This window comes from Nesoenas mayeri (genome assembly GCF_963082525.1).
Source record: "Nesoenas mayeri genome assembly, chromosome: 1".
In the NCBI taxonomy this organism is placed as follows: Eukaryota; Metazoa; Chordata; class Aves; order Columbiformes; family Columbidae; genus Nesoenas; species Nesoenas mayeri.
Window position 1 is genome coordinate 101385057 of NC_137541.1, and position 288358 is coordinate 101673414.

The 288358-nt window shown below is 37.8% G+C and overlaps 1 protein-coding gene across 1 annotated transcript; it reads right to left on the bottom strand.

Moving 5' to 3' along the window:
• Positions 1–52861: 52861 nt before the first annotated feature.
• On the bottom strand, positions 52862–187748 carry ANOS1 (anosmin 1; the record flags this gene model as incomplete). The annotated part of the gene is made up of 14 exons (XM_080363923.1): positions 52862–52920; positions 53591–53732; positions 56413–56633; positions 57875–58046; positions 60166–60260; positions 78675–78827; positions 83312–83459; positions 86673–86875; positions 96415–96544; positions 103412–103596; positions 108954–109176; positions 112348–112410; positions 158755–158802; positions 187557–187748. The coding sequence occupies 14 exons, from the start codon at positions 187746–187748 to the stop codon at positions 52862–52864; spliced, it is 2034 nt and encodes a 677-aa protein (XP_080220049.1).
• Positions 187749–288358: the final 100610 nt, after the last annotated feature.

A 288358-nucleotide genomic window follows, 5' to 3' on the forward strand; every position in this document is an offset into this window, starting at 1 on the left:
GTAACGTGATAGCACATCGCCAGTTAGAGAAACTGGAGGCACACTGAAAAAGTCTCTCAGAATACCTAATCTGCACGCATACCCATAATAGAATATCATTTGCTCCAGGAAAGCTGAAAGGCTATTTTGGGAAAGAACATAAATCAACAGTCCTGTTTTACTTCATGGTTTGTTTGTTTGTTTTTTTACCCTAGAGGTAAAAAAAGAAAGCAAGAAATAGTCACTGCAGTGTCAATTCCTGGACAAATGCTCTCCTGAAGAGGGATGACTTATTGTGATCTTCTTTTGGAGAGACACACAGACCTTGCTTCCTGCAAACACTTTTAATATGACTTCTAGACAGACATTTCTTCAGCACATACATGATAGTGCAAAGGTGGTGACAAAAAAAATATTAATTTGGGGGGCTCAAAACTGATTTTGACCAATTTTTACTCTACTGGGAAAATACTTTCATGCTGCTCTTGCTACTATTATTGTCAGAAAAGCAGATAAAAAACATGATTTAAAAAGTAGGCCCGTGGTCCTTCCTTCATATTTCCTTTGGGGCTTTTTGCCTTAAAAATCAGGTGGTTGGCTCTGGCAACCCAGTCATCACCTGCTGCTTCAGAAAGTGAGCAGCTGATCTCAGATAAGGAGATAGCACTCAGTCATCAGGTTGTGCCACATAGCTGATCCCTGAGTTTTTCGGGTGCCTGTGGTGTCTTTTTTCTAAGGTCTTTTCAAAGTTTGCTTTTGAGTGACAACCTTACTCCCACCATCTACCAACTGTGCCAACTACTGTCAGATCTGATGTCTCGTCAATAAAAAAGTATTACCAATCTTTCCTTAAAGCCAATCAGAAAGCAAATATGCACTGCTATTAAGCTGTCAGTATGAACAGCTTCCCATCTGGGTCCTTCTCATGACTCTTCCCACCCTTTGTAGCCTGAAAAGAACATTTTGGGGATAGCTCTATCGGAAAATATCTCCACAGAATCTACTCTGCCTTTTGACTGAGTGTGAATTCTGCACCAATGTACAAGCAACTCCATGTAGGCTGGAAATCTAGAGAATATCATTTTGTTCCAGCTTACATTTTGCAGCTTTGTTAGAAAAAGCACGCCTGAGCATGGCTTTGAATAGCTTTGCATGTGCAGTGAACCAACTCAGATGTGACCCAGTAGACCAGGCTCTCTTGTGATATTTTGGAGACAGAAAGGATAGGGGCTACCACAGAGCATGAATATTCCCTGGGCATTAGATAAGAAGAGGTCCAAACCATGCCATCAAAAAGTATTACAAATTACATTTGTCTTAGTGTGGAAATGTGTGGAAACGTTTCCATATGGACAATTCCTATGTGTGTCCATTTTCTTCCTGACGTTAACTTCCAACACAGAAAATGAATTAGTGTAAATCTAGATGACTAGACATGTAAGCCTTTTCTGTGGTCTCTGCCACTGAGTAATTGAGAGAACTGTTTTCCCCTGGCTCTACTCCATCCTGGGTAGCTCCATTCGCTAGCCAGATACACCTCCCTTGGTGCTAGTAGAGTGTGGTACTCACAGTTTACCACATCTAGGATCCCGCTAGCTTGCAGTAGCCTGAGGCAGAGAATGAACAATCTGTCTCTTCGAATGCAAGTTCTGTGAAGGTGACTGTAGTTTGTTAAATGCCATGGCCTTGATCAGAAAATCTAAGATGTGGCTAGATTTTCATCAGCACCTGATTGGTATTCCTCTTTGCTACGTCTGCTCGGTGATGCTATTTTTTTGTCGCATCAGGGAAAGATGTAAAAACAGCAGTCATACATGCAAGATCTTTTATGCATAAAGAACTGATGACAAGTATGATGCACAAATGAGGCACAGAGTGAAGGAGAACTGTATTGGTAGAATGCAAGTTCATCCTGTGGGTCCAGGGCTGCCCAGATATCCAGAGATGTTTAAAAAGCAACTAACTATTCAAGAGTACTGCCAGAATTAAAAGGCAGCTTGTTGACTGACTGGCCTGGCCATCTTCCGTAATATCTTAGGAGAAATTCATGGAAATTGGGCTCTGCACACATCAGAATTAATGGGGAGGATGGGATACTTTATACACACCTTGTTATTTGCAGCATAAAGGAACAACACAGTTTCTTCTTCATGTATTTTGTGCAGTTTATAAAGAAGCAGTTGTGTACTGAGAAAGAAAACTAGAAAGTACCAATCACACTCTCATTTTCAGAATAGCCGAGGACTTGATTCACCAGACTGTGTGATAGAAGTCACCTAAATTGTCTTTTTTCATAGAGATTATAATTCAAATTTTTCTGCTCCTTGAATATTTTTTTAAGTTAAAAAAAAGCCATTTTATTTTTTCCTTTGCATTTATTTAACAGCAAGAAAACCCTACTTTAACATAAAATTTCATCCATAAGGAAATCTCTCATCCTGTTTAGAAGTGCAGATTACTCAAAGTCACCTGCAGAAGGTGTGATTAAAACAATACAATAACATTGAAAATGTTTTCTATTGTTACATTGTACAACCGCATTTTCTTTTAGAATAGGAAGAAACACCATGATATTAATGTAATGTACTAAAAACACTGAATGATACTTCATCAGGAACTTAGAAAAACAAAAAGTTTCTTGATGCTTAAAATGCTACGTAGCCCAATTCAAATTAAAACAATTGAGACATAAAAAACTTTTAAATATTCAGATGCATACTGCAAGTGGCGACAGATTTATACTAAAGTATAAGGATGAGTTATTACATTAGTTTTTAAAGCAAACAATGCAAATGTGCTCTAAGAGTGCATTAGTTGTCTCACCTTAGAGGCAGAACATGCTGTTTTGTCTCTGTCTTGTCCTGTTTATCCGTTGTCACTGTTTTAAGATTGTTAACATAAAAGTGATTTTTCCAGTCTTCTCAGCTTCCATATCAGACTTATATGTAACAAGAGGCTTGGGGAAACAGATGGATATAATTGCTTGCATAAAACAGAATTTCCACAGAAAATGCTTGTTTGTCAAAACTTGGTACTTTCACTACTGTTAGCAGAGTGGAGAGAGATGTTCACCAGAGGAGTAGAAGAATGGCCTAAAATTATATCACTTACGGCCTTTGAAATTACTGAGATTTATTAAGCACCCTGTTTTAAAATGTATCTATATGATAGCTAACTTGCTGACTCTTTTCTTCACTAGACAGTCTTTCTTTCATTTTATTCAGGGTTCTACGAAGTCACATGAATCACGTAGGCTGCTCGAGGAGACACGTAGGCTGTTCGACTCTTGCTGTCTTGCTCTCTTGCTGAACACGTGGGCCTCAGAGGCCTATTCAGTTCAGTTCCATACAATGTCCATTAACTTCAATAAAATCTCTCAAATCTCCCACAAAGAAGGTTCATTGCTATGAATTCAAAGCAGAAGTTATGGAAAGAAATCGAGTTAAGAAACAAACCTTATTGTCAAGGTTTGCTGTTAGTGGCTCCTCAGCATGCTGACTGTCAGCTCTGAATCCAGTTCTGCGCTGAATCGCCCTCATACTTTAAGCAAATACAACATCTGGGCAGGATTTTATCCTCCATCAGAGCCTTTGAAGGTAACCTATACAGGTATAGAGATCCTTCTTGCCTCTTCTGAATGTATGTTTCATAACCTAAAGATTATTATAGGGAAATATTTTTTTTTTTAGTAAATATGACTATAGAAGTCATGATAACATTCAACAGTACACTGTATGACATGCATATAAATGTTTTATCAAAATATGGCTGAAACGCTATCCAGTGTCATTTCCCCATCAGGGCCTAGATGTTGGCAGTAAGTCATAACTTCTGTGAGCAGACTGCAGCTGAAGCAAATATTAAGTGTTCTGAAAAACACCATTCAAATTGTCTCTATATCTCTATCTCTATGTCGATCTCTATTCTATCTCCATCACCATCTCCATCTCTATCATCTCTATCTCTATCTCTATCTCTATCTCTATCTCTATCTCTATCTCTGTCTCTGTCTCTGTCTCTGTCTCTGTCTGTCTCTGTCTCTCTTTGGTTTTCATTGCAAAACGTTCCAGCCTGCAACATTAGCTAGATTCATCTCTGGTTCAAAACAGTTATCTCATCACTAATACTTAAAATGGATTTCTGAATGTGACTATGTAGGTTCAATATTCAGGAGACAAAGAAAGGCAAACAGAAAATAGATGAAAATGCTGCAGCTCTAAAATTAACAGCAAACCTCTTACGTTGTTAGAAGTTTAGAAATACTTCAGATGATGAAATTAAACATTTTATATCATATTGCTGCTCTTTTAGACTATGAAAAATTTGAATGTTAGGGAACTACATATAAATGTTTTTGATACGTACAGTTTTTTTTCAGTGTTAAAAAATATATTTGGATTCCCCTCACACATATTCTTTACCTTTTACTGTACATAGATTATGCAATTGTGTATAGTGTATAGGGCATAAGCAATACAATGGCATAACAAACCTCTTGTTTAATCATAATCTGCATATTTCACACAAAATTTTCATGAAAAACACCCTGAGCATTATATGAACATAGGATTTATTTCCTACATGGTAATAGTGAGAAATTAATCTGTAACAGCTCCTTCTGCTGAACAAGTGGTAATGAAAGCCTCAGCCTTAGAGATTCCAGTAAGTGATGCTGTTCTATTATTTGTCTTAATTTTTTATGATCTTTCAGCAATTATTAGCATTACAGCCCCAACAGTCATTGCTGAAAGCTCTTTCAACAGTACCATAGCCATGGATGTCAGTAGAAGTTAAGAACACAAAGATATTTCCATCCCCTTCAATAAGTGCATCATTAATACCTGACTAATGTAATATGAACTGTCAAAAGCATTGTTTTCTGAAGGTTATTTCAGGGGGGGGAAAGCAAGTAGGTTTTTGTCCTGTAAGCATACAGTGTGCTTTTAAAGACAGCAGATTCTCTAGGAATCGTGGTCTATTTATAGGGTTACCTGTATCTAGAGGAATCTATCTTTGCCTTTGAGAAATTAAAAAGCCAACACACAGGTGGCCAGGAAAGACTGGACTAACCTTTTCCAGTTATGAACTAGCTGGGTCATTGGGAATGTCTGCTGGCATACATTAAATTATGCAGGGCAACTGTTTGATGGCAATGCAACATGCCCAAAGTCAATTTTTAAATACATGTGGATTTACACGAATCACTAAAAACGTACACTTTGTACCAGAACTGTGTACTATTGAAACATGAATCATTCCAATAACTCTGGTCTAATACTGATCACTTTGAGTCCCTGCATATTCTCAACAGGAACTACAGAGTAGCATTTTATATTTCTTCCAACAGCCACCATGTGTTTTCAATAAAAGCAGCAGTCTGCAGGTGCAGTTATCTTTTGCAGTACATAAATTTTAAGGAGACTGAATTCTTTTTCTCCCTTAACAAAGACCTCTGAGACTTGCCATGCAGTTGAGACCTTGCCATTGAGGTGTAACCTCTGACCTCCAGTGCAACATGCAGCAGAAGAAAGCAAACTCCCTGGTCTGTACAGAACACCTGCCTCAAACATCTGCAAGCAGCAGAGTCAGCAATTTAATGAACTGGCCTGCTCATAGCCCCTCTAAAGGAAGCCAAGACTAAAAGTGCTCAGGATAGTATGATTTATAATACTAAAATGCTGACCTTTTACAGCCGTAGTATGATCAAGCCTCATACTTCGAGTTGATGTAGCCTGTTAAAAACACCAGCCCACTTGCCTGTTGCATGTTAATGCTTTATGTGCTTACTGGTTTTATGCTCCCTTTTACTGATGGACTTGCACACATTTGGAATACGCATTGGAGTGAAACCCCACTGTGACGTCTTCAAGAGAAAAGCTCTGGTTTGCCATTTCTCCATTTGTAACAGCAATGTTTATATCTGCTTATATAATTATTTGAGATCCCTGAATACAACCAATTTTTCCTAGAGTTTGCATAATCCAGGTCACTGTAAGGATGACCTATTTAAGTCCCCATAGCATCTTGACAAGGTCCTACAGATCTGTCTTGTTTCTCAAGCTTGCTCGGGACTCTACTGTGAGTAACTTAATATTTCCACCCTTGGGTGTTTTGTTTGTTTGTTTGTTTTCTTAGGCTGTTTGGAGACAGGGATGACTCCTGAAGGGAAAAGAGTATGTCAATCTGTTGGTTGTTTCAGAAGCATAGTCAGCTTGGGAAAGTGTTCTACTGTGGGAGCACACAAAGCTTTTTTGACACCCTTGTGCGTCACTTCTGTCTACCTACCAAGGTCTATATGTGTGCATATGATGAAGTAAGTAGCATTTGTTCTCTTAACTCTACACCACCTGGCTATACTTCATGAAAATCTAGTCAGATATAAGCTCTTTTTAATAGTATAGTAACTGAGGTTGCTTAGCCTGGAGAAAAGGAGGCTAAGGGTAGACATTATTGCTCTCTACAACTACCTGAAAGGAGGTTGTAGCATGGAGGATGTTGGTTTCTCCTCTCAATTAACAAGTGATAAGACAAGAGGAAATGGCATCAAGTTGCACCAGGGGAGGTTTAGATTGGTTATTAGGAAAAATGTATTCACTGAAGGGGTTGTCAGGCATTGGAACAGGCTGCCCAGGGAAGTGGCTGAGTCACCATCCCTGGAGGTGTTTAAAAGATGTGTAGGTGGAATACTTAAAGACATGATTTAGTAGTGGGCTTGACAGTGTTATGTTTACAGTTGAACTCTGTGATCTTAAAGCTTTTTTCCCACCTAAACAATTATTTTTCCTTTTTTTTTTTTTTTTTTTTTTTCCAGCGCGGCATACATTATAAAAATGTCTTGAGTTAATCTGGCATTTTCAACTGTTTGAACTTCTCAAAATTTTAATATGTGCCATATTCTGAGTAGTGCATCTCCTGCTGAAGTTAATATTTCTGACTTGCTGAAGACCTGTACTCACACTGAAAGCAAAGAACAACACTGGTAAGCAAAAAGGACTACTTGAGATCAGGTCCTATGTGTCCTTGCTATAAATGCAGTATAATTCTTCTTCAGCTGAAAAACTTGTAAAACAATTTTCTCGCTGAGCCTTTGCCAAATATAAATCTTACTTAGTTATCTAGAGCATCCTAATTGAGTCATTAGCTCTTCCCTCTTATCTGATCATTGCTAAGCTTATCTTTCCTATTTGGCAGCAACTTCTTCTTTGCTTCTTTTTGTTGCAAAAAGTTCACAACATAGTCCATCCTTTCCACTCTAATAAGGCTGATAAACCTCTAAGGTCCCCAGGATCACAAATGAGGAGAGCTTGCCCTTTGTTAGCCTTAGTGCTTGGAAGCTGGATTCCCAGATGTATTTCTGTACTGCAAATTGCAATGTTGCAGAGCATAACTTGAGTGCCCGGCCTTATTTCCTCAGATAAAGTTTTTTCCTGCATCTCTTAAAAACTCGGATTTATCCAGTCGCGGTCGATAGTGGCACCTGTGATGCTGGTACCCTGACAGTCTCACACCAGGAGATCTGCTGAATATACTGAAGTTCCCTTTATCTTTAGCTCCTAAATCTCCTTCTAATTAATCTAAGGCATGAGACTACGAGAACACAGGTAGAAGACTCAAGATATGGATTCATTTTGACATATTACATTGTCTTGATATGACAAAAGACCACTAGGTCTGAGAATTGCTTGCAAATGCTCAAGATACCTCACTCAATTTAATTTGAAAATTAGATAAGTTTGTTTTGAGTATTGAACAACTCTTAATGTCAGGAAAGTAGGAAAATCTGTTAAAAATATTTCTTTAGCTGCATAATCTCCTATTAAAGTTGTTTTCCAGCTCAGTGTTTAATATACCAAACAGGAATGGTTTATTTTAAATGTCCCTGAAGTTTTCTTCCTACTGTTCTGTTGTGGGAATGTTTTTAACCTAATTACAATATTCCTTTTGTCTGATGGAAAAGTTGTGAGTGTGTAGGGACAGAAAAACCTAAGAAAAGACAAATTTACAGGTTCTCAGCTAATTCCATTCCAGACAGCTCTCTGTTAATGACCCTCTTTCCCACTTCCGATTCCGGTGCAAAGTGAATTTTATCTGATAAAAATCCCTAGAAAAACAACATAAAGACTACCCTTTCTCAAATAAATTTCTAGTCTCATAAGCATCTACAAGAGTAAAGAATTAAGAAGATCTGTGAGACATGTATTCACTACAAATAAACACAAATAGCTCAAAATTGCACAACCATCTTCGTCCATATTAATATTGGATCCAAAAAAAAGGGAAAGGATTTTTTTTTTAAGTGGAATAACCATCTATTGTCTAGAATTGAAAACTGTCATTAGCTCTGTACCCCAGGGATTGTTGCTGGCTGCTGTACTGTTCAACGTCTTCTTTAATGACGTGGATGATGGGACAGAGCAATTTTGCCTTAGCAATTTTGCAGATGATACAGAACTGGGCGGAGTGCTTGGTATATCAGATGGTTGTGTCACCATTCAGAGGAACCTTAAAGGGCCAGAGAAAGGGCAGAGAGGAATGCACAAAGTTTAGCAAAGGGAAAAGCAAGTCCTGCACCTGGTGAGGAACAAGACCATGTATCTATACAGGCTGGGGATTAGCTGTCTGGAAAGCAGCTTGACAGAGAAGGAGTGCAAAAAAGGGCTGCAAAGGGCCACAAAGTTGATTAAGTGACTTCTTCTTCTTCAACATGATGAGAGGTTGAGCGAGCTGCGACTGTTCACCTTAGAGAAGGTTCCAGGTGGGGAGCTTAAGCATCAGTGTGAATACATGAATGGGAGGGTAAAGAAGACTGAGGTAGACACTTCTCAGTTGTGTCCACTGACAGGACAAAAGCACAAATTGATACACATAAAACTATGAACATCAGGAAATGCTTCTTATACTGTGAGGGTGACAGCACTAAAAAAGGTTACCCAGGGAGGTTGTGCAGTCTCTGTCCTTGGAGACAGAAACCTGACTGGACATGCTCTGAGCATTTTGCTGTAGTTGACCCTGCTTGAGCAGGGAAGCTGGACTAGAAAATTTCAAGAGACTAGACAATCCAACCTCATCTATTTTGTGCGATTCTCAGTAATCCGTCACTTTCTGTTAAAATTGGATATTAGTTCTGTGATCTGTCTTACAGGCTGCATGAGACAGGTGGCCAAGATGTCTTTCTGGTCTCAGTACTGAGCACTGATTCAACAGTTTTAATAACCATGCCATTTCTCTGTGCATAATTTCTCTGGCTACATGAAGCATGACTGGTCAGATGGGGTCATCTTCTGTGACAAGTTGCCACTTTATCCACCCAGCTTCAGGGTGGATGATAAGGAAATAAGAAAACTAGCCCCTATTCTTAGATGGAATAAATATGTGTGATACCCAAGACCGTTCTGGCAGTACCTGCAAGTTTTGTATCAGATACTTGATCCTCAGTCATCAGCAAAGTAACCCTTCCCGTATGACAAATGAAGTGCTGTTTCCTCTTGACTTTATTATAAAAGCAAAACTTGTTTTTAAAACTTGAACATCTCATTTAATTATTTTATTCTCCTTTAGAAAATGTGCAGGTTAAAAAAGACATTTACTGGTGGAAAAGACTGTTTTTCCTTAACAATTACTGGTGTGATAGAACAAAGCAAAGCAAAACACTCCATAGGTTTAATTTCAACAATTTTACTTTTCTCAACTTGCAAGTTCTTCAGTTCTTTTAAAATTATACCACATAAAGCAGAAAAAAATGGTCATAGCAAACAACAATGATCAGATTTTACTGAAAAAAAATCAGAAATTAAAGACTATATTGTGAAAAGTGTATGAAGAAATTAACACATTGAGCTATTCTGAAAGATTCTGGCACTGTTTGGTGTTTAAGTCAGCCTTTGGCATTGCTGATCATTATTATTTCAGTGTTGTATTTTTTAAAGGGTGATTATAATGAAAGGCTATTGGATTAATATTTTTTAAAATGTTTACTTTCTGCAGCATATTTATAAAAAAAGATCCATATTGGTGGCAAGGGCAACAAAAGGAGTCTATCTCTGGTAATACTAAATGCTAGATATGCTTCATGCTGAGTTTTTACCTGAAAATACGACTTTGAACAACAGCTAGCTCATCTGTGATATTGGGAAACAACTGAATCTTTTCCTTTGCAAAAGAAATAGAACAAAACAAAACCAAAACTGGCTCAAAATGTAGCTCTGAGAAATCTGGCAATTTTCTCTTGAAAGGGAGTTTCAAAGACTGTGTTGATTCCTGGAGATGTGTTTCAATCCATTTCCTGATTTTCTCATATTATGTTTCCTCTTTGCACATTGAATGAACTGTTGACTTCTTCCTCTCTTCATTGAAAATGGCATTTGTAGGGTTTTTTTATTTGTTAGATTAGATATATGAGAAATGTTTGGCAATCCACAAGCGTCTCAGAGCACAAAGTCTGAGTTACCAGGTATCGGTTTTACAAGGAGAATAGCCATTAACATTTGTGAAAGAGTTTGTGAGGATAATGTGAATCACACTCAGAATCAGAAACTTTTTGCTTGTTTTCTGTTTTTTTCTGTTAACATGTTATGCAGCTGTCTAAGCACAAATACATATTGAAAAGAATAGAAATGAAGCTTACATAAAGCAATTACTGAATTTAGATGTGATACACTAACTGACTAGAGATATGTTGCTGTATATTCACTGCAGATTTAGGGAATACTAGGGAATTACTACATTAATATGAAATACTAACATCATCAGAAACTAGGGACTAAACATAGAAAAGAAATTTGTCATTGCCTCATTCCATCCTGTCAGATTAAAGCAAAAAGATGATTTTCAGAGTATTCATGTTTTCTTCTACAGGAAATCATACAACTTCCTAGAGGGACAAATGATGCCACAACTTAGATTTCCAAAAATACATTGGTATTAATGTATAGATGAATGTTGCTCAACTTTTGCTGCCATCTTCAGTTCCATTGACTTATACAGGATTTAAGCAGATCCTGACCTGAATGAAAATGATCTCCAGAGCTTCAGCTAACATATTATCACAAAACGAACCTCGCCAGCAGAGAAACCTGTAAGCTCAGTTTAAGACAAGGTGATTATCATGTTGCAAAATCCTCAAAGGAAAGCCTCTAAAGTCTGGGAACCATTCAAAGTATTTGTAATAAATTATCTTTTTATGCAGGGCAGAATGCTTTGGAAAGAACTTTTAGCTGTACTTTCCTTTGAAAATATTTACTGTTATTTAAATATTGCTATCAGCTATACTACTGTGAGGGAATGGGATGGGAAGAAGATAGGATAGACCAACAAGGCAGAAATAAATTTTCTTTCAAGAGCATTAATGAGAAGTTTAAATCACAGAGAATTGTGTTGTTTGTGGCTTTTTTTAAAACAAAACAAAACGAAACAAAACAAAAACTGTTCTGCTAAAACACAAAGTAAGTCATGCTGCTTACAGAAATCTCTCTTCAGTTTATTCTTCAGATTCCAATAAGGACCATAATATTTATCAGAAATAATTATAGATCTCAGATACTACGGATGTAATGAAAACCTGTTTCCTTTGGGACAAGAAACATCTATTCTGAAGGTATCTTACAAATAAATTATTTCCAGGTTACAGAACAAAAAATGAAAACAAGGGCTATGTTTTCTTCTCTATATTATATGTATTATATGTTTCCTTAGGGAAACTTGGGAACCTTGATAATTTTGTAATATTTCTTAATCAATTTGTTAATATTTTTTTCATAAGCTGGTGGAAAATAAAGCAATTAGATATCTTCTGTTAGCTAATTTATACCATCAGCACCTAATTACACCAAAAAGTTAACATTCCTGAGAGAACTTTACTTTTTACTAGGATGAAGACAAGTCTGAGGTTTAACATTTTACCAAAGAATCTTGTATTTTGTGTTAGAATGAGGTAACAATTTTATCTGCCAACATTAGGCAATGCAGTTTTTTTAAAGTGCAAATATATGTAAAGCAACAACCCATAAAGATTTAAATCAGAAACAAAGTTACTATATCCATTATTTGATATTAACTTCTCATTAATATGGTAAGGTCCCATTCAGTATAAATGTTGGGCTTAGAATCAAAGTAAAAATGAAATAAAAGTAAACAACTCTGTCACAACCTCAATCTTTTATAGATACTTTCCAGGTGACTACTATGCCTGACTCTTAAACAAAGCAAATATGGACCATTTGGAACTACTTGCAAATCCTTTCATCGTTTGCTTGAAAGAAATGTGTCCCAAATAGTTCAGCACATCATTGTCTGGAAACCATTTAACTAATTCATAAAAGCAAGACCACTGTTGCGAGTGTGGCCTGCATCTACCAGGCATAACGATGCTGCCTTATGTTTTGTTCATTCTGGAAACAATCAGTCACACACGTGCCAGGAATAATAGTTACTACATGTTCAGAAAGTACCCAAACACCAAGGACACGTGTAGCACATTGACTATAAATCTACACCAACAAGCATCATATTCTTATATTCATAAGATATTTTGTTTCAGCTGCTGACAGTTTCAGATCATTTTTATATCTAATGCGTCATAGCACAAAAACACCATGGAGATAAAACGTGTGTGAGAAAAAGAGAGGGCTGTGGTGAAATGAGAAGTGAAAACTGCAGAAAAAAGCCAAACAGAAGACAAAAGACTAGTTTTCTGTGACAGATTATCAGAGCAGCTGGAGATATCAAGCAGACATCAGTAACAAAATATTCTATTTCTACAAATTCCATGTAATATGCAGTTATTATAAAATAAATTCACACAGCCCAATAATATCCATTAGAAATTAAAACCAGGATGTCTCAGAAACACAATCCACTTTCCTGGGACCACTCACAGGATTAAGTGTTGTACCATTTCAGGAAACTCAACAGAATCAATTCCAAAACAACTCATTTCATAAATATTACTGGCAGGAACTTGCTTCCCGAAAACTCCCTAATAATCAATTTAGAAAACTGGGCACACACTCTACCTTCTTCTAAAGCTTTTCCATCCCACTTAACAGAGTGAACTGGGGAAAATTGCTGTATAAAAAGAAAAAAGAAGACTGTATCAGTTGTATCTAATTAGAAAGATTTTGTTATTTAATACCTTGTCAACAGTTGATATGTTCCTGTAGACTATGAATTCTCTTTTGCTCTTTAATTCGTTCAGCCTATGAAGAATTTCAGCCCTTGTTGGAACTTGAAGATACTTTGTCTTCATGGGTGATAGGCAGCCGCAACACACTAGCATTATTGACAACAGTCTGTTGTTTTCTTGTCTAGTTCACAAGGTATTTATGCGGGTATACCACCTGGTGACAGGATTGGCAGCACAATCTTCCCTTTAGTATTTTATTGGGAGAAAGTATATCCCTTTAGTTACATGACTTAGTTTAATACGTTCAGAATAACTACACACAGGGCAATAGATTGAAATAGATGTAAATTAGCATGTCTGAGTCAAATTCGGTAGGTGACCTAACTAGAAAAATGTACTTTTACATGGAGGCAACAGACAGAAAACACATATCAAATATTATGGGCAGGATATAGAAGCTACTGTCTAGGGGCCCATGGGTTACCTTAACATAAAATCAATGAGGGTTCAGGTTTGATCTTGCAGGATGAAAGGCTTAGTGCATCTGAGAAATGTCAAAGAAAACAAGATTACAGTGCATGTCATGCATAAAGAACTGTAGGTTAAGTATGCATGGGGTCTCTGCTGGGTCAGTTTGCTGGATCTGCTCTGAAGGCAGAGTAACCTACTAGCAAATCACCAAAAACGCATTATTAACTCTGCTTGCTTTATGGTTCCTCTTAGAGGCACTATACGTTTCTTATTGAGAGCTGCATCTTTAAAGTGTGATTAGTAGAGAATTAGATGCAGTAAGCTAATGGAGGACTTGATTACTTTGATGAGACTACAGTCCCACATGGCCTGGGAGTGATTGATCAGTTGGGGTGATCCCACTGGCTGTCTGTGAGACCAGAGGGCACCACCAGGCCCCCAGAGCTCCCCCCACCCTGGGTGGCCGGCTCATGAGAATGCTGCCGAAGGACTGTCATGACACTTGTTCTCTCTGATTCTCGTGTCATTACTACCATGTGGGTTTTGCACTAAACCCTCTGGAATAATCAGAGGATTGTGCTGTAGCCCACTAGAGTGGTTTTACTATAAAATTATACTGGGGAATAAGTGACACTGCCTGAGATACCACATGAAGGGATGTTAGTGTTATCAGGCAGAGGGGCATAAACAGTGTGGTTTAATACGATATCCTGGTTCTGTCTTTTCCACACTGCCTCTGGAAGGTAGTGCCAAGAGAAACTTATCCAACCTCTTATCTAGGGCATGACACAAATGACCAATTAAACAATGTGACTGGTCAGGCATCTGGTACTGAAGCTTGTTACCTGGGCCTCTTTCACAGAGACTCGCTCGTGGTTGAGTTTGGAAGGGATCTTTGGAGGTTATCTGGTCATAGAATCATAGAATGATTTGGGTTGGAAGGGACCTTAAAGATCATTTAGTTCCAATTTCCCCGTCATGGGAAGGGAGTCCTTCTGTTAGATCAGGTAACTCAAAGTCCCATCCAATCTGTCCTTGAACACTCCCAGGGATGGGACATCCACAGCTTCTCTGGGCAGCCTGTTCCAGTGCCTTACCATGCTCATGATGAAGAATTTTTCCTTATATCTAAACTAAATCTACCCTCTTTCAGTTTAAAGCCATTATCTCTTGCTCCATCACTATAGACCTCAGTAAAAAGTCCATCTCCAGCTTTCTTGTATGTCCTCTTTAGGTACTGGAAGGCTGCAATAAGGTCACTAAACTCTCTGCTCAAGTAGGGCAAACTAGAGACATTTGCCCAGACCATTTCCAGACATCTTTTAAATATCTCCAAAGATGGAGATATTCGGAGATATTTGGAGATATTTGCCTACCTGAGCAACATGTGCCAGTGCTCAGTCACCTTCATGGTGAAAAAATGTTTCCTGGTTTTCAGAGGGAACCTCCTGTATTTTAGTTTGCGTCCAGTGCCTCTGGTCCTGTCACTGGGCACCACTGAAAAGAGCCTGGCACTGTTTTCTTTACACTCACTCTTCAGGTGTTTGAACACATTTGTACCTACAGTGGCTTTGAGCTTAGGAAGGGAGAAGCAGAGGTAGGGATCTCTTCTGTGATAAAGAATTAAAGACACAGCTTGAGGTTTGAGATGAAATAACTGACTTCTTGTTCTAACTCCAGAAGTAACTTTAACTCTGGTATTTCCTAATTTTCAAGTACTCAACTTCCCTATTTAAAAATACTGTAGTAACTTTGGGGGATGTAATGGAATACACATTTCCCTCCAGTTTTAGCGCAGCATAAAATTCAAACAGTATTGCAGTTTTTACACCCACCTAGTGGAGTTAGATGCATCAGACACTAAGAACTGTGTTTGACTAATTGTATCTTTAAATTAAAGAGGACTTATTTTAACATATTTTAGCATTTGAAAACTTTGTGTCAGTCAAATTCTCTTCTCAAAAGCATTTGTGATAACATAAGCAACAATACATTTGTTCTGGTCTCATCTGGAAATACAGCTTTGGTATCATGTTTAAGTTATAAACCAAAACATAATAGTCTTCACTTTACAATTCACATTAATTCCTATTTTACTTGAAAAGAAAAATAAAATATAAAAATCAATGTCACAAATATTTCTTATTTCTATTATTTAGTTACTATTCTGCATATACATACTTATCCTTACGATATGCATGCACATATATACACATGTTATTTCCAGACACAGTGGGCTTTATTGATAAGTAAAAGTTATCAGGGAGAATCTCTGACCTGGGTCAAGCTGATGAGGCAAAACTGATAGGTCATGAAGGTCAAGACCTCTTTCAATTAACCCCACACCAAATGAATGACATTAGGTAATTACTGTTTTAAATGTGCCAGGGTGGATTAATTGTGTGTCTATTACCATTTAGACATTGAAGTAGTTATGAGTGAGACTTACAGTATACTACTACAGTCTGTTACCTGTAAGATGGTAAATACTGATATTTACAAATACTTTCAATTACATAAATTTCAGTGTCTAAGCAATAAATTAGCATGATGGCTAAAATACTGTTATTACTGAGATGAATCTCTCTTCAAAGCTTTAGAATGAGAGGTAAGCATGCTACCATTCCATTACAGGAGTAACTACAGGCTCTTCTCCAAAAAGCATTGAAGTCAATGAATGAAAAGAATGTTAACTGATGAGAAAAATATGGGTAGTCTTTAAAATAATTATCAGACAATAAACTTTAAAGAAATGCATATTATTGAAGTATGAATTACAAATTTATCCAATCTGGCACGATAAGTATTTTTTATGATTAATCCATCTACCTTTCCAACATTCACCAGCATCTCAGTTTCACTTTGAAGAGTAGATACATGTTCAGAATTCCAAAATCTATAAATATTTCTGAGCAAGTGGACCACAAAGGGTTTTCCACTGAACTAGGGCTCAAAAGATTTGCTTTACTCCTTTCTCCACTACTACAAATTGGTTAAGAAAATTTCATCTCCATCCTATGTAAAAAGGGGAAAAAACAAATGAACAAACAAAACCACACACATAAAAAAAAGAAAAAATAAAAAAAAAAAAAAATAGGCATGAGAACTGGAAAAGCAGGAATGTTTTGAAAGATCTGTCTCTTCTCAATTATCATGCTGCACTTAGGCTGACAAATGGCCTTTGAGTGTTGAATTGGCTCTTAATACCATAGAGCACTTTTGGACTTTAGGTGGACTGTAGCTGAATACACACAGAATCACAGCTGCCAAACATTCAGGGACACAACTTCTATTTCTGACCTGACTTTAGCAGAAAATTAGCAACTACAGTTTAGGCTACAAGGATATCTGTGTTATCCTGGCTTCAATATTAAGTTCTGAAATCACAAAGCTACATAATCACTGTAACAAAATTTGTAAGTCTGTATATTTAGATGCACAGATTACTACAAACAGATCACCTTTCCACACGGGCTTTCTCCCCGTGTCAAGATATAATGACCCTTGAATGGTAGTCTTTAGTCTTGGCAGCTGCCCCTGCCTCTGCTCAGGATCAAGGCAGCCTGGAGATCATCTTTCCCAGTGAGTTGATTCCTGGTCCAGGATCTGTCTGATGGAAGCAAGACCAGCTGTGGTGTGAGATGCCAGTTGGAAGTATGCTTCCTTCTTTCACAGGGCAAGATACATGAAGAAGAACCCTGGCTACAAGCAAAAGTACTCTACTGATTGTTCTGTGCTTCAATAATGATGAACGACTTATGGCTTAAGGCCTGGAAAATGAAAAGTGAGAAGAGAAAGTTAAGAGCAGGTGAATAGGCGATACCTCTTATGCAAGAGAAGAAGAGTGGTTGTATGTAGGTACCTGAAAGAAATCTGAAATCAAAAGCTTTCTAGAGCTTTGGAGAAGTTCTATCCCTCTAAGTAGCACAGGGCACTGGTCACAGTAAGGGTTCACAAGAGAAGCTGCTGCTGCTGCTTTGGAAAAGAGAATATAGTTCTTCATCAGTTTACTAAAGTGACTGATGTTACATCCATGACCTTCACATCCCTTAGCAACTGTGTCCACAGGAACGAGTATTGTGATGTTCAAAAGAGGGAGACTCTATACCTCAATTAGAGCAGAATTAGAGCAGGCTTTAGACTTTGGATTTTTATAGTACAACAAATTAGATTGCAAGACTTGCTCTTCTAGAGCACAACAAAAGCTTGTGCTTGGCTTAGTTCTCACTCAATTTCTCATCTATTTGCAAATATTTAGCACACAAGAAAAGCTAAAGCAGAACCATTAAAAAAACCTCACAAAACACCTCCATATCCACTCCATTTTGAGTTTTCTTTTTCTCCCGTACCTCAGCAAGCCACTCTCAATGGAAATTTAGGGAATATACTTTGCATAAAAAAGACACTTTTCCCAACAGTTCTGCACCTGAAAATAGCGGTTAATCTACATAAAAATATTTGAATGTCTATGTATCTAGGAAGAAAAAGTTTATCAAAACCAGGATACAATTGCCAATAAGAGGAGGAGAAACACGAAGGACTGTTTCACAGAAAATACTTGCAGCTAGGTCTCCACCATTGCAAGGAGATGCTTGAAAAATAAAATTTTACTTTTAACAGGCTTGATGTCTGCTTTTCCATGGACAAATTTATTCCCATTTAGGATAAAGTATGGAGGCTCTCGGAACAAAGAGAGAGGCAATGCGTTCCCTGTGGGATCTTCAGTTTGTGCTGCGTGTTACTAGCTACACTGAAGTAAAAAATAATCTCCTTTCCAAAGCATGGGGAGAGAGACAAAGTAGCTTATAACAGCCCTTGCAATGCTTTATTGCAAAGACTAACGCAGCAGGATTATTGACCTCTTTTGACCTTTTGACCTTGGTTAACTACATCTTTAAAAAACACCATTTGCTTCATGCATTTTTCCTCATGAATGGGAGTAATTTTTAGAAGAAGAGAGAAAATAAATATTCTGAACATAGCTGGTGGCACTATGAATTCTGAGCTTTATAATTGTAAAAGATGTTTACAAATAGCATTTTTTTAAAACTTTCTATTATGAAAAAAAAAAAAAAGAAAGTATTATTCTTCCTATCAGCTAGAGAAAAGAGAAATGGTTGTTATTTCTCCCTTGGAATCCTCACAAGTTTCACACAAATTGTAAAGGCAAGTATCATTGAAGTATATAAGCAGTCTGTCTCTATTTTTTGTTAAATATTCAAAATGAAAACAGTACACGTTATTATAAGTTGTAGATCTTTAGAAACACAATATCCTCTTTCCTTTGACGTCCCAACTTCTTGTTTTAGGTGTTGGCTTTAGTGACAGAAAGCACAAAGTTAACGATAGAATGAAAGGCTGAAAGCACCTAATAAATTAGCGTCATTAAAAAGATTTATATTTCTCTTTGCACATAGTGTGTGTACTTACATTTTAACTGAGATAGAATCAGCATTTCCATGTACTTTAAAAGATCAGAATTATTTTGGGAAGATACAGCAATTTCTGTTTCAAAGCTTTTCCTTTTTATTTTTCTTCTTCTTCTAGGAGCATGTCACAAGGAAATATTTCTCCCTGATCAGTTCTTACACAAGCATTGACTTTATTGACATTCAATCACCATTATTTTTGGACCTTTTTTAAAGCCAGAGAAGCAGTACTGCAGTGCTTCAGTTTTGCTGGCCTTCAAAAAACAAAAACAAAAACAAAAACCATCTTTTTTAATAATATCACAGTTTAATATTCCATTCATCCTAATGTTAATGTTTGTATGTAAATATGTTGTCTTTACAGTCTCAGAGATGGAATTTTATGAAACCCAGAAGTGACAGAATGTGGGCTGCATTGGTGGGAAAACTGCCATTCCAGTCCCATTGGTTCACTGAGCCCTGACTAAGTGAATTATAAATTGTGATAAGTCTTCCAGTTACTTGTAGTCCTGGTGATGTTTTGTTCTAAGAGTAGTACCAACACAAGTCTCAGCTGCACTTGAGGATTTCCAAGATGTCAGAAACCACATATTTTCTGCTTTCATTACAGTGCCGATAACATCAGAGCTACCAAGGCCTGTGAAGAATAATATAGTTAGTAGTTAAAGCTTTCTCATCTGTAGCGAAGGACGTACATGGCACTAATAAAGTTAACTGTTTTACAAAGGCGTAATAAAAATCCATCACATATTTTAGTGTGAAACAGACCAAGTCTCAGGTGCTTCTGAGATTTTATGTCAATCTACCCACTTCTGGAATAAAAGTAAATGCTAATTACTCCTAAATGGCACTTGGGAGATAAACAGCTGAGGGAAAGAGGTGAAGAAAGGATAATACTCCCACCTTTGCAGGTTTTCCAGGCCAAAAAATAGGAAAAAAAGTCTTTCAGATGTAAAGTGAGATAGAAGATACTGTATACTGTAGCACTTGACCAAAACGTTTTTCAAATCAAATATTTGGCTAGCTGATAAGAAGGAGTCGATTTTGGAAAAGCATCTAGCTCTTCTCTAAACCAAGACATTTAGTGTATCTTGAATTAGCATTAATTGAATCACTCAGTATCTCCTTAATCTTGGTTGCCTTTCAAAAAGGAAATATATCTTCTTTTCCATGAACTATAATGTAATAAGATTTGGCCAATGTTAATGAATTATTCTAGAATGTGATCAATCCATTTCTTCCAGAAGTATTCCAAAGCACTGTATGTTTGGTCCTTAGAGTAATAAGTAGGAAAAAAGGGAGGGGAAAAGATATGCATTTGGGAAACTAAACTAATCAAAGTGGTTTCTTTTAAAGTTAACTTGATTTTTCGGTGCTAGAGGTTCAGGTGTGCGCATTTAGTACTGTTTACATTTTTTACTGAAACACCAAGAATCAAGGGATGCAAACTTAGTAATTACAAAGTACAATGCACCTATTGCTCTGGGCTGATTAATTCTAATGTGTTAGTATGCTGCTGTTCGAATCCAGCGATCATGACTTGCAGTGAATTTCTGGTGGATACCTTCATTACCAATGCCTTTCTCTAGATAGAAATACATAGAAATAGAAATTTACAGGAATTTTTTTGAAGTTGTATTCATGTTGCACAAACTCTGATCCAGATGGGGAGGAAGCTGCTTCCCGTAGTCTGAGGGCAATGAAGAATGATTTTAAGGTCTTGGGAAGGATGGTGAAAGACTCAGGGGCTCAAGTGATCTTTTCTTCACTCCTTCCATCTTCAAGTGACGATGTGGGATGGAATAGGAAAATTCATTCTCTAAATGGTTGGCTCCAAGAGTGGTGCTACAGGCAGGGCTTTGGATTTTTTGATAATGGTTGGTTCTATAAGACACCAGTCCGGATAGTGTCACGTGGGAAAGGTTTATCTCAGAGGGGCAAAAGAATGCTGGGGCAGGAATTAGCTGGGCTCATTTGGAGAGCTTTAAACTAGGCTCGAAGGGGGATGGGGTTGTAGCTGGGCTTGTCCCAGTGGGGCAGCATTCTAGAACTGATGAGGACCAGGTGGCCTCCTATGCTCCTAGGGAGAAATGGGAGTGCTCTGCTCGCTCCTTGAAATGCCTGTACACCAATGCGCGCAGCATGGGGAATAAGCAGGAGGAGTTAGAATCCTGTGTTCGGCTGGGAGATTATGACCTGGTGGCAATTACAGAAACATGGTGGGACAGTTCACATGACTGGAATGTGGTCATGGATGGCTATGCCCTTTTCAGAAAAGACAGGCCAGCCAGGTGTGGTGGTGGAGTTGCTCTCTATGTGAGAGAGCAACTACAATGTACTAAATTCTGCCCAGGAGTGGATGATGAGCGAGTTGAGAGTGTATGGGTCAGGATCAAGGGGCAGGCTGGCAGGGGTGACACTGTTGTGGGTGTCTGTTACAGGCCACCAGATCAGGCTGAGGAAGTTGATGAGGCCTTCTATGGGCAGCTGAGAGTGGCCTCACAGTCACAGGCCCTGGTTGTTGTGGGTGATTTTAACTTCCCTGATGTTTGCTGGAAGGACCATTCAGCCAGCCAGCCACAGTCCAGGAGGTTCCTCCAGTGCATTGATGATAACTTCCTCATGCAGATGGTGGAGGAGCCGACTAGGAGAGGTGCACTGCTGGATCTCATCCTCACTAACAAGGAGGGTCTGGTCGAAGCAGTAAAGGTTGAGGGCTGCCTGGGTTGCAGTGACCACGAGATGGTGGAGTTCAGCATCTTGTGTGGCAGGAACAGCATAGCAAGTAGAATTGCAACCCTGGACTTTAGCAGGGCTAACTTTGGCCTTTTCAAGCAATTGCTGGGGGAAATCCCATGGGCAAGACTGCTTGAAGGAAAAGGGGCCCAAGAGAGCTGGATTGCATTCAGAGATTGCTTCTTCCGCGCTCAGGATCAGAGCATCCCCACACGTAGGAAGTCAAGGAAGGGAGCCAGGAGGCCTGCGTGGTTGAATAGGAATCTATTGGGTATGCTCAAGCAGAAGAGGAGAGTTTACAGGTCATGGAAGCAGGGGCTGGCCACTTGGGAAGAATATAAGGCTGCTGTTAGAGGATGTAGGAAGGCAGCTAGGATAGCCAAGGCCTCCTTAGAATTACAGCTGGCGAGAGGGGTCAAGGACAGCAAAAAGAACTTTTTCAAATACATAGCGGATAAAACTAATACCAGAGGCAATGTAGGCCCACTGATGAATGGGGTGGGTGCCCTGGTGGCGGAAGATACAGAGAAGGCAGAATTACTGAATGCCTTCTTTGTCTCTGTCTACTCTGCCGGAGGCTGTCCTGGGGAGCCATGTACCCCTGAGACCCCAGATGAAGCCAGGTCAATGGAGGAGCTTGCTTTAGTTGATGAGGACTGGGTTAAGGAGCAATTAAATAGACTGGACATCCATAAATCCATGGGTCCAGATGGGATGCATCCGCGGGTGCTGAGGGAGCTGGCTGAGGTCATTGCTGGACCGCTCTCCATCATCTTTGCCAAGTCTTGGGAAACGGGAGAGGTGCCCGAGGATTGGAGGAAAGCAAATGTCACTCCAGTCTTCAAAAAGGGCAAGAAGGAGGACCCGGGTAACTATAGACCGGTCAGCCTCACCTCTGTCCCTGGGAAAGTAATGGAACAACTTATCCTTGGTGCTATCTCAAGGCATATCAAGGATAAGAAGGTTATTAGGGGCAGTCAGCATGGCTTTACCAAGGGTAAGTCATGCTTGACCAATCTCATAGCCTTTTATGAGAATGTTACAAGGTGGATGGATGATGGCAGAGCCGTGGATGTGGTCTACCTTGACTTCAGTAAAGCCTTTGACACAGTCTCCCACAGCATCCTAGTTGCTAAGTTGCAGAGGTGTGGTCTAGACAATAGAGTAGTGAGGTGGGTTACAAACTGGCTTAAGGAGAGAAGCCAGAGAGTGGTAGTCAATGGTGCGGAGTCTAGTTGGAGACCAGTATCTAGTGGAGTACCTCAGGGGTCAGTACTGGGGCCAGTATTATTCAATATATTCATTAACGACTTAGACGAGGGAATAGAGTGTACTATCAGCAAGTTTGCTGATGACACTAAGCTGGGAGGAGTGGCTGACACGCCAGAAGGCTGTGCTGCCATCCAGCGAGACCTAGACAGGCTGGAGAGTTGGGCGGGGAATAACCTAATGAAATTTAACAAGGAAAAGTGTAGAGTCCTGCATCTGGGCAGGAACAACCCCAGGTTCCAGTATCGGTTGGGAAATTACATATTAGAGAGCAGTGTAGGGGAAAGGGACCTGGGGATCCTGGTGGACAACAGGATGACCATGAGCCAGCACTGTGCCCTTGTGGCCAGGAAGGCCAATGGCATCCTGGGGTGTATTAGAAGGGGGGTGGTTAGTAGATCAAGAGAGGTCCTCCTTCCCCTCTACTCTGCCCTGGTGAGACCCCATCTGGAATATTGTGTCCAGTTCTGGGCCCCTCAGTTCAAGAAGGACAAGGAACTGCTGGAGAGGGTCCAGCGTAGGGCAACCAAGATGATTAAGGGAGTGGAGCACCTCCCTTATGAGGAAAGGCTGAGGGAGCTGGGTCTCTTTAGTTTGGAGAAGAGGAGACTGAGGGGTGACCTTATTAATGTTTATAAATATATAAAAGGTGAGTGCCATGAGGATGGAGCCAGGCTCTTCTCGTTGGCAAACAATGATAGGACAAGGGGCAATGGGATCAAGCTGGAACACAAGAGGTTCCACTTAAATTTGAGAAAACATTTCTTCTCAGTAAGGGTGACAGAGCACTGGAACAGGCTGCCCAGGGGGGTTGTGGAGTCTCCTTCTCTGGAGACATTCAAGACCCACCTGGACATGTTCCTGTGCAACCTCGCTTAGGCGTTCCTGCTCCAGCAGGGGGATTGGACTAGATGATCTTTTGAGGTCCCTTCCAATCCAGAACATACTGTGATACTGTGATACTGAGTATATAATGTAGATCTCATAATAAGATACAAGTAACTTTTGGGGGTTTATCATTAACTGATTTTTTGTATGTTTTCCTGCAAAATCCTATTTCATTATTTTATTACTCTGAAGTTGGACACTTCTTTTTCCTACTATAAAACACAACAGACACACTCCTCAAAAGAACACTGAAGTATCAACAACACCCTTGTTTATTTGTTTCTTAAGTGACCCTGGAGCTAAAAGACCCTTGGCGGCCTTTTCAAAAGCTCCTTAATATTTTATATCTGTTGGAAACAGATTTGGCAATGTGGTCACTGTAGTGTAGGGAGTACTTCATGAACACCAGGAAGGTTTACCTTTCACTTCAGATATGAACTCAAATCTCCACAAAAACCTTCTATTAAACCTCTCAGCTATCAGTTGAGCCTTCATGCTCTTCATATTTGGGCATCCACCTTTAGTGTGATAAAATTTTCATCAGTCTCATTCAGAAACTTAGTCTATTCTCCCCAGGTATTTAAGCAAAAGTGCTAGAATAGTAAGAGTAAGAATTTATCCTTATAATAATAATAAAAAAATCTTGCACCTTCTTTTATTTTTGTATTTTTTTTCTGAATATATTAACTAGTACAATAATATCACAATTTTATCAGACCTCTTAAGCTCTTTCAATACCATTCAGAGCATTACATTCTAACCTTTATACGGCCCTGTTTTACAAAACCTCAATGTTAGACAGTCTTTCCAGTGTAGAGGACTCTTTATGAATGAACTAGGAAATATTTAGGAAGAAAACGTGCCTGGCTGCCAGATCACTCCAAAAATTTTCCCTTGCATTATAAAATCTCTGGATTCCACCACAGGCTGATGCAATCTAGCAGACACTTCAAGGATTCAGTAGAGAACAATCATGGATTAGTGCTTTCTAGGTTTGTTTTCCCTTTGTCCCTCTCTTGGTTTATGCAAAACAAATCATCACAGAAACTAGATTAAACTACTCTGGAAATTATACAGATCATCAAGCACAATAGCTCCAAAGTACCATTGTATCATTAACACCCAGAAGTAGTTATGTTTCAGATTTCTTCTGAAGTATTTGCAACAATTTTCATAAATGTTTGATTATATGTTTAATATATTAATCCATTATGGAATGAATGTCGCTGCTCACCCTTTGGTAGTATCCTGTAAAAGAGCTTATAAAGTATAGTAATAACATTTAGACATGCTTAACCAATTATGCTATGGGGACATACTGAAATGCTACTGCACTAAATACCATGTCATTCAAGAATGATTTTTTACTGTTAAAATGCTGGTTTGTGAGCAGTGGCAGTGATACTGCTCAAAGATAGCATCTGCAGCTCTCCAAACATCTCTATCAATTTTTGCAGCCATCTGAATACCATCTTTATAATATCAAGACTAACTTCCAGCCTCATTAGTTTGGCGTAATCAAACACCTTTAGCATTCAGAACATACAACTTTTGCTTAGCTTTTGCCGAATATACACTTAGCAATACGACTTTAACTAGAAGGGGCTGCTTCTCACATCTACAGTTAATTTGTCTACTGAAGGGAAGCTTCCTGTTAGCTGTGAGGAATACAGCATTTATATTCAGTGGCGTGTATTTTTAAGCAAATTTGGTCAGTCTTAAGTCCACCAAAATCATTCAGTATGCACGCTTAGGAAACCTTAAGAGGGAGTAGTCCCGTGTGCCTGGATTCTTACTGCAGATAGGAGTAGTTCAAAGCATTTACATCAAAGCACTAATTTTTTTGCCATTAAAGACTGTGGAGGTGAGTTTGGCAGACATAAAGTCTTGCATTCAAAGCCAAAGCCAAGTGTATTTATCTCTAGGCTTGTTCTGTACATGTTTTTATTAATTGCAAGGAATGTATTGCTTTAGGCTTACTTTGTATTATTGATAACAGAATCACTTCAGCAGAAGTAAGAATTCATTAAATCACCCACTGAATTATCTTAGATACAGACATTGAGGAATTTTGTGGTCCTTATTTTGTTATGAAAAATACTTCAGATTTCTCTTTATATTTTACAGGAAGAGCCATACCCTCACCAGTAGAAAGTAGTTTACACCAATGCTACTGGTACTAATTTTCCAAATTGTTCTGAGGTGGGTGAAAGAGTTATTAGAAACAGGATGAGAAAAATGAATGGAAATCAAGAATCAAGTTATTAGCCAAAAAAAAAAAAAAAAATTAACAATTCCAAGGTTCTAGACTACAGTGACTTTGTCAATAATTATAAACCTTATATTCTCAAACCTGACATACCTACAGTGACCCATGTTGCCCCAATTAACAGTAGCAGACTGTCAGTGTGTGTTGGCTTCTCAGGTATGTGTGAGAGGGACAACAGAAAGGACATTTTTGTTGATGGAGTTTCTTATCTGACAAATATAAAGGAACTAAGGACGTAAGACAGAAGAGTGGTGAAAAATAAATTATATGTAAGCTGCTACTAGAACCTTCAAGGTAAAAAAATAATCTTCATTCCTTCAGAAGGAAAGGAAAACCATGGATTTAGACAGCTTTTCATACACCATGCCCAGTCACAGCTAGAAAACATCCTAACCATACCAAACCATGATTCTGGTAAGGAGGTGACAGTTAAAGACCAAGAGCTAAGAAAAAGGGTACACTCACCAAGATCATCTTGAGCAAAAAGACCTTTCTGTTCAGGGTCCCACATGGGTTTTTTTTCAGCTATAGAGATATATACAGTATGAAACCAACTTTTCAGAAGAAACTTTTTGAAAGCCCTAGCAGAGATGGAGAATCTCTTTATCCAACAATTTGACAGGGCTGATGTGCAATACTTGTGGAGGTAGCAGCCATTACAGCTGGAACAGGATCAATATGCAGTCACCTTGAAATGCATGCAATACTTATATGGTAATTAATACTAACATTAATGCTACAATTTGCAAGGGAAGTCTGAGGTACCTGGAGTCATCCGTGGTTGCAGAAGTTTTGCTCACTGGAATGAATCTTTTCACTTTTCACAAAGATTGGTGTGTGTGTAACAAACCAAACAATTTAACGGTCTTAATTAATTATACCCCCATGAAGTGTAGACATTCAACTAGACACTTTCCCTCCAATTTGAATGGAAAGATCAGAGGGGAGCCAAATTCTTTGGTCTTTCCATAAGCATTAAATTATCACTGGGGTTTCTCAAATTCCAAGGCCCTGTTTGCCCTTGCTGCAGATTGCTCCATTTCACACATACAAGTTAAGACCTCTAGAAGGAGGAAAGCTCTGCCTGTGCTTGGGGCAAAAAGGAAAATATTTTGTGATGATACAAGCTCAGGCCAGGCTTTTTAAGCACATAGGACCAAGCTCTCAGTATCATTGTCAACCACAGAAGTTTACAACAGGAAAGAAGAAGCAACTCAGTAGGATAATGTAAACACATGCTGGGGAAGTAAGAGCTGCATTTCAGAAATGAGGGAAGTTAATGTTTTGGGCCTATGCTAATTTTTCTGGAAATTCTTGGGAGGTCTAACTGTACTATGGGAAATATTTGGTTTCTCAGGATTGCAAAGCTTCTGAATTCTCCCTCATACAGACAAAAAAGCCAGTGCTATGCACTACATAGTTGTGTTAAGAACTGAAGCTCTCTGTTAGGAACAGCTCATCATTTTCTCTACATTACAGTGAAGGCAGTGTTGGAACACCACTAAGGTTCTGGCATCTATTTTCTTTGGTGGGTGAAAAAAAGCTTTTTGGCAGGTTCTACCCAAAATACAAGAATTATTACCCAACACAAGGATTATGACTGTCGAAGTTGTGCATTTGCTTCACCCACGCATGTGTGCATACTAATGGAGTAATTGGATTACTTTTTAAAAAGGTCTGCTTGTTGCTTGGTTGGTTGAATATTCACAGATTTGAAAAGCAGAGATTTTGTACATCAGAGATTAAATTGTCTGCTTTTATGGTTCATGTTTCTTTTTGTGTTCTCCCTTCTCAATATCCTGTTTACCCATTGCTGTTTGAATTCCCCAGGTCCTCAGTCCTGCTTCTGGTGCTGTCCTGCTCCCGTATTTCATCACCCTTTGTTTGTAACCAATGATGTGATCATAGTTACACACCTGCTGTTCTCATTTCATGATAACATCAGAATACTACTTTCCCAGCAATGTGAGACTGACAGTAGTCAGAGCTTTTTGTTGGGTTTTTCTTTTTTTTTTACACACCTTTTTGAATATTTGACATTAAGTGAAAAGCAGTCTTTTCCTTTCACGTTACTGCTGTTTTGTGCAAGCAAGGTTTCCATTTCTTTGAAGATAAGAGAACATGTGTTCTTTAGACATATCTTTGTTACTTCTTTTGCTCTATAATGACAATACTGACTCTTCTCCTCATGCCATTAGATCATCTACCTCGAGGCAAGGTCAACAAAGGTGCTTAATTTGTCTCTCACCTAATATTGACATTTATTATAAATTTGCATGTGTTATGGTAGAAGACTCTTTTGTGGATAAATCATATACATCATAATCATCTCCATTTCAGTTTATCTAAAATGTATGTCCCTGCTCGTGCTACCTTTACCTCTCTTCTCAGTAAGTTATCTCAGAGTTGCTTCCGCTAGTTAATTCCTAATCATTGGAAGTTAACACTTTTTTTTTTTTGCTTTTAGTTTTGTTTGCTCAGCATTACCCTGATTTGTGCCTTGAACTTAACCCATCACCATCCCCTTCAACTGTTTGCACTGTTGGCAGTGCCAGCTCTCTACATATTGCTTTATTTCAGCCCTTTTTTCCAACTATTACCATGTGTTCGCTGTTGCCATCTGCTTGCTGCACATTTAGACCTCACTTAAAAACTTGTCTATGTTCACATGGTTTGCAGATGGAGAGCTCTTTTTGTCAATTTGTTCATAAGTTACTTTACTATCAAAGAATAAGGAAAAAATTACCTGAAGTGATTACTTCCTCTCAGTCTCAATTTCGCAGGGTGGGAAATGTAAATTAGGCTTGCGTAGAAATGTAGAATCAAGTATGATGTTGGTGCTAAACAACTTTTGCATATGTATTTATTAACTGACACAGATAAATATATTTAGGAGCAACAACTGTAAAAGGTTTCCGCAGTTCCTTACTTTGCTTTTAAATTAGGCTTTCTTGTTATCAACTGCAGTATCTGAGTTAGAAGTTAATCTGTTGCAGCTCTGGGATAAATTTATAATGCTAAGATTACAGCAAATGCTAGTAATATTTACATACCTCTCAAATCAATTGAATGAACAAAGCCAATAAAACTACAAGTCAAATAAAGAATTATCATCACAGCAGATTTTAGTCATGGTTATATACATAGAACTCCAAAATAGCACTGCTTAGGCTCTCTGATTTCATTCATTTGCCTTTGAATTTACATTAGTAAAACTCAATCTAGAAATTAATTAATTTTCTTTGCAAAGAGACTTCTATCATAACTTGGGAAATATAAGAGCTTTTTATAATCATTTTATGAATGAAAATGAATTCTACTGTGTATTTTGTAGATGTATTAGAATATTAGATGTCTTAAAATATGTGATACCTTCAACACAACACATAAGAATTATTAGACTATTAAATATCTTAGAATATGTGGAGTCTTCAATACCGAAACTATTTTCTGTTACTATTGACATCTTGTAATGATATGTGTACACAACTTTTAGCTGAAAAATTTGAATTCTATATGATCACACTTTCATAATATGTATATTATAAACTAATATACACCTTCAAGTCCAATATTGTGAGTTTTTCCTTAATTTAAACTCTTCTGAAAAGTTTAATTTTATTTTTTTTTAAGATGAAAGTCAGGTGTTATCTATTTGGGTCTCACCCAGGGAACAGTCCATTTATTCCAAGAACCTGTAATGTGGAAATAATTCAGACTTCTACAAAAATATACACAAGAAGTTAATTCTTTTGCATGATGTGTACATTGAATATGAAGAAAAATGGGGAAATTCTGAATTGCTATTTTTGATCTAAACATCTGTCAGCAGCTTTCACTCATTTTTTTTCCTTTGACCAACTAAGTAGTCTGTATGATCTAATGAAACTGAGCTACCCTGGGACACTGAGAGAACTGAAATGAAAGAAGAACTTGAGGTAGTCAAAGGTTCTTGTTTAATGAACCTTTATTAACCTCCTACACATTCCTTCTAATTATGTTGATTTCAGAGAAACTGTGTGCTGTGGAAAAGTTTGGTTTGCAAGGAATGTGGTTGTATGCCAGTTCCTTTAGCATGGAAAAAGAAAAACTAAGAATGTTCACCAATTAAGGCAATGCAGTCAGCAAGACAGAGCCAACTGCAAAATCACCCTGCTAAGACTGAAATGATATAACAGCAGCATAGCAGTGTTATCCTAGTAACAATTTGTGAGAATCAGTTCCTATAAGACAATCTTACAATAAAATTAATTTGTGGCTTAAGACCTTCACCAAGGAAATTAAGACCTAGGAGGAAAAGAACTGCCTCACTGTTTATGGTGTCACTAGATACCATAAACCAGTACAGACTGAATAAACCGTTATTAAAGTCACTATTGAGTAAGGAGATAACAGAGCCTTGGAAAAGTACATTTTAATTGGTAGCACCTTAAAGTCAAAATAGTTGTGTTGATTTATAGTTGCTGAGAATGCAGACTTTTATCTTCAAAGAACTCCAGCTCAAGGAGGACTGAAGTAACATTATTTCCCTCAAGACATTTTGTCAGTATAGTGACGTTGCTACAGGGAGAATTTATTGATTGCATCTTTGATGCTACTGACCAAAAGGAAACTGTACTGTATTTTCTCAGGTTGCAAGCTCAACTTTAAGGATTTCAACATCAGTGTTCCTGTCATGTGGAATGAAAGAGAAATCTACTAATTTATTCTTGACCTTAAGGGATAACTATCACGAGAAATGTTGTCATCCTTACATGGCTCAATATTTTTCTTGCCTTCCTTATTTCTAACAAGAGTACAAACTCTTTCCTGACCAGGTCTGGGAAGGAAGGATGTGCTCTTTTCTGCCTTTAGCAGTCAGTTTAACTATAGTTTTAGATGTTCAGCCCAAATATACTTGCATTCCTCTTCGGTTGTACAGAAACAACCCAGTTTGTGTAAAACTCTGATATAAAATACAATGCTATCTTAATAACATTACTGTAGGTGAAAGTGAATATTGAACATTGTTAAAAGAAAGACTTAGTCTACACAGATTCTGAGACGCTGTAGTAGCTGTGAGGAGATAAACAACATCCCAGATGTTGGACTTCCACATGGAGCAGCAGAACAGACAGAATGGCAAATATCTGTGACATCATGCAAAAGTTAAATCAAGACTCAGATAAAAATTTTGCAGGCTAGACATATGTCTATTAAAGTTTTGAATAAACAATGCTGCCCTCATTCTTACTTTCTTGTTTCAAATACAGTTATGCTACCTAAAAAGCTAGTCAATCCAACATCCTCATATATGCCACATTGTCTCTATATTGATTTTCTAGCTGTTGCCTGTTCAGAGAAAGCAGCTTTGATTCCACATTTACTTCATACACTTAAAATCTTGTCAATACATCTAACTTCTTCTTTCTCCTCCTGAAAGTGCACAACTGGACAGTAACATTTGTGCAAGGACACCAGCTGTACTGTAGCCATAATAGTAATATTGGTGAATGGAAGTTGGAAGAAGAGGCAGCAAGCAAAAAAGAGAGAAAAGGAGACCAGAAGTGAATCATTTATCTTGCAATATCTTGTAACTTGTAACTAGCAGCAGGCTGTAATTAATCAATTACACTAAATAAATTTGTTTTGCTTTGCTTTGTTTGTGGGTTTTTTTGTTTGTTGATATTTGGCTGGTTGGTTGGGGGGGGGGGGGGGTGGGGCATGTTTGTTGTTTGTTTGTTTTCCCAATAAAATCAGAAAATCTATAGTACAGAGTGAGTATTTTTCTTTTAAAACCACTGGTCTTTATTTTCTACCAGAGAAACACCTAGAAGCTTGAGAATGTCTTTCTCTATGCAGTATAGGATTAGGTAAAAGAAAATAAATGTCTAGCCATAAGTATTTATTACCTAAATAGATAACCAAGAAATTGCTTTTATCTGTATTTCACTAGGACAAAAATCAGGAAATAGCAGAATTCAGTGATTTGTCAAAGTTTATGGAGCAAATTGTGATGCTTTGAATTCAGCCCCATTTCTTCTGTCTTGTAACCGAGAAATAGGTTAGTTTTCTCCACTGACAGGATGGGTTTCTAGCAGCATTTCTAGTTAGACCTCTGCAATAAGACTATGCTGGACTATGTCAGGACTCAAGCTCCTTTGACTGTATGCATTTCTGTGAATATACCCTGAAACATGATGCAATGTGCAGCCACTTGGTCATTCCTTTTCCACACACGCTAAACAGAATTAAGGAGAATGTCATATGCAGAGCTGACAGAAATAAATTGCACAAAATTGATGAAGCATGGAGAATTACTTAGTAATAGTGGAAACTTCTAGTCGATACTGACCTTTACTCAAGTGGCAATATTTCTAGGTGATGAATAATTGCAGACGTACACTCAGTGCATATATACCTTTCTAAATCTTTGAGTTTTTATGTAGTTTTTGTCTATTCAGCCAATATTTACTCTTCCTCCACTGTATTTTTCTATTAGAATATATCAGAATGAAAGCAAGTGAACTTTTTTTCCAAAGCTTTTCTTATTTGATTACAAATTTCAATACCTTTTTTATTGAAAGCAAATGTTATTGTATGACCTTCTGCAATGGCAGTTTTTACATCATGAGTTGACAAACATATTTTAAAAGACACCTGGTACTTTTCATCACACAATGTTCTTCAAAAATAGTTAGAATATACTATGACCAGCTCTGATGTCATTTCTGCATGAGTATGGTATAAGTCAGAGTCAACTAAGGGCAGGAGAACAGAACTGTCATTGAATGATTTTTCCAGTTGCGCAAAAGTTTAATGACAATTTTGGCCATGAATCCAAGTAAATCACATTACATATTTGCACCAGCTGCATGTGTTTAATGCTGCACTTTTTATCTCATGAACTAAAAACTTTCCCAAAAGTACTCTTGAACTGATGGAGAACTCCACTTCAGTAAGATGTCTAATCCTATTAAATAAACAGGGGACACACCATGTTTACAATCCATGTTCTAATTTGAAAGGAAGATTTTCTATAGAAATGGCTCACATTTTAAAACTGGAAATGATATAGAAAAAACATGTTTATTTTCTTACTGTAGGAGTGTAGTGGTGGGTTTTGTGTGACTGGCAAACCCAGTGCTTGTGCTGAATTGACAGGAAGGGTGACATCCTGTAGTGTTTTCTTGGTCCTGCCTGCAATACTGGGAACCTTTTCATAAGCATCCTGCAGTTCCCTGCTGCTCTGCAGGTCCAGGCAGCCTTCGTTAATCAAAGGCTGGCCTGAATCTCCCCTCTTTTAGTTTAAAACCATTACCCCTTGTCCTACCACAACAGACCCTGCTAAAAAGTCTGTCCCCATCTTTCTTATAGGCCCCTTTTAAGTACTGAAAGGCCACAATAAGGTCTCCCTGGAGCCTTCGGTTCTCCAGGCTGAACAACCCCAACTCTCTCAGCCTGTCCTCACAGGAGAGCTGTTCCAGCCCTCTGGTCATCTTGGTGACTCTCCTCTGGCCCCTTTCCAACAGGTCCATGTCTCACCTGTACTGAGAGCTCCAGAGGTTGGTTTTGGTTTTGTGTTTTTTGTTTGTTTGTTGCTGTTGTGGTTCATTGGCTGGTTGTTTTCCTCCACAGTAGATACATATCCTGGAACAAGAAATCCTAAATAACTAAAATATAAGAAAAATGTATTTTTTTTATTCACTTTCAGATGACAACTAAAAAGTCTCTTTTCAATAAGATTCTTATAAATGATAAAGGTATCTGTCACTGTTGAGAATAACTTATGGATACAAGAAATATGCCTACACATTAGGTTTATATATGTAGAAATGATCTTTGGAACTTATGAGAAATGTCAAACAATCCTTTAGCCTTGTACTATTGCACATGTATAACACCAATCCATTAATAATGCAGACAAAACTCCATTAAAAAAGCTATCATACATACGACAGCTTATTCTTAAGATCTCCATTTCATACTATGAATCCTTTTTACATAAGTATAATCACTGAAGTTGAAGAAACTGCTTTTACGAGTAATGTGATACTATTACCTCTTTTCCATTTTAACAGCAGCCCTCTCTAGGAAAAAAAGACTCTAGAAAAGTAATTAGAAGCATTCCTGTATTAGCAATATAGTATTGTTTGACTTGTATACTGCTTCACTTATTTTCCAGATAATACTGTATGCAGAGCTGGGATTTCAAGTTTGATATAGAACAAAAATATAAGCAAGTCATTTTGGAAGTAACAGCTTCTTTGTTCTAATTATTAACTGAGTAAAAAGTAATAAATAAAGTTGGAAAAGTGAAGATAGTTATTGATTTCACTCCTTAAAGAAGGGCCAATACTGCAATTATCTTCTTCCGGTTTAGAATTCCATATGACTTATATCTTTTCCAGTGCTAGTTCCAAAGCATTTGGTATTCATCATAAAAATGGCAATTTTCCAAAATGGTCTTACATTATGGTCCAGTCCTGCCCATGTTAAATTCAGTGTAAAGTTACCATTTTCCATTAAGTGATTTTTATTACTCCAAATTAGACAAATTATACTTTCCATCCCACCACTTCCCTATCAGGTCATTTGGGATCCAATGACAATAACTTCCCAGTTTTTTGAAGGATGCACTGAAACATTGCAGAAAAGATAGACAAGCATTAATAAGAACAACTGGGAAAGCTCCTTGCAGGCACAGTGTTAAGCTGTGTTCGCTTTATCTCCTGAATGAAGCTGACACAGTGATTTACTTGATCACTGAGTGGAGAAATGGTGCTTCACTGCCCTGGGCCATCAGATGCTGGTGTCCCTAACTAAAGCACCTGCCCTGCTCTGTGGCATCTTGCCCTGGGCCATCTTCCTCCAAAACTGTTTCAGAAGCATTTGTTGAGGTTTGACTACACATATACTGAGCTTACCCACCTGATTTCCTAGGGACACAGCAGCCATTTAAGTAAATAATTCACACTGAAACTTTCCTTGATCTCCAATATTCTAAACTAGTTGTAGTAAATAAGACACACAGGCTTCAACTGGGAACCAGAACAGTTCTAGCAACACTCTTCAAAGACACTTGGTTTTAACGATGAGAGAGAAAAGATTTTCTCTTACAGTTTTAAACATGCAGCACAATGATTGAATGAAGAGTGATGTGTCATGGACAGGACATGGCAAGTGCATGCATTGCAACCATACAATGTGTGCAACTGATAACTTTGCTGCTTCACAATGAAAAGCAAAACTGTGTGTAGGATGAAAGTCATTGCAGAAAGAGTAAAGAAAAAAACAATAGAGAAGATTAAACTATTAATATAAAATTTTCATCTTTCCAGGAGCTTTTTGGAATGTCAACATAGAGTGACCACTGCATTAATATTAGAGGACCAGTGACAGATTTGTAAATGAACTGATGTGACATGATGCCTGCTAGTTCATGTCCAAGTTAGTTATTCCAGCTGTTTGCTCAGACCAAGCCTTGTCTCGTTTCAATGCTCTTCCTCCAGCACTTTCTGGACATCCATTACCCTTACTAAAGAAGCTGACATAAACTGCCAGTATGGCTGTTCATACTGGCTGAGATACCACTCACATCCTTCTTTTACGATCTTTCTAATAATTAACCCAGTCCTGTATTATAACATACAATGCACACAGGCCTATTAAATTGAAATTAAATGGTAACTCTATAGTAATAATATTTTACACACACTTATTTAATCTCATGAAATATGACAGCAGCTAATGATTCTGTAATTACGACACATATCATAGAACATCTTAAAAAAACTTCCACTGAGAGAGAATTACTTCTTTACTAGAACAATCCATCATTTTGTAGGCTATAAAAACATAGAAAATTTGTAAAATTTGTAAAATGTAAATGTAAAATTTGAATTTCCTTCTTTTGAAACTTGTGATAATTTATGCTTTTTCTTATGTAAATTTTCCTCTTTTGTTTAATGTTTTAAATACATTTTAATGTTTTAAAGCATTTTATTAATTGTTAGTAGGACACATTTTTTTTTTCAAATACAAAACAAAAACCATGAATATAACCTCCATGAACTTTAAATAATTAAAAGGAAATTAAACAACGTAACTTCCTAACTTTCAAAGGCTGTCACATACTAGTGAAAACCTCTAAAACTACAGTAAGTCTCAGAAAAAGTCTAGGAATGATTATTTGTTAAAGTTTTGCACATGACGGCCTTACAAGGCATTGTACCTACAATGGGAGACTGTCCACATCCCTGTTCCTCAACACGAATTCTACCATCACCACTTCAGGAACTAGATGGGAGGAGAGAGAGCTCTCTTTGGAATCTCATTGTTCTACCAGTGAGCTCAGATGCCCGGTACTACTTCTTGGGATTTTTATCACTGTCCACTATGCTTGTGTTGCACTTACCCAGATATCCAGCTCTTAGGAAGACAAGGCTTTCTCCTTCAGGAATGAAATAGGAGCCTGGTCCTCACATATTCAAAACTGGATGAGACCTTTAAACATGCAAGTGTCTGAGAGCAAAGTGTCTGTGCTTAGGACAGAAGTCTATCTCAGTGGCTCTTAAACCATGCAAAACACATAAAATCTCTTCAGGCAAGGTTCTCTAGTACTTTGTTGTCCTCAGTAACACAAAATATTTTCCAAATACTTAAATTTGAGGCCACTGGATATTAATCATCCTGGTTCTCACTGCAGCACATTTCTACATAGTTGAAAGTAACACTTCTTTGCTCTTTCTATTTTCTAAATTACCAAAATCCAGAATTCTTTTTCTTTTTTCTTTTTATTTTTTTTTTTTTTTACCACAGGCCATGTTTTCTCAACTCTGATCTTTCTCTTTGCTCTGTAATTTTTCCACGGCCTTTCTTAGACCGAGGTTCATTCACAGAGTAATACTCCCTTGGAAGCCATAGTAGTGCCAAGTAGAAGGAAAAATTATTTTGATGTTGAATGTCACATTCCTGGCTAAATAATTCAGAATAATTTGCCTTTATTTTATTTTACAGCAAAGTCATATTGTTGGTTTATGGACAGTTTTGCTTCAGCCCATGAATTCTTGTCTGTCAGATGACTACTTTGCTAATTGTTTCACAACCTGTAGCATTCTAGCTCTGGCCAAGTACTTTTTGCTTATTGTTATTATAACCAGTGTTTTAAAATAAACCATACCATTAACTTGAGATTACTTCAAGTACTAATCTCTCTCTAAGATGTACTTCCTTTATCAAGTCTTTTAGAACCATAGAATCATAGATTTTTAATTTGATAAGTACTCCCTATTTTATCCTCCAAAATGCCAATGAAAAGAATACACAACACTGGACAGAGCAGGAGTCCCTGTAGTACTTTAGTGGATGCATTCTTCAAAATTGACATGTACCATTAGTCATTACTGTTTAAACATTTTTTTAAATGAAGTCTGAATATACTGTAATATTTTTGTCTGAATAACTTTTTTGTAATTCAATCCTGTAAGCGGGAGACGAAGTCAAAAGCTCTGCTAGAATCAAGCTATGCAGAAATGCTCTTCCATCTTGAAAGCTTGTTGATATGTTATATGAAGAAATTATGCTGCTGTAACAATTTAGTCTTTCAATTCATGTTGGACATTATCTGCTCACCAATATTGCGTTCTAAGTTCTTACAGGCTGAGTCTTGTTATTCCTTTCCATCCTTTACTAGAAGTACTTTCTTTACACCATTGCTTATTGATTCTTGTTCCCATGTCCATCGTTACTGACCTGTCCACAGGCAGTATGATGTCTGGTATATGAAATCAGTACCTTGCAAGTTGGTCAAGTTGTAAGCGCAGCTTGGTATTGTTTCTCTAACGGACTCCACCTTCTCCATAATATCCTCTTCTGCAGAGTTTTGACTCCTGATTCTATCAGTTGGTAACACCACCATATTCCAAAACTTGTTGAACTGTCTGTGTGGGATTCATATTATCCTACTTTAAGTATCTTCTGAATAGACATATGTATCTTAGCTTTTCATTCAAAGTTCTTTTTGACAATGTAAAAAAAATAGACCTTTTTAATGCATTATTACTCAGAAATGATGACTTTTTAAGTGCCGATATTGACTAGAGAGTAGACAGAACAAATACAGATGTCCTCTCTGTAGAAGTCTACGCTCAGATGGGAGAGTTCATACCTCCATGTCTTGCTGTATTCTTTCCATGCATTATGGCTGAGTAGGGACTAATGACTAATGACTACCAAGTGATTATGAGATTACTAACAAGTAATCTGGTTTATTCAGATTTTCATCTCCGGGACCATCACCATGATAGTGTCCATCTTCTTTTCTTCTTTAATTCCAAGCACTATAAAGAAGGTTCTGAACACCTATGGGAAATTTGTGCTTCTCTGTAATCTGGATCTCAGAGCAGGTGTAAGCACCTTTAATATTTAAAGAGTATTTTCTTGCCTTCTTCATTAGTCTTCTGCTTGTCTTTCCTGAGCAAGCTATATCCTTCAATATTAATGCTGTGATACATGTGAATCATCTGACAAATTTTTATGCAAGCAAATGTCATTTACAGCAAAATGTTGGTCATGTAATAAAACCTCCAGTTCCTTTTACTTAATCTCAGCATTATCTAATATGTTTGGTGGACCAACACACCATTTTCCTTTTTGTCTCTCCTTTCACCTTATGGTAAATACCTCTGTTCTTGTCAATATTTAGATTTTTGCTAAGGGCGGAATAGTTCACACTGATCTGGTGGGCTTTGTGAACCTGTCTCAATAAATCAGTAAGCTGGTGTGAGAGAGAAGTGCAGTTGTCCCTCATGCCATGGGCTTTAAGGAACATTATTACACGGTCAAGGCAGCAGACGTTCTGCTGGCAGCACCACCTGCTCACTCACGTATTTATCTCAGTGTCACATCTGTCCCTAAGCCTTGACCTTTGATCAGCAGAATTGACAAAAAAGCCACCTGGGCTCCTGACCCCCTCACCTCCCTGTTTCCAGAGCTTTACAGTAGCTTTCAATCTGTACAAACTCATTCCCAGCAGTGCTATTAACACCCTCATGGAACATGTGCATGGGGTAGCATTCAGTGGGTTTTGGAGGAGCCTTAGCAACATTTCAGTAACACCACGGATTTGTGTTCCTGGGAGGGAGTATGCCTCCCGGAATTTCAAGTCTTGTCAACAGATGGGTCCCGCTGTCACTCTCATCACCACTGTCATTGACAAAGCTTATAATCTTGGAGTTACTTGATGTTTTTCATGCAACTAATCCTTTAAATTCCTAACTTCATGAGAATTTCACATTCTCCTCTTCCAACCTCCCTCCCCTCTGTTATTGACACTCTTGTAAAATTATAATTTCTCTATTTACAGATAAAAGCTCAGAAACATAAGTCCTGACTGGCAAGAAACCAGAATGTAAATTGAAATGAAACAAAACAAAACCACAAATTTTTTCTCTTTAGAGATGCCTATGATTTTACAGACATATATGAATTTGGTAATTCCAGAGATTATTTTGCTAACCACAATTAAAAGTACAGTAGAACAAAAGAATATGAACTCATACTTCCTTCAGGGTAGGTGGTTGGAGGAAAGATAAATATCTTCAGGAATAAACTTTCACCTTAGCTAAACCTCTGGCTGCATTCTTGAAATGCAGTGACATAGACAAAGTCATACTTTCAAAACATTTTAATGGACACCTAATACAATATCAAATCAATTTTTTATGTCATAATGACTAGCTGCTGTGTGGATGTATCCTTTCCCTTCTCTAAACTTATAACAAGAAAGCAGGTGGGGATAAGAAAACTTTAGGAAAAATGTCTGAAATGAAAACAAAAGTACAAATATTTACCTCATTGAGTTAAAAAAAAAAAGAAAGTTTATCATGAGAAGCATTTAGGGTGCTTTTTTTGTCATCTTCTGATCCTTTATGGAAGCAACAGACTCATTTTGAAGAAGATTAAATAAAAAAAGACAATCAGCTGCAATCTAGCCTCTTAAAAGATGTCTCATAGCTCACTTTTTGAATCACCTGGGAGGAAAGAACAAGACACTAAACATCAGAAAAAGGAAACTTCATACAAATCTGTGAAGCACCAAACACCTCATAATGTATGCAAGGAGGAATGCGATAAGATTACTAGATCATCTCTATAAAACACTGATGTTACTTTTTAAAACAAGCAAGCAACCTAAAATACATATTATGCCCAAACAGGCAAGTATTTTGCCACAAAATAGTCAGCGATCAAGAGAAGATAAAAACTTTGTAAAGTTCACATAGAAACAAGAAGTGCAATTTTGAGACTGAGGAACACATAACAGAGTGTTTAGAAATTGTAATAATAAAAAAAACCTCTTGTAACTAAGAATTGGATTTCCTCTTAAATGAGAGATGGAGAAACATCACTGTCAACTTAGGCAAAATTCAAGATATCCAGTGAAAAAATGGGGGGCAGTGGTCAAGAACAAGCAAATGCTAAATCCCTAGAGAAACAAGGAAGCCCACAAAAATGCTTTTTAATAGGGTGGATTCCCTGTGGCAGGATTATGGCTGTTAGGGGCAAGGCAGAATACAGCAGAGAGGAGAGAGACTCAGACAACAGAAGTATGTCCAGGACGTGTAAAGGAAAAGTATAAAGGATTGTCTGTCAAAAAGGAAGAATTAGAGAAACCACGTAATCAAGGGTAAGTGCTTCAATGTCAACTAGGATCTGTTTTCAAAGATGAGCACATTGGCTTTGCTAATCCCAAGTCTGGCACTATTGCTATTAAATCTAAAACGAATTTAAGGGCAGAGGTGACTGATTTGTAAAGAGCCTTTAAAAGAGATGATCCCTGGAACCAGATGGAGCAGTTGTGAATAGTGCTCAATAGCCCTGGGGACATATAAGTTGCCTTGTTTAGCGTCAAGTCTACCTAAGTGACACAGGGAAGGCCTATGCGTTCAACAAACTCAGCATTGATGGGATTTTGAACACTAAAAGGCCTAACAAAATCACAGTAATTGAGGAGATTAAAAGCAATTGGAAGAAGCTTGGCATAAATTTGGCAATAATGGCCTAAAATCAGTGTAGAATTTACTGAAACAAGAGAGCCTATTTCATGCCTTTTGCGTAGACGTTTTGGCATTCTTGCTGCTTGTATGGCAAGAAGACTAAAGAACATGGCAGAAAACAAAGTGGCAGTCATAATTACACTGACAATGTGGTGTGTCCTTACGGTGCTGATGCTAGTCATTCCTTAGCTAATCTACACATACATTTATTAGCAACATTACCATGTGTTAAAAGTAATACAATGTTAATAACTTAATGTATTATTCTGAGATGTCCAGCATCACCAGAATGCTGCAACTAAAGCTTCCCAACATTGCATGGTTGCTTTGTGATTTTTTTTATTCCCATGACACTTTAGAACCATATTTAATGGATTAATGCTATAGAAACATTCTCACTAGAAGTTTCTGACTGACATATTCACTTCATTTTTTGTGTTTTTCTATAATTTATAAGAATGTCTAGATGATATTCAAGAGGAAAATAAGGATTTTTGAAAGATATTTATTAATATTTTTAAAAAACTCTTCACCACATTAAAATCTTTCTTGTTCCCCTCTAAGTCCTTTTTATTGTTAGCTTTCTTCCCACAGTGCCCTCTCAAATAATCTTTTTTAAAGCTATGTCTTTGTTCATTTAAGGGAAAGCTAAGTTCCTACTATGGGAAAGTTTACTAAGGTAACAACAGCAGCCTGTCAAGACCAGAAGAAGCTTCCTTTGTTATTCTTTACAGTGTGCTGGCTCCACGGCAGTGGCACAGCTTTTGAATTTGCTGGCAGACTGACTATACCTGGAGCCGTCAAGCAGCCAACAGGAACAGCAAAGAAACGTGCAGGGAGACCAGTATTCACATCTGGCCTCCTTTTTTTCTGGATCCAAACCTCTGGTGGGCTATACTTGCTGATCTTTATCCTCTCCTTCAGAAGTCCTTAAGAAATTCCTTAAGTTTTATTTTCTTATCTGTGGCTGTGTGTTCATCTAAAGGGTGACCCTTTTTCTTGTTTCTGAGTCATCATGAATTATCTAAGGAGGAAGAGAAACACTTTCTTGATCTATAAGCATTTCAATATTTCCACATTCAATATGACGGTAACATATGCTTCATAATGCCTGGAAATGGCTTTCTTTCATTTGTAATGCAGCAAGTCATGCATTTAGACTTGTCTTTCGACTATAAAGGAAACCTATTGATTTCAGAAGTCTAAGCTTCAGAATAACTGTTGCTAAAGCCTCACAATAAGTTGCTAAAAACTGGAGCAGCACCACTTTCTTTCATCTGAAGTTAACTGGTTCAATAGACAAAACTAAAGACTGATGATTATGCAGAGATGCTTTGCTTGTGTCAGTTTCCCCACAGAAAGGACAGATGAGGAATTAGCATAGTGTCTCCAGGTCTCTTCATTGACTGCCTTCTCTACTATGCAAATTGCTTCTTTTTAATATTTGACTGCCACTAGTCTGTCTATAGCAGGATTTCTACAGAGAGAGAAAAACTTTTGCTTGAGACCTAATGCCTTGACAGAAGGACTGAGCATGTGAGACTCTGGATTTCAACTATGATGTGTGGTGAGCCTCCAGGTGGGCTCAAACCCTGCCTTTAGGAGGAACATTATTTTCTTTCAACTGACACTCAGTGCAGCTTCTGATTTTGGCAACTCAGGACCTCATTACTGTAGGTGGTCTCATAGTACATAAAAGCAGAGCTCACTCATTTACAGTCACTGCTGAAACAACACAAGGGGAATCCTGCTGGTGGTTTCCTCCTTTGAGGTTCCGTTCATCTACCCAGCTCAAGAGGTACAGCCTGTTTGCATGCAGTGCCAGGCTTTACCCTTTCTAGCTTGTAGGGCCTTAATTTACTCAGCTTTTCTTATGATCCAACACAGTCCCTCTCTTTTCAGCAAGTGTTTGACAGTGATGAAATTCACTCCGCTATTGCTCTGACACCAGGTGATATTTGGGTGACCACCTGCAACAAGGTAGACCACAAACCCAGGGGTGTGAGGACCACATGCAGGGGAAGATTTGCTTAGTCTTCTGGGTTTCTGGTTGGTGTGAATTTCCTGGGGCACATGGCAACCCAAGGGAAAAAAGGAAGAGAAGGGACAGCAACACAGGTGTTCACCACAGTGCTGAAACAGTGACAGCTAGTGGAGCCTAGAAGTGTGCTCTCACACAGGTCTAAATCCCACATCTCAAAGTTTTCCTCAAATACTCTCCATCTTGGATGAGCTGAGCTACCTACATAGTGCTAGCAGTAGACACAAAACTCTGTCAGAGCACCAAGCAGTGTCAGTGCCAGCCAGTAGCCCAGTACTTCAGACTGAGGTCCCAGAGTTTCAGCTCTGCATCTGCGAACGTCTGGGCTAACAGCAAATCAAGGTATTTCTGTGCGTTTTCTGCAAACCAAAGTTCAATTGAAGTAGAAAACGTGGATTCCAGCACAACTGCCTTTGTGCCAATCTTCTTTGCATCTTGCCCACCCTCCCCACTCCTACCTAGTTCCCTCAGAAAGGCAGCATACTGAAGGTGTGAGGTCCTCCTCTCTCCCCTTGCTGTGGACACTGGAGCTCAGGACCATTCTGCTTCAAGAGCAGAGGCATGTCCCCCTGACTGCCATGTCTCTCTATGCCCCATTTGCTCCTCCTTTTATCAAGGCTTTGCTCATGCAATCAGTTGCACTTCTCTCCCAGCTCAGAGCAGTGGACACCTCTGTGCTGAGTCTTTCTTCCCTACTCAACCTGCAGTTCTGCAGTGGGACAAGACGCCTTTCCACAGCATTTTCACTGAATGCACCCTTTCTTGGGGACATACTTTTTAGCAGGGCCTGTTACAACAGGACAAGGGGTAATGGTTTTAAAGTAAAGGAGGGGAGATTCACGCTAAACATGAGCAAGAAACTTTTTACAGTGAGGGTGGTAAAATACTGGAATAGGCTGCCCAGAGAGGTGGTAGACGCCCCATCCCTGGAGACATTCCAGGCCAGGCTGGACGGGATTCTTAGCAACCTGATCTAGTTGAAGATGTCCCTGCTCAGTGGAGGGGGTTTGGACTAAGATGTCCTTTGACGGTCCCTTCCAACCCGAACTATTCTGTGGTTCTATGATTCTTTCCACTCTCAGGTAGCCACCCTCTCTCTCCCTGCCATCCTCAACCACAGAGAGTCCAACATTTGCAGCACCAGCAGCACCAGCTGTGTTCCAGGCACACTCAGCCGTAGTCACAGCAACTGACCTGCTCAGCTCACCTCAGTTCTGCCAGGCGGTCTTGTCAGAAGCTCATACTCTGTTAATACCCTGACCAAGTAGGACTGAGAATTTTGGTAGCTGTAGCTACACAAATCAACAACTCATGACATATAAGAGAGGCAACACAAATGGGCCACTGCCATTGTCAATTTAATATTTAATAATTTGTTGAATATGTTAATATGCTAAACCATCACTCATCCTCATTCATTCAGTTTTGCAAGCTAAGCAAGCAGTATGAATTCCTAGAAATATGGATGATCAACTTCCCATTTTGCAAGGCTCGTGAGGTAACTAATATCTGACAAAATAAAAATATATTGAGAAGCCACAGGTTTCATTTCCTGCTAGCTTTGAATTACCAGGGCCAATGTAAGAAGGGTTTAATCACAAACTAGCTGAGAATAAAAGAACCTGTAAATTTGTGCTTCCAGAGAATACAATTTCTTTAATTTGACAAGTCCATTATGCAACTGAAGTTGTTTACGCCACCTGCTTTTTTCCCATAAAATTTCCTTGATGGTTAAGATGTCGCTATTTGCCTTGCTATTGTTTCACAAGTAATTAGTAAGAGAGGAAGTGGAATCCTCATCCTGATTTATCTCCAAAACATGAAAGGCCAAGGCCCTGAGCAGCCTATCATCTACGAACGATAGCATGCAATAAACTATTCTAGAGATTTCAAGGTTAGCTGAGATAAGAGAACAAGTTTCCTAGATAAAGTCTGACAACAGCTACCAAAACCACTAACTACACTATTCAACTCTTAGTTTGCCAGTAACTGTGTATATAATTTTTAAGAACTGAAAGATTTTTTTAGTCAAATGTTGCATTTCAGGGGGAGAAAAAGAATTACACTTTTCTATGCATTTTTTCTGCCAAGTGACTCTGAGAAAAATATTAGGTAAATATTAATTATTAAATGAAATATAATGAAATAAGAGGATTAATTTCTTGCTATTTGTTTCATGTATTTTGTAAAGTTACTCTCAAAAGTTGCAAAATTGCCTATGAAATCAATGTGAGATCATCTTATTCTTTTATTAAAGTATTGAGTATTCTCTCTTAGTGATTGGAAAGAAAACTTACTAAGATCATTGAAGCTGTGTCAGCTTTTTGGTTTTTTGATATTATTCAGGCACAGAAGTCTGTATTGTTCCTGTTACATCTTTCTCCAAACTTCTGGTATTCATCCACAACCCTTTTTTTGCAGATGAATTGGAGTTAGTTTTGCTCAGTCTAAATGATGTATTTAGCTAACCTGAACCTGAGTGATACCTCTCTCGGTGTAATATGTTTCTGTGTGCTTGCTACAATTTCCTGTGGCTAGCACAGCTGTTGTTTAAAAAACACAGTAACATTTCCTATATACATGAAAGTATATATATTATTTTGATGGCTTTACTTTTTAATGGAAAAGTAGCATAAACCTAAATCTTTATAGCAATGGGCAGTGAAGAGAAACATGCTTTGAGTATACATGTATGGCTAAGAGTACTAAATGAGACAAGTTCTCAGATGGAACATACAAGAAAAGCAATGAATAGTGATCCATTATAAAACCAAACAAACAAAAAAGATCAAAGAAGTTGAGGCAAAAAGATGAGACAAATTAAGAAAATCTTCAGATAAATGAAAAAAATACATGGTTCATTCATTAGTGCATCATTATAGTGTTAAGCTACCACATACCCCTGGTAACTCAGCCATTGATGAAGCATCTTTAGCCAATTAAATGGGATCCTTTATGATAAGAAGCATTTCACTCAAAGCAAGAAAAATGCATATGGATTTTCTTTGTCTTCGGTATGATTCAATAAGTACTAAGCAAAAAGAACCATTGTCCCTAAATGCCCTGAGAGAACAATTAGCATCCACTGGCTTCTTTTTTTCCTTGTATATTCTTGTTTTTTGAGTTATGGGCTGATTGATTTTGTCTTTCAGGTATGTTCACTGGAAGTCTGAAATATTTATATTTCAAGCACGTATTACAGCACATCTCAGAAAAAAAAAATTAAATATTATTTTGATGTTTGCAGATAACTACTGAACAAATACATCAGATGATTCTTTTTTGTGCCACCTACAGTCTTCTGTCCCTAATCTGCCTCCTCTACGTTTCACTTACATAGACATCACACAGTGTAAATTACAACCTGTCACTCTGCATCTACTAATAAATAAGCAGTCTGAAAGATTTATATCAGGCAATATTTTCTAAATAAAATTATAAAAACATGAAAAATACGTTGGCCAATCAGTACTAATCAGGAAACCCAGAGCTACATTTAAAGACTGACAATTTTGAACCTATTGCACATATTTATTAGTGTACAGCTTGTGAAAAAGACAAGAAAGCCCCAGCTGGTATACAAATACATTTGCAAAGAAATATAAAGGAATATTTTTGTGTGGCATATTTGCCTAACTCTCCTGAAAAATTATAACCCATTATTTCCAAAGTTGATCTTTCTCTGAGAAGAAACAGGCCTCCTGAATGTAGCTTGTTATTAAGTAACATGAATAATAGATCAGCATCACAGGTGAGGAACTGGGTACAACACGCATTCACAAATTCTTTAGTTTCTGTGTTACACGTCACCCTCAGGAAACACTTATAGCAAAGAATGTGTTAAATACTAATCTATGCTCCTACCAGCACCTTCAGTAGGAGCAGGGAGGCTACTAAGCTCCTTCCATAGGAGGACAGAGCAGCTCGCTTCTGCTGAGCGACATCCCTTTCCAATCTGCAGGAGTCTTGCGTGTTTGCTGTTTCAAACCTTATGGTCTCAAGTGCTCTCCCCAGGGACTTCTCTGCCCTTCCAGGTGCTACATGGCCAGGGCTTTCGCTCAAGGCCTCCACCAAGGAGGCTGGTGGATGTCCAGACGATGACAATGCAACACCTGCAATCAGAAAACACAAGTATAGAGCTTTCTTTCTAATTTTTTTTTTCTTTCCTTTTTAACGGTAAAAGACCTTTCATTTTATTACATTTTTAAAGTGGAATCTTTTGAGTGCATTCCAATTTCAGATGAACAAAAGCCAAGTGGTACAGAAGCACAAGCCACAAAACCCCAAACTAAGACATTCAATAGCAAATTTGCTTAATTTCCTATGACTCATATCATCCAGTCATTGTCTCCTTTTATTCAATGCTGAATAAAACATTTATTTGAAGTTATGGAAGTAAAAAAAATAATGGATATTTTGAACTACAGCGTGTAGAAACTTCAACTATTTATTATGAAAACTTGCCTATCCACAGTGGTATATCATCCTTGTCTGGATATACCGAACCATAATGGCAAATACCATTGAAATAGTCTGACTTGCAGAGAAATTTAACTACATGGGCTTTTCTAAATATTATCCATTTACATTAAACGAAAACCAAAACCAAAAATGTAAGTAGCTATTCTAATGAGAAAGTAAAACCATTAAATTTTGGAGTTTATCTTCAAGTTAACAAAATCTAAGTGTTTATTAGATACATCAAGAGTAAGTCAAAGGCACATCCCTGAACTAAAGATATTGCATCTGAGAATGACAGCACATCTATGACAGATAGTTATATTTATTAACACTATACAATTTAAGTTATGGGATATAGCACTTTAAGATAGAAAACACTCCAAATTTGGTGTACACATAGATTTCACTATGATTTTCAATCATGAAAATCTTGACTTGCAGGACTGGGTCACTCACAGAGATCCAGCAACATGTTAACTTTTTCAAGTTAGCATTACAAAGGGTGAATAAATCTTCACTGTGAACAATTCCGCACAATGAAATGTAGATGTTGCAAAGCTACTCGGCGTGACACTACTTTTTTTTTTAAGATGACTCTATGTCTTCAACTTAAGAAAAACAAAACTATAAATTCTGCATGGAGGAAAGAATGTATCAAGATTTTGATGTAGGATAGTTTATTACCTAAACAGTATTTACAAATTCTAAACATGAAAAGAATGAGTAAAAGAAATCAGACTATATTTACATTTACATTTTTTTACAAATTATTTTTTACAAGAAGTGTATTTTTTTCTCTAAATAACAGGACAGACACATAAGACCAATGTTTTTGTATTACATACATAAATAAATATTGACTTTAAATGAGTGTTATAGGAACATAATTTCTACAGCCAATTTGGGTAACAGAGAAGCAGTTCTGATACCTCTACTACAATATAATTAAGTAAAAAGGAAAATTTTACATATAGAGCTCTGATAATTATGTTGCAAATTGTACCTTACGAATATATTCAGCAGAGGTAATACAGTCATTACATTTCATGCCCACAACTGAACAATGAGTTTTGGCATGCAAAACCTTATATAGTCATCAACATCTGCAGATATTCATTTACATTTTTTAAATAAAGGGTTTTCTTCATTATTTTAAACTACATGCAACAGCTTATTAGCATCATATTCCCGGTTACAATGCACAAGTTTGCATAACAATATTTTTAGTAATTGATGTTCACAGGTACTGCTCAAAAAGGGTAGGAATATACTTGGCACATAGTATAAGAAAATGAATTAATAAATAAGTCAATATCACAACTACATTTACATATACACAAGACAAAAATTAAAAAATATATGGTGTTGTACACAGAATTTAGAACTGTCTGTATCCCACACTTTATCCTATAAGGCCCTGATTTGAGATAGCATTCAGGCAAATTTTGACATCCATGCTTTATTTGAGATATCACTAAAGCTCATTCTTAACTGCACAGGTTTATTCCATCCCACTGAGTCTGTGCATATGGAAGTTTCCTCTTCTGCGGACCTTCCTGAATCAGGGCCTGCTTATCTGAAACTCTCCCTGCCTACAGCTGGGAGCATGGAGATGAAAGTATTGTGGAATAAATTGACTCACTGTTAAGGTTTCTATACAGTTCTGCTAATATCAACAGCACATTCCCATTCGCATTAGCAATGAGTATTCCTTTGACCTTGTGTGACCATGCAAAACATTAATGTCAGTGTTAGAACTTCCACACCACGTCCTCAGCTCCTTCTGAAGCCACTAAGTTGAGGATGTTCAGCATTTCAGAAATGAGATCTCTATGTCTATGTGCTATGTTATTAATGAATACTCAAGGTGATACAGCACAAGCTCTATCTTATTTGAATTTCTCCTGCTTTATAAACAACTCAAAAATGGTCAAAAAAAATTTAACAAGAACAAACCATTTTCTTCTTAAACAAAAATCACCAATGAACAATGACAAAAAAATCACTTCACAAAGCAGTTAGCAAAAAAATGCCATAATCTTATAATTCTCCTGTAAGAGATAAACAAAAAGCATCCTGAAGTCAACTGATAAATCCATCAGAATCGTACATAGCAAATCATACGTTAGTGTAAAGGTGCAGATTATCTAAAAACATCCCAATATCTATATTAAATCTGTATTACACAAGATCATTAGAGAAAATAAATCTTTAACTAGTGAATTGAGTAGTGAATTACAACTCTTTTGCTGCATTAAATGTTTAACGTGATGTAGGCAAGTAAATTAGGACAATACCCTGTACAATTCAGCAAACAAGGCTTTATGAATTAGGCACTAACAACTTCAAATCTGTACTACTAAATTCAAAGAGTAATCAGGAAATCACTCATAGTTGGGAATTTAACATCCATGCATGAGCTTTATTAAACTTGTATATTTAGTCTTTGATTTGGAGGGTGACTTGAAAGGTGGGTTGACAAGCTGATTTGTAGAAGGAAAAATAATTTACATCTTAGTGGACCCTGTATAATACACTTGTTCAATACAATTCTACTTTAAAATCTTATTTTTTGATTGCCAGAACCTACTTGAAAGGGAAAAGCCCTCCATGCTTTTCGAAAGTACATTGCTAATTTTAAAAGTTGGATGCTTCAAAGAGACTTCTGTCAGTAACCAGTAACTATTTTGATTGATTTCAGCAACCAGTTCTAAGGGTATGATCACTCAGGGCTGCTAACTTCCAGTTTATCTATCTCCAAGACAGCTTTGGCATCACTGTAATAAAGACCGGCATCCATGTTCTATGCTTTACCATGTCACTATGAATGAAACATAATTTCATTAACATTAATCAAGTCACTACTGATTTGCTCCAGCATAACTAGAATACACTGTGATTGAGAGGTTTGGACAGAATCTTTCAGAGCAGCCTGAGGTAATTACTTTCCCTGATCCTACTGACTCCTACTCTCAGAAACAGCAGAGAGATAGCTTCTATAGTCTCACCTATGCCCTGTGCAATCTAAATGTTGAAGTAGTGCTGCACACTGGTCCAATTCAAATTCTGGGTTTTTTCTAAAGACTTGTACACACAAAACATTTCCGTCCTGACAAAAATCTCTGAGACTCTGGCCTTCTGCCAAATTGAAAAGAAACGTTTATATTAAAGATTTTACGAAGAAGAGTTCATCTGTTTATTTGCCCATGTATTCTGGAAAAGAGGAGATGACAGAATGATAGAGGAAGGAATTAAAAGCACCATAGCCTTTAATATTTTTTAAAACTGCTGTTAAAGGCCCAAACCATGTAACAATAGAAACTTTCTGGAAAAGTTCTTGGTCACTGAGAGCATATCAAAAAAGACAACAATCAAAGTAGAAACAGAATGGAAAAAAGAGCCCTTTAATAGCAAAGGTAGAAATGCAGGGAAAATAACTCAGTTTCCTTCACCCCCTGTGGTATCAACCCATGTGAAACAAAAAGCTATAAACTTCAAAACAGACAAACTATATTGTAATATTTTGTGAATGCTCTACTCTGATAAACGTAACTCTGATCCTCAGTTTCAGGTTTGTGTTTTTTGTCTTCATATTTGCTTTTCCACAAAACAGGTTGTCATCAAGAGAAGGAAATATCACTAATGTCTGAGCTCCTCTCACTGAATATCCCAGGCAAATATGAAGTACAGGTGAGTCTGTAGCATCTGCTGGTAGGAAAAGTGGCCACCTTGTCAAGTTGGACTCTCGAGGTACATTAGCCTCATGATGTGATGGTTCAGGGAGCAATGGAAACGGTGCCAAAAAGTTCAGGAGCACTTTGAATATTCTGAACATTAGAAGCTGATTATGAGTATTTGTAGGGGTGCTTATTGTCAGATACTTTCTACCCTCCTCATAATAAATTCAAGCAGTTTCTGTTTACTATCAAAGGATGTCTCTTTGTGTAGCAAATTATTGTAGACAGTTTATATTGCGCAATAAGGCAATATGAATTCCCTTATGGTTAAAAAAGGGCAACCTCTGTCTAAATTTTAAGAATGCATTCAAATAAATTATAAGCCAATGTTTTCCAGATGCCAGAATATTGTCACATCATTCTTTCTGTAAGCAAAATAGCATGGAGCCAATACATCCAACCTTCTGTTCAAACGATCCACAGGGAAAAGAGATATGTGCACCAAGAGCCTAAGCCAAAAAGTAGCTCTACAGCTACTTGAATAATAAATGTGCCTCAGAATTGGATTTTCTAAAATGTTCATGTTAACTATCAGATTTTTAACTAGAAAATCAGTGCTTCTTTTCAAGATATTAGTATACCTTGAAATATTATACTCCAAAAAATTATAAGTGGGGTTTTAAAATTAATTCTTCCAGGCCCTATAAATTAATTGTATTAATTTCCATAGATTTTCAACAATTCAATTAATTGTCTGTTGTTTCTTTACAATGGTACATCTAGCCCGTATATTTTTAAGCTATTAACTACGCTAACAGATGATGTACATGCTAAAATATCACCATTTCAGAATGGATGGTTGATACAAATGTATCAGCATTCTCCTCTGCGGTGATACTGTAATTATTAAATACTGACTATTTTATAATTTCTGCTACTGGTATTTATTTACTTATGTCTTTATTTCAGACATATGGATATCTTCTTTAATAGTAAAATACATTAGGGTTTAAACTGGTGACAGGCAGAGCTTTAAGTAAAATAGATAATTTAAACTTGCTGATGAAAACATGGCCTACAGTGTTCAAAAGTATGTATATATCTCAGGACAACCTTGCAAATATTAACATTGAAGTGACTAAGAGAAAAAGCTGTATACACTGCACCATTTCAATCTACTTTAAACACAGAAATACAAAAACATTATAATGAGCACACTTCTGATCTTCTCACAGGTGTGGAGTTGGGTGTGATCTTCAGTTTGTCGAATAATGGCGGTATCGAAATCATACTTACTGTATTGTGGTCTTGGTGCAAATACAATTTGTCATGGCTAAACTACAGAGGCATAGGTACAGATCATACGGGATGGTAACCTCCACTGCAAAACTACGTTCATTGCTCCTACAGATGTGCCTTTTTCTAGCCTCCATTTGGGAGCTCAGTTTTTCTCTCAGTTATTTGTATAATCACTGGAAACAGTCTAATATTTCTCTGGGGGTGGCTTGTAGTGATGTGGATGATGTTGCTTCAGATGAGATCCTAAACAAAGAAGAGGAAAATATGCACATATCAAAACCTGAACATGTAACACCATTATTTATTCCTACTAAAAAGTCTTCATGAGGCCATCAGCTTGTAAGTGAACTGCCTGTGCTGACAACTATGTGCATGTTCAGTCCAGACAACTTTAGTGACAAAAGGATTCGAGCAGATGAATCTTGGACTAATTCTTTATATTTCTGTTTGAGCACTGCAACACTATGCCACGCTTTTCAGAAACATATGAAATGCTTGAAATGGTCATCAAGAAGTCTGCGCTGCTTTAGAAATATGATCGGGCTTTAGCCATGCTGGACTGAACACACCCAGAAAAATCTAATCTCGAAAGCTGAGCAATCCCAGGATGAGGTAATACGTGGAGAACAGACCATCTTTGAATCTCAGATGCTACAGGCGTAAGCCAAAGAGCTGTGGTGGAATGAGTGGCAAATGTCAGACCACAGAAACTGAGTGAGATAAAGACTGCATTTGCTTCCATCATTGCTGACGGTCAGTTATAGGGGGAAAAACCCCAATATTTTCAAGCATCTTAAATTCATGGAATGCTACTGGAAACAATAAAGACTATAAAGCTCAAGCTAACTGTTTACATGTGGAGGACTTAACTCCTGCAACATGTAACCGTAAGTCAAAACAGCATACTACTTACTGTGGGGTGAAAATGGAGGAAGGTCGGGTGTTCGGAATGATTTTATCGTGGCTGGTCCTTCCCCACCAGTCGTCAGCACTTGAACTTCCAAGCGGTAAAGCATTGAGGGCCTCAGATTTGGCACGGTGAGTACATAATGATCCTAAAGATAAATAAATTGAGTTAATTCTCAGAAGATCTAAAAATAAAACATAGCTGATCTACCCACACGAAGCGGTGGTTTAAACAAGTTCTGTCACTCTCAGCATCCACAAATTATTTCTTCAGAATTTTGTTAAAAACATTTAATGTGTGTCACTTTGTTTAGAGGGTTAGTTTTGATTTTTTATTGGCCACTGTCTTTGAGCATACATTTTCACCATGTTATGGTTTCATGTGTAAAAGGTCCAAGTTGTTCCTTAGTGTTCTTGAAAATGGATGATGTGCTCATCACTAGAAAAATAATAAAATTTCAACTTCTTAGTCACTGTTTTTAACAAATGTTCATTATATAACTTGTTTTTATTTTGGACCTGTCATGAATTCCACTAATTGGTAAATTAATTCAGGGCAATTTGCAGGTCTGGCCCTCTGCTGCAGCTAGTGAAAAGAAGTGTGGGTACACAGATTTTGGCATATTTGTCTCAATTACGCCATGAGAATCTGCCCTTCTGTTCTTAATCCCATTTTTGGCATGATGGCCTCAATTTTTACTGCTCCATACCTTGCGTGGTCACTTACGCCCATGTAAAATAATTACGGAGTAAGTTTATAAAAGCTTCCAAATGGCAATATATCTGACTAAAGATGGAGGAGCATTAAGGAATCAAAAGCCCCAGTTCACCTTATTTCAAGTTGAAAAGGACCAGTCCTGGGAAGGGCACAGCAGGGCAGTGCGGGCACAATTTGCTCCTGTGACCTGACAGGCTGGGCCAGCCAGGAATTTATTTGCAGGGCAATTGCGCTGGCTGGCACTGCACCCAGCGCCATGGGGGGGAACCTAAGTGGGCTGTGGGGATAACTGATAATTTGCTGTTACTGCCAGAGCTGACAGTAAACGGGAAAAGAGACAGAAAAGGTGGGGGGAAATGTGTAATTTTACTGCCAAATTAGCACATATTCGAGATGAGGCTGCTGTTAATAGACATTGCTGGTAGGAGCCAGAGAGGAGTGAGTACACATCGCACTCATACGTTCACCCTGCCCATTCATGTGCTCCTACAGCAGTTAGGACCTCGGGATTTCAGACCCCATTGTGTAAATATTGAATTTTTATCAGAGGCCACCAACGAGAATGAGTTAATGATCATCACCATAAAATACCCTACATTGTGGTGGTTTCTGAGAGGTAGGAGATACTGTTTCAGCTCAAACCAAAGTTTTCTTGCCACAAATAGACGAAGAAACATATATAGCGACAGACAATTAAATAAAAGGATTCTCCAGGCTCTACGGTAGTGAAAAAAGAAGGAAAACAAAGATAAAAAAATTAAAGCATAACACAATGAAAAGCAGTGTTTTAAATATTTTTTTTTTCAGACCTAACTGGACCAAAAGCTTAAAAGAAGGAACAGAAATTCTGAACAAAACATATGCCTGTTCCTAAAAAAAAAATGAAAACTGAAAGGAAAAGTAACACCTCATGGTCTGTAACTTTGCTTATTATTGTGCTAAGGTGGCTGTTTGCAGCCAGAGGTCTGTGCCTGTGTAACAACTTCAGGTAATCTTGCAACATGACTTGCTGAAGAGACCAAGGCTGAATCTGCACTGTGTTTCTGCTCCAGACTCTGGGTCAAGCTTTGAGTGAACTGGCGCAGATCACATCAAGTCTGTATTAAGCTGTAACTAAATAGCTTCGCACACTGCATGGTAGCTTGCCCCATAGTTTCAGAGCATCCATGGTCAACTTTGTTGCCCTCCCCCAGAATAACAGGCTTGGAAACACGAGTGCCCTGGGCTTATGCCAATCTGTTAGGAATTAAGATAGTATGTCGAGAACCTTGCCTTGGATTTATGGAAAACGCATTCAATGTAAGATACATGCCACACAATATTTTACACATTCTTTGATGAAATGAATGTTGAGAAAAGATTTTCAGCCAACTCTGCTCTAGACAGAATCTCCTTGATTGACTTCCCTGAAGTGAATGGCAATACTCCCAGTTGTTAGCTGACTTTGGATCATGGCCAGCTGCTTAAGCCTTTTTATTGACTTTGGTGGATCTGGCAAGAGAGTCTGAATGAAGTGCTCTTCACTTGCCTCTGCCAGAGGACGAACTGAAATACCAAAGGCTATCTTAAAGCAAAACGGGTGAAGAATTCAAATTGTTAATTCTCACACTTGCAATAAACAGTGAAGTCTAGTTCTCCTTTAAATTACTTATCTGTCAGAAAACCTTGAGTACTGGCAAAGCAGGAAGTGATTTTTATTCTTCTTAAAGCAATGAGTAACTCAAAGGAAGAGAAAATTCTCTTAAATCCATCAACTTGAACACAAAATATTAGCAAAGCTATAGTAACCACCAAAATGAAGAAAACAAAAAGAAAATAAAAACTATCTATTGTCACACAGATGATCTTTTCCTTCCTTCAGGCACTTCTCAGATTGTGGTTGCTAATCTGATGATCGTGAACATTAAAATGTTTGATGTGTCATCAGGAAGAGTAGCTGTGTTCTGTTTCTCCAGCAAGCAGGAAAAATTAAGCACTTTCTCCTCCAACTTGCCTGCAGAGCCAGAGAACGCTATGTGTGACATCTGCATCATCACTAAACATTAAAAATAGGCCACATACGCACAGAATTATGAAGCTGCTAGTAAAAAAAAAAGTACGAAACAACTTACTGCTGGCAGTATCTGCGACTGTGAAATGATGCTGTTGGGTAAGCTGTTCTGCCGGCTCTCTGTGGTTACTTCTGCCCAAGTGACTTGAAATCCTGTCATGGGCTGGTGAAGGTCTGCCTTAGATATCTTCCAGGAAAAATGACCAGTGATGTTACCTTCCTGGACAATGAAAGACGCAGAGAGATTCTCGGGTTTGGCCAACACTTTGGGTAGAACTGGCACTACAAATTCGGAAAGCAAAAAGAGAAGCTAAACTTCGAGAGATAACGTTCAATAACGTTCATTTAGTTCCACAAATCAAGGTCAGACAGAGCTCTCTTTCTGGTGTTACCCAGGATCCTGCCAGCTTTCTGCCACCACATTTGCAGTGTTAGCCAAAGCCTACCTTTGATATATTCCAAGAGAATTTTGTGCCAAATTTAAACTTCAAATAAAATCCTGTCAGCTGTAGGTGACAGAAAGTAAAGACTATGGCACGTAAAGGCATAAGTGTCTCATTCACTGGCAACCATTATGCTGGTGCTCTGTTTCATAACACCTGAGCTCCGCTTTTCAATTTTGGGACCACAAGAAAACCCACAGGAGAGCACAGAACCCCATGATGCAGGTAAAAGGTAAAATTCATGCTCTAAAACTGTAGTGCAAGTTAACAGGGACACTCCAATTAGGGGAAACACGACTGAGTTGCCGTTTCCCAGGAATATGGTTGTAATGCTGGGAACTGCCAGGAGGGGCAGTCAGGAAGTGGCAATGGCGGCCAGCAGGACTCTGAGGTGACCCACAAAGCACAGGAGTACCCTTGGGGACAGCAGGGACTCAAAGTGAAAGGGCCACTCTCTAGCTGAAGAGAGAGATTTCCAGACATGGCTGTGCAAAGCCATGGCTGACCTCACCTAGTGCTGACAGCAGCCCTGTTCCAAGTAGGCGGCTGGCCTAGCTGACCCCAGAGGTCCTCACCAGCCAGTATCTCCAACATTCTGCAATCTCCTATAAGCCTGCAGCTATACCTACCATCAGGGCAACACTAAAAGGTATAAGAGTGCCTTTACTTGGGAGCAGAATTAACCTAAAAAAAAGTCAAACTGAAAATGCAACTTTCACCAGTACCAGAACAGTCAGAAGATGGGTCATGCCAGGGCAATTATGTTTATGATTATCATCTGTCATTATAACAAATATAACTGGCAAACTGCTCCTCTTTACAAAAATAACTGTGTAACAACAAATGTCATCATATGTTTATAAACAGTCCACTGAAATGATCACCTAATTGACAGAACAGTAATGTGGTATCCAAAATCTACACTGCTCTGTATTTTAGCAGATTTTTCACATAAGCATTAGTCATATTTTTATTTGTTTGTAATCTTTCATTTCCCATTTTAGAATTGCTATTAAAGACCATTTTGGTGACTATAAATGCATTTGATCTATTTGGCTGTTTCTCCAGATCATGCCTTACCTCCTTCAGCAGGACAGTTAATGTGCTTGTGGCTTTTTTCTTTAAATGCAGAGCAAGGTGGGGTAACAAAGAAAATACTCTCAGCCTTAAAACGGCTTTTAGATTTTGCAGGCAAAACTGTTACTTTGTATTTGCATGAAAATGACAGGTCCTTCAGAATCATGTAGTTTTCCTAGAAAACAAACAGATCACATGCTGCAAATAAACCTCTAGAAAGAAAAAAAGAGAAAAAGAAGGTGGGCAGAAGATGAAAAGTTTTCTCCAATAAAATATTTTCCTGATATGCTTAACACATGCTGACATGGCTGCTACTCAGAGAACAAAGCAAATGCTGCCTATGTTATGATTATTCTCAGTAGCAAAATACATTGGCATGGTATTTGGATACATCCTTCAATTCTGCAGAGCTCCTTCACCACGCTGCATCAAAGCAACTGAGTCCTAACATTTAGAACAGTCTCTCTGTAATGATGGCAATGGGGGCAGCAATGTGAGGATGTAAACGCGAATCGAATTAAATAAATGTAAGAAAGCTGAGTTAAGCTGCAAATGACAGGCTTCATCTACATCTAACTTTTTAAAAGCGCTTTCAAAGTCCAGCATGGCATTATGGTTCCATTTTTTCTGCTTTATTACATTAACTACTTATACCTTCTTATTAGGAAGAAAAGCTCCACGGATGAACTAAAAAACACAATTATCTGTTTAAAGACAATGACCAGAGAAGAAAACTATACAGATGTAAGTGTCCTGCTAAATTCTTAATGTTGTCTACAGTGCTTTCGAAAATCACAGCCTGAAAGCTTTTGCACAAATCACACATGAGATTTTCCCCCACCCCCGCCTAGGAAAATGTCCAATAATACCTTAATGGCTAAGGTTAAAAGTCTCTCACTGCCTTTAGATCTGCACTTCCCTTCAGAATCACTAATTACCAGTGCTCTTCTGCATAATTCCCTCTTTTTTCTGATCCCAAACTGGATTAGTCTAACCTTCATCTGGAAGACCATTATTGATGGCTGAGAATGGTCTTGAGTCCTTGCCTTTCACCTGCTGGGAGAGTGCTCTAAAAGGCTTGACTCCTGCTAAAAACTGTGACAGGAGTACTTTTATTTATTGTGAGAGGGCATAAATACTCAACACTGGAAACGTAAGGCCTTTATCCACCTTGACTTATATCCAGTACCAAACCTTTTGTAGCATCAACCTTCTTCTGTTTGCTTGTAATTATTTTCTTCCTCAAAAGAAACAGTTTCCCAAAGTAGATTGGACCAATTACCATAAGATGACTGAGAGGAAATAAATGAACTAATCCCACAATGCGTTTGGGCAGAGCTACAAAGAGTCTTTCCTGACATCTAGTGGAAATAATCTTCTTAAGTGTTAACTTTCTCCTGTCTTCAATGTGCATAACTTGAAATACTGGGACTGATCATAAAATTATGTCACAACCATTTTTTTTATTCACCTCTAACATTTGCTTTGTCGACTCTATGAGGCAGTAACTCTTACAAGTTAACAGCCTTCTGTATAAGAAATGATGTCTTTTGATTTACTCTACTTTTACATGCCATTTACTTCGCTGAATTGATCCAGTAGTATAGGTCGGGGGAAAAAGGAAAGGTGAATTGCAATTTCTTCCATTCTCCCTAACCCACTAAATCAATTGTGATGCACCAATCACATTACTGTGTTGTTCAAATAACGTGTTACAGAAACGGATGACACTAGATTGCCAACAAATTGAGTACGAAGAACTGCCACTACAATTTTATTTGAGCTCACATAGACTTACATAGAGCTTTTCTCCTTCTTTGATATCTGTCCAGCTTTCAGTATGTCTGTGTCTAGTATTTTTCACCTATGGTCCTTTCTCATTCTATTGCTCTCCTCAGGGTTGTGAAACCCACCTGCCTGTCTAAAAGAAAACCTATTTTATTAATGACTATTGCTATTTTTCATTATCTGCAGTGTGCTAGAGTCCTACAGGGCTAATTAGAGATAAAGATTCCTATTCTATATGCTGTAGAAATGTATAAGTACATAGCTAAGAAGTTTGCCTGCTCTTGTTTTTTGAATAACACCGACAAAAAAAAATACATGATATGAAACCCCAAACCACTCCAAATGCTTCATTTTTATCTTTTGCTGAAGAGGAACATAAAAAAGAAACATTCTTACTTATCTATGAAACATGATATAAAACATACTGTATTATGCTACAGAACCATTCTTTCTCTTGCTGCTTAGAAGTTATTCGAAGTCAAGGAGAAGGCTGAATGGAGACTTACATAAGTCAGCTCAGTTACTTTCCCAAGTCCTTTGGTGTCATTGTGTGCACAGGACTCCAGTAACCAGTGGACTTGGAATTGATCTACGCTGGTATCTAAATGACATAAAAAGAGAGGAAAAGACATACATTATAATTATGCTTTCACCATTGCAACTTTTCTGGTTTCTCTGGATAAAAATAGAAGGAGTTTTAAGTATTGTAGAGCTGGTAGTTCCTCAAGTGTTCCTAAGCACCCTTTGACAGAATGGAGAAAATACTTTACACTCACATAATTTAAACCTCATATCAGATGACGGAGATGACTTCAGAAATAGTGAAGTTGCATTTTCAGATTTGTAAGCATATACTGCTTACATTAAAAAAAAATCAAGCATTTAAATTAAGCATTTAAAAAAACCCTCAAGGGTGCTACTTCTAAACATCCTGCAAATGACTTTGTGCCAACTGCCTGTGACTGCTTATGTTGTCAGAGCAATGCAATACTGCTGTCTGGCACTGCCTGAGAAATCTGTGCCTGAAGACATGTGAAAATGACTGTAAATCCCTGAGCTTTCTCCTTTCAGAATATATCATAAGACCTGTTCAGTATCCATGCAAATAAAATTATAGTCTTGACTCTTAGGAGTAATACAAAAGGCTTGAGTTTGCTCCCACTTAAAGCAATGACAAGACTTGCCGCGGTGTCAATAGTAAAAGCTTTCAACCAACTTCCAGCTCTTCTAGCTTCTTGTCTAATACTGATTGCATTAGCAAGCAAACCAAAGGGCAATATAGAATTAGACAAAAGAAGAAAAACTCACCAGGTAGTGCACATACATCCTGTCATTTTTGCTGGATTTAGTTCTCTATCATTATACAGCAGGTGCAAAATTACATCTGTTATTATTAATTAGCTTGGTATGACATAGGCACTAATGCCAAGTGCCTGACTGTGGGTGTCAGAAGGGAAAACAAGTAACTTTGATGCCTTAAGGGCTGATCGGACATTAGACTGCTATGAGCAATTTGGATGTAGAAGGGAAGGATTGTTAACTAAAGAGAAAATAAGTAGTGTCTGAAACTAGCTTGAACAGTATTCTGGTAAAAAGACTGATTAGAAGCTCCTTGAAATAGATTTTTTGCAGCAGCTATCTTCATAACAACATGTATGCTAAATATTTGTGTGATTTCTCTGGACGTACTTTTTTTTTTTTTTTCCAAAAAAAATCTGTAAAGAAATAATTTGCTGCCTTGTGATTGTTCCCTCTCATTTAAAAATAAAGAAATGGGGAGGAATATAAGGCTGCTGTTAGAGGATGTAGGAAGGCAGCTAGGATAGCCAAGGCCTCCTTAGAATTACAGCTGGCGAGAGGGGTCAAGGACTGCAAAAAGAACTTTTTCAAATACATAGCAGATAAAACTAATACCAGAGACAATGTAGGCCCACTGATGAATGGGGTGGGTGCCCTGGTGGCAGAAGATACAGAGAAGGCAGAATTACTGAATGCCTTCTTTATCTCTGTTTACTCTGCCGGAGGCTGTCCTGGGGAGCCCTGTACCCCTGAGACCCCGGATGAAGCCAGGTCAATGGAGGAGTTCGCTTTAGTCAATGAGGACTGGGTTAGGGAGCAATTAAATAGTCTGGACATCCATAAATCCATGGGTCCAGATGGGATGCATCCGCGGGTGCTGAGGGAGCTGGCTGAGGTCATTGCTGGACTGTTCTCCATCATCTTTGCCAAGTCTTGGGAAACGGGAGAGGTGCCCGAGGACTGGAGAAAAGCAAATGTCACTCCAGTCTTCAAAAAGGGCAAGAAGGAGGACCTGGGTAATTATAGACCGGTCAGCATCACCTCTGTCCCTGGGAAAGTAATGGAACAGCTTATCCTTGGTGCCATCTCAAGGCATATCAAGGATAAGAGGGTTATTAGGGGCAGTCACCATGGCTTTACCAAGGGTAAGTCATGCTTGACCAACCTCATCACCTTTTATGAGAATGTAACAAGGTGGATGGATGATGGCAGAGCGGTGGATGTGGTCTACCTTGACTTCAGTAAAGCCTTTGACACAGTCTCCCACAGCATCCTCACAGCTAAGTTGAGGAGGTGTGGTCTAGACAATAGAGTAGAGAGGTGGGTTGCAAACTGGCTTAAGGAGAGAAGCCAGAGAGTGGTAGTCAATGGTGCGGAGTCTAGTTGGAGGCCAGTATCTAGTGGAGTGCCTCAGGGGTCAGTACTGGGGCCAATATTATTCAATATATTCATTAACGATTTGGACGAGGGAATAGAGTGTACTATCGGCAAGTTTGGGAAGGCCAATGGCATCCTGGGGTGTATTACAAGGGGGGTGGTTAGTAGGTCCAGAGAGGTTCTCCTTCCCCTCTACTCTGCCCTGGTGAGACCACATCTGGAATATGGTGTCCAGTTCTGGGCCCCTCAGTTCAAGAAGGACAGGGAACTGCTGGAGAGGGTCCAGCACAGGGCAACAAAGATGATTAAGGGAGTGGAGCATCTCCCTTATGAGGGAAGGCTGAGGGAACTGGGTCTCTTTAGTCTGGAGAAGAGGAGACTGAGGGGTGACTTTATTAATGTTTATAAATATATAAAGGGTGAGTGCCACGAGGATGGAGCCAGACTCTTCTCGGTGGCAAACAATGATAAGACAAAGGGTAATGGGATCAAGCTGGAACACAAGAGGTTCCACTTAAATTTGAGAAAAAACTTCTTCTCAGTGAGGGTGCCAGAGCACTGGAACAGGCTGCCCAGGGGGGTTGTGGAGTCTCCTTCTCTGGAGACATTCAAAACCCGCCTGGACACACTCCTGTGCGACCTCACCTAGGCGTTCCTGCTCCAGCAGGGGGACTGGACTAGATGATCTTTGAGGTCCCTTCCAATCCCAAACATACTGTGATACTGTGTGGTAATCTCCACCTTAACAGCTTGGAGTATTCTTGATTCTGTACTATGAACTATAACTCTTTATAAAGCTTTAAACGTCATTGTTCTCATGTTTAGAATGTATACCATTTAACACTAAAAAGACTGATTCTTGCACAAACAGTAAGCATTCATCCTTCCCAGAACTCAAAATATTTGCATAGAAACACTGAACTTGAAGGAGATGCCAAGCACTAGCACTCAATTGAGCAGCTCTAAGCTTGTGAAATTAGTCAACATAATAATCATTTAAGTAAACTCCTTAAAGGACTGTTACAGCAGACAGCTTATTCAAACGATTACTTTTATTCCCGAGCTTATTTAAAAAGAAAAGCAAAAAAAAGCAAACCAGAAAAAAATACTTAATTACTTAAAAAATCGCTGTAAAGTAACTGTCATGGATACAACCTTCAGGTGCTCAAGCTAAAGATTTCTTGATGTTTCAGACAGTTGCAGAAAAATAATCCTCCCAAATAAACTAAAACCTAATGGTAATTATTTTGGTTATGAATTTTAGACTAAATTTTCTGAAATATAAAATGAGTTCCTAGTCTTAAGAAAATATTCCTATCACAGACATCACATGAGCATGTTCTTAAAATTCCATATATGCTTAGCTGTTTTACTGGACAAGGCTATGCAAGGGTATGTTGGACGGAAATCTTAAAGCTCTAACTAGAAATATATTGATCATGGCATGCTCTAAAGTGTGTTGAAAAGATTTCTGTTTTGATTCCCTCCTTTCAATGTTTCACCCAAAAAAGCCTTTAATTCCATATGAGTATCTCCACAAAGATATCTCTCTATCTGTTGTGTTTATGAAGATGTTGTTGGCCAGATTTATCTTCTTTCTCCCCCTCCCCAACCTAAACTCTTTAGTTCCATTTCAATTAAAATAAGTAAATATATTTCAGATTTTTTAAGGGGGAAATGTACATTCGTTCTGTAGCTTTAAGCTGTAAAAGCAGCTAAGAATCCCATTAATGCCAATGTCAAATGTATTTGCTTGCCACTTCAAAAAGTTTAGGTTCATATGCACAATTGAAGCATCTTAGATTGAAAAGTTTTGTTTAAAATTCTGCAACATATCTGAAGTCATGGCTGCATGACGGTTAATAGGAATACCCTAGATCCACATTTTACATTTGCTAAATCTCATAATCTCCCCACAGAATTTGAAACTCGAGACCCATTCAGAAAAATCACCCAGTACAAAGCCAGGTAACTGTGCAGCTTTTCATAGCTGGAGTTTCTGATTTAAATAGTTCTTCAGTTTATTGAAAATAAACTAATAAGCTAAATAAAAAAGTAATATCTTTTCCTCACCTTTGCCAACTTTTTCCACATTTCTGTTCTGCTGTACATTTCCATTACTGCCAGCCATGTGAATAATTTAATCTAATGTGTTGGTTTTTTTCTACCATGTAACTGCAGACAGCATCTTTCTTTCCTTCAAATACTTTTTTCTGCTTTATATCACATTTATTGTTGCAAAAGGGTGCCAACTTGACAACCATGAGGAAATGAAGTCTGCTTTGTAGCTAGAAAACTGGCACAGCATGGGCAGGAACACCAGTGAAGTTTGTTCACACAACCCAATGCTAACGAACGACAACAACCTACTATTACTACATGAGACCAGGTAAACAGATTTAAGATGTATGTATTTCTTTGCATCCCTATGATCCACAGCACATAAATTACAGCAGACTGTTCTGAGTAATGAGTCTAGTTCTCTCCCTGGTTTGCTGAAGGTCTTCAGGCAAAGCACTTCATGTCTCCTTATCTCTGTCCCACCCCTGTTGAGTGGTGCTAATGATAATGGTCCACCCTGTAAAAATATTTCAGCTCTATAGTCCTATGTTATTGTTTGATGGATGGTTGTTGGATGGTAGATGTCTACAATTCGGTATAAAAATGCCGATTAATGCTGGCTGCGACAAAACTGTTATGCAGGCAACCATATTACAAGAACTCATCAGGACGAAAAATCAGATGGTATTTGCTGGAAAACAAGATTTCAGAGCAGACTTGTTCAACAAAAGCAGCTCAAATTAAGGTTTAATTACAATAAAAATGGTTGCATCAAAACAGTCAGTAACATCAAGCTGATTTCTGTATCATGACAGGATTTGAAGTAATTAACAAGCAGCATCTGATAGATTTTTCTATCAGAATAAAATGTGGTAAAAAAGTAAAGATTATAAAATAAGACATATTTATATGAACACCTTTACCTGGCAGTACAATAGTATCAATTTAATATAAATAACAAGCATATGTCAAATGAGTATGTGAATGGTGTTCTGTAATTTTTGCCAAGTTACCTCAGCAAACTGATTCACTCCAAAATAGATACATATAATTAATATGCTAGCTGTATGTCAAAAGGTGTTATCAAAGTTTGGAAGATAATTAGCCATACGTAAACCTGTTGTCCTCATTCAAACCTAACCTTTCTTCAAACAGAATGCCATAAGGAGACTGTGAAGCTATTCAGTAAGAAAATTACTGAAACTATTTGTTCTGCATGTAGCTAAGCCTTTGAAATAATTATATATTGTTAACCTGATATTTCATACAGCAAAATGCAATAATTATTTGTAATTGGCCACATGGTTTTTGTTTTTCTTCTCATATTGCAAGGTTGATCTTACAAGCTTCCAAGCACTCTGGCCCTGATTCAACAATGTACTTAAACATATGAACAGTCGTGTTGACTTCTATAGTTAAGAGTAGCTAATGCATCAGGTCAGAAATTTTAGTACTCACAAAGATCAAGACACTAATGACCATATAAATTATAGTTAAAAGATGGTCTTGAATATGTCTTTGATTGTCTTACACTAATAGGAAGAAGGAAATATAGCAAAATTAAGTAATTTCCTTTCTGGATCATGTGTCTCGCAGTATTACTGCTCTAAAAATAGGCTATAGAAAGGGGTAAAGATTTTATATTTAATATCACAGCACAGAGCAGAATCAGCTCAGGGCCCATGAAGGTCATGTCTCAGTATCTACAAGCTTCATTAATAACTACAGCCAAGTTATAGTATGATTTTGGGGAGCTCTGTATAAACTGTGCATCAAACAGCACACTATCCAGGACAAAAATGGTTTTTCTCATAGCCATGCTATGGTGAATGTAACAGTAACTATGGTAAATGGTGAAATGTATGATTGTATGATGTCTTGCATGAAGAAAAATATTTTACTGTTTCATAAGTGCCTGAAGATGTGTACAAGTCAAAGGCTTCCTGTAATGTTCCTGCCCTATCTTCTCCCAGTACGCAGCCCCTGATTCACCTTTTCTGCTGCAGATCTAATGCAACACAGCGCTGCTTCCAACCCACTGTTCTGGCAGGATGAGCTGCAGTGTTTGCTCTGCAGCATAACCTGCCTGTATTTCCACACCAAGAACTATTATGCAAATAGTTGAGATACAATATAATGAAGTGTATTCTGCTCTTTCATGATTGTGCTCATCTGTTTATGAGGCCACAGTTATTCTCCATGTCAACAGAGAGTTCTACGATACTCATGTTTCCATAAACACATTTTCTGCTAAAACTCGGTTGCTGGAGAGGTTGTGAAAAAAATGCAGGGGAGGCTTAAATATGGGCAAAATCCAAGTGAATAAATGAAGCAGTGTTATTTACTACTAGTTACTTCAGTTTTGAAGACACAAATAGTATGAAGTGATCCGCATGTGACTTGTTGCATTGTAATATCAGCATGACTGAAGAACAGTTTGGGAAGGAATACTTCAGTGTACTGAAGAGATACAGAACTTTATCTCAGTCAGTATTTGATCATAACATCTATTTATTCACCTATTGGTTCACATGCCATTCCATGCCTCCCTGAATCATGGCATTTCTTGCCAATGTGATAGGACAAGAAATGATAGAATACCAAGTGTTATTTTACTCATGGTGGTTGAGCAAATGCAAAGTGAGTTATCAGCCTTAGGATACAAAGGTAAACACAATTTATCCTCAATTAATGATAAAATGCTGCACCAATGAGCTAATGCATTGTGAGCCTCTCTGCACTCCTCTTTTCTCTGTAATGACTATGTTGTCAATGTGTTCTGTCTCAGGCATTTTAGGTAGGTTCTCTTAAAAAATGACATTAAACCAGCTCTGGCTCTTTAGCTGCCTGTGCACTGATTCACCCAGTGGTATAAAAAAAAGGCCAGAAGAAAAAAAACCCCAAAAATATTTGGTTATGAAATTGATGGTATTAATGACACATCTGAGAAAATTAACTTTTTAATAATCACCTATTCAAGTAGTATGACTAAAATAAACACTGAAAGCCTCAGTTGACATTTAAACTTAATTCAATAAACAATTCCTAACAAGGCAAACTATACTGTTTCCTGTTCTTAGATGCAATATAAGCAGTTATTGTTTAAATCACAAAGATTTTGTTTCTCACATCATGCCATTTAAAACAAACTTTCTTTCTATAGAACACATTCTTTATATAATGCAATGACAAGCCTTTCCAAAAACGATATTAACAATTACTGTGTAATTTAAAGACAGGCCTGTGCCACATTTATTCATGTCCATATCTAGATCTAGGAAGCCTCAAAGTTTAAAGATGTTTATGTTGAGGGATTTAAGTTTGGGATCATCTCTAAGACAGATTACCTCTACCCTCACTCCTTTTCCCACACATAACATCCTACACAAAGTGAGTTCAACAGTATATCATTCTGGTTTTCTGTTACATGGAAATCTGTCTCTTGTAGGCTCCAAGTCTCACAATAGCTGCTTGTCGCCTGAATAGAAGCTTCCTACATTACTCCCTCATAGCCAGATTTTCAAAGGAATCTAAGCACCCCAAAACCTGAATTCCATGAAAAATGAACAAACAAACAAGTCCAAGGCTCACTATGGTTATACATCTATTGAAACTGTCACTAGGTATTGCATCATTAGCCCTCTGTGTAAATTTATTAAGTCTGGACATTAATTTAGGTGGGGAGGCTACATTGAAGCTAGGTAATCTGAGAGTCCCTCCCAATTCCAGAGTCAAGGTACAGACCCAGCTTACCCCTAACTCCACACGGGGAATGACGCAGAGATGCGCTTGCTCCCTTCTGTCTCATACCCTAGGCAAACGCCATACAGGTGGGTTTGCACACACGGCCAATGCTCCACCAAGTTCCAAAGCTGGACTTTCATGGCATGCATCCTGGCATGCCATATCAGGATGTTGCTTTGCTGAACTGTTACTCATAAAGGTAATGGCATGAATATGCAGTTTCTAAATCTGCAGTTTAAGACTACCGAGTCTACGGGAAAAAGAACAGAGTAAAACCAGGTTAAATACCTACAAAGTCATGTGCATAAAGACAGGGCAAACAGAACTTCACTCTCTTCTGCATCTCCAATGTAAGACTAAGTATCCAGTATCCAGTAAGCTGGAACAAGTGGCCTCAAAGCAAATTAAAATATGTGGTTTTTCATAGAACAAGCATTTAAAACTCTGGAACACCATAACCTGGGGTATTTCAGACGCCTTAAATTTATGTGACCCTGATGGGACACCGGGTATTATAGTGGAAGATAAATGTATCATAAGTGAATAAATATAATAAAATCACATTGGGCTCAGGAAATCACATGACTTATAAGTTGTCTGAAGTTGGGACAATAATCTGCACAAGCTACATGCTTTCTCTCTTCTTATGTACCTTTGGATTTTGTTTTAGCCACGGACAAGAACAGAAAACCTGTTTGGATGGACCCTTGGTCTAGACTACTATGGAAATTTTTATATTAGGTTAATGGTCATAGGAGTAAAAGTGACCGATGTTTAAGAAGTTATAATTCATCAACTGCATACATGTGACATCTTTAAATTTAGATTATAATTTCAGTGTCAGATAGCCTTTTTTAGTGTCTTTCCTGCCAACCCTAGCTACTTATTCAAAGAGTCCAGTTTCCTTCCCTGTCTGTAGTATTTATGCAACTGGTTTTATGGCCACCAAATAAACTAGGCTAATTAAACAATACAGGTTAAAAAGAGGCATCTGGAGGAAAATTGACCCAATTCACAAGAGGCCACTTGTTAGTTTAAACAACCTTCACCATGAGCATGATGACTTTCTGCTGATAGTTTAACCTCCTCTAGATCAGAAGCTAAATATTTTACCTCAGAACTTGGTCAGGCTAAGAGAGCACTCATGAGCTGTTATTGGCCCAGAAATGATGAAAAGTATCTTGCTAAACTGTGCAGTACCTCAGTATCTTTTTACTGACAGTTTAAATGGCAGGACTGCTCCAAGTATAGTAGTGTAAGCATTTAAGATAAAGCTTTGATTGAATGTGACCTAGTGATACAGTCTGGGGAAAGGAGAGGAAGAACTGGGTGGTAAGAAGCTTCTCATTGTATCCCTCAGTGATTCAGACTGCCTAACAACAGACATTGACATTAACAATCTTAGAGACATTATATATATAAAATTCTGCATAAAAATAAAATTCTGTATTTGTTGTTAATAATTAACTCTATAGGTTGTGGTCATATTCAATAACTAACAAATGCAGAAAGCTGTGTCCTGGGTAGACAAATTTTACTGAAGGAATATAAAAATGCTGGGTTTGAAAACATTTTTTCCTGAAGAATTAAAAATCAGGTTAGAGTCTATTTATTAGCTGCTCAGTTTCAACGTATTAGCTGGCCAGTTAATTTTTTCAATGCCTTGAAGTGAGTTAAGTCTTGATAAATTATATCCCAAGGAGACATTGAAAGTGCCTCTGCAGGCTGCAGGTACTCATCCCACATAATGATGGTCTATCTTTGGATTGCACTCATGAACTAGGTAATTTGCAATTACATTTCTATTTGATCTTTTAATGTAAGTTCAAAAGAAATCAAGCTCAAATTTGTACTTGGTTATTAAGTTTAAGAATAAAAAGACAACTTATTTTAAATGCATAGATTAAGTCAAATTAAATACATTTTCACAATTATTACAGGTGTTCTGGTGTATGATTCAGGTCATACTGAGGGCTTGGGAACAGCATACCCTATGTACATTTTAAAATGAAGCAGTAAGTGGATCAGCCATACGAAGTGTAGAACTATTATAGTCTGGTGAATATTCTGGACAAAACCAGTCTCGTACAGCCACAAACTGCCTTCAGCAGACAACAGTGGGTTCCTGCTAAGCAAAATCAGTCTCTGTGTTGTCTGAGCTCTGGGACAACAGTGTGTAAGTTCTGATTTGGCTTCTGATATTTAATTTCCTGGCAGACTTTGAATCAGTTCCAATTACATTCCTGGGATTAATCGTTGGACAGAATTGCCCCTAAGTTTCTCATACCAAGAGCTTTAGCCACCTACCCTGAAAGGTATGGAGGTTTGGAAACAAGTCAAAGGCAACCAGTGATGTTTTTTTGTTGCCTGTGGAAACATGAAGAAGTGCAGTAAAATGTGCCATTGAAAAGACTCCCCAGTATTGTCTCATCTGCAGGGGAGATGCCACAGAGGCTGCCGCTATCGTAAATGTGATTTTAAAACTTTACTATTTGTCCCACTAATCAATTGCAGACTATTTGAGAAGTTGCACACTGTTTGCTCTACCAGACTTTATTATTTGTTGTTGATGTTTTTCATGACTCACACCAGCAATATTTTAAGTATTGTTAGCACTTCACATTTGGACATAAGCCAAAAGCAAATCAAATAGTCCAAGTCCTGTAGTAAGTTTATAAAGTACAACAAACATAACTGGAGAGGGTCAGAAGCTTTCCTTTTCATGCTCTGTAGGCAGAAAAACAGCGAAGACATTTTTCCTGGAACTACATTACATTTACGTAAGGCAAAGTTACAGAGGAGTAGGAACCGCACAGAGGATGCTTCTGACAGGATATTCTTTTAACTCTGGAATAATTTCCCACAGCAGTTAAAGCTGACAGAATTACACGTCTCCCCAGGAAGGATGCTGGGGAAGCCCATAGGATACAGGCAGCTGAGTCAGCTGTAGCACACATGGAAAAGCAAGTTATGCAATGTCTACTGGTGAACTTCTAAAGAGGAGATCTCGTTGAAGATTCCTGTGCTTGGGGCCAGCTTTACTAATTAAATCCCTAAATGCAAATGTACATTATGCATACTCAAACAATCAACTTCTCCTGAGCCAATGTCTCTGTATTCGCATGGAAGTATGAGAGCAATATATTGGTGTATATGTCACTATAATAAACAGTGAGGTCTTGTTGAAAGAACCATCTGGACACAGTGACACCTTCAAGCACAAATATTTTACTGCTTAAATATTGATGATTAGAAAATAGCCAGCTGCTCAAACACTGATCTTCCTAGTGCAACAGTTAGTACTAAACTAAATAATTCCTTAGTGTTAAGCAACTACTGAATTCTTTACAATAACAGCTAGAAATTCCCCTGGTATTGAAGGGTTTTGTCAGCTTCAATAACTCTAGCTCTGTGAAAAAGATCCATTGGATAACAGAGGGAAAGCTTTCAATTATTTTAAAACTTGCCATATGAAATACCTTACTGCAAACAGAGTCAGCATGTACGGCCACTTCATTTATCTCCCTGAACTAAGTGAAAGTTAATTTTGTTTTCCTAAGACCTGGTTTTAAAAGCATGCATGGTAGTTTTCTGTTTGCTTTGCCTTGCCTTGCATTTTATTCTTCCCTGTAATTTAATTCATTATTCTTGTTTGGTTGATTTATCAGACAATGGAAGATTCTTTGCCTCTCCCTGCCTTTCTGCTTTAGCATTTACCAGAAACACAAAGAATGAAGCCTGAAGCCAAGTCTTAATGCATTTTAAATATTTGTCTTTTTAAGCAAAATCAAGGGGCAGATATATTGATTTTAAATATCTAGGAGTACTTTAAATGTTTAATTTAAACAGGGGGATATAAATGCACATAGACTTCATTCAAAGAAAAGTGAAGGAAACTAAAGCTTTACCTGTGCAAAGAAAGTTACATTGTACTCAAGTAAGAGCCGCTAAGGAAATGGTAGTGAAGGCAGAGCAATGGCTTCAAAAATATTATTGTGTCATGTTGCTTTGAAAAGGAATTATCATACTAAATTACATTCTAATATTTTCATGTATTATAATTATCGCAGTAAGTGATGAGAATTGATGCAATGAGATAATAATTTTTTTTTTCATTCTGTCTATGGAAAATATCTCATTTTCATACACAAATTTGCAGCAACTTGAAGGCTGCTCAGCTGAAGTCCCAAAACTCAGCTCTCTAGTTGTCAAATCACTAGGGAACAGAGTAAATATAAGGAACTTTTTATTTTCACACTTTCAGTCTTGATTACCACATGAGATACTAAGGATCTGAATTATCCTAAGTAGCTAATCCTTTTAAGTAGGGGGTTCAGACGGCATCCGTTCTTGGTAATGGATGGTACTCTGTGACTCCAGCACCAAGGAGTTAAAAGTGATTTGTTTAAGTTGATTCTACTATTTGACATAAATAGCACATAATTTCTAATTTCACACAGTCAAGATGGCCAAAAACTCTGGCCACAAGCAAGTTCTTAGTTTTGTTTACAAAAGCGAGATTCATGCTGTTGAAGGAATGTACTGTGTTTCTCTAATCCCAAGCCTAAGTCAAAGGCACCAAGTGAAAGAAATTTTCTTCTTTCAGAAAGAAGCTGTTGTATTCATATAATTACAATCTGCTTTTGTGATGACTCTGTCTAGCAAAATTATGTGCATTTGCTAAGCACCTTGTACTGCTTGAACTGTGGAGTTATTTTTGCTAGCATACATCCTGAAGCAAAGTTATTATTGCCATCATACCAAAGCATTCAAATTGAAAAATTATTTCAGAAAGAGATTTATTTTAATGTAAAGTCCAGATACTACATTCCTTTCATGCCATATGCTTACTGAAGCTAATGGGACTTAAGAAATGATGCTTAAAGAACAGGCCTAGATCAGTCTTTCCTGCTACCAAACTGCAGCGCATTATGATGCGTATATATGGAAATAGGATTGTTGTCATTATCACTTAAAAGAATGAATCCCGCCTGCAATTTCTAACCTAAAGATATGTAAATCCCTTCAGTTTTAGGTCAGTCTGACAAAGGTAAGAGTGATTTTCAAAACACCCTAATCAGAGAGACTGACCTTGCAGCTTTAGATATTTTGAAGCCTGCACAAGTAGTTGAGTCTTGCTTTAGCACATATCTGAAGACTGTTGGATAAAGTGTCCTTTAGATGAACGTTGCTCATTGTACGCTAAAATCATTATGTAACCAGTATGCAAACGTGTAACCAGTTGGCTCTGTAGGACTGCCGTGAGTAGATAAGATTTTGCATATAACGGTTGTTACTTTCTGGTATGCTGGCTTCATTCCAGCATCCAGGCTTGTGCAACTCTGTAATAAACAATATCTCATCTCTGTGTGCTAAATTTGGCTTTTCTGCACACCAGGTGACAGAACCCTTTGTTTGGGACAACAGGATCTTCCATCCACTTACTGAGACTTCAACTCAAACACTGTGTTCAGTTTCCAAGTACTGCTAAGCAATCATTACTTTAGTGTATAATAAAGACAGTCCAGTGATTGCTTCCAACACCACTTCTATTGAAGCTGATGCACAGGACCGAGGTCTGGTGAGTTCTATTCAGAGGGATGATATAAAAACAAGACCTTCAACCCTGATGTCATCCTTGTGTTCCTTCACTGGCTTTCATGAGGCACACCTACAAATGACACTGCGGAATATGTCTTCTTTGTAGTAATTGAAGAACTAACTTTGAATATCAAGAGACATCATTGTACTTTGTGGAAATCCCAAGGTACAATGCAATAAACTGTTAGGTAGCCTCTGCAGCCTGGTATTCATAAAGGACAAATTCCTGCTTTTCAGAAAACAACAGCAAGATCTGTTAGAGGGCTTAGGGATAGGACTGAACAGCTTGATTTAACTTCAGAGTTAGTTCTACTTTGACCAGATGGTTGGATCAGCTGAACTACAGAGATCCCTTCCAAACCATTTAAATTATTCTACAATTCTGTTCTATTTTGTCTTTTTCAGACAAAGTAAAATGTTTCAAATTCAAAACCAAAACAATTTATCAGCTAACAAAAGGACCAATGAAAATAAAGTAATAATCTAAAACAACCTTCAGAACACATTTGTGTTTCTTAAGTGGTCTGAGACTGCAAGAAATCCACACAAGTCTTTCCTTCTGTTTCTGTAATCCATAGTGTCCTGTGATGCTACAGTATTGGGAGGCAGTACAAAACTCTTCTATGGAGCCATCTTGGTTTTGGATAGAATTAAAAAAAAAAATAAATTCTCAGGTCTAAGTAGAATGGTAGGGTCACTGAATTCAGGAATACAACAAAAAATTCTGAGCAGCTATTACTATAGAGAATGAGTAACATTCCTACAAAGTGAGACACTTCTGTTTTAATTGTTGTTAAAGTTTTCATTACAGTTAAAAGACACTATATATCAACATACTGTTTTAAATTTCTTCATGTTAAAAAAAAAAATCTAAAATCTAAATAACATATTTAATTCATTACCACTACAACCATCTCTTGTTAGGACCATGAAGTCCAGAACAAAAAGTACAAAAAATCTTGAATATCAAACCAGAAAAAGTGAAGATTCCTACAACCACCTGAAATTTTGCTTAATATACAAATATCCAATATGTTCAAGCTTGAGACTCATATTTCTTGAATTATTTTTTATATCATGAGAACTCTCACCATTATCAGTATACTTATTTCACAAGATTTTGTGATATTTACTTAATTTCTTTTTGTTTTACAGGCACAGTCTGGAGCCCTCAGTACAGGAGAGACATGAACCTGTTGGAGAAGGTCCAGAGGAGGCCACAAAAATGAACAGAGGGCTGGAACAGCTCTCCTGTGAGGACAGGCTGAGAGAGTTGGGGTTGTTCAGCCTGCAGAAGAGAAGGCTTCAGGGAGACCTTACTGTGGCCTTTCAGTACTTCAGGGGGGTTTATAAGAAAGATGGGGACAGACTTTTTAGCAGGGCCTGTTGCGATAGGATGAGGGGTAATGGTTTTAAACTAAAAGAGGAGAGATCTAGACTAGATATAAGGAAGAATTTTTTTGTGATGTGAGTGCTGAACCACTGGCCCAGGTTGCCCAGAGAGGTGGTAGATGCCCCATCCCTGGAGACATTCCAGGTCAGCCTGGACAGGGCTCTGAGCAACCTGATCTAGTTGAAGATGTCCCTGCTCATTGCAGGGGGGTTGGACTAGATGACCTCTAAAGGTCCCCTCAAATCCAAACTACTCCATGATTCTATGATTTAGGACTATAGAATGGCTGTGTTCCTGTTTCAAAAAAAAAAGCCTATTGATTTAGTAGCAAACTACAAAAATAATGAGATCAGAGCAATCAATAGTGACTCTTGTTTTCACCCACCATATGGGAGACACAGAGGTTAACTCCCTGTCAGGAAGGGTTTGACCTCCGATTGCCTATCTGCAATGGCAATAACCCAGACATCAGGCCATAGAGCAGGCTGAGGTAAATTCTCTCTCGGTATTTTCTATTATAGTTGTTGCACTCTTACACCTCCTACAACCCCTTAAACATGACTCGAGACAGTGCAGTTCATAAAGAAGAAAGACATGTGGGTACAATGCCCAATGCATCTGGCTCCACTAACTGCTGTCTTCCGTAAAAATAAGACACAGCCCATATGCTTCTCCTGCTGTGTTCCCTGCATGGTGGAACAGATCTGCTCTGAAGTAAATTGTCACTAGTAAATTTAGAGTCAGAACCTCATCTATGTACTACATAACCTCCAAACTCCTGTAAGAAGAGCTCATAGAAGCTGCTGGCTCCTCAGGAGAAGGTAACTGGCTATAATTCAGTTCTACATAAGGCAGTGCCTCCTGCTAGGTTACTGCGTATGCTGTCACTCAGAACACAGATACTTTCTTTTAAAAAAAGAAAAGAAAAACAGCCATATTTTGCCCCTTTTCAAACATCTTTGCTATCACTGTTCATTTTGTGAGATTAATGAAGGCATCTTCCACTGCATGGCTGGGGCATATACCAAAATATCTTAGTGCATGCGACACAGCTTGCTCCCAACATGTGCCCAAAATGGACCTCTGGGTGTCCCCCTTTTACAACTGGATGTCATGGAGTCATACAAGATGAGTCAGCTGTACAGTTAGAAATTTAGGAACTCAACTAGTCCACCCCTGGCCCAAGGTGACAGCATGTAAACCCATGTCATTTCTAACAGGTCTGTGCCATATGTGTCTTCGAAGATTTTGGAGATTAAACCACTTCCAAACACTGTTACTTCCAAACTATGAGCGACTATGAAAAGCCCAATTACTTTATTTCCTTTTACAGGCATTTATAACATTTAATACAAATATTACTTCCAAGTATGTAACACGGGGTGGAATTCATCTCCAGACTTTGATGTGAATATTTAGGTACCTATGATGCAACATCTACTTTTAAGCTTGATATCTAAACCACCATTATAATTAGTGAACACCTAGTTCAAGACATCTACTTTGGAAGAATATTGCTGTACTGGTCATGATTTTTCTTCCATTAAGTCTAACAGTGACTTTGGAAAATTATCTGTAAGATGAAATTCACTAGGGGTGTTGTCATTTTGGTCACAGGACACATGTTCTTTCTTCTGGAAACAGGCTGGCAGAAAAATGGCTGCAGTTGGATTGATTGTTCCACTGGGCTGAATCGTGCCTGCAGACTGTGAGTGGCACAACCCTGCCTTATGCCTGTGGCAGACATCATGGTTTCCTCATCTTTGAATCCTGTCCCTCAACTTTTTTTAGTTCAGACTGCTGAGAATTGAACCTCAGCTCACAGAGAGACATAAGGCATCTCTAAGCCTTCTACAAATGAGTTGTCTAGTCCGACCCAGTCATCTGGCCTCCCTTCTGCACTCAGTAAGGAAGAGAGCCATCTTCAGAGAACGATTCTGCTGCCGTGTGGGATGACTTGCTTCAGAAGTCACCTGCTTTCCTTTTTTGACCATAAAAGGAGCTTTGACAATGAGCTGACATCTCACTTCAGAAGGCTAAAGCTTAAGGTGATCAGTCCCAAGCTCGGAATACATAAATCTCACTTTGTATAACCAAAACCATATGTTTAAGTAAACGTAGTATTCACAGTTTAAAATGTCTTAACTTTTATTTAAATTTTAAATTATTCCAACTTTCCATGAAGTTAGGCAAAAATGAAATATTATGGGAAAAGCTAGAAAAAAGAAAACTAGCATAGGCAAGATAGGGACAAACATTTAAAAAGTGTATGTAGTCAGACTGAGCCAAAGCTTACAGATTTTGTGGAGGAATAAGCATTTGATTTGAAAGTAGAAAGGTAAACATTCAAAAAGGTGGGCACTTTTTAGGAAGCAAACGATAGCTCTCACAATTCACACCATCAAGTGCAATATATTCTTATGTTACACAGCATAATTGAATGGTTATACAGCCTTTCTTTGATCAGAATGGTGTGGCATACACCTAAACCCAAAAGAACTCAAATATTTCTAAAATTCTTCGAAAAATTCCAGAAGAAAATATGATTATCCATTTTGTTGCCCTTTAGTTCAAACACAAAAATTGAATGGTTTTTATACATGTGCTACTGCTACACATGTAGATTGCTCCAAGTTAAAACACTAATAGCGCTAGCACATTTTCAAATAACAGCATATGAACCTGTTACGGCTAAGCTGCAGCAATGTGTAGCAACTATGTGCTCCCAGAGGGCAAGAAAGGAAACTTTTTTAATTTCTGAATCTGATTAGACACTTAAAATTTATGGCATTTTCCTTTAGAGTGGAAGACTTAACATAAAATTGTTGTTACATATTTCTGAAAAACAGAAAGGTGCACGCAACATAGCAGTAAACCAACTTAAAAGATTTTTCCAGTGGCTGTGGCCAACTATCCATCCTGTTCTAATTCAAGGTGACTGATAAAGTTTGGCATAAAGCCTATTGTGGCTCTAACATAAGCCACTATACTTTGAAATTTTGTGGTTTAGTTTTTGTGACACCACTGTATGATTTTTATATATATTTATTTCCTAATTCATTTCTCAGCTGACAAAGTCCCACAAGTGCTACTGTAGTGCCATCAGCAGAAAATCTGCCCAGAACCGTGTGTGCTTGAGACCCTCCGACAACACTCCAGGGGCACAACATTCACAGCCACAAAAGCTCCATTGAACATAAGGCCAAATTCTGCTTCCCTATTTAAAACTACGGAAGCAATTTCCACTTAACTAGAAATTGCCTCTGGGAGGATTCAATGTTCCAGATTGGGTGACTATAATTTTTTGATAGTTGATTCACATCATTTCCCTCTGCCATATATTTACACATCCATAAAACAAAGAGGAGAGGAAACATTTCATTCTACTGTGAAGGTGAAGGGAAGGAAGGACGGGTGTAGGATTCAACTTTGATTGACTATATGAGGTTCATTGTAATATATCAAAGTTCTACAACTCTGAGGCAGTTGATAAGAGTTCATTAGAAAAAAAAAGAAAAAAGAAACAAAAATTTGACAAACCTGTTTTCTTCCAGTAGACTTTGACCTGGAGTTGATTGTCCTGATAGAAAGGAGTTCCAATTTTAAGAAAACGAGTGGGTTTTCTTCTTTGAAATGTTGGGTAAGGATCTATAAGTCCTTTCTGGGATTTCCCAGCAGAAGATGTCTGTTCCTCTGCAATACACAGAACAATCAGGAACTATTTAAGTACAGTGCAGTATAATGACTATATTAACAGTGCTGAAATTCAGAAAATAATACTTTAATCCAAATTTTCTTATTTCAGCACCTTACCTAAATGAAATTAATATAAAGAACAAACTCTTCATAATGGTTAAAAACCATATTATTTTTTTGAAATTCAGTCAAAAAAATTATTTTGGGCAGAGAGAGAAAAAAATAAATGTATTTTACTATGAAAATGCTCTGTAAATTTTCAGAAGAATACTAAGGAAAGGGAGTGTATTTATAGCCCTCAAGAACAAGAAATGTTAACGCTTGGACTTTTTAAACAGGCATAGTATCTAGCAGTAGTTCTGTATAATCACTCACGGTCTTTATATTTGTGCAGTGTTTGAATGAACACAAAACCCAAGGACGGCATTGAGTGTAACCCACAGAGTGCCGCATGTGGTTATTACATCAAAGTAAATATAGTCCTTTGGTAAGCTATGCAAGAACACTGTGGTCAGATTAAAGATCTTTCTTGCCCACTTTCCTGTTTCCAACAGTGAAGAGTGAATGCTTATGAAAACACTGAAAGAGAAGAATTAACTTCGAGCAATTCCCTTGGTGTTATGTGCCCAGTTTCCAACAAGCAACGGCAAGGGGATGTTCTTCATGTAGCATTTCCCTTGGCAACAGTTCATCAATATTTACCAGTGTTTCTAGATATTTTCAGCTGAAAAGGCAACAGTGCCGATTCAAACTGCATTTTCATTACACACTTGCAAATGGACCAGTTCTGATTAAGAGAATGGTATTTGCATCAAATTAACAAAAAAGCTGTATTTAATTCAATAATATACCTAAATGAAAATATTCTAATACTTAGGAAGTGGCAAATTATTAGCTACATACTTGAGAGAAAGACTCAGGTTTCAATAAGTAACATGAATGCCACATAAACTGTAATATTGTTCCCTACAGGCATCTTCTGCTGAAAACCATTTGCTTTTTGGCTATTTCACTTCCTCAATTCTTTGCTTAACCTGATACAATTCTAAGTTTTCTTCGTTTTAAATTAAAGTAAAACTATCAAACTTAAGCAAATTATTTCTCAAGCTAACCATAATATTCATGTTACTTAAAAGGAAATCTAAAAGCGCCAGAGAGACGTAAAAAGTTAAATCTATTAGGTATACATCAACTTAAAGTATTTTAATTTTACTAAATCTCCACTTTGCTGTTCTTTGTCTGCTCCATTTCCAGAAAAACTAGGACATCAATTTAGAATATTTCTATATAAAGATCAAGAGCGAGAGTCTTGCTGCATTTCCCAGAAGTGAAGCACACAAATATAGTGAGGTAAGAGTTTTTTGAGTGTGGGGAAATATAATGCTAGAGGGTGAGGGTCAAAGCTCACAGAGGTCTGTAGAACTAAATTACTTCAGCGGGTTATGGACTGCTCTCTATTCTGAAAATAGGAATAGACACTTAAAAAACCCCCCTTAATTCCAGACAAAGTTGAGCAACTGATAGTGGGACTTCAGCAAAATTGGCATGTTGTTTCTGGAAGTACTTGCTAAAGGGCATGGAAGTCCCCAGATTAAGAGGGGGTGTGAATGTCATGTCCTAGATAATATTTCAGGCAATATTTTTTTTTTTCCTTTTCATATTTCTCCATCTGCTTCTGAGTATTCTCAAAACTACCTCAACCAGGACTGGCTCTATACCTGACTAACTTAAGTGAGATTCAGAAGACAAATTTGCATCTCCTCCAGGAGCAGTTTTTATGTGCTTTTCTGTGTAAGCTATAACTTAGTCACATTTAAAAAATGTCCAAAAAGGTCTGAATATACTAAAATGTGTAATACAAGTGGTTTAGGCTCAAAGAAAGGACGCCTAGATTTGTCTATAAACTTATTATTGAATTACTCTACTATTAAAACAAATATGTGTTGTAGCTCTCGCATGGATTGACTTCCAGTTAAAAAGAAAATACTGCTTGTTAACTAAATGGATGTTCATAATTTGAACATAGCAGTCAAATACTAGAAGTACACGTGAAAACAAAAATATTGCTATTAGTGTAGTATTACTCTGGTTTAAAAAGCAATAAAGCAATTAATGAACTTTGTACTCAAAAAAGGTCACCACAATGAAGTGAAATAAAGCACAAGGTATGACAAAGTCTATACTAATTAGATATCAGTACATTGCAGACTTTCACATAAACTACTGATGGATTCCTTTTTGAAATAAAACAATCAAGAAGAGAACAGATTGTCCGAGAAAAATTTTGGAAGGAATTTAAATCTAGCTGTGATGATGACATGGAAAGAGATGCCATCAGAGTGGACAGAAAATAATGAAACCACAAAAGTCACATATGAAGTATAGGGTAAATGAACTCTGTTTAGTAGAGGATTTGTAACTAATAATCCAGAAGTGATGTGCATCACATTCTAAAAACCACAATTTTTTGGAGAGGAGAAGTAAAACAAAAATCTTCCACTCTCATTGGTGATACAGACCATGAGAGACGGTCCATCATGAGACCATGGTGAGTTGATAACAGCACTATCAGCAAAAGGGTTTGTCACAGTAAGTAAGTATAGAATGGTACCAAAATCAACACAGTCCAATCTCAATTACTCAGCTTCAGTTTAGAGGAATTCCATTTCATAGAAATGCTTTATTTACTATTATGTTATAAAGATTATGGTGATCTGACCTAATGTCAGGACTAGCCTGACAAACATCGGTTGATTAATTATCCCTATTTCCAAGAGGAGAAAATTCATTCTCATAGTAAAATCAGGGAAAGAAATTCAACAGTTTGCCCAGTGTCACTTGGGCTAGATGTGTGTAATGGCACCTAGAATTTCCTCCCAGTTACCAGGACACAGCCCAGTCTCAGACTTGGGTGAAATCCAGGCACCGGCCTTCTCCTGTGACCTGATGGAAAGTAAACTTGGTTATATGATCCTTCTCAGACCTGTGATGTCATCTGGTGAAATGCCAATCAAGATGACTGGACTGAAAAATAAACACGTTAAAGTTTAGCATCGAGATCTAGAACTTCAGTGAAACTACTAATCAGAAGAGACAAAACGATCAGGGCTGGGTGAGGGGAATGGAATTTTTGCTTGTTTATCCAATAAAATGTGCTTTGCAGGAAAACAAACAAACAAACAAACAAATCAAAACACAGACTGACAAGAATTCTTAGGAAAACACCCAGCAAAATGAGAACATCTCCTAAATACCAATTATATGCTTCTAGTTGAGTCTAGTGGCTGAGTGTACTGGAATTAAATACCCAGTTCCCACCATAGTTTTTCTTCTATTACATCTCCTGTGAGCATATAGAAAAGAAAGGAAAACTAAACATGATAATTCAAAGAAGCTTTTGACACCATGCACAATCCTGCAAACAAGGTCACTGTTCTAGGGAATGGCAAAAAGCACAGGTACAATCTCAGAGGGACAGTATGGAAAGGGCAGAACTCTTATATTCACTTATCGTACTTCACTGCTGATTCAACTCAAACTTGCCTTACATTGTCTGGAGATTCAAACTCATATTGTGGTACGGATTTCAAGCAAAGACCCAGTGTATTGAAGAGATGAAAATATGGGCCTTTGCTGCCTCTTAACATGGCACAAAAAAGTAGTAAAAATGAGCTTAACATAGGAAAGAGAAGGATCTTTAGGCCTGCTTTTTCTTCTTGGTGTGTTAACATGGGAAGCAACTGTAGATATAAAGGTCTCTTACAACTAACAATTACTTTAAAATATTTTATGTATATCCAGACTACGAATCACGGTTTACTTTCAGATTTGCTTTTCAATTATATTACTTAGCATGAGAAGCTTTAAAGAAGATCTTAACAGGAAATAACCTGACATCTAAAGATCTGAAGACTCTAATTTGAATGTGGGTCCTATTTGTGCAATAATTTTTTGAGAAATCACTGCTTGTCAGGCATGGAGCATTTTAGATTCCCTAACAGAAGAGTTGATGCTTTGTATCAGTTCATAGCAGATACATATTTGTGTGGTCCAAGAATCCAAATTAATCTGCTGCTTAATATAGTCAGGATTTTGAAAAGCATTGTAAGCTAAAACTGTCCAGTTAAGACAAAGACACAGAAATGCTTTTATTCCAGCCACTGGCTGCAATTGCATTTGGAAAATATTGCATTTGAAAAATATTAACACCATAGTCGTACAAACACTTCCATTTTCACGGCCTTTGCTTATTTCAGGTGAATAAGATCTCAGACAAAGAATTAGGTGAAAACAATCACCAATTTTTAGATAAGAAATATAATGTTAAAAGGTTACTCAGCTTCACCAATACAGGATCACAATGACATGCAACACAAAGCTTTAAGAAAATTATTCTTTTAAATTTGAGAAATCATTAAAAACATTAAAATTTCAGATAAATAAGAGATAAAGCATTCAGGTGTTTGAATATAATTACTCACTATTATTCCTGGTGTCCTGAGTCGTGCTAAAATGAAGAGAAACCTTAGCACTTTTCAGGCGTATCTGACCCCAACGCGTTACTGCCTGCAGTTCTACATTGTAGTTGCTGTTGGGTTGGAGTCCCTCCAGGACCACATAATTTTGGGCCTATAATAGGGAAGAATAAATAAACAAAGTAGTTATAGTATTACTGAAACACAGGCTCTTATTAAAAGCAGGCGTGTTAGTTTAGGCACACTACTCTTTTGAAATTAGGAAACTCATATATAAATTTCAACAGAGCAAAAATACATTTCTTTAAAAAATATGTTTTATTGGACTCTGTTTTTCTGTGTCATTTTAAAAATACTAACCTTCCTGATGTTTACATCATTTTGGCAAACACTTGGCAAATACAAGCACCTATTGTTTAGGTCACAATTAAGGGTTTTTTTTTTCACATGTAACAAGTTTTATTCTTATGTCAAAATCATTTTAGCCAGAAAAAAATGAACTTATCATTCTCTAATTTCTGTGTTAGCAAAGCAATTGAAAATATTTTTTAGAGACTGTCTGAAGACAGCTAAAATCCAACATTCAGTACAATTTTTGATATTTTGTATTTGTTTCAACTGTTGAAAACAAAAATGAAAAAACAAAACCAAAACACAACCAAAAACGCACCCATTGGTAAAAATTTTCTTCTGTTATAGAATGGAAAACAGAAAATAAAAAAAAAGGGTTTCCATTGTCATGGAAGTATCTTAAATGGGGAAACACCAGAGTAAGATTATCATTCTTTGGTAAATAATCCATAAATTAAGGCAAGTCCCATGATATTGCAAATATTCTTAATATTCTTATACTTCTTCATTTTTAAAATGTTTATGAAAATGCCCTTCTTGCCCTTATCTCAGACAGAAGACATTACTACATGTTTTCTTTAGAATACTTTGTGCCTCTGAAGTCTGACAGTCAATCCAGAGTGAACAAGATAACCATATAATGCCATATTTAACACTTCAGGGACTGTCAAAAGCATTTCATATCAATTACTTGAACTTGCTTTGTGCTGAGATATTTATAACATTGACTATAATGCTCAATTAACAGTGTTAATATCGCAATCAAATTATTTTAATGTCTACCTGGAATTAATTCATATGGAACTCATTATAAAATTATTTGGACTAGACTACATCTAAAGGTAAAGAACAGGTAAAAACAATCTTCAATGATCTTTAAAATATAAGATTTTTCCACCTTTAATTTATTTTTTTAAGTTTTCTGCAGTTTCAGTTCTTAGACAGAAGACTTGCTATAATATTCAAAGAACCATTGATTAGCAACAGCCTCAGGAGTGCCCTGTGGGGAAGTCTGAGTCTTACTGACACAGCTGTATGGTTTCATGAAATGCTGCAAAAGAAAATGTACAATGAGACAGGAGCAATATGAAAGATATTGTAAGAGCCTTCTTTTTCTCTGAAATATCATAGAAACATAGAATCATAGAGTGTTTTGGCCTGGAAGGGACCTTAAAGATCATTTGGTTCCACCCCCCCTGCCATGGGCAGTGACACCTTCCGCTAGGTCAGTTTGCTCAGAGCTGCATCCAACCTGGTCTTGAAAACTCCCAGGGATGGGGCATCCACAGCTTCTCTGGGCAGCCTGTTCCAGTGCCTCACCACCTTCATGGTGAAGAATTTCTTCCTTCTATCTGATCTAAATCTATGCTCTTTCAGGTTAAAACCATTACTCCTTGTCCTGTCACCACAGGCTCTTGCAAAAAGTCCCTCTTCACCTTTCCTGTAGGTCCCCTTTGGGTACTGGAAGGCTGCAGTAAGGTCTCCCTGGAGCCTTCTCTTCTCCAGGCTGAACAACCCCAGCTATCTCAGCCTATCTTCATATGAGAGGTGCTCCAGCCCTCTGATCATTTTTGTGGCCTCCTCTGGATTTCTTCCAACAGGTTCATGTCCCTCTCATGTTGGGCTTTGGACTTTAGCTTTCCTAACCTGATGCCAGGCTGCTTGGACAATGTACCTTACACAAACTGCCAATGCAACATTAGGGACCCAGCTCAACTTTAAAATTCTCTGGGTTTTGTGATTTAAGGACCAGCTTGTGCAGAGAAAGCTCTCCCGTACTTGTAGGCTGTAGCCTCTGCTATGAAGATCTCTAGCCAATGGCAGCTTTCCTGAGAAGCAAAACATTTCTACCTGGTACAGTCCAACCCTACTCCTATCTTGCCAAATTGATTTTTCAGAAGTGCTAGAAAGATGTTTCTTTTCTTTGGATATTTACTCCTTTATGAAAAAAAAAAAAGGGGAAAAAGTATTAAACTGGAGTAGGAAAAAAAAGAATCAATTTAACCGAGTCCCTGAAATTATTCTGTGTTGTCTACATTTGTGGCGAAATTTTGGGAAATTTGTGGGAAATTTCACTTTCCTGCCTGTCAAGCACAGAGCTGGTGGTGGTGGCTCTGTAGCCTCTGGACCCTGATGACCTGCCAATTCCCATCAGAAAGGATGGGTCCAACATGCTCCCACGGTGGCAGCTCTGCTGTTTCCAATCTGCAGTAGATGAACTCAGCACTCAGCCTTCATTGCCTGTATTTCTCTCATGGTTTGGTGACTGAGGGACAGAAAGGGAACTATGACTCTCTGGCTGTCGTTCACAGTGCAGGTGGGCAGCCAGAGCCAAAACACAATGTTAACACAAACATAGGACCAAAATCTCACAAAGCATTGGTTAAGAGCACTGAGAGTTAAGTTCAGCCTGTTACCTGTAATTGATTTCTATTTTTGTTAGCTACTTTAAAATAAAATGCAATATGCTCAAGGATATTGCAACAGATATTTTTCTACTAGAGCAATATTTGATACATCATTCAGGAAACTCACAGGAATTTGCTGCTATGGAAATATATGAGATCTTTTGTACAGCAGCTTATTTAAAGTTTTGGGGTTGATTTTCCTTGGACCTATACTGACTATTTAATGGTTATTCTATATAATTGTGTCACAAGATTTACTTGCACAGTGAAAGAACAACGTCAGAGATGATGCTGGGCTTTTTAAATAAAACAAGCACCATACCTTTAAGAAGCACTAATAAAAGAAGTCTGAATTTAGCAGATAAACAGCATTTAACTTTCTATTCAACTCTCTTCCAAAACCTTACAGTATTTACTTGCATTTTAAGGCAGAAGTATACTTCTGTCCCTGAGTTCAATGAAAGAGAGAGATTGAGAGATCAAAATTGTCTGTAGGGTTGGCGATATTAAAAATTAAGACCATTATTTTAGCAGCTGCTGAAGTTTATCACGTAGTTTATACTTACACTCTATTTTGTGTGTGTTTCATTTACTATTTTCTTTCTTACCCCATCAGTAATCTTTCTTCTCTTTTTTTTAGCTGGGATTACATATTTGCTGTATGTCCAGCTCCAGAAGACTTTGTAGTGGTGCACTGGGATATCAGGCTCTTCTGGAAGATCCCAAGTAATCATTACATTTACACTCCCATCATTGTTTGCACTAATATTGGCAATTCTGATATTAGATGGAGCTGGTGGAGCAGATGGATCTGGAATTTAAAACAAACAAAAAGATTCTAAAGCAAAGATCATCTTCAATAAGGTAAAGATCATCTTCATCTTGTGTATTTACCAGGGATATACAAGCTGGGTTAAACACTCTCCGCATACTGAAGAAAATTCAGGCAAGAATTTCCCATCAATGATTTGGCTTCTTGTAAATTCTAGAAATTCAAGCTCTACTGAAACAAACACTATGGCCATCTGGTTTTGTCATTATTCTGTGTTATTGATAGTTGATAAATATTATGAAACTTTACCAAAACGTACTACACTATCAGTTTTTGTCATTCGCCACTTTAACTACGTAGTGAGCATAAAACACGTTCTACAAATGGCCTTGTATAGTCATCACAGAATTGTATGGTGGAAACACTTCCTACTTTTTCAGTGTTGCCAGACTAGTCTCAGATGATAAAATTATGTTTCTATATTTTGAATCTTTCTTTAAAATTCTAGTATTGACATCTACCACCATACAACATAAAAATTTCCTTAGAATAAATATGATTGAGATGTAATGATAGATTATGATGTCACAGAAGTCTATAGGAGTTTTTTTAGAACAAGAAGAAGTAATTAGCTACCCCTGGTGATTTATTTCCCTATCCCTGCTAAATTTCTAGTCAATATCAACTGAACTATTATTCCTTCAGTTGTCTCCTTGACCCTAGAGTCAAGATCATCTGACAGGCAGAGGTTCCAATATTGAACCTTTTCCAACACGTGCTGTACACTATCCTGGCTCTGAGTAATGTAAATCCATGGAAATTTTGCAACTGAGTTTCTTTTTAATCACACTTTTTAACACCTACTTTTTTTTTTTTTTTTTTTTTAAACAGTGATGGAAGCTAAACATTGGTGAAAAAATATAAGGAAACTGCAAGAACAAAATGGAAGTGAAAGTAAACAGTGTGACTCAAAAAAATTAAAAGTATAAAAGTATATCAGGTAGAATAAAGGAAATTCATAGTAATTCATAGTAACTGAGGCATGTTATGAAAGGCTGTAGGAAAAAAAAAAACAACAAGGAAAAAAATCTGACTGAAAAAAACATTTTCATGTAACTTTTTAGCCAAATGAGCCACCACTTAACTTATTTGCCAGAAATAAAACTGGAGGTGTGCAGAGGGGACACCAGGCATTCATTTACTGCATGGTTCACCTGCATCTTTTTATAATGGTAAATGAGCTGTTAAATAAACTTTCCAGGCATAGTAAGTTCATCAGATAATCCCTATGACAAATGTTCTCACTGAAAAATTCCATCGTGTAGTTCACGCAAACTGACACATTCAGAATTAATAAAGACAACATTTCCTTTTTAAAGATCAGCAGATGTGAAATAATGGCTTATTCCTGTTATTTAACAGGACTCTTTGTTAAATTACAATGGATGCTCCTGTTTCCTCACACATATAATTCAACCAAACTTTTGGCCATAAAAGTTACAAAGCACATTTGAGTGTAAGAATTCTGGAAATTCAACTTAATTTTCAAAATAATGACAATTCCTTATTTCTTCTTACTCATTATTTTAATGAGTTTGCAAGCCAGTTCCCTTTATTTTTTTCTGGTTTCGGACAAGCACTGTTCTTACGCTTATTTCCTTATCTATGAAGTTGCCAACAACTCCACTTTAAACTATACAAAGCTATTTATATTGCAGGAGATAAATTGAAGAGATTATTTTAGTTATATGATTTGTACAGTTCTATAACATAACTTTTCATTTACTTCTATCATATAATAAGTAGATATGAAATCTAGGTACAATAAATATAAACTGAATAATGATATATAAATCCGAAATCTTTATTAAGTATTCATCTTCACTGATATAAAAGGTTAGGGGGGTTTTATGTTATATGACAACCTATTGTGGCAATAAAACATTTATAACCTGAAGTGCAACATGATCATATTACTGTAGGTAAATTATTCAGGTTATCTCCCAGAAGTCCTATGCATCATGTATTATGTATATACAACATATGGGATAGAATTAAAGTGTTTCAGAGAATATGTCTTCACAAATGGTCAGATATAAGCCAAAACAATTCTAACCATAAAACACGTTTGTCTTCATTCTCCATCTATAAAAGATTCTGAGAGTCTCTAAAAAAAATTTAAAAGTTAAATGAAATAGCTCTTCTGGACAAAGTGTGTTACATGATTAAAAATATTTTGAAGTTAGATTCACCATTTTTTCCAAGGTGTAAAAGCAAATGACCCAATTTACATTCTTCCTTTTCAGATGTTTCTGTCCCCATAAAAATACAAGATAATGTGTAATTTTCCATGTATAAAGTAGTGATTCACCAGAACAGAGCTTTTATATGTCTCAGAACCCCAGGATATTTTTTTTTGGTTAAGGTAACTTCAAACATCCATGGTTTTCCTCATAACATACGCAAACAAAAAAAACAGTAAGGAAGAACTATGTGCATAAAGAAATCAATAGATCATTTCTTCTGACTTCTATAGCACCAGCGTTTCACCCTGTTCTTTTTATAATTGTACAGTTCATTGAAAACGTGACTTTATCTGTAGCATTTCTTCTGCTTTCACTAGAAACAGTCCAGTCAGCAGACAGAACACTTACCCATATTTAAAAGAAAATGCAGCACCGTTTCTCCTTTGCTATGGCACATTGTAAACATTGTATTGAAAATCATTGGGGAATTACAGTTAAGGAAAGAAAGAACGTCCTCTTAAAAGGAATACACGTGTGAAATAACAGAGCAACAGCAGAAACATTTTCCTGAGTGTTCCCTTTCTTCAAAGTCTCTCATTTGCAATTCTAGCAAATGTCATCCACATAAATGCCTTTGAACAGAAGAAAGAGTGGTGGTGGAAGCAGAAGACAGAAAGGAAAGAGATCTGCAGTTGACAGACATGAATAGGCAAGACATTTGAGAGAGTCACATTTTCTAGAAGAGCTTTTATAAAACCAGTAAACTAAGCTGGAGAAAGTAATAAAATAGAAGGATGCAAGATGTGAAAGACAAAAAAAATTACAGTTTTGCATTTAATAATCTGAAAGAAAAAATCCTGTCTGATTGTAGAGTCATAACAGTAAAATATTTATTGGATTTGTGGTGCACCACCTGAAATATGAAGCCACTTATTGAGCATTTTATACCAGCTGAGGATCCATTCTATATTAAGTATTTCAGTACCTTTATATAACTTATTCATCTATTTCTACATATTTCTGTGACATTCATCGCTATTAAAACTGGCAGAACTATCATTTTGTAAGCCAAAAACCACAAGAATATTAATATTTTCTTTCATTTCAAAGGATTGACTTTCACCAGCAAAACAAACAAGTGAGAAGGAATAGCAGCAAGGCAAGATATAATGATCTCTGCTATTAACAAAAAAAACCCCAAACAAACAAACCCCACCGTCAAAATACAAACAAACCCGAAAAGAATCCAGACCTCTCCAAAACCACCTCTCTCAAAAAAACCCCACAAACAAACAAACAAACAAAACAACAAAAAAAAACCCAAAGAAACCACAAAAAACTGTTAAATACAAAAGCATAACACACATAACTCCATAACACACGCCTGACAGTTTTTTCCATTTTTTTAAAGCCTTCACTATTGCATTATTGAATGAAAAAGCCATGCTTATACAAGGTGCTCTGATATACTTATGTCTATGGAAACATTAAATGCGCTATACAACTCGTGCTGAAATACTTCAAGGTCTAATAACTGCTACTGGATTATAAAGCTTATATATAATACCTAAGGTGTTTGTTAATCTGACTATGAAGCTAAACTGTCATTTTGCTGACCATGAAGCTAACAGTCATTCTACTGTTAGTCTTCAAATATCTGTGATCCCTTGGATTGACTGCCCCCATGTATAATTCAGACACATGAACATTAAATTACCGGAATGGAAACTACTGCCAGTTTTTCAAATGTAAAGTTCTGAAATTCAATATACATGAATTTATCTGAGTGTTAAATCAAATTCTTTGGTTTGCAGAAAAGAGTGATGCTAGTTGCAGCTTTTCCTTTGCAGTTTATACTACAACTCAAATAAAATAGGAGTCATTACACATATACTAGAATTTGGCAGAGACAGCTGTCCTCAAATCCGAAAAAATTCTGGTCTCAGCAGCCTGACAAGTAAATCACTTCTCGCTGCTAGAAATGATGGCTTCATTAGGTCAAAGCTGAGGCTGCTGTTCCAGCACATAGAGTAAGTACTGCATTTGTCTGGATTGTATCTGCCTTGAGGATACCCAAAGGACTTAAAATTCTTGTCTTTCTGGCTACTCCGCCATCACAAGCAAAACTCTGTCTCCAGTCCCCAAAAGGGAGGATTTCTTGCTGCAAGTAAAGGAAAAAAAGAAAACCCTCACATCACCAGCATTTCAAAATAAACATCTTCCCGCACTCATATTTGTAAACATAGTGATAGACAATTTATATTTTACAAAATTCTTTCAATCAACAAGATCTGAAAGCACTTTGCAACCTTAACGAAATGGTATGGGCAAGCTGTACACGAGAATAACACCACACACTGCTGCAATGCATCCACTTCGGCTTTGAATGTGGCAACTGTCATGAAAACAGTAAATGATTTGTAATATATGTCAGAGAAGAAAATAACGACATTGGAACTGGAATTCTCATTCTAAGCTGTAAAAGTGATAGCAAGTTTGACTCTTAACTTAAACCCCTTTTTATATAGGTTTTTAAAAAATTTATTTAACATGGATCTCCCATTGCTATCTTTTAAACATTACACCTTCCAACTGTAAAAATCTGCTGAAGTTGCTCTACAGACAAGTTTCCAACCATTAAGCAGTTCCAAGACATAAGCGGGAGGACTGGCTTTGCCCAATGGAAATGGCACACATAAACCAGCTGTGCAACAGTATAAAAAAATAATTGGTCCCAGAGGAGCAACAGAAAGAATTTTATTGCCGGGAGTGGGTGTCTGTTCTGGTTTTACTAACACTCAGTAATGTATGCATGAAATCACATCCAGAGTGGTACTTATGTGCTGTGGAAACAATGTTGTCTGCTTCCTTTTGCTTGACAACTTATCCTGTGTATGTTAGCGACTGCCCTCATGTTGAAGATAAAACCTTTAGCAAAGGTAGAGGGATCAGATGGGTCGGACTCATTGTGTTGATCTTACAGCCTCTTTTTGCCTTGGAAAATAGCACAGTACCTAACTACAAACTACAGGCCTGCAAGATAATATATTAGATGGAAATGCCTAATGCTGATCCCTCTAGTTAACTGCAGTCTCTCTGTTACTAAGAGTTCATTCACATCATAAATCATAAAAAGCTAGGAAAAACAGCCTGAAAACTCTTACCCAAATGAAAAAAATTAGAAATTGTGTTACTAATGCCAAGCAGCTTCTGACAAGCTGGGTGAGGCTATCTGGTGCTTGCTAATGAGAGAAAAACACAGGTAGCTTTTCACCCAAGGAGACTTGTTTGTGGAGTGTAGGTACAATTCTCTCCTGCTATCATAGAAAATGAAGAAGCTTGGAAAGATTCAATAAAAATATAAAGAGAAATATACTTGTACCTTCGAGGATCAAAAATGTTCTGCCAGGTATTCTGTTAGCTTTATTTATTACTGTTATTGCAAATTGTTGCCACTCAGTTGAAAATGAAAAGAAAAACACACATGAATTAAACACCCTGAAAAGTGTAGTGCAAACCACTGTCAAAATAACAGAAAGTTTTAATCCATTTTACCTGACAGTATCTATCTGAAAATCCATGTACAGAGTCTGACTTCTAGGAGTGTGAGGAAAGAACTCACACTTTTAAGTACAGTATTCACTTCATCTTCTAACCAATCTGCTCCACATAGGCATAGTCTAACCTGTTTTCTTGTAATTTCGGAATTGCATTTTGGCAAAGTGAAGAATCACTTCATGCCCTGCGAAGAGCCATGCCAGACAAGCACAAGCAAACACTTCATCTCCTTTACAAAAAAATTAAAAAACCCTCTCTGCTTAAGCTCTGAATATTTAATAAATTATCTCAGCTGTGTCACTTTGATTACTTATTATTTACAGATCAATGCCATAAATGAACACATGAGGCAGCGTAAAACAGCTGATGAGCCTTTTTCTCAAACATTTACAGTAGAAGAGCATCAGAAGCTGCAGTACAGAAAACCTCAAAACACAACTAGATAAAAAATGGTAAGCTAGAATACTTGACAAAATACTCTTGTTCCTGTTTCTGTCTTTCTTAATGATTGGGAAATTAAACTTTGATTAAATTTTGATAATAAGGAGCTTTATTTAGTGATACAAAAGTTAATGGAAATTACATACCTTAGAAGACTCAACATTACTTTGGATAAAATGAAACCTTACTTTGTTGTGTCTACTTAGAGATCACATTTTTTGCATTTGCAAAAAACACAGAGTAGTATAAAACAGTATTGTGGTAACCAGACAAAATGCTTCTCTCCAAGTAATTACAGCACCAATGTTTTTCAAATATTCTTTCTAACAGCTTAAAATATTTAATGACAGAGACTTTGTGGTGCCGTAGTCCTCCCTAGATTCAGATTATATATCGTGCTTGTCCTCCTTTAAAGAAAAAATAAATCCAAATAATTTGCCATTCATTATAAATTGGTAAAAGTTCAGCATCCTGTATGAGAAACTGTCTTAAGAACTGCTGTCATGTATCCTGATCAAAGGGCTTATTTTTGAAGAAAATTTCTGTTAAGTCTAATGAAGATAATAATCTTTTCTCGGTCTTGGCACAACAGGATGAATTGAAACAGTACAAGAACTGATGTGAATTTCTGTCCACACTTCACAAAAACGTAGCACAGTCAGCAAACTTCCAAAGGTGATGTGCCAAAGTCCGCTTTCCTTTTCCAAACTGGAGGTTAAATGTGCCTGTAGGAGCTCAGCAGGGGCCAGTAGATGCTGGCACTCAAAAAAGCTATGCACATCTGAGCAGTAGTATCTTGCTTCTCTGCCAGGCAGGGGCTGCTGCTTCCCACCAAGCTCCAAACTAGTTCTTAAATGTCTATATTACACTACAATTCTAACTGCTATGAGCGCCTATACAGGGACATGGATGCTAAGAGACAGCAACTGAAGCATCTCAGTGTCATTCCCAATAGTCACCACTTAGCAACATCTTCATCTGCGTCACCTATAGCATCTACATGTTTCATCTGGTGAACATGGTACCTTCATAATAACCACTGACAATACCTAAGACTCTAAAGTAGTCAAATGAGCTGCCAGCACAGAATGATTTTGGCTACGAAGCTGACAGCTAACTGAACTCCTTGCAGTTTGTCTGGCAACTCATCATTCCCTGTCGAGGGCTGGAGTTCAGACTTGAAAACTGTTGAGAGTTATAAAAGCCTTTTGAACAATGCTGGCTGCGTACTTCCTGCCATTATCAAGATGCTGTTATTTTCATGTATTAAGTAAGAGCATGCAGAGGTACTACTGGCATTGTCCTTGTCACAGAGTCCTAAAAGTGCTCCCCACCACCACCAGCCAGCTGTGAGCAGCACGTGCTTCAGGGGTAGCTGCAGAGATCCCGGAAAAAGAGGACTCTGTTATCTAACATGTTATCATTTCAAAACCACAAGCTCCTGAAACAGAAATCACTGCCAGTTGGGAGACTGTTCTGGAAAAATATCCCTGTGTGCTTATCTTGCTCTTACACTGTTCTCCAGAAACCCAATGTTGGCTGGTGTCAGATACTGGGCTAAAGAGACCTTCAGAAGGACTTACCATGGATATTCTTATATCCATTACCAATGTAGGTATTTTGAACAATATATACTCCTGTGGCTAGCACACTCAGTAGCGGATGAATTTTTTGGAAAGTAATACAAATCCTGCCTGAAAATGTCACAGTCAAGCCAAAACCTCACTGTTGCCATGATATACCTTTATGTAATTGCAATTATAGTGGTTCCAAGCAGAATAGTTGGAAAATGTCAGTAAAACAACTGACAATGATCTGAGTTTAAAAGAACATTGGTGCCAGATTCAGCAACAACGTGCTGTATCTGCTCAAGTGCTGCTCATGACAAAAAGCAAAGAGAAACCTACTGCTGCTGCTGAGGCCTTGCAGAAAGCTCAAAACAGCTTGAAGAAACAGTATTTTTGATGTGACTGAAATGGTATGCTACTTAAGTGTAATACATTCCTAAAAAAAATACTTATTTTTATACTTGAAAACATTTGTGGTCACAGCAGTAACTGGCTATCTATGCCAGCCAACTTATCAAGTTAAACTAAAAACTTATCAAGTCTAATGTAAGTAATTAAGCATCCATGTCAGCAAAAGCATGCCTCTATAACTGCATCTACAGTAAGATTTTTTCTAGGATGGACTATGGCCAAACAGCAAGCTAAAAGCCAGCACGGGAACCTGTAGATGGGAACTGCCCATATTGCAAGATAATTGTGTCTGCAGAAGGAGGAGGAAATGCATTCCTCAAAGTATGTGCTATACCTGTGTAAACATTCTGTCACTACTAAAACAAAGACAAGTCTTTCTATTAGAAACTACTTCTATTAGTATAGTGAAGAGTGACAGATCTCATTCTTTGGCACTAAACCCAACTAGCATAGTCTACCTATGCCCACATTATCTATTGTCTTTAAGACAGGGTAACCACATCCAGATCATCTGTTTGTCAGGAATAACTTCTAGCCTGTGCTAATTCCTATATTATGCCTGAGAGTCATCTGGGACAATGTTCCTTTGCGTGGGTCAAAGGTACACCAGGGACAATGGCAGCAGTTTCACAGGATGGGAGATCTGTTTCCATCTCCCTCATCCTCCAAATACCATTTATTGATACAGAAATAATCTTATTTCTTATCTTAAGTTGTTTTATTTCCCAAACTCTTGCAAAACCAGAAATGACAACGCAAATTCCTACAATACTTTGTGGTTTGTCCAGCATGACTATCTAATGAACAGAAACATGCTACTTAGCATTTATATCCTTTTTACTCTTAAGTCCTTATGATTAGTGCTAGCAAGGGGAAATTTATATTAAGAGAGCACACAGTTCCATCAAAACAATTTTTAGATACAATTACTTAGATGTAATTACTTAGCTACAGGCAACAAAATATTTCAGTATGCTGCTAAACATATGGCAACAACATATTTCTCATAACTAAAAAGACAAATAAGAGAAACCTCTTAGAACAACACATTGAAACTGCAGTTCCTTCATATTTCATGGTCAGGGTCATGTTGTTTGATATCAACTGTCCGGAAAATGTTCAAAAGGAGGTGTATTCATTGAGACCCCTTACTGATAAAACAATAATGACATCTTTAACCTTTAATTCCTTTGCCGACTTCAAACAAATATCACACAATTTTTAAAGCTGGTGGTGAAACCACCAATAAATTCACCTGTTAAAAACCTTATTTCACAAAAGCAGAAAGATCATGTTACAGTCCACGTGTGAGTGAGTGGAAGGTAAGCACCAGATATAGCAAACAAAAACTAACCTTTCGAGGATCGGAAGTGCTTGCTGGGTGCTGTGAAGCCTCTTGTCCCGTGCACGTTCACAGCTGCCACACGGAACTGGTACCACCTGCTCGCTCGGATGTCCAGCAGTTGAACCCGCTCATCCGTAGTCTGGGGGGGAAATGTCATGTTTACTTTCTTTGTTCTGACATGGCTACTTGTGCTATCACCTCTCATGCAAGACCAGCCAGTCAGACTGAAGGGCAGGGGCTGCACTTTTTTAATACGCACAGTGTCGTCAGGACGTATGGAACCACCTCACCTGACTCCGAGCATCATTCTACACTACAAACCATTTACAGCTGTGAACAAAATCATATAACCACCCAATTTTACAGTGCATTGCAGGTCTCTTCTGGAAAAAGTAACCTTTAGAAAACCAGTGAAGTGTTAAATTCACAAAATTAGTTTTCCAGTTATCACAACCTTCACCAGTGTACAGCGCCTAGCTGTTCAGGTGCTGACATTTCAGGGAACTCGTTGCCCCAGGTCACAAGACTCATTTTTCCAGTTCTCAATTCACAGAGAATTAGGGGTCCAAAATGGTTTCACGAAATCCAGAACTGTGAGAAGCTGCCTTTTCTGGTTCACAGGAAACACAAACCCCTCAGGTAATGAATGTAAGCCTTCTTCAGATCTTTGGCACTTATGTCAAAAAGACACTCACAGCCTTAACTCTTTCCTGCAGACTTTTCTCAGGTCATAGGAGGTGACCTTTTCTCCAACAACACCCACTGAGACTGCTTGTGTCATGAGTTCAACATCCACCTTCTGTGAGAAGCGCCTTAACCACTGAAATATGGCATAAACATAGATGCACTCTGAACCCTTTAAGTAGGAGGTGCTTTATGTGCTCTTATTCTGAGCCCTGCTTTCCTCTAGCTTTTTTTCCCCTTTAATCTTTGAGGAGCTACCTTCTGCACTGTTTCTTATTTTTCCTAAGGTACAAACACGAGAACTAAACAGAGTCTTCTTGTAACCACTGAATCACTGCAATTACAGAAGATGTAGCATTTTTGTAGAACTCTTCAGAAACTCATCCACTTGTTACTGATTTTAATTTTACAATTACTTCTCAATTATCCAGTTTTCAATTTATTTTAGGATATCATGTTTATTGTGTTTTAATTAAATTCTTTAATCAAAATAACACATGAACCCGAACCAAATGTCTGGTATATGCTTACTATGCAATCAACACTGATTATCATTACTGACCAAACATGCAAGCTCATCAAAAATGTAGACACATCAATTTATTTTCACAAGCTCTGTTTTCTATAACTTTAAAATCCACCTTCCCTGTATAGGATTCAATGCTACTTGCAATGATGTCAAGTACTTCTCAAAAAAAGACACAGCATCATTTCTGGTTTTTGCTCTCTTTCCAAACCGTGTAGAAAAGTTGCAACTGCTGACTTAACTCAGCCAGAACCTGAGGAAGTTGCTTCAGCTCTCCAGCAATGGTACTTTCAGAGCCCTGACCAATAAAATTTGTAGATGTTATCCAGTACTTAATCTCTTCATTTAGTGATAAGCAAAATTCAGGGAACAGGTATCTCACTTACGTTTGCATGTAAAGTAAAGAGAGCCTTTCTCAACTGCACTGTAGACTGCTCTCAAACTGGCAAGAGTTGCACACTTTGAGTCCCTCACATGTTGCTGCTACTCAGAGTCCTTCTCCATTCAGATGCCTGTATTTGTCTTTTCAGCTCATGCAGAAGTAAAAGTCGCTATGCTTTCACTGTCTGCTCCATATTATTTTTTTAGCTTTTATGTTACTTGTAGAATACATTCTCTTGTCCAATGAAGAGGTTCCCCTAGGGAAGAAAGAACCTACCTGAACCAACTTTTACTATTATTTTAATTTCACAGAGCACTCAAATGTGTTATTTTTTTCCAGCATGCAGTCCCACCTACTCAAGAACTTGCAGATACGACATGACAATGAACTAGAGTAATATCAACTATCACTATATTAATAGAAAAATAAATCACAGATGTATTCAGGCTACTGCTGTAACTGAGATCATGGTCAGGACCAATATCTAATTGCAATTAACTAGTTATGACACTGTGGGTTCTTAAAAATAGATTTGCTGAATTTAGTTACAAAGCAAGCATAATTTGAATAGACTTGACCCTAAATTCCTCAACTAAGGAATCTTGCATCAGCTTATCTATTCTGCTAGGACTGATTAAAAGAAAAGATTTCAGTTGTTTCAGTCTTCTGTGGTAACCATGAAATACTGTAAGATCAAATAATGTGCCAATCCATATCATTAAAATTATTTTAATTTATGAACATGCCTCGGGCCTGTTACTTTCATTATTAATTTTGTTGGCAACGCTTCTGTTAAACTCAATGGCACGCAGGAGGTGTATCTGTAACTCCTGAATTATAGATTTTAAACTACTTTGGCACCTCTAAGCAACCTTTACATAGATATAATAGATTTTGAGAAAGAGCTAAAGACTATTGAGATATTTTATACTACCTTAATGGTAAACTGAATTTTTTGTTTAATTGCTTCAGTTAGTTCTCATTTCTTTAGTATCTTTGGAGCTGAGATCATAATATTCATAATATATTTTTTAAGAATCATAAATAAAAGACAAAAGATTGGCCCTCAAATCATTATGGGATCATCATTGCTATTTATTTTGGCTACGCATTACCTATTTACTGCGTCAAAGCCAACTTTCAATCCTAATAGGCATTTCATTTGGAATAAAATAACAAATGGGTCTCCAGACAAAAATCACTGGTCAACATGTCCACCTTCAGCATCATCCAAAGCTCAATGAAGACACAGGAAAGTTCCCATTTACTACATTAGGATACAGCTTTATGTAAGAGCAGCACACAATCGCAACAATATGATCTAGAGAACACAGAGAATAGCTTGACACTCCTCAAGAGTGCATTTCAGGTCAGAAGGACAACAGGTCACTTTCAGTTGCCAGAAAGAAGAAAATGGTTAGGCTTTCAGGTGAAAATTTGTCTGAGATTTGCCCAAAGCTGCCCCATTTAGCAAGCACTAACAGTTCTATTCCTCTCCTAGCAGCCCTTCACTGTTTAAACCCTAAGCCCTCTCCTGAAACTGTTTCCTTCATTCCCTTTCAAAGGGGAATTATCTGCTATACTCTTCAAAATTCCTACAGAAATCTCCTCCTGCTGCTCATACAACTGACTAACGATTAAGCAACCTACCCAGAGTACTTTAATCCCACTCTTTGCCTGAAAGGCTGGGAGAAAATATAGCCTAGCATCTTGAACGTTGCGTGCTATTTTGAATTAGGACATGTTCTACATTCACGGACAAAACTGTTCCTCAGAGAACGGAAGACTGAAAGCTGAACCTTCTTGTAAGGGGAAGGTGGGATTAGTTAGGATGGGGAGGAAAAAGCAAGAACTTATGATCCAGCAGCATAGCAGTTAGGCCATTCAGACAGGATTCTTGTGTTACTACTCCAAGGAGTTTGGCGCCTTCTCCTCCCCTTATGAGGAAGCTGTAGACCGCGATGAGTTGTCCACAGAGTTTTGGCAATTCCAAGGTAAAGCACTAAGGTCTGTCACAATCAAGCTAGTAGTAAATACTGCTCCTTATTTGTTTTAATAAAGGAATAAACTAGTAAGTAATCTTCATAACTGTCTGCCCATATGTATATGTACATATAAATTGGGGTGTGTGTGTATATATGTGCACATGCTCACATATTTGACATCCATTCACACATAACAGATGTGTTCTGTCTGAAAATAACTGACCTGGCACATTTGAATTAATTTCATTAATTAGCTTCATACGATTAAATATCTACGTTTCCAATGTAAATAGTAATACTATTATTTTTAGAAAGCATATAGCAACAAACAGAATTATAAATTTGTTCACAAGATACACAGTATTCTCATTGGATGGTGCAGCAGGTCCTGCTCTGCTAGTTAAACCTTAAAAAAACAGTAGTATAAGAAACTTGGCATAATCACTTAGGACACTGTACATCATAGCTAACTAGGCTAACTAGTAGCTTAGTTCCTATAGTTTTTATATTAACCAATAAAAATTAGTCAAATGGTTACTTAAGTTTTCCCAAAAACATGTAGTAGAAAACTAAAGTTAACAAAATTCCTTCTTCCTGAAGTGAAAAATAACTAAAATATTTTACAAGATGTTTGCTTTCTTTATATACTTGGAGATTTAAATAAATAATGTATTAACAGAGTGAGCCTTCCTTAAAAAGAAAACATCAAGAAAGACTGAAAAAACAATAGAATACAAAGGAAAAATATGTTTTCAAAATATTTTTTTCAATACCAAGTAAAAATTTATCTGAGACATGAAAAATTACTTGCAAATTGACTCATGTAAAGGCAATAGAAAACAGCAAGTTTTATTGAAAATAAACACTTTAAAATAAAGTTATTGAAAATTATAACCCAATTTCTTCTTGGACAGATAATAAAAACAGAATTTCAGATGAGGACCTCTGATAAAACATAAAATTTCTTATAAGAAGATGCAAACAAAAACTTTGCATAATTGCATTACATATAGGCATAGGTGTAGAGAAATTCAGATCCTCACCCACAGCCTTTTTGAACTTCAAGTGCTTTTTATATGCTTTCTAGCTTAAGTTGCAGAGTAATGGAAGAGCCAGCATCATCTCCCCTGGACTGAGATTCCTCAGGAGTTCTCAGCTGAACGGCTGAGTTCTTCACAGTCTTTGCCTGTAATTAAGGTCTATACCACAATGTTTTGGAATTATATGAGAAAAAAATCTCAGATATACGGACAAGAAAAGCCCAGAGGCTGTGTACACAGTCACTTTAATCAATGTGGTTATCCATCCTTGTTGCTGATATTGGAAAATAAGTTCTATTGCATGCAGCCACACTTAACAAATTTGACTGCCTGGTGGGATGTCTGCAACTACAAACACCATGGAGGTAGATTAGTCTGTAGAGACAGAAATTCTGATTACTAGCAACCCTTAAGGAAGCCCAGGCTGTATGCCCCATAAGGTATACACAGTTCACAAAGCCAGTCAGGCATCCTGAAGCTTGTTCTGGACTGACATCCCCAGCGGGCTCTATCATGCAACCACGCACGCATCTTTTATGATACAGAAGGGACAAGGAAATTCTGAGATGTCAGTTGGAGGAGGTTTCTCCTGCCACAGTGATTAATTCAGTCCCTTCTGCCCATGTGTAACAGACCCCCAGGAACGGCAGCTGTCAGGATTCTTAACAGTCTTGCACAGGAACACACTTCTGAAACACTCTCTCCTGTACAGCCACTGGAGGAAGGCAGAAGTTCATATATTCTCCACTACTGCAGAGCATATATAGTGCATGTTTCCAGAAGTGTGTATGAGGTCTGTTTCTGAGATGAGAAAAAGCACAGCACTGTGCGATCTTTGCAGCCTGGATCCACCAGCCAGAAGAGCTGGCCTTCTACGCTCTAGCACATATACGTGGCATGATAACAGTGAGGAGTCATTCATGTCTGGCTCTTTTTAGCTACATGGTACCTTCCTGGTAGCAAAGGCAGAGGTTATTTCCTTAATATAATGCAGATTGAAAACCCGCAACTCAGCCGAGAGACAATAAATAAGTCACTGAAACCTTATCAGGTTTGGAGGTGTGCATATTCCCTCGGGCTTGCACAAACGGGGTTTCATGCCAGACTCTGTTGCAGGTGACTTTTTCTGGTTAAAACTCTAACACAGTGACAGCCTCCTGTAGCACCACACTGAATCTGAGAACTTCACTTATGAGTGTTCAGTTTCACAAGCTCGACATTGTTTTAAGGTAGGTTTTTCCTACACAATCTGAATTGAGAATGAGCACAGATTGTCACAGAATTTGAACTCCTTACTTTATTTTGTAGATGGTTCTATTTATTCTCTCTGTCCATTTTTTCCTAGCTATAATGACATCCTGCAGTTCTTTTCAAAATCAGCTTTTTACTTTTCTTGTCAGTAGAGATGAGGATGAAGCAGTTAAGATAAACGATTGGAACTCTGCCATTCAGGTGGACTGTCAGCATGGTAAAAAACAGATTGATACTGGGAAGGAACTAAGTGAAAATTTATGCTCTGTTGGCTGCTTCTCATTAAGAAATGTTTGCTCATGAATCTTACATTTTCAGTCTGGATTGCACTGAGTGATAAAAGCATGACATCATAGTTTTTTATGAACTGAAGGGTAACCTGAAAAAAACACAACTCTACAAATAATAAAGGTTTTAGCCTTTTTTCACTCTTTGTTTTACTTTTTAAAAAATAAACAGTCTTCTCACCCATTTTATGTCTTACCTTCTTGATAAGACCCAAGCCATGCCTTGGAGACTGCACTGAGTCCCACTGACCTCAAAAGGACTATGTCTCTTATGTGCTTCCTTCAATGGATTTTGGTATCTAATTCTATATTTTTCAAGACATTGTGACTTTTAGAGACTTTGGAATCCCCATCTGAATAGATCATAAGTATGTGCTTACAAGAAAGTGCCACTCACTGGCCCGAAGAAAATCAAGCCTCCAGCTAGTTCTATAGATTTTTATCTATAGAGAGAAAACCCACAAAATAAATTCATTTTGAAAACGGAAACCTCTGAGTAGTTTTTTCTTTTGGGGGAAAGGAAACCATTACTTCCTTCCTTCACACATTTTTTATGGAGTCATTTTTAACACATACCAAAGGCATTTTATGTTGCTATAACTGAAAAGCTGGAAGTGACAATATTGAAGTTCATTTCCCTTGAGTAAATCTAGAAAACAATGCACTGAGCAGTGAAGTGAGCCCTTGGCGATCTGGATTCTGTCTGCAGCTCTGTCATGACCTGGAGAAAGACCCTATGAAGGGCATGAGCCTCCCCACCTGTAAGTGATCTATCTCTTCTTTGATCTGAAGAGGACATTTAGATCATGGTCTGGAAGCTAGGGATCCATGTTGCTTTACAAAGAACTGACCTGTGCCACAGTTTGCCAGTTAGTAGCATCATCCTCACTTGGATGGATTCCTTGATTCCACCTCCTCTGAACAACATAGATCACAGGCTCAATGGAAATATTGAATTTTGAAGACCACTTCACCTCCAGGTCTCCAGACTGAAGTTCCATGAATTTTAATTCTTTCCGGGGTTTCAGTGGAACTCCTGTAACAGGAACATGCAGATGAAAATACGTAAGTAATTTGAAAGATGCAATTAAACCATATGTAGATGAATCTGTATAAAAATGTAACTTTAAAAAAGGAGATTGCTGATCAGACAGAAGGAGTAAAGGGGGAAATGGACAGGCTGATGAGTATGGGAGCTTCAGAAGCGCACATAAATGAGCTTTCTCTGCTAACAGTAAAAGTTGTTTTTAAAAAATTTTCAAAATTATTTCTTTATATAATTTAAAAACTAAGGGATCTGAAAGTTGTAAGCTAAAACTGATCTCACAAAAAACACGTTCCAAATATGTTTTGATAATCTGGAGAAAAATTTCTTTGATCCCAAGAAGTATCAACTATACCTGTTGTGCAGTTTTTACCTAATTTGTGCTTAAACACATCTAATGACAGAATTTCCACAGCATCACATAGTAATCTGCTCCACTACTTCTCTATGCCTATGATTAGGAAGCTTTTTCACTAATTTGTTTAGTCTCCTCCACTGCATCTTAAACTCCATACTTGTCCATGATGTTCATGGATTGTGGAGCACAGATTCCTGCTTTCATCTACAGACAAGCCTTTTATGTACCGCAAGACTGTTCCCATGCCTCTTAATGTTTTCTTCTTCAGTCTAATAATCACAGTGCACTGCATTTTCCTTTTAAATCAGTGTTTCTAGACCTCTGATCATTTTCACAGTTGTCTCTGGAAACTCTCCCATTGGCCCACTGCCCTTCTCCAGAATCAAGCCTAAACCTGGACTCAGACCATGTCTAAGGTCTTACTAGTGCGGACTAGAGAAGCAGGATTATTTCAAACAACTTATAGTAGTCTGATATATTTAAGGAAACTGTTTCCCTTCTCCATGGCAGCATGATCTTATTGACTCACATGTAACTGTATGGTATGATGCGTCACTCCCGACTCTTCCCTAAAGATCTAAGAAAGGTAACTCCAAGGCATCTTGGAATACATATATCTCACGTATACTGTCCAATTGTTACATTTCAGAGACAAAGATGTCTTTCTAAAATTTTACAGTAATTTCTCATTAGACAGTGAAACTGAAGGACAGTTATTTCTGTTGTTTCTACTGATGGTAACAACACTTTTTTGAAAATATCTGCAGTAGCTTGAAGGAAAAAACAACTCTTCAAATTTGGCAACTTTTGATTAAATCAACTAACCAAGTGTTAGATACTTTTCTCTAGACAGACCTTAGGAACTCACATATTTGAGTGTGTAGCATTTTGTCACTTCAGGATATGTCACAAATAAGATTTCTATGCTGACATATAACCTTCTTAGTAAGTTATCACATGCACTTTAGTTATTTTGTCATTTCAGTGGGTGTCCACATAAGTCCAGCTGTATGTGTTGGTTTGATAAATTGTTTCCTACTCAGTCTGCCACAGATTACTGAGTAATAAAATTTCCTTAGGTGAACAAACAGCTTTCATATTTTAAGAGGTCTTCTCCTAAACCTGAATATACAATTAGCTGTAAGTAAATAAAAACTGATATTGTAGCCCTTGACAAAATCTAAAATTAGCCTGAGGAAAATCAAGTATGTAAATCTGGTTATCGCAGCAGTTTAAAAATGGATAACCTTCAGGAGCCAGCAGTCTTAGTCTAATATAACGAGTATCACAAAACATGTCAGTTCAAATTTCCACATTTAAAAATCCTTCTTTAATTATGATGTACAATAATCCTAGAATTTGCATGTTAAGAAAACTTCCATCTGCTTTGCATTAGGGGCAGTTGGATTCACTTGATTGCGAGTATCTCTGCCTCTCCGCTGGTAGGGAATTGCGTGCAGATGGAGCACAGCAGCACATACACGGAGAGCACAGCACAAGCGCATTTCAAAATACTTTTGTAGAACAAGCAACATCAATTTAATATCCAGATGTGTAGAGCCAATTACTCTTCAATGTGCTTTTTATTATGTAAATGGTCAGCCCTTTCATCTTGCTGGAACAAATTAGCCCTCTGAAGCCTGCAGTGCTTAACTGAAGAATTCAAATCACTGATTGCTGTATGAGTGCAATACCAGCGTCCAGGAAAAATGTTTCTAAAGGTGTCTTTCAAACAGCACATGCATCTCTGTGCCACAAAAAATAAATGCATGCTGGGCCATCACAAGAATCTGTATCTTAAATATTAGTTCCCCAGGAATTAAAAAAGTTTCCATGGAAAGGTTTCGGACAGCAAAGGGTACGTTCATGGCATTAGTACAATTGTAAACACAGTTGTTCAAAGACTCAGAAATGTGTACTTTTAAAACCGTACACTGTTTTTTAAATACAAATCTGTTTTTCTGAAAGCATGAAAGGAGCATTTAAACTGTGGGTCACCATCTGGCTCCAGCTATCCTGTTATGATATTGTCATACCAACATACCCTTTAAATGTCATAATCTACTTTTCACAATTTATCTTGCCTAGATCTGCAGTTTGGTCTGCTGTATGGATTGCTCCCTTACATATTTCAGTCAAAGTTAGTTAGGCTGGTTTAGAAAGCATGAAACCAAAATCTTTATTAAAAAGAGGTCCTGGAAAGTTCACACAAGTAGGTGTATCATCACATCTGAGAGACCACTAGCTTTTGAACAGGAAAAGGGTGATGGATAATTTTTTCAGCTGTCACTAGTTGCGTGTAGAAAAAGATACATGTCCTTGTCCTTATTTGGAGATGTATATGCATATTTAGACAAAGTGAACCTGATCACACATTTTCCATCCCTTTCTATTCACCCCTTTTTCTTCTGCATTTTTAAACTATTTTATTTCTAAGCAGAAATATTGCTTCCATTTCTATTTCTAAAGTACCAAATCTACTTTAGGCACTTGCTGTTATTTATAACGTCACGATGTTCACATCATAGAAAAAAAAAATTAGGCCATGGAGAAGGGAAACATTCTGAAATCCTGACTAGTCGAGATGACCTAAAAGACATGAATAAGGCAGATGACAGAAGAGTAGTAGAGATGATTCAATACCTCCAGTAAAGGAAGAATGTGAAGACTATGTAACTGAATAGTAATACTCCCAACAGAGATGAAAAAATACAATGATAATAGTGTGAAGATTACAGTGAATGCAAGCCAATAAACAATCAGGATAACAAGTCACTGGACTTCTTAAGTTAACCCAAGAACACTTGCAATATATGACTCTGGTGGCAGGGTACTGCCATTAATATTATTCTAGGACTGGGCTTCAGCATTCAATACTAGAGGGCAAATCCAGTTTGTACATCCAGCAAATCAGATGGGTATTTTATGTCAGTTGTTGTAACTAATCTCCAGAGCCTGATCAACAGTAAAACTACAGGAATTTCTGTAGACTCTTAGATTCAATCTGAGTTTATTTTCCAGCTGTGAGTGCTGTGAAAATGATAAGAATACGTACTAAACTTATTCAATAGATCTTAGCCATGCTTGCAGAGTTTACTCTTCCTTAGTGACAGGAAGGTCATTTACCCCTGGAGGAAAGGAATAGCAAGCCTGCTCCGATTCTATTTGTCCTTTGTTGCAGAAAGACAGGTTGAACAGGCTAATTAGCTGAATTCATCAGCTGAGAAGGCAGTACGATATTGGGCTTGCCCTTCCTCTGCAAGACATATATGCACTTACAAGCAAGCACCTCCTGCAGATAGGTGATAAGATGTTAGAGAAGGTTAGTTCTGCTCCTATATAATTAGGTGAACAGTATTAGACTTGCCAATGCAGTTATACATCATATCATACCACATCATATCCTGTGTCCTCTACAAAAGTATGTCATCTTGTTTCCACGTCTTTGTTTGCTTGTTTGTTTTGTTTTTAATTTTTCCAGTTACTACATTTACTGGAATGCTTTGTAGTTGTGGTATTGAGCCTGACGATGTAAATTGTTACACATGCAATATGAATGGCAGGTTACCAATATGGCCATTTTTCTCAAGAAGACAAAAGAAATAACTAAGTGATCCATTTTAATTATTTTAATTTTAAAAAGTGCTGTGTATAAGAGTGTATTAATTGCTTATAGTTTTAAAGGGGCTGATCTGAAGTCTATTGGAAGAGAATTTCCCTTCTGCACTGAAAATCTGGATCACAGAACTACCTGGTCTTCAAAATACTTTGACAAATATCTTCATCAGTTTTATGCTTACTCAACCTCTGTGACTTCTAGATCAGATGTTCTTCATTTATGTAAGAAAATAAGACAGTGCTTCCTGATGGCCCATCCTGTACACTCAAAGACAGGATTCTAAAGTCAAAGCACATTATTTTTGACATACATTCTCATCACTAGGGACATTCAAAAAGATGCATCAACATTACAGTTAAAGCAATGAACTTAAAAGTAAAATTACCATCTCCTTCACATATTTCTCCATTTTTCCATCCACAGATGGAAAACAGTCTGGATTTGGACCTAGGCCTGAATTTTAGTTCAGAGTTCTGCTGATTAGGCTCTCCACAGAGAGCTCATGCTATCAGAAGCATAACCGATTAGGATTTATTTTTTTTCACTGAAATAAGGAGAATGGATTTCTAACAAAACACTTCTACTCTGTGGAACAAGAAAATGCCTTTCATAAAGGCTCACTGCTCTGCATTAGGAGCATAGTTTCAGGGTATTTCCATGTATAAAGCTTTTGAATTCCAACAAATTAATATCTAGAGTTTGTCTACGCAAATAATTTCTTAGTCTGTATGTTCTTGCCAATGGATGTCAAGGAGAACCTTTTTTATAGAATTTCAGGACTCAATTAAAGCTTTTGAATAAGACTGCCTTAGATTTAAATAATGAATAATATATATGTGGATATTATAACTTTTCACTATTTTGTTCTTAAGTCATTAAGAACGCCAATGCCAAACACACTGCACTGGTTTGTTCTTTTACCAGATGATCTCACACTTCGTATTTGGTGGTTCTACCTGTTTGGCTTATAATCATAAATGTTATTTGCAATCAGCAGGACTCGAACTATTTATTGTTAAATATTATCCTGCTGCATTCTCTCTCATCTGCATCAAATTGAGATTTCATCTAAATCGGCAAGTTTGTTCTGCTTAAGATGATTCATAATAGCCACATGTTTACATTCCACAGATTTCCAGACATGGGCTTCATAAGGGGGAAAAAACAACACAAAACAAAACAGAAACTCAAGCAACATTTTTCTCTGGCGTTCTACCCTTTCAGTGTCCAGTTATACCTTTCATAGGTACCTCTCTTTTTTTTTCCCCCACCCATACAAACTTCTGTGAAAGGAAAGTACTGTTTTTCTAGGAGATGTTACTGTGGCCTGAAGTTATTAGCCCAGTATGAGTACATATTAATAATGTCTACCTTTGTACAGATTTTTTGGAATCTGGCACGTATGACCGCATCCATTGGAACAGCATTTCTTCACTCCGGAACATTCACTATCAGCTTCACAGCTTTCAACACAGGCAGCTGCAAAACCACTGGCCTTCTCAGGTGCTGGGCAGTCCCCTTGCTTCACAGACAGGATGTACTTAAGGAATTCACAGCTAGTTAGGCATTCATAATTCTTCTTGGGAAAAAGAGGCTAAAGGAAAACCAAAATAATTATATAAGGTTTTCAACAGGAACAGAACTAAAAAAAAATATTGAAAAAAAAAAAGCTGTACATTTTCCAAGACCTCCTGAAGGAAAATACAGATTTTTGGGTTTTGCAAGACTATCCCTGAAGGTTTACATATTCAAGCCACTTCTAAAAAAACATTCCAAGTACAGAATGATGAATTCCCTCAAGCAAGAGCACCATCTTTAATGGAATATAGTTGTTTATATCTGCCAGCTTTCCCTTGTTTTCTTCACATTGGCTGGCTACAAAGTTGCTCAATGACAGATTAAACACATTCCAAAAACAAAGGGGAAGCAATGGTCAGACAGTCTATTTTTTGGACTACCCCACATTCCTCCCTTTGTACCTCATAATACTTTACCCACAATATCTGATGTAATGCCACTCTAGATAAATAAGTGAAATCTTATTTCAGTATACTTTTTGAAGTGAGTGGGATAAGAGAAGATTTTGCAGTATCTTTATGTTCTTGCCAGCATATTAGTAATTGTATAACTCTTCATGGAACTGGAAGTAATTTCTGATAAAAAGATCAGCAGAAAATACAGATTAAAGTAAGCCTTAAACATATTGATTAAAGATCAAAGTAAATGCTACTTCTCTGAGAATTCAAGTCCTAGATATGTGAGAGGTTGCTTCAAGGCGTAGACATATTATAGCATGTGTACCCCTCAGAGGTTTGAAAGGTTCACCTAAAACTGTATTAAAAATAGCATCTAGGACCCTGGGCAGAACACTGTGTGTGATGTGGGGATTTCACCTCCTTTTTTATCTGGTGCTTTATTTAGTTTGGTGCAAATATGGCTAAAGTCATTCCCTAAAAGTGACTGGTAGGTCTGTAGATGGACAACCCATGTAACTGGGGTTATCTATGGCCTCTCTTTCTATCTCAGAGCAACCAAAAGCTTTACACTCTGACAGATCTGATTTACAGATTCCAAAGCCTACACAGGAATTATAACTCACTCTCCATCCAACTATTCATTTAACTTCTGCAGCTTCCTTCCGTATTTTAATGTTTTATTTTCTCATTTTTACTCTTCTCATATTTCTGGTGAAATGAGAAAGACTCTTCACTGTTAAGGAGGCCCAAGTGTTTTGCAGACTATATATCAGTTTATTCTCAAAAGTCACATTTACCATCTTGTCCTACAGAACAATCTAGACTTTTTGAGTTAGGCTTTTAAGGACGCATGTGGGTGTTATGGCTTAAACAGCCTAAAGGCTGCCAAATTGAGCAGTCCTCATTTCTCGTCTCCATCCCAGTGATCCTTGAATATGCATTCCTGCTGTTACCCCACACTGGAAGGCACCTGATCCCATGGTTAGCCAGTTAAGAAGCTAAACCAGCAGGAAACTTAACTTTTAAGAAAAAAAAAAGAGTCAAATAATGTTTTTCCTTTTCTTCTTCACACATAAGGTTCCTTTAACATCAGCACACTTACTCAGTAGATAAGAAGTAACATATCAAGCAGGGACCTTGAGTAACACAAAGCGAAATTGTTGTTTCCAGATTTTTTACAAAATACAAAAAGATTGAAAACAATCTCAAAGGAAAACAGCCTCATTTAATTCAATCAAACAATGGCTACAGAGCATTCAGGAGCCTGAGAGAAAGTGGTCCCGTGCTTTTGTGTGTGTGTGAAGCTAATTTCAAATCCTAAAACATCACAAATTTGCAGCTACTTAATTAAAAACTTTATAGCTCCCTGAGGCATAATACGTCCTCAAGGCTTCTCCTCCTCACCCTATTTCACAGCTCATTTTTCAGTTAGCTGCTAAATGTGTTGCTCTTCATTATAGGCCTTTGAAGTTCTAAATTTAGCTTCAACCACAAAACACTAATCAAAGAGGGATGCTCACTGTTTTTAACTACAATAGAACAGTGTTCTACAAATGTTTTCCTTTTAAACCAATTTTATACGTATTTTCACCCATATCTGGAAACACACAGCCTGAGTGAGAAGTGATATACGAGAATGGCATAAATTAGATCCACTAAAACTGCATTATTACACTACCCTAGAGTTTTCTATATGAGGAAGCAGCAATGAATCTGGGTTAAAGAACTCTTTCAAGGACTGGTTTTCATGAGAAATTTTTACTTTGTCTTCTAATGTAACTACATAAATCAGTAATCCCGTAATCCCTATTTACACATATTTGGATCTAAATTTTTTTTAGTTGACATTACAGCTTTTCCTAATCATCTTCATGGTGCTCAAAATCATTTAAACATAAGACATGCTCTTGTACCAGAAAAAGAGTGCCCATAGTGAGTTAAATCAGTATATCAGTGAGATCGATGTATCAATTAAGGTCACTTCTATTTTTTTATAAACATCCACATCATAAACATCCAGATTCATAGACATAAATGATGTTGTATTTTTATATTTATTTAGTTATAATAAAGCAACTTTCTATTGAGATGATACTTCCATCTCGTATTGAAATAACTAAGAACAGTAACAACTGACTTCTACAGACTCAGTAGAGCCATGTTCTAAATCCAATAAAACTATCTCCTTTTTTGTGCTAGTTTACCTGATCTAGGTTTGCTTATTCACAAGGTTATTCTGAAACATGATTCAGAAACCGTTCTCCAAAGACTTGTTCTTAAATAATTATGTATTTTCATAGTAGTCTTCTGAACTACGAGTCCACAATCCAGTTACTTCTGAAGACATATTCTTTTAAAAATCAGATTGACCTTCACATACAGAAAAGCCATCTTTTCTGGCTACCTTGCACAAGGATTTTTACACAATGACATTTTGTCTTTTAAACAAAGGTACTCTTTCTTACACATGGCTGGAAAAGACAGAGGGGTATGTGGTAGAAACAGCAACTTACAGGAGGGATTTAATAGCACCTTCTAAGAGAAGTTATGTAAGTGTGGCTGTATAAAGTCTTAAAATTTCAAGTTGAGATAAATCATTTGGTCATAAAAAAAATTAATTTTCTCTTAAAGTCAGACTTAATATGGCTAAATTGTTATACATGTATCCATTCAAATGAAGGCAAATGCTGTAAAAATCCCATGTTTGTTAGCTGTCTGCCTGAAGCTAATATTTAAAGGAAAGAGACAGCTAGAACAAAGTGATAAAGAGTGCCCTTGGGCTGACATACCTCACAGAAGCTTTGGCAATGATTTTTCTTCAGGTCCCAGGACTCTTTGCAGGGCTCCAGGCACTAGGAATAATCAGGAGGCAGAGAAGTGTCAGGAAGAGAAAGAAAGAAAAAACCACAAATGACCCCATTTCTTCTCCAGTTATTTGTTTGGTCCATAGGAAGTTAATAACAGGCTTTAAAAATCCACTTCTCCTGAGGATAAGATTGTGTCACTGAGTCATGGTGTAAGAGCAAGGTCACGCCAAGGCATGGTTAGATTACAAGAAATATCTTCAGTATTTCTTACAGTACAAGGCAATTGCCTCACTTCTTTATTTGCCATCCTATTTTCCACCTTATTGAATCTAGGTCATAATGCCATTTAACACTGTGTCACTGGATCACAGAGACAATGCCAAAAGCACTACTCTAAACTAAAGAAAGTTAAATCTTCTCCTCGCTGACCAGCCTAAAGATCAGATGGGCACATTGCCTTCCCAAGCAAGAAACTATCTCATAAAACTATGGAGTAAACTCAGAAGAGGTTCAATCACTATTCCTGTATAAATAGACAATGTTCACTGGTCTGTTAGCAAAACCACTTTATTTCAAGTACCATATTATCATTTCTTCACCTTCAACCCCTACTGCAATGGTTATTCGGAGAGTTGAGATTCAAACTGCAAACTAGAGTCAAGCTTCAGAGCACAGCATAAAGAAAAAACACACCATTAAGAGCATTTACTGCAGCTGAAACACAAATTTAGACTCACATCCAGAAACCTTTTCCTTTGCTAGATACACAAACTTGGAAAATACTAGCTTTGTTGGGAGTTACTAATAACTAATACTTCTGGTAACAGTGGAAAGATAATTATTGCACGCGAAAGAAAGGTCTTTGACACACTGTTCAGTATTTATATCATTTGTTTCTCTTATACATAGTAATAGATTGGATATACTTTCCAAAAACAAGCATGAATACATATAGGTGCTATCTCAGTTGTCTACCTATATCATTAATGTACTAAAAAAATTAGCATTTTAAAAGTTGGGCATTTTTTTTAACTAACAACAAAGCCTGAAAAATATAATAAAATCATTAGCCACAGAGGTTACATATTTCAGTACCAAAAATATCACTCAAATATTATCGCTGTTTATATTTTGGTATTTTAGACTCAATTTCTAGCTCTTCAAAATTCACAGTCTGCTGTATACAGAGTAATTAGAACAACATATTATAAAATGTCACTGAAGTCAGTAAGTTTAATTAATTTCAGAGTGTTGTTCCTCCACTGGTACAATTCCTCCACTGTCATGCCAATTTTAGAACTCTCCTAACTGCCTGATGGACGTAGCCCCAAATTACAGAGGCATAAAAGGTGTAGAAATAAAATGGGCAACATTTTGACCACAGTGAGGCTTTGTCAGTGGTCCCCAAGGCTGTCAGGATTTCCATATCCTTGTCTTATCCAAATTCTTGCTCCACTGCTGCACAGCCACTCAGACCGTATCTAAACCAGCATAACCACAATATTGAGATGACAGCTAGGACCAGGTTCAGGTTGACTGTGTTGCTGGACAACCATCCTTGCAGGCTCTAGAACTAAACAGATGGCACTCCTGGAAGGAAATACCAAGATGTTGTATGCTTAAGAGAGTTTGTTCAAGGCATTTGTACCAGGATGTCTTTATCTGCAATGTCAGTAGGCTCCAGCACTTGATGCCTTGTCCGTCTCTGCCTTAATAATCACTCAGCGCAGCCCAGGCTACTTTCAGCTCAGGCTCAGCATCTCCTGCCACCAGGGCAGGCAGAAGCGATGGGCAACTCAGCCTAGACACTTCAAAGAGAAGACGAACAAAACGAACCAGGGCTGAGCAGTACCTGGCAATCCCATTGCTCTCAGAATACTCCAAGGAAAACAGATGCTGTAGCAAGCTGTAAGGCCTCTATCATAAGCTTTATAGGTTCTGATTAGAGTACACACTCTTGCCTATATATAAACAAAAAAGTCTTCCTACTCCTGCTGTATGAGGAGTCCTCAAAGCATTGGACTTAGCCTAGTGCCATGGCCTACTGCAGAAGACGATTGCTTATCTTCAGTGGAGCTGTACCGTTCTGTAGGTTGGAGAAAAACTGCTGGCAGACAGAAATTTTGCTAATAACTTTGCACTAGAAGAGTTTGGACCTGTCCTTCTAAACAGATAGTTATTAAACTTGTAGTAACAAAGATGAGAGCACCTCACAAACACTAAGGTTTGTGCCTTTTTCCTCTTAGCTACTCTGTTATGAGGTTCCCCTAAAGTGGGAAGCTGGAAAAGCTGGAAGCTTGGACCTGGGTCTAACCTTTGAGTCCTTGGCTTAAATTATACATCAGATGAGATCTTCAGATCCCTCCCACTCTCTGGTGAGCTTTATCCTCTGAATGGCAATAATCTCAGGTACAGAGATACCGGTTTTCCCCATGAAGTCTCTCCTGACGGTTTTTATGTGCAAAGAAATGTGTTCCAGATCTGATGTGTTATATACACACTAGCTCTGAAGAAGGGCTACTGTGTACATAAAATTGTCTTTTTCCAGCCATCTCAGCTTTCCAATAAACCCTCTGTCCTTATAAACTTTAGTCAGCTTAGTTCTGTTAAGCTTTCTCGCCCATTTACATGTGTCACTCTGAGCTGCATCTTTTATCTGCAAAAGGTTGTGGGTTTTTTCTCGTCTTTGACATACTTTGGATGTGCATCAAGATGAGTCCACTGAAGAACATACATTTTGCAGTGTTGTGCACAGCTCTGTAGCACGTCATTTCTCCCTCCACTATGGATCTCCGCCATTTTTAGTCCACTTAGCCAAGGCAAGCGCCAAGTCGAGAATTCTCTCAAGAAAAAGTGAAAGCAGGTCTTACATCGACAGCAGCTGAATGTTTTCTGACAGGTATCATTCCTTGCATAATAAAAATTAAAATCAAGACAATGTGAGTTAGAACTAGTGGCAACAAAATCTGTTTTCTTAAATCCAAGTCTTCAGAGATATAAAAAAAAAAAAGCATGCATCTTAAAATTTAAAAGTTGGAAAGTATAGTAATAATTTCAGTGCAACTCAGCAAAGGCCTGACTCAAAGCTCTTCTAGACCAACAGAAGTTATTTCAGTGGTGTTTAGCTTAGCCTTGATGTCTGAAAGGAAAGCATTCAGCATTTCTCACCAATAAGAGAAGTTTTAAAGAAATACCTAAAACAGCCATGAGAAAGCTACTCCCACCCAGCAGTTAAACACATCCAGGTTTTCTGCATTAGTGTAAATGCGTGTGCCCGTTAAAAGGATAACGAAATCCTCTATCCAGGATAAGGAGGAATGTAAGCCAAGCAGCATCTGTTTTTGGCTTGAGTTTATGTACAAAGAAATACCCAGCGGATGTTACCACCTGCCTTCAGAACCTAAGCATAGGTATGTAGGTGGCAGACCACCAGCTAGGCAGGAGGGCAGTGGTGAGGGAAGTGTCTCAGAAGTCCATATGGCAGATGTTCTGGTCCCTTGGAGCCACCACTGACCGACTGCTGCCCCGGCACCACCATAAAGGCTGCTCTGCTGCTGGGAGTAGGGTGGGAAGAGACATGAAACACAGCACCAAAGCAGTCATTACAGGCCAGTGGCATTCTTCAGGACATGATGAGTGTAAATCAGAGTGGCTTTGATAAACTGCATCCTCCTAAAGCACCTCTTTTGTCCTCTCCTGGGGTCAAATGTGGAAGTCATAGGCTTTCTGTACTCATCCAGACTGCTGCACAATTGTTATTCAGGACTAAATGACTGCATCAAAAGCCAAAAGAAGTGCTAATAGAAAGCACTGCAGCATTTGTCATCCTTCCAAGTTTGTGTGTGTGTGTGTGTCATACATCTATAGATACATCAGATATTACTATTGATGTGTGAATGATCAGACTGTATAAAATTAGGAACAAGGACAAAACATTTTTATTCAAGGAAGAAGGATTACTATTGCTTTAAAATATTTTTGGTTTAATTTTTTATTTCATTTTTTTTTTAAATTCCATTTGAGGGCCCTCTTAGTCTTTTCTGTTCTAATTTTAACCTATAAATACAGCAACTATGAGATTAGTATATGATATAGGCATTATTTAGGAAAGGGATTTTCAAAGTAGTCCTCCACACTTTTGCTTAGAAAATGTTGCCTTTGACCCAAACAAGAAAGTGTTACACCAACACAGCAATTTTGCAAGTCTAGTGAATTGCAAAGCTTCATTTAAGTATTGAAATAAATATTTATTTAAATATTGTATATTTATTCAGATATTGAATTTGAATTAAGTAGCTGAATTTAAACATTTATAGCTATTTAAACAGCAAACACTTATTTCAGACTGGAAGAATCTACTTTTAGTATTATTGTCTAGTAAGACTTCTTCAAATACCAAAGTGGAACAAGTCATGTGCAAGCTGTTATAAAAAGAATATATACAAAGTGTAATAGCTGGATATAATTATTCTTTTCATTATCATTCATCATTTCAGTTGCTCACAACAGCAACATCAGAAATGGTTGTTTTACATTTACAATCTATATTTAAGAGTTTTGCTGTCCTAAAGTATTTAATTAGCTGGAACCTAGATGGTTAAAGAAAAAAGGAAAAATACCTTTCTTTGTATGGTCTCTTAAAAACCTATCATGTCATGAAGACAAGTACCTGAAAAATGCATGTACCCACTATCAGGCACCGCACAGAGAACATTCTTGGGGTCAGGAATTTAACCGCAGACAAAGGAGAATATCGTGTCCATCACTCCTAGACAGAATCTCCTTGCGATGGATACACTTAAATATATGACTGCACCCAAAGGAACCATGAGAAAAGTGATTTTCAATTTGTAAATCTTAGCACAGTGGCAGTAAACACAACACAAAACATAAACAGGCAGTGAGAGAGAAATAACTGATTTTGATTCTTTTAAACTCCACATCTACTGTTTATAAAGATGAATACAAATTGTTACTTCTGTGTCTCAAAAAATAGACTCTGAGTTGTCTGCAGGACGAACTTGTTTTGTTTCAGAAAAATAAAAGCACAGTTGAATATTTACTCAGTCCAAATCAATTCATCTCATGCTGGCTTGGTAGAACAGTATCAAGTATTAGCAATATCACATCACAGAACAGTTCTTTCTTTTCTACAGTTTGAACAACTATTTTTTACTGTACGAGTCAGGAGATAGAGGATTTTTTTACTGAAACTATTTCTCATGGTCAAACTGAGGAGACACATCAGGAAGTTTTATAATCTAAAAAAAAAAAAGGCACATCAATTAAAAAAAGCCCTCCCATTAGGTCTGGATTGTATTTTCCCAAAAGTTCCATACACAAAAAAAAAAAACCCTCAAACATTGTCTTCCCAGAAGATACATGTTATTTATTAATGTAAAAAAGAAATATCAATATTTATGTTACTGAATCAAAGAACCAAAGACCAAATCAGATTTTCCAACTTGATGCATGAGTCTGATCTGGTACTCCTGCACTAAGGAGGACACGGTGTAGTTCTAAGAGCTATATCTATAAGGCAATAATTTAGTAGAATAGAAGAATATTAATTAAACATAATAGTACGTAAGAATCACAACTCTTCAATGATTTTCAATGAAGTATAAGAAAAGAAGCCTGGGATGAGAACAGTGAATCCATCTGAAGGACTTTGGGCTGCCCACTTCAGGAATGTGCATAATTTTTGTCAAATAATTTTATAAACATCTATTTACACATTTGTCTCTCAACTTCCTGTGGGAATGGCATGTGTTCATAAACTTTAAGATGGATATTTTCCTTCTATACAGAGGCAGGTAAGGGAATCCAGAATCATGACACAAAAAAACCTTTTCTCATTTCCAGCTGGAACATTCTCAATGCTCTCCAAAAACCATGCTTGATAATTTGATTGATTTGGAGGCTTCATGTGAGTAACTCTCCATGTGAGTGGTTCATGGTGTAAGGGTATCGCACTCAAGCTTGCAGGAACCTTTCCTTGTGATAAACTGCCTAAGATGAGACACTGCAGTATTTTGGCTGTGCTCGTACACCCTACTAGATCAGGCACTCACTGTACTATCTTGTTTAAACTATCTTGTTTAAAACAAATAGACGTAGAGATGCACTATCAGATCGGTCAGTTCCTCAGGCCAAAAAAATTAGCTTGCAGGTTGATACACTTTGCTTGAGAAGCATCTGAGCACTTTGTGAAATACATCTTAAACTGAGACAGTCTCTTGCTTCTCTGCCTCTTTTGCCTCTCCCCCCGTTAGCAGACTGAACCATCGGAGCACTAGTCATCAACTTTCTAGAAACTTGGTGTGACTTCTTAGGTCCTAAAATTCAGCTACATTTAATGTAGCCTGGGAGAGTTTTAAGTATCATTAAAAATTTAAAAGTCTAATAGGAACAACTGTGAAAAAATATTCTTTATGTAAAATAGCAGTTTCATGTGGCTACTTGGAGTTACTTCGCTGTTCATGTTAAAAGAGATTCTCATGAGAATTACACTAGTAATATATTTCCTTTGTAACTGAATAAACAAATGGGTTAAATGACAGAGAAAGGTTCTCTGTCTGTGTTGCCTGTTTTCTCTCCTGTAGGTCAGTGAGCATCACGATTTGGTGAAAAGGAGTGATTTTGTATTCGAGGATCAAGCCTTAATTAAATTAGTCACAGTTGGGGTTGTTCTGTGACATTATCATGTACACTGGGAACCCAGCTGATACTGTCTGAAAGTATTACTAATTGTAGAGCTGGTTTTGAATTAAAGCCAGGTCTTAGATTTTAAATGGTCACTGAAAAATGTGCCACTTGGTTAGAGTGATCTGGGTCTGTAAAATCCTTTTAAGGAGCACTTTTTAGTCCTTCTCGATATGTAATTTTTGGTATTCTATACTAATGACATCCTGACATGTACTGTGATGGGGTAGATCTCAAGGGACTACAGCAGTTTCAGGTGCAGCCATCTTCTATCGGTTACCAGCACTTTGGAGAGTGACCTGGTCATTTGAATAGTTATTTCAGAGCCAAATGGAACATTTCTGAGAAACTTTCCTGGCTCCAAAATCAAGTGGCATAGTTTAAACTGCTATAGCAAATAGCTTCATTAGATGTATATTTATCTTACTTGGGTGTGGAGGGACTAAAGGCACACACATGGACAGGTATTACCTCTCTCCACAGTTATGCAAACTTGCTAATATCAAATCAGTACTTAAGGTAAAGGAAATTTTCAGAAGTGCAATTGTTGGATATCTAATAAAAACACAACCTTGGAAAAATTATTTCCTTTTCTTCATTGTCGAGTTCATTTCAGTAGACAACACCGGGTATGCCAATACCACAATTTTAAGTGTTACTGGTTTGAGTTACCAAATGCCTTCAATACTCTAAGCAAATAAAGCCTTATGACTTAGGATCAGTATCAGTATTTCCTGGAACAGAGACAGGGAAAGGGCTGCTCACAGTGTATTGGGTAAGTCTGTCCAGACCTTTGCTTATATATGCTTTGTTCCTAAAATGGAGGCTCTGTTTCAAAAGTTCAGATAAAAAAGCTGTTCTGACTGGATTTATCTCCAAAAATCCACCATTTCAAACCTCCATATGATCCAACACCCAACATTAGAGCACCAGAAAGACCAAGACCTGTGCGAAGAACTTCAGGTCAAATTTTCTGGAAGCCCATGTAGACTTTGCTGTAAATGCCCAGAGTTAAACAGAAAGTGAAAGGTACCAGAAAACTTATACATGTACTGAAGGTGAGGTCACTGAGGGTCTTGAAAATGAAGGAACTGTTTTGACATAAAATATTTGGAAAGTAAATTACTATTAAAAAAAAAAAGAAAGTCATATCATCACACTGTAGAAGAAATGCAGCAGTTTTCAACTCTAATCCTTTTAGACTGAAAATAACTTTCAACACCGACAGCTTGGTATCTTTCTGTATGGCTTGGTTGTCTGACATGTCAAACTTTGCCAGCAGAAGTGTTTGTTTGAAAGGACAGAATAACAATCATAGGACGCTTTTCTATGTTTCTATTCTTTGTTATTCTTTGTCCATTCTATGTTTCTATTCTTTTTCTGTGTTTCTGTTTCTATTCTTTGTTACCATCATGGCCATCTATGTCAACAAAAAATTGGCTCCCTAACACTAGTTCATTCCTGAGCAGCTCTTTTGAAAATTTGTTTACAGGGTTTTGTACCAGCAGAGGAAACTGGGACACGTACTTTCTTCTCTTTTCCTACCTCATGGCCTACAGCTTAGCACAGTCACCAGAAAACATCTTTGAGTTCTTATTTTGCCTGATTTTGAAACATGGAATTGAACTTAAACTCTCTACATTCAAGATGAATCCCCTAAACATAAAGTATTTTATGAAGCCTTGTCTCTCCTGTTGAAACCATTTCGTCTTGTATAAGCAATGAGTTCTTCTCAGGAGTAGAGCTGTCAATGTGGACCTCTCACCTTGAAGGGGCATGCCCTAGCAGCACTTTCTGACTCTCCTGGAGTTCTTTTGAAATGTTTATAATAGGTACAAATATTTTGGTTACGGCTCAGTGCAGTAGCTATTCCACCAGCACTTATTTCCTACAGAAAAAATATTTTTTTTCACCTTCTCCATTTTTTCACATCTTTGTTTCCTCTACCAGATTATTGTTCCAATTATCCCTATTTAAGCTGTTGCCTCAAAGAGCAGTTTCCTAGTCTTCTATTGCCTTGCTTTTAGTTGCTGCATCAAGTGCCAATTAGTTCTCTTTTTTCAAAACTCTTTCTAGCCCTTATTCTAAATCTCCACATTCTTGGGTTTCAACGATCAAGATACAAGGTGTAGCACTGCCAAATGCTATGAAGCAGCAAGTCAAGCCCAGAGTACCGGTGTGCACACAAGATATATACTGTGGCAAAGTGCATAAATTATTTTAAATCAAACACTGATACAGTCTAAAGAGGTTAAGAAGCTCGTCTCTAATAGGCTTCTTTCTGATAGTGATAATAGTTCTAATTGCTTACTGCCTTCCTCCTTCTTTCTGTGCTATTGCTCACAGTAGTGTAGCTACTACACTAATGAATAACTAAATGAACTACCTGAATTAAAAACCAGTAGCAGTTTTGCTTCTTTGTCTGAACTTCCTTCAGGCTGCAGTGCCATAGAGCAGCTTACCAATAAACTGATTTGTCATGTTTGCATCTGTTCACCAGTTTATCATGGATCAGTCATACTATCTCTTTCTGCTTTTAAAACTTCTCCAAGATTGCATCTATAACTTAGAGAGGAAGAAACATGGCAGAAGCTTTCCACTTGTACATCCCTCCTGTTTCTAGACCAGTGTTCCCTGCCATCCTTCCCATGTGGATAGGGTTTAAAGAAGGCAGTCTAGTAGAAATAACAGTAATATTTACTGCTAACAATACGGATCTGCAAAATTTAACAGCTTTTCCCTTGCAAATGTTAGAACTGCAGATGGGCTTCCACACCTCGTTTCCAGCAGCAGCGATAGTGGTCAGCTGATGGATAACTTTACAGTAGACTCAGCGATCTTAAAGGTCTTTTCCAACCTGAATGATTCTACGATTCTATGAAAAGAAGCCCATTGTACATTCTGAAATGTCTCTCTCATATACTGTCTTTTCATTTCCTGATAGCTGACTCTTTGCTTTTGCGATTACAGAACACTTTTAAAATAAAAGTGAGCATAAATATTTTGACATTCTATATATGCAGAAAATTTTCATTGAGAAAACATGATTCTTTTAATCTCAAGCAGACAAGGGAAAGCCTCTTCAAGCTGGCACTTTCCCCTTCCAATCTGTTACAAGGCAGCTTCAGATAACCACACACAGTCTTGTTATAAACACCATCTTGCTATGCAACTTGAAGTGTCTGTCAGAGCAGCACAGCTCTCCAAGCAAAGTCAAGGTTTTTGTTACTGTTTTATAAATGAGTTAAACCAGTGAACTCTCCTGATAACAGATGACTCTCCTTATACATAACCCTGCAAATTCACACATACATTTCTGAATGAAAGAGCCGCAACTAAATGTTCTTTTTGCTTGTATCCACCAAAGCACCACGGTTTTGTAGACCACCTAACAATTAGAGACGAAGAAAAAAAGGGAGGCCCTCTTTGTCTAAATCGTTACTTTGTTTCTCTTCCCTGGCTTTCTATTTCCCTCCCAGCACTACCATCACCACCAGAAACGACATATTCCGCATTACTAAATAGCAAGAGCCACAGGCTTTTCACTTCTGATTTCACGCTGTAATAAAATGCAGTGGTTGTTTCACTGGGGGACCTGAAAAGCCGCCTTTTGTGAGCTGTGTCTGCCGGTCAGGTTAAGCATCAGGCGCTGGCAGCCGGCATCTGTGCGTGCCTCTCCGGGCAGTTATGGCAAAGGGGGAGGAAAAAGGACAGAAAGACGAAAAGGAGGTTGTCTTGAAAAAAGCTTCATCCCCAACTCTGAAGCAAGCAATTCACTTTCTACTGCTTGGCCTAAATATTTTTACGTATATCTGTTGTCTGCCTCATTGACAGATCAATCAATCTAATGATAGTAAATCTAGAAAGTTTTCACCGTACTCAGGGCTACACTTGCTGCTTTAATGGAAAAACTATTGACCTAAAATAGACTGATGATACAAACTTATGTAGGTAAGAGGAAACAAACAAACAAAAACCAACAACAAACAAAAAATCCCAGATCTATAGAAAATAAATTTGCATTTTTATTTTCAGAGTAAACAAATTAACGAAACAAACAAAACAGTGAGGATGATCAGCAATAACAAACAAGAAATATGGTGTTTCTAAAAAGTACTAGGGATATATGTAATAGAAATATTGCCTCATTTTACAAAAATAGAAGTTAAAATTCCATTAATCCCAAGTACAACAGGAACAAAAAGCCAAAATGTAACAGGAAACTTTGTGAAGTGTTCTACACTTATCTTAGCTTTTTCCAAATATATTCCCACTACACAAAGAATGTTTTTCTGCCCCATGTTTAGAAACCCTATTGTATCCATTGAATCTTTTGTAAAAGGAGATGTGATTTCTTTTCACAATAATCTCTTCATGTATCTTAACATAGCTGAAATACCATAATGAGTAAAATTCTCAGTTTACATGACAATTCATAGAATAAACACTGCTCAGTGATACCTTAAAAGTTAGATAGTTTCACATATTATTTGTAAAAAGAAAAAAAGTTTGTGATTTAAATAAAAAAGTGTATGAATACCCACCTTAGAAAATTCAAACAAAGTAACCCACAATAGCTATCTTGTTTCAAAGGTTATTAAATAAATGCCTTCCCTCCTATTGTTTTTCAATGAGCAAGAAAGATGACACTTACATGCTAAATTTCTTGATAAGTATCTCTAATTGCTCTATATGTTAGGTTACAGTTACATGATTAGCATAAGTAAATATAAATCCAGAATGCCACCAAAAGAGGGGCAGTCCTGAACTGGGACTAGCACACCTTTGGATGTAAAACAGGCACCCTAGATGAAAAACTGACCTTTTTTAGCCAAGTAAACTTCTCCATTCAGCTCGCTCAGTAGCTCATAAAAAATAGCTGTCTGGGTCAGGGACGTGCACAAAAGAGAAGGAGAGAGGAGTCTGTAAACACCTATTTAATGGAGAGCCTGCACTTAAAACAGCTTAAGCCAGTCATAAAACCACAGTCTAAAAAAGAACTGATATCTCACTTTTCCTCAAAGGCTGAGTAATGAAGGTTAACATTATGGTGTTGAGAGGTAAGCAGCACAAACTGGCAGCTGAGTTAATAAATAAATAGTTCTGATTAAACTATCATAGAACACAATAAACTGTGAAATCACACCTCAGCCTTGTGATGGAAGAATCAAGCCAGATTCATTTTCTCTGGCAACAGCCTGCGCCAGACCACTGGCTATTTCTACTTCCAGGACAGAGGGAAGGTGACTTGGCTGTTCAGACTGTCACTGCCTGTGCCCCAGGAACACCTTCTGCTTTCAGTGTTCAGGGATGTGGTGGTTCACTTCTCCAGCTCAAACAGGAATCACTGTGTCACTTTGCTGTATAAGCTTAGATTGTTAATTGGGCAAACAAAATTCTTCTTAAATATAAAATTTAGCTGACAGATATTATTCCCAAAAGAATTCTAGGATTGTGACTGAATATGTAGCCTGCCTTTTTTTTTTTTTCCTTCTTTTTACTTTAGCTTGGAAGCTAAGTATTTTGATTAATTATCCACTGATTTCTAACTTTATTAAAATATACTGACCCTTCCAGTCACGGACTACAATACATAAAGACTGATGGTAATATACTTCTAGTCATCCTAAAGTGACCTATCATAGTGCACAGATGTTAAAATGATTAAATGATCTTTAACAGTTGGACTCAATGATCTTGAGGGTTCTTTCCAACCTAAATGATTCTATGATTCTATGAAATAGAATATAATTGTGATAAAGGTGATATTGCAGTATAGCAAAAAATGTAAAGTGGAAATTTAGGATATGTAATGCTTCATCTAGTTTTCTGCCATTCATCTTAATGGGACTCTTGAGCAAGACCTCAGAGGAATCAAAGAGCCGGATTATGGAAGTATGTTGGTATTAAGTCCCCAGAGAACAACTCTCTGAAAAGCAGCTCTTTGCATAGCACTCTGCATGCTGACAGATGAAATGGATGACTTGCCTTTTTATGCAAATATATGCGAGGAAATGCACACTAGTTAATTAAGTATAGCCACAGGGTCACAACCAGAAGTCATAATTCTAGATTAAATCAGCACAGATTGCAGGTGCCCATCAGTTTCGTGAACTGACTCCCTGTGATTGCTCAGAGGCATCCTAAATCTCATGGTAATGCATGTCTAGATAAGAGTACCCGAATACTCGATTTTGTATGGAGAGCAGGGACCTGTGAGCTGCTCTGTAGTCACTGTAAACTGCAAAACCTGACAATCCTGAAAAATCTTCACTGCGGGCTCTGGAGTGGCAGCAGCTCTAGCTGGATGGCATTTTTTACTACACATCTTGATACAAGCAGGGTTGGGTTGAGTAATAGTGGTAAGACAGCAACTTGGAGGACTCTGTGCAAAATGAAGAAGAAAAACAATGGCACTGGGTGAGGGAAACAGAAAAATGGGGTATGGGGAAGAAATAGTCCTGCAAAGTTTTCCATGCGAATTCATCTGTAAGGACCACCATACATCCTGGAGGTTATATTAATGTGTAATCAACCACTGCAGCTTTTTACTCAGTCAGGATATTGCCAAGTTTTCTGCTTTCTATATAACTACCTCTTTTAATGAAACATTTTTGGGATTTTCTTTTAAGAGTTAAACTCTCCTTCAGAAACCAAACCTCAGGAAACAAAGTACATTGCCCACTCACAGGTACTTATATCCAATAGAATGTGCAGTGTGACAACAAGCCTCCAGCTACCACTCTGGAAAGGCAAATACCTTTTTCTTAAGTATCCGTCTCACCTGCCAGTCCCCCATGGATGCCTCCAAGACTCTACAGAAGCTCAAACAGAACTATGCGCTACATGTGAAACAGGGACTCAATGTAGTCAATATAGTCAATGACACATGCAGAACCACTCAGTGGACCACATCCAGATGTCTCCTACAGGGTGAGATAAGTAGCTCTCTGGAGGTTACTGGCAGCACTAACTTCAACCCTCTTGACAACAGGAGCCTGGATAACTCCATCAATTAGAGATTGTATAGAACCCCAAATTCAGGTGTCCGAATCTCAAGTGCCACCACCAATCAAAAGATTGTTCATTTGATTAACACTGGGGGATTGCCGTATTACGTAATGATTTCTTACCCAATAACTGTAATATTCCAGAATATTTCTAGAAATAGTATACTTCTGTAACAAGTATTTCAGACAGACATTTATAATCTTGTGGCTGCATTCTATTTCTCGAATATAAGAACACTCAGTCATTAAAGTAGATAGAAAAGTACTCATAAAGAGACTTCTGAACAAGACATAAGGTATAATCTTGCTTGTTCCACCACCAGTCACATTTGTTACATTATTTTATTCATGTTTACTCCCTTAACCCAATTTGAATTTATATAATTCCCAGTTGCTGTAACATTTGAAATACGTTTAGGTCTATATACAAAACCACAAAAGCAATATTTTTTGCTTATTCAAATAAACTATCTTAGTCATTTTATATTTTCCACAGTATTTCTTTGAGCAATTGGCTAGAGATCAATATGTAAGCACCTTAGGGTAGCCGTCCTATATTTGTCTCTGCAAATGCATCAATTGATGTGGTATAATAAAAAGCTAATTCTCTCTTTTCCTTAACCTCCACAAAACAGTTAGATAAAATTTTTCTACCACCATGTAAAATTGCCACTGCCCAGAGGAAAAACTGCTACTACACTGAAACTGTTTACAGAATTACTTGTAATATAAAATACAGGGTGTTTCAAATAGGTGGACCAAATTTCAAACTGAAATTACCTTGAAATCAGGTCCACTGTTTTGAAACATTGCGTAGATATAGAGGCTTTATTGTAAATGCCAATTGTTACAAATCAAATAACAAAAACTACCCTTTTTCAGGAACAGTGCAAAATTTGTTGAATAGTGTTCTTTATACACAAGAGAATGAAGAATATTTCAAGACTGGGCTATTAAAAAACATCTTAATAATGTCTGACTGTGATGAAATGTAATACTTCTCTCCTGCATTTACAATCGCCTAATGGAACGGCCATAAAAGTTTGCATGCATCTGACAATGTATTCTTCAAGTATCCTAGAACTTGCTTACATATTCATGTAGAAATGACCTGTTTTATAGTTTAACCTCAGTGACTCAGTATCATAGGGCCAACTTTGTGCTTGAATTAACATATGTAATGTTCATTAAAATCAAGAGGAGACACCCAGGCAACCAAGGAGACAGAGTTTGGCCCAAAGTACCTTAAGAACGATTTATATATTTGGCAAAAATTCTGCAACAACATTTAGGCCAAGCCACTTACATAAACAATGTTTCCATTCATATTCTTAAAAAAGGCAACAGCAACAACAGCTGTCACAGCTCATTGTCCAAATACATCTTTCTCTTTTTAACCTCTTACACTAATCTGTACCTGCATTTTTAAGAAACTAATCTCAAATTATGTGTTTCTCAGTTCTTCTGTGAATACAATTTTCCTTCAGACATTAAAAAGTAGCTTGAAAATTATATTTTTCTAAATTGTGGCCATTAAAGTTGACTTACTTCTTCCTCAGTCCCTTCACGCATACTTTTCTTGTTCAGTATAACTACTAAAAAATTTCCCAGGCCTGAAGATGCAACAGAGATGACTATATCAAGATCCTTTAGACATAAGAGCCTTTTGAGAAAAGGTGCATCACTGCAAACAAAGATGAACATCCATTTTAGAAAATCTACACTTCTTGAGCTTTACCTTGGTTACTAACACTCGTGATACCTACAAAATAGTTGTAATTTAAGTGAAGCTTACAGTATCATATAACGTGCTCCTAAAGACACAGCCTATCACAGTTAAGTTGAAATATTCTGTGGCTGTAAAAGCCCTTTTATGCCATTATAATGGCATATCTGTAAGTATTTTGATAGAGTATCAAAAAGCTCCACTACTCCAATCTATAATACCAAACTAGCTACTGATTATTCACCTCTCCTTGTTCTTACAACAGCATAACGAAGACACAGTGTTAAGACAAGTGAAGTATTTTTTAAAATAAAAGAAAACTTCTAGCTAAAAATCATTATAACTCAGTTCTTGAAAAATGTCACCATATCTCTTCAGGTACAAATCCAATCCACAAAGTCGAAGAGAAAAAACATGCTGGCCCCATCTGTAACACATTTCAAACTAATTTATTGCCACTAACTGTTCTCAAGTAACTGACTTGCCTTGCAAATATTATAAGCTAAAGCTTTCATTTAAAAGCTTTATTTTATTTGCTTCATGGATCATTTTGGCACATTTTGCCATTTCCCACTGCAAAAGTAGGACTAAATTTCACGTACTCTGCAAACTTCCATGTAATATCTGAGAAGAAAGAAAGAATATTCTGACTTTTGGGTTTTTTTTGCCACATTAACAATCCTAACTCCTCCAGTTACCCCCAAGAACGACAATCAATCACAACATTTGCTATATAAGACTCCAGAAGCTATTTCCTCCATTAAAGCATTTCACTGCTTTTTCTAGATTATATACTATCTTAGAGTCAGATTTGCTTTTAAAAAACAAGTTGAAATGTAGCTTTAAAAGGATTGCTTTGACTACTATAAGACAATATGCAGTATAGACGATGGGGACATTTGATGTTTGAATCAGTGACTTCAAAACGTAAGAAAGCAGAAGCAGACTAAACAGTGGCATTTATTTCGCAAGCTTCCACAAGGAACACTTCATCAGTCCAAAATACTCACTGTCCTCTCCCTACACATAAATATGCTTGAGAGTCTGTATATCCTAAAGCTTTTCAGGGTGTTTTTTGTTTTGTTCCACCACCCCTAGCCCCCTCACCCACTCCATCCCCCACCCCCAAGTTATGCTAGTGCCTTACAAAAGCTTTATTCAACTTTATGCAGATTATACATAATACAAGACCTGTAGTGGGCTTTACCTTCCAGTGCATTGCTTCTTGCAGAGCCATTCAAACCAAGCACAAATCAAGTGATATGAAAACAGAACAATAGTGTTTTCCAACTCACTGGATGCAGTTTGGAAATTAGAGATGGTGTCTTTACAAAGCATTTGGTGAAGGTTAAGTGAGAGGCATACAAAAGTATTAGTCAAGATGTAGTGGAGAAATGGCATCCTCCCCCACAGCTATCAAGTTAAGTAGTACAAGTGAGAGAAGAGTCAAGTCCCATTGCCCTTTATAATGAGAACGAGCACTTTGCAGAGATGAGCAGGTGAGGCTCCAAGAACAGCATAAGCCAAATCAACTATGGGCAGATGTCCTGGTCCTGCCCTCCCACTCCGTCTGGGCTGCCCATTGTGTTTGCTCTTTTGCATTTTGATTGAAAAAGTGAATGCACTTTTAGACTAGTGATGCTGAAAACTCTCCCTTTGCTCATCTCCTCCACCCTGAGAAGTTTTTGGGCAGCCGTGTGAGCTGACCTTGCTCATTGCTAAGTCAACATAAGATGGTGGGACAGAACAAGTAGCTGGGGGAAGACTGCCCCTTGCCAGGGCAACTGACATATAAAACAGCCTTATGGCTAGCCCTCCTCAAAACATATTCTCTTTTGAAAATTTCCTTTTTGCTCATCCTTTTAATAAACTGAGAAAACTTTGGGATTTTAAAGTGACCATCAAATAAAAAAAGATAAAGCATGGCTGTACTCAATGATACTGAGGGTCTCTTTCAACTGAAATGATTCTATGATTAATGTTGTTTTCTTCTCTCTCTTCATTTAGAAGATGTGAACTTTTGCCACAATCCTCAAAGAAAGGAGAACTGCATTCTAAAACAAAAAAAGCCTTATCTGCTCTATTTCTGTTCAAGGTCTCATATAGAGAGACATAAATTTGAGCAATCTGAGCATTAGAATACATACTCACAAAGAAGCTATGTTACCATATTTCTTTATGATCAGGCCAGTGACCAAACTCTCACTCTGAAATTAAAATTTGATCATCAAATCATCTCTCCACGTAAATATGAGAGGAAATGTCTTCACAGTGAGGGTGACGGAGCACTGGAACAGGCTGCCCAGGGAGGTGGTGGAGTCTCCTTCTCTGGAGACATTCAAAACCCGCCTGGACACATTCCTGTGTAACCTCATCTAGGTGTTCCTGCTCCAGCAGGGGGAGTGGACTAAATGATCTTTTGAGGTCCCTTCCAATCCCTAACATTCCATGATTTTGTGATTCTGTGATAATCTCTGATCTTTGGTAGAGATGATTTGCTATTAATTCAGGCAGAAAGCTCATACACTTTTAGGTGGGACAATACTATTTGCAATCATATATTCTGATTTTCTTACTTCATTTTCAAACTGGCACAGGTGTTAAGAAGCAGAGTAAAGTTGTGTGTTTATTTGTTTTTTGTTTGTTTTGTTGTTGTTGGATTTGTTTGGGTGGGGTTTTGTTTTGTTTTGTTTGGTGTTTTTTGGTCTTGTTCGGTTGGTTGGTTGGTTTTTGTGGTTTGGTTTGTTTTGTTTTTTATTTCCTAATGTCACATGTCCCCTCTTAAAGCAACAGGTTGTGGGAGTTGAAGTATTTACCAGATTTCAATTCTGGGCTCCTAACTGCCTGCAAGAGCTGTTCCAAGAGCTGTGACCTGCCCTCGCCTTTTCTCAGTCTAGAATGTCTCATCATCTATCTGAACTACACATTTTTTTGCTCTGGATCTTCACAAGAGTCTTGGGTGCATAAAAATTTTTGCAGTGCTTATTCTGGAGAAATTCTCCTTTAAAAATCTCAGGAGCTTCTCAAGTGCTTCTCAGCAAGATGAAGAATCCAGGCTGGAGGAGAGAGAGAAATATTTCTTACCTTTCCTGAAACTGATATTTGGTAGATAGCAAAAATATAAATGAACAGATTGTAATCAAACCCTGAAAAGATTAAAGTGAAAAAAATTAAGATATAATGCTGGACAAATTAATAAAAATGAAAAATAATTAGCAGAAAGGCAAGGAATCGCATTCTGAAAATTCTATCATAAGAAATAAGATTTTTAAAACTGGAAACAGTAATCATAAGTAGCCAATAAGGCCTGAAATCAAAGTAAACCAAAATTATTGATATCTTTGCATTTACTTCAGTTAGGGCTATAATTGCTTTAATTGAGTCTTGAAAGATAACCCATGATGGCATCATGTACATTATAATAACAGATAGTTTAAAACTGAGAATGTTAATCATAAAAAGCCTTTTTTCCCCAGTTGTTTACCATCTTCGTACTTTGAATGAATACATTTTCGTAAAGTTTGTATTTTTTTCACCACCAACTTCTAAACTGATAGTTTTGAATCGTTCAAACATCTTTATTTCTGTTTACTCAAGCTGTGAAGCAGCTTACCTTTGGAAGAAAAGTTGCATTTCTGTCCTACCATTTCTTTCCAGTGTAACTCGTTTTTCATTTTATCAACACAAAATTAGCAGATGGTTGTTTCCACAGTTGAGCACAATTGCAGTGTGATGATAAAACATGAAACATTTAAAACTTTGTTTACTGAACTTCAGCAATTTTATAGCTATAAACATTGAATGCGAATGCTTACATTTTATTGCAAAAATGTCTATAAAGTGGTGATTTTACTCATCTGTCCTAGGAGCTCTTGTCTATCACTTTGAAAGAGCAGTCAAATTATTGCACAGGATTTTACAGCAAAACTTGGCTCCTGAAACTTTTGTACAGAACAGAAGACATGGATTTCTATACAACCTTGCAACTGTATCAGTTTTATAGAGCTTTTTATCAGTTTCAAAAACATTGTGTCTAATTACCAACCTTGCCTGTTAAACTCCATAGTAACTTCATTAGCATAGCTCATAGGTGTTGTATTCACACATTTATAATAAAGAATTGTTCAAAGAAAATGTGTCCAACTCCAACTACAGTTCTTAATTGCTAAAGCAGATCCAAATTAGCATTCACAGCCTGCATTTCCCTAACAACAGGCTTTCAAGCTGAAAATAATTTGTAATTCAAAAAGGATTTTGGTCAATAGATTCCAAGCATGCAAAACATGTTTGGCAGTTAAAAATTCCAAGACCTGTTGAAAACTTAACTTATGAGTTTACATTTTCTTGTTTCCTGTTAGTTTTCAGTGAAACATTATAAAATGTGTGTATGATTCGATAAAAATTGGAATTAGTCCCAGACATTCAATTTAGACTAGGTTTGTTGCTAATATCTGATGAAATCTTAATCTATATTTACAGCAGTTCTTTACTTTGACTCCAAATGATGTAATGCCCTTATGGTTGAATAAACAGGAAAAGATGTTGAGAAAAATAATCTCTTACGTAAATTTGAAACACACCAGGCTCAGCTTCAAAACGCCTGTATGTACATATGTACGGATTATAAGTATAGCTGCTGCAATATGTTTAGTCCAATAACAGATGTAGCAAAAATCAGGCTGATTCATTGATTAATCATATAGTTTAGTTGTGTGCAACATCTAGTACTGAATATGCTTAAATTACACGCAATTACATTTTTATGAGGATCTATGGTACATAACAAGCCATGACATTTTAAAAAGCTGAACAGTACTTCCCTACTTCAAAAATAGAAAAGCATATACGTAACAGTTTATATTTTCCTTTATTTGGTTGTCTTTGGAAGCCTGAAATATGTAGACATAATGGAAGTAATACGCGGTATTAGCATTTTTTGCAGCACACTTTTATAAGAGTGCTGAATAAACTTCTGAAATACTTCTCAAGGAATTTAAAATCTGATTTCCCCTATCAGGTCTGTTTATTATCTGGGCAATATATGTCTTCCCTTTATTTACACTGAAGAAGAGGAACACAGAAGAACAGAATAATAGACCTGTCAAGTCTACTGTGACAAAAGAAACGCTCAGCATTTTGGCCTTCACCTTTAGTCCTCTCTCCCTCTTTCCCCCCAGGCCTGTTCCTCTAGCTTGATGCCCTCAGCTGACACACCTGCATACCTCTCAACTTCTGCAACTGTATCTGACCAGCTGGAAGAGTTTGCTAACAAGATTTCTGTGGTGCAGGATATCTGACATTTTAAGGCAACAGAAGCATGCTGCAACAAGGAAAATGTGTGCCTAGATACAGACATGTTTATGTGTGTCTACAAAGACACTCTGTATTCCTAGGGAAAGGGGAACAAGACTCCAGAAGACCGGAGGAAGATTGCCTTCTGTACAGTTCCCAGATCGCCTTCTGTACAGTATTTTGCCCTGAAGAGTAGAAACGTTCCAAAAAGTTCCTGATCACGTTGAAACAGATTCAAGTATTATCTCAGCCATGAGAACAAATTAATGTAACATCTTAGTCCACTGGGGATTTAGGACACAGCAAGAACTTCCCCCTGAAACCTTAAAGCTGTAACTATACTTCATCACAGCTACAGCTTTTTTTTATGTGCATCAGAGGGCACACAGGTTTCATCTGTATTTTTATTTCGTGGTTAGTTGTCATCTTGAACATTTTTGTTAGGTAGGCCACTGGCGTTGTGATAATTCAGCATGTTGAGTGAAAACACATGGCCAATCATGTAAAGGAATTTTGGAGTCAATTTTAGTAAAAACTCTCTGAGATTTAAACAACAATATTTACACCAATTTCACTTCTTATTTTCTGAGCCATACAATATGTTTTGCATATTGTCATGATTTTAGGAGACATGCCATCTAGGAAAAAGCAAGATCCACAGATCAAAGTCTTGGCAGACAACTTTGTAGATTATTTCATTATGTAACCACACTTCTACACTCACACCAAAAGAAAAATAGCTGTTACAGATGGCTTCTAATGGCAATTTTTCCTCATTGTACTTGTAAGACACATTAGAACAACTGACAGCTTAAAGACAGTCCAGTCAGACTCATATTTCTTTTTTTAAAATGAGAAGTATGATCGTTATGGGTTTATCCAAAAGCTTCCTCCATCCCCACACCCTGCACCTACAAAAGAGTAAGCTGTGATTATTTCCCACACTCTAGATGCTTCAGTATTAAATTATTCAATCAGAATGCAAAATTAAAGTTGTCTCAGGCCCATCCTGTCACTCTTTTGTCTCTTATGTGTGATTTACATAAGAAAATTAAAGCCAGTTTTTTACTGAAGCTGGAAAAAAAATACAGAAGAGCAACACAAAACAGTATAAAAGTTTTAGTTTCACAGAATAAGAGAAATTAAAGCATTTGATTTCATATGAACCAGATTATTATCTTTTATATTATGGGTCACAATATAGGAAATAAATATTACACTTTCATAACATTTCACATCTCTATCATCAAACTTCAACCATCATCACTAAAATAAATGAGATGATTTAGAGAGCAGCACATGACAGCTTTAGCCAAAGAAAGGGACAGAATAAGTACATAGAGGAGGGGTGAGACAAGACTTTTTAGTTTTCATTCTGCATATAATGTGGATTAATAGTGGTGTGACGGATAAATGCATTAGCTTGGTGTTTCTGAAGCTTTTTGAGAGGTTCTTTTTATGGCTATGCTGCTTTATTGGTCATATCATGGATGGTGTTGGTTTTGCAGCAGCAAACTGGGAACTGCTGAGGATTTTGGTTTCTCTATCTCCCTGATACTGGCTACCTGCTCCTTAGAAGAGACTTCAGAAAAGGACATGTGCTCATCTTCCCTACTCGACAAATCCCCATCTTAATATCTACCAGCGCTGAAGTTTATGAATTCTGTTGATTCAGAAGAGAAAACTAGAACTCGTCTCTCTCATTCTTTCTTCTCCCTGTCTTTGGGACAAATGTTGAGAAGCTGAACCCTGACCCACCCAGGTGATGCTAACGCTAACTCTGAAAGTTCATAAGTGTGAACCTGATTATATTACAGTACCAAATGGTAACAGTTGCAAGCAAATTTAGATTTGAAAATGCATATAACAAGGAATTTATATAACAAAATTGGGATTTCTGATTAGGGATTGGCCATAGATTTCATTTCAGTTCTGAAGTTCCCCATTAGCATTGCAAACGCCTTTTAGTACATTTTATATTAGGTCTGCATACAATACTTGTTTTAACAGGAAACTATAAGTTAGTCTGATTTCTAAAGTTAATACATTTATATAACAGATCTTGTGCTTAACTCTGTGTAGTAACTTCTGAATATTTCTGGAATGACCAAATCAGTAGGATAGCAAAGAGCTAAATGGAGGCATGAGAAGTAGAGAAAATTCTATGTAGGCCACTTATTTACTCATCATTTTCCTGCTCCATTACACCAACTCACACGTTACACCAGTGCACCACTAAGAGTTTATTCTCTAGTGCTAGTGATGTAGGAGCTCACCGCAATCAACACAGTAAATGTTCATGACAGACCAATATATCTTAATTATAAACCACTATTACCTGTAGAGGACACTAATTTAAAATAATCTATTAGAGTAGTTTCTGATATGTAAGAAGAATCAAGCTCGTTATTTGTCTGTGGTGCTGGAACTAGGGACCCACAGTATGGCAGAATTATTTCACACCTAGCAGTTATCACGGTGTCAGTTATCATCCAAAAGAAATGAAAAATACCAGAATTAATCCAAAATGTAAGTCTAGCCAAAGAGAACATATATTACATTATGACAAATTGATTATTCCATAAATATCCCAGTGAAACTTCCACTTTGGCAAAGCCATTTATACTAATACAGTATAATCCTTTTCCTACTTAGCACAAAGAAATGTAATCAACACATAGTTATAACTAGAAGAATCTATGAAAAGTATTCATCATTTCCTTGATAGAAAATATAATGAGTCCTTTTCCTCATTGTGTTATTTTCTACACTTTCTTTGTTGTACTGAGATCAGATGTCATGAAAAATTATTGTAGCATTCAGTGATATTCTCCAAGCAGACACTAGTGACCAGGCACTCAACAACCCTGCCTGTGTATCCTAAAAATCTTCGTTGAAAAAAAAGGCAATATAAAGCTTCGACTAAAATTTCACAAGAAAGCAAGCATCTATACTACTACAGTTGCCCTGTGTTGCTATTCTGTTAATGTGTCATGTACTCATATTACTTTCTACCCCATCTCTCACCATGGAATTACATAAAATCATAACATTTCGATTTGAATTGGCACAGACACCTAGCAAAGACATGGGATAGCAAATATTTCCTATATTCACTGAAATACTTCATTCTACAAGACAGCAGCAGGAGAAAAGTAATATTTTCATTTCAAACATTATTACAGCCTTCTTCTCAAGAAAAATTTCAGTTCTCAGAGAAAACCATGTATGTAATGGCAAACCTATGGAACAGAATTATTTTTCAGTACAACAGCAGAGTTACTGATATCTATGTACTTTAATAACCCTGAAAAACTATTTCCAACGAAGTCCATGGGAGGTAAATACCATTCAATTTTACATATGGGGAAGTTAGAGAAGAGAGAAGGCACGGAATTTGCCAAGACTACTTAAAGTACATCAGCAATAAGAACATGTCTCTCAATTCCAGCTAAATCAAAAGAATCTTGCTCCTACCTGAGTTACAGTCACCTATAAGCAATTTCTGTCCCTGGATGACAGCGTAGATAACCTCAAGCACTATGCTCAGATTTTGCAGTGACAATGACCACATCCCACCTCTGGCTTCAGTTGTTCTCTCTTCACAGCAGAGAATACTGCACCCTGAGATTTCCTCAGGCAGGTAGGTCTGTGCCTTTTTCCAATCAAAATGAGGCTGGTTAGCAAAAACTGTAGATTTGTCCAGCTTAAATTGTTCTGACTGAAGCAGGTTAGGATGTGCCCACTGGAGCAGCGAATTGAATACTCCACAGGGATACTTTGGAGAGGGAAGAAGTGATAAACAGCTGAGGACAGTAACCTCTTCAGTGGTACTATAAGAAACAAACAAAAAAAAGTGTAGTACACAAACGAGAATCTGCAGCCCAGCTTGAAGGAAATATATGTATTCTGCTAGTCAGAGAATTTACCTAGTTAGCACTGCACTAAACTAAACTCTGAACAATTGTTAAATGAATGTTCCCAGTAAGAACGCCCAGCAACTGAACTTGAGGAAAAGTAAAAGCAGAGGGAATGAAGGTAGCTTACAAGCACCAAAGGAGAGGGGATAAAGGGGTTGATTTAATTCTCATCCACTGACCTACAGCAGCCTGATTTCCCACTCTCACTAGAAATAAAAGTGAATGTAAATAAAAAAAAAACAAGGAAGCTATTTAGTCAGTCTCTCAAATGAAACACTGGCATAACTCTATTTAATGACAATATAGTCATATCACAGCTCAATTTAGAATAACTTTTTTTTTTTTAATTCCTCTTGTAACTGTGAGTTACACAAGAAGCACAAGCAGTGTCCTCTTATGAATAAAGTCAGATGCAATTACAAAGCGACCAAATAACCATCAGTTTCAGCTGCAGCACTCATTAGGGATGAAGACAGCTAAGCATTAAGCAATGATACTTCCTTGCAGCTCAAGAGAGCCTGTGCAAGCCTAAAATTAGCACATACTCCTCCTCCAAGGCATTTTATTTGTTCCTTTAAAAAAATTCACATCAACCTCAATATGAATTAATGCTGTTTCTCTTCTTTTTCCTCTTTTAAACAAAATCTGCATTTCAAAGGAAATAGACAATTTTATGCTGGATAATGAAGACAGTATCTGCCAACTTTTCCTTTTGTGTTTCGTGTTTCGTATCTCCCCTTTTCAGTTCTGCATCTCAAAACAGCTGCTTTGGCTGGTAAGAAATGCAGTTGTCCAAAGAAGCACATATTAAAAACAATCAGAAAATCTATTTTTTTTTCTTGCTATATTACTTCATTATAATATCTATATTTATCTCACAGAATAATTAAAGTTGGAAGTGCCCTCTGGAGAGTCCAATCCTCTCTGCTCAAAGCGCAGCCCACTAAAGCAGGTTGCTCAGTATCTATACAGAGAGAAAAGGGTGTCATTATTATACATACTTTTATACTACAGCTGCAGGTTCATGCTCTGGTAACACTATCCAACATAACTATATGCAGAAAAGCTTTGTAAGAAATAATTCTGTGGCCCAACAAGTTTTGCATACAAATAGAAATGATTCCACAAATGACTAAACCACAATATAAAGAATAAGGGTAACTGCAATTACCAATATGCTTAGCTTTCACACAGTGTCTATAATATTTCACCATAACTTTCTGAATAGAAGCAACACTAGAGATAAATGGTGTTGTCATAACAAGCTACATAACTTGCATTTTAAGGGTTGGCCAAGTGCACAACGTGGGTATGCTTGGGTACTGGCGCTACTTGAGGATGCACTTTCAGATATGAATTAGCTACTGGACAAAAAAGACAACCAAAGAAATATTAGGAGTTTAGTATTTTTTTCTTGTATTTTCAGCCTAAATAGACATATTTAATCTACGTTATAAAGTGACACGAAGTTTAGTATCATACCAGTATTTTAGACAGACATAATCCTTCAGAAAGATACAGTTTACAGTAGATGAAGACAGATATCTAAGACATTATTGCAAACAGCATTCTGTAGGTTCTATGAACTCAGGCTTTACCCATCTGCTTAGATGAACACACCAATGAGGAAAAGCAAATTCTGAAGTCGTACAAACTGTTTAAGTAGAGCACCACTGTTCAGCTTCAGCATTACACTGTCTGCAATGACGGTACTACAAGTTCAACGAACTTCAGTGCTATTCTGTACCACACTGATACTTGCAGAGAAAATGACACTGACTTCCTTGGGGACTAGATTTTATCTGAAAACATAATAGAGAAAGCATGTACAAGTGTCTCTAAATTGGGGATCAAGTGGACAAATTTATGATGGACAATCACAAATCTCCTTTAACAGATTTCCAGCTTCCCACTAGAACCTCTCACTGTACAGTCTCTTTTCAAATGCCTAAAAAAAAATTGTCTCCCAATATATCCTGGTGGTTGTCATTATTTTGAAAGCCTGATTATGTTCAAGAGCAAACATTACCATTTTGAACACATTGGCCATACTTTACAAAAACATACACTCTAAACCAAAAATGAAAATCAGAATGACTGTCTCAAACTGGATTTCAAGCAGAAAAATGGAGTTTTAAAATATTGTGTAACATTAAAGAGACAAGCAGACAAAAAGCTCACAGGAACTGAAGTATTCACCAAGATGAACAGCTCTTCTTCAACATTTCAGTAGCTCAAAGAGCAGCAGCAGTCCCAAACACATTTCAGCATCTGTGCCAAGCCACCATTTTTTCAGTGTGGCACAGCCCATGTACCCTGCTAGTGTAAAAAGTAACATTTTGTGAAACCGCAAAAACAAGAACAGATATAGGTATAAAATTTTAAATCCACACTTAGATCCAACTAAAACTTACAGTTTTCAAATAAAAATTCTTCCCCAATTCTTCCCTTATAGAGGAAAGGTTGCGTCAACATATCTCGATGGACTACTGGACCAAGGGAAGGCAGCTAAGTTTTCCCAGGGAAATAATGTTTCAGGATGGAAGCTCAAAGATGAACTGATGTGTAGGACATCTGGAAGCAGAAGATGCCAAATGTTTGTGCTTCCTTTCTGGCTTTTCATGGCAACTCTCTAACAACCAAAGGCATGTCCTTGTATTATAAATGCTAGCAAAAGTCATGACAAAGGTTAAGCCTAATCCACATATTTGAAGAACCAAAAGGCTCTCCAAGTACATAGCACATTAATAACAGAGTTTAAGCAAGTGGAATTTAAAAGCAAGAGAAATGAGCATATTTGAGAAATCATACATTTCTGCATAGGTAGATGCTAGTTTACATAAATAATGAAGCAAAAATAACAAGTAAAAATGTTTTATCCCTCCCAGACACCAGTGTCTATTTTATGTTATATTTTGAAAGCCCAGATATGGGAAAAGACAACTAGACTTGAAATATGAATGCTGTATGGAAACTGACATTTCCCTACCCAAGGCAGTTTAGTAAAAACCTCCATCATTAACAAGTCACAAAGAATGAATACATGTATGTTGTCGCAGCTGTCTCTTGAAACTTCCAATAAGAACATTACTGCAAGTTTGGAGCCCACTTGTAAAATCTTCAATTTGAAGGCAGTTGTTGTCAGAAGAAGACTTGGTATCACTGCAACATCTTGACTTTCACTGAAGTTTTGCCTAGGTGCAAAGTAAGGAAAGCCCCAGGAACTTCTTGTGGGATTGTCCTGTGGAAGGTGTGGCCAAGTAAAGATCTCTAAAAGAGATCTCTAAAAGATCTCTAAAGATCTCTAGTCTCAAAAAAAGCCTCAGGAGTCAGGTGATTGAATGTCATTGCCAACATCAAGTGAGGAAAAGAAACTATTTATTTTCAAATATATAGAGATATATCTGTATCTACTGTACTACTAATCAACAAGAATTATTTTCTCAAGGGCTTAAATGAACAGGTTCAGACCACAGAAACAGCTAAAATACAGTTTCAGTGCTTTCAGTAAAAGTCAGAATCTATGGTATCAAACCAGATTCCAATAATTGGTATCTTGAAAATATATCACTGTAGCTTACACTATAAGATCTATTAAAGATTTTTCTATCCCATATAAAAGCTGACTAAGGGGGCAGGCTGGTATATATGCATTTGGGTTGAAACTTCCATTCATAGTTCTACAATTTTTTTTCATACAAATTTCCAACAGATTTTTACAATTTCTATAAATCAAGTGTCACTGATGCATTTGCCATATATTCCGAGGGCAGAATATAACTGGAATAATAATTTTTAGAACCATATTTTTTGAGATATCTGACTGCATGCCATAGCGTTCTGTGCTAAAGGGCCAAGGAAAAAGGAAAGAACCTGTTAAGTTTCTCATCCTTTAAAAGAAATGAAAAGAACAGCAATAGAAGAAAACAACCGAACGTTGTTTCTTTATGTGTTTTTCGTTAAATTAGTGCTCGGGAATGTTGGGAGGGGAGGAGGGAGTTTTTCTCCCCCCTCCTTGCTCTGTCTTTGTTTTTCTTTCCTCTGTGGGAGAATGCTATTATACAATAAAAATGTCTTTTCAGTAATTTGTCATCTGCTTTGAAACCATTCCTTTCAATATAACCTTTTGTTAAAATCAGGCATAACACCACATCTCTTTCTTCAGAAAGGCACAAATTGAATTTGTCTCTAGTACATACTGGGTGGATGAGTTCTACTGACAAATTGCATTACATAAGCATTAATACGTATTGGAAGATTAAGGTATTTGACACACTTAGATACCTTGTGGTGTAAAAATTTGAACTAGTGCATAACATCACTTTCAAATTCTAAAGCTTAACTTTAGTTTCTCAAGATCTTCCTAAAAACGATATCATTTGACAAATCTTTAAACTTTGTACTTTTACAAAATTGTTCTTGCGTACTCACTTTGTGTACACATACATATTAAAGTGGAGAAAGCAAAAATCACAATTTTAAGCACATGTTGACTTAGAACCTAAAATCTTGTTGTCTTTTCACCCATCCCAATGTGACATATGAAGTATCAGTGCTATTGTAACCCTTATTTCCAAACAATTCCGTATTATTGGAAGTCCTGCATAAACACAGACTGCAAGGTTGGACTTTTATGACTGTTCTACATATTTCCGTAAGTCTGAAGGAAGTTTAGAAACCTACTTCTTCACAGACAAATGTCCCTCTGCTTTTAGTGGTCAGATATTTAAACTACGTCTTGTGTCCTGACGTGCAGAGACCATGCAGTTAATGCCTATATTTGTGCATATAAATCTCTAATCTGTCAATCCAGTTCCCCATGAATAGTCTATTTAGGTTGGGTTTAAAGCAGTGGGAAGTCGACCTACACGAGAGAGTTCTCTTGTAAAATGACCGGAGGTCACTGTTATTATCTCTGTAGGCTACCAATGGTGCATTTGTTCCACCCTATGTATGAGTCATTCATTTATAATAAGCTCCACGAGGCTTTGAAAGTACTGGGAGGGATGGGTACAGGGGCTTATCTTCTGTCAATCAGCTGAAGCATAAGACGACTCAAAAAAGAGATGTCCTCAGTATTTAACTGTTCAACTAGAAGATGATTAACTTTGTTATAAATAAGTTAGAGACCTTACACCCAAATCCCAGTAAAAGTATGCTATAATCACACTTTCTCTTCAGACTGCCACTTTTTAATATACTTCCTTCACTTTTGAAGTTCTCATTGTTTCTAAATACCTAGTGAAGATGTGTACTGTCGATAACAACTTCCCATTAAAAGTTACAAAAGCTATTTTAAGAAATAAGATTTAAGTATATCTACACTATCAAGATGTGATGCTATATCCCAGTTCTTACCTTTCACACATAAAACTCTAAAATTAAGCAAATTTAAATAACCCAAATCAACCAAGCTCAATATTCAACTGAAAGTAAATTACACAGGAATTTAGGTACAGATTTACCAGACAGCCTAAAGGAGTTAGATGCAGAACTGCCATATGGTTTGAACAGTGTGGAACATTTCTCTTTATAGGTTTCTTGAGGGAGTGAGAGAGGAAGGTGGAAGGAAAATACAATAAAACAAAACTGCTTCAGAATTCCTGCAATCACAGGCATTTGTAAATGGCTGTGGGATTCATGCAAAAAGTATTCTCCTACTCACACTATTTGTACAACATACTTAGACACTAGCTTAATTCATAGTTATTTATAAATTATAATACACAAGTGTTATCTAAATGCTTCATACACTCTTCTTACGATGCACTCTCATCAATCTTGGAATCTTAGACAATTTAGCTGCTGTTATCTTTTTTCCCTACTTATTCCATCTCCCTGAGGCCTCTCCTTGAAAGCCTTTCCACCTCTTCTCTTTATAAGATGTGGCATTTTTAGATGGCAGACCACAGAAATAAAGAGAAGTTAGTTAAGGCTTTCTTAATACAAGAGACAAAGGTGTCAAGACAGATAAATTTCTGCAGCATTGTCCTGAAAATATATAGAAAAATACAACTTGGCAGCTTCACAATTCTTCCAGGCTTTGTTTACTGTTCTTCCAACATTCACAGTAAATGAGATCACCAATCAGACAAGGTCAGAATATCATGTTATCCAAATGCTAGATAAAATATAGCACAGAGCATGCAAAGTGAATGTCATACATTATTACAAAGGAGCTCAGATTACTGTAGGCGTACAGTACTATGCAGTACTTGGATTCAATGCAACGTTTACCACTTTGACAGACCATCCCAAAATAACTATATATATAATTTATTTAAATAAGAAAATATTTTTTACTTTCTTTAATAATATTCTGGAGCTACGAACAGAAAGCATAATCTTTCTTGCAGACATGACAAAAAATAGATTTTTTTATCCATTGCACGATAAAACACTTCTGAAATCCATTAATATATTTTCCAGGTTATATGTACTTTCAATTCAAGTACCAAATGTGGAGTCATTTGCAAAGCTGAAACAGTAGAATACAAACAAGGGGTGGAAAGGTCAAAACAGGCCTGACATCTTTACAGGCCTGTCTTCTCACTGACAGATTTCTCAAAACATACTGTGCTTCCTGTTAAGCAAGTGTCATAAGTTTCTTTATTGTCTTCATCCGAGGTGTTAAAAAGCTCTATACTGTTTGATAACCTGTCATCACCCAACAAATGTTAGTAATAAAGAAAAAATGCACTCGCTTTCCATGACAGCACTATAAAACATACTCAAGAACTTTTCCCTAAATTCATTCTTTGATAAAGTTACAATAAAAAGTACAACTGCTTTGAGGTATTTCAGCCTTTCCCCAGAAAAAGGCAAAACCCAAAATGTAATGCACTAAACATGTCACTTTGAACTAACATTTCAATTGAGTTTCTGTGCAAACACAAAACACACTTGCCACACATGCATCAGTTTGAAGTGCACTGATCTACCCAGAAAACTGTGACAAATCAGGATGGGGGAAAATCCTTCAAATTATTACAATATAAGCTCAGCTTTCTTTTTTTAATTCCATGGTGAACTTCATTCTTTTAATAAAAAGTGAGTTAGAGAAGTAAAACAGCAGCTCATTTTCTATCAAGGGGAAGATTTTGCAGAGAGATGGTAGAGGTGCAACAAGCCACCACCAGAAGGATCCTGCTGGCAGGGCAGGAACAATCCCTGTCATTTTTCAGCAAAGATGTGGGCACGTGTGTTATCTGCTTGTTCACAACTCCTTCACCACCACACAGTGGTCTTAGTATTTCTTTAATATCCATGGCTTTCACATTTTGATATGATCTGCCAAAAGTAGAAGTTCAAATAGCCATTAAGCACAGCATACAGTTCACAAACACTTTTAAATCAGTATTACATCTGACAATCTTTATTGCTTTAAAGCAATAAAAAGGAAGAAAAAGAGCTGAATTTCTATTTAATTCAATCTTCCTATATTAGTGATTAAAAACATTCATGTAATGAATAGTTTTTGCAAATCTATTTTGTCTGGATAAAAAAAAAATAAAAAGGACATCTTTAAAGAACTGCATATAAATACACTCACTTCCTCACAATAACTACTTTTGAGTGTATTATAAAATGAATTTGCATAATGTTGGACCCAGAAATAATGAGGACAAATAAGCCTTTCCCTGAAGATGATGATGACCTACTTACTTGCCATTTAAGGAATTAAATTCTTCTTTCTGCAATACTTTCAAACCCTTATTAAGCCTAGGAAACATGAAAATCAGATGATTTCCCCTACAGCCAGCTATTACTTTGAATGAAGTACACATTTTGATTTGTATGCACTACTATTACCCTTTAACAAAAAATGTATTTCCACACAATAAAGCTACATTCTTTTAGTTCTGGTTTCAGTTTATTTAATGGTAGGGATAGAAATTAAATGGAAAAATCAAGGCAAGAAAGCTAACAACCAAATCTCTTCCTTTTTTTAAACACTAATTTGTTATTCAAATGTATTATGTAACTATAGATTAATTTTAAAATATTCAGTTATGAAACCAAAAGATTTATTTCATCTTTTGAAGAAAATGAGCAATTAAAAGGTGATTATTTTCTGTATTATGACCCCACCAAAAAATGCAGGTCTCAATTATCATATAAGTTCTGTATGGTGATGCAAAGGGAAAAATTACTGTAGATGAGGAAATTGTGCAGCAGCAACAGCTGAAGCCTAAAGACACACAGCACTTCTGCCATGCAGGTACCTGCAACGGTAGACAACGGTAGGAGAAGAGACCCCTAAATAATATATAGGCAAGCAGATCTCCACTAGAAAGATGTTGGAGGTTTTCTCTGAGATGCCAGTGATTCTGTAAGTATTTGCTGAGCCAATGATCTTCCAATGTGCCAAAGACAGGTTTGGTAATGTTTTTGTGGGTTTAAATAATTACTCATCAGCTTTCATTGCCTCAGTGCTTCTTTACAGCTAAAACTCTCACCCAAAAAACTCCAATTCCCTCCCTTGCTCATAGACTTTTAGGAACTTTATATCTGCCATCTGGTGAGTGAATAATGATACCCTCATATCACTCAACAATATGGTCCAGATCCAAACAAAAATTGACAACTGTAGCCAGACTGATCTCTGCTGGGTCTGACCATACCTCCCATGATCACTCCTGCCACCCAGAAGTGAGCATGGTTATCTAAGAGCTGCATGGACCAAGTCATTCAGGGCTCTGCATTGTATTCTCAGGCCAAATTGAAAGAATTCCAGATATTATGAAGAGCAACACATCAGAATCCATGTGACGCTAAAGCCTGATTCAGGTGGACGAATTGAAAACAAAGATAAAGCAGCAACTACTGTTTAACCAGTATCTTTATTGTTTACTAGGGTTAACAGGGTATTCATATTGACGTAAAACAAAAACAAGACTGTTTGCCTCCCAAAGCAGTTCGAAATTCAGTTAGTAGCCATATAGCTATTTTTTTTTACATAAAACATAAAATTGGATATAGCTCATTCCTAATATGAAACTATTTAAAAAACTGACTCTGCACTCCTAGCTCTGGAAAATTCCCAATATCTTGAGACTATGCAGTTGAAATCACAAGTGCTATAGCTGAATTTTCTTTTCCTGCTCAGGGTCTGATTTATTGTGGATATTTAGATTTAATATATTTTGGATACAACAATATCACCTCTGTGAGGAAAAACAACAAAAAAACAACCAACACATAGGTCCCTGTTTTCTTGATCCAAAGTCAAAGGTTGCAAACTGACATTTGTTGGAATCCACAGGTTTTACATCTTAAAGTAAGCACAACATTAGATATTCTGAGATAAAGATCCTTGTTTATAACTCGATCTCCTGATTCACACTCCAAAGGAAAAATCCCTTTCCATAATTAATTATGGCAACCCTTTCATTCCTAAACACATAAACTGAAAAAACCTTTTTGAAAAATGAAATCCCCTTTAAGAATACCTGTACCAGCATCAAAATAGTACGACACTGGAAAGTTATCCTTCGTCTTCTTTCATTTCCGTGCATTGGATCCTACATGGCATTCCTACATGAGGAACTCCTTAAGTTGAACATAAACTCAAAATACTTCCTCACATTTCCCATACACACTAAATATGTATGTCAACATTCAAGAAATATGGCTATGATTTTCCCCTTCAATTTACACCTCATGTAATTTTTCACTTGTATAAAATGAGGATGTAAACCAATTTTAAATTAGACTGCAGGAAATAGCTTTTAGACCCAATTGCAGATATCTAAGTGACTTGCGAATGGTCACAGTATTGAAAAACAGGCCTGAGTGTTTTCCTATCACTACCCTCAGTTTGGGAGATTTCTATCTGTATAGTTCTATGCTACCTCTGTGTGCTTAATTTTTTCAGGCCATTAAAATAGCCAAAAACATTTGATTGGACTAAAATCAGAATGTATGTTTGTAGTCCATATAGTAGAAGTGATTATTATGGAAGGACTGTCAAAACCAATTACCTTTTTGAACAGTTAACCTGAGACTACACCCCAAACTGACTTTAAGCAGAACCTTCTAAGGAAACTCAATGAGATCTGCTTAAAATCCATGGCACAAACACAGTTCTTTAACACTGCACCTCTCAGAAACATTTTTGTCTGTTGTGCATAGAGTTATTCTAATATATAGATCATGCTGAAAGGCAATAAACTCTTTAGTACCTGATTAAATATTATATAACAGCGTTATAAAACAAAACCTCTAGTTTATGTTTTAGGACAGAACGTGATTCTCTGCTCAGATGGCTTCCCAGTTCTTTGCAGGCACTCAAAAGTGGAAAACAATCATAGCTCCTACTTCCAGCTCAATGCTTTCTTTACAACTCCATGAATGTGTAGAGAAAAAGGCGCTTACATATCCCTGCCTGTGTGCTTCAAAGACTGTTGCCTTCCTCTCAGCAGAGTATCCTCATCTATGTAAACACATTTTCATATGTACTTCAATATTATGGCAATGGAGAAACTCCAACGTAGGTCAGTTGAAAATGCACAATCTTGCCTTACGGATGGATATAAAGCTTGTTTAAAGTCATTATTCCTTACTTTAGTGGGTTTTGAATAATGCCCTGGGTCTAGTCAAGCAAAACTCCTCTTAAAAGTCAAGGCTAAGGTATAGACATGCATCTGGTTTTCAGGCTGTGTCCCTTTCCAGTGCCTTGAATATATTTTATTACTACATTAAAGGTCAATGCAAGTACATTTTGCCTTTGTCACTTAACCAGAGCTATATTTGATCTAACTCTGCAGTTGTCTCCACAAGAGGAGAAAAGGATCATACATTAAAACAGACTTCTACGGCCTGTTTTGCACCAAAATTAATTAAGTTAATGAAATGTAATTCAATAACATAAAATTAAGATTCTGATCTCAACTGGAAAGTTATAAATTTTGTACAGATTCTCTGAATTATGTGAGCTATTAAAATTCTCGAATAGTAATTCATGCAGCTGAGCTTAGGGAATTCAGATTGTATTTGGGAAATAAAAATCCCAAATATACTTCCATGTTATATATTTCCCTCTGTATACAGAGAGCAAAGTTATTGAAAGATGAGAAAAAATATTTATAAGGTTTGAGCAAACTGAGTGGCGAGACATCTGGGAAAACTCTAAAGATTTAAAAGGATATATCTGTTGCTTGCTTTCAAGAAAATTCACTGTTAATTTTCCTTACTTTTAGTAGTACTCTCTGTCTTTACTCTCTGACCAGTGTTGCTCCAGTGATATCGGCCTTCTGCTAGATGTTACTTAATCAACTGCTTTCTAGATGACAAAAATTTACAGTTGATTAGGCTGCACAGCTCCATTGCTATTTCAAAGTTTCTAGGAAGGGATTATTTCTGTGCTCAAATACCTCTAAATAAAGGGTTCTTCAGTCTGAATATCCCTGGATTCTGAACAGTGCTCACTGAAGCAGATAAAGCTAAGTTAAAGAAGCATTTAGTGCTTCAGCATGCCAGCTTCAATAAATATCTGTCGGGTACGTGTGCGTGTGCATGCGCCCATGCACACATTTCTCCCTTTAGCTGTGCTGTATGTCTGTATATGGTGTAGTGTATGCAGACTGAAGATCTAAAGACAGCATTTCCATTTTGAGACTGGAGTTGAGACTGCTACGCTATTAGCATTAAAGCCCATGTTGGCACAATTTAGTCATTAATGACAATTTTGTGTCCTTTCTCTATCAAAGACGGTGACTTAATCTTTGGCTGGTTATGCTCTGTGTTGGCTCAGTCTGCTCAGTATTCAGTAGCTCAAATTTCAAACAGCACAGCTGATCAGACTTGCTTACCTCCGTTAATAAGCGGATCAGATAAAACTGGCAAGAAAAGCAAGCTGCAAAAGAGCCAACCTTTTCTATAAACTCACGATGAAGATCAGTGACAAACACAGCAGAATTCTGCATCAGTGAAAATTTGGGGCACAAGGACAGACAACCAGCATGATCCTTTCCTCCCTACCCATTGTAAGGGCTCTAGCAGTGGTGATAACCTTTTATCAGAAGAAAAATGAACACACAAAATGGCCACAAAAATGATCAGAGGGACAGAACACCTCTCCTGTAATGAAAGGCTGAGAGAGTTGGGCTTGTTCAGCCTGGAGAAGAGAAGGTTCTGGGGAGACCTTATTGCAGCCTTTTGGTACTTAAAAGGGGCTTCTAGGAAAGATGGGGACAGACTTTTTAGCAGGGCCTGTTGCAACAGGACAAGGGGTAATGGTTTTAAACTAAAAGAAGGAAGATTCAGGCCAGACATGAGGAAGAAACTTTTCACAATGAGGGTGGTGAAACACTGGCCCAGGTTGCCCAGAGAGGTGGTAGATGTCCTATCCCTGGAGACATTCCAAGCCAGGCTGGACGGGGCTCTGAGCAACCTGATCTAGTTTTTCACTACGCTCATTGCAGGAGGATTGGACTAGATGCCTTTTGAAGGTCCCTTTCAACCCACACTTTCATGATTCTGTGAGTAAAAATGAAAATAATTTCATTCTAACCATTTGTCCCAGAGACAGAAAGTTATCAGCAGGACTATTCAGAGTGAAGGCCAAGCAAAACAACTTCCAGCAAGCCCCAAGGTCTCTTCTTCAGGACAAAAGTTGAACAAACCAATAAACAGTAGACCAAAACCTGTGTCTGGGAAAGGACATAGCCTTTATGTTTCACAGTACCACCCAAAAGTAAGTAATAGGGCTTAAGTAAGTTTTTTTTCCAGGAGCAGGTTATTGCACATCTGCGGCTTACTTATCTACGAAGAATCTACCTGGTAACAGAGAGACTAGAAGGATGACTGATGTGATCCAACATGGGAACTGCGAAAAATATTAACTCTTTTTCATTTCCACTTATTTTAGTGTCCCATGTTCTAAGACAACTGGGTTTTTTATACCCAAAAAATAAAACTTGATATTTACAAATATAGAGCAATACATCAGAGGATTACAAAGCACTGTAAACATTGTTTAGATTTTAACTGTGTTTGTCAGTTCTCAAGGCCCTTAGAGAACAAAGGGAATCCTGTCATCACAGCACATTTATACATTAATGCTTTTGTATAAACATAAAACACTGAATCACAAAGCTCTTTCTTCTATTTCCCCAAACACAAATATCCAGAAACTTCAGTCAACGTATTTATTAGCTAGTTGAGCTTTAATCATCTAACCACTATGGTTCTTTCAGCCCCCTCTACCTTTTTAAGGAAGACTATAATAGAAAAAAAAAATCAAATAATCCATAAGTATGCAAGCAATCAGTAATACATTTGCCTTCTTATTTCTTATATGATCAGGATTATTTTATCTATTTAGCACACCAATAATCTGTCTGAGTCTTATGAACTCCATTCTATTAAAGGGTTTTACCTTATCTTTTACTAGATGAAAGAAAAACACTCCATCTAGCAGATCAAGAAGGAAATTTTTATTCATTCTTTCTTTCTTTTCAGCCAAGAATCAAAACATCCATTATCTCACCCTCTCATGGGTGGTACTTAAATCATGATAGATGGACAATACCAAGAACCACCATTCCTCTTAAATTTTACAAAGCTATCCGTATCCTGATCTAGCTTTCTTGTGTAAATAACAGTGGCTCAAAATACTTTCCAGCAGAGATGTGTGTTTCCAGGCTAAGAAACCTGGAATGTTCCAGCTACTCCAGGCTAATGATCTCTCAAATGCACACTAATATGTTTGATAAAAGTCTCCCAGCATGTGTGCACAGAATGCTTACCATAAGAATGACAGCACTGTGGGCAGGGCAAATCGCTGACACCATTTCAGACTGAGTTAGATGCTGGAGGCACAAATTAAAACTGTGAGCTTTCATTTCAGTGGGCTTTGACAGATGGAAGAGTGCGTCAAATCTCTAATTGTTTAAACCATTAACTCATCTTTCCACCTGTATTATCTTTGGAAAGAGCTCAGCTGGAAGCCTGGAACAATTGCTTACAGACTGCATTCAGGAGCGTGTATTATTCTAAAAAGAAATCAGAGTCGTCTTTTGAAACAGTATATTTATTTGTCTGCAGCATTTGTAAACTTATTTATCTTTATTTTCACATATTCCTCTCAGTTCTGAAAACTCAAAAAATAGCCTTTCAGCCTTTCTGTAGAATCGATCAATCAAGGACCACTGCCTTGACTGCTGGGAACACGAAAGTTGTATTGCAATTCACAGTGCATTATGATGATCCCCATTTATCTCCAGTCCTTGTAAATGCCACTGCACATGCAGCACTAAATTATGCCTGCTGGTCTTTTGACTTTCAGTTGCTCACAAAAAAACCCAAAAAAAAACCAAAAAAACCCCACCACACTTGTGCAAGGAGCTGTAAAAAAAAAAAAAAAATCTCTACTTCACGAAGTCTCTTGAAATGCCTTTCCCAGTCATTTTGCTCCCTTTAGAGCTAAAATACATTTTCACTAAGCCAGCATCAATGTAGGGCACTTTGTCTTTTCATGTTACTCTCACTACCATTTGACTCTTACTGTTGTTTTATAGGGAAGCATCTGTTATGTGCTCAGCACTTCCAAGTACTTGAACAGCCTCCCACTATGGAGCTCATACTGTAAAAGCAAACTGGCAAAATGGAGCAGGAACAGCAAATGCCGCACATTTACCTACAGTTTAGTAAGACTCACTGTTAATAAGATGACAAAAGGCAGTGGTATTCTAAGGACAGAACAGTAGCTTTGTGAATGACAGTAGGCAAGAGTAATTTTGGGCGTAGAAAGTCTAAGTAGAAAAGAAGAAAACATAGGGCCACTAATATGATGAAGGGACTGGAGCATCTGCCATATATAAAGAACCTCAGCAAGCAGGGACTGTTCATCCAGGAGAGAAAAAGGTTCAGGGGGCTCTTCCCCTTGTTTATAAATGCCTGATGGGAAACAAAGAAGAAAAGGGAACCAGGCACTTCTCAGTCAGGACCATGGACCAGAAAAGAGGCAATGGGCACAAATTAAGAAAAACAGGAAATACAAAACCTCTCTTACTGCATGGGTGTTGAAACACTGTAACGGATTGCCCAGAGAGTTTGTGTGCTTCACCTGTAGAGATACGCAAAACTCAGCCGGACATGTTTCTGGACAACCTGCTGTAGCTGACCCTGCATGAGTAGAAAAATACCAAGAAATTCCTTCCAACCTAAACAATTCACTGATTCTTTGGTAGCTTTTTAGAAACAGCTAGATGGGCATAGAGTAGTGACACTATTGACACCATTTTATTAGTCCAGACTTTGATAGTGTTTCACACATCAAGTAGTATCTTAGTAGACATGTAGCTGTTTGTGGGAGGTTGATCAACAAACTTAACTATTACTGTAATGCTTTGGTTCAAGTGGATTACCTTAAAGGGAAGTTACTAGTCAAAGTAAACAAGAGGAGTGAAACAGACCCTTCACCTGTGTGCAGTCAGTATATGTATATAGTCAGTGGGTTAATATGCATAAGAAAAAAATACATTTGTGAAAATGGGTGGATGTTTTCTGCTTTTCTCCTGAACCCACTAAGTCAACTCATTTGAAGAAGCAATATAATGAAATCACTAGATAACAACATCTGTACATAGGATAAAAACAAGAATACTATTTTCCACCCTTGTGAACATTGGGAATTGCAAGTAAAGATGTACAAAATCAGCTCCACGAGACACAAGTCTAATAATGACCGTATCTGGGCAAAATTAATCTCTCAACACTGAACACATCTCTCGACTCAGAATTTTGCATTAGTGTCAATGAGAATTAGGCTTGCAGAAAGACCTGGCATCTATACAGATTTCATTATGTGACTTTCATTTATAAACTCTATCTTAGAGAAGAAAAAGGAAAAAATGTTCTGAGATCTATCACTTCAACAAATGATAAACAAGTCTTTAACAAAAAGTGTCACAAATGTTTCTCAACAGCAAAACGAGGCATTCTGGTTCAGACATTCCGTATAGTCAGTCAATGAGATTTTAAACACTGACCTATTCTCCACAGCAGCTGCCATTACACCCAGAAATAAAAAAGCTGTTTTTTTCTTCTACATGTTGCTATTTAGAGGGAACTTTTCCAAAGCCAATTGCCTACATGTGTTAAAACAACTTTAATTCTTTAAACTGAAGTAACAGGTTAGATTATTGTATGTTAGATAAGATCAATACATTACTTCAGACATTACTTCATGTATTTAACCTGCACATTGTAATGCTTTAAAATAATTACTTAGGTAACTCAGAGTATGAAATATCATTGAAAATGTGACTAATCAGAGGAGAGATAAGCCCCAAGTAGATTTGATTTGCATACCTACACATGTAGTATCAATTCTAATTAGAGAGGCAATGCTACTGGGAACATTTACGCTGCTCTGCTCCTGGGAGCATGGAGGGCTCAAGACCATATCTGAAGTGCTTGTACACCAACACATGCAGCATGAGAAACAAACAGGGTTAACTGGAAGCATTGATTAGTTGCCCAAACTATGATATAATTGGTATTAGTGAAACTTGGTGGAATGATTGGAGTGCTGGAGTGGAGGGCTACAGGCTCTTTGGGAAGGATAGACAGGGCAGGCGAGGTTGATGTGTCACACTACGTGTAAGGGAGTGGCTGAATTGTACAGCCCGTATAGTTAGCGATGATCTGTTTGAGAGCCTCTGGGTGAGGATGAGGGGGATCGAAAACAAAGCAGATGATGTAGTGGGTGTCTACTACCGATCACCCAGCCAGGACATAAGGCCTGATGCATTATTCTATAGGCAATTAGGAGAAATCTCTGGATCAGCAGCCCTTTCCCTTATAGGAGATTTCAACTTCCCAGGCATCAGCTGGGAATATCACTGCTGTGACTAGCAGGTATTGGAAATTCTTTAACTTTATGGAAGAAAACTTCTTGCCACAAGTACTCAGTAAGCCAACTAGGAAAGATGCCCTCCTAGACTCTTGGCCACAGTGATCAAGAAATAGTTTAATTTAAAATTTTCAGTGTAATGAACAAGAAGGACAACACAGTTGCTACCCTGGACTTCAGGAGACAAAACCTTAAGCTATTCAGGGAGTGATTTAGCAGAGTAATCTGGGAATCTGCTTTTGAGGGCTTAGGAGTCCACAAACACAGGTCACTTTTTAAAAACTGCCTTTTAGAATCACAGGAGCAGGCAATTCCACTGTGTCATAAGTCAAGAGAGCAGGGCAGAAGCTTGGCTGAACAGGGAATTCCTCGTGGATCTTGGAAGAAAAATAAATTGTAAAATCTCTAGAAGTGAGGTCAGGCTTCACAGGAACATTGCAGAGCTGTGGTTCACATATGCAGGGAGAAGACAAGAAAGGCCAAAGCTCAGTTAGAATGGAAACTGACCATGTTGTGTCAAACAATAATAAAGGACTTTTTTAAAAAACATTAATAGCAAGAGAAGGTCTAAAGAAAAGATTGGACCAATACTTGTTGAAGATGGTCACCTGACAAATAGGGATGAAGAAAAAGCAGAGGCATTAAAGGCACTAATAAAAATGTGTGGGAATGCCTTAAAGCTGCACCAGGAGAGGTTTAGATTGGACATGAGAAAGCATCTCCTTACCTAGATGTTGGTCAAACACTGGAAGAGGCTTCCAAGAGAGGGGGTCAGTGCCCCAAGTCTGTCAGCGTTTAAGAGGCATTTGGAAAATGCCCTTAGTAATATGCTTCAACTTTTCTTCAGCCCCAAACTGCTGAGGCAGTTGGGCTAGATGATGGTTGTAAGTCCCTTCCAACTGAAATAGTCTATTTCCAAAGAAGTTCACAGCAAACTTAATTGACACCAGTGCCAATTTTACCTCAATATTCACAGTGGAAACCAAGAGAGCAATCGACAAGATCCCAGTAAAGACCTCAGTCTGCTTCAAATCTGTACAAGCTGACAAGTACAAATGTATGACAGCAGTGAATAAATCACTACTGCAACCAATAAATGGCAGTTTATTTCTTGATCCTATAGTTGTCTCAACCATAATAGAGTACTTTTAACATACCGTAATTACCCACCTCTTGTTAAAACAGAGCAAACATTCAAGAGCTCTCTTGTGTTCTTATCTTGTAAAATAGACCTCTGGAGAGATCTTATTAAATTAAATTACATAAAAAATCATCAGTGTATATTTTGCTGCTCACAGTCATGCTTTTGTGACTTGCTCCACTAAAATAACAAAAACAAATAGCCATTTGGGAGGTAGGTAGCAATCTACAGCTGTTCCTGTAAGAGCTAAAACCATACTGGTTCACTAGATTTGTACTTCTTTGAAAAATTAATATTTCTCAAAGGTATTAATCTTCAAACTAACAGTTACGGCCTACACTTGTATTAGAGGACAATGGTATAATAGCTTAAATAAACTTTAGAGGTACTTCACTGACCAAAGGATCTTGCATAGTATCTTATCAACAGCTATCTTCAACCACAGAAATATCCCCAAATATAAAAGCTACAGACTTATAATGAGGAAAGAAAAAATAATTTTCATTGTATGCTAGTATTATGAGATTTTTCCTAGTTATGTCATGTACAAAATTGTGTCTACAAAATTATCACAAAATTTTATGCCAGACTAATCTTACTCTCAGAGAATAACGGACAGAGACTTTAGAACCACTTTTTGCTAATTCAGGTCTAGGCAAACATAAGCCGAAACAGACATCAAAGGTATTTGCAATAAGGAAAAACTACATGCAAAAGCCCTGTATTGGATGCTTTATGATGATATTTTCTTCTCCAGAGCTTCACCTCCCATCCAGGGCTTCTGCTTTTACAGGCTAATGTCTGTCCTTGGCCTTGAAATTTGGCTTGGTTACAAGTAAAAAGATGGACTATGTTGTACTTTTTCCATACTATAAATTCTTTGATGAAAGGGTAAAATTATAGAAAAGTTAGTAAATTAACTACATCACCTTTTATTGTGGTATCACCTACTACCTGATACATTGATGCAACTTTCAAATAAAATTTCTTCACTATGCGTCAGATGCAAATACTTGCGCAAAGTGCTTCTGTATTTCAAAGTCTTCCTGCTAATAATGTAGCAGGATGTTTGCCGTTACCTGCACTTCACCACAAATCACTTCATTGCATCACCAAACATGATAACCACAAAATAAAGGCGGACACTGGGAGAATCGTTTAGAAAAAATGTCATCTGAGATATTCGGCAGAATTACACTCATTAAACCTCCTCCACTGAGGTGCTGAGAAACAGTGAAAGGAATGTATGCTTTTAAAGGTTTAACTCAATCCTTTGCATTGCTTTGAAAGTTTTAGGTAATGTGATTGTTTGACTTTGCATTGCAAAACACAGAAACCCAAAGCTTGCCTGAAACAAGAGGACATTCTATTAATGTTTGGTTTTGTTAACAATTTTACCAAGTTAACATGTATTTCTAAATATGGCAAAGCTGCTTTCTTAAGGAAGAATGTATTACCTTCCTAAGAAAAAATGAAAATTAAGGTAATACGACTGTGAAGTATATGTTAAGTAATTTAAAACTTAACCTGTTGTTGCATGTTGCATTATAAAATAATATTAATTTGTAGCATTCTTACACTGATTTCAAGAAACTATTACAATTTTAAGGTAAACCTTAAATTCATAATACCTTATATCCATCCTAACTAGATTCTAAGAACTCGGGAGTGACTCAGAGAGAAGTTCCTATAACCTTTGCCTTGCTTTGTAAGTTGGACAATTTTTATTGCGTGATTCCTCCTTTGTAGGGTAGATACAAACCACTAGAAAACCATAGAAGCCTTTATAGATGAATAAAAAGAAAATTATATTTGGGCAGAAACAGCCCCAGGTTCCAATATAAGCTGGGGAATGACCTATTAGAGAGCAGTGTAGGGAAAAGGGACCTGTGGGTCCTGGTGGACAACAGGATGACCATGAGCCAGCACTGTGCCCTTGTGGCCAGGAAGGCCAATGGCATCCTGGGGTGGATTAGAAGAGGGGTGCTTAGTAGGTTGAGAGAGGTTCCCCTTCCCCTCTACTCTCCCCTGGTGAGACCACACTTGGAATATTGTGTCCAGTTCTGGGCTCCTCAGTTCAAGAAGGACAGGGAACTGCTGGAGAGAGTCCAGCACAGAGCCACAAAGATGATCAAGGGAGTGGAGCATCTTCCTTATGAGGAAAAGCTGAAGGAGTTGGGTCTCTTTAGCTTGGAGAAGAGGAGACCGAGGGGTGATCACATTAATGTTTATAATTATATAAAGGGTCAGTGTCACGAGGATGGAGCCAGGCTCTTCTCACTGACAACCAATGGTAAGACAAGGGGCAATGGGTATAAACTGGAACACATGAGGTTTCATTTAAATTTGAGAAGAAACTTCTTCACAGTGAGGGTGACGGGGCACTGGAACAGGCTGCCCAGGGAGGTTGTGGAGTCTCCTTCTCTGAAGACATTAAAAACCCGCCTGGACACCTTCTTGTGTAACCTCATCTAGGTGTTCCTGCTCCAGTGAGGGGATTGGACTAGATGATCTTTCGAGGTTCCTTCCAATCCCTGACATTCTGTGATTCTGTGATACATCAGGATCATTGTGGTACTGGGAAAGACCTACTCACTTTCCCTAAAAGGCATTTCAGTTACAATGAGCCACATTCTCTGGACCTTTGTTAGTTTGGTATTTTTTTTAAGAATGATGAGATTTCATTGCAGAAGTGCAACCCTTAACAGCATGGCACAATTGATAGGAATTGTCTCACTCTCTTCTTATACTGACATTGCTATACTCTGGTTTTAATACTGACTAAAGCAATCAACTTCGTTTATTTTCCTGCGATGGAACAGTCAACAACAAACCAGTCCATTTAAAATCCCATTCATTTCAACAGAAGGTCAATCACTGAACCAGTAATCTCATTATTCAAATATGAAGAAGCTGTCATGTGTTAAAATCAAGGGTTGGCACCAGCAGTTATATAGATTACATTACTAAAACGATACAGAGCGACGTTACTTGGATTTAATCCCATTTGCAGCACAACCTTCACAGAATAAAAATACCAAAGTTAAAAAGCCTAACTTATCGTAGAAATACATTTTCAGGAAGATTAAGACAAAAATACTGCTTTCATAATTTTCAGGTAAATTTCCAATGGATACATCTTCCATGATTTTTACAAAGTCAGCACTAGAATGTGCAATCCCACTTTGACCCAACAAAGCTCCCAAATCATTGCTGCTTCTATCCAGACACCACAGAAAGACTCTTGCATAGGAGAATCAGTTGACAATTAGCTCACCTATCCTCTAGGCTTTCAGGGTTAAAGTGCTAGGAGAGGACAGGTCATCAGTAGAGCCACTGGGATTGGTATCAAGATTTTTTTCAGAGAAATTCAGTGTCAGGCTAAAAATTAAATATCCCAACTAAATGAAATTTTGAATGTTGGCATGTCTTGTTGCTGTTGAAGAAAGATTTAAAATGATACATCAGATTTTAGCCAGTATAAAGTTTGTTGATAGCCACAGAATTATATTGGTTTAACTAAGCTTGATACTTACCCTCAAACACTATTCCTTTGTCCTGAAAAAGCAAATCATTTGGTTTTATTTTTTTAATATTTTATTATAGATTGAGGTTTCCATATAAAATACACAGATGCTTCTGAAAACAGGCTAAGATGAAGAGCACTTAATCTACAGACAAGAGATTGAAAGCAACTAGGTCACTGAAATGAGAGGGGAAAATAAAGGACATACCTTTGAACACTGTTTATGATTCTGGCACCAAGCAAGTGACCCATTGTTCTGAAATACAAAGAAAAAATACATGAATATTAACATTTCTTTAAGACTAGACATGATCACCCTAACAGGTTTAAATAGAATTCATCTTCCAGTTCTGCTTAGAGAATGATATTGTGTCAACATTAGTACCAATCCTGACTCCAGCTCCTTTATGTTGAACAAAAGGCTCAGGCAAGTGGAGAGTAACCCAAGAAAAAGCATTTCAAGCAAGGCTGGTGGAAAACTGACTGAAGTCATCTTTTAGTCCACCTTTGTAAACACTTACTGTCTAGACTTGCTAGGAAGCAAACAAAGGTAAGATTTGTATTTAAGAAATTGATATGGATTGGTAGTGATTCATGAACAAAAATCCCATTAGTCAATATTTCAAAATTGCACAATACTTAAATTATCAAGGAAAGACAATGAACGGCCTTGAAGTAAACGGAAAATGCAATTAAATGTGACATGAGTTTATCAAAAGTCACCCATACCAGTTTTATTTTACATTTTTGATAATAAAGTGCACTTCCGAGATGAGGAAACACTGTAGCTCCCATTTGTCTTGACTGCAGTACAACAATCAATACAGTATCACATGTAAAATAATAATTTAAGCTAAAGGAAAAAACAACATGATGAGAACAGAAAGATAAATACGAAACTGGCGGAGGGACAAACAGAAAGTGGAGAAGCTTTAGAAGGGTCAACTTTGGAAACAATATTTTCCAGTAAAAAATTGCAGTCCAGACACCAGAAGTGTATCTTTGTTGGGTTAACAGATGAGACAAAATATTAATTCACTTTCTCTATAGTGGAAGATCAAAAGAACATTGGGAAGATCTGAATCACTCTGTGGACTGAACATGAGAAATGAGGTAAAGCTTTGCAACAGAAAGTGCACATTCATGCACTTAGAAACTTATACGCATATATTTCTTCCGTAATTTATAACCTCATACTTTGGAAACAGAACAGAAGATGCTGGTAAATTCATTGTTCACAATCTGACTACAATGGTGAGTCTATGATGGAGTAACAGGACATTCTGTCAAAGGAATAAGGCAAAGAATTTCTGCAGTAATGAATTAATGTGACTGTACTTTGTCTTCACCTTTGGCACTGACTACTGAACTGGAAAATGGTCTCCATGGAAGAGGAATTCAGGTGGGCCAGAATGCAAAGGACTAAGAGGAATACACTTTCTTCTTTGTTGTTTGTTTTTTTGTTGTTTTTTTTGTTTGTTTCAATGACGAGAGATGCAAAAACTGTAATAATATATATACACAACATTTTATGTATAAAATCACACACATAAAGCCAAGAATTATTCTGTGGATATACAACAACTACAATTCACAAGCAGAAATAGACACATTAGCATGCATTGGAAGAGAAGGTTCTGGGAACGCCTTATTGCAGCATTTCCAATAAATAAAGGGGTCTTATAAGAAAGACTGAGAGAGACTTTTTACCAAGGCCTGTAGTGACAAGACAAGGTGTAGCAGTTTTAAACTGAAAGAGGGTAGATTTAGATTGGATAGAAGGAAGAAATTGTTTACGATGAGTGTGATGAGACACAGGAACAGATTGCCCAGAGAAGTGGTGGATGCTCCATCACTGGAAGTGTTCAAAGTCAGGTTGGACAAGGACTTTGAGCAACCTGATCTCATTAAAGATGTCCCTTTCCAGGGCAGGGGGTTTACACTAGATGACCTTTAAAGGTCCCTTCCAACCCAAACTATTCTGTGATTCTATGACTATGAAGATTGCTCAAGTCACATACAGAATAATTGAGGTTGGAAGTGACCTCTGGAGGTCACCTGGCCCAACCCTCCTGCTCAATCAGGGACACCTACAGCCAGTTGCCCAGGACCAAGTCTGGACAACTTTTGATTATCTGCACAATTTCCCTGGGCAACCTGTGCTTGCACTCAGTCACCCTCACAGTAAAAAAGGTATTCCGTGATGCTCAAGAGGAAATCTCTGAAGTGTCAGTTAGTGCCCATTGCCTCTGGTCCTGTCACTGTGAACCACTGAAAAGAGCCTGGCTCCATCCTATTTGCACCCTCCCTTCAGGTATTTACATACATTAATGAGATCACCCCCTTCAGTCTTCTCCTCTCCAGGCAGAGAGATCTCAGCTCTCCTACCCCTTCTTCATAGGAGAGATGCTCCAGTTCCTTCACCATCTTCAGGGTCCTTCACTGGACTCCGTCAAGTCTGTCCTTGTTTCTCTTGTACTGAGGAGCCCTATAACTGGACAGAGTACCACAGGTGTGGTCTCACCAGTGCTGAACAGAGCAGAAGGATCATCTCCTTTGCCCTGCTGGCAATATTTTGCCCGATGAAGACCAGGATACTATTAGCCTTCTTTGCTGCAAGAGCACATTGCTGAATCATGTTCAGCCTTGCCCATCAGGACATCCAGGACCTTTTCCAGAAAGCTGCTTCCTAGATAGGTAGCCCACACAATGCATTGGTGTATGGGGCTGTTCCTCCCCAGGTATAGGACTTTGCATTTCCCTTTGTTGAACCTCATAATGTTCCCATCAGCCCACTTCTCCAGCCTTCAAGGTCCCTCTGGGTGGCAGCACAACCCTTTGGCATATCAGCCACTCCTCCTAGTTTTGTGTCTTCAGCAAACTTGCTGAGGGTACAGTCTGCCCCATCAACCAGGACATTAATGATGATGTAAAACAGGACTGCACCCAGTACTGACCTCTGAGGTACACCACAAGTCACTGGCCTCCAATAAGACTTTGCATTGCTGATCACCACCCTCTGGGGTTGGTCATTCAGTCAGTTTTCAACCCACCTCATTGTCTGCTCATTAAGCCTGGACATCAGCAGCTTGTCTGTAAGGATCTTACAGAGGCAGTGTCAGGCCCTACTGCAGTCCAGGTAGACAACATCCATTACTCTCCACTTGTCAACCAGGTCAGTGACTTCATCATCTAAGTGTATCAACTTCATCAAGTAAAACTTTCCTTTGGTGATGCCATACAGACTACTCCTGATTATTTGCTTGTACTTAATGTGACTGGACACAGTTTTCTGGAATAGCTGCTCAATCATTCTCCCAGACGCTGAGGTGAGGCTGCCTGGTCTGTAGTTCCTATGGTCCTCCTTCTTGCCCTTCCTGAAGATAGGAGTCACATCTGCTTTCCTCCAGATTTTGGGCACTTCTACCAATGGCCGTGATCAATCAAAGGTTATTGAGAGTGGCGTTGCAATATCTGACAGCTCCCTTGGCACTCATGGGTACATCTCATCAGGGCCCATCAACTTATTCACGTCCAGTTTACTTATGATCCTCTGACCTGATCCTCTTCCAACAAGGCTACATCCTCCTTGCTCAAGCCTTTCCCCCTGGTCTCCGGGACCTGCCATTCCCAAAGGCTGATTTTGCTATTAAAGTCTGAGGCACAGCAGCATTCAATGCCTCGGCCTTTTCTGTGTTCCATGTAACCACATCCCCTGTCTCTCTGAGCAATGAGTTTCCCCAGTCTTCCTTTTGTCATATCTGTACTTTTAGAAGCCCTTCCTGCTGTCCTTGATGTCCCTGGCCAGATTCAATTCCGTTTGAGCTTTAGCTTTTCTAACTTCATACCTGGATGCCTGGACAATATTTCTGTAGTAAACATATATCAGTCCTTGTTTCCACACTCTGTATGCGTCCTTTTTGTATTTAAATATTGCTAGGAGCTCCTTGTTCAACCACACAGGCCCTCTGACTTTTTTGGCTGACTTATTATTCATCGGGATGGACGGCTCTTCAGCTTGAACAAGGTGATCCCTGAACATTAACCAGTTTTCTTGGGCTTCTCTTCCCACCAGGGCCTTACCCATAGGATTCTTCCAAGCAGATCTTTGAAGAGGGCAGTCTGCTCTCTTGAAATTGTTCCAAAAAACTTTCTAGCTGGGACAGGAGCTTCACCTCAACACACACACGTTAAAAAAAAACATTAAAGAACCAGAATCTCTTTTTTTTCCAAGATGCTATGCACCAAAAGGACCAGAAAGCACATCAAGTAAAAAGACAGAAACAGTATGGATTTTGACTCACATGTTCCCATGAGGTAGTTTGTCAGAACTAAAGCTTTCATACAGTAAAAAACAAAACAAAACAAAACACAATTCTGCTTTTTACATAGACAAAAGTTATTCTAAGAATAAAAACAGCTAAACGCACTCTTCTATGCACTGATGGACCAGCTGAACTGAAAAAAAGAAGCACAGATCTACTCCAAGATCAGTAGAAGAAACAATTTTTTGGTCAGATCAATCACCTAAGGGCATGTCCTTTCTGTACTTAAGAGATGAGCACAGCTCACTAAGATGGTGCTTTAAAAATATCAATGGCGAGTCACTTCCAAGTACAATTCAGAATCACCTTTCAAACTTTTAAGCTTCCACTATCAGGAAAAACAAAATGATGGAGGATAAGGTATTTAGTCTACAAACCTGGGTGTTTCAGCCATGCAAGATAAATCATCGCCTTCTTAATTTTAAGCATTAAGCATATTTTGAATCTGATACACTGCAAAGACAAATCAGTAGCATAGATTTGAATCAGACACATTGAGAAGTTCAGGAAATGAAACTAAAGTATTGGACTTGCATGCTACTTTTGTACTTCAAAACTAATGCAAATGATGCTTTCACTTCAACTTTTAATCTGATTTTCAGAAACTTATATATATGTCATTTTTTTTCACATGAAATGTAATGCTAAAAATTTCTGTTCTTGTATTACCTAAGGAGCTCTGGGGATTATAAATGTCAAGACATAACTACTCCTTTCTGCTTGTAAGCTTACTTAGGAGCTATTTAAAAACTTTAGTTCATACAATTTAATTTCAGTCTTTTATAAATATTTATTTTGTCTTATCTTCCCAGTAGGTTGAAATGCAATCATCATTTGATTTTGCAATACCATTTTTATCTGCCATTACTGTAGAATTTAGCTAAAAATTAGATATGCGACATGAGAACAGCTAACTATGAACAACATATCAGGTCCAACCCCTTCAAAAATAGAGAGACATAAATAGAAGAAATAAAACTTTAGCATAGCTGTAAATAACATATGCTAGTGGGAAAACTTTAGTATTACCCTCAATGCTGTATGAGGATTTATTATTTCCATTTACAGATCTAGCTAGCAGCAATGTTAAAACAATATTTCATGTGCTACTTTCAATTCATCTCCCCTTTCTTCTTCATATAAAATGTGACAGAGGTAGCTGATTGTAATAACAGATTAGTAGCAGCTCAGTGCTTTGTTTCAGTTATGCTGCTGCTTTCCACTGAACTAGAAAAAGTAGTCCCAATTTTGAATTATATCTGTTACTTGAGACAATAACACTTCACATGTCCAGATGTGTGGCTTTCCTACTTCGTAATTTCAATGTCTGCAAATGTTCTCATTTTTCTACTGAAAACTGTTACCATCGGAATTAAAAAATAAGTTTAACGAAACATAGAAGTGTTGTTTAGCAAGTTCAACTTCATACAAACTAACACGATACAAACAATCTTTCATTGCACAAGGTGAAAGACCAAATTCTATAGACCTCCTTTGAACAACAGGCTATCAGACGAAGCAGGAATACCGATGAATGCTCTCCTCCACTCTGCATCTTAGTAAATGGTTAATCTAAGTTATACAGATGTTCAGCTGTGATTTTTTTTTCTGCTTTTAATCTAGTGTACCTAGCTGAAACCCTAATTTCAAGTATCAGGAATCTGTGGTTTATCTGTAGCATTTTACATGCTACCAGATTACATCCTTGGTTCTCTTATGTCTGTTTTTCTTCAAACCCAGTCCTGATCTGACTTATGCCAATGAGAATTTTGACTTTGTGTTTAATAGTGGCTTAACTCTGCTGTGCAGAAATGGCCTCGAGGAAGAATTAAATACCACTGTTTCTGCCCATCTATAAGCCTTCCACCAGTGTAGCTTCAGGGCAACCTTGAAGTATATTAATCTGTATATTGAAGAGAAGAAATTGTTCTCAATAGGGCAAATTCCAAATATTCTATCTTTCTGGCACTGATATATCATATGAAAGATGTCAGGCAGACGAGATCACATAGTATATGGAGACAACAGGAACTCAGGCCACTGCCTGAGCCCTACTCACTTTCAGTCTGCCAGAAAAGAAACTGTAGTCAAACAAATCGGACCTTCAAAGATTCAAAGACCAGGACTGTTTGATGTGTATAAGGCAAGAGTTTACAAAAGCAAAGACAGAAACAAAACAGAACAAAAAAATCAGGTAAGTATTACAAGATTTATCATTCAAATTTTTCATGAAAATACAAGCCACAAGTATTTTCAATGAAACTAATAAATTGGCATCTCTAATCAGTGTAAGAGACGGTGGCTCTTAGGATATGGTTTGAGTGTGTGTGAGAGGCAGTGGTCCCTAACATACAACGTAAGTGTGGAAGGCTGAGATATTGTGAATTATTATCTCAAAACTTGCTTGCTAAAATAATATGCTTAGGGTCTACTTGTTACAGAAAAGTGCTTACTCATGCTGCTTGCTCAATTGGGCCTGCTGTAAAGGCAGGGAGTTAAAGTGCAAAATGCATGATCACTGTGTATTGCTAAAATTCAAAGAATGCTTGTAGCTTATGCAAGCTCAAGGGAAGCTCCAGCAGTATCAGCCACCAACATCTGCAATCAGGCCTGCAGTGTGCTCAGGCAACGCCTGCCACTAACTACCATAAAATGACCAAGTTATGACTTGCGAGTGTGGCCATCCACCACCAGGACCAAAACGTGTCACCTGGGACCAGCAGACCTGAGACCCAAGCGCTCCCAGCACCTACTGGGACCTGGACTCTGCTACTGGAACCTGGACTCTGATACAGGCACGACCCGAGACCTGCAAATTGCCAGCACTACCAGGACCAAGACCTACAAACTGCCAGCACTACTGGGACCTGAAACCTGCCTGACAGAACACAGCATTTGGATCCCTGGCGATGACTATCTCTTGCTTACCTTTTCACATACCTTCTTAGCTTTGCTCCTAACTTCTCCCCCCTTTTCTCTGTCACTCTAGCTTTAGGTATAAAAGTTAGATTGTTTAGCGGCATCTGACCTCATTTGTCTCTTAATCTCACTCTTGGGATCATTTTGAGCCTTCCTGAGTCCAAAACTGGACCGGGTACCCACAGTCTTACTGGTCTTAATTTCAGCAAACATATGTGCACACTTGCTTTCCTCTGGTAAATCACAAATGTCCTTGGGCCTAAACAGCTGCGACAGAAATATCTGTGTTCTGTGCCCTCTCATGCCTTGAAAATAGAAAAGTTGCGCAGCATCTCTTGTAAGAAAAAAAATACATCTAGAGAGGCAATGAAGAATCAGTCTTCATCTATCTACAATGTGCCCCATGTCAGAGATCAGCTGTGAAAAATAAAGCAGCCATTTAATTTGCTGTTACAATACCTGTATACCTATTACCTGTTTCGGAAGTCTTTTATCCTCTGCCCAATCTTCAATTTACTTTTAAGTGAAACAGCTATCTCTCAGATGTGGTCTCACCTGAGGACCTCACTGATTCTTTCAAAAGGACGAAAAAAATCATAGAAATAAGTTCTTCAAATAACAGTACCCACTGATGTGAACAACACTTGTGTACACAAACCAATAGCTGCTGCAATGATCTATTTAAAGAGACAAGTTCCCAACATTTTCCTTAACCTTTCAAAAATCTCAACAGCATGAAATTTTATGCAATGGTAAAATATAATTTATACCTTGCCTAACAGATTTCCTGACTGCACATTCACTAAGACAAAAAATTAATACAGGGACTAATTTATGGCAGTGCTGTCTGTCCCCAGGCCCACATCTAAAGTGTGGGATTAAGGTGCAGAATGGAATAAAAAAATTCAGACTAGGATTTCCAGTTCCCAAATACCAAAGAATGCACCTAGGCACGCACTCATACCCAGCTCCCAGGCCACCTCATCTGTCCACAGGCTTGTCCAGCTGGCTCTTCACTGGTGGTCACACACTCATCCATAATTGGTCCAGCCACTGCATCACAGATGCATAGGTCCCTGTGACCCCCAGTCCCACACCAGGTGCTGGTGCTTGGTTTCACTTGCTCCAGTCCCTCCAGCCACCAGCTCTCAGCACACAGGCCCTCTGGCCCACGGTCCCAGCCAAGCCACCAGTACCCATACCTTCGCTTGCTCCAGTCGCTGGCACCATGGACACACAGTCCTGACTCTGCCTGCTGGAACTCGAGCCCACTTATGCACACAAACACATGCACACAGAACAGGTGCCCTTCAGCCAGGGAAAGAGTTAGAAGTGGAATTTAATAAAATAGGACAGAGTATGCTGATCAGGAGCAGGGCATGTCCAGATAATCTATTTACATACACCTAGTCCTTTTTCTCCCCTTACCACTTCCCCATAAATCCTGCGCAATCCCAAAATGTTCCTCCCCTGCAGCCTATAATGTGTCCCATACCCCAGGCAGCATCTCTCCTCAGTCCATAAGGGGAGCTGGTTTTCATTTACCTTGGAGAGTCCCACGGCTGGACAGGGGCACTGAGGCTCTCCTGCTACAGGCTGTCCTTCCCTCTGAGTCTTTAATTCAGGCTCCCATCTGCCTGCGGGACTCTTTGCTCCCCTGGCCTCGTGGAAATGGGCCTCTGATGGGCTGATGGCTCCCATGGTGGGCCTGGGAGCAGCTGGGCAGGGTGTGATTTGGGATCCCCCATCTGCTGTTGACTGAGTTCTTTCATAGGTCTTCAGATGAGCTTTGGCCATACAACCTAATAGTTCATGCCTAAATTTTTTATAGCAGTCATAGCAAACTGAACCAAATCTCAGACAGCCCAGTGTCATGTACCCAAGAGTGGCAAAAAATGGTTACTGAAGTAAAAGTGTAAGAACTGGTTGAGCATCTAAGGGCTTATTCCATATTTTTGGTCTTTCTTGTTACTCTTCTCTGGAATTTTCCTACTTCTACTACACCTTTCTGAAATGGAAAGAGAGCAGCAGCATGCAACATTCAAAATGGATCATGGCATCATTTATATAGTATCATAATATCTTCAATTTTTTCCACTGCTGGTTTTTCAAAAATCTTTAACTTTCAGTTTATAGTTTTGATTCCTCCAGAGAGGTTGGCTGATACTTTCACTTTTGTCACTTGGTTCAGTGTTCAGGGTGAAGGCGTCAGGGCTCTGAAGACAAGAGCATGCCTTAGCAGCCCTGACATGCCTCACCTGGGGTCTCTAGCCTCACCTCCTGCCCATCAGCGCAGAAGTTCCATTTCAGGCTAACTAGGGCCATCAGTCCTTCTGCAAGCTATGCCCATCTCTGGCCATTCCTCCTGGATGGACATCTCATCTATGCTGCAGGTAGCTCATCTCCTGGGTGAACCCTTGTAACTTGTCTCTGGCCTTGTCTTGTAGCTGGACCTGGGACCCCTTACCGAGGCCTCATCTCCAGCCCGGTCTCTCGCCCTACCTCCTTTTGGATAAAATGGAACAGAATAGAATAAACTATTTAAGTTGGAAGGGACCTAAAACCATCATCTAGCCAAACTGCCTCACCAATTCAGGGTTGACCAACAGCTGAAGCATGTTACTAAGAGCATTGTCCAAATGCCTCTTAAACACTGACAGGCTTGGGGCACTGACCCCCTCTCTTGGAAGCCTCTTCCAGTGTTTGGCCAACATCTAGGTAAGGAGATGCTTTCTCATGTCCAATCTAAACCTCCCCTGGTGCAGCTTTAAGCCATTCCCACACGTCCTACCACTGGATCCCAGGGAGCAGAGCCCCACCACAATGGGACAATCAGCTTTTTTGACTGACTGGTTTTGCTGTGTTTGATGCACCCCAGGATGTACTTTACTCTCTTGGCTGCCAGGAAACACTGCTGAATCCCTTTGAGCTGCTGTTGACCAGACCTCTTTCTGATCTCCAGCCACTCCTCTCCCAGTTTATACTTGTGCCCAGCGTTACTCCATCTCCAGTACAGAATCCAGCATTTTGACTTGTTAAATTTCACCCCATTTATCATAGCCCAATCCTCCAACTTATCTAGACCCTCTGCCAGGCATCTTGCCCCTTAAGAGAGTCAACCAGTACCTCCCAGTTTGGTGTCATCAGCAGACTTGCTAATGGTGCATTCAACTCCTGCATCCAGATCATTGACAAATATATTGAACAGAACTGGCCCTGGAATTGAATCCTGAGGAACATCACTGGTGACTGGTCACCAGCCAGATGTAGCCCCTTTCACTCCAGCCCTTTGAGCCCTGCCTATCAGCCAGTTCTTTATGCAGCGCAACGTGAACCCGCACATCCCACATTTGCGCCTGGCTGCCCCGGACCCTGGCCTGGGGTTGTTGAGGACCCTGCATCCAGCTCTACCTGCCGTGTGGGCCTGCTTCCCTCAAAGAGGTAACACCCTGTGATGGGGTCACCCTTGGCCCCTGGCTCCCCATCCTCTGTGAGCAGCCAGCCCTCACCAAGCCTGACAGCAGGAGACTGTGCTAAGTTCATTTCTTCCTGATGTATAAGAAATGTCCTTAGACTTTGGTCTAGTTAACAAAAGCATAAAGCAAAATTTCAACAACACAACCAAATTAAGATCACCTACCAAAATTATTGGGTGAATCCTCCTGCAGATGTGGCAGTACAAATACAACTGTATTGACCTAAACCTTGCATTGATATTTTCTAAACTGTTCATGCAAAGTCGTCTTCAACCATTGTTTCTATTACAGACCATTTTCATTAGGGTTTACACCAAAATATTTAAAGCCACAACTTTACATGCACCAAAATGAAAACACAGAAGAAAATATTAAGATGGCTGTCATCATTAGTAGGTTCCTAGTCATAAAAATCCAAAGATCATTACTAACGAAACAGTAAAAGATCAGTAGTTTTAAAAATACAGACTATTTATTCCTTGGATTAAATCTGCATCTCAAGTATGGAACGCCTTTTCTCTTTTTACAGCAGTGTCTTCTCAAATGGATAGAAAAACTACTAGATAAACACAAGCTGTAAAAACAAATGAGCCACAGGAATCCTTGTGTCTACACCACACTTTTGAGTTATGACTGCCTTCTTGTGGCTTCACAGACTTCACTCTTACCACTTCTAAAACTGATCTTATCTGAGGTCTTATTCTACCTAGCAGAAGTTTCCATTAATCCTTGAAAGAATTCAGATGAAATTAACATCACTTCACTAAGCAACAGAAGGAATTAAATACACTGACACTAACTCAAGGATATTAAAATGAAATATGGAATTTCACACTAAGGGATATACTTTGGGCCAAATCCTGGACACATTTCTTGGGGTTAAGTAATCCAGTTGAACTGAACAGAAACTAATCTAATAGAATTAATATGGAAAAAAAAAAAAGATGGCTTGTTGACTGTTTGTTTGTAGGCTCTATTTCGAAAACCCCACCCTTTCAAAATGCTAACATGCCTATTTTGTTATATATAAAGTAGATTTGCTATACAAATGAAATAATGAGACAATAAAAGTATATGCTGGCTCAAAGATGTGACAGAAATGTATTTCACTGGGAAATTAAGACTGAAAAGAAGAAAATATATTCTAGAAATGTAATATTTACTTGTGCAAAATACAATATAAAAGTAGACATACTTGACCTGGTTTAGTGCACCTCAGAAAACACAACTGATTTACCAAACAACAGTAATATTCCAGGTTTCAGAAATGCATGCGCACTGCTTTTAATGCTGATTTGACTTTATAACAGAAAACTATAGTCCATATTACTATTCTGTATAATTACACGATTATTGGTTAGTCGGGCGATTCCCAACAGCATATGATGTGGTACATTTACCACGGGCTGCAATTGCCTGCACTCGTCTGCACTGTCTACTAGCTGATCATTCCAGAATGAGCTACAGACACCCCAGGGTGTCTCGGCACTAGGAAGTCGTGTGAACCACAGGAATACATCTGTTGAGCAAAACAGCTGTTGTTGATGGACTTGATGTCTGCATTACACATATGGCAACTTCTCCTTTCCCTTTTCCTTCAACTAGTTCTAGCCTGGTCCCACGGACACCATGCCCATTAATCACTACAGCACATTAGGTCTCCCTTCCTGTTACATTCATCCAGAAGAAATCCACTGCATGAACTCTCAGACTGGTCCATGATGTGAAACAAAAGATGATCATGATGCACAGGATACTCACTCCAAAAATAAATTCTGATCCACATTAAAACACTAATGTGTAGATGCACCTCAGATACTTCTAACATCTCCCACAAACACACAAGAGTAGCACTTTAGTGCTTCCTACTACACTAGATTTTCCTCAGAAGCCACACTATTTCAGGACCATTCAGGGCAGCATTCCTTTCTGGATTTGCAAAATGCTTAGGTTTCTGGTGTGTCATTTCCTTAAGAAACTAAGCATTAAAAAAAAAAAAAAAATCATCTAAAATTTCCATTTTAAATAGTCTAACTATAAACTATTTGAACACAGGATAATTCATGCAGGTTGCATTGTCATGGAGTCATTTCTGGCTACAAAACTGCTAAATGCACTGTACTACATACCAGCCATGTGATGTTCTACTCTATTTTCTCTTATTCTGTTCCAGTATGTATGGGAGGGACACCATTATATACTACACTTGTATCTTTGGCAAGAGTATATATACACACCTGCCCTTAAAAACTGACAGCTCTTCAGGACTCATGTTATTATGACTCAATATCAAGCACCATCAAAGTTTATGCTCATGCTCTTGTACTTAATATACTAATTATTTCCAATATAATTGCATGAAATTCACGTGATAAATTTCAGGAATGTATTTCTTTCTCTTTGGCATGTGTTATTAGGTTACAAGATACTAAATATTTCAAGCAGTAGTAGCAACCATATCCAGCACAAGCTGATGGCTAAATATATTTTCATTTCCCTTGAACAGAAAAACAAACAAATAAATTAATAAATTCCATGCAGTACCTTTCTCAACAGAAAATATTTGTGACAAATATCAACTATCTTATTCCAATTATCTTGATATATTACTACAAAATTTCTCTTTTTGACCTGTGAAAATCAACAAGTCTGATAAACATCATTGTCAATATAAATTCTTTGTTTCACTATCTCAAGTACTTTTAATATCGTAAAAGCATGCAAAAAAGTGTCATCCTGGCAGTAAAAAATAGTACAAATAATGATCCTACAGATGAAATATGCAGTCTAAAATTTGATTATAATTCTACTTTGGTAGTTCCACAGACCCATTCATATTTATACATAAAGTTTTCTATAAAAACATCCTATTTTAGAATTATTGATGTGCATAGCAAAGCTTGCAGAAGTAACAAGTGTCAAAATCAACACAGTTAATTCTAACAGTTGTTAACTCTAACAGTTGTTTAAAATGGATTTGCAGGATTTTTTTCCTTTTTCCACAGAACACCTGTCTCAGTGAGTGAAGTGCATCTCATCAGACCTGGGATTACCTAGAAAAATTTACAAAAGCATTCTGTGGTCATTCAGGAATTCAAGAACTGTCCAAATTAAAATGAGCCCCAGACTCATAAATAAAACATCCTATCTTCAAACTGAACAAAAACCACCACAGTACTGCTAAAATACACTCAGAAAGCACTAATTCAAAGAAACATATGTCAGCCACACCAAAAAAAAAAAAGAAAATGCTTTCACCACAACAGTTCAAGCAGCACTTCAGGGAGAACTCTTAATTCCCAGACATATTTTAATTGCTACAGTATTTCCATATATCTGCCTTTATTGTGGGCATTACAAAAAGACAGACAAAATGTAATGTGTACAGTTTAATTAGCGCACAACTTTATTGTCTCATCTCTACAGCACAACCCAACAACAAATCACAGGGTGCAAACCAACACTCCTCTCTATCGCTCCTGTTGGTTAGGCCTTCAGCCTGTTCCTTCCCAGCCCACTAAGCCAATATTAAAGACCAGCGAATGCCAGTTGTGTACTGGTCAGACATCACATATCACATCATGTAACTTATGCCCTCCTAATTGCATCATGTACCAAAGAGGAACTCGTGATCCCCTTCCCCTAACCAGCTCAATGCTGCTCTCTTACCCCAGCCCCTAGACCTGTAAACTCTGTTCATATTTGTCTGCAGACCACATTTTTATTTCTATCCTTTTTTAAGGAACTGCAACAGCTCTTAGAACAGCAAAGGTTGCAATGACATTGTGTTGACAACAGACGAAAAACAGGCATCAAATGAGGGAGCACACAGAAGCGTAGGTGAGTCTTTCCACTTGAAATTTAACATGCCTGCTAACCTGACCCTAGCTGGGATCCTTATGCTCTGCAACAAAGACAGTATATTCCTAAGGGAAGAGCCAGCCTTTTAATGCAGGTTACCGTAGATACAATGTACTTCTTCCAGTTTTCTTAGGAGCTTTTCCCAGTTTGTTAAGAACCATATGCCACAAGAAACATGTCTAACAGGGTAAAATTGCTGCAGTTCAGTCTTCTAGACAACCCTGCAACCAACCTAGGACTGTGAAAGGACAGATGAGAGGGAAAGTAAATCAACGTGAAATTATATTATTTGAGAAAGATATAACATACTGAAACTACTTATACAGTCTGAGCTACAGGGATGTTAACTGGATCTTTCTACAGTAACAATCTTCAGTGGAAGATTTACATTGCCTCATCACATTGTCATAAAACCCTCCACAAACATAAAAGCCTTTCATGTGCCAGCTTTCTAGAATACAGTCTGATAACTGGCTAATGAAGACATACTATAAAAAGAAAATAAATCTGTTCAAGGTAGGACTGAAGCATTCGTGATTAACACATCTGGTTACCAGAAATATAGCTGTTATGCAGAGCCATCATTTCCTGACAGGTCCATCATGTTTCAGACACTTCTGGCATCATGTGAAAGAGTTAAAAATTAAGACAGGTTAATTTGCACTGAAGTTATTGAAAGGCTAGTAATATAAGAGGTGTCAAAGCTCAGCCTAAATCCCTACCCAAGCTACAGTATTTTAAAACCTCTAGTTAATGTAAGCAACTGGATATGGAAATTTCACATAATTCCACTGCAAGGATCACAGGAGATCTGAAGCTTAGAATTTGCTTTTATATATTTGATCTAAATTAACAGACACAAAAGAAAACATAATGTATACCCTCAAGCTCATAAAATATGGACAACTGAGGTTAATACCAGCTGTCAACATCTCGAATTATCAGGAGGCGCTTTATATTAAAATTTTGTTCCTCTTTCTTAAATCATCTGGTTGGTTTTTTTTTCAGAACTGACAAACATTTTAGTTGTTCCATCTTTGGAAAGCCTCAGATTTTGGTGGCATGCTCCAGGAATTCTATCCCATTTATAGTGTTTGCTTCCATTTTACCTGCCTTCTCACCTGTGTAAAGCAATTAAGAAAAACAGTGAAGTGAAGTCGGTTGTGGTACTACAAATATGTTGATAATATTCAAGTTTCTTTTTCATTGGACTGAGGAGCTTTGCTCGATTTGCTTTCTCAGTGGGAAGGTCATGGATGAGAACAAGTTGACTGAGGCTCGATCTATACCAGATGGATCTACTAGGTATGAGTAAGCATCTTAGGGGCATGAAAATTTGATATCTGCTCATATTATGAAGAGAATAAGACATGTCTGTTGATGAAACTAACAGAGATGCTCTGGAATCAATGAGGGCACCTGGATATATAGAGTAACAAACAGTAACTAGGTAATATCTCATTTAAAAAATAAAAAAATCTATATACTGCCTTTAGTGGTATTCAGCTCTGGTTATATCAAAAATTGCTTCTTACTTTTCCTTACCATCTGAAGGAATCTCTTCTAAAAAATCTTAATTTGAAGTCAAGGTATTTTGCATCTGGCAAATAACTAGAAATTCAGTCTTTCACCTAATGGCATATACCGCTCTGAATTTTAAAGTATGACGTCAAGATGTAGTAAGACAGTATTTGACAAAATCAAGTTGTCTTCAAACAGTATACTGGGAATTTTCTTGTTTTCATCTATAAATTCTGAACAGACACTTCCTGTACATTTGCGCTGGCCTAGGCTTATTCCCATTGAAACCACTGGAGACATTACTATCAACTGTATGGATAGAAGACTCCGTCCAGCAGTGAAAGCTCCAGAAAAAATCCTGTATTAAACTATTAATCATTTAAATTGAAGGACTGATAAGTATCAGTCAGAAGGAGGAAAGATGTCAATCTAAAGAAAAAAAATCATAAGCTTACACACTACATTAACATGTAAAGCTTTTTAGTCTTTAAAATTATTTGTAAGTCATACTTTCCATCCCAAAACAAAGGCAGACAGTATATTCTCTAGGAACCTTTAAATCTTCATTCCTTACTACAATTTGAAAAATGGCTGAGGTTTGGTTTAACTTTCAAGATTAGTCCACACTGCTGCTCTTTTTCTCTACTTAGGAAAAGGAAGGTTTTGAACACCGGAAGAAGTCTTGAAATAATTATCATTTGCTGTTAAACATTTAATTGTCCCTGAAATTACAGTTTTGGTGTTTTCCAGTGCTCAAATGTATATGTGTGGTTCTATAATTAAACAAAATATTTCACAAGATGAGCTAATATGCTCATGCATGCACAGTGTCGAACGCATTCCTCCTCAGCTTAGTCAATGAGGATCCATTGGATGGAATATGCATGAAACTTACCAAAAGCCTACTGTCTTTCACACCATTAATTCTATTTTTTAACTCAAAGAAAATCCAACAATAAGCTGCTAGCTGCAGAAGAAATCTACATCCTATTTATTCTGACAAACATGTCCCATAGCTGCTGGTAAGTACTACAGGAAGTGACACACATCTCATTAATGGGACAATTTCTGCCTCTTTGTGTCAGCTTGTCTAACCCCAAATGTTCCTTCCACCTACTGCACCTTCGAGATTGACCAGTGCTTCGCTAATTCATGACGTCTCAGTTCATAGTTGCATAGAAAGAAATCTCAAAACAGAATAAAGCCTTGAGTTCTCATAGTTCCAGTTTCCTTCCAAAAACTGCTAGATACAAATCAAACATTAATATATTATATACTCTTTGTGATTAAGAAAAATGGTGGCAGATAATAAAGTGATTCATTATTGTCTAGTTGTAGTTACACAAGTAATACGATTTCATTGTTTTCAGAGTAACTATAACCATCAATCTAATTACAAAAAGAAAAAAAAACACAACAAAAACCCACCACCACCCAAAAAGCACAAATTCACAAATTATGAAAAAAAAAAAAGCCACCAAAACACTAACAGTCACTGTATTAAGACACATTATCTCCTCTTCCTCAGCTTTCAACTATTTGCTACCTCACATATCAGTTCATCCATGTACTAAATTCCAGCAAAACCCGAAGTCTTACAGAAAGTAGGGTTAAGAAATGAATTTATGGTGTTGAGCTCCAAAAATGCCCTGAGGCCTGACTGGAATGTTCCAGTAGTACAAAGAAAACAGTAACAGTTAAAAAACATTATCAATGAATCACAAATTATGTATAGCCCCAGAACCATGGCCTAAATAACAAGATGAGAAATCATGTTCATGTATGTGAACATGGGGCAGACCTGCTAGAAAGCAGCACTGCAGAGAAGGACTTGGGAGTTCTGGTCAACAACAGGTTGATCATGAGTCAACAATGTGCCCTTGTGGCCAAGAAGGCCAATGGTATCCTGGGGTCCATTAGGAAGAGTGTGACCAGCAGGTCAAGAGAGGTTACCTTCTCCTTCTACTCTGCCCTGGTGAGGCTGCATCTGGAACATTGTGTCCAGGCCTGGGCTCCCCAGCTCAACAAGGACAAGGAACTACTGGAAGGAATCCAGCAGCAGAATATGAAGAAGATTAGGGGCCGAGAGCACCTTTCTTATGAGGAGAGACTGAGAGAGCTGGGTCTGTTCAGCCTGGAGAAGAGAAAGCTGAGAAGGGATCTTACCAATGTTTATAAATATCTCAGGGGTGGGTGTCAAGAGCATGGGACCAGACCTTTCAGTGGTGCCCAATGACAGAATGAGGGGCAATGGGCACAGGCTGAAACACAGGAGGTTCCATGTAAATATGAGGAGAAACTTCTTTACTTTGAAGGTGCCAGAGCACTGGAACAGGCTGCGCAGAGAGGTTGTGGAGTCTCCTTCTCTGGAAACATTCAAGACCCACCTGGACACATTCCTGTGCAGTCTGTTCCAGGTGTACCTGCTTTATCAGGTGGGTTGGACTAGATGATCCCCAGAGGTCCCTTCCAACCCCAACTATTCTGTAATTCTGTGAACCAGGATTATTTGTGGGGTTTGGGGTGATTTTTTTGGGGGGTTGCTTTTTTTGTTTGGGTTTTTTTAACATAAATTAATGGGAAGATAGCTCCCCCAAAGAGTAATCCAATTTAAAAAAAAAAAAAAAAAAGCAAAACATAATATACTTCTCAATGCTTACAAGAATGGCAAGAAAGTTTGAACTATATTTGCATTAGATTAAATGAGAACATTATTCTCATCCAGTCTTCACCATCAACCTCAGTCTCTGACTCTCTGGACAGAAGACATTTGTCCTGAAGCAATCTTACTATTTCCCTCATATTATCTTATTAAAGGCTCCATGGCAACTGGATTGCAAACCCCACAGGCAGAAAAAGCATGAAGTCTTCACTACCTTGGAGAGGTTTCCAGTTTGAGTTGTGACCACTTGAGAAATTACAGTGGTAGCAGTTTGTCAAACATCTGACTTGAACGATAACATCCTTGTAGTAGACGGTCCCTCACATAGTGCCTGGGGAGGCCACTTCACATTCTCTACTGTATGGGAATAAAACATATGTACAGCTTTTCTCTCATCATGTGGTCAGACTTTGTATGTGTAGTACAGTAAATCCAGCACTTCTGAAAATGCACAGAGTACGTGCATAAGATCCAAAGCTTTTCCTGAAGAATTGGGAATACATAAGAAAATCACAGTATTGACTCAAGAGAGCAGGCTGCCATCACGAGAACATATTTCTGGTTGAAAACTCTCCAGAGAGCAAGTTCATAATATTTGGAGAGCAGGTATTGTTCAGAAAACCAAAGCAGCCTGCTCCTTTGTCCCACTTCTCACAATCCATCAATGTGGTTAAAATCTTTAAGAAAGAGAGAAATGAGGGGCAAGCTGCCACCACGAGGACACACTCAGCCCATAAACTGCCTCCAGACTCCGATGTTACTTTTAGGAAAGAAATTAATGAAAACAAGTTGAAAAGAAGCCAGCCACAGGTCAGTAGCATTCCCTAGATAGGCTGCACACTTGAGCACCCCGGTCAAAAACAAACATAATATTTATTTGCCTGCATTGGTATGTATGACAGGACCACGAATTAGCTAGAACTTTGGGTGAATTTTGCTGGAGGTTTCACCTGTGACTGGACTTGCCAATGAAGGCAAAAAGATTTTCAAACCACATTTTTACTAAACTTCAAACAAGAATAATTAACCTTTTTAAACCAGGTAAAACTCCGTGCAGCTGAGAAAGAACAGAAGTCAAAAATATTCACAAACAACTCTTCCCATGCCCATTGTGTCTCCTCTCTATTTCCAGCCTTAGTTTCAATGAATTGTGTCACAGTAAAACTACAGTCCCCTCTACTCCTAGACAATTACTCTTCCCAGGATTGTCCTCCATGGTGCGTGCCTGCTGGATGTCACCTATTTCTAGCTTTCTCCCTTCTAAGACTCTCTGCCTCTTTTGCTTCTCCTGCAAGTTCTGGAGCCCTGCCTTCCTCAGGAATCTCAGCTGCATCCAGGGGAGTCACTCCCTTTGCAAGCTTGAGTCAAGTCACTTTTGTTTTAAAGGACCATGATGTAACAAAACAACCAAGGAAGAAAAAAAAAAAAAGGAAAACATTAAGTATCCATAAAGGTATAATAAGCCATAGGGGGCTTTTTTTTTGGTGAAAGATGCATGTATTTTCCTGTATTATGTTTTCCATACATTAATATTTTTACATAATTCATAATTTTGATGTTTTACCTCTTTGACAGCATAGAAAGACATTAGTGAAAATATCGTCCAAGGAAGTCAAATGAAATTTGATACAAACTTTGTGAGAGGTTGTTCCCCAAATCTGGAAATATTTTATATCCTTTTTGGAGGATAAAAATTAATGTGTGGTTCTTTTCAATCAGCGATGAAAGGAACAGTACTCCATAGTCACGTCTAAAGGGTCGACTTACCTTTCAACACCCCCAGTTCTCCATCTTCATGTCCTGTGATCTCTTGGACATTAAAAGACTAAAAAAGGGATACAACTAGAGTTGGGATACCAAGCTCACAGCACTCCTCTTCTTTGTTGAAAAAGGCTGCATGGGCCCAGTGTTCATACATGGACCTGATCCAGCTGAAATCAACAGAAGGCTTTTCATGGACTTCAAAGGTTTCTGAAATATAAGGCCTTATAAGGCTCAGCTGTGGGAAAGGTCGAAAAATGAAGATTCTTCGTGTAAACTCCTAGGCAAGTGCTTTTTTGGTGCAAGATTTGCATTTGCTAGGCACTAATTACTTAATATCATTATGAATGTGTCTTTCTTTTCTATCATTCCTGATACTCAGTCATGAACTGTAATTTTGATCTTTAAAATACGGATACTAAATAACAGTACATCCTTTTTCTGTTTATAGAAATTGGATATGTACTCAAATACAGATGATCACAGAAAGCAAAAATTCACACAGAATAGCCAATGGAGACGTAGACCAGCCTGTGAATAATCATCCCCATTTGCAGACGCACATAAATTCAGCACTCACTTTTAAGATGTTTGCCCATTGCAAAATGACAAATGTTCAGCATCTGGGAAATCAGTCTGCCTTTCAAGCTGTCTCAGAAATGTATTGGGCTTGTTTACTTTATAGGACACTTAATAAACCAAACACATTTATGGAGCATTAGTTAACACAGAGACAACCCATATGCAGACAATGAAAAATGTTTTAATAATAATTTCAATATGAACACCACCTAGCTTATACCCTTTCACTCTATGGTAAGTGGATAAATGTTTGAGTGGAAAAGTATTTACATTTTAGAACTCCCAGTGTTTTTCTTTCAAAAGTTTTCTAATGGTTTTGAAAAACAAGCTTTCTTCCCCCTCCCTGACACACCCCCATGACATTAAAACTATGCTTTGCTAATGCTTCCTACACATAAAATATCTGCCTTAAAGCATATTAACAACATTCCTATTGGTTTTATTGTATTTTGTATCAGTCACAATTACCAAATTAAAAGTAATTTTAATTTCATGAAGAAGAGCAAGATGGAATAATTTTTTTTTTTCTATTATGTAAGCACTGACAAGTAAAATGTGAGAAAAGTACCTTGGCAACTCATTGTTCAAGAAAATTGTTCACCATTCATTTACATTTTAATACAGTTCATTTCATTTGTATTTAAAACTTATGCTAAAGGCACAACCAAACAGGCACAGCTTGGGAAAGCAATGGTTAAGGTTAAGGTCCCAAATCTGAGAGATCAAAACTGCTAGAAAATAATGACAAGGCTCCACAGCCCTTGCACTCATATCAGCTATGCAAGCCCTCATAGATGCCAAAGAGATTTCAATTTGACCATAAGAAAACGAACATAACTTCCACTGAAATCAGGGAGGTTCACACCAGACCTGGATACAACTGCCAAGACTCACTGTGGCTCAGTTCCACAATACCATGAATAATGCAGGTTGTTTCACTAGATACAGCCATCATTATTCAAAACAAACCTCTCATCTTTAAAGTTTTTACATAAGATCATGTTAGAAGATCGAAGCACCTCTTGTTCACAATAGCAGATCTTATTATTAAAAACACACCAAATGCCAGAATAATTATCCAGATCATATGCCATATGAACAATAAAAACCAGAAGAATTAATGGGAATTTTAACACATTATGAAAAAAAAATCATAAAGTAATGACAAATGTTTAAATTTGTCTGTGGAAAGAAACTGACAGCAGTGTGCTTCATGAGACATATGAAAGTCAGAATTATTTAACACAAGGACTATTTTTGGAAAGGAGAAGAGTACTGAAATGGCAACACAAGCAGATGGCACACATTTCCTAAGTAGTAACATATAGAAAAGATCGTGAACATGTCCCAAAAGATCTAAGCAAACTTGGTGCCTGGGCAGCCTACCCATTGGAACTGAAACATTCTGGAATAACACACTACGTATCTAGTACATGTAATTACAGAAGTACTACATATCTTTCAAAAAGTAATTTATGGTTTCAGAATTATCCAAGACAGTTACATTAAAGGTTTCTTCATGATGTCCACCTTCTTTACAGGAGAGCACAAAGAGGCACATGCACTCGAGACTTTCAGCCTGGCCTACCACTTTCCCATCTGGAATTGATTCCAGATTTTTTCAGGTGCAGTCCCTTTGGAGTTACAAGCAATTTGAAGGCAGATGTGCTGGCACGTAAACCACTAGCTGCCTGACCTGTAGGTAAAATCTAGTATTGGGTATCCACAGGTAATCATTTGCACACTATTTGCTTGCAGATATAAAATCTGAGAACCTCTTGTTATTTATTTAAAAGAATTGCCTGTTTTCTGTCAAAAACTTCAATTGTCCTTACAGGCAACAGTCCATCTGTAACAGTGAAAATAACCTCCTATCACCATATAGTTATCAGTCAATCAACATAGCAAAATTTTAAGGCCTTTTTGTTCCCTCTTACAGCTATTAAACATTATGCAACATATAGATCTATTAGCTTGAAAGAACATTTTTCCATCGTTTCAAAACTAATTTTGAGTTAGCCTTAGCTGATGTAGCTTAGCACTAATTCCTAAATACTAATTTTTGGTACAGTACTATTAGATTTATACTAAATCACACTTAGGGGGGCAATCTTTCAATACTTTCCCTTCATATATTACAAAACTGGCTTACCATTTGAGGGATGTTTATACTGTATCAAAAAGTTCAACTGGAACTCATCCACTGTCCAGATAAGTTAGCCTAAATATGAATACAGAACACCTGTGTGACTAAGCTCACCTACACTGTTGCTGGTATGTCTTTAAACAGTACCCATCTGAACAAGCTTAAAGTAGGATCTTGGGAACCTATTCAAACAGCAGTCACAAAACTGGTTCACACTACATATATAAATCCCAATGTAGGATAAAAGAATAAAGAAATGAATTTGCTAAAATTTGATTTACTATTGAAGACTACCCCAACAGAAAAAAAAAAAAAAAATAAAATAAAATAATAAACCCTCCCCCCCCAAAAAACAACAACAACAAAAAAAAACAAAACAACACACAGTGAGATGTACCAATATCTAAAAATATGGGAAAAAAAATATTTTATTTGGCATCAGCATTTTGGATTTAATGCATTGACAACCGTCAATGGTCATATATAAACTAAGGTAAGAAAATGTAAATAGTGAAAACAAATTTAGAAGTGAGTATCAATATTTAGCACACATTTTATATGCAAAATGTAACTACTCCTATTCTCTGTTCTTGTCACTCCTCCATATGTGGAGTGCCGGGTCCAATGTTAATGAGACATGGACTTAGTGGAGTGTCCAGCAAAGAGCCACTAAGATTAAGGGACTGTAGCATCTCTCACACAAGAAAGGGCTGAGAGAACTGGGATTCTTTGGTGTGGAATGGAAAAGGCTCAGGCAGTTCTCAACAATGTTCATAAATATCTGATGGGAGGGAGTAAAGAAGATGGAGCCAGATGCCTCTCAGTGGTACCCAATAACAGAACAAGTAGTAATGGGCAAAAAACAAAACACAGGAAATTCCACCTGAACACAAGAAACCACTGTGACGGTGGTTAGGCACTAGAAAAGGTTGCCAAGAGGTGCCATCCAGCCTCAAGTACTCTGTGACTCTGTGATCATGTGGCTCCATGCAGCAAACAAGGCCAATCAGTCTAGCTGCTAAGTACACCTAAAGCCCTTGCTGCTGCCATTCTTCCAGCCTCCAGCATGTTCTACCACCCTTTCAGCTTCTGACCCAGTAAACAAGGTTGATATCTCCTCTACTTTAGCTAACTTGTTATGTTTCACATATTAAGCAGGAACTCATTTGAGAGGTCTGTGACAGATGGCAACTAACCCAAGAGAACCATGAGTTCCCAGGTCCAAGCAAACACTGCTCTCCATAACATTTTTTATACTGTACCTTTAGCCTATGTGCTTACACTGATGCTTAAGCCCTTATTCACAAAGGAAACTTTTAATCATGCTGTTTTCTGAACATGGCTCAGATGGCTGGCAATTAAGGTTAAAATCCAAACTATGTTTTCACTCAACTTGGAAATGTAACACTAGAGGTCACTGCCATGCCTGCTCCCCCCAAAATGGAAGGAGTTCATCCACAACTAATATCACAGATGGGAAAGGCTAGCCCCTTAGACAGCAATGCAAGGAAATTAGTCTGACTCCAGTAAAACAGGTAGAATATACAGAAAAGCCCTAGCTGAACTTATCTGAGTATCCAAGCCTCTTTTCTGGCTAGCTATACAAGGTCCCTATCCTTTTCAGGAATACAAAAACTTGTGCAGTAACTGTGACCTCATCTTCATGAGTGTTTTACGTACTGTACTAGGTTACTATAAAAACAGATTCACAAGTAAACTTTGGATACATCAAACTAGAATTCCTCTCTTTCTCCTGTTCTATCAGCTAAAACACTGAGAAGGCACCTGCCTCAGTAAGAAAATGTTGAGGAAAAGAACATATCCAAAGACATCACCCATCTATAAAACCTCATTCCCAAGAACAGCACACCCTCTTCCACACAGGATTCAGAGTCTTGATGTTTCCTGCGGAGCCAGGCACCTTACCCCTTCCTATCATTCCAAACTAGAGGAAAAATTGTCCTTCCCATTTTATAAGGGCAGCTTACTAGCACACAGGCATGGTCTTTCAGATAACAGCCAAATGGGTACAACATTGATTACGATCCAGGACAGTCAGGTTCAAATCTATGGCTTCTCCACTGCAGGCTGGCCATTGACTGCCATGGCCTTGGTTGCTGGAAAAACACTCTCGCCACCCTTCCCTGCCCAGGTGTTTTACAGAGAATTTTGCCAGAAACAAAGCACAGCAGTAGTAACTCTACTTGACAATGCATCACCAAGGAGCATAGACAGCTTCCAGTGAAAGAATCAATTACTCACTCCTACATTTATGCAACAGTCATTGTAAAACCCCCATGTCAATGCCCCAAATAGCCTGAACATTAAGGCTAGAGAGGTGTGTTCTCCTTGCCCTACTCTTTCTGGTCACGAGTCAATTAATGCTTCATTCAGTGCTGTTCAGTGGCACAGGTTCCACACTTGGGATGAAAATGCATCCTCTCATCTGCAAAAGTCCAAAGCAAGCTAAAGTTCAATGCTGCACACGCTCCGGGAGGACAAAAGAGGTATGTTGGAGTCCCTTCATTCATAGATTCCACATCATTGTCTACGGTGGATGAGTATCATTAACATGCTGTTTTAGAAAAGAAGTAACCACTATGACCCACTGTGTTTACATTTTCTGTTTGTTTGTTTTTCTATGAAAGGACTTTGTGCTAGCATGCTTTGTGTGAAACTTCTTAGTCTGTAGATAGGTCATATTTAGACATAAAATGTATCAGGCTATAAGATCTATGTTGTGCAATATCTCACATATCAAGCCCAAATGTCCTCTGGTGTAACCTCTGTGTAGAATTCCACAACACTTCCAAAACTGGAATACTCCCATCCATGAGAATTTTATAGCAAAAAGTAGGCATCTGCACCTATTCAACAGGCATTCTGAAGATCACAGGCTTTTGATTTAGGTGACTAATTCTTCTAGCTCACATCAACAGCCTACATGGAAAAAAAATCTTTGACCTGTGCCTCAGTTAAAATAATTTCCTACTGAGAATACACCTCTAAAATAGGCTTAGACCTGCTTCCCAAAAGTAAATTAACAAATAGATTAAAATAAATAAGTAAATAAAATGCCACACCTCTCTTAACGCTTTCACAAATTGGAATGGTAAAGAAAAATAGGTGAAAATTTTCTGTGGAGGAAAATGAATGAAAATTTCTCACGAATACTTTGGAAATTTGAAAAAAATCAGTTGGCATTCAAACAAGGGAATCAGCAGGTATAGAATTAATCCTGATTTCACGTTCATACTACTTGGCCCTCATTCCACGTAAAAGGTTGTTAAGTGATGTGGTTTTGGTACTGTGAACTACACAAAATGAACTCGCTGAAGTGTCAGGGAGTCCACCTCCCATGAAGCATCCATGCTATCTCCATGACTCTCACCACTGAGGTTGTGTCTAGACCAGAGCTGGGAAATGAGTGGGTCAATCTTCTTTCAATTCTTGTCCTAATTGGGAGACACTAGAGTTCCTTCCTGCTCCAGTTGGGACGAGCTAGTGTTTAGTTGGCTTCAAAGGTTGAATCAGATTACAAGATAAGTGGGCATCTCTGAAATGAAAAGAACTTCAGAAACTGCTACCAGTTGAGATGAAAGGGGGGGACAAAGGAGGGGGGTGTATTTTAAAAGAGGGAGAAGAGAGGAGGATGAAAGGAGCATCGAATCCTTTAGCCCTCGTGGAATAATATGGCCCAGACCTGCATGTCCTACAGTCCACTGTTTCTCCTGTGAGAAGATTGGATGCTTGCTCTATTCTAAAACTCTCCTTCTTTCCTTCATTAAAAGACAATAAAACGCTTAACTTTTATAAACAGGAACACTTTATCTTCCAAGCATTACAGTCGTTTCATGTCTAGTAGGAGTTTAATTCCTGGTCATTCAGATAAATTACCGTATGCTTTAGCAGGCTGGGGTTAAAACTCTGAGATTTTCAACTGATTTTAAAAAAAAAATAAATAAATAAAAACACCAGCCAGTTATCAAGTCCTAACTGAGTAATTTGCAGCTTATTTCACCCAAGCTAATTAAAATGTAATCACTATTGTTTGGCAATGTGTATTCTGTCAGCAGTTTTACGTCGGAAATCTTGCCAAGAAAACACACACACACAAAAAAAAAGCTTTTCACCAGAAATTGGCTTGATCTAAACTGCCTCTTTAGCCACTGAAACTGTAAAACAAGTAAGTTACAACCGCCTGACAACGCAATAAAAAATACTAATCCCTCTCCAAGATAATGAAGTGTTTTAATGGGTTCCCTCCTTTCAAGCCGCCCCGTGAAGCGCAGGCCGCGCTGACAGCGCCCGCCCCGCCGCCCCGGCCCCAGCGCAGCGGCGGGAGAAGCGCAGCCCCTCGCGGCGCGTCCCCCGGGTCTTTAACCCAAAGCTGGTTACAGGCGCCGAACACTTTCTGCTACCGTTGAAACGAAGGCATTAAGCTTTCCTTCCACACTGATTTTCTCTTCTATTCTTTTTTAATCGGGTTATCCTTAAATATCTCTCAAACATGCCTTTTGCACCGACAGCTTAGCCCTGAACGCTGCTTGACCCAAAACATTTGCCCGGGCGGTTCCAGTTTCTAACTGACAAGACAACGTAGGGCAAGAGAGCGGCGCTGGGTCCCCTGCGCGCTGCAGGGACGCGCCATCCCGAAAGGTGGACGTGGCTCCTTTCCCACCGGGCTGGCCAGACCTTTCCGAAAAGGGCTTAAGGGACAGGGAGGGAGAAGGGCTGGCAGTCCAGGAGGATTTGCAACATTTCTTCGGGGTCGACTCAGTTTAATACTCGCACAACGTAGAACAGGTGGGGAAGGGAGAAGGGAAAGGTACGTGTATAACTGGAAGACGAGAAAGGACGGGCAAGTACCCGCTGCTGTAACACCGCCTCCCGCATTGCTTCCAGCACAGTCGCCTTCGGGGCTCACCTTCATTTCATTTTATACCTCAAGCGATTCCTGTCAGTTCATCCCCATTTACCCCCACTTCACCCCTACTTCCCCGTTCCCATTAACCAGAGGTGTGCTTCTGTTTCAGGAAAAAAAAAAAAATAAATAAAAATAAAAAAAATAAAAAGCCAGCCGTTTACCATCACCCTCGTCTTCTAGGAGGTCGGCACCAAAATATTACATGTTCTCGACCATCGCTCTTAAAAAAACATTTCAAACTTTCCCAGCAGCCTGGAGAAGGGAAGCCCCGCGGAATCTCCCCGACACCTCCCTCCGCTCGGACGCACAAGCGGTATCCCTGGCCCCGGAGCACCGTGCCGCGCCGGTCCCACCCTCCCCACGTCTCTGGACATCACCGGAGGCATCGCAGAGCACCTGCGAGGAGCCAGGGCAGAGCGCTGCCCACGCCTCGCCCCTCCGCGGGCTCAGCCCCGCCGCCCAGCCGGCCGGCGAGCAGCTGACAAGCGCTTGTCGGGGCGCGGCGTGCCGGGAGCCCCACGATCCGCCGCCTCCTCCCGCCGACCGGCCACGCGAGGAGCCCGGCCGGCACCCACAGGCACCCGCGGGTGTCGGCGCTGCCGCGGGGCTGTGCCCACCTGCCCGCCGCCTCCCGGTGCTGGCGGCAGCACCCCCAACGCGCCCGTCAGCCCTTGGGGAAACGGCCCCCCAACTTTGCCAAGAGGCTCTCCAGCCCCGCCGTCCTTCCCGCCCCTACATCGCGTCCGCCGCGCCGGTGGCGGGGGAAACCCACCCGCCGGGCGGGCCGGGCAACAGCGGCGGGGGTGGCCTGCGCGGCGCCATGCCCCTACCTGGAAGTGCTTGAAGAAGGCGGAGATGCGGGTGATCTGGAGACTCAGGCACCTGGAGGTGCATCTGGCGGTGGAGAAAGCGTCGTCCTGCCTGCGGACGGCGGCGCCAGCCCCCGGCCCGGCGGGGCTGCCGCAGGCGGCCGTTACCCAGAGGAGCAAGGCGAGGGACGCGCCGGGCGCCCTCCGCACCATCGCTCTGCGGGAGAGGAGGGCAGAGGGGCGGCCGGGCGCTGCGAGGGGCGGCAGGCGCCGGAGTGAGCTCCCGCTCGGCGGGCTGGTGCCGGGCTGCGCTGGGGGCAGGCACCTCCGCGCCGCACAAACTACACAAGAAAAGTTCAATCATTCAACTCTCCTCACCCCCTCCCGCCCGCTCCGGCCCACAGCCCTCCCCCGCCCGGCAGCGGGCGGGCCGAGCCTGACAGCGGCCGCGCCATTGGCTGCGCCGAGCGCCAGTGGCGGGGCGGGCGGGCCGTGGTGGCCGCGGGCAGGTCGGACCGCCGGGGCCGCCGCTGGGCAGTCGCCGGACGCCGCCACCTGTGGGGCGTCTGGGCGGGTAGCGGCGCGCCGATCCCGCAGCCCTGTCCTCATACTGGGGCGGGCGGGGTGGGGGTCCCGCAGCGCTGAGGGTGCGCGGCCGGACCCCCACCTGCCCGGCCGTTGGGAACCGGCCGTTGGTAACCGGCCGTTGGTTGGCGCGGGGCCGGCACGCAGCGGTGCGGGGCCCGGCCCGCTATACGCGCTGGGCCGGCGCGGCGGCCTGGGGCAGCTCGGGCACCCCGCGCTGGTGGAGGGGAGCAGCATGGCCTGTCCGTGGCTTTATATGTCAGCAACCCTGCTAAGCCTTAAAGCATTCTCTTTGTTAGTTTTTTGTTTTGTTTTTTTTGTTTTTAAAGGACGAGGAAGGCAGAGAAATTGGTTTTTGAAACCCTGCGTTTCTTACAGTGAAACACTGCAGTGAGCATTTGTCTCATGGTGAATCCCATGAAAGCTCCTCCGAAGAGTTATTTAAGAATAAAAATCTACAAGTCATTATAGTCCAATGCCTCTGGGTAATAGCTGCAAAATTAAAACAGCGCTTTGAGCTTTAAAATGGCTACCATGCAGTATAGAGCCACTGAACGTCCTTTCTCTCTGCGCCTTCAGTCCCAGGGCTGGGAGCGCACACTACAGTATGTAGCACAGAGGTTGCGCACTACATTCCTCTCCGTGTTTACGCTATATGGACTCCTCCCGTTCCAAGTATGTGCTACTAGAAAGAGCAAGTGGATCTTTTCTTGCTGAAGCCTGTGGAGTGAGCCTCCCGAACTTGAACATCCCAAGTTTGTATGAGCTGAAATAGGTAGTCTTTAGGCCATTTCAAGAGTTAATACTAGATTAGTTACGACAATAAGTAGTAGTTTTATGTGGTTATCAAACCCTATATTGAACAGACTGCAGGAATCTTCTTTACTGGAACAAGTTTAAGCGTAAGTTAAGTGCTCATTAGGAAAGTCACCAAAAATCTTATCAAAAGACGGCAAAGTCTTTGACCAGTCTAGCTTGTACCAATTGTACGTGGCTATAATTCCTCTCTTTATGGATGTTCTTATATACACAAACATGAAATAAAGCATATTCCCCAATGTCGTTGTTCTTACCAGGCTACATGCATACACCTTCCATTTGCCCATGTATATCTGTAAAACAGAAAATCAAAATACAGAAATGTGTGTTAAATCCAAACTTAATAAATCAGTAGTTAAAATTTAACTTTAAATTCTAGCTGCAATTATAGTAGTTTACCACAAAAGGCAAAAATTAAAAAAAAAAAATTAAAGTTCTTGCTAACATATAAATAGGAAGCGAAACAAATTTTCATTTAGATATTAGTTTGCAGCTTACAGTGTCTCTTGTCAGCTGACTAGAAATCTTCCGTTGAAAGAAGACAGTAGGCTAGATTCACGCTTGCAAGTGTTAACAAATTGAGATGACATTTTGCGCCCTCGGATGCTTGAGGGAGTGCAGTTGCCAGAAGACGAGGTCACCTGCCATATCCTGACACAGAAGTTGCCTCACTGCTCGCACTGTGTAAGTGTACTCTGCTATTTTGGCTGGTTTGGAAGTGCCCCTGTTTAGGCAAGGAAGACGGTCTCTGCTGCACCTCCAGAAGTCTTCCTCGTCTTTGGAGCTGGAGTGACTGCCTGCCCCTTGCAGTGAGCGGTCATAAGTGGCTCAGAAATGCTGTTCCTAATTCGGACTGATTTCTTGCTGCTAGAGAAGCAGTTACTTTGCCTAATCCAGCATCTCTGTATTTGACAAGAAAAAACAACCACAGTGTAGAACAGCACAGTCCAAACAAGTGACAAATCGTATAGTGAACTGATTCAGGCCTGATACTAAGTTCAAGACTGCAATTTCTAACATACTAATTTTCAAATAGTTTTTTTTAAGCCTTGACTACAAATTTTGCAACTTTTTTTGCCTTGAATCAAGACGATAAAGTCGCTTCACTGATTCATTGTGTTTACAGGTACGCCAAATGCTTTCACCTTTTGCCATATTCTAGCAGATGATAAGAACTACCTGGAAAATATGTAATTATATGTGAATCAGATGCAAATTTAGAGAGGGCAGATGTTTCTATAGACATATTCCCTCTGCAATTTATGTAGGATATCATAAACCCTAGCTCTAGGTAAAAAGGTGCAAATCCTGTTTCTTTTGGTTTATAAAGTCTGGTAGCAAAGGGCATAGAGCCCTTAATGATTAAAAAGTTCATGAATACACAGTTTACTCAGTTGCTTTTGTTTGAAAGGTCATGGTTACAGAGATCATCTGCGTAGTCTGTGAATTCCTTTTTAGTGAGGGCTGACTTGGTTAGCACACAAAAGACTGACTGTTCAGTTCCAGTAAAACAGTATTCACACAACTCCTGTTCCCTACACGGAGATTAAGAAACAGGCTTGGTGGCTCAAGAATTTAGTAGGTAATTAAAACTCACTATGGACTAAATATCTGACAGACCAAAAAACAAGATACACAAGATTGTAAATAAACTCATTTTAAAGAGGTTAATAAATTGGTTACAGAATACAGAAATTTGGAAATAAATGGTATATACTAATCAACCAGTCTTTAAAGATAATCATAATCCATAACCACGTAAGTAGATACATTTGTACATTTTGCTCACTGACTTTTTTTGGTCAATAAATGAAATTAAATAATCTTTTAGAATTAGTAGCAATAAATTCTTTCAAACTCAGAGCATAGATCTTATGCTAAAAGTACAGGGAGTGTTACCCTGCCTGTGCTTCAGAACAGCCTGACAACGTAAAAACGAGCTTTTTTGAAGAGCTTTGCGAAAGTCGGGTCTGTATTTCCATAGGAGACAGCGCCACATGCTGGTATTGTCCGGTGAGAGGTACTGGGCGTTGTGTCGATTTATTTCTGTTTAATGAGTTGGTTTTAATCGATTTTGAATTAAACTGACTGCATCTTAAATAATTACTTCTTATTCCAAAGGAATTGCCAACATCAGGTTCTAATTTCAGGTAAACAAGTAAGAGAGATGTTGTTTATGTTAAAAAATATTTATCGTTTTCATACAAACCACTGCATTGTAGCTCACTGATTTAGTTTATTATATTAAATCACCCTAATGTCCCATTCTTTATTCAATTCTCTTCGGTTTTAACTATGTCATGTAAAAAATTATTATAAGTCTGTGTACAACATAGTTGCCCAAATCCCCTTTGGAAACTCAGCTTGCTGGGGTGTCTCTCTGGAGTGCCCGTGTACTAATGCAGGCAGTACAGAGAATAAACACAGTGAGTCAGAGACCTGTCAGGGCTGCAAGCTTGTGGGGATTACAGAGGTGTGGTGGGGTGGCTCTCATGATGGGAGTGTTGCAATGTAAGGATACAGGCTCTTTAGGAAGGACAGGATGGGGAGATGAGGAAAGGGAGCTGGGCTTTGTGAGAGACCAGCTGGAGCGCACAGAGCTCTGCCTGGGCATGGATGAGGAGTTAACTGAGCACTTACGTGTCAAGGTTAAAAAGAGGACAGGTAAAGGTGACACTGTTGTGGGTGTCTGCTATAGGACACCTGACCAGGAAGAACAAGTGGATGATACCCTCTGCAGACAGATGTGATCAGCCTCATGTTCACAGGTCCTGGTTTTCATGAAGGACTTCAGCCACCTTGATATTGGCTGGATGACACAGTGGGGCATAAGCAACCCAGGAGGTTCCTGGAGTGCATTGTTAATCACTTCTTTCTCCAAGTGACAGAGGAGCCAACAAAGAGAGGTGATCTGCTGGACTTCATACCAGCTAGCTGGGGTGCGCTGAGGATGTGAAGATCAAAGGTGGAGTACAGAATCCTGAGGACAGGGAGGAGGATGAAAAACAAACTCACAACCTGGTCTTCAAGTAAGCAGTTTGCTCTTGTTGCAAAGGTGGGTAGCGGTATCCTGGTCTTCATCAGGCAAAATATTAGCAGCAGGGCAAAGGAGGTGATCTTTCCACACTGTTCAGCACTGGTGAGGCCACAACTGGAGTACTGTGTCTAGTTCAAGGGCACCTCAGTACAAGAGAAACGAGGACATACTGGAGAGAGTCCAGTGAAGGGCCCTGAAGATGGTGAAGGAACTGGAGCATCTCTCCTATGAAGAAAGGCGGAGACTGCTCAGCCTGGAGAGGAGAAGGCTGAGGGGCGTGTCTCGTTAATTAATACAAATATCTGAAAGGAGGGTGCAAAGAAGATGGAGCCAGGCTCTTTTCAGTGGTGCCCAGTGACAGGAGCAGAGGCAATGGGAACAAATTGAAACTCAGGATGTTCCCTCTGAACATCAGGAAACACTTTTTTACTTTGAGGGTGACTAAGCACTGGCACAGGTTGCCCAGAGAGGTTGTGGAGTCTCCATCCTTGGAGATATTCAAAAGTCGTCTGAACTTGGTCCTGTGCAACTGACCGTAGGTGTCCCTGCTTGAGCAGGGGTGTTGGACCAGATGACCTCTGGTGGTCCCTTCCAAAGACAACTATTCTGTAATTTGGACAATACAATAATTTCAACAAATGTATTTTTATTTCAATAATAATAATAATAATAATAATAATAATAATAATAATAATAGTAATAATAATAATAGAAAATCTTTACCTTAAATGTTTGCTTTAAAAACTAAACACTTGCCATAATTTTAATTGAAGTCTACGGGTGTTTTTTTCAGAAGCACTTACTTAATGCTGCATTGCAACTTATATTTGAACAATATTAGCCTTTTAGAGAGCAGTAGTTGGTTTGTTTTGTTAGTGAATTCATGGTCAGAGATTAAAGTAATTATTGCATGCCCTACCTGTGCTGCATGCTTAGTTCACTTGTATTCAGGACATACATGAGGAAGGTAGTATGTATGAGATATAAAATAATTTAGATGTAATATTTGATATATTTAAAATCTATTTTATCTATACTTACAGACTTTAAAACTTCTGGGAGATGGCTGTGATTTCTTGTGATATCTCGTGATTTCTTGATTGTGATTTCCTGCTAGCAGCAAGTCACCAAAGCAACTTCAATAACTAGGACTCCGCTAGATACTGGTCTTCAATTTTCTGTCCGAGATTTGAATCCAGCCTGTGTCTGCCATAGTTTGCTGCTGCTCAAGGGAAGCTGAAAGCATTTACCACAGAAAATGAAGTCATTTTAAAAGATGCTTCCACAAACTAATTTCTTTCTGCAAGTAAAACAATGGAAGACAGAACCAATGTTGAAAGAAGAATGCTTTTGTGGCAGAGATTATGCCATCTGTGGACAAACCCTCATGCCCATGAATGAGAGGATGAAACAGACTTTCTTATGGCTTTGCCCATTCCTTCAAGGACCAAATACAATTCTGTTCCTGTGGTAAGGGCCACATAGTAGCTCTTTTTTTGCCCTGGGCTCTTATAGGTGACCTGTAGTGTTACTTGTACATGGGATGCCTGAAGTTAATGACCTTCTCAAATTCCTTTTGAGGAATAGGACTTTGCATCATCCTAACTCAAACCTGTGAGTAAAATCCAGAAGTCTATTTCTGTGTCTCATATAGGCTGGGAAGGCACCCTTTGTCCTGTTGCTGACAAATGAAAATTTGCTATTATATCAAGAGCAGAGAAAAAAAACACAGTGTTTATCATGGAAAATAATCAGAGTTTAGCTGCATTAATGGATACAAAGGGCTGAATATTAAAGACATTATGCCAAAGAATGCAGATTAAAAAAAAAAAAAGCTGATTTTCAAGTTGTGGAGATCAAAGCCTTAGAATCAAAGATGGTATCCAAATGATACTCCTGAATGAGCTTTCGTCCAGAATACAAAAGAAAGGAGACAAAACAAGATGAATTATGAACATACTGAACTTGAGACAGCTATAAAGAAAGATCAGAGGCAAACAATGCTATTAGCTGAATAAACATACTTATTTCCTCTCAGAGACTCTCATCTTCTTCAGGGTCACATAGAATAGGGCAAAGCCAAGGCCTCACTTGCTCCAAATCTGTGTCTTCAACTAGTTTGCAAAAATAAGTTTTCCAATAAAAATATATCTTACTGGCATGTTCCCAGCTGCTTCTTGTCACTCCAGTCATTTGGTCTGATTTCTTGTTTCAAACAGACCATAATTCTTTGTCTTGTGTTTCGCATATCCCATACTTCTGACTGAACTAGAGCATGTTTTTAAACAGACACATGCTCTTTATATCAGGAGAGAAAGCAATGTAGAAATCCACACATCTTTGGGGAAGTTTGTTGTTGTTGTTGTTGTCCTACTTTAAAAATGTGTACTTTATTTCTAGCCTGACTGCAGTGTTTATTAATGTTTAGTTATTGAACTTTTTTCCACCTTTTAGATTGATGAAGACTGTCTTGCATGTTGAAATACACCTGCAGATAGATTGAAATCCGTCTGAAGATAAATCTGCAATATAAGAGGAGGTTACTTGCAGACCAAGATTAACTTCCTTTATAAATTAACCAGACTGAGATTTCTTTGTGAAGTTTTGCTATATTGCAGTTTTTGTAAACCCTGTAAAACTGTTTTTTTTTCTGAAACTTTCCAACCTTGAGGTGTATATCTTAGGACTGGACATCGTATTCTAGTAATGGTGTCAATAATACCATACAGATGTAATATGATCTCTATAATTTGTTTTATTTATCTTCACCTCATATTGTTAAGAGCTATATTAGTCTTAGTCAGTGTATTACACTGGGAGCTCATGTTCAGTTGTTTACTCACCAGACCCCAAAGGCTTTCACAGATACAAGCTTTCCAAGAATTTTTTTTTTGTCCTATGAGTGTGACCTACTTTCTGTGTTCCTAGATGTACAATCTTGCATATTGCAGCATTAGAATGCATGATGTTTAAAAATAAATTCAGATTACAGAGTGATTCATAATTCTCTATATATTATTTATCATTTAAGTCAATAATCATGTCATATGAAAACATCATAAGAAGTCATTTTATTTGTTTATACATTGCCAGTATGAAATCTAAACAACACTGAATCAAGAACAGACAGCACTGAGCTCATTAATTTCTGTTATGGTTTCCCATTTGCAATTTGGTTTGGAGATGGTATAGTTATCAAGACTTTTTTTGCTATCTGGATAACACAAATGTTTTACATTGAGTATTGCTGAATGTCAAATTTTAGTTAGAAAGTCTCATAATAATAAGCCAAGTGACACACTTTTGACATTGTCTTTGCCAATAAGATTTGTAATCGCCTCAAAACATAGTGTCAGATTTGCTTTGTATATGTGTATGAAAAGTGTTTTCATGCATTTATTAATTTAATTTGCTGCCATACTTGCCATTGTTGCTTTTGTCAAGGAGAGGGAGGCCTATCAAGGTAAAGGCCCTCTTGGGCTAGGCTGTACAAAGCCTCAACCAATGTGTGCAGAACCTGAAAGGAATACGTGACACAATTGTAATAATTCTTTTAATTAGCCTCAGTCTTAAGCAACTATCCAGCCTGTTACACAACACATATCAGTTCTTCTCAGCTTACATCACTGCATAATTTTAATAACATATAATATATTCTTTAAGATTTATTTGAGAAATATTTAAGAAAAGAGCATTCAGGATGACAGAACTACAACACAATTAACTTATCCTTTATAAACATATCTAGCTAATAACTATGAAGTCTTAATATTCCTGCTTAATGTCTAGAATAACTGTTTTGTACAAAAAAAAAGCTACAGGTAAGGCATGGTGTACAAAAACATTGTGTTCCCTTGGATTAAGATGAAAGCTTTTGATGTGCTCAAGCAGTTGTTTGTGCAGTGTGTCCTTCAACCTAAAATAACACTGTAAGTGATAGAATGAAAAATGACAACAATTAAGAAGAAGCTGAACCTGCAAATTTGTTTTTATGGATTTTCCTGCTCTGTGTTGCAAATCTTAAGATTTAAAATACAGAATAATTCAGACTTCTATTGTTCACAGTTCTCTCCTCAAGGTTAATTAATTTTGAAATCAATAGAAAGGAAATCCATAGCAATGTATTTGCTTTTATCCCAAATATTTTATTAATTGTACTAAAAATGGTAAAGTATGCACCCGTGCTTTTGCACGTGCAGGCAGACACATATGTGGAAACTCATGAGAGTAGTGAAGGACCCCAGGTAAGTTGCTTTGACTGTTCACTTGGCAATAAATTTCAGAATGGTGCTGTTGCTTGTGCTGCTCAGAAGAGCAGAGAGGCTGGTGACATTTATGTCACTGCCTGCAATACCAAAGTGTAGGAGGATGTGACAAACCAGACCACACAAGTGAGGATATCAGTACTAAATACAGTTTCATATGTCTGCAGATATGATGTCTTTATAATAAAATACTTCAGTGAACTGTGCCTGTCCATCAGTCCTCAGCATGTACTGGTGCCTGGAATTCTTTCTTTTCAGGTGCAATTCTTGTTGTTTTCCATGAGGTTCCTGTTGGCCCCTTCCTCCAGCCTGCCTGGGTCCCTTTGGATGGCAGCCCTGCCCACCAGTATATTTACTGTTCTCCCTAATTTGAAGTCATCTGCAAACTTAACAAGAGTGTACCCTGTTACCACCTCCAGATCACTGACAAAAATATTAAACCTAAGAGGTCCAAGTAGATCCCTGTGGTATCCAGTTGTCACAGGCATCCACATAAAGTGCTACCCACCAGCCACCACTCTCTGACCCTGCCCACCCAGCTAACTTTTTACCATGTAGTTGTCCAACCATCCAGACCGTGATGGCCTAATTTGTCTAGAAGAAGTAATTATGGCTTAGCTAGACAAGTGAAATGTGTCTGTCAAAATGGTGACTAATCTATCCCCTGCACTAGTAAACAGAACTCCTTCCGGTTGCCTCCAAGGCTAATGTTCAACTGTGTATCTTAAGCAACATAGTTGGTTTGTCCGATTTGTCTTTACAAATGTCACTGAGCAGATGAATTTTGGCAACTTGCCCAGTATCAGTTTATGTATTTATGATACTGGCTATTCATCAGGTCTTCACTATCAAAAACTAGTAGTTATAGGAAATGCCCATTTTCTCTTGGCTAAGAGGAAAAAAAAATTTTTTCACAAAAACTTTGAAAATTTAGTTCAGAGTTTGAGGTAGTTGGAGCTTAATAGTGAAACAGTGATACAGTATGGTGGCTCTCCCAAAATATACACTCCAATGTACTTTTTTGTGCACAGTTGATGCCACCATGTACACAAGTTAAATAGGGAACCCAGATAGTAATTTACAGTCAACTGAACTGGTCAGAGTTCTTCCATCTAAATGTATGTCATTGAAAACATGGTTTGGAAATGTTTTTAAGATATTTAATTTTAATTATAATTCTTTCAGGTAAAGAATGCTTTGAAAAGAAAGATGCAGTTTTCTACTTATATTTAAGCATCTCCTGTTTGTGTTTGTAATGAAGACTTTTGTTACAGGGAAAAAAAAAAAATGGTATTCCAAATATGCCAAAATCAGTTGTTGGTATTGATTTTAAGACTAATTAAATATTTCAGAATTTTTTTTACCATCACATACCAGTAGTAGTGCTATAGGAGCATATGCTGTTGATTTTATGCCATGAACTAATAACTACAAAAAAACCCAATATCAGTTTTACAAATCTACCAAATCAACAACAAGAAGATTCTTAGAGGTGGTTTTGGATTTTTGGTTGCTTGGTTTTGTTTGTCTGTTTGTTTTCTATTTCAACTAAGCAAAAATCACTCAAAAGTGGTATGTTTTCAATATTTATGTTTCCAGAAGACTTTTTTAAAGTGTAGTTTTAGTTCCAAATCAGAATGAAACCTTTTTTTGAAGTGAAGCATTTTCAATTTGAATTAGAATGCCAAGAATTTAAAAGGTCTGTCCTCAGTCTTATCAAAAGCTGTTTAATGGTTTTAATATCCAGAATAAAGGGTGCATGTCTCTCATGTCTTGGTGATCTGTAGCAAGATATGTACCTTGAGATAATGTTTGCTTTTTGTACTACTCTTTAAACTTCTCTAATTTAATTGAAAGGTTGGACTGATACTAAACTGGTCTTGATTTTGAGCTGTTCTCTGTACACCTTTTCACCTTTGGATCATGTCCATTCACTCTAGCAGAACATATCGTTCCTCCCACCCCCATCAAAACAAAACAAAACAAAATCACAGTTTTAAAGTTTGTCACCCCAATGGTGAATACCTGTGTTGTTTTATGTAATGACCTTTACAGGAAATACCATTTTCTTGACTTCCTCAAGTCATTTATGTAGCTTTCACACTTGTATAATGATCAGCCTTATTTAATAATGCCTGTCTGGTCATCTGTCTTGGCGTGAAGACTTTAAAAGAAGAAAGATAATGTTCTTGTCAAATCTTTTATCCCTACCAAAATTCCATGGTTGTCATGTAACTTTGTCAGGGGCTAGGGAGAAGGCAGATTGTGGCTTTTTTAAAAGATAGCATTTCATGGCCATTAAAAATAAAATAAGAAGAAAATACTGTAATTTCTTTTTTGCTCTGTAAGACGGGATACAAAGACTGGTACTTAAGTTTTAAAAATAAAAAAAATGATATTTTCTGTTTATTAGAAATGACATCAAGTCTTCTTTTTCACTTCAGTCCTCCTAGCCTGCGGCATTTCCAACAAAATAGCAAAACCGAATTCAAACTGTGCATTTTAACAGCACTAAACCCCTTCATAAACACTGTAGTTTTTGAAAACTCTTTAATTATGGAGTTTGTCCACCTTCATTTTTGTCTCATCATCACAAGGGTGAGATTGTTCACCCTCCTAAAATGAGATTTCATGACTTTGAGGAAGCAAGGTCATATCCTGGTGACAAATAACATTGTTATAAAGTGCTGCATAACAGTTTGAAAGACTTTAACCATCCTAAAAGACCACTGATTTTCCTAAAGATTTTTTTACCAGAATCGAGAAAAATTACCCCAAATAACCTGATTCACCTATTATTTAAAAATAAATGTAGTGAATGTGAAAATGAGTGGTAGAGATCAGAGTAGAAAAGCAAAAGGTTTCTTCTCCCACATGTAGAAATAGTTTTATTTTAAAGTAATCAAATGGGAGTGAGGTATTTATTACACATACAACCATACCATTTTATTCTATACTGCACAAGTCTTCCCATTTCCAAAAACTTCTTGGAAATGGACAGACGAAAAATCTGTGCAACTGCTAAATGATGGCACTGTTTTGTCACAATTGAAGAAAGCCTTCAGGAATCATATTCAGAGTGTTTTGAATATGCTTTCATTTTGAAATAAAAGAAACTGTAGGAAGGCTGTCCTAAATACATAGAAACTTGAGCTGTAATGTTCCGTATGGTCCTTAGGTGCCATGAGCAGTGTGGACCAGTGTAGCCCAAAACTGTCTATGAGGCTAGAATTTTGAATGAGACACTGACATGTCTATTTTGCCAAATATTGGAATGGTCTTTTTATACTAATTTGCTGCACCAAACTGAAGATATTTAATCAGTTGTACTTTGCATATTGCTTCCAACTGAACCCACTGAACCCAGGAGGATTCAGTCCTAATGTGACAAAGATACGCACTGCTATGACTGAATCTGAGAAGTCAACCAGTTTCTTGGATTACAGTATTTCTGCCATTCTTGTGATATATTTGTGTAAAGATTTGGGTGAAGGATCCTCTTTGAAAATCAGGGTATATATATTTCCAGCAGAAGAAGACAACTTCATCTTCATGCTTTTTGAGCACCACCTGAGGAAGAAATACTGTGGAAAACTTAAGTGAGACTTGATCACATAACTAAATACCAGAATATGGTGTACACATGAAATGGGCCCAATGAATTGTCAGGATAATTTAGATTTTTAATTGTAATTCCTGATTTGGAATGTTTGAATTTGTGTTTTTAATACCATTAAGTTTAGATGGGGCTTTATTAATATTAATATATAAAATCCCTTTGTTCAGTAGTTGTCATGTATCTTCAATAACTACTTTTTAGTAGAAATTATAAGACATGGATGTAATATGAAGTACGTGACAACATAAGAGTCACATTATAAAAGAGCCTTCTGCAGAAGACAAGCTTGGATCTAATGATCCCTAGCTGATCCAGTTTAAATGAAACAGTAGGCTAAACAAAACTATGTCTATAAGTCAGCATTTTGATTTTGAAAGGTCAAACTTTGAGAAATTATGAGAACCAATTAGGGATAATAACTGGATTGAGAGTTTAAGGATTCTAATACAGAAGAGCCATGCACATTAATTCAAAAGAACAAATTCTAGAATTTGCAGGCTAAGCAAAGAATAAAAGGTTGCAAACAACATTCCAGGACTCTTAGAGTAAAATCACCTTCAAAATTGTAGTGGATATAAAAAGAGAAATTGGTTAAAAGAAAAAAAAAAGGATTTATTGTGTTTGGTGGTAGAAAGAGTAGGGATAGAATAATAAGGTAAATATAAAACCTTGCAAAAATATTTAAATACATTAAACAATATTTTTAACCAGAATTTAAAAAAAAAAAAAAAAAAAGAATGACAAAATAAATCTCATTAGAAGAAGGTGGAGGTAATAATAAAGTGTAAGATTTTGCTCATGTAGCTCTGAAACAACATTCATGTTGTGCTTCAATTTTCAGTAAAGCTGATGATGCAGAACACCAGCCCCTGGGTCCCAGTCTTCCTGCTGACCAGCCATGTGGCCTGTGCGGAGTTACATGCTGCAAGGCCTCCTCTTGCCACGTCATCTGGCATGTATAAAACATAGTAGAGCTAAGAATCCCTGTGCATCCTGAAATTATGTTATTATCTGCAAATCTGTTTAAAATTTCTGTGTCACAGGAAGAATCTGCAGAAATGAAACAAAAATATCAATCTGTTTTGTTTGCTGCAATCCTTATATTTGTCAGTATATTTCTTTGAACCCATATTGGTTTTCCCATTTTCAACTTACCATAGTATTTATCAACAAAAAGTGGATTTCAAGTATAGATATTTTAGAATTCCATCTTATCTTACTTTAGAAAAAAGCTTCCAAATTAGATTATTTGGATTTATCCCAGATAACTGAAAACAGGTCTGTTCAAGAAAGACTAGTTTTCTGTACATTTATTCTTAAATTATTACTTTTATGTAGAATAATATTCTGCTGTAAATTTGTTGTATTGTACAGAAGAGAACAAGTTTCCTCCTCTATGGAGGACTCCTGCATGAAATTTACAAGCACAATATAGTTTTGCTCAACCCACTGAGAATACATAAAAGGTTCACATAAGTTGTATTTGGAGAAAAAATTAGGAGCTGTAATCATTGTGTAACATACAAGGCCATATCACAGAGGCACCATCTGCACTTCACTAAGGGCTTGTTCCAGCCTGTGTTGAAGCCCAAATGTGTCCCCAGAACTAGTAAAATGAGGAAGCTTTATTCAGTTTTCCTTGGTCCCCTATCTTTAGTTTTGCATATAGCCACTTTTCTCACTGATTTTATTGGGTAAGTTTTTATTCTGAACAAAATACTTCTGCTAATGTGAGTATGGTTTTACATATATCAATAAGAAAAAAAAGCCCTGTGCATTGTAGCCGCTTCTTGTCATTGTCAGCATTATCCCTTATCTGGAGGTTACTGTGCTGGATAGTTTGAAACCAGCTATGCCAATTCTAAATAGAATTTCCAAAATTATTCAGAAACATTGAATAATATTTCTGATTTGTACTTCACACCTAACAAGATCTTTTCACCTTGCTCAAGGTACATAATAGACATTAGACGATCAGAATTGCCACAGGACTTAAAACCTGATGCTCTTTGAAGTCTCTGTGTATTGTGAAGCAGGGTATATTAGACCATGTGAGATTTATTCTCAATATAAGAGTAATGAATTTAATATAAGAGCTGGCTGAATGCAGACATACTTTTGGAGATAATATCCCAGGAGTTGGAAAAGAAGCTGGGGCTTTACTGTGTTTCACAAAATACTTCTGTGTGTCCTAGAGATTCTTCCTTGCATGTTTTTTCTGCACTACAGAAAAGTTATTTTCTCTACTCTCTTATTTCTTTCCTCCTTTCTCTTCCCATCTCTCCATTTCAAACATTAAGTAGACATTTCAGACATTAGCTTCTAGACTTTCAATCCCCAATGAACCAAGAAGGAACTATTTCTCTTGTCCACTCCAAGGGGTTGTTATTCAGCTCAAACGAGAGCAGGATTACCCCAGATATTTGTGACAAAACTGGACATCAAAACCTATTAAATTTAGTGAAAATTTATAATCTAAAGTACTTTCTTAGGGCTTATTCTTTTTTGTTATCTCCTCTGGTAGGAGTAGTACTACTTGCCACATAGCTGAAGAAAAAACATGACTTTCCCTGTACAAATTTGCTTGGCATTTATCAGTACTAGTATTCTGTACTTCTGTTTCCCTTTTTCTAGTCATTCTCAAGAAAACAGTTTGATTCATCCTTGGAACAAACTAACTAAAACTAACATATTCTTTTATATATATCCTGTAAGTATATATATCCTGTATATATATCCTCTATATATATATATCCTTGAATACAAGTGTGTGTGTGTGTGTTTATGTATGTATTTTAGCCTTGCAGGATAATTTATTCGTTTCCAAATCAGGAAAAAAAAAGTTTTACCATATGGATGCTTGCCAGATTCTGCTCATTCTCAAGATTTGTATTTTTTGTAGATTTGCCATCCTTGTATCACCAGACCATTTTCCATTACGTAATTCTCAAGTGCTTTGTAGCATTCTAATTAGAAAGACTTCTCACTCCTTCTCACACACAGCAATTTTCTCTTTTTTTTCATTTAATAATCTGGTTAAGGAAATGAGTATTTATTTGGGGGGATGAATTCAAGAGTGGCAGGAGTCACAGGCCTATGACAATTACTTAGAAACACATACTTTGTTAAAAAAAATGCTGTTAACAAAAAGGAAAATCCAGTGGAATATAGTCAGAGACTTCACAAACTTAGATTTTCTAGTGTAAACATGGACAAGTCTCATAACTATCCTGTGCTTCATTTCCACATCTTCAAAAAGGAGCCAACAGCTCTTCCTATTCCACAGAAGCTATGTGACGAACATCTGTCCAAGGAAGAGTGATGTTCATTTATTTATCTGTTTAATATGTGGTCAGATTACTCTCACTTAAAGAATGCTGAGTTCCTTATAGTAACCATACGGATGAAGTGGTGGACAGTTAGTCAAGTAGAGATACCATGTTCTCAGTGTCAGTTAAGTGGCCAGTACTAAAGCAATTATCTCTACAAAAATCATATCCTGTAGAGCATATAGAAGATAGACATTTAAGTGTGTTTCAATATCTTGTTTACTTAGAATGCTGAGGAAGGCAATGTGCCTTTCTATGCACACCTTCCCAAAAATTCACCTGAAAATACCAACTGTTATCTGCAGTCTTGAGAAAACCTATTTAATATGTGATTTTTATTTTTTTTATTTTTTTTAACAGAAAAAAGTTGTGAATGACTTTTTCAGCCAGGAGCTCTACTCCTTTTAGTCATACCTACGTCCTTGCAGAAAAATATTGACATATCTGGAAATGTCTTTTTGCAGAGTACTTTCTTCTATAAATAGCCCTATTTAAGTCAGGAGGGTACTAGTACACTAAACCACTGTCTATCACAGAATCAGAGACAAAGAGGCTGAAAGAGATAGCAGGAGGTCACCTACTCTATGCTTTTGCCTGCAGGCAAACTCAACTGTACCTGTCAACTCTGATAGATGTTCACCTAACCTGTCCTTAGAGATTTCCAATGACTGAAACTACAAAAGCTCTTCAGGCAATCTATTCTGGTGCATCATGATCCATGTCGTTGGAAAATTTTGCTTAATATCTATCTTAAATCTTCCTGGCCGCAATTCAAGCCCATTAATTCTTTTCCTATCCTCTCTAGGCATGGAGAACTGATTATTTCTTTCTTCATTCTAGAAACATTTACATACTTGCAGGTTATAACAATGCCATCCTCTTTTTCTGTTTTTCCTGAAGCACTCCTATTAGTACACTTTTTCAGTGCCTCCTCCCTGAGGTCTTTTCTTTTCTTCATTGTTCTTTTCAGTTAAACCAAGTGATAATTCTACTTGGGAAAAACAGATCTTTTCCAACTTGCTTAATCTTTGGAGATGCCCTTAGTAAGACTGAATACATGAGTTTTTGTTAGATAAACCTGATTTGTAATAGATAGGGCAAACATGAGAAAATGATAATTTTAACAAGTACTAAAGAGGAAAACATGTGCGATCACAACATTGCAAGTTTTGTTATTACCTGACATGCAGGCTAGATGACAGACACAAAAGTGATTTCTTTTAGCCTAACATCTAAATGATGGAAGTATTCAAGGGGAGGAGTAGTTAAAATATTCCAGAAAAAAAAAAAAAAAAAAAAAAAAAAAAAAGGCAATATAGCCATTCATTTAGAAGCATAAGGAAGATATAGCCTGATAAAGATTTCTAAAATGACCAAAAAGTAACAATTTATTGTGTCAGCCATAAATAAATATTACACACTTTTAAGAAAGTTTTATACTATTCTGCATATGCTTTGACAAAGACTAGAGTCACAAAAAGTCTTAGTTACTCAACTTTCAAGTTTGGCAACAAGAACATTTTGATCTTTTGAGACACATTAATCATATTAGATATCCCCCAATCCTGTACAGACTTAAATTCTTGACAGCAGAATTGCACAAAATATCCTTTTATCTAATGTTTCCAAAGTTTGGGTGCCTTAATTCTGGGAATTTTCTTAAAGCAGTAATTTTTTAATTTATCTTATTTGAGAGCTGCTTAGGCCAGCATACCTATATCTTAAATATATGTTGGGTATTCAGTACAATCACTTAATATATGGTGTTGAATTTTCTTTATAAAGGAATTAAATATTCATGTGGCCAAAGAAGAAATCATGGAGGTTTAAGTACTATAGTTAAGTGATGAAGGCATTTTTTTAGTATTGGGAAGACACAGGTGAAACTTTCTGCATCATTTATACAAAATACCACAGATCCAGGAGAAAACAAAGAGAAAATGCAGTAGATTAGTGACTGGAGTGGTCTTTCAGGATTTAAACAATCTAGATTCTAGTCTTTGCTTCAAGTAAGTTTTAAAAATAGTTTTTAAAATAACAAATAGTTTTAAAATAGGTTTCTTACCTTCAAGTACCACTGTGAGTCTGACATGCAACTACTGGGTTTTAGGCACCTCATACATGAGGTCCAGGTAGAGTTAGCTACCACAATATGAAATTCAGAGCTGCCAGCATAGTGTAGGTAGATATCTGAGTTCACCAGTAATGAATGCTGAACACAGAATATGTTTTACACATCAGGGCTTTTGATGACTAACATCAAAACCCACTTCTTCCCTCCAAAAAAGTTTGTATCATATAGCTTAGGATGAGCAGAATTCAACTTCTCTCCTGTGGAAGGCTCTTCTGTACAAAAGCATCCATGATTTTGAAGCTGAAGAAAAAACAAGGTCACCAAGTCTTTGAATTGGGCATTCAAGAGAAAAGAGTCTTGGATTCAGAACAGTATATATATTTCATAATCAAGTTGAGAAGAGCAGGTGCGAGTGCAAAGGTGTAGCTGTCCAGAAGGAGTGTCCCAATACCAGGCTAAGTTATTTTGTTCTAGATCTGTGTCAAATGGAAAACTGACATATTCTTTGGCAAGTGGTATATTTTCAATAGGAGGTATGGAGAGCATCTGTCCCACAACAGTTTACACCAGGTTATGTTCCTTTGCTGTCCTCCCCAACAAAATGTGTGTAAATGTGTTTCAAACTTCTTCAGCTGAGCTGGTGCTTGAGTTACTGCTGAGGTCATGTAACAAATAAAACACATTACTTTTTCATCTCTAGGAACCTGAATTAAACCTGCTCCCACAATAGGTCAACAAATATTTTTCACTTTGCCCTCAATAACCTTTCATATAGTAGGAGCCACACTGAATTATGACAGGAATCTGGCATTTGTACATGTTTTAAATAAGGGATGTAAGGCCATCCTTCCAATGTTAGTGTGTATTGAGTGTGGGTTGCAAGGTTTTGGTGGTGGGAAGGGAGATACAAGGGTGGCCTCTGTGAGAAGAGACCAGGGGCTGACCCATGCTGGATACAGCTGTTGCCAGCTGGCTCCACAATGTACTTACCAGGGGACACAGCTGAGCCATTAGTCAAGCTGATAGTTCCTCTGGGAAATCGTATTTAAGGAAGAACAAAGCACTGCACAGCACTGAGGAAATAAACCGTAAGAAATGGTCCTGCAAACTGCAAGATCAGAGAAGAAGAAGGGGAATCAGGTGGTAGATTCACTGGAATAAATTCCCCTGTAGCCTGTGTGAGAGACTGTGTTGGAGCAGATATTCACACTGCAGCCCATGGAGGAGGTTTATCCTGAAGGACTGTAGCCCATGGAGAGGACCCATGCTGGAACAGAGGAAAAGTGTGAGGAGGAAGGAGCAGCAGAGGAACCATTATGGGCTGACCACAATCCCCCATTGTCTATCCCCACTACACCACTTGGTGAGGGAGGAGGTCGAGGGTTCGAGAATGAGGGAGTGAAGTTGAGTCTGGGGAAAAAAGGTGGCTAGGGGTAAGGTCATTTAATTTTTGTCTTTGTTTCTCAGCATCCAGTTCAACTTTTAATTGGCAATAAATTAAATTAATTTTCCCCAAGTTTTGCTTGTAACTCTTAATTTGTAAATTGTCTCCTTTTCTTTTCTCCATCCTCAATCTTTTTTCATCTTATTTATTCCTCTGTTCTATTAAGGAAAGGGAGTGAGAGAGCAGCTGAGTGGGTGTCTGACAGCTACCCAAGGTCAACCCACCACATCCCACTATATTAAACATTGTTTCACACTTTTGAAATACATTTTATATATTTAATGTAAAGAATGAAAATAAGGAAATCGGTTTCCAAGTCATTCTATCCTGTCTTCCTAACTGAAACTCCATACTTCAAAAAATTACAAAATAGTATTCAACAATTAGATTTTCTGACTTTCCTATGCAGAACGCAAAAAGTGAAACAACCGTCTAAAACTTGAGATCCTCAATGATTTTACCTGCAAGAAGCTAAACAAGAATACTACTTATTTTTACTTAAGAAAAAACAGTCCTTAATAGAAACTATATTAAAAATCCAGCCCATGCTCCTTAGAGATCCATTTCTGGTTAATTATGTTAATTCAAATGTGTCAATCAACCAAGATGTCATTCTTTCTTAGTAAGAAACTCAAAATGTTCAAAACAGTGAGAGTGTTATAAGTTTATTGCTTTAATTTTTTAACCAATAAATTAAAAAAATTTGAAACCAGAAAGAAATGTGTTTATGATTACAATAGTATCATTTAAAAAAAAAATCAATCACCCTTCATTCACATCTTTCAACATGACTTCAGAGTCTAGAATGATGCTTTAAATATGAAGTTCATTTTAAGCATTTTATCTTAGAAGTATACTGAGATTCCATATAACAAATAGGGAAATGGGCTACATTGTTTGCTGTATAATTCATACTTCATACCAGCCATGGGTTTGTCTTGGAGCCAGATGACGTTGGCTCTGGTGAACATGGACAAAGCTTCTGGCATCTTCTCACAATAGCCACCCCTTCATGCCTGAGTCTCTTTAGCTTGGAGAAGAGGAGACTGAGGGGTGACCTCATTAATGTTTACAGATATATAAAAGGGTGAGTGTCAGGAGGATGGAGCCAGGCTCTTCTCGGTGACAACCAATGATAGGACAAGGGGTAATGGGTTCAAACTGGAACACAAGAGGTCCCATTTAAATTTGAGAAGAAACTTCTTCTCAGTGAGGGTGCCAGAGGACTGGAACAGGCTGCCCAGGGAGGTTGTGGAGTCTCCTTCTCTGGAGACATTCAAAACCTGCCTGGACACATTCCTGTGTAACCTCATCTAGGTGTTCCTGCTCCGGTGGGGGTATTGGACTAGATGATCTTTTGAGGTCCCTTCCAATCCCTAACATCCTGTGAATCTGTGTCAGCTGCTACCAAAAACTTGCCACACAAACCAAATACACAGCTCTTGTCTGATTTTTCATCCACCAGTATCCCCAAGTTCTTCTCTGCAGGGCTCCCCTCAATCCCTTCATCACCCAGTCTGTACTGATGCTGGTGATTGTTGTGACCCAGGTGCAGAACCTTGTACTTGGCCCTGCTGAACTTCATGAGGTTTACACGGGCACACTCCTCAAGCCTGTCAAGGTCCCTTGGATAGCATCCATTCCCTCAAGCATATCAACTGCACCACTCAGCCTGGTATCATTTGCAAACTTAATGAAAACGTATTTGATACAACCTTGACTAAACCTGCTACAGCCTCTTTTCTTTCTTTTCTTTTTCTTTTTTTTTTTTTTATCTGATTACGCTGCAGGTGCAGTCTGAGAGTTTCTGCATACTGAAGTTGAAGTTTAGTCTTGAAATGAGTGCATATAAGGACTTGGTGTTGGTTTCAAGGCCTTTTTTGTTTTACTGCTATACTATGTAACTTTTGCCTCACTGTCACAGGAGAAGAGCATCAAAGAGAGTGACATTAAAGTGTGCTGAAGGTTAAATTATGTAACAAATAATCGTGAAATTCTTAATGAAAGCTTTATGGCAGGATTTTTGTTTTTATCACAGAAGAAAAAGCTTTGCTTTTTTGGAATCATTCCAAGCAATCAAAGTGTTCTCTTGGAGAATTCATTCTGCAACAAATTATGCCTTCATCCTATACTACTTCAGAAAGCCATGTTTTACCTCAAGCACACATGTCATGGTTCTCTGCTATGTTCTGATCTAACAGCACTTTCACAAGCTCCACTGAGACTCCACTAACTTCACTCTGTTTGAAGTTCACAAAGAAGATTTAGACCAGATCCTATAAATTCAGGTGTTGTACAAATATAATGGTTGTCTGATGGCTACTATTCCGACACTTTCAGTACGATGTAACTTAGTAATATGATCTCAGCCAACGCTTATGTTTTTATGTGGTTAGTATCCCGGACTGGGAGTTAGTAACCTCCTGTTCTGTTCCCAGCTATGCTCCAGATTTACTGTGCAGCCATAATCAGATCTTATGTACTTTCTGTGCTTATGTGCTTCTGTGCTCTTTGCACAAGGACACTTATATTTCTTTACCCTGGAAAGCCCTTCTGAGAAATATGTGTAAAAACTATTAATTTGTTGATTACTTATCTTACTTATTACCTGGAGTGTTAAGGATAGCATTGCTAATGCAGCCATCGATTATGTTAAGAGTCCGTGACTTTGAAATGGACTTCTGCAGTATTTAGGAATGCGCATGCATTTTGCTTTCAGAAGGACTCAGTATCTTCTAATGGAAACAATATTATATGTTACGGCTATCATAGCCACGTCATGAGATTCAAACCAATGTAAAGCATTGGAATTGAAGTTTTGCTCTTTGTACTCCAGGTTTTCTGGTCCAATTATTCATGTCCACCACTGCTTTCTGCATGTCAAGTGAAATTTCCTGTCAAATAACAAAGAAAGGTTTTTGATGTTACAAGGTCCTTTATTCTTTAACTGTAGCAAACATACAGCTTTCTAGCTTTATATTCTTCACATAAAATAATGATGTAAGAGTCACCTATTATAGTTATGCTCTTGTTCTGTATATATTGTCATGGGTACAGTGATAACTGATCTCTTCATATTTCTTTCAAAGCACTCCACCACATACTATTTCCAGCTATTTCATGCCATATTTTGTATTCCTTTCCAGACAGGTCAATACATCTATTCATAATAATCTTTTGAACCTACGCATAGTGCCTATATTCTGAACCTAATTTTTTTTCCTTTTTTCAATCTTTCCTCAAACATACATTGTGCAAAGAAGCTGCATATCATGGTTAAATACTCAAGTACTCTTTCTGATCTAATTTTTGCATATATTTATAATGTTTTTCACTACCTTCTTCTAACATTAGTATCCCTTCTGTTTTTCCTGTTATATACATAATTGTCTGTTATTATTGAAATACCTGTTAAAAGTCAGCATTTGCAATGACATTTAAGAGTCTGCAAAGTTTACCTATGCTGCAAATACAGAATAACAATATCGCTTCTGCGGCAATGCTTTGGCGTAAAGCCACACTTTCGAATGGTGATCAGTGATATTTTATTCGTATAGTTCAGAGACCTGCATTTCATACAGTTGCACACTGGAGCCCAAAATTAACTTATGAATATGCATTGGTCCTACCTAGTATTTTTTTTTCTTAATTAGTTTTGATATTTTAGAGCTATGATGTGCACCTGATAGTTTTCATGAAATGAGATGGTTTGCCTTGTTGGGTACCTTTTGTCCTTTGTTCTAATAAGAAAGTATATTCAGATTCTCTGCATTATTAAGTGGATTTCATCTTGTGTCTACAGAGAAACACCTCTAACGCAGATGGTCTGCAACAAATCCTGCCTCTCTCACAGTTAGTGAGCTTTGGGAAGATGCCAGAATGGGAGCTGATGTGCCCAGAGGCGGACTTTCAGATGCTCTGTGCATACAACATGTGTAACAACAACCCTCGGTCACTCCTTTGAGGAGTGGCCTTGGACGCTCCTGGAGCCTGTGGGAAGGCAGGGACAGTATCTTACCTGGTGAATCTACTAGGACATTTGGGACTACTATGGTTGGGTGCAATGTTCTTTGCTAAGGCAGAAAAGACATAAGGGAGATTATTGAAGTAGTGTCCCCTAAAAAGATTGTTTTCTCTTTAAGAGCCTCACACTTAAATGCTTCCAGCTATAATATTTGGTCTCCAACTCATAATTCAGTCAGAGCCAGAAGACCACGAAAAACAAATGTTGAAAGACATCTTTTTTAAAAGATTTTTGTAATGCGTAAGAAGCTAGGTAAAGCATGATTGTCGTGCACTTCATAGGATAAACAGGACAAATTCTACAATGCCATAGGCAATGCCAACTATCAGATATGAAGTGCCATTCCTACATCAATGCACACAATTCTTTATGGTTCAAGTGAAGGAAGAAGGGATGCAGCAAGAGTTAGAAGTCTTGCATTTAGTGGTTCAGAGATAACCTGGACAAGGAAACCAGATTCCTAATAATGGAGTGAACCCATGGTATTTGAGGACAAGTTCCGTCATTCTACTACAGTTAGTTCTTCTGAGTGCTGAAAATATAAAGTGCTCCTGGGTGCTGATCAAGTCAAGCTGAATTATTATAAGAAATGCTGAATCTGTTTCATATAATCCATACAAAAGGCCTGTGACTGTATCTCATACAGTTACTATTAAAATTAGGCCTCAAAACTGAATTAAGTAATGTTCAAAGTAATGTCTGTAACTTAAAAAAAAAGAAAATAAGCTGCAGTAATGGAGGAAAAAATAATTCATCATACGCTTTTCAATATGAAAATCATATATTCCCCTTTGCTGTAAAGTGGCTTATATGTTACTGTATTATCTTCTGTGTTTCATTAAGGTACTTTTACAGAAGCCTCTGAAATCCACCTAGATCTGGTCCTGACAGGGAGTTCTGACCTTTTGATGGATATTGTTTTGCCTATAAAGCAAGCTGATGGTTATCCTTACCCCCAGTGAACAAATGTCCATAGTACAAAGCCTAGCAGTGCTCAGCAAATCTGGGCCAAATACTCAACTGGTGTAAATCATCATGGGTTCAGCAAGTCACAGTGTGCAACAGCTGAAATCTAGTCTCAGAAAAGTCAATGATGAAATTCATATTGCTGCCAGAGGAACCAGGATTTTATACTTCCAATCTGGCTAATACCAAGTCAAGCTTATAATATTATTATAAAATCAATTTTCTCTGCTCTGTAATATGCCACTTAGAGTATACTACTTACTTTGGTTTGGCTGTATTATATCAAGGCTTTTGTGTAGGGGACTTTGCGGTCTTGCATGCAGCATATGCTATATATGTAATAGGCTCAGACCTAATTTAAAATGAGATTGTGAGCCCTTCTCATAACAGTTCATCATGGGGAGGTGTGAATTTACAGTGCTGGGCTGCAGCCACACAGAACACATCTTCTGGTGACTGTGGCATCACACCTCTCTGGTTCCTTGGCTGTGATGCACAGTGTTGAGGAAACAGAAAAAAAGCCTTGGTGCTATACTTCCTGCTCTATTAACAAAGTGCTAGTCCTGGCAGGAGAATGGGTACTGGGGCAATCTCTCTTTTCTCTTTTCTCCTTGTCCCCGATAGCATCCATTCTGTGTTTTAGGTCTTCTCATGCAATTAAAGTAAATGTAGACTTTTCTTCAATATTTATTTTTACATTACACTTTCTCTCTTGATCTACTGTTTAGCCACTTCTCCAAACTATGTTATGAATTTGTATATAAATACTTTAACATAAAAAACATGAAAAGTGGCACAGTGTTGAAGTGCTTGACATTTGGTGCTTTCTTCTATATTCCTGTTTATCTGTTTCTGCTTTCTGTAACAAGCACTTACTTTTCCCTCCAAATGTCATTCTGCCAAACATCTTGAGTCATGACCTTTATGAGTCTGAGCAACCAGAAATACATATGCAATTAGAGTAACTGTAAGATGTATATACTTATAAAGAGTGAAGTAGCTGTAGGCCACTTAGATTTAAGTTGGTTTATGACTTCTATATATTAACATAGATCATATCAGATCATATTTGGCCTGGATTAACATTGCAGTTTTCACTGCTATGATATTCACTGTTTAGATGAACTACACACTTAGAAGATGTAACTGCTAAGGAGATGATCCTTTTCTGATCTTTTCAGGAAGTATCAGTCCACAAATGCACCTCATACCTGATAAGGGATTAGCCTTATCTTTGTGTAACAAAGAAGGAGGCATTTCAGAGACAACCATTATATCCACCTAAGTGGATATGAATAGTCAAATAAGTTTTACTGTAAGTACAAGTATCTCATAGGTTTTTAGAATAGTTCTATAGGTACTTCAAGAATATCTCAAGTGAAAAATTAATTTCCTCTCATAGAGCTCCAATTTGTAAGACAATGAAGGCTCACAAAAATCATGTTATTTGCAGGCCACATATGTGCAACTGATGCATTAGCCTACTTATAAGTAAGTATGATATAAAATTCTGGACAGTTTTGCATTAATAGTTTGAAGTAGTAGTGCATAGACTAAAATTTATCATCATAAATATGTTGGAAAAGATGTAAATTACATTTGGTGACATCTAATCCAAAAGAAAACAAGCTGTATTCAATATTATAAATGCTTATCTTGCTAATGCCTTAAATAGAACGGATTGTGTAAAAAAAAAAAAACCAAACAAACACCAAGAAGAAATGACTAGGTGATTTAATGTGTAAACAATCTTCTATCACTCATTCTGTAGACGCATGCTGAAATGTGTGAGTTTGTTTCTTGGGTGTTTCACCAAGCATTTTCTTTTCTGATTTCACCAGACAAACAAACAAAAATATTTTTACTACACTTATTTATTATTTGCATAGCCTAAATTTAAGAGTTTAAGTTTGTGAAGCCATAAATGTCTAGTAGTACTAAAGCTGAGTTAGCAGTGAACTGACTGAGGCCCAAAATGTATCAAAATATCCCTTGAGGGACCAAATAGGTTTCCTATTGTTCCCTCTTCCAAACTTCCAGTTTTACAAAATGACAAATTTTCTCTCTCACATACAGAAGACTACCATCAGCCTGCTTCCATTGAAACTAAATTCAGCTTAATTCATATTTCTTCTCTGATTTGAATAGTTCCAGAGACCCAAGCCAGATCCAGGATAATTGTGACCAGAGCTTTTCAACTAAACACAAAAACTGGAAACATTTGTATGGAGCTTTTGGGAGAAAAAGGAAACAGGTTAATAGGAAAATTAATTTTATAAAAGTATTTTGATTTTCTGCAGTGCTGTTTCCCTCAAAGATTTGATATAGAACAGTTCTTATTTTTTTTAAACATGAAAGAATTTTTTAAATTTTTTTTTTCTTTCTTCTTTTCTTGTTGCCACTGGATTTAATTTAATAAAATCTGTGAGATTAGACATTTTTCTTATTGATAAATGGATGAGGGTACCTTAACTCTTTATAAACGTTCAGATAATAAGGATATTTTGTAATATTATGGAGAAGGTGAAAAGGAACAAATGTAAAGATAAAAGAGCTGAGAAAAATAACATAGATGTCAATGAACTTATACCAATAAAAAGGAAGATTGATGGCATAAACACTGCAAGTTTAGGTTCAGGTTTTGTCACTGAGAAATAAATCACAAGGTTTAGCTAATAGCAAACAAAAAAACAAGATTTGTTTAAAAGACTGAACTGACAAATAAAAATGAAACAAAATATTCTGAAATAAGGTTTGAATGTGTAAGAATTTGTGTTTTTTTTTTTTCCTTTTATATTGGTTTGTTTTGGGTTTATTTTGTTTTGTTTTTCTACTATGTGGTTGGTCTAATAAAAACTATTTCCCCTCTCTACAGATATTGACTCCAGTCAGATGAATGATATCTTTCTGCGAGAAAAAACAGAGCCAACAAAACTTTCAGAGAAGATGATCAGAGTGCTGGAGCACCTCTCCTATGAACACAGGCTGAGAGAGCTGGGGTTGTTCAACCTGGAGAAGAGAAGGCTCCAGGGAGAACTCACAGCAGCCTTCCAGTACCTAAATGGCACCTACAGGAAAGCTGGAGAGGGACTTTTTACCACGACCTGTAGTGGTAGGGCAAGGGCTTTAAACTGGAAGAGGGTAGCTTTATATTAGATAGAACGAAGAAAGTCTTTACCATGGGGGTGGTGAGGCAGCGAAACAGGCTGCCCAGAGAAGCTGTGGATGCCCCATCCCTGGGAGTGTTCAAGGCCAGGTTGGATGGGGCTCTAAGCAACCTGGCCTAGTAGAAGGGACATCTATGAAAACGTATTTTCTTCAAAAAAAAAAATTCTTCATCAAAATTATGACAGGAAACAATCTCTTTCAATAAAATATAGAATCAACTCATAAATAGTTACAATTAAGAATTTTAAAAAAAATGTTCATAGGATTATTTCAAAACATAACAAACAAATTACATGCAAATACCTAGCACACATGGAACTGCTTATGTATGAAATTCATAAAGTTGAAGAAGTTCATTCTTAGCAGTCAGTTTGTCAGATTTTCTTCTAGGATACTGCTTTTGGAAAGTAGGGATTCTACTTTCACAATAATTTCTGGTCATCAATAGCTTCAGATTTCATCTTCTTGAATACTGCTGGGAATATATCAGACCTTTAACATTACTTTAAACAGGACTTTTATGGTTTAATGTATCCTTCAGGCCTTTGTGCTCAAGAAGGGTAAAACCCATCTGATGATCATCACATCGCAGTTAAGATTTCACCAGTATCCCAATACATAATTTAGTCCATATGTACAGAATAGCAAGGCCTGCAGCACGTAACCAATAGGTATGACTTAGAAAGATAGAATCACATATGTTTGAAATAAATGTCAGAAAAGAGAAAAAGCACAACTTCATGTTTTAATGGTAACATACAAAACATTTAGATGCACTAGGTGCATTTAGGAGTCTATCCATAATTCATCCATTCCCCCCAACTTGGTTAGTCTAAAAGGTCATGACCTTCTTCATTGATTCGTATGTATATGCCAGTCCCTCCCAATGTCTTAGCAGAACATTGTGTTTTTAACCTCATTGCCCATTTAAAACCAAGAGTAGCTTTTAAATGATACGTGCAAACTGTCACATTGCCTGTGTTTTGCCTTTAAGTTAATAAGACGTGACATTATGCAGTCGTTTATTTCTTCAGGAATATATAGGTAGATAACCATGTTTACCACAGGCTATACCATATATACAATATATCATATAGGCCATATCAGGGGCTATATCATGAGCATCAGCCTAGTCTTCATCTGCACTCTTCAAACTTGGATGCCCTTGCCATCTTCAGCTATATGTTGTAAAAATCAAGCTCGAGCCCACAATTTCACTTGATAGAGCAGTTTTTATTTAGATCATATTATATTTTTTAGGTTGGAATTTTCCGTAAGTTATTTTCTCTGAAAGATTTCAAACAGAATGCAAAATTGAATTATTACTGTGATTATTTTTGTTGCTATTGTATTGCCTCAGGGTTGCAACTGATACAATTAATAAGTAAAATGTAAATAATATTTTACAATGCTTTTGTGTGTCTCATTTCAAAGTGTTTCTATTTGTTTTTTGTAGATAGAAAGAAAATAATTTGCGTATAATGAAAACCCATTTTTCATAGGCAACATTGAAACAGTTTTTTCTTCATTTCTGTTATTTTCTTTTATTTATGAATTCTTATTTTCTGGATTCAGTGAAATGCAAAGAAAAAATATTCTTGCTCCAACACATCTCAGATCCCACATGACGTTGTTTAGTTTGGCAAAAAATAGTAATTCTTAATTTGTGAGTGAACAAGGCTGATAGCTGAAAAAAAGATTAGATAACAACTAAAATTTCAAAGCAGACTGACCTACAGTAATCTCAGGATAGATTCAGCAATGCAGCAGCCAATTCTCTTTCCACAACCTCAGCTCCTAAAGACTTTCTGCCAATTAAATTGGGAAAAATCTCTGAAGACATATAAGCTTTTGAGAAGGTTCTGCCTTCTGTAAAAACTAGATTAGAAACACCTGAGAATGAAATGTGAATGATAACACAAAATATGAGACACTGAATCTGCTTAAATGAGTAATGTTGATGAACATTGTGAAGGAAATGATAACCAAGCTAGCTGTCTGTGAAAAAACAGTTTTTCAAGGTAATTACAGAATGAAGTGGTGCACACCCTCCTTCATGAATGTGTATGTGAAAAGAATTTACTCTAAATTGAACTTGAACTCAAGCATAGATTGTATCCACTGAATGGATCCTGCCACATGGATTTCAAGACTGAGGAATTCACTTCTTATCAGAGGTTTTAGATTTACAGACATATTTAGAATAATGAATGCTGTCAGCTTCTTGATAAGTATGGACCTTCCAGGGGTCTTGGGATTTCAAGATGTTGAACAAAATCTCTCATTAACATTAGTGGAAAAAAATGGGCCTGTGTGTTTGTATTTTCAGACAATTTCAATTTTAAACTTCCAGGAATTAACAGGTCTTCAGTGGAATTCAAGGGCCGTGGAATCTAAAATAAGAAAGTGTTCCTATATTCTCTTACAAAACATCTTGCAAGTATCCCTAATTATAGAAGCAGTTATTGCCAAGAATAATAGTGAGGTATGAACTGAGTGTTGAAATATCTTCATATCTATTATCTTCTTACTTGATTTAACTGTTCAGCATTTTTATGAAAAGCAAGGATTCTCCTCAGCCAGAGGAAAAATTGAATTTACTAATATATAAACTGTGATGACATTCTCAGCACCAATCTTTCTTCCAGATGAAAATAAAAAATCATGTATTTATTACCCATGCACTTCAGATCCACTTTTTACGTTATTTGAACCTTCAATTATTTCTACATACCCAAAATATCTAATGTTATTAAAGCAGTTTTCCCTTGAACTACATTAATATTCTTCAGTGAAAATAAGGAAGAACTAGCATTAACAGTTAACTACATTAACCCCACATAAATACTTCTGCAAAGTTAACAGGAATTAAAGCAGTGGTTACAAGAGAAAAAGTTGCACTGGGTGAAATAACTTGTCAGGGTAAAATCCTTGATAGCAGATGAATAACGTACAAAGGCATTAAGCCCTAGCTTAGTATTAGTACTACTAATAGGAAAGGAAAAGCAAATTCAAAATTCTGTAGATATTCATGGCAGCAGGAAATATATCTCATTCTCTATGAAGAGTGTTGGCTTGCAGCAAGCTCTGCCTCAGAGTCTGTTGTAAGCAATGCCACCAATTCATACAAGCTCTTATATGCCTTAATGCAATTTTTAGCAGTTCTTGTCTGTAGTTCATTGGAGAGCAATAATACTTAATGCATAACTATAACTAGTGTCTACTAACTATGTAATTCTATAGCCTTAGCCCCAATTTTTGGTTTGGTTTGTGATTTATTTTTTTTGACTTTAGTGTCCTATGACTCTGAACTGTGGGCTCTGATATCCCAGACAAGCTGCAGAATGGGAATGATTAGATCAGTATACCCTCTACTGTCATACTGGAGTTTCTCAACTTAATCTTTTTTAAGAAACTATACTTAGTCTCCACTGTCTATTCTGTCTTTTGTTTCTGATAGGTATCACCTCCAAGTAGACAAAATAACTTTGGAGTCATCATGTCTTTTAGAGCCAATGTAAAACTGAGGAGTTTGCAGAGTTTTCCGTTGATCTGAAACTGCCAGGACATCAAGATCAGGGGAAGGAAGCTGTTGTGTCTCTTTTCTCTTATGAAATTCAAATAAGATGGGAGAAAAATATTAGCAGAAGAAAATTCTGAAAATGGATTGCATTACACAGAGTTATTTTCCTTCTGTTTTTTCTATCACAGGGCAGATTAAGAGAAGAGACATTCCTATTACTCCTCAGAAGTAGCTCATTATAACATGATGAATGAACGAGTGAATGAAAGAGTGAATAAGAAACAGCAGCCTTAATGGAAGCATAATCCCAAAGGTGAAATGAAGTGTTATGAACTCTTATGTTCATGAAACTTTTTCTGACTGAACATTTAGACTCCAACACATCTTGTCTCTACACCCCTCAGGTCTCAAGTCACACAGAATGTGTTGGAGAGTATAGAGAGAATTTTTGTGGGAAACATCTTTAAATGAGTCTTTCTTATTTTATTAGAACCAGAAGCTTTGGAGTCCTATGGAAACACTCAGCTTCTACAGCAAGTTGAAAAGTGTTGTCAAATATAATTTTATATTCTCTATATTTTCAAAAGATTTATACCAGAAGATTTCTTTTTAGGTTGAAATTTCTCCTTCGTTTCTGCAACTGATTATTTTCAACCTCACTGCTTTCCTCCTCTTTCTATCCTAAAACCAAAAGACTTAGGCATTTCTTAACTGTTGTTTCCCTTTGTTGTTTCCATTTTTAAAATGAAAACAAAATCATATTGGTCAAAAGACTGTTAATGCCTTTATATTACATACTTTATATTTTAAAGTATTTTATGTATTTAAAATGTAACCAAAGCTTATTCAAAGGAAGAGCTTAGAAATTTAACACAAATACCACTTTCATGGTCTCCATACAGCTTTTCCAATTACAAAAATCATTATTATGGTAGGTATTGAAAACAAGTACTATTTCATTTTTGTCCCCTTGAACACACTCTTCTTTTTCTCTATTTTAATAATTATGAATTTTCAAAGGGAAATGATAGGGATCTTACAGGGTTGATCCTCAGCTCAATCTTTTTACACTACTAGAAGTCAGCTGTGGGTGAATCTATAAGAGTCACTGACAATTTCACTGGAAAGCAGATAGTAACAATATCTTTGAAATGAAAAGGTATTAAAGACACTTGGGAGTTCCATTGCAGGGTTCTACATCCATCACGCCCGAAATAAACATCTACAGAGACTCATTCAGGTTCTTTCATAAGTTGAGGTACTCATCTTTTCTCTATCATCTCACTGTATGTGTGTTTCACTATATGTCTATTGACATTCCAACAAAGCAGAGCAAATACCATGCAGCCAAGCAAAATACAGGGTTAGCCTTGTTAATATACAGATAAGCATGCAAATAAGAATCAGCAGGGCTGAGTCACAACTATATGTAACAAATAACATTTGCTGGTTTTACTTATTCAGTAAAGTACACAAAGACAGTCTGTTAACTCTCTTCAGAAGGTTCAGAAAGTTTTTTTCCCTCTCTGAATAAATTTATCCAAGTTACTAAATGAGCCAATGACTATGTCCAGTTTGGATCAGCTGTACTTTACCACTTTATTAATTTAACCCTGGTAACCACAGTTACTGCTGAAAAGACCTACTTTAAAGCAAAAAAAAAAAAAAAAAAAAAAAAAAAAAAAAAAAAAAAGAGAGAGAGAGAGAGAGAAAGGCAAAAATCCCACCCTGAGAGAAAAAAAAACTTCTTTAAGATGGTGATCCAGTATACATTTGAAGGTTAGGAGTCCAGAGAAGACACTATGCAAGAGAAATTAGAATATTATTTCTGCAAATGAAATATCTTGAGTTCTCTTATTCAAAGCAAATTGCCTGTATGCCTGTACAGGTTGTTTTAGGTGTTTCTCAGAACCATCTTCTGAAAACCTGAGGTGCAAACACAGCTATGTTTGATTTAAAATGATGTCAGCTTTTGATTTTGGCAATGGTACATGATTTATATAGGGGATTGCCAGCAGATGTAAGGAACAGACTCTAAAAGACCAGATAACTTTTCTCATTTTCTCCTCATTCTTCTCTTTAGTTCTCAGAACTACGTCATGAGGAAAGTAGCTGATTTGCAGCTTCCCCATAGGCAAAAATGGTAGAGTAGCAACACAGTAGAACTGTACTGAGATTGATTTACACAAGTTGTTTTCCTGAGTGCATAGTTCACACATGCTCTCTAGTACCTATATGAACATATGGAGAAGAGCAGATGAAACTAATACTGCTTTGCATATCTACAACTACCATTAACATTAATGAACCTAAAGAGTGTGAACACCATTGTGTACCTATGCATCTCAGAGGTTCACTGTGTGAGCTGAGGTGGTTTTTAATTTTTTTTTTTTTTTTTTTGTAGCAATGGTCCAGAGAGTAGAGCTGGATATTTATGTCAAATACTTTGGATTAAGGACAGGTATGTATTACAACATTTCTAAATATTGTGGAAAATATATCTTGTCAAATAGGCTAATTTTATTATTTTTGTAGGAGTATGTGGATCTGATACAGACTTTTGACAGGCCCTTGACTTAGTGCTATGTTCAAATTTGTGGTATACAATGTCAAAAAATAAAGCATTAAGTAACTCTGAATATAGTTGTCAATGAAGATTCACTTTTTTGTGATTGTGTTTTGTGTGATTGTCCTGATGTTATTAAAAGCAAGACCAGTATCTCTTTTAGTGAATTTTCCTCTCAGCCAAGTGCCTTCAAAGTGCCTGCATATTTTTCTTGGGACTGTACTTGGCGCTGATAAGAAGACCAACAGAATGCTGAAGAAGCTCATGTTTAAATTTATTACTATGGTAACCAAGGTTAACTGATAACAGGACATATTTGGAAGGAGGAGCAGAAGGAACAGGTGACTAAAACCGAACAAGTATTCCATCCCATAATCATCATATCCCTTATATAAGATGGGATCACAAGGATCTCAGTCCTCTTCGACCATGGCCAGCATTTAGAAAGGACCCTGTCCGGCTGCCTGCAATCTGTAGGCCTCAGACCCTTGCATCCCTGCAACCAGTTTCTGGTTTGCTGTGAAGTCCTGGGTGCCTTCTGGGTGCTTGCCCTGCAGCTGCTGGGGCCACACCAGCTCCCAGCTCTCCTGCCGCTGGAGTGACACCAACTCCATATTGGGCATTCAAGATTGGTTTTGTATATTTTGTGTATATTCTCTATTTATTAGTAGCATTAGTCAAGCCTTTAAAACCCTTCCAACTTGAAGTCTAAGTCTCCCTTCCTTCTTATGTTTCTTATCATCTTTCCAATCTAATGAAAGGGTGGGGAGAGTGTAAGGGGGCAACAGGGAGCATCTGCCATGGTTTATTGTCACCTTACTTTAAACCTGGACAGTGGTGTTTTTCTTGATTTGATTATATTTGTTTGGCTTCCAGTCAGATTAGACTTAAAATTTTTCATTGCTAAAATTTTTAATGAATATACTGGTGTTAAGTATAGCAGTTTGAGATTTTTTTTTCCTAAAAAATTGTAGATTTTGTCACTTTCATACATGTGGAATAACTGAAATATATTTTTGTTATTACCTGCATATCTCAGTTGCAGTATGTAAAAGAAGTGAAATGTAGTAGAAGTTATCCCTTCATGGCTTTACATCAAACATAGGACACATTTAACATCTGAAGTGTCCCATATCCCATATCTAGAGATGGAAACCTTGTATGATAAGATTGGTTCATTTCTGTATGATGCCTCTGGTCAAGAAGATTATAAATGTCTTAAATGACGAACTTTGTGGTTCTAATAGAACTGATAGACTGTAGGTTCAGCATGATAGTGGTAGTTACTCTCCTTCAGGAGTTAAAACAAAACTGATCATGTTCAACTCAGCTTTATAGCACAGTTATGTTGGATTATATCTTAACTGATGAAGCTTAGAGCACTTCCATGTTTTGGTTTCCACAAGAAGAAATGTAAGTATGGAATGATATGGAGTGCTCTGTTCATTTTTCTAATCTGGATAACCAGAGGCAGGGATCATAGCACACACCACAGCAAACGCCTTGTGTGGTATGGATTGGCATCACTGCTGCTGCAGTACTAGGGGTTCAAAAGCACTGAGAGATGAAGGACCACCTGGAAAACACAGACAGCTGGTCAGAGTCAGGAAAAAGAAAAGGAAAGCAAGGGCTTAACTGAAAGCAGAGAAGGTAAGATGGTCCTGTTTGAGTGTCAGTACCATGTTTGCTCTCCTACTCATGTACATTTATAGGCAGATTCAATCTATAGAGAACTTCCATGAGAAGTTTTCTCTTGTTTAATAATAACTGAAAATTATAGGTTTTCTTCTGTGTGGAAGTTAGGGAGCCAACACTGTGAGAACAAGTTAAAATGTGAGTAGAAAAGCCCTCTACATTCATGCCCATCAGGGCTTTTGCCACATGCAAATCTGGTGGGATTTTTGTTGGGGATTTTTATGGTGGTGGTGGTGGGATTTTTTCTTCAATTTTAGTGATAGAAAATATAGTTTGTAAATAAGTTTGTGGCAGAGAACAGAGTGGTATTTTATGTGGTTCTGTGCGAGGAAACAGCAATACACAAGGGAAATAGTTCAGGGGAAACTGGGAATTGCAAGTGCAGATCATGTACAAGTCCAGATTTGCTACAGCATAAGAGACTATAACACTATCTTAAATGCTCTAAAACTGAAAAGGCATCATGTCATTGTGCCAAGTAGAAAAAGCCAACAGAGTTTTGCAACTAAAAAGAGGAGGAACAGTTCAGGAATAGAAAAAGGTAACAAGAAATAAAGAATTATTGTTGTACAAAGTTCTTTGTTTGGGCCTGGGTATTTTTTTAATTTAATCTTAAGTGGGAATGAGGAAGATAAAAAAAAAAAAAAACAAACAGGGAAGAGAAAGATGTTCTCTATGGCATAAATCCAACTGAAATAACAAAAGCTATTCTATTGGTTGGTTGGGTTTGGGTGTTGTTTTTGTGGGTTTCTTTTTTGTTGTTTTGTAGTTGGTTCGTTTGTTTTGTTTGTTTGATTAGTTTTTTGTTTGATTTTGTTTTACATGAAAGCGAATTGCATTTGGACTCTTAAAGATTGTAACTGTAGTGGAAAATTTCAAATACTGTATACTGCTAATAAGTGGAGGGAAGGGGTTGTTGTACATTGTACTGTAGAAACAAATGTCAGGGAAAATTAGTCCCTGCAGTTGTCAGCAGAAAGAGAATGGAGTTCCATCAGAACTTCATACAGTCTCTTGTGGTTAATGAATTGCAGATCCTTGAAATGGGGAAAACACCTTTCTTTTCTAGGCACAGAGCACTGTCCTTCATCAACATACGTTTGATTGTTGTCACTACAGCTGACTTTATTGTGACCTTGGGTAAGTCCCTGAGCTCAGGTATGGGTTTTTTCCACTGCCATTAGTGTCAGCTCTGTCCTTTGACCAGTCTATGCTTACTAAAAGTACTGATATGCATCATCATTCTCAACAGATAACATAATTTCAGAATTTTAAATTCCTGGATAAATGTGAGGTATCATTAAATCTCATCTTTTTTCTCTCTCATGTTTCTTAAAATAATTTGCAAGCAATTGGATCCTGTAGTCACTTGACCTTTTGGGAACTGGCTTTGTTAAACAGGAAAATTGACATTGCTGTAATTCTTAGCCTGTGGTGAAAGCTGACCTTACCTAAACTTATAAATGTCAAATTCTGGTGAGAATAGAGACAGACCTGTGGGATAGATTGAGTCAACTATATATGTTATTTTAGAGATTCAGTCTAAATCTAACATCGAAAAAAAAGTACAGCAAAAAGAAGGGGCTTGTCTATTAATCATTTTACTGGGTAAAGATAACATGGTGCTATGTTTCAATGTTAGTTTGATATATTAGACCCAGGCTTGGACTTACTGAAAAGAATAAAGGCCTTCTAACTTCCTGAGTTCAAGCACCAGATCTGAAGAGAATTTTTAGATCTCTACTTAATAAAGATGTAAGGTAAGAGATAGCTATTGTAGTGAAACAAGAGCAGAATGTCTTCCTTTATTTCTCCTGTTTTCTTTTGATGAATAGCATTTGCCTCTATTGTGATGACATGCTTTTTAAGTGAGTAGGGGTAGAGAAGAGAAAAAAAAGGAAAGCTTCTTGTGTCTAGATATTGAAAGGAAAGGTGAAAAAGCATGTGAAAAATTAGTACATTTCCATATAAATTCTTAAGGCAGACTATTCAGTGCTTTTCTATTAGTTTCTGAAATATTTCTGCCTGTAATGGAAATTATACATCGGGTATTTAGTATAATTAACATCATCTCAGGCTTGCTTTAACTCATGTTAATCAGACCAAGCTACTATAATTACTGATTTTAAATGTATTTAATTAAAATTAATTTTCACACTGAAGGACATTAAATGTTAACTTGACATTTTGTGCAATTTAACTGTAAAGAATTTTGTGATATAATACAGCTTTGAAGCCCATTTTATTATAATTGTTATAGTGATATTTTAAAGTTAATTCTAGCATTGCTAAGAATATGACCTATCATTGCATATTACAACTACTAATAAAAGGACACGTTTTGTTTCTTAAGTATCCAGATGCTGTTCTATATCCTGGAACACAAGCACTGGAAATCATAAATGACTTAAGGTGAGACATAAAATAAACCATTTATCTCTCATTTTCACTGCTAATTGACTAAAGTGAAAATTGATCTGAAAGGTTTTATGCATTTACTGATGACTTTAAGAGACTGTTTAAAATTGCTGTTCACTGAAATGAGGACACCACGCATAGTACCAGCAGGTTTTCCCACACTGTTTCCTGACCTGCAGAAACCCTGCTGCTCCAGTGTTTGGCTTTTCTTAAGCACAGACCACCAGTTGTGTTAAATTATTCTTTAGTATGAGCCTGAGGAATTACATTGATTTCAGTGCCTGAAATATATCTCTCTCTGTTGGCATGAGATGACTACATAAAGCTTCCATCTAAGTTTTTATATGGAAGCTATATTTTGAAAATAAAAGCTTCTAGAATCCTACTTCCAAGCAACTTGTTCTTGTTTAATAGATTGTGCTGCACCGTAACATGGTTATAGCATCTTTGATATATGCCTTCCATTTTGTTTGCATAGGACAAAGAGTCACACAACCTAGTAAACTTTAGAATAAGTATCTTGATGGGTACTGTTTCACAAACAGCAGATTTTATCCAAACTTTTTTTTTTTTTTTACACTCTGTGTTTTGACACAGTGAAAATCATGAAAACCATGTCACAACGTGCATGCTGCTTACAAGCCTACTTTAAGTGTTTAGGAATGATCCGATCTCACATTTGAACCTATGTCAGTGTAAGATAATGGTACATGTTACTGCTGATTGTCTTTTCTGTCTAATGAATAAATTTTAAAGAGATGAAATTTCAATACATCAGTGCCACCACCAAAAAAAAATCCATATTTCTCATTTTAGAAAAACATACTGATGGAGAACTTCATTAGATTTTCTATGAGGTTATTTAGAGCCTTAAGCCTCCATTTCCAAAACAACTACTTTTCTTTTTCTAGTTCAGCCTATACTTTCTTATAATAAGTTGTCTAGGTTTTCATAGGTGTTCTGTTTTTATAGTCTAATGGGAATTTTCACTTGTCAGAGATGGTATGACAAATAAATGTCCCAAATGTGCATTTTATTATTAGGCATATCTACTTATCAGCCAACAAAATGTCAAGAAGTACAGTTTGAAGCCATTTAACTGCACACACACAGAGGCTGTGGGTTTTTTTCTGTGGCACATCCCAACCAATTGAGAAACAAGTTGCAGTTCTTTTCAGGTGTAAAATTTTACTGACCTTTCAGACCTTTTGGGACTATTTACTACAGCTATTCCTATTTCAGGAACTCTTGAAGCAGGCAGATGGAAATTGTCAACTTCAGTGTGGCAGAGGAGACCTGTAATAAATCTTCTACATGCCATCAAAATTTTCTGTACAGAGTCTTCAAGACAGTGTGTGAAATTTCCTGTTTTTTCCCTGTTCTTTGCTAGGATAAAATGTACAATGCATCACAAAGACCCTGTGAACAAACACTAACATAGCACTTAACTTCCAAAATTCCCAAAAGACTGAGGCTTTCCAGCCATGTTTCCAGAAAGGAACCTACACAGGGCATGTTCTTCTGGAAGACTGTGTTGGCATGGCCTGTTCACCAAGGTTTGCTCTCAATGTGTGGGCCAGGCAAGGAAATAAGTAAAGTCTTGTTATCAGTCTTGCTATTGATAATCATAGCAGATAAGACAGCACATTACAAGAGATATATGCTGTTGACAGAGGTTCTTAGAGTAAATGGGACCTGGCCATCTAGTCTCTAATAACTAGTTCCTATTACATTGTCAAAAGGAAATCATAATGAAAATGGCAGCTTCATTTTGAATTATCTTAAAACTGCTAAAGAAGTACTAATTACTGAGACATATATTGCATTTTGTTTTGTTTTGTTTTGTTTTTTACGAGACAGTAATGTAAGGGCTAAATGAATTAGATGTGATTTGTGCAAGTCATAATAGAACCAGTCCTGAATTGTCATATTTCATGCCAGTTATGAAAGATCAAAATCCTGGCAACATCTACAAGAAATATCAAGGGTTTTTTCCTAATTTTCCTTTGGAAAAAAGATGCAGGTTAGTTTTGATCACCAGGGAAGGAAAGAAGTACAATGCACGGGGAAGCTGAGTTGACAAGTATTTACTAAGAACATCAAAGTAAACAAGGTCTCAAATGGAAGACTTAGGTGCTAGGTAAAACTTCTCTATCATCAAACATCTACAGTTGAATTGATTTTTCTGCCTTGGTTCTCTCTAATGACTTGCCCTCTGGAGGCATTTATTTTCCATTACAGTCAATAAAGAAAACCTAGGTTAGAAGGAGAAAAAGGCTGAAATTAGGTGAGATTAATCTTATTTTAGTATTCAAGAACTGAAGTATTCTCAGCCAGGCTTTTTCCCATGACTGGTATTGGACTATGGTGTTAAAATGTGATTCCCACAACTATGATGAATAAATGATTTCCATTTAAACATAGTGGGGAATAAATATCTCTATTTACAATAGTGGGTAATGTTTTTGCTAGCTGTTAGTGCAATAGATGGAATGGTATGCTGTTGTAGTAGGTGCCATACAACTAAACGTTACTGCTTCATACTGAGAAGGCACTTGCAAAACTGTTGGGATATATTTTACCATTTCCTACTGTGTGATATGAATAAATGAAGTTGTATGGCAGTACACTTTCCCAAACAGTATTGCCAAGATAATCCCTACTTGTCTAAATTATATTGTGAAGTTCAGTTCTCCTGAACTGACTCCTTCCAATTATTTATTAATAGTGTGAAATAAATTGGATTATCCTTTTAAGATTTACAGTTTACCTATAACCATAACTGTGCTGTTAATAGGCTCCCCTATACACCACACAAGATTTGCCTGTTGCAAGCGCAGTTCAGGATTTCTTATTAAAATGTATTTTTGCTAAAGGCATTAATATGCAATGATGGTGGCAGAATTCCAGAGAACGGCAACTTTGTAAAGCATTTAAGAACATGTCAACAGAAATAGTTAAAACTGTTTAACTTAAACATTTAAGTTACAGTTTACTTAAGTGGCTGAATGTATTATCACATTGCAGCAGCTATGATGCAAAAAAACCCCACAAGCTCCCTGTTTCCTCAAGAGTTACTGTATAAACTCATTGTGTAAATAATTTCTGTCCAGAAGCAGTCTCCTGTGAGCTGGCAAGATCTTCTGGCTCTTTAATGGTGGGTCACTTCTGCCACACCATGGCTGAATGTCATGCCCTATGCATCTGCTTGTGCAGACTATGAACTCGTATCAAAAGCCAGACTCCACTCCCCATAGATGTCCTAACATGTCTCCTGCTGACCGCTAAGTTTGCCTTCAGTGCAGGACACCCAGAATCTCTCTGAAGGTCAGTGCCCAAGGCTCTAACCCTACTCACATCTAAGGTGGGTTCAGAGCCTCTCTGTATACAGCAGGTCCTTCAAATAAAACCTTCACTAGCCCAATGGGTTCCTGTCGTTAATTCTCATTGCTGCTCTCTTTTGTCTCTTCAGTAATTCAATTTCTGCCACCTTTGCTTGAAACCATGGATTTTCAAGTAGGAAAGGAGTGGGTTTCTTGAAGGGTTTGCCTATGGAACAAGCTTCATAGTACAGTCAAGCTTTGACAGAGTGACAAACACAGCTGATTGTCAGGGGTGACCTTAAATATGACTGTATTGGTGATATGTCCTCACATATTTTTATCATGTTTTTATAATCTAAGTCATCAGCAAATACTCCATCTCCCCTAGCAACGTAATTACACTGGTGCAAATGTGGTGCATTTACAGAGTGGCAAATGCATTTATCTTCTCTTATCCACTTACCTGACTTGCTAAAGGTTTTTAATAATGTCCAAAGTAATGGGAGCTGAAAAATTCATGTCCAAATTAGATATGCATTAATGGTCCCAGTGCAGTTAACTGGAAAACTAGGATCTGGCTTAGTGCATGCTTATAGCAATAAAAACACTTTGAAGGCCACTGTGACTGTAATTGCTAGGCTGAATAAAGCTGACTCACTAAAAAGAGATGATTTAATCTTCACTGTTTACCTTCTCTGAAGTACACTGCTTGTGGAACCACTGCCTTAAAGGAATGCTTTACTTTTCGTGGCAAAATAAACACATTTTTGCAATCTTTGTTTGCAAAACACAATCATTTAATTGTAATCAGTGAAGCTGGTTTTATATATTCTCTGCAGTAGTTTGCTGAACATTTTAAAAATTTCATAAATTACCTTTGTATTAAGACTTGCAGGACTGTCTGCACATCTCAACCACATTTTTAAGCATCACCTTGGAATTTTAACACAGTGACATTTCTGTTGAAATAAGTTAACTGTGTTCAGGTAAGGCTGACTTTTGAATAAAAACATGAGATTTGATTTGATATTTTTCTTTTCTTTCTTTTCTTTTCTTTTCTTTCTTTTCTTTTCTTTTCTTTTCTTTTCTTTTCTTTTCTTTTCTTTTCTTTTCTTTTCTTTTCTTTTCTTTTCTTTTCTTTTCTTTTCTTTTCTTTTCTTTTCTTTTCTCTCTTTCTTTTTCTTTTTTTCTTTTTTCTTTTTTCTTCTTTTTTTTTCTTTTTTCTTTTCTTCTTTCTCTTTTCCTTTCCTTTCCTTTCCTTTCCTTTCCTTTCCTTTCCTTTCCTTTCCTTTCCTTTCCTTTCCTTTCCTTTCCCCTTTCCTTTCCCCTTTCCTTTCCCCTTTCCTTTTTCCCCTTTCCTTTTTCCCCTTTCCTTTTTCCCCTTTCCTTTTTCCCCTTTCCTTTTTCCCCTTTCCTTTCCCCTTTCCTTTCCCCTTTCCTTTCCCCTTTCCTTTCCTTTCCTTTCCTTTCCTTTCCTTTCCTTTCCTTTCCTTTCCTTTCCTTTCCTTTCCTTTCCTTTCCTTTCCTTTCCTTTCCTTCTTTTTTCTTCCTTTTCCTTTTTCTTTTCCTTTTCCTTTTCCTTTTTCTTTTTCTTTTTCTTTTTCTTTTTCTTTTTCTTTTTCTTTTTCTTTTTCTTTTTCTTTTTCTTTTTCTTTTTCTTTTTCTTTTCCTTTTTTCCTTTTTTCCTTTTTATTTTTTTCTTTTTCTCTTACTTTATTCTATTAGTACAATCTTAAGGCGGTAGTTGCAGACTTGGCTTGGCAGGCCTGCGTACGTACAGAAGCGGGTGAGCACCGCGTGTGCCGAAAGGGAAACTTAAACCTTCGTGCCCTTACAGCCAGCGCTGCGGTTCCCCTGCGGACGCTGTTTCCCGCGCGTTCTAAGCCTGCGGGCACCCGCTCTCAGCCGCAGGCAGCGGTGACAGTGCGCGGGTTTGGCGGGTCCCTGCGGCCGTGGCGCTGCGGTCTCGCTCCCCGCGAGCAGGGGTCGCTGTCGGCACGCGCCACGGCTGGCGCGTCCGGACAAAAGGGGAGAAATGAGGGCTGGGGTTTTCTTCGTTAAAATTCTGCCCGCGCGTTTCCAGGGCGCAGAGCTGGGAGAGGAACAAAAGGAATACACAGTCAAATTTAAAATGGTGCTTAATTTAGTAATCTAACATTATTATTTTTAATAATACCCTCTTTTTAATAGTAATACTTTTTTTTTTTTTTTCCCTTAGCTTTGTTGTTTTAAACACGATTTCATCTTATGCTTTATGTTATGGCTGTAAACTCCTGAATAGCAACAAACTTAGTAGGTCGAGAGAGGTTCTCCTCCCCCTCTACTCTGTCCTGATGAGACCACGCCTGGAATATTGTGTCCAGTTCTGGGCCCCTCAGTTCAAGAAGGACAGGGAAATGCTGGAGCGGGTCCAGCACAGGGCAACAAAGATGATGAAGGGAGTGGAGCATCTCCCTTATGAGGAAAGGCTGAGGGAGCTGGGGCTCTTGAACTTAGAGAAGAGGAGACTGAGGGGTGACCTCATGAATGTTTACAGATATGTAAAGGGTGAGTGTCACAAGGATGGAGCCAGGCTCTTCTCGGTGATGACCAATGGTAGGACAACGGTTAATAGGTACAAACTGGAACACAAGAGGTTCCACTTAAATATGAGAAGAAACTTCTTCTCAGTGAGGGTGACAGAGCACTGGAACAGGCTGCCCAGGGAGGTTGTGGAGTCTCCTTCTTTGGAGACATTCAAAACCCGCCTAGATGCCTTGTTGTTTAACCTCATCTAGGTGTTCCTGCTCCAACAGGGGAATTGGACTAGACGATCTTTTGAGGTCCCTTCCAATCCATAACATTCTGTGCTTCTGTGTGATTCTGTGAAACTTCTCTCTCTGACTTGTGGCTTTGCCATGGGTGGAGTGAACCTCTTACTTGGCATATTTCTCTGCAACACTTTCAGTTCCTCCAAATACATTAATTTACCCCTTATTTACCATTTCTGTCCCCAAGGTTGTGAGTAACTGAGAGTCTATAAATACGGTAGGCCAAAATTACAGCTGACATAGCTGTGTGTTCTGTTTTGCATGTATGCAATAATTTTCATCTTAAGGCAGCCCTAATACTCACCGAAGATGAGTATCTGAATGAAAGAGCAGGTGGCTGGTGTGAGTGGTGCATGAGCTGAGCAGCGACACTAAGCAGTAAGCAGAATGCAGTTGTCTGTCCCTGCCATCCCTCTCTCTTCAGCTTGCTCTTTGCTCAGCAAACAAGATTCAAGATCCAGTTTGACTCCTATTACATTGATACCTAGATTTGTCATTTCATTTATTTATCATATTATATAAGCACAAATTCAAAATTCTCCGAGTTCTTTAAATTCCAGCAGACAGGCAGGCAATTTCTTCAGGGCAGTAGCCTAGACCAAAATATGAGGGGATAATAATGAAGAGGAAAGACAAAAAAAAGTACATTAACTTCCTATTTTAATTTTTATGTTAGAAATATTATTCTCTCTACAGTTACTGATGATACATTTCAATCTGAAATAGTTATATGTTGTAGAGAAGATAGATAATAAGTAAAACACTGAAGTTGTCCTTATAAGTTTTATCACAGTAACAGGAGAGCTATAGAGAAAAGGAATAAAATAGTTTGGGGGGAACTGCTGAGGACATCTGCTTCAAGCCCTGTTCAGAGCAGGACCAACTTACCTCAGGTTGCTCAAGTTCTTGCACAGTCAGGTTTTGATTATCTGCCAGAATTGAAATTTTACATCTTCCCTGAGCGACTGATACCAATATTTGGCCATCTTCATATCCTTCCTTGCTACAAGAGCATAGGACTGACTCATGTTCAGCTTTGCACACCAGGTCTTCTTTGGTAAAGTTACCCCTCTGCTAGTCCCCAGCCTGTGCTGGTGCAGAGGTTTGCTCTGGACCAGCGAAGGGGCAAGACTTGCATTTGCCTGGGCTGAACTTCATGTGGTTCCTCTCAGCCCATTCCACCAGCTTGCTGAGGTCTACCCAAATGGCAGCTCTGCCTGCTGGTGTACCAACCACCACCTCTAATTTGGCATTGTCCTCAAAGATTCTGAGGTTGCAGTCTATCCCGTTGTCCAGATCATGACTATCTGCTTTGGGGGATCCTGCAAAAAAACACACTGAAAGAGTAATTAGGAAAGGTAAATGGAGGCCTACAGGAAGTAAGAGTCATGGATGTCCAGGAAGTCTTATGTTTTTCAGGAAAGGATTGCACTCAAATGGCAGAGAGGTGACTAGCAGTTAAAGAAAGCAGGAATGCAGATTACCAGTCCTAAGGTTCAAGAAACAAACAAGTGATGAAGATTTCACTGGAATGAAAACAGTTGAGCAATGGTTGGGGCAAGGTTTACGATATAGCTGGAAGGTAGGAACTTCAGAGGAGTATTGTATGAAATGGGAAAAGGACACAGGCAGGTTCAGTTGCATAATTTTAGCAAAGGACATCAGTTCATGTTAAACCACTCTTCTTTTGATTTTTGGAGACATTTTTATTCAGTTAATGAACTGATTGTTAATTAATTATTGTTAGTGTCTTAATTCTTACGTAAAGTACTAGAGTTCATCTGAATGACACAACTGCATAAGGATTAAAAAAAAGAAGTCACTAACTTCCCAAATTGTTCACATTTCAATATTATGACTGGGTATCCTGTGACAAAGAGATAAAAAAAGAACATTCCCCTGGAATGGAATGACCCACTGGATTGGTAAATGCTAAATCTGTGTTCTGTTTCTATTTAAAATGTAGCCCAGCTTTTCAATGAGATAAAATTTCAGTTCACTCACAGCGAATGTGAAGCAATACTCTGCTCATTTATTTGTTCAAGAGTGAGTATTATCAGCAAATTTTCTTCCATTACAGTATGCTCAAATCTGTTGTTCCTTCATTGGACAAAATTCCCACTGTAATTACAGAGGTTGTGCTTGTGCTAAATTGATTTCTGATTATTAGTTTCCTTCAAAGAGACATGAAGGTTGAAATATAGAAGAGCACTGTCCCATTCCCAGCCTTAGATCTGATAGACTGGAAATTGCTGGGCAAGAAAATGAAAGCAATGGTTTTAGCTGTGTCAATAGCGAGCACAATTTATATAAAGAGTTCCCTTTAAATAGGGAAAAAATTATGCAAATCAGATGATAGTTACAAGTGGAAGTATGCACAGACTAATAATAAGAAGGGAAGACAGACTGTGTGTGAAGTCCTCGATTTTGGACTTTGAGTACATCCTTTTTGTTCTCACCTCAATTTTTTCAGTATCTGAACCTGACTTCTAATCAATAATTTAAATCAGAAATAATGCACAGATGACTTTCTGAGTGCATAAAGGGAGGCCAAACCACTGGCAAAATCAGCTGTATAAAATAGTTACAAACTGGTTTAGGACTTAACATTATTTCTTAACACATCTGGACAAAATTCACTTGTTCTGACCTGTGTAAACTCAAACCTCTAAAAACCTGTATTTTTTGGTCTCATTCAGCTCTTTACATTGAAACTGTAAGGGGTGAAGTGAAGCAGGTAGCATCAATTATGATTGCAAGTTTTGATTGTTTTGACATTTAAAATAAAAACAGATAAAATACAAATAAGAACTGAATGGTTTTCTCTCAGATCTGTTGCCCTTCACTAATGTAAGAAGCTAATTTGACCCTTAATTCACCTTACTGCAAAATGAACAAGACTGTCTCAGAAGACATTCTTCTAAGTATTACACTAACCTCTCTGTCCTACATACCATCTTTACCCATATTATCTTCTTAGTTAACTAAATCAGAAGAAAACTACTTTAAGTTTTTGTTAAACATCAAGTGTACATTTACAACATCAAATAGAAAAAATAAAATAATAAAAGGCAAGCAAAATTTACCTGCAAACCTTAGTGACTTTTCAATTACATTTTTTTCAGTCAATATGATACACTGATTTTAGCCATTTCTGAAAAACTCCCAAACCCCAGCTTGAATCCCTGCAAATCTCTCATATAAAAGGTGAAATAATTTTTTGTCTCAAGTTGAACTGAGCTACTCCTGCACTGCCAAAGATTAATTTTGTGAGTTACAAAATGCTGTTTATATTGCTATGCTACTCATTATGAGATCTTAATTTCTTATCTTAAGGAATTAGAGCACCCTGCTCTAACTGACTCTGCCTTGAGCAGAGGTGAGACTAGAGATCTATTCCAAACTCTGGTGGTTCTGTCATCTGATTCATTAATGTCAGATACATTTTGTTACTGTTTCAAGTCCCTCCTTTATATGTGTGCTGAGGATTACCACTCTCCTCAGCCTCAGCTTATAGTATCAGATATTAAAGTAAATGAGTATGATACAGCCTGCAGCTGCTACGACTGTCTTCCAGCAATGATCAGAGCTCTTCTTCATTCATCTGTAAATATAAGATGATGAGATTACTGTTGGCCAAGCATAAACAGATAAAAGTCTCTTCAAGTTCACCTTACCCATCTCTCATCTTTTCCCTTCCCACGTTCAGTACGTGACCCATAAGAGTCCATGAGCAACCAGTGGCATACTTCAATGCCGTCATTTATGTCTGATTGTAGAATCATTATTTTGGCACTGTCTAGACCGTAGAGTAGATTTTCTGCTAGAAGATATAAAGAATGATGCTGCTTTGTAGTGCAACAGTCATTCCTCCATGGCACTGCCTTGAGACAAATTATATTATAATGTTTTTGCATGGACTATGGGCCTTATTATGTAGTAAAGTCTATGTACTAATTGATACACTCAGACAAAATTAGTTTTGGTAAGTCAAAGATGTCTCGATAACACCAGCAAAATGACTAATAAAAAACATCACATGTGAAAATTTAAAGACTGTAGTGGGTTTATTGTTCATGAGTCAAAGCCTGTCAAAATATATTTATCAAATTGCCATAGCTACATAAAGCTCTCTGATTTAACAGCATGGACTCACTTTCCTCACTTTGTATTTATAATGTCTTCTACTGGTTCTTACATCTTCAAATATTATCTTCAACTACCAAATAAATTAAGCACTTTACTGCACCAGACATGCATATTAATGGACACAGGTCACGAAGAAAAGTTACTTTAGCATTAACAACTGAAATTATGTTAAACATCTGAGTATGATTAAATTTCCTCTGATTCCTTTTATTTGTAATAGGTGTGGCTTTTTAAGGGTACTTATTAAAACCATGTTGTCGCTTTTTTTAACTGTAAATTAAGCTTATGGACATAAACATATTTTTGCCAAAAAATCAAGTATGGAAGTGTAATAGTAACTATTTTTCTAACACAGAACTAAATACTTTTAGGTTTGCACTTCAGAGTCCTTATTTATTAAACTATACATCTAGAAACAATAGCTGAACATCAGAAATGAAAAGAGAGAATTATTACTCAATGTGGTGATGTTTAAGTGTACATAGGAACATAGGTGGTTATTTATTTACCAAACAGCATAAATAATGAGATACTCAAATGTCTTTTGAAGTTGTCTTTTAGTACAAATTTAACTATTGAACTCAAAATAAATAAAACTTGATATCAAAGTGGAGAAAGACTATACCAAAGCAAAAGAATGTGAGAATTCAAACCTTTCTTAACTTTTAAAAACAGCAAAAAATTATGTCAGTATTAACTTCTTTGAGATCATAGAAGAAAACTAGGTCTTTACTATTTTTAATGACTTTGATTCCTGTAATCTTTGGGCACTGAAACTTTAAGCTCCGAGTTATCTATTAACTCCAATTGTGAACATAAAATTGTATTACTAAAGAAAAAAAAAAAAGTGTAGAAGAGCATTATTGCCATGAAACTCATACCCTTTGACAGACGAAATCTTGAGACAAATGTGAGAGTTTATTTTAATTATTTTTTTCATCAATTTGTAGTCTACCTCTTCAGCAATAACTCAGGATTTTTTTTCTTGTCAAAAGCATTTGCATTATTACCATTAAATCTGAGAAATACAGAAAAGTGAACTGTGTGCTTTCATTTTATGCAAGTCTTACTAGACCTGGTACTTGGCTCAAACTGAGTACTCAGTTATATTGGGAAGAGACTTTAAAAGTATTTTTGGACACTCCAATGACACTGCACTACTAGATAGTTCCTGTACTGAGATGTGGCTCCTATGGCCAAGCATGCTGAAAAGCACATCGGTCTTTCCCATTTCCTCACGCACCTTTCCTACTTTAACAAGATCACACCATCTTCTGGTCTCTCTGTTTCTGGTCACAGGAATATTGCTGCCTTAGCCAAGTAGCTTTTATGCTCATTACATTAACCTAGATAATCTAACCAGCTAATAGCCTGAAAGGCCGCTAAGCAAGAAGTGGAAAAGAAACATTTTACTCTGTTGCACCAAAATCTCAGACAGTCCCCCACTTTTTTGATAGTAGTCTAGAAGTGAAAATATTTAGATATGGAGAGACAGGTTTTTTCTTGGCCATGTTTTAAAACTTCCTGGCAACAGTTCTGTGATGAGGGACCTTGCTGCTCAGAAGTGTTGATCATCTCTAAGCATGCTATCAAAATTCAGAGATTTAGGACTTCAAACCAGCACAGTATCCTGGCTTGTATCAGCAATAGCATGGCCAGCAGGATTAAAGAAGTGATTGTCCCCCTGTACTCAGCACTGGTGAGGCCTCATCTTGAATCCTGTGTTCAGTTTTGGACCCCTCATCATAAGAAAGACATTGAGGTACTAGAGACAGTGCAGAGGAGGGTGACAAAGCTGGTGAGGGGCCTGGAGCACAATTCTGATGAGGAGCGGTTGAGGGAACCGAGGCTGTTCAGCCTGGAGAAAAGGAGGCTGAAGGGATACCTTATTGCTGTCTACATCTACCTGAAAGGAGGTTGTAGCATGGAAGGGGTTGGTATCTTCTACCAAGTAGCAAGTGACAGGATGAGAGAAAATAGCCTCAAGTTGTACCAGGAGAGGTTTAGATTGGATATGAGGAAAAAATTCTTAATGGAAAGGGTTGTCAGGCATTGGAACAGGCTGCCCAGGGAAGTGGTAGAGTCACCATCCCTGTAGATGTTCAAAAGCTGTTTAGATGAGGTTCTTAGGGACATAGTTTAGTGCTAGAGTTAGGTTATGGTTGGACTCGATGATTCTGAGGGTCTCTATCAACCAAAATGATTCTATGATTCTAAATGTTCAGGTCAAAGTGGTTATGACTCTGCAAAGGAAGAACTAAAAACATTTGGAGATCGGGTCAAATGCAGGCCCACACCAAACTTAGGTGACTGATGTGTAAAGATATTTGGACAGTTATTTTGGCTAAGGTTTCTATGGTCCAGATTAACATCCTATTTCAGATCTTGTCTGAATTTCTTCATTTCTCTTGACATGAATGACCCCCATTCAAAACCTGTTTTGTGGCCAGGAAGGCCAATGGCATCCTGGGGTGTATTAGAAGGGGGGTGGTTAGTAGGTAGAGAGAGGTTCTCCTTCCCCTCTACTCTGCCCTGCTGAGACCACACCTGGAATTTTGTGTCCAGTTCTGGGCCCCTCAGTTCAGGAAGGACAGGGAACTGCTGGAGAAGGTCCAGCGTAGGGCAACGAAGATGATGAAGGGAGTGGAGCATCTCCCTTATGAGGAAAGGCTGAGGGAGCTGGGGCTCTTGAACTTGGAGAAGAGGAGACTGAGGGGTGACCTCATGAATGTTTACAGATATGTAAAGGGTGAGTGTCACAAGGATGGAGCCAGGCTCTTCTCGGTGACAACCAGTGATAGAACAAGAGGTAATGGGTACAAACTGGAACACAAAAGGTTCCACTTAAATATGAGAAGAAACTTCTTCTCAGTGAGGGTGACAGAACACTGGAACAGGCTGCCCAGGGAGGTTGTGGAGTCTCCTACTCTGAAGGCATTCAAGATCTGCCTGGACACCTTCTTGTGTAACCTCATCTAGGTGTTCCTGCTCCGGCAGGGGAATTGGACTAGACGATCTTTCGAGGTCCCTTCCAATCCCTAACATTCTGTGATTCTATGATTCTGTGAAGAAGTGGATTAGGAATATCTAAGCCTGGCCCTCAGGAATCCTAGGTGCTGGAGGTAGGAGAGAAAACGTGGAGAATGGAGGACTTTCTCTTGGTTGAGAAGGATCAGGTTAGAGATCATTTTGGCAAACTAGACACCCACAAATCCATGGAGCCTGATGGGATACACCCATGAGTGCTGAGAGACCTGGCAGATATTATTACTAAGTTACTCTTCATCATCTTTAAAAGGTTGTGTAGAACAGGAGAGATACCTGAGGACTGGAGGAAAGCCAATATCACTCCAGTCTTCAAAAAGGGCAAAAAAGATGACCCAGGAAACTACAGACCAGTCAGCCTCATCTGCATACCAGGAAAGGCGATGGAACAACTCATTCTGGATGTCGTCTCCAAGCATGTGGAGGAAAAGAAGGTTATCAGCAGTAGTCAGCATGGATTCACCAAGGGGAAATCATGTTTGATCAACCTAATAGCCTCCTATGATGGTATTATTAGCTGGATAGACAAAGGGAGAGCAGTGGATGTTGTCTACCTCGTTTTCTACCTTGACTCCAGCAAGGTTTTTGATACTGTCTCTAGCAATATCCTCATAATCAGGCTCAGGAAGTGTGTGCTGGATAAGTGCACAGTGAGGTGGGTTGAGAACTGGCTGGATGGCAGAGCTCAGAGGGTTGTGATCAGCAGTGCAGTCTAGTTGGAGACCTGTAGCTAGTGGTGTTCCCCAGAGGTCAGTACTAGGGCCAGTCTTGTTCAACATGTTCATCAATGACCTGGATTAAGAGACTGAGTGCACCTTCAGCAAGTTTGCTGATGATACCAAGCTGGGAGGAAGGATTGATATACCAGGAGGCTGTGCTGCCATTCAGCGAGACCTGGACAGGCTGGAGGACTGGGCAGAGAAGAACCTGATGAAATTCAACAAGCGCAAGTGTAGGGTCCTGTACCTGGGGAGAAACAACCCTATGCACCAGTACAGGTTAGGGGTTGACTTGCTGGAAAGCAGCTTTGCAGAGAAGGACTTGGGAGTCCTGGTTGGCAACAGGCTGACCACAAGTCAACAATGTGCCCTTGTGGTCAAGAAGGCCAATGGTATCCTGGGGTGTATGAGGAAAAGTGTGACCAGAAGATCGAGGGAGATTACCCTCTCCCTCTATGGCCCTGGTGAGGCCATGTCTGGAATACTGTTTCCAGTTCTGGACTCCTCAGTTTAAGAACGAGAAGAAATTACTGGAGGGAGTCCAGCGGAGGGCTACAAAGATAATTAGGGGCCTAGAGCACCTTTCTTATGAGGAAAGACTGAGAGAGGTGGGTCTGTTCAGCCTGAAGAAGAGAAGGCTGAGAGGGAATCTTATCAATGCTTATAAATATCTCAAGGGTGAATGTCAAGAGGATGGGACCAGACTCTTGACAGTGTCATCCAACCACAGGATAAGGGGCAACAGGCACAGACTGAAGCACAGAAGGTTCCATTGAATACGAGGAGAAACATTGCTTTGAGGGTGCCATAGCACTGGAACCAGCTGTCCAGAGAGGTCGTGGAGTCTCCTTCGCTGGAGACATTCAAAACCTGCTTGGACACATTCCTGTGCTATCTCCTCTGGGTGAACTTGCTTTAGCAGGTGGATTGGACTAGATGATATCCAGAGGTCCCTTCCAACCCCAGGCATTCTGTGAAAAGGTTGAGAAAGTCCATCTCTTCTGCTTTCTTGCTTAACTGCTCAGTTCTGTTTTTTTCAACAATGCCTGTTGAGATTTCACTTTACCCTCTCCTACTACCTAGGTTAAGTGCACAGATTAAGATGATTGTTTCATGCTATGAGGTTAATGTGAGCAACAGGCCTCTGTTGTCCCAGGAAGACAAAATTGTACATATGCAGACCAGCAGCAAAACTCATGTATGGATTCTGCATGTGAACTTTTTCATCCCCATGTCAGCTCAGGTGTCCAGACACCTTTGGAAAAGCAATTGCTGCAGTGAAAGTTTGCATCCTGTATAAAAACATATAGCACAGATTATTTTATAAGATAATAAAGAGAATTTGTATTTTGTGGGGCAATTAGCAGTCCTAGTGCTTGCTATCCTTCCTGAGTGGGGATCTGAACCCTCTAGCCTAGCAGACTTTGTCTTAGGACCATGTTACAGGAGAAAATTCAAGTCTAAACAATACTTATTTAGATGTTAATTAACCCAACCATCAACTGACTGGTGATATTGTAGGCTGTTGCCTGGCAACTGCTAGGAGCTGACAAATCAATTATTTTTTTTAGACTAATATTAACTGCATCATTTTATTAAGTTAAAAAACAAAAGAAAACAAAAAACAGTGTTATGAATTTAAAAGTAAAGAGAAGATAATCTGAGGAAGGGAGGGGATAAGATGTAAGAATACATCATGTAAAAGGAAAATTGAGTTAGAGCAGGATAATCCTTCATTGGAAAAAAGAAATCACAGAGAGGAGAGGAGGAGAGGAGAGGAGAGGAGAGGAGAGGAGAGGAGAGGAGAGGAGAGGAGAGGAGAGGAGAGGAGAGGAGAGGAGAGGAGAAGACACCGTCACAGAAGAATGCCTGTAAGGACATGAACAATGGGATCAAGACACAAAACAACATGAAGAATGGCCATGCTGGGTTAAAAGAACTAATTCAATTTTCTTCTTTTTTGGAAAAGGCCTAAACACAAAACAAGGAAAATTTGGCATGATGAGGTTACCTAGGAGCAAAATATTCTTCTGGAGAATGAGCACTCTTAAAGTATACAGATGCATTTTATTTAAAAAGAATTTTTTACTCTTTCCCTAGGGAAGGCTCTTTCCAGCTTCACATTTTGGAAAAGCATTCAAGTGCTAAGATATACTTGCCTTATACATACCTAGGTAATCTGAGAGCAACTGCACCAGAAGTCAAGAAGCAACAATCAGGAAAACACTTTTTGCTACTATTTGTGATCCACTCTTATATCCACCATGGTTCCACGACTGATGCTCTCAGAAAGGTCCAATGATTCCTAACTCAACTTGCTTTTTCTTAGTTACTTAGTTATTGTTGTAAGATAAGCCCAGCAAAAATAAATTTTTACTTTTTTTTCTTTGAATAACTGTATTCTGATGAGATTTTTACCTCTAGGTCTTAGGGCTAAAATTAAATAGCTAGATTTCAGTGATCACCAGAACTCCATTCTTATATAATCTTGGTCTGAAGTACTTTTGAAGAACATGTTAGTCTTCAGTGTGGAAACACCACCTACCAATTATATTGGCAATTTTGAGGTTTTTATCTGGAAAACAACCTACTTTTTTGTAAAATAAAAACATTTTGATTCAATAAAAGTGGGGGTTTTTTTTAAGAATTACCTCAGTTTGCACAAGAATTTTGTAGGTCCAATATGGAAGACCTTGTCACTGTGACCTCTGGTAACCTCATTATTTAACTTTGAATGAATAAGCCGGTATAAATTCAGGTACTTGAATAAGTTCAGGTACTTGCTACATCAAGAGGAGAACAAAAATTTGAAATTGAATCTTCAATAATTAAGTGATTTTATCCCACATTAGTATAATAGCCTGTCCCTCAATATGAATTCCAATGTTTTAATATGTTGCCTTATTTCCTCAATAACTGTCTGCAACATTTTTGATGCTGCTTATTGGACTTTCTTGTATAGTGAAGAGGAAAAGTTGTAATTAGCTGAGATGATAAACATGGCTAGACTTGTGCCAGAAAAGAGTGGTTACCTTGTAGCTCAAACACTTTTGTAATTAGTTCACCTGATTACTTGGGTTTAACAGAAAAAAAACAAATGCACATTATAGTACAGGCACATTAACTACAATACAATTAGTGTAATTGCAGTGTAGTTATAATGCAGTTACAATTTGTTAAAAATAATCATTGCTAATGTGCCCAGATTATAAAGTATATTTAGAAGTTTGCCTGGGTAGTTTCATTTTCTGTATAACACTAGAGAAAACGCTTGTTCGTTGCTTCAGCTGTCACAAATTTTGATTGTTGTTGTTTCTCTGAAACTTAATAAACAGCCACTGGGCAAAAAGCCCCGTATTCCAGCCTCAACAAGGATGTCCAGTCAACTGCCTGATCAGAATGCCTATTGATATGAAACCAGTGCGTTTGTTGTGAGAAAGGGATTTGGATTGTTTTTCCGCTCTGTTGCATAAAGTATCTTCAGATTCAGTAAGTCTAGGCTATGCTGACTATTTAGCACAACCTTTGGTGATTTCTGACATGATCAGCAAAGGGACGAAGATGTGTCAGTGCTGAGCAATACATTTCTCTTAGGTGCTCAGTTCCAGGGGCTGAAGTTGCAGCTGCAGACAATGGTCTGTTAGCTGAAGGAAGGGGACAAGGAGAGAAGAGGGCATTTTTGCTGGCTATGAAGAAATGCTGGCATTCTATCTCTCATTTAAACCTAGAGTTAAGTCAGGGATACAAGAAGATACTTAGGTAAAATTAGATTTCATGCCCAAAATGATCTCTGGTATTTAAATGCTGAAAATATCCTTTTCAGTACAGAAAATGGGCTTACACTTTTTTTTTTCCTGCAGTCTTGTAAGAGTTACTGACACTCACCTTTAAACACACTGTCTTAACTTGATTTGGACTGTGCCAGAATGAGCTCTAATGCTCATTACCTGTGTCCCAGGTAAGCATCCTCAATTCTGCTAAGAAGGGGAGAATTCCTTTCCTTTCTCCATTGCCCCACCAGACATGACAAGAGAGTACGAAAGGAGTCCAATCCAATTGACTCTTGGCAAAGGCAGTCTGCTGGGAAAAGAAAGCAGTGAAGTCTTTTGAGGGGCTTCTGTAGATTTTTCCCATGACCTTTTAATGCAAAATGCCTAAACAGATGTGGGAGCAGGGGCCAGAACTTTATGGATTATAAACACCTCACATGCAGCTTGCTAGAGAGTAGTTTGCCTTTTCTTAGGGACAACAGTTTTGGAGCAGTCTCTTGCAAGTTTAAATACCAAAGTGCAGACTATGGAATAATCTGCATAAAAAAATGACTGAGTTTCTGTGAGAAAGGTGCTGGAATGCATCTTGAAATAGAGGGGCTTCTATCTTTTACTAAAGTCCCTGACCTCAATGGTATCTTGTCAGAAAAACAGAATTGCAAGAATGCAGGAGAAGCTGTAGTCTGTCAGTTCTACTTAGTTCTCTGTAGGTGGAATTAAGTTACTAATTGGAGTAAGGAGCAACAAGAGAAGTCACATGCTCTTTTGCTCTGAAGATCTTGAAATCAAAAATACTTGAAAAGCCATTCTTAAAATAGAACTGAGAACTAATTAGCAGTGGCTGTACACAAAGAAGTGTTCATTATTTTAATCTTGTGAAATATCCTCATCCTTAGCATTTCAAGATTCTTGCTAGTACTTACGTGGAAAAACATCATTAAAAGTAAATAGATTATACTGTAGTGATTTTTTTAACTTGAGGTACTCAATCTCTTGTCAGAACTTAATTATATTTATGATGTGAGAATTCCAAAACCAGTTTAATTATTTTTCAGATGTAACAGTACTATAGTAAAATAGCCCTTGGAGTAGCTACACGGTTGATTTTCACAGGCCCTACACACACACTATGCATACTCAAATGGATAGGTATTTGTGGGAGACCTGTGGAAAAGTAGCTAGTCTAGTAACAGCCTTTCTCTGGCAGTTATTCTCAGCTATATACATTAAGCAGATCTCTTATATCTATATACACATTCTTTGACTAGCACAACTGTATGAGTAAAAGCCCACAGGTCTGTAATGGGACATACCCACAGCACTCTGTGGGACAGCATCTGCTGTTTGTGAGAAGTGTTTTGCACATAGCCACTTCAATTGATATGGTCCTCCTAGAAATCCCCAGATCTTCCTGGGGACCGGGATGGATCCAGCCTGGAGCAAGGTACTTCAAGTATTTTAATCTGATGTGGGCACTATCTACCTTGCTGATTTCAGTGAAGCAGTAGCGAGCCCTTGCTGCTCAAACAGGAAAGGTCCTAAGGAAAGGACTTTATCTAGCTATTCAACAGGGAAGCATGAATCAGAAATGTGGGCTTTGTCATACTCTGAGTAAAGCATATTCTTCTGTGTGATGAAGGAAATTCAGTATATCAAAAAACATTATTATTTAATGAACTCCCATTGTCATTCTCATTTGAAGTTGCTAATGAGACTGAAGTCAATATCTTTCATCTGCTCAGTAAAGAGAATTCTTCTTCTTGACAGTCAAAGTTTGCCAGTGGGTAGACATAGATTTGTGAGAAAAACTAAATGGTGTTTACTATGGTGACTGATTATCTCCTGAAGAATCATGTGTTTTTCTCCAACAGTAGAGGATATAATTTAATTAGACTGTTATTTTAAATGTTCTGATTTTTTTAATGCATTAACTTATGGCCTGTGGCTGATAGAAAAGAAATTAACACTGACTCCTTTGAGTGCGGAATGAATTGCAGCTTGCAAGGGGAGAAAATTAATTATAAATGCCCGCTATTTAAGTTTTCCAGATTCAGATGATAAATGAAGCAATTATTACATGTCAAGTATATAAACAGTAATTCATCAACATTTCAGCTTATTAATTCTAACATTTGCCATTCCATGTAACAAATTTATCACATTTTATTGCTTGTTGATGAAAAATCTAGTGTGGTTCTCTCAATTATCTTTACACAGCTGCATAATGAAGCAACAAAGTAGAGACGTATATCACAGTCCTGAATGCCACAAAAGGGTTCTTGTTTGTCTTGACTTCAGTTAAGAATAAAGCCCCAAGCCCACAACCTGGCCTAGCTACAGGTGTCCATCCTCATTTCAACTTCCCAACCTTGCATTCAAGGTGTTGTGCTGCTGTGCTCCTGACTGCATTTCAGAGCCTGTTTCTGTTGACTGCTGCCTGCCCAAGCTCTACTGACTTGTCCTGCCTGCATGCTTCTTGCTCTTTCAAACCACATCTTTGTGGCTTTCCTTGTGCCCTCTCTGTATCTGGAATAACCTGAGAGTTGGACACTGTGAACCTTCCATAATTTTCAAATTTCTCTCTGAAATCCTAGTGTTCCACTTCACTCCTCACAAACTTTGCATTGGCCTGTGTGATCCATTTCCTTTTGTTCTCTCAATCTTGGACCTGGCTGTCTAATCCAGGATGCTCCAAACTTTACCTTATGGAGGCTCAAGCTCCCTCTTTACTAACACAGACAGCTATGTTTGTTACTGATCAGTTCATGGGGCTGTTGTAAAACCTTCCTGTTCTGCATTACTGCTTCAGTTTGGAGGCTCTTCAGATAGAGGGTGTCAAAATGTGGGAGCACAGCCATGTGATCGGGCAGATCGCACATCAGACAGTCTGGGTTTCACAACAGCTTTGTGCTGCTGTGTGACGTGATTAATTGCTTTATGTCCCTGGGTAAAATCCTGGCCCAAGTTACGTCAATGGAAAACAGGCATGACTCTAACTCCTGACATTTTGTTATTCCTTAACAAGTTTAGCCAAAACAGGTTTTTGATAAATCAAGTGTGAGAGAAAGAAAGCTCATATGAATCTCTGAGGTCGTCATCATGTTTTGGGGTAAAGAGAGGGATGTAACTCAAGTTTAAGAGGTTGCATGAAGCTCAGTGGTCATTCAGGGATTAGAGTACATCAGTTACTGAAGTCAGCTGTACAGGGGATGGTCAGGGTAGGTTTCTGGCTGTTGTGAAGGGAAGAAGAATTTGGATTCATTTACTTACAGTAAAAAAATAAAACCTGGAACGACCAAAAATTAATATGTGCTTGTCTGCACTCAGCAGAGTGAAAAGATTGTTTTACATATTACATTAGTATTTACACATCATACTTGTTGCAGAAGAAAGCTGTTACTCAGCTGAGTCATCTCCTTACCAGCTCTTGATCCACTATGACACATAGAGCTGTCTGTGTACAACTGTTCCCCAACCAGCTATTTCTTAGCATCTCAGTACAGATGACTATTACTTCCTAAATGTGTAATTTTATATTTATTAAATAGTATACATTTTTTTCATTTTTCGATTTATCAGGGTTACTTTGAACAGTAGCTCTGCTCCCTGAGTTGCCGATAATTCCTTCCATTTTGATGCTGTCTGTAAATTTAGAGCATGCACCATCATCATCTAGTTAATTGTTGAAAATTTTCACCGGTTCCAAGATAATCTGGCTTAATTCTGCTGCTAGCGTGAAGTAAAAAAGGTAATAAAAAATTTGGGAAATACCTGATTAAAGATTAGAGATAACCATATGAGGTCACTTTAATGGAGTTTCTTGGATGCTGAGAGTAACACTTCCTTTCTGCTGGTTATCTTGGAATAAAGGGGGGGAGGGGGGAAGAAGGAAAAAAAAAAAAGGAAAAAAAAGAAAAAAAAATAATATTTCATGCTTTAGAATTATGCAGAATTTGCAACCAAAAAAAAAGTGATAAACACATGCAAAACACAATTTACAAACTGGTCATTTCAGAGAAGATGTGTATGCTGGCAGTTAATCAAATGGAGGAACTGGCTACAATATACTAATTTTCAGCATACCTGTAACTGTATGTCTGCTAATAAACTCTAAGTCTTCCAGTCTTAAGGGTGCACCAGTCCCTAAGACCACTTAGCCACAAATACATAGTACGTATGCACTATGCAATAAGGTAGAAACCTGCATAGCAACATACCTTTCTGACAAGCACCTGTGCATTAACAAACTCGATCTTACTCCCCTGTTGACAAGACTGAGGCTGAAGCAGATTGTAGATGACCAGGATGATGAATGCAGCTGAAGACTTGCCCCTCCTTGCAGTGGCTCCCTATATGCCTTCTATCTTTTTTTTGGCTATTTCTGAATATAACACATTATAAGCTATGGCACGTCAAGTAACAGATATTGCTCTGATGCATTCGGGAACTGAGCCATTTAATTTCTTTGTATGTATGTGATATTTTTATATTTATTATGAAACAGTTTGTTTGGAGGAGCTGGCACAATGTTGTCAGCATAAGAAAAGTTGGCATCAGAGCCTAATTATGTCATATAAAAGCAACATTTTCATTAGTTATCATAAATGTGAGTCTCAGTTGCCTTAAGTTAAGCAGGCTTATAAAAAAATAGTTTTAAAGAGAAACAGAGAAAAATGCACAACTTTGTAAGATTAGCATTTATTTTTAATTCCCCACAGTTTTTTTAAAAGACCTCTAATTTAACGATATAAGACAACAACAGTATTATACGTAAGAACAAACAGAACAAATGACAAGCTGATAGCATTTGTTCAGAGCGCTGCACAGGAGAGTAATAAAGCAATAATGTCTGCCTGCACTCATCTCAGAATAAGTTATGAGCTCATGAATCTGACTTTTTAGTTGAAAACCTCACATTTGTTCCATACTTCTACTCATGTCTCAGAGTCAAACAAAGTTATGTCTCTAACGATGGTCTCTTCCCTCCTCTTGTTGCAGTTCAAAGAATCATTTGCAGATGTTCAAGGCTACATTTCTGAAAGGTAAGTTATTGCATTTCTCTTAAGAAAATGGACTTTTCTCTACATATGCCTAATATACATATCAGGCTGTGCTGCCTGTATGCTGTCACAATATAAAAAATAAGTGGTAAAAGGTATGTTTGCTAAGTGTCATCATGTTATTCTCCATGTGACTAGGAACAAGAAATAAAAGTATAGTGTTTCTCTCTCACACTCTTCTACACATCTAAGAATATCGCACAAAAGTATTTCTGAGATTATCACCTTGTTCTGAAGAATCAGAATTTGTTTTAATTTCTTCCCTATAATGGTGCCTACTTTCACTTTCTAATGATTTTAATGAGAAGTGAAACAGATGCTTACTTTCATCTGAAGAGAATCTGAAGCAGTTTCTTGCAAATGTACATGTCCATACTTAAACTGACTTGCTTTAGCAATGTTGGAGGATGGTTTAGATGCTCTCCATTGACTTTCTTATGAAGCATGCTAGAAAAGGAGAGGATTACGTACTAAGGCACTACCCTCCTTTGGTACCACCAGTGGGTAGCAAGGGATAAAATGAGGTCTTAATGGGCATGTCTTCATAAAAAGTGAGCCAAAAATTTCAGCAGAAAATGCAAACCAAGGGCTCTGACTTGGCTTGTGGCTAAATTATATTTGGACAGCTCTAGCTGAAGACATCTGATTAATAAGGCTGTCCTGGGGTAGAGCCTTTCTGAATTTCCTCACTTTTAACTGCAGCTTTCACTGGACTCGGCTTGCACTGCTGAATGTGTCCGCAGTTCAAAGCTGCTCTATGGTAGAGCAGACATCTCTGTCCCACCTATCCAAGTGGCAAAATGAACAGTGACATCCCAGAACACAGTTAGCCCCCAACTTTTGCAGCCAGTATCATGAGACTGCAAGAGCCCACGAGCAAACCTGCACTGCCAGGACAGGTCCCTCATGGCTGAAGAAGCACAGCAGGGATGCTGCCAAAACAGTGGTGGTGCGGAGCAAACGCCGTCAAGTACGAGAGCCTCAACACTATGCACCAGTTTGTAAACCCAGTTCTATGTTGTGACTAATTACTGTAGGCACAGAACTATGGTAATGCAACTATATTGCTTTCTGAAGCCCACTGAAAACTCTACCCAATGCTGCTTTGATTGGTATATCTGAGTATGCCACCCCATTCAGAGGGACGCTCTGCTCAGCTGGAGGCTATAGACACCTCCTAGGAGATGTGATAGGAATAGTCTAATGAGTGTGTTCTATTAAAAGAATCCTTGCAGTAAATAAACCAGATTTTTTTTGCAATGGATACACTGATATTTACAGAGATAATTATATTGTACAGAATTACTACCTTTAGCTATAGTAAAGGGTCTCAGAATACTCTTTAGACAGTCTCAGTATAACTGTTCATACAAAATATCATCAAAATTTAATAGCAAAAATCTAAGGCTGATACTCAGCCAAACTGTTCTCATTTGGAGCTGGACAAGAAAAGGAAAGAAAATATCTCAGGTTCTGAAGGGTATTGAAGGGAGACCACTTCAGATATTTCTAAGCATAAATCAACTCAAAAGCCAAATTAAGATGTACATGGTGTGCAACTTCAGCTCTCTAAAAACGTAAAGCCTGCTCTTTTTTTGTAGGCCTTCCAGCAAAAACAGTCCCAAAATAAAAATACATAAATCCGTTCCAGTCTGGGCTGCCTGCAGGGAAGTGAGAGAAATAAAACATCCCAACAAGATGTATTTATGACATCTGGAACAGGCTCAGTACCATGAGCTTCTGACCAAAGGCTGAATCACCATTTGCTAAACCACCCCCAGTGACAGCTAGCAGAGATGGAACATAGCAAACCATTTATCTAATAAGTGAACAACAGAAATGGTCTAGACCTTTTCAACAAAAATATCTTTAAAATATTTCAGTATGAGGTAAGGAATTTGACTAATAAAGCTCTTTAGTTTTGGACAGCAGCACTTGCATTAACTCACAAAGAAATGTACTTGGTGTCCTCTCTGTTTACCATTATCACCACAGAAATAAAGCAAGTAGTGCTACAGATTCAAAAGTTACTAGTTTTTAAGAATTTGCTCACTGGGATAGAACAAAATTATCTATTGTTGCATTTGGTTGGAGGCTTTTTGTTATTCTATTGGGGGGTGGTCAAGGATGGAACTCTACTGAACATCAACAGTTTGGTGATTTCGTTACCAGCCTTAGAAACAACATCATTATCTGCTTTCAATGTTGACAAAATTAAAGATATTATGGAAAAGCTAAATATTCCATGCAAATACAGGTTGAGTGAATTTGACTTATGGAGATGCTTGTGCATCAGCAAGAGTAATCTCATGAATATTAATCCTGTCTGTAGGTTAAAGAAGGAGCAGAAATGTTGTAAATAATATTTATCAATATTAAATATAGAAGTAATTTAAATTCTAAACATGTTTTAATCTTGACAGTGTTTGATATAGAAGTCACATACCTATCTCTTTAAATAAAGAGAAAAAATGTGCTTTTTTTTTCTTTTGTTTACTTCATCCATAGTCCCTAACAGCATCTGTCTCAAAAAAAAACCCTCTTCAAATGATTTTGCTGTTGCACTTAAGCTGACAGCAGGAAGCATAAAGCCTAAGAATACCTGGCTTTCCATTGAGCCATTACACAAGTAAAATATTTCATATAAATTGTTTCCTTAAATTTGCAGGTGCTAGCCTAACATTTGGATTTACTAAAACTTCATCCTTCAGTACATATTTCTTTTTTTTCACACCTAGTTTTTGAAGTTTTATTCTGTCAGAATCTTTACAATCAAAACATTCAAACTAAAAATTTTGTTTGAGCACAGAAGCTGGTTCTGAACAAATAATCTACTAACTTCTCATGTAGAGAGAAATTTCATAGACTGGAGGAGAGTAAACACAGAATGGAATTTTGAGAGAATAGAAAAAAAAAAAACCAAAACAAACATTTAGGGAAGTATTGAAAATGCCAATATGCAAAGTTGTTATCAGGCTTCCACGTTGGTGCATTTATACTCACTTATTGTTCTTTGAAATGTGAATGTGAGTGTGATACTGTCTCCATTGAAGTCAGAGGAGTAGGAATTTGTTTTCTGACATGGATCTAGATGTATATGCAGTTGTATATCACTTCAATGAAAAATGAGTTGTCTGAAAAGCATGAAGAATATTCTAAATAAGCCTTGGTTTGCAATACACTCAGGGAAAACACTGTACCTCTACAGCAACCTAGTCACAGGAAAACTGAGTTACCTATAGGAATTGCACATATAATTAATGTTCTATTTAAGTGATACAGTATGCACATTGATGTGTAACTAACCAGCCCTATGAAAGGAAGAAGAAAACCAAGCTGTGCTGTATCTTGGACTCAGTTCTTTGAAAAGTTGTTTTTAAAGCAGTCAACACCAGCATTCCTGCAGCCATGGATACCAATCCATGCAGCTCACATCCTCTTTATTTGGCTTTTTCAGGTGTACATCCAGTTTCTAATCTCCTCAGCGCTTACTCTTTTTGTGGCAACATAAAGTACTGAAGCTGCTGTGACATTCCTACTTCCTGAGAGTTAAAGTGATGGGTAAGGACCTTCGCAGAGTTCGAGAGTCCAACCTGCCTGGCCTTTGCCCTCTCTACATTAGTAAGCAGACAGCAGAATGTGCCAGTAGCGGCCAAGAGCTCTGGAGGGGACTGGTGGGATGTGCCTGACCCTGGTAAACTGTGCCATGGCACCCAGGTGCCTTGAAAGTCCTGATGGGGAATCAGCATGCTCCTCAGAGCAGAGGAACCACTTGGCTGTGTCATTTCTGAGCATCTTTGCTCTGGTTTTGCTTAAGTTGGCTGGAGTGTGGAGAAAGGCAAGGCAAGAGAAGAGGCTCTAGCTGTTACCTCGCCATTCACTGGCTCAGGAGAGGTCTCACTGCAGCAGGCAGTGGTGGGGCTCCTTGCACACCAGCCCCACAGGTCTCTTTTATGCACTGGACATGTTGCTAAAGCCATGTTTCCCAGACGTGTGCAGTGTGTACAGGGTTTTACAGCTGCGTGTTAAAGCCGGACCATGTAGCTGGGGAAGAAATGGGTGAGCTAGCGAGAGCTTTTAGTATATCTTTGGAAGATTCCAGGCCATCCATTTTGAGTCAATATTGCCTGAAAAAACAGGACTGCTGTTCTTTCCTCCTCAGGTCCATCCAAACATAAAGGAGAACACGAGTCCATCCATGAGGAAATGGGTTCAGGGATGTGTACCTCAGGCATGAAACACAGCTCAAACATATTGTAACATGCATTCCATCAAGGAGCATTTTTTAAGGCTGTTCTAGCTCTTGTGTGGGACCTTGCTCCCTGTAGCCACTGATCAAGACAGACCTTTGTAATTGTGGTGTCTGACCTCCATTGCCATAATAAGATCTGGTGACAAAGAGAAAACTATTTTTCTCAGTATTTGAATTTACCTGTCATCTTTCTTCTATTCATAGTGTTGCAATATAATGTCTCATCTAGACAATAGCAGATTAGCTGGCTCCAAGGAACTAGTTGTGGATACATACAGCCTTTTTAATGAGAAATTTTTACCACAAAATAATTAATTATTAAAGCAGAGCCTCTCTTATATTTATTTTTGCATTTTTTACCTGATTTACACATCCATGGTTCAAGGTGGGAAGTCTCTGATAATCAAGCACTAAATAAATAATTCTGGTTTATAAAATACATGCCACAACTAACACAATCCTAAGTCTGCACATGGAAAAATACAGAAAAGGTCATATTTCTGTCTGTTCTGATGCACACAGTCTAGTGATGAGCTACTAAAATTAGAGACATAGTTGTTAAAGGCAGGCATAATCCTCTTCAGCTAGGGTTGTGTGTGGCATTGATTTTGCTTCCATGCAAAACATCGATTTTCTTCTCCATGGTCTTCTCTCCCCACGCTAGATGGCACTGCGATGTATGTTATTAGAGACAAAAGCAGCTTTTGCTATAATGTAAAAAAACCACAAATTTTTGAAGAAAACCCAAAATGACAGCAGCAAAAATGCTTGCAAATGTTCTGTAGCTTTCAGAGGTACCTTGTAAAAAGCATGTCTCATTTCCAGTCCACGCATTTTGCGTCCTCTCTGCCTCAGTGTAATTTTGAGATGACTGTGTTAGAGAGGAAAGGCTGCTTTCTGGAAACAGTGTAGAATTGTATTTCCATAGCTGTCAGTTTGCTAAAAATTGAGACTGTGAATATGCTCACAGGTATTCTGCAAGAAAACTTAATTACAGCGCTTACACTTCTGATAATTTTTGCAGCTTCTTGAAAGAAGTAGATTTTATATCTAGGATTTTTTTTCCCCACCCGGCTGTAGCACGATAGTATTTTGGGTCAGAAAGATGAGCTTTGAAACACTTGTATATGTCAGAAAAAAAAAAAAAAAAGAGTTCCTGTTATTATGATCCTAGTTAATCTTGCACAATTTAGTGGGCTTTTTTAAAAAAAATAGCTGTTCTCCCATCCACTTCTTAAAAAAAAGGATTGCACAGCAGGGGATGTTAGCTGGTACACAGCTTTTTCAATGTTATTACAATGACATCTTTGGGTTGGTGGTTGACATTAAAATGAAAGAAAAATATTTTCCAGCACAGCTAGTTCAAAAGCCAAGACCATGACAAAGTTGTTTAACAGCACAGTTATTACAAAAGAGAATTGACTTTTAGAAACTTTCCAAAAGAAGCCTGAAGCAACATAGAGGCACAATGTCATACCAGATAGTAGCACAACTTTTTAAACTGGAAAATAAACCTATTCAAAGATGTCAGCTCACCAATTGTTTTGCATTAAGTAAATGCAATGATATCAGCATCTCCAGAATCTGCAAGACTGCTTTCCTTTACGTTGCTATGATACCATATTATTATTTGATATGATATGCTTTATCATGAAGCAACATGGGAATAATGGTCAAGAGTAAAAATGAATAATTCAAATCAAGAAAAGGCTCCCTTTCTAAAAAACACTGTTTATCACACAATTTGCCTCTGAAAAGTGACCTTGTGAAACCAATATCAGTACGTTTCATGTTTACTGTCTTTCAGTAGCTCCAGTATCAAATATGGTTACTTTCCAAGCTGTTTGCTTTTTCTGTTATTTCTGCAAACTCATCTATGGTTCATACTGATATTCTGTCTCTCTAAAGTAAGACAACACAGGATACTGAAAATTATTGTCACAAGGCGACCAATGCAACCTGTTATCAAGCTGGTGAGGTTAAATAGGTTCACAGGAGGCAGCTAACTAAATTATTCTCATAGGAATGGATAAAGCACAATAAGCCCTACTTCTTCATCAAAAGTAAAAATAGAGACAGCTGACATTTTTCACTAACCTTTGCAGAATCAAGCTCACCATCCTTTGTCTGGTGTATGTTTGGCTGGGTAACCTTCTGTCACTGCAAGCTAGGGGGTCTAGGAAATTTGACTGGGAGCCCAGGGGTCCTGAGAGGTCTGAGGAGACGCAAAGGAGGATGCAGGGCAGCCCCATCAGCTGCACTTGTGTTCTTCCATGGAGCCAGGGCCACAGCAGCCCTGGCTTTAACCCATAGACCCTTGGGATGCATTCAGCTGTTCAATGAAGTTTATCTACATTTAAAGAAATTCATTTGCACTGCTGTAGTACCTGGGGCATATGTGGTCAATGAAGTAACATTTGCTGCTGTTTCAAGACGAAACCTCCAAGAAATTTGTAGTTCACAGGAAATTCTGTTCGGATGATTTAGAGAGAAATCAAATTTTGAAATGTAATTTGTCATCAATTAGAAATCATTCTGGTCTGCAGTGAAGACGTCTGTTGCCATTAACAAGAGAAAGTATGAATTAGTATGCCAGCAAGTTGTCAGGGTTAGAAGAGGTCACTGTTAAAATGACTTGACCCAGTAATAGTGATCTGAAGTTCATGCTGTTTAAGACAAAAGCACCGAAACATCTGAAGGATAGAAGAAAAAAAGTTATAACTCCTGCTCCACGTTTAAATAGTCTTTCTTATTCCATACTTCATATCCTTATCTTCTCGCACTCTGGTAATTAACTCTTTAACCAGTTACCACCTTGGGAATAGGCAGTGTTCTGTAGGCACATGATACTAAGTGAAATAAATGCACTAGCATAGTTCTCTTGAGAACTGTGCCACTGCACACTACACTGGACATGGTGGCACAAAATAAGAACAAGGTATTTTAGCCAAACAGAGCAACAACTGATATTCCATTATTCCCTATGGCAAATATGCAAGCAGTGTATGGCTGTTCTGTTAACCAATCTATTCATGCTATACTCTTCTCTGTCAGTTTAAAAATGACCAGTACAAAAATTTAAATGTATATATGCCATAATATTTAAATATTAATGTGTTATAGATTATGCATTTTTATGTACTTAATTCACTTATGGGCGTGCTTTGCCTGCTAATGCAAATTCAAGATGACTGGTGTTTGTTTATGACATGCAAATTAATGTCTCAGCTGACTCATCAGAGCCTTATCATTTGTTATAAACAGTGGGACCAAGAGGCCACAAATAACTATGTGGCAGTCTTCTCCCAAAAAGAGGAAGTCCATATCTGAGGCACTACGCAGCATCATGAGGGTATGCATGAACTTGCTATAAACGGACTAGTTTGGCTACCAAATTCAGTAAAATCCCTAATGGAAACATTGGTCTGGGCTGATCAGTATTATGCATTTGTATTAACATACAAGTATGCCCATAGGTGAACTTAAGAAAAATTCAGTCTTGCAGTATAAGCTACCTTTACCCAGAGGATACCTTTACCCAGAGCACGCACTGCTCCCTTCAACCGGCAAATAAAATTTCCATTACTGTGCAGCAGGACAATAAGGATTGATGCAGCATGTTTGAAACTTGCTAATTTAGAAAACAACAGGAACTCTATCCATGTAAATTCTTTCAAAAGCTGTGTAGGTATTCTTCTCTCTGGGAACATTGGATTTAGCATTGCCTCTGCTGTATATTTTTAAAAATACCTGAGGTGTGTAAAATGCCTTGGATCCATAATGTCAAAAACATAAAGCCAAGAGGGCCCTGAAACAGTTGCACAGTTTCTGCCTTTGAGAAACTGGTCACTTCCAAGCATTCAAGAAACCTGCTTATGTGTATGATTCACTTGTTGTTGCCAATCTTGACATTACTTCGCATTTCCTTTAAATGTCTGTAAAACTCCAGCTACCACAACAAGTGTGCATTTCTGCAGGTTCCAGCAGGCCTTCACATAATTGTCTAATGTGGACCTGAATATGGTGGGGCTGCACCTGAGGCATGTTTGGTGTGATTTGTTGTATAATCAACTGAAGCTGGGGACAACTGTTTGTACCTAAAGAGTCACACACCATGGTAACTTATGATTTAGGTAGTGTATAAATTACTTTTAGTTTCAAAGCCGTAACCTGCACTAGTGAAATTTGAATTCACAGCTTTCAAAATACTCTCAAATACATTATATCAACATTAGCTGCCACTCCCAGTGACATGTATGACAAGCAACAAGAATCTCTTCACAAACAAATTTGAATATAACACTTTAACTGCAAACCCCAAGAACAAGAGTTCATATGAGTAGCCAAGCCATGTGTGTTACTAGTACTGTACCTTGAATTAAAAAGAAATAAAACCCAATTATTAAACTCTAATCTAATTCACTAATCTCTCCGTCTAAGATTGGAATTTATGAAAGAGCAGTCAGATTTTAATAGTTGGCCAGCAGATCCTGTTTGCTAGAACAGAGCAATGCTTCATGATATTTGTATAATTGTCATCACAATCTTTATAATTTTCATTTGTATGGTGATATTTCATACCTTCAGAATTCCTTAATAAAAATCTCAACTGCCTCAAAAGCAGGCTAGATATAGTATAGCCATATTACAGATAAATAGAGACTTTAGCTGCAGTTATATATGGGAAGAATGCTAGTGCTGTACTAATACAGAACTAAGAGAATGAGCACCAGGAGGAAAACATACTTTTAACACCTACAGACCATGAAGTGTGAGTGTTGTGTGCATACAAGCACAAATTATGTCCACAGACCATTTGCAGCTCTGTGACAGCAATGGAAGCCTTTAGCTAGTGTAACAGAAATAAGCTGAATGCAACATTCAGCATCCTGACCTACTCTCTCATGGATGAGTTCCAGACAGCAAGGTTGGCAACAACATACCTATCAGCTGATCAACAAGAATTCCTGTTCATTAATTTCTGAAATAATTATATTATTCAGTGCAGCTTCATAATTATTCCTGCCTTCTTGGTTGATATTGAAACATAAATAGTTCCCTCTTGACCATTTCTTCCAAGCTGAATTTGTACTATAGCGTTGGACAAAAATCTGGACTGCCCTTGAAAAAAATAATGCTGCATAATATTGCCTGCATTTCTGTTTGTGTCTATTTATATATTTATCTAATTTATTTTTTTTTATTGTTGTTAAATAGTTGGTGAGTGGCTGACTGCATCAGCATAACCCTTGAGAACTACCACTTCTCATAAATAAGCTTAGTTTGCCTGTTGTCAGTTCTGCATGCCATTGACTATTTATCAAGTATTAGCATTTTTGGTACCATCAGTGGACTTCTCATACAGCAGTAATCTGTGCTCCAATAGCTACTGTGGCACCTCTGCCAAGTTCCTGTTAGCCTGCTAGATGAAGCAAGGCACTGATGGTTCTTTATGGGATACACACCTGCAATAATATGAGAAGAGAGTAATTGTCCTTGCCTCCCCATACCACTCCATCTTACTTTCTCTTCTAGTAATTTTTTGGGTCATTTCTATGATGAGGAGGTGCTTTAGCACCTTTTGTGTTATAAGCTCTCTGCTTTCAAATTTGCCTCTGGATATGTCACACTCCTGCCTACCCTAAACATCACTGTTATATTCCTGCTTTCTTTCCAAAGGTTGCCCAGGATTTTTTGTGCTTGGTTTGGTTCTTTCTGAACATCAGCAGAATTAATCAAAACCTTTTAATGCACTCTGAGAAAGATAAATGCAGGCAGCATTAATTTATAAGCTGTTGCTAAGAAGAATTTGAGATTCATTTAGTATGGTTTATCGATATTTATTTATTATCATACTACTCTGAAATGAAATAGTATTGGGTCTTCTTTATTCTGTGTAACATACATATACAAAGAGAGCACCCTCTGCTGAAGGGTCACCAACTACATTGAAACAATCTGTGGAAAAGCCATATGGCAGACAAGGAAGATGGCCAGGGAAAGATAGTAAATGCCAAGATCATGCTACAGTTTTGCTTTGAGGTACATTTAACTGGAGGGAAAAGGAAGGGAAAAGAAAAGGGAGGAAGTCTGAAGAGAGACAGTGAGAAATGAGGAGTGGGGAATATAAAAAATTTAGGACATATGATTAGCAATTTCTTTTTTAGAAAAGCAAGGAAACTTGGACGAAAGTGTAAAGACATTATCTTTGCTCTGGCTTAACATGGTTCTGAAGGTACCACAGATGATGCTTCAGCTAACATAGTTTTTCCCATCACCACCACAGTAAGATCTGAGTGCCTGACTATGGGTCAAACATCATTTGAATTCCAACTCCCAAGTCTGCGCCTGCAGGCAGAGGGGAAGCACAGTGGAAAACAGCTATGGATGGGCTCCATTTATCCTCTTGTTCCCCTTCTCTCTGTGAGGCTACTACCATTTTGTCTGCAGCTGCTTAATGGCTTTTCTTATCCACTTCACTTGCTTCTTTAAATCTTCATTTTCCAAGTCTCTTCCAGTTTAGTACTAACATATCTCAGAGCCCAGATTTACTTTCAGACCCTTCAAGATTCATTTGTTTACCTTATGATCTGAATAAGACAAAAAAAAAAAAATCCTTCCAGTCAGATGAAGACAGAGTAGACAATTTCTCTTCTGTGTATACATAGTATTGCTCATCCTGCTGGACAAGATCTGTGCGTTAAAGGTTAACCTATGGTCAAGGCTCAGGTACAGCAGTGTTATCAGTCTGTAAGCACATACCTGGTACATCTGTTTTATTAGTTGCTTCATCTTCTGGCCTTTTGGGAGACTTCTGGGAGTATCAGATACCAGCATAATTGGAACCACACTCCCATTTACACCAGGTCACTGGCTTCTAGATGTTCAGGATAATTTTTGATTGTTAGCTCCTACACTTGTTTCAGAAATTGCCAGAGGGTTCTGGCAGCAGCAGTGTTTGTCCTGGCTGTATGATGTCTCCCTAGTGAATGCAAAGGTAGAAAAAGAGGATGATACCTCTTTCAGGAGAAAATTTTTTACCTCAGGAACCCAACCATACAATCAGGGTTCACAAGAGATACGTCACAAGCCATATTATTAGTAGAAAATAGGCTTACTGAACTGTCAAAGAACTATCTAAAGTACAACCTTACCCTAACCTTGACAAGGCCCCATATGTGTGATGTTAGCTTCGTCCCTATGGGAGATCCCATATTTTCTTTGTTTGTTTTGGAGAGCAACTGCAACATTTTCAGCCCTGGATATAATACACAGCATCTAAACAGCTGGGCAGAGATGAAGGTGTTATTAGTGTCTTGCTAAATGAATACTGGTAAAAATTAGAAGTGCTTCTCAGGAAAAACCCTGTAGAAAAATTTAGCTCTGATATTGCTGTGCTGTCAGAGAGGGGAGCACATACCTGAGAATTCATTGCTTGATCCACACTGTTAAACATTCACTGCTGAAAGGAGACATAAATAATGTAAAAATTTACTCTCCTATGGGAATGTTCCTTGAGTCATTGAAGTATCTATCATGCCTGCCTTCCCTTCCTTCCTTTTTTGTGCAGGAGTTTGAATTAGATGTCCGTGATTGAAAATATTTCTACAAGTACCTTGCAAATCAGTTGCTGTTTCTGGAGGGAGATGTTTTCCAAATCTCATATGCAAAGTATGGTTAGAGACCCTGTGCAGTATTGCACTGAATAATCACAGTAAATCAGATAATGTATCAAGTTAGTCCATAAAATCCTTAAAACTTAAGAAGTAAATACGCCTACTGAAACAGAAACCCTGTGCCATTTGTGCTTACTACATACAGATGTTTTTAAACTTGAAAGAATGCACAAAAGTCTACCTTGAAAGGGATATTTGATAATGGAAAGCAATGTAAGGATTTTGAGAAAGGTAGCGTATACTCATTTTCCTGAAATAAAAAGATTATGACAGTAAATTCCAAAAAAATGGCACAAGCTCCGTAAAACTGCCCTTGGCTCAGTTTAGCAGCATCATGATTTCTGTAACACATGTTCAAATAGCTTCTGTAGTGGGCTTCTAATTGTGGTAAACTTCTCATGTGATAAATCCAGCTAAACTTGATATGCTTGAGGGAAGGGATGTCATCCAGAGAGACCTTGAAAGGCTTGACGAGTGAGCCCATGTGAAACTCAGGAAGTTCAAAAAGACCAAGTTTTATATCTGGATCAGGGCAGCCCCTAGTATTAATAAAGACTGGGGAATGAACTGACTGAGAGCAGCCCTGCAGAGAAGGTCTGGGGGATACTGGTGGATGAAAAACTGGACACGAGCCAGAAATGTGTGTTTACAGCCCAGAAAGCCTATTGTACCCTGGGCTACATAAAAAGAAGTGTGGCCAGGAGGTCGAGGGAGGTGATTCTGACCCTCTACTCCACTCTGCTGAGACACCACCTGGAGTACTGCATCCAGCTCTGGAGCCCTCAGCACAGGAAAGACATGGACCTGTTGGAGAGGGGCCAGAGGAGGGCCACCAAGATGATCAAAGGGATGGAAGACCTCTCTTCTGAGGACAGACTGAGAGAGTTGGGGTTGTTGAGCCCGAAGAAGAGAAGCATCTGGAGAGACCTTATTGTAGCCTTTCAGTATTTCAAACATACCTATGCGAAAGATGTAGATACACTTTATCAAGGCTTATAGTGACAGGATAAGGAAAAATTATTTGAAACTGAAAGAAGGTGGGTTTAGGTTAGCTATAAGGAAGAAATTGCTTATGATGCTGATGGTGGAACAGGGAGCTGGAAGAGACTGCTCAGAGAAGTTTTGGACGTCCCGTCATTGGAAATGTTCAAAGTTGGGTTGCATGGGGCTTTGAATAACTTGTTGTAGTGAAAGATGTCCCTGCCCAAGGTAGGAGAGTTGGACTAAATGATCTTTAAAGATCCCTTCCAAAACAGACTTTTCTATGATTCTGTGATTTCAAAGTATAATATATATACATGACATTGTATATGGACCAAATGGTGTTAGACATTATTTAGAAGAACTTATAAACTATTCTTTTTATAAGATGGAGCAGCACTAAGATGAGAAAGAAAACACATCTCAGATTGCCTACATAATACACTGACTCTCAGAATCTGAAGCAGGAAGACTAAAGGCTTAAGTCACATATTCCTAAGGTCTATACAAGTGTCCTTTCTAATAAAGGATCCATTATTCTGATGTTGAGTGTTATTTTTTTTCCAGAGAATTCTCCGGTCTATAGGGAAACTGACACATACAGAAATCCTCTGATAACCTCTAACAGGGATAAATTAATGCTTTCTGATTTTTTTTTTTAATTAAAAAAATGAAGTCACATCTGAGCTACTTGTCTCAATATCAGCTGCAGATAAGACACAGAAATGTGCACCTCTAGGGTGCTGTTCCTTACACCTTACCACAGTGTTATAAAACAGATAAAATAATTTTCACCTTTTCTCCACTGCCTACAAAAAGACAGATTAGGCACTTAAAATCTGTCTGTAAATAGACAGAGATGAATCCTACCCCTGATTCACTATTGAGTCTGTCTTTCCTAAGTAAAATGTTACTCCTTTCTGTCTTCTACAATTTTTCTATTTTGTCTAGATAAATTATATGCATTTTTGCACAAAGGTTATGTTTATGCTTGCCACCTAGCAAAATGGGGTACAGCTCTCTCAGCAGTACAGTAATATAAATTATGCATGTGCTATTAAAACAACAACAAAAGCAACAACAAAAACAGCTTAAAAATTATTAGTATCAATTGTAGTATCTAAATCAGAAGTTTCATTCTGTAATAGGCACTTGCATGGGAAATCTTGCTTACAAAATAAAAAATTTAAATGTAGGAGGAAAGCAGCTATCTCATTAAAACTTCTAGTATCTGTAACACAGTGTTTCCAAACTTTTGCTTGGAGCACTCTTGGAGAGATGACTAGAAAATATCCATCCAAATAGCCCCCTTCTTACTTATATTCCTAATGTAATGACCTAAAAAACATTTTTAATTCTTCTCCTTGTTTATTTCTTCTGGCGCTTCTTCTGTCTCCTGTGGGATCTTTATATTTTTTGTCTTTCACTCTTCATTGTCCTTTTCCTCAAGTTTTCCCTCTGTGTACTGGCCCTGAAAATTTGGTTTAACATCTTCCTGTCATTAAATCACCAGCAATGCTTGTGTGATGTCTTCAGTGGACATGTAACTTCCTTCACTGATTTCCACAGCTGCTTCCACATTATAGAAACAAACGAGCAAAATAATAGTGAAATCAGCTTTTATCGTGCAGTTCATAGTGAGTTAACTTCTCCAGAGAAGATGACTCAGTCCTGCAGCAAAAAAAACACCCATCTTTTCTTGGGAAAGTGTCTGATAAAAGGTTTTCTAAGCTTCTACTGTAAGATAAGGCAAAATCTCCACTAAAATCTTGAAACTCAAATTGACGGATACAGATATGCTGGAAAACTGCACATTTATAACAAGATGTAAAACAGATTCTTATTCTATACATAGAGAAGCATTAAGGAATATATTATGCCCACAGGTAAGCAAAAGCAACTCTCACTAAGATGCCGACCATTGCTTTGCTTCTGGTACAATCTACATTTTGAAAAAAAAAAAAGTATAAGATATCCTTGCATGCAGTGAACCTGTTTGGATTCGGTAAGGTTAGTGCTTGAACTGCTGAATTCTACGTGGAATAAGGAACACGTATCAGCCTTGTTTGCCTTCAGGCCCATGAAAAGGAATCTGTCCACGGAAATAAGATAATTTCCATATTTCATTTGATATTATCTATTGACCTGGTTTTCCATGTATGCCCTAACCATTTAAATGCTGAGCTCCTGGTTGCCCAAAGCATAGCATTGTAATTCTACAATCGGCTATTCACTTTGTATATAAAGAATTCCTTACCTCCTCAGTGTACTATTGAACAGCACATATGGCAGCCTGATCACAACGTTGCTTTACATTTTTAATCCTTTGGTTGTAAAGCATTGTTCTTCCTTACATGAGAAACAAAGTTCCATAATCCTGAAGTAAAGACCTCACCTTTTGGGAGTGCTATAATGGTCGTTGGTACAATTGCAAGAAAAATAATGCCACATGGAAAATTCAGTGAATATAGAGAAAGCACCCATTGAGATCTAAGGCCACAGCTATGAGCTTAAAATTTCTGTGTATCAAATCTCGGGGCTATTTTCTGTTATAATGATCTTTTATTTCTTGTAACAAAGAGTAACCGAATGGAAATGATACTACATTGGAGTTTCTGGTTATGGAAGATCACTGAATTTGAGTGGATGCAGGTGCCTTTTTGATCTTTTTCTATCTGAACTTTAGGTGATAAGTGCTAGCTGAAAGTTGGGAGAAATTTTTGCCCTTACAATAGCTATATCTGCTTGGTTTTGTTTGCTCCAGTGATGAATTCAGAAACGGTCTTATTACAAAATACTGAAGTGAAAGATATGAACATAATAATAAGAAAAACTACACAATATGAAGACTGAAAAACAAGAACATTACTAATTTGTCGGTTTGTACTCTCTTACGTGGATAGTGGTATTGGTATATTCATTATGAATATATTTCTTAGGATTGATAAATCTTGAAGAAGTTTAGCAGTCTGGGTCAAAATTATATCTTTGGTCATGTATCACAGCAGTACATGCTAAATTGTCAGCAAGATGCTTGGTATTATCAGGAAATGCTATTCAAATAATATTGTCTTTGGTAAACAGGATGATGTTGCTTTCTTATGGCCTAAGAATTAAAATACTTCCTTTTCTTTTCTCATATTTTCTATTAAAATATTAACTGCTCCAAATTATTTCTGTTTTCTGGCTGGAACTCATGTTGCACAGTTTTTGTTTGGGTTCACGTCTAAATGTTCGGAGGCTTGCAGTCTTAAAAATTTGAACGTAATTTTTAATATGCCAGAAACCTTTAAAAAAGGCAATATAGAACAAGTTAATAACATTTCCATGTAAAATTTGTTAATACTTCTTTTTTTTTCTACTTGGCCTGAAAAAAACTCAGCCTGGTGGAATTTCCAACCATTAATCTAGACTTCCAAAGCCCTGGGGCAGCAGGGACACATATGCTACATATCCCACCTTCAGATTTGTTTTGAGCTTAAGGAGGAATGCGTGAATACTTTCTTGCTACACCTGAGTCAATTTAGCCACTTTTATTCAAAGTCCAAGCTAATTTCTGATCTTTAGCTACTGCTAGAGGGAAGAGTGAAACCAGAGTGTAGGTCAAGTGTGAGAAAGTGCCTGAGGCTTTCAGTTATAATACTCAGAAATTATATTATGTTCCTCATGACTGTCTTAGGACTAATGTAACACTGTTTTTAAATACAGCAGTTTAAGATAAATTTTCTCATAGCCGTAGCTCATGTCCAGTTTGAGCTTCAAAAGCAGAGCAATCCCTGTGAAGTGGCAAGAAACTGTGAAATATAATTAGAATTACTGGTAGTCTCTACTCAAAAAAGATTTAGACCAGAATTATGTAATTATTTTTCTTTAGAAGAGCTTGTCTGGTGGATTTACTTTCCTATTAAATCCAAGAAAAGCGTAAGTCCTTCATAACACTTTGTCAAAAAGCATCACAGAATTTTTGCTGAAAGAATTTTGTCGACCTTAATTGTGCCTGGGGGACACTAGAGGTGAAACACACTCTTTTGCATTTCCTTCTCTCCAAACAACCAGGTCATCAAGACAGGAAGTTTCCTTAGATGTTTTTGCACACTCACAGTAAAACCTTTAACTACTGACCCCAATAGCACTATAATTCTTAGATAACTGTTTTCTTGTGCAGTTATTCTGATGTTGTGCAATAGTTTTGCTGCTGTGGCTTGCATGAGAACTTGAGGAAAGACATTTCTTCTCATGAAGCTGCTCACACTCCTTATTGATGAGGAGCATGAATGCCTCACAGATGCCAACCAACACAGCACTTCTGTGAAATGAAACCACCTTATCTTACTTCACCAATGGAGCAAACCTGCAGAGGTGGAGGCATTAAACCCAGTTCATAATTTGCGCCAGGGTGGGTAACTGAACCCCAAAATTCTGATCCTTAGGTGTTCACTTATCTGAGTCCAACTGCATGAGAGCAAGTCCATGAATTAATACATGAGGATGTTTCAGTTGCAAATGCCAAAGTCAATTTTATGATGGGTCATTGTTAATTTATTTGAGTAGGCTCATCCCAAGTTATCATGAGTCATTTTCTGCTTTTATTTTTTAAATCTATTTGTCTTGTTGCACTTTCTGTATTAGAGAATACTGCCTTTAAAAGAAAAATAGCAGACAGCTGAGGTAGGAGGAATACTGATGCAGTATCTCAGTGTATTCTAAAGAATAGTTGATTTCAGAGGCACCAGGAGAATAGTGCATTCAGAACCTTTACCTTAATAGCAGAGTTATCAATTTGAAAATACATAATAAAAATTGCACCACATGTATTGGGCACTGAGCAGCATGACAAAATATCCGATACATCTCTTACAATACTAAACTGTGTATGTTAATATTATTCAGAATTCCTTGTACATATGATGGAATTGTTTTAATTGGCCTGGATTTCAGATTTTGCCTTGTATGTACTTGGAAATAGAAACTTATATCTGGGACTCCTTGGAGTCCTAGTTAGAATGAATGACTTAAATGAAAATGAATGTTGTCAAAAGTGTTTCTCACAGTGCTGGTACCATAGAAACTGTGGTCTCATTTTTTAATGATACCAATGTAAATGTGCTCAATTAACCACTAAATATTTTTTTTTTTTCACAGCCACCTTTGCAAAAACAACCCATGAGTTAAAAATCTCACGTTGATGTTGGATTTCTGCTGCCCTCTATTTTCTTGCTTTCAGTAAAGGTTTTCCAGTCTGCAATTACTTTCAGCAAATCAGATTGTGCCCCCAGTGAAAAACTGCATGAGTTCACACAGACTGACTGCACTTCAAGTTACGGCGGGGGTTAAGACCTAGACTGGGAATGACGTGGTGGGACAGTGACCTCATTTCCCCTCCCCAGCTCAAAAGGTCAGTATCCATTACGTTTGATCTGCAGACCTCGCAGAAACAAGCATCAGTAGAAACTTTATCAAGAAATAAGCAAAAAAAAAAGTAATTTCCAATATGCAAAAGAAGTGATTTAGTGAGAAGATAGCTTTTTATAGCAATTTTAGGAATAAAACGGTATATGCAGATAAGTAACATTCTTGAACTTTATCCTCTATGTGGCTGTAGAGCGTTGCAAGCTGAGGAGTGATATTAGAAATTTCCTCACACTTATTCATTAATACATTTCAACTCAGCTTTCATACGGTTGAATTGATTCCTACTGCAAAATTCAAATAAATGTTCAGGAGTTCTTCTGAGCTATTCAACCACATCACTATGTTGCATGCATCAACGTAACCAGAAATGGCCTCAGAAATGCATTTTGCCTCCAAGCAAATCTTTTTATAAATGCAGGCAACTGCCATTTGTTTTCCTTTCAATTTTCACATAACTAAACTGCTTATCAATATTTGTTCTTCTTATCTAAACTGCTTGCATATTATCTCTGCCCATTGTTTGTATCACAAATTAGACACAAAATCTGCTCTCTTTTACACATGTGGAGTTTCCTTTCCAGCTCCTTCAACCTGAGCTAATATGTTTTTTCCCCTTGTTACTTTGCCTTTTTAAAAAAAGATTTATTCCCTCCTTTTAGATATTTAAAAGTAAATGGATTTTGAAGGGATTTCTCCTCTTTAAATGGCAACCAAAAATGATTCTTTGAAATGGTGAAAGGAAATGTTGATTTTATTTTTATATCTGTTTCATCAGCTTTTCTACTTAAAATAATTACTAAATCCACTTTATAAACATGATTAGTGGTTGTTCTAAAGAACTTTTTTTTTAGGGGATTTACCATTTATTGAAAAATAAATTGTTCAAACATAAATTGATGATTCTGAAGGAAGAATTTAGTGTTCTTTAAATTATAAAATCTTCAGAGAAAGGATTTTCTTTTTTATAATGCGTCACTTGCCTCTATGATGCCATCAAAGCAATGAATAATAACTACAGAATGTGTAAGAAATATGAGAAAATATTTTCTTCTGCTTTTCTGAATATCATCATATATTTAGCCTCCAGATATCCTCCAGAAAATAGCATCTTATCAAGGGCAACTGATGTTATTAATCAAAGTAGTTATTTATTACATTTGTATAAATGGCTTTCACTTTACACACAAGGACAATATAGATGATCTGCAGATATCAGTTGTTTATCACACTGATGTATTTTGTTATCATAATGCCATTACCTTGCCACTGATTCGCTGGATGCAAACTGCTTACAATTTCAAGGCTTATTCTAGTGTCAAAATATGGAACGAGAGGCTTATGAATATTCAGAGTCTTTCCCCCATGGCACTAACTCAGGTCTATTTATAGTTGTGATTTATGGAGCTTATGAGCTTATGAGCACAGCTAGAATTTGAGTTGAACATTAACATTCCTTTTATGCATGACATGACAGTTTATAGTTCACAGCATTTCTGTGTTACAGTTACTGGTAAATAAAAAATAGTATTTTTTAAATCCACATCCACTAGTTTAAGGCAAAAATCATCACTCTAAACCTGTAAGCTTAGTTCTCCTGCATGACCAGCTAAGCGGGAAGGAGCAGAAAAGACCACAGGGGAGAATTCACTAAAAGTTATCCCTGGAAGACACAGAAAGTCTTCTGGTTCCTGAGCAATCAGACAGCAGGTTACTGTGTCCAGCAGCCATGTTCCCCTTTAGCAGGAAGGAATAAAAATAGAAGAGCTGAATGCAGATAAAGGTGTCGTTTCCATGCTTCATGCTTGATACATTCCTCTAGGCCACGTAAGCAGGCTTGCATCTTGGCCACAATGACAACTTCCATGGGTATCTGTGGCACTCACAGTATGTGGATCTCTTCTGTCTGGATGACTACTATAGCCAGCAGAGGGGTTGGTGTCTGCCCACAGCTAAGAGGGAAGGGAAATGGGCATAAAGAGCAAGAACAAGGGCAAGAAACGCTGAGCCACAGCTTGAGGAGTGACTGCCCCAGAAAAGAACTTTGATTTCCAATGGAGCAAGGTAGCAGGAAAAATAGGGACAGCTTGGGGGATGGATAATGTAATTAGAGAGCAGCTCTGGATGTGCCAGGGTAATCAAGTGCAAGAGGATTTTATGAGATGAAAGGGTTTAGTCAATAATAAGCAAAGGAAAAGGAGAATGAGGCAGCCTGTCACATATGCAAAGATTGGAGTTTAATACCTAAACAAGGGTGCATTAGGCACTCAGTTTGGCCCTTTTTGTTGGGGCTTTCATTTCTTCAAGTATTGTCTATGGCTAGGAATCAGATGTAAACAGGGAATAGTGAAGTTTCATGGTGCCTTCAAATCTCAAGCAGCTGGTATGGTTATCCTGCTTGTGCTCTGGATTAAGTTTATTACAAAATATACCCTTAGGAGAAGGGATTTGTTTTTCCTAGGTCACATTTCTAGGGTCTTCTCTTCCACTGTTATTATTTTTACTTTAAATTTTATGATGATATTTCTGGAAACTTTTCTCCTGTTCATTAATATAGTCATTCCTCACTTTCTAAAAGACAGCTTGGGAGTTTGTCTTTCAGAATTGTTCCCTCTAAAAATGCTATTTCAAGGGCCTTGGGCATTAAATTGTCATCTTTTCCTCCTTACCTATCAAGGCACATTGTCTAGCTTTCAATCTTTTACTACAGGGTTTTAGTTTATTAACTGTTAGTGGCAAATGGACTTTCGACTATGATATCTGAAGCAGATCTAGCATGAGCCTCTCTAAGCTCATCATTACTGCAAGGCTATTTGCAAGACTTGATGACTCAAGAGTTGATACAGCTAAATTTAATTTACTTCTGGACACCTGCCTTAGCTACTTCTTGTCTTTGCAGTAGGGTTCTATAGACTGACAACCCAACTGTGCAAGCTGGACAGGAGAGACTATGAATTTCAGTATGCCCTAAGTTGAATGATCTTAGAAACTATATGTCACAGGGGATACTCAAGATATCCCAACAATAGGTAGACTAAATGCAGGCTGTTTATTACCTTGCCAAAAGAGCTGGAGGATTCATCTTATCTATGTAACTTGAGTACTTGCTGTACTTCACACAAGCTGAAAGTAAAAAACAAAATGCAGTTTTCATGAGCTTACCTCCTCACCAGGTTCTCTTAAAGTGTTATGAGGGATTTAAAATTAAGCACTAAGCAGGTCATGAAGTGAGTTCATTATAAATATCACAGCTGAGTGTAAAGTTTATAACCACAGTTGGCAGATATGTTTCAGAGAAATAAAAAAACGGACTATCCAGTTGAAATAATTTTGTGTATTGTGACATCCATAGACCTTGAATAATTTGGGGCATCCAGGCAGAAGTCAGAGACTTCACTAAGCCAGATGACTTTTCACTGTGAACTCCCCAGCTGCAATGGATTTTTCAGACTTTATTCATGCTTCCCTAAAGCAGCTAAAAGTTTTGCATAATTCAGCTTTTCTGGGTGAATAAAGTTAAGAGGCATGAACTAAAGGAAACTTCAAAACAGTTTGAATGGAAAATTCATACTTATCTCTGGCAGAATGTAGTCACATTTCTACATTTATATTGATGTACAATTAATGATATTTTGGTTTTAAGGAATCATTACTCATGTTAGAAAATGAATAGGAAGATTGGACTGTAAGAGTGATTTTCAAAATGAAGCTGTATCGAGAGGTTAAAAAATCATTGATCATTGATTTCATGCTTGTATAACTGTAAAAACAGAAGCAATTCTATTGAACATAATTTTGGAGTGTGCATAGCAGAAATAAGCCTCCTGCTTAGTTTTAATGGCTTACTGACTCATTATGAGTAAATAATAATTACAGAGTGTGTTAAATGATAATTTAAAGAAGTTGAGACAAGGGCCTCTAATTGTGTCTTTTTCCTGGCCTTTATCCTTAAAATACAAGGTTATTCCTTACTGATAGCCATGATGCCAAGCTTTTTTGTGGACTCATAACATTGGATGTCTTTGATATATGAGCAGATGATTTTGCTCCTAACTCATATTTGTAATTGCACAGATAATAATTTTTTATTATTTCCAAAACATATTTCACATTCACTATTTTCTATACAACTTTAATTATGGCATAGATTCGCAGCCTCTGCACAGGGATCTCTTGAAACATAACATTGAATATTCTTAGAAAAATAAAATCCCACTTATATATCTTATGATTGTGTAGCTCCCACCCCATCTGTTCTGTGAAAGTGAGAAGGATCAGATCTTAATTTCCTTCTCTCTCCCTTTTACCCTTTTTCTTTCGGTTTTGTTGTTGTTGTTGTTGTTTCTTTTTCTCTTTGGTTTGGATTGTGCCTACAGAAATGTCGACTGAGAGCTGTCATCTGATGCAACCCCTGCTGATGCAGAATGGAAGTCTTCAAAAATAATTATCTAAAGAGTCAAAGTGACACAGGCAGAGGAAAAACATATTAATTTAGGGATTTCTTTAAAGTATTTGAGGAGAGAGGAAATTGTCTATGGAGGAAGAGTAAAAGCCTGAGTATTGTGAAGACTTGGTTTTCCCTCCTTCGGTGTTTTGCCCTGGACATGATGGTCAAAATGAGTCTGTTCCTGAAGGCATAGTAATATTTCTCACAGACTGAAAGAGGAAGCAATGCTCACTGCAAATAGACATTCCTCAACTACCAGTGTTAAAGCTAATTAGCGATAATATGTTTAGGTAAAAGGAAAAAAAAGTAACAATGCAATATTAATATTATGAAAAGAGGTTGCCACTCACTTTTTTATCAGCTGGATATGTCAGCATCCAGACAGGAGGACTCAAGTGCACTGTAAGAACTACTCCAGAAGTATTTTGTTTCCCAAAGGAAATAAAAAAAAGGCACCTAGGCACCTGTTCAACAACCACCATTGACTAAGCAATCAGTTGGGATGCTGCGACATGGTAGCAGTTCATAAAAGATATAGTATTTTGTGACTAGCAACAGGGATCAACAGTTCAGGAGCACAGATGAGAATATTTTTAGCTTTCATGCTAATAATTAAATGTTTTGGACAAGTGGAGAGCTAGACAATATGCCAAGTTCAGTCCAGAATATGAATCATAGCAGATAAAGAGCACCAAAAAAAGCAACTCAAGAACTTAATATACCAAATCCATACTGCAAAGAAGTAGAAAAATGTGTTGGAAGGACAGACATGGGGATATGGTGGTAAAATCCTGATGAAAGAACAAAGTTAGACACAGCTCTACCTCTGTGCCCAAGAGGTAGTGGTAAGAATGTATCTTCTGTATCACTTCTGGTAAAGCTAGCCTTGACATGAAGTATCTTGACTTGCTGACTGCAACACTGACAAGAGATATCATTATCCCAAAGCTTAAAGACAAATCAAAACAATCATATTGCACTATAATGAGGAAACAAGCAGGAACAGAGACAATGAGACTGCACAGAGGATATCAATGCAGCACAAAATGGCCAAAAATAAAAAGATTTGGAAAGCTCAGAAAAGCACCAGATGCGAAGACAAAGCAGCACACAAATAGGAGAAGGCATGCCAAATAGACAGCGGGACATCATTGGATGTACCAGACTACAGAGACTTCCACAGCATCATCCAAAGGGAAAAAACAAGACTAAAACCCAGACAAATTTAAATTATATAGACAAAACAGAATTAGGACAATATCAATTACAAGTAGACTACCAGGCGAAACTATCCAGGTTTGAACTTTAGAAGTGCCATAGCCTTCAGCTAAATCAATGGGGAATACATGAACTTGGTGACACTTGGGCATGGGGCAAGAAAATTCCCATTAATAGGTACAAGAGGTACACTGAAATTTTTAAAAAGCTGAATATTGAAGCAGGTCTTTGACAGCATGTCTGATGACAGCATTTTGAGCATGTTGCATCCTGCAGTCCCTGCCTCGGGGAGCGGGAGATGTTTGGTGGCTTGTGGGGCACAGACTGGCAGCTCCATCAGCTGATGGTCTGGTTGCTTCGGATTACAGGAGCCACCTTCTGGTGCTTCAGGGGCTTGGTTCTTAATAATGTTTATATAAATTCAGAAAGAAAAGGAAGGAAAGGAATCAAAGAAAGTAAAAGACATTGCTGAAGTCACAGGAAGCAGAAGTAATTATTTAGAGGCACAGGTCCAAATTGTTTAAACAAAATAGTGATTAAATCTTGCTCCTAAATGCTTAGAAGTGGCAGAAAGAATACACTTCAGCACTTCAGTGCAAAAAGACTGATTTTTGACAAGTTTTATTGTGTGAGAAATCCAATTGCATTGCTACATGTTGAACATCATGAAGTAAATACTGATGATCAGGAAAAAAAAAAAAAAAGAAAAAACATGAGCTAAAATTAGCAGACAAACTAAAAATTTCAAGACAAACTGATACCTATATTACAAGTCAGTGAGTGTCCTGCTGGCTTTAGGAAATATTAATGTAAAGACATGACAAAACCATTGCACATGAGAACTGGAATCTCCCCCATCTTTTAGAAGGAATCAGGGAAGTAAATCGAAATAAAATATAAATAAATTGTAATAGTATTTAACTTCAATATCATATTTAAGACACTTGTTAGTCTCCCACTGTAAGGTGAATCTAAAAGAATACTTCTTAGATTCATGCAAATGCTTTGAGGCATGTAGCAGACATAACCAAGAGCTATGATTACCTCATTTTTGAGCCAGACTCTGTATGTCTAGTTGCTGGTCACTAAATCCCCTGTCCTATGCCATGATGCAAATAAACAGGCAAATTTCAGTGTGATGCCAGTGAGTCAATGCTTGGGGGTTTGTTATAATAAAAGGAACAGCTGGTAGCTTTCACTCCAAGGTCCCTATAGTCATATGAACAGAAGTACATAGAAATGAAGAAAGAACATCAGGCAACTGAAATTCATACATGCGTTCAAGTATAAGAAACCATTTTGGAAGAAAACAAGAACGAAAGGATACTCTTTTTCAGAAGTATTTTAAAGGATATTAGGAGCATTTTAAAGGATATTCCCAAACATCTTTAAAACATGCCAAGTAAAGAAGAATGCTATGTACAGGACCACTGCTTTCCTATGTGAAGCAGCCCTACAATATGAAAATAGATCGTTTAAATAGAGAGATCCCCAAACAGATGAGTATAGAGAAATACATTAAAAACAAATAACAAAATACCAGTAACTAAGTAGGTACGTACCAATTCCAAAACATGGGAAAAAAGAAAAACAACAACAATAACAAAGAAAAAGAAAAAAAAAAAAAAAAGAACAAAAAAGGGCAAGAACTAGCTTAAGGCAAAACCTTACACATTCTTGTACCTGCTATTCTCTCAGAGGAGTTGGATATCAAGGGAGAAGCTTCATGCCAATTTTAATTTCTGGGATCTGATAGTCGTGCATATAAACCAGCCCATTCATAATATCAGATCACTGAGAACATAAACTTCCTCAAGAACACTTGGAATCCTCTCTGGAATGTAAACCTCTGGCCAGAGAACTAGTGGCATCTGCAGCACCTCACTTGGACTAAAGATGTGTGGAGAATGGACATTTTGATTTCACAATAGATTCTCCTTTTCAGATCTGAGCTCCTTTAGAAGCAATCACAAATTCAAAGTTGTCAAATTTTTGTACTAAAAATTTCTCCTTACAAAAATTTAGCTTTGCATTGTAGTGGGATTACCTGATTTAATTTCAATTTCAGATTTTAATGAGATAATTTAAAACAAAAAAAATGAAACAAAATACTTTAGCTATCTTTCTCTACATATATGCATATCCTCATTCTGACAGCATATATTTTTCTCAGTTTCTTTTCACTGGAAAAATCTAGTGAAATAAACACATTCATAAATTTCCATAATTTCAGTGGAAATTTGCTGTCAAATGTATTCCCATTTAAATAACTCTAACAAACTTCAGCACATAAATGAAAGGAGCTGACAAATAATCATTGTATACAGAAGAAACAACCCCTTTAGTATAGACTGCTGTTTAGATGGCCGGGAACCAGACATCCTTCCAGACACAAACACAGTGACCATTTTAGACCCAGAAATGAAACATTTTTCTCATACAGTGTCAAATTGTGTAGCTTCTATTTGCAAGTTTTAATTGCAGTAAGACTGTGCAAATTGCCTAGAACTGCAACTCCAGCAATATCAGAGCAAACAATATCCAGTCTAATGGCCGCATTCAACAATATCAAACCACTAGGGGGGATGGGGGTGTATATTAAAAATATCAAAGAAAATGTGTGGTAAGCCTTTCTCTGGTGAAATAACACGCTCAGTGATGCTTTTAAGAGTATATCTGTGTAACGGTATAATGTTGAATGTCAAAATCTGCATCTGCCTTAACATTACAGAATTTTACCTTATTATAGCTAGGCATAACAAAAACAGATGCTCTAAAGTCACAGCCTACTCTCAGTCTATGTAAAATCTGCTAAAATTGCAGGTTATTTTTTAGGAAAAACAACATATTTGGAATAAAACAGTACATTAAACAGATAATGGCTACAAAGTCATTCATATAATATATTATGGCAGAAGATGGATATATATCTTATAAAAATGAGAATTAATTATTCTGACCCTAGCAGAAGATAGAGATACAGAGAGGGAAGCAGACATTTGTCTGAGACTGAGATGGAGAATGAGCAGTAACACCAGCCCATCTCCAGCAAGCAGCAGAGACTCTCTAGTATGGCATCACTCAAGGAACCCATACAAACCAAAAGGTCATAAATCCCTCAGGAATGACAGACTGAGAATTATGCCTGAGTAATTATGCCTTGTGAACAGCAGAAGAACCCCGAGGAAAAGAAAATTTAATTTACAACCTAGTCATTACTTAATTACTATCAAAAAAAAAAAAAAAAAAAAAGCTTGAAAGGGAATTGTTCTGCAGGTTTATTTTTTCAGTGGTAAAACTTTTGTGTGCAATCTAGGTTGTTACATACCTTGGCAGTTTATGAAACTCATGATGATATTATTCATGGTAAAGCTGACCTGCTGCGAGCTACATCTATTTTACTTTGCTTTTAGAAAATATTTCAAAGTAAAATTTTGGAGATGGTGTGACATTTGTGATATCTACCATCAGACAAGATAATGGGATATTGGGGGAAGAGAGGAAATGGGAATTTCCTCCCATGGACATCTCACCTTTCACATCAGGCTCAAGAGGAATGTTGCAGGATTGACAGGGTGCAGCAAAAGCTCTTCTCCTGACAAGTATAAAAGTCAAATTATTTTCATGATAGTCATAAACAACACTTGGTAACTTATTGGGTTTAGTTTGTGTTTCTACAGAACATTTTGGTGACCCTGGTCCTACTTATCTCCAATAAATTCAGGGTCAGTAAAGGGCACATGTACAGCCCAAGCATGTTCTGCCAGAAGTAAGCTCCATTCAGTTCTGGTTTATTCAGGCACAGCATCACCCAGACATGACTGTGTCACTTCCAGACAGGAACTTGGATCTATCTACACACATCTGTATGGACACACTCCAAAGAAAACAAACCCTGTATTTTTCACAGAATTCAAACAAATTGCCTCTTTGCCTCCAACTATACAGTAGCATTAGTAATAAACCCAGGGAGCTTGTTATGACACATGAATTTTTTTCTACAGGGCATTACATACTGACTGCTTCAGCCTCTTACTGTCTCTCTTGTATTTCTGAGCAATTCAGAAGACACAGACCAGCCCTGGGGATCTGCCCCAGCTCACGATACTCTGCAAGTCAGCACAGCTCCTACACAGGCTACTGCACAACAAAGCATTGTGCTCAGTGTAAGAATGAGCAGAAACAATGTGTGTGCATGAGGAAAAGGGAAGCACAGAGAAGTTATTTATTCTACTGCCTGGAAGCCTCAAGTACCTTACCTGCCTACTTCCTTCTGTAAACGTGAAATATTGAGTAGGGAAAGTCTTGAATTGGGAAAGTCTGAAGAACAGAAGTTGTATATTTGTTAATGATCTTGTCTTGTATGTTGTTCTAGCTACTCTGAAAAGCACACTACAACCAGTGCTACTCATCATCCTTTTATTTAACATTTATCCAGCAAGAAGTCAGGACAGATTCTATTTTAACGCAGAAATTAAGTGCCAACAGTTATTCAGATCAAATTGAATACTTACTTTAATTCACCGAGTTAATACTATTTTGTTCCTGTGTTGCCACAGACTGAAAATTCGTTAATGTGTTAGGTAGCAGTAGCAAAGAGCTTAAAAGATTTTCTCTGTGTGAGTATGTGTTTATAATATTTCTGTAATTACTGTTTTAAGTTCTATAACTTGTTAAAAATACCATCATCCTATTTCTTTCCCAAGTCCAGATAAAATCTGCTGCCTCCCAGATCTAAAAAAAAAAAATACAGAAAAAGAGCTTTAACTAAACTAAACTACATTTGCTGTTGGAGGAAGGAAGGATACCATTAAGAGAAGATGTTGGGAAAAAAATTATTTCTCTGTGCTATCAAATACTAGCTACTGCTGCAGTCGGATTATTGAACTAGATATACTAATGATTTACTCTGTCTCAAAATTTGTTGGAATTCAGTATTCATTTTGTGGGTTTATCTGAAGTGTTAGATTTTTATGTATATCCTGGCAAGGATCAATAGTTACAATCCTTTCCCCATTAGAGTTCTGAAGGAAGTAGGCTATTCTTCACTTCTCAGGATGCAACATGGAATAGCAATAAAACCTGATATACTGATGGAAGTACAATATAAGGCAAAATATTACATAAAATATTACACTGAAGATTTGGAGCATTTCTTGTGGGTCTCTTAAAAGGGTAGATGGTACCCACAGAAAAAGCGAGCAGTAGTGTAAAAAAGCATGAGTAAATGAAGATGTTAAAGCATGAGTCACAGTACAAAATATTTTCTTTGCATTTTATTTTTTCTTTACAGAAGCAAAAAATGCAGATATCTACATTATATTCTCCTATTTTCTTAAAGGAAAGAATGGAATGTTCTTTTGCAAGCCATATATGATAGTCTTTGTTGGTTGTCTAGATTTAAATGAGTACCTAACCCCTTGTTATGTAAATTTATCATTTTAAAGTGGGGAGAAAGTCAAAATAACAGTTTCAAACCTGAACCTTAGTGAAAAATGACATATCAGCTCCAGGAAATACTGTTGCTTGGTAATTAAACCATTTGTCTGAGGAATGAGTGAAGTGGGCCAATGTCCTCCATGCAAATGGGATCTCCAAAGGTCTCCCTGCAAGAGTGTTTAACCACTGGCCTACAGGGAGGATGAGGCAGTGTCCTGGCCAGGGACCTTGCACCCAGGGACATAGTCAGGACTTTGAAATTTGGTCTGTAACCATCAGCTTTCTTAGCCACATCTCTTTATTTCAGTTTTGTGCTGCACTTAATGCTTTGTCTTTAATCTTTTACAGATTACATAAGATATTTACATGCCCTTTACAGCACTGGTGGTCATGACTAAAATATAAAGGTGCAGGTGTGAGTGCAAAGATAGAGGAGACAAGAGGGCCTGTGGAAAGAAATACCCTTTACACACTTCCTCACACATAGTACTCAAAATTCTGGGATTGTGGTACATTTTTCAGGTACATCAGAATATGTCAAACAGTAGTGCTTATAAGCCATAAGCTAATTATCCAGCTGGAACTGAACTAAATCTTAATGGAGACCTTGTATGGTTTCTGCTTGTACAGCACAACTGACCTTCAACCAAGATACATCAACAGTGAATTGACTGCAGTTAAAGTGTTTCCTTGTTCCACCTCTGGATTTCTGCAGATCCCATTACCAAGTGCATGTGAACTGCCTGGTCAGCTGGAACAGATTCAACTGAGGTGAGAAGAGCCAAGGCCCTCTGAAGGAGAATAACTTAGGAAAAACACCTATAGACTTCCACAATGTACTGAACAAGATTTCTCAGACCTAAGCTTGCATCTCATAGATTCGCTGGATTCTCACCCATTCAACAAGGCACCTCGCAGCTGAGACGTCAGCTTTAGGTGGCAATTGATAAGAACTACCAATAACCCTATTATACTTTTGGACAGCTGCCCACTGACTTCTAGGCTTAGACTTACCTCCATTTACAGCCATGAAATTGAGGTGACTTCTTTTTTCCTAACCTGAATCAGAATAAGACTAGTGACCAAGAAGCAATCAGCTCAGCTTCCTATTTAAAATACTTAGAGATTCCCATTTCTACATTTGTTTTTATTTTCAGTGTTTAATAAGTCATACGTTTTTCAAGTTCAGCATTGAAAAGGGTGCCCACATCAAAAATCCACTTTGTTGTTGTTAAGTTCATTAGCATCACTGATAACAGAAGAATCCTCTTCTTAAATCCACTGTGAATCTAATTATTTTTTTTCTGTCTTGCATTTGTTCAAAGCCTGATGGAATAAGCAGAGCACGTTTGAATTGAGATCAACAATAATCAGTCCGAGTCTTTTAATGAATTTGACCATACAGTCCTTACTACATCCAAATGACTCTCCTCATTAGCAGTGTTTCTCAATTTCAAAACAGTAAACAAATACCTTTAATAGATTCGATACAAGGAAGATTTTTCCACCTTCCTACACATCAGCCACACTTCCAGGGAGGATTTAATTTAAGTTATATACTAAATCAGAGCTAGTAGTGCTGTGCTACCTTCCCAGCAATGCTATCGTACAGAGTGGTACTTCCAGGAATAATATTGCAAAAGTATGGCTATGACCCAGCTGCTCAGTGAAGAGCCAGGTCTAGATTCAGCCTTTTCTCTAATCACGGAAAAACTCTCAGCACAGTGAAGCATTGCCGAGCATTCAGCACTCAGGACACACATGTCTGCCAACTTCCAGTGCTCCAACATGTCCTGCTCCATTCTCCAGCCCTGCCTACATCTAGCTAGATATCACTATCCTCTCTTCCAAAAAAAAACCAAACCTCTGCTTCCTCTAGGGGTTGGGGTTGGTGTCTGGGAAGGAATGGAAAAGTTTTTTATCTGATTCCTGTTGCACCTACAATAAAGCCGGGGATATGCTCCATGGTATAAGTCAACAAGTCCAGGGAGCGGGAGTAGGCTGCGTGGTTCTGGGACTGAGCCGCTCTATGTGAAAGTCAGTGCTAGTGGAGGACCCAGGAACCCAAGCTGCGTGTGGTATAACCGATCTGACTTTTAACAGCAAGGTCTGTTGCAAAAGGACAAAGAGTAATGATTTTAAACTAAAGGATGGGAAATTCAGGCTAGACATGAGGAAGAAATTTTTTACAGGTTGCCCAGAGAGGTGGTAGATGCCCCATCCCTGGAGACATTCCAGGCCAAGCTGGACAGGGCTCTGAGAAACCTGATCTAGTTGAAGATGTTCCTGCTCATTGCTGGGGGGTTAAACTAGATGATCTTTGAAGATGCCTTCCAACCCAAACTATCCAATAATTCTATGAAACTTTAGGTATTTCTGCCTTATACTTTTGTTAATTCTATTTCTCAGTGTTTTTTGCATCTAAGGAGGAAAAAAGGACAGCCCATGAAAGAACCTACATTATCTGCACAATAATCAGTATCTAAGGGTGATTTCACTGTGAAGCTTTCTTCAGTGCAAAAAGTATATAGTTTATTATTGGTTATCAATAAGCCTGCCTTTACTGCTTTAAAATATACAGTTGTGTATTTTATCAGGTTATCATACCTCAAATTATTTGGTTAGATTACCTGAAAATTATTTTGGCTGCCATCTGTATGCAGTTACTCAGGCTGCCAAAGGTGCTGTAACAAGTCCTATGGCACTTCTTTTTGTTTTGCATAAAAATGTCTCCTTTGCATACCACCGTAGATGGAGTAAATGTCTGAGGACATGTTATATAAATTTTGTGTACATTACATCAAAATTCACTTACGGTTGTATCATCATAGCTTGACAATTTGCATGCCCATGGAAGAGAGTGAAAATGAGTTTATTTAAATGGCACATGAAGTATTCATCAAAATAGCACCAATAATTTTCACACTTCAGTGATTAATACTAATGGAGAAAGTCACTCTGGAGTGACTCCCCTGTGAGATAATTGGCTTGAACCAGGCTGAACCAATTTGGAGCAAATAAGATATTCCCCTGCTCCTCTGATCATGAATTTATCTGTTCTTTCTCCAGCTGAAATAAATTAACAACTAAACAGTGCACAGCCTATGTAAGTCACACAGCTGATGTACTACCTACTGCAGCCTCCTGCAAGAATTCTTTTGTTCATACTGAGCAGCTGTGACAGTTCCCCTGCACTGGAGTCATCTGTCCGGAATTGAACACCGAAAATGCTCGTTGCTTCTTTCCAGCAAGAGCTGTTTCTGAAAATGAGATGAACAGGTGTCTCTCGCGTCCCTGAGATCTGGCTCTGTGCTCCAAGATAGCTTCAGAGTCCAGCTGCACCACTTGCTGTAGATATGCTGGGGCACAACAAAACACGCTGTCATTATCATTTCTCCAGCAGAGTGTGGGTGTAAATAATGTGCCCACATTAGTGAAGCTCAGAGGATCTCCATGGAAACATTTAATCACTGACATTTAAGTTCCTGGTGCCGATAAGGGAAGCAGCTGACTCCTGACCTATTACTAATGCTTTATCAAGGTAGGAAGCAAGATATTTTGCCTTGACCTGGCTAGAAATGATACAGTGACAGCAAATGCTATTGTATTTCTCCTCTTTTCCCTCTTTCCCCTCCTGAGCATAGCCTGCAGTTCTAGAATCAGATTTTATCTTGACCTTTTCTCATTTATGTCACATTGGGACAATGTGGGATAAGACTGAATGACCAAATACCAGCCTTCCGACTCATCCACAAAAGTAGCATAACTAACTTCTTTTAGGTTGCAAAAACAGAAAATCCAGGAAGGCTCTCAGATCATGCAAGGGAAAACAGAAGACCTCTATTGGAAGTTACACCAAAGTGACATTGCATTTCTCAGAGCATCCTGAGTATCTACATGCACACCCTCTGATCCATACAAATGGTTTCATTAGAGCATCTAACAAATCCAGCTTTCAAGTGCCCTGTGCAAGACAGGAGCTGGCCCTCTGTAGGCACTGCTGTGCTCAACGCATGCTGGGTTTAGAGTATTGTTGCCTCAGCCCAGGTACATCCTGTCTGTGCCAGAAACAATGATATGCCAGAAATTGAGACTGATCTGAACTTTTCAGCACTCAGCATCTCTTCCAGTCTCCTCACTCCCAGCCACCAGAGCACTTTTAGGGCACAAACCACAGTTCCTGGTCTGTAGTAACTCCCTGTCAAGCCTTCCCACTCGGAACAGCCCAAGTCCACCATCAACCAGAGACCTCCATTATGGTTCTGAAGCAACAACCAACCCTTAAAACAAATATTGCAGTGTGCTGGCTTCATTCTGAACAGAAAAACATCTCTAGTAGTGCCCTATAAGTCTGTGATCTAGTGTCCCAGGGCCACCCAGTTTCTACCGAGGCAGTAGCATCTGAATACCAAACTCATATGATCAGCTGCCATCCATCCAGCTGTTAAATTAGTCACAGTTTCAGTCCCAGTTTTTTGACTTATTTTGTGCTGGCTCTGGCTTTGAGTTGTGCTTCATTACAAAATGTGATTTGGCTTAAAGGAAAATCCTTAAGTATCTGGCTTGTCTTGTGGGAAATCTCATCATTCTTTTACTGGTTTTGTTCCAGAATAATTTACAGGATTTATTCTCGCTAGGGTGACCATATATAGTTCCCATTACATCTAACATGACTGATTGGCTGCAGAAAAGATAGAAAGCCTTACATCACTACGTCACACAAATTAAAGGCTGGTGACTGCTTGGCCCATGCACAATTAGCAGATTAATTCTGTGTCATTCTTTGTGAAACAACATGTAGCATTTTGGTTACAAAACCCACTGTTGCATTTGCCATCTTTGCTATTTTTACAGCATTTATTCATGCATATGGTGGGGTAGAATTTAGAGATTTGGCTGGTTCTATTCTCATTACTAAATTGTAGGCTTAGGATCTGATTAGGGATGACTTCAGCACAGTGCCAATTTAAGTTCCTATAGGTACCATGGACTGGATCAGATATTAGAGTGTTTTACCACATCTGCTGTAGACCCTCCACCTACTCCATGGGCAAGATGTTTTGTCAAGCTGTGACTCAGTCTTCTTGTTGTAGCATAGATATAATATTGAAATAATTTGAATGTTTGTGTAAAAAATACTATTAGTTAGAGGGACTAATATGTTATTTGAAACTAACAGCTCTGCTTCCTACCTCTGGACATTGATAGTGCAAGTAGTTGTTGCACTAACTTGCACTGATAGTTTGTGCAATTGATACAAGAAAGACCTACAAAGCCCACCAGAAAGTGGAAGGTTTCATCTTCTTCTAGCACACATCCATTAAATTATATTAATGCATATCAGCTATGGATAGGGCTCCTTTTAGTTCATGCTTTTAGAATTCATAACCCAAGCACGCATTTATCGTAAAACTTTGCTCATTAACATAACACTGGGGGCTTTTAAATGCTTAGAATAGGCTGCCTTACCCATATAAGAGGTGTATAAACACCATCAAAGAAGTGGCACTATCGGCTGTCAAAAGATGAAAACATACCATCATGCTGATTAGCAGAATTTGCCTATTTGGAGTAGGATATGCATACATTTTAGTGTTGAAGGTCCGGAATTCAAATGCAGCTTGAAATACAATCAGTCAGTGTTGCTCACATGCCACTTCCCTCTGATTCTACACCTCATGGACCTAAAGGATTTGCTTTCTGATCTTATTGCAGGAGGTCTGGTTCAAAAGCACTATGTTTTTATTCAAAAGCTGTGTGCTTTTTCTGAGTTTCTTATTCTCTCACGTTATTCCATTAAGAGTGGGCCCCTGGATTGGTTGTTTGGTTTGGGTTTGTTGTTGTTATTGTTTGGTTTTGATTTTGGTTTTGTTGTTGGTTGTTGTTTGGTTTGTTTGTTTCTTTTGTTGTTTGTTTTGTTTTCTTAATTGTTTCACCTTAATTATTCTTCAAGAGTGTGAAGGCATAATCCAGTGTATTGAAAGATTGTTCCTTGGCTACATCAGAGGTAAGAAATGAAGTTACTGTTTAGCATTTGTGTACCTTTTGTCATCAGTGATACCCATTACATAAGAGGGGTGTTGGAGCAGAAAGCAAAAGCTTGATAAATCAGAGGGAAGCCCAGCATCCTAGCACCTTAAACACTGAACTGTGCATTAGGAATGGAGAGTCAGCTCCACTCGTTCTTCCAGCTGTTATTAATACTGACACGTTCAGAGATTTTTGGCACACACTGTTTTAACCTCCTGCAGTTTAAATACATTTAACATTCTCCCTCCCTCTTCCCCATAATGACTGTAATGTGCAATTTTGTTTTATCTCAGTAATCATATCCTTCTCCCTCTGAGAACAAACTCGGCACAGCACCCCAGATACAGGCGTAGGAAGAGCAGGCTTATCTGTTTGTACAGAATGTGCCTTTGCTTGTTACCATAGAGCTAATGCTACTTAAAAACATTTAAATAATAATTTATATTGCAAAATATAACTTATTTTGTTGTGACCTGATAACACTAAGTGCCATTGATTAGTTGCAATATTACCAGTCGACACTTAAAAACAGGTACTGGGGGGCGGGTTGCAGGAAGAAAAACGAAAACATTTTCATAATAAGATGCATTGGTTGCTGAGTTTGTCAGTAAGTACCTAGGCTCGTGAGGATTTCAAAAACATTCATTATGAAACAGACAGTGTTTTTTCCTGCCTACATCCTTCCCCATGGAGCCCCAGCTGCCAAATTACTTTTGTATGTTAGCTAGGCAAACTCAGTCCCAAATCTCTTTCCATGTTGTCTTTCATTATAGGACTATACAAAATCTGGGGTAAGGGTACAGGTCAGGGAAATGATTCCTAAAGGGGCATACACACTTCAGAGGAATATACTTGAGGAAAGCCTGGAAATGCTGCTCACAGGGCTATAAAACATAAAACTGTGAGCTCAGACCAGCAAACATTACCTCTGTTAATTGCAGTGGGACAATGACTGTGAATAAGATTTATATTAGTTAGGCTTGCCATATCTGTAGTGTTAGGAAAGGCTTCATGTAACAGCAACTGCAGTCAGTGACATTTTGCAATACGTTGTCACGCTGTGACTATATCACTATAAAACAATAATTTTGTTTGCAATAAGAAGTGCCCAAAGGGAGAATGGGGAATATCTGGATATCAAAATGAAGAAGAGACTATATATTTGGTGCAATTAATCCATAAAACAAGGTGATTTCTTTCTTTTCCTAGAAAATACAGAGGTTTGACCTGTCCTAGAAAATCATTAGGTATGATAGGGAGTAACAATTCTGGGGAACAATCCCAATTTCTAAAAGTGAAAATATCTGTATAGCATTCAGGAACTCACCAATATCAGACCATTTAAAATGTGTTTAATTTGGTACCATGGCATAGCTGTAGCTAGACAGCACTCACACACTGCAGGTGAGATCTGAAGGAGGAGGCACCGCAGGGACAGGGTACGCAGAAACTGAGAGGCTATACGAAGAGCAACCTTAGGACGGCACACAGGCATCAGTGGGAAAAACTGAAATACAGGTTTACCATTTAAATCACATGTTTTCTGATGTATGGATGCTAAAATCATGAAGCATTTCATTACAAAGGATTCACAAGAGACAAATAGTCTTTTCCAAATAGTTGTCTAAATCCTTGCTTTTAAGAGTGTGGCAGGACTTCCTCTGCTTTTCAGGAAGGAGAAGCTGGTGTCTCTCTCCTACTCCAATTTCCCACTCTCTATTAAAGACCATCTGAGCACTAGAAATTGGAAGCTTAAGATTCAAGTCCTTTTTGAGTAAATTATATTTGAATTCCTTTTAGGTGTTTGGGATCATTTCATAAGTGGCTGGACATGAAAATAGGAAGTAAATCACTAAATGGGTTTTTTAAAAGTTGAGTTTAAGAGGAGAGGGACTCCAGAGGGTTGGAATTTGACCCTTAGCCCCTTGGGCCTGTTAAGCCCCCTGCTTAGGCATATAGGGTTTCCCTGAAATAAACCTGGCGTAACATAGTAGTGCATTAAGCCTTTGGTATTTTGATATTTACCAGGTGTGCCTGGATAATGGGCAATTTCACTTTTCCAGCAAACCAACTCTACTGGCCCAATTTCACTTTTCTGAGCATCAGTTACTGGTCGTTACATTCGGCTAGTATTACGTTTGACCCTCCAAAGATGGATGTGCATTCATATTCCATTGACTTAAATGGCATTAACTGGAGTGAACAGAAGTTAAGGGAGTGGGTAGAGCTTTGGAGAATTGAACTTATTTTACCTTAAACTGTAAAACCTGCATGTAAAGGGTATTGTGTCAAACTCACATCTGGTGCAACTCTGGTGGCATTCTACAGGGAAGAGTGTGGATATTTATAGAAGGTAGGGGCACACTTGATTATGCTATTAACAGCTGACATTTAGTAAAAAATTAGAGGGAGAAAAACATAATTAACCAAAGGTGAACTTTATTAAGTTTTTTATTACTTAAGATGGAGCTTTGGCAGTTGCTGTAAGGACATTTCTACATCTAATATTTATGAGAAGGTCTTTTTTTCAGATATCTACTTGAGGTAGAAAAATCCATTTTTATTAAATGACTTCCCGGGGATTAAAGTAATGCTTCCAAAACCATGTGTCCTCAAATATGTCAGTAATATTTTTCCATGAGTTTTTTTATAAAATATAGAATTATGTGGGTTTTGTCAAAGAATGAGAAACAAATGGCATCAATAACTTAAATATCTTAATTATACTGGTGGTATGAGAACTACACTAAGTAGTTCAATATAATACTATAGAAAACATGTAAAACACAATGCTCATTCTATGCAGTTATTGACACAACGTGCGTGGTGTAATACAATACACTTCTTACTACAACTCATTCTAGACAGCAGCTAGCCAGAAATTTTACCAATTTGCAACATAATGTTTGCTCTATGTAGAACGAAAATCAAACTAGAAGAAACTGGAGTAATATTCTGGGCCGTGTTTGATAGTGGTATAAGCTATTTTTGTTGACAGAGTGCCCAGAATCTGCTTTTAAAATCAAGTATCCATTTTAACATGTGCTATAAAAAGTTCATTTGAAATAACTTCTGTTCAGAATACCTTATCAGCTGAGTTGACTTGACAAGCTAAGAGGGGGTCTGAGAATGACACAAACAGTTGCAGGGACAAAATCACAGCTGAAAAAAGAGGAATTTCTTCATGCGTCTGATAAAGATCCTCTATATGTATTCTGTTTCATACATTTTTAAATATTTTTGTTCATTTTCCTAAATAAAAGACCTGGCTTTTCACACTTCCATGGAGTTATTTCTATCTGTAGTAGTATCTGGCATTGATGTTGTCCTCAGACAACAAGGATGTGAATAAGGACTGTAAATGCAGGGTATTTGTGAAACTGCAAGCATGGCTATTCCATGAGAAAAATATCCTTTTTCTTGTGGACAGATGAGCTACATTTAACCTATGAGTCACTTCACCTTTGCTTGCCTAGACTCTTCAACCTGTCAAGTAATTTAAATGTTCCTGAAGAAATATTAGCTGCAGTAAAAGTCAGCTCTTTACAGAAGTTGGAACCAGAGCCTGAGAGGAACTTTGGATAAAGTTCAGTACTAAACACTATGGTTATTTTATATTTGCTTGGTCCTGAATTTTGTCTTTTTTTCTTTCTTGGCTAGAAAGTTGTTCAGGTTCTGCCTAGCATTTGTGACTTCCATTATATTGTGTTTATTTGTGTCCACCAACTTTTTAATAAGTTCAAGAAGCTAGATTATGAATTAGTGGGGTTTTATTTCATCTTTTCAGCTCAGACAAGGCATGTTATGATCACTTGTACATCTGTGCTGTGATTTCCCTTATTGGTTCCTGTTTTATCTTTTTGTGCATTTCGCGTTCCCAATGGAAGTTCTTTCCTCCTGCATGGCAGCTGCTGGCTGTGAAAGCTGTTTGCTGTGTATTAATTATGAATCTTTCTGCCCAGTCTTACTGATTGTGCTTCCATTGCATTACCACCAAAAGTTATTACACAGTAATTCCGCTTTTTAAGATTGCAATGCCTTTGAAAGCTCTTAAACCTATTTATATCATTGCTATATAGTTTTTGTTTCATGCTACACGTTCATCTAAATGCAAATCTAGTGGTATCCACAATGACTTTCTTGTGTTTTCCTCAGGGACAAATAATCCAAGGTTAAATGTAATGATGGTGTGTTGACCCATGTTAAGTAAGTCTATCTGAATGAAATTTGTGTTTGAGGAGAGAATTTGCAAAGGAAGGAGCACTTGGAGCTGTTGAAGACAGTGTGTTTAAATTATAGGACAGACTGGTGGATCACTGCTGGGCTGAGAATGCACAGCCCAGTAATCCCAAATCAGCAATCACACCAAGAAAACTCTGAAAACTTGTGTGGTACCAGTTCAGGAATGCTCCTGCCTAACAGTGGCTGAAGAGGCAGCCTCACCAACATCCAGTATGTGGCAGATGAACACAGCTGTTGCAATTTTTATATCAATCCTTTTATTAGAAACTATAATTTTAACAAGCAAGACAAGAAAGAATTTTTCCTATATAATGAGAGGTATATTTTGTCAAATATTTTGGACACATTGGTTTACAGTCTTCTCTCTAGATTGCATGAGAAGACTAGATATATATAGTAGTACTGATGCATAAATTCTTCCTGCAAACACAGTGACTTATCAGGATCTTCATCCCAAGAGTAATTTAAAATTATGTCTGGTGCAATTTACAGCCCATGGAAAAGAAGTAGCACCAGAAAAAATGAATTATTCTTGTGATTGTGCTTTGTTAGTTTTGAATCAGATCAACATTTGAATCAAAGGACCTTTTGAGTGTTAGAGTAATATCCATGAAAAAGCATTGTCTGTTTTGTTATAACATCAAATGAAATAACCTGTCAAAAAACATCTTACCTAGTCAGCAGAATTGTAAGATAAAATGCATGCATGGCTCCTGTTGGA